This window comes from Hemicordylus capensis, chromosome 4, assembly GCF_027244095.1.
Source record: "Hemicordylus capensis ecotype Gifberg chromosome 4, rHemCap1.1.pri, whole genome shotgun sequence".
Taxonomy (NCBI): domain Eukaryota; kingdom Metazoa; phylum Chordata; class Lepidosauria; order Squamata; family Cordylidae; genus Hemicordylus; species Hemicordylus capensis.
This window is the reverse complement of record NC_069660.1, coordinates 78,719,892-78,963,959: the sequence shown is the minus strand read 5'-3', so window position 1 is coordinate 78,963,959 and position 244,068 is coordinate 78,719,892. Positions and strand designations below refer to the sequence as shown.

Here is a 244,068-nt window from a genome sequence, read left to right as displayed (position 1 = left end):
GGAAGAGAGCTGGAGCTAAGGTGCCAGTTGCTAAGGCCTCTTGGGCTCCCCACTAGAGGCTCCGCTTCTGCCTTTGGCCGGTGGCTACATCTGAACCAGAATGCTCAGGTCCACACACACATCTTACTTGCACTTGCCTCAGTACCATGAAAACAATCTGGCTTCTCAGCATCACCTTACCAGCAGAGCCAAACCTTCTCTGCCTTTATTTTCTCATGGATTAGCTGCTATGTTTCACATGCGCACGCGCGCACACACACACACATTTTCATAGGCATGCACATACAGACTATTGTGCATGCATACTCTGTGCCCTTGCTTATACATAAAGCAAAGGCACCCTCCTGTCTTTCTGCAGAAGACAGTGCCCATTGCATGCATGGTGTTCCCACTACACACCCACACACATCACATCCTCACAAAATCTGCCATAGCACAGATGAAGTGTGCGTACACTGCATGTCCATACATGTCCACTGCATCTATACATACACACACATACAGTGTTTGTGTGCACTTTGCATTGTGCCAACCATACACAGTATCTTTCTCTAAGAGTGTATGTCTTTTGCCACAGGTATACAAACTGCATATGTACATAAAAACAGCATGCCTTCAGGGTGCGCACACCTTTAGTCTCCGTCTGTATGGAGATTAACTGGGCCATCTTCACGTGTACATTCTGCCTATCCTGGACACACACACACACACACACACACACACACACACACACACAGGACAATTACCACAAATGCAAACTGACACAATTCCTCCTCTCCCCACACCTTAAGGGTATCCTAAAGTTCAGTAGGGCTATCATAACAAATTGCCAAGTACCCTAAATATATTGTAAGTCCCAGGATGAATTCCACTGGGGAAATTTCTTGGAAACAGATGCCTTATTTTGTGCAGTCCCTGACAACTGAATCCTGTTTAAACCTGTTTACAACACAGATGTTCCCAAAGTACATTCTGTACATGCACAGAGTTCCTGCCGCTGTTACAGACTTAAACACATTTTGCAGATTAGAAAATGGAAATCTGATGTAGCTTTAGCAACTACTGTCTATAGCTTTTTGAAGTTAAAAAAACAGAGTTTAATTTCCACTGTTAGCATGGCGTGCTATTCATCCTTGGCATCTGTGTAAATGCTAGTAATATTCAGAATGGTCTGTTGCAGACTTAAGACGTGACACCACAAATAGATTGTGAGTATCCTTGTGCTCTCTGTACTGTATAAACACTCACAGACTGCATACACAATAGGCAAACATACTGGCTAGATCCTGTATGCAGGCTGTTTGAATCTTGCTGACCTTGGAGGGAGCTATGCAGGGGCACAGATGCATAGGGAGAGGGGGCTGTGTTCACCCTTCTCTCCAGTGGCCCCTCAGAATGAGGGAGATAATGAAGAAAATAGGGAGGGCTGGACCTGGGCGGGGGGGGGGCAAGTTTTTTGAACCCATTCGCTCACTTATAGCTACGCCCCTGGAGCTGTGCTTGGGCATGAATGAAACAGCAGCTTGCCCCATCACCTCTGGGTGTAAAATGATTATAGCTGAGTGGGAAGAGGCATGCACTGGGTGTAGCTTATGGTCAGTAGAGGCCCTGGGGTGGGAGCTCACACAGACTGGAAGGCAGCTCTTCCCTACCCAGGGAAGTATCTGGGAGAGGCCTCTGTCTGATGAAAGAGACTCAGAGTGAGCACACCCAAGAGGGGCCACCCATCCTTGGTAGTGGAGCACCTGCTTTGCATCTGCAGAAGGTCCCAGCTTCCATCACTGGAACGGCTTCTGCCTTGAAACACTAGAGAGCCACTGCCAGTCCGAGCAGGAGACAATACTGGGCTTCGATGACCACAGTGTACCATAGAGCCTCACATGTCCAAACAAGAGCAGAATACCGCACGGCTGTACTTTGTGGGATCGTCCCCCTTGGATTGGTTCTCTCAACCCTTCCTTAGAGCCAGCTTTCAGAACTAGTGGGGCAGGGACGGGCTGCCAATACAAACCTCCCTCGTTGCGGTTTCTAGGCGGAATTGCCTAAGCATGTGCTGAATAATGAGGCTAGCTGGCTGCAGGCTTGCAGAACTGTGCAAGCTACGCTGGACAGCAGCCTCAGCCAGTCTGTGTGGTCCCTTGGCTAAAAATCTCCCTTTCTCCCAGATGACTTTGCCAGCGGCTGGGCCCGCCCTGATTAGCAACTGGCTGGGGCAAAGGTGGTCGAAGACCAAGCAGGGAATCCGGCCTTTCTTTCCCTTCCCTCTCAAGAGGCTCCCTCCTTTCTTTGACACCAGCTTTTGCAGCACATTTTCTTGTGTACTTTTGCATCCACAACAGAACCTGCTTGCACAAGGGCTACCCCCAGAATGGAGCGTCTTAAAAGGGCAATGCCTCCAGAGTTCCCACAGCCCCACTCGCTGCAGGTGCATATACCCAATAACACATCCCTTTTCTTTGGACGGATTAATCCAGAAAAGCTGCGAATAGAACTATGTTTAACATTTAGATAGTTCCAACAATGCAATCAAAGCTATTGTTCTCTAGCTGGGATCTCAGCAACACTAGGTACGCTAGTCAAAATCCCCATAAGCTTATATTCTTACGCCACGGAGTGAACAAAAAGAAACTCGTGGGTTTTTTTAATGCAACAGATACTGGAATTGTAACTCTTTTATTAAATTGCACATTACAGGCTTTTTTTGTTGCTTTGTTTTTGTTTTTAAACATATTATATTGGAAATCAATTATATTGGAAGCTGACTAATACCATTTCAACAACAACAACAATACCTATCATTTATATAGCAATTTAGAGTGTTCAAAGCACTTCATATCTATACCTGATCCTAGAAATCCTTACAATAATCCCGCAAAATATATCTGTACTAGTCCTTTCCCTGCATTTCAGATTGAGGAAGTACGAAATGAGAAAGAGATGCTTGTCGAGTCCCTAGTGAGTTGGTAGCTGAGTCAAGATCTGAAATGGGGACATCCCAGCTCACACTTGCACTCACTACATTACACCAACCATGGTCCATGATGACCATGGTGGGTCATCATGGACAAAATAACTAGGGTCATTATTTTAAAGAAACTGTCACTTAAACCAATTGCTTAGAGGACATGCAAGCATGCATACTCCATAAATGTTTGTCTCAACAAAAATAATACATACTAGCTGGGCTGGGTACCTCTAATTCTCCAACCCCTAATTCTCCAACCCTTAACCTCTAATTCTCCCCCCGCCCCGTTTTCTCCCCGACTACCTGCCCTCCGCTGCCATTTTCATTTCCTGCCAGCCACCATCATTTTCTCCCCACCACCCGCCAGCTGCTGCCATTTTCTTTGTCCACCTGCTGCTGCCGCTGTTTTCTCCCGCCACCTGCTGTCGTTTTCTCCCCTTGCTGGCTGCCCACCGCCACAGTCATTTTCTCCCCACCCACAAGCCTGTCCGGCACCGCCACTTTCCTCTTTCCCTACCAGCAGCTCACTCAAGAACTCTTGTGAGAGCTGAGCTGCCACACATGGGATTAGCGACAGGTACACCTAAGAGAGAGAGAGTGTGTGTGTAGTATTTTATTTTATTTTATTTTATTTTATTTTATTTTATTTTATTTATATACCACCCTTCCTAAAGTGGCTCAGGGTGGTTTACATTAAAATAAAATTTAAAAAAAAACACAATTACAATTTTAAAAAATCAATTTATACCAGATTAAAATTAAAACTAGATATCATTAAAAGCCAGGCTAAATCATCTTTCTTATTTATTTATTTATTTATTTATTTATTTATTTATTTATTTATTTATTTATTATTTCTCTGTGTAAACCGCCCTGAGCCATTTTTGGAAGGATGGTATATAAATTGAATGAAACAAACAAACAAACAAACAAAAGGATGGGTCTTTAAGGCTCTCCTGAAGGCCTCCCAGGAAGATAATCCTCACATATCCACGAGGAGTGCGTTCCACAACCTAGGGGTGACAACTGAGAAGACCCAACCCCAAATTGCCACCAGATGAACAGGCGGCACCCAAACATGGACCCCTCCTGATGGTCTTCATGAGCGGTGGGGATCTTGTAGAGAAAGGGTACATATGGCATTGGTTACCTGTCTGGGGCACCAGCTAACGCCTAAGGGATGCACCCTGAAAAACAAAGGAGGCAGGGTGCATCTGCTCTTCATTTTCTGTTTCCTCAAAAAGAGTATTCAGGCACCATTAGACAAATCTCTTTGAAAGTTTTGCTGGGTACACCTTGGACTGACAATCAGAATTTGCAAGCTTGCAAAAGTGTCTGAATAAGCGACTGGGGCCAATAAAATATAACAATTTCATATTTTCATTGCTGCCATTTAGTCTATTCTATTTTTGTCCTTCAGTGGGACAAACGTGACTATCAGCACCCGAACTAGCAACAGCAATATGAAAAATATCTCTTCTGCCATGAATTCCTTAGCAGTGGGTGTCTTATTTTGTGCTGGAAATAGACATCCATCCAGCATAGTAGATACAGTATCAGAAACCTAGCATCAAGGATGCTTCAGAACAGCAAGAGCTGGCAGGTTTCCCTTCAGCTCTTTTAAACTCCTCTCTCTCTCTCTCTCCATTGCTAACGCCAGGGAGTTTTCTTAGCTGAGAGCCAATCAAGCAGGCAGACAGGCTGGAGCTATCAATGGATCCCAAGGATACGGTGAGGAATGTAGCCTCTCCTCCTAGCCTAGTGAGTGAAAACAAACAAGTTGGACAGTGTGCCATTCAAAAGGAGAATGGCCATCAATTAATTACACCCTGGATTTAGGATCCATCCTGTAAGGGATGTGAAGGAACTCAGCTATCCAGGACAAGAGCCCAAGAAGGGTGAAATCACGTTCAGAGACCTTTTGTTAATACATCTAGAAGTGTCTTGAGATATGAGGCACTGAGGGAAGGCGGGCAGGGAATGGGACAGGCTGGTAAATAATGATGCTGGCTCCTCTCCCTGTTCTACCTATGTGGGAGCCAGGGCTATGTTAACATATGTTAACATATGTCTATGTTAACAGAAGCCAGCATGGTGTAGTGGTTAGAGTGCTGGACTAGGACTGGGGAGACCCAAGTTCAAATCCCCATTCAGCCATGAAACTAGCTGGGTGACTCTGGGCCAGTCACTTCTCTCTCAGCCTAACCTACTTCACAGGGTTGTTGTGAAAGAGAAACTTAAGTATGTAGTACACCGCTCTGGGCTCCTTGGAGGAAGAGCAGGATATAAATGTTAATAATAATAATAATAATAATAATATACAATACACAATAGTCAACTCAAACCAGCATGTAGAGTGTAGCATATGAACCTCTCTCTCTCTCTCTCTCTCTCTCTCTCTCTCTCTCTCTCTCTCTCTCTCCACACAGACACTCTTACTTGCTGGTTCCCCCTCCTGTGTGTGTTTGCCAAACATGTATATGATAGAAATATGATTTTTTCCAAATTCCACTCTAAGTTGAATCTTTGGAGTAGATTTGAGGTTCTACCTGTAGCAAAAGAAGCTCTGGTAAAAACTAATCTGCCCACTTTCCTTTCACTATTATCCTAATCGATAATTACCATCCTCACAAGTTACCCACTTCAGCCTTAAACATTCACACCTTGAATTGAGGTGGATGGCATCATCACAAATTACACCGTTGAGCTATCCCTATGTGTCCCTACACCTGTAGCAAATTTGGTTCATATTGGTTAGCCCACGTGAACCTCAAACATTTATGTGCCTGCCATTTTGAAGGCAGGAAATGGCAGGCTTGGGGTTTGGCATGAAATAGATTTTGGGGGAAAGTTCCCTGGAGATTTGAATAATGCTTTAGCAGACAATGATGGGAACTGCACGTTGCAAAACCCTAAGAGCATTTTGATCATTCAGGGTAAATATGGTATGTCACTGTAACTTCCTTGTTTTAATATACGTGTGTAAATGTTTAAGCAACTTGAAACCAGGGGCGTAACTATAATAGGGCAAGGGGAGACCGTTGTCTCGGGGGGCCCTGCCTCGGCGGGGGGAGAGCCCAGAGACATGTCTCCCCCACCCAACACCCACCCAAGCTTCCTTGAATATTAAAAAAAAAAAATTAGAGGAAGGCAGTGACGGGGGGCATTTTAAAATTTTGTTTCTGGGCCCACTCCAACCTTGTTACGCCCCTGCTTGAAACAATTATGTAATCTTCTCTTTTGACAAGATAAGACTGTGTTCTGTACTTTGTAAGGGGTCTTGGGGGTCTGATCAGGTTTGTGACCTGCATGGGCTCTCTCTGACCCATTTTCAGCTGAAATTGTCTTTGTATCAATAAGGCAATTACTTGGATTATAATAAACACAGCGTGAAAGTGGCATTTCTTCCACAGGATGGATGACATCATTGCAAACTACAGCACTGAGGTGTGCCTACAACTGTACCCAATTTGGTTCATATTGGTCCAAGCATTGCACGGTCAATAGTGGCATACACGCGCGTGCACACACACAGAATGCAGGGTGATCTCATAAGCTACTTTCCTTAAGGAAAGTAGGCTAAAAAATTCTAGAACCCAAACTTGTTAGAATCTAGCAGGTTCCACTGTGCACCCTGCAGGAAATATGGAGTTAGTTTATGTAAATATTTACAAGCTGCTTTTCTCCAAAAAATAATGGCTGTGAATACCAATTAACTGTCAATGCTACATTGAAATTGGTAAAGTTGTGCCGTCAAGTCGGTGTCAACTCCTGGCGCCCACAGAGTCCTCTGGTTTTCTTTGGTAGAACACAGGAGGGGTTAACCATTGCCATCTCCCACACAGTATGAGATGATGCCTTTCAGTATCTTTCTATATTACATACCAGTGGGGATTCGAACCATCAACCTCTTGCTCCCTAGGCAAGTTACTTCCCCACTGCACCATTAGGCGGCTTTTGAGATTGTACCTAAGGCAGGGAAATGACTTGAATAGCAAGCCAGAAGTTGCCAGTTTGAATCCCTGCTGGCATGTTCCTCAGACTATGGGAAGCACCTATATTGGGCAGCAGCGATATAGGAAGGTGCAGAAAGGGAGATGGCAATGGTAAACCCCTCCTGTATTCTACCAAAGACTACCATAGGGCTCTGTGGTCGCGAGGACTCGACAGCACACTTTATCTTTTACCTAAGGCAAATGAGTGAACACACCTATTTTTAATTATTCATGTGTCATTTCATGGACATGATAGAACATTGAACTGCATCTCCAGAATACTCAAATAGGTTTGGATTCTCCAGTAAGCTAGATGCTGTAGGACTGAACCTTTCCTGATATGGTTTTCTGCTGTTTGGGTGGTCTTTTCCATAGAAACAATTAAAACAAACAAAACATTTGCCAGTATCTGGATATTGGCTGTATAACTTTTTTTTAAAAAAAGCAACAGGAATTAGACGCTGAAATTCATTTGAATGACACCAGGCTTTACCACGGGTTTACTACGAGGCTTTACTGCAAAATCTAAGTTGTCCCAAAAAACAGACACTAAAAAGTGGATCTTTTAACCCCAGATATTCTAGCCCAATTTAACTCACTCAATTTAACTACACTCTAGCCCATTTTAACTTGCAGGGACTTTTGGGTAAATCTGCCCAATATGTGAGTGCACATCCTCCAATCCGGAGCAGATACGAGCTAAAGGGCTTTATAAGCCCTGTGTGAAAAATGCCTAGGTGGTGTTGGTCTACTATTCCCATCATCCTCAGTGGCAATTTATTACAGCTGGGATGATGGGAATTGTAGTCCAACAACAGCTGGAAAGCCTCAGGTTGGCCACTCCTACTCTAGACTTTTATGTTAATATTTAATAACATTATTATAGGGGTCAGTAAATAAAAAAATAACAATGCTGTAAATCAGAAGAAAGTCATTGCCAGCAATTGAGCCATTCCAATTTATTGAGACTCTGGTGCTAGGGCACACACACAAAAGGATGCTAACAGGACATGGTAACCTGGCTGAAATAATAAAATAAAAGCTTTAAATTGTGCAGCCAAAAAAAAAAAAAACCACCAAAAAAACAAACAAAAACCTACGCCTGCCAGAATCCCAAAAAATTATATGGGAGTTGCTTCCCCCTGCTAGCTATATGATCTGTTTCAAAAGATAGTTTTTACTTCTTTCTGAGAAGCCTATTGTTTCACATTTTAGCACTCATAATTGCTGGTAAGCATCATGCATCAAGCAGTTCTGGAGCTTAATAATAATGGAAACTGTTCCATCCACCATATCCTCAGCCCATTCTGGGCTCAGGCCATCCACTTATGTAAAGAGAGCACACACTCATGCACACGCACACACACGCGCGTGCACAAACACACACACACATTGATCGTATACATGTTGGTTCTAGAGAAAACAAATAACTGCTAATTCAGGATTGCACTGAACATATACGAACATAAGAACGGCCCTGCTGGATCAGGCCCAAGGCTCATCTAGTCCAGCATCCTGTTTCACACAGTGGCCCACCAGATGCCGCTGGAAGCCCACAGGCAGCAGCTGAGGGCATGCCCTCTCTCCTGCTGTTACTCCCCTGCAACTGGTATTCAGAGGCATCCTACCTCTGAGGCTGGAGGTGGCCTATAGCTCTCAGACTAGTAGCTGATGATAGACCTCTCCTCCATGAAGTTATCCAAACCCCTCTTAAAGCCATCCAAGTTGTTGGCTGTCACCACATCTTGTGGCAGAGAATTCCACAAGTTGATTATGCATTGTGTGAAAAAGTACTTCCGTTTGTTGGTCCTAGATTTCTTGGCAATCAATATGAAGTTGAGTTAGACCATTGGTCCATGCAGGCCAGTGCTGCCTACACTAACTAGCAGAGACTTTGTGTGGATTCAAACAGGGATCCTTTCCCCTTGGGGATGCCAGAGATAACACATGGGACCTTCGGTATACAAAGCATGTGTTCGGTGACTGGGTTATGGCCCCAGCTCCTCAGGTGATCAGTTGTGGAGCATGATGAAGGAGATAACCAGACGTATCTGATATTCTTGCCCAAACTACCAATTTGAGAGACAACTTCAGAGACATCCGGGGAGGACAATACGGACAGGAATTTAATAGGCAGGTATAGAGGCTGCTATGGTATATAGCAAATGGAGCTTTATACCGAAAAGTTTAATACAGTATAAAGGTATAAATGATGTTATACATAGACCAAGCCTGAAGTCCTTGCTCCTGATTTTGACTTGACGTGAAGTCACCTCAGTAACAGCCCCCAACTCTTTGAGGAAGGGCCTGGATTTTTTTTTTTTTTTTTTTTTGCACGAAGAACAGAGTGTAGCCCTGAGGCAGCATGAAGAGGAGTGACTGGCGCAAAACGACTCGAGAACAAGTCAGACAAGTATTAGAAAACAGGCAATGTGAAGATTGGCTGGGTGTGGCCTTGGGGAACTGCTAAATCACCACATTGGCAAGAAAGGGGAACTCGGGTCTCTGGACTAGACTGTTGCCTCTGGAGATAGAATAAAGAGCTGAGGGGATGGGGAAGGGATGGAACCCCCTGGTGAGGGGAAGAGGAGGAATGTGCCAGCCCTGAGAAGGGAATGAGGGTGGCTTGTAGCACCTTGGTCAGAAACTAGTTGCCTTGGGTCACCACTTCGAGACAAGTACTTGACCAAGCCCCTGTCACACCCTTTCTTCCCAGTCACCTGCTGGCCACAGACTGCACTCCCTCCACAACCCACTTTTTATTGTCTTGTTGGCAACTGCAAGCACTGTCCAGGGCAGGGGAAAGAACTGGGAACTCCGAGGGCACCAAGAGTTGTTGACCTTCTTGTGGCCTGAGGTTTGTGAAGCCATGGCCACTTCACACCATGCAGTTTCTGCTCCCACAGGCAGTCCTGGCCATCCCTGGGCACACACACACACATGTGGACAAACATAATGGATGGACTCAATTATAGACAGAGCCAGCCAGCAATAATTCCTGTGATTGTGGCAGCTGGGAAGTCATCACCTTTGTCTACACAAGTGTGTGCCTGTGGTACTTGAGATTGCTTGCATGGGCAGAAAAGGCATGGCCTTTAGACCTGGGGAGCTCAGGTGGCTGTCTCCCCAGCCAGAGGCCAACAGAAAGTAGAAACATCTGCTGTGTGCTCTCCTTATCCTTTGAACTTAATGAGTAGCTGTATTTTACTAGTGAATTTAAGAGGGAGGCTGAGCTGGCACTATAGGTCTGGGAGGGACTGGTGCACTAACAGGGTTTATAAGATGAGGATCCCTCACATTCAGTCTAGGGCAAACACTGCATGATTGAATCAGTCTGATCAGCAGCCTAGCAGGTCCTACTGCAAAATATTCAGCATCCTCTGTAATGTTCTCATGTCCAAAGTAGAAATCTGTGTGCCTCCTAGATTCTGATTGTTGAAGTTCCCATAGGACTTTGTCGCTTAAACACATTTTACAAGAGATTGAGGCTATTCCCACGACCAGGAGAAATCGGGTTAAGGGAGCCTAGCCCGGTTTCTCCCAGCTGCAATGGGAGCAGTGTGGCTCACGGCAGCAAGCCTCCAAAAATACCCTTCCCCTTAAACAAGGTTAGCGGAGCATGCGTTCCACTAACCCTGTTTACCCAATCATGAGACACTGCAAAGCAGCTCCATGTCATGGCAACTCATGAGGAGACCCCTGCGAGAAGGCTAAAACAAGCCTTCCGGCCTTGGGGGTCTCCCCAGGATGCCCCATGCACTCGTGCAGGGAGTCCTGGGACTTCCAGGGGCCAGGCGCACCCCCCCCCCAATCCCCGTTGCACCTACCAGCTCCATGACAGAGCCAGTAATTGTGTGGGCGGCTGATCCGGCCACCCAGGGACGGCTCCCTGTTCGTCTGCGGGGATGTGGGGGGGCTAAGTTAGGCCCTCCACACTGCTCATTGTCTACATTTCAAGCACATCTTGGGGAAGAGCAGATGCTTCAATTCCTGGAATCTCCATATAGAGCTGGGAACGACCCATGTCTGAAATGTTGGAGTCAGGGGTGTAGCTGTAACTGAGTGGATGGGTTCAAAGAAACCAGGCCTCCCAGCTCCTGAGAGCCCTCCAACTCCAGCAGCCCTCCCTATTTTCTTCATTATCTTCCTGACTCGGAGGGGCTGCCAGGGAGAGGGGTGAACACAAGCCCCCTCTCCCCTAGCTACACCCTTGGTTGGAGTGGTGCTACTGGTCACTGTGAACAATACTGAGCTTGATGGGACAAATAGCTTGACTCAGCAAAAAGCAAGTTCCTATGAAGCTGTGAGATAGGTCAGGTTTAGCGACAGCAGTTTGTCTAAGTAATTCCTTAGCTCAGCAGGGATCTCAGTCTCTCCTAATCAATGCTGGCACATTCTTCACGGCATGACTTGGGCCCCCTTCACAACCAACTAGTTCCTCTCCCCACCTTAGCAATTGTACATACATTGATACATTGCTAGATCTATGTATGAAATGTAAGTTCCATGTTTCAATCCAAGTACATGAAGACTGGTAAAGTGTGTGTATGCACACACATCTGGAAATGCAAAAACAGTACTATTCATATACTGTATCTTGCTTAGAAGATTGGGGCGGGGGGGCTGATTGCAATCCTAGATAAAGAATTGCACTAGACACAACCCAGTTGCCTCGAATCACCCCAACGGTTTGCCAGTTTAAGAGGCAATATAGACATTGCAAAAGCCTCCCACTTTGAGCCAATGCCACATGGGAGTGAGTCCCCCTGCCATGTAGCTGTTGGCCATTATTTATTTATTTATTCACTCAAGGTAGATACTGCCTGCCTCCAAAGGCTCTCTCTATTATTATTACATTTATATCCCACTCTTCCTCCAAGGAGCCCAGAGTACTACATACTTGAGTTTCTCTTTCACAACAACCCTGTGAAGTAGGTTAGGCTGAGAAAGAAGTGACTGGCCCAGAGTCACCCACAAAGTATCATGGCTGAATGGGGATTTGAACTCGGGTCTCCCCGGTCCTAGTCCAGCACTCTAACCACTACACCACGCTGGCTTAGGTGCTTCACAAAAATAAACACAACCAAGGGCGGAGCCACCATTTAGCAAATGGGTTCCAAGAACCCGGGGGCTGCCACCTCTCACTCTGCCCCCCCAGACATAAGACACCCCAGACTTCTGACGTTAGACGCGGGGGATGTGATTTAGCTCCAAAATGGGGCCGTGCAGCCCCATTTGGGAGCTAAATCGATTTGGGAGCTAGAGCGGGAGCTCCTGGCTGCTCTGCAAACCACACTCCCGCCTCTGATGTCAGATGCGGGGGTGTGGCTAAGGGCTCCCTGTGTCTGATGTCAGATGCAGGGGGTGGAGCTAGGGAGGGCTGTGGTGGCAGAACCTGGGCCGCCGCTGGTCTCCCTCCATGCCTGTACAACAAAAACAAAATAATAAACTATTAAAACACTTTAAAGCAAACAATTTAAAACACTCAAATATTACTAAAAGCCTGGCTAAAAAAAAGTGTGTTTTAAGGACTCTTTTAAAGGCTGGTGAAGATGTTAACCCATGAACATCTAGAAGGAGTGCATTCCACAGCCCAGGAGCGACCACAGAGGCGGCCTTCTGCCAAGTCACCGCCAGTGAAGCCAGCGGCATACAGAGACAGACCTCTCTTGATGACCTTAATGTGCGGTGGGGATCATGCAGAAGAAGGCGCTCTCCCAGGTAACCCGGTCCCAAGCTGTTTAGGGCTTTAAAGGTAATAACCAGCATTTTGTATTTTGCCCGGAAACCTATTGGTAGCCAACACAATTGTTTTAAAATAGGCATAACCCCTGCTAACTTGGCAAAGAGGCACTTTTTGTTTTTTGTTTGTTTGTTTAAATTTTATATCCTGCTCTTCCTCCAAGGAGCCCAGAGCGGTGTGCTACATACTTAGGTTTCTCCTCACAACAACCCTGTGAAGTAGGTTAGGCTGAGAAAAAAGTGGCTGGCCCAGAGTCACCCAGCAATTATCATGGCTGAATGGGGATTTGAACTCCGGTCTCCCTGGTCCTAGTCCAGCACTCTAAGCACTATACCACGCTGGCTCTTGGTGGTGATTAACGTGGTGATTCTCTTTATTTAGCAGGGGGAGAGTAACTGGCCCTATCCACCCCCAGCACAGAACCTCCAGTGACTGTTGCTGGTGTCTATCTTATGTTTCTTTATAGATTGTGAGCCCTTTGGGGACAGGGATCAATCTTACCTATTTATTATTTCTCTGTGTAAACTGCCCTGAGCCATATTTGGAAGGGCGGTATAGAAATCGAATGAATAGGTAAGTAAGTAAGTAAGTAAGTAAATAAATAAATAAAATGGTCTCTCCGATAAACCCTGGAGACCAATCTAGTTGCTGCATTTTGGATCAACTGAAGTTTCTATACAAAGGCAGCTCCATGTATAGGGCATTGCAGTCATCAAGCCTAGAGGTTACCATTAAGGGCAGCCTCCTATTCAATCATGTCATCTCTTGAACACAGAAGCTGCCATTGTGGGGTCTGCTATCACTGATACAATCCTATGTCACCAAGCTATCATTCAAGAAACAGCAAACCAAGATGTGACAAGTCTCAACATGAATAGGGGAGGAGAGCTGGTCTTGTAGTAGTAAGCATGAATTGTCTCCTTTGCTAAGGAGGGTCTGCTTTAGTTTGCATTTCGATGAGTGACTACATGTGAGCAATGTAAGACATTCCTTTAGGGGATGGGACCATAAGCTCAGTGGTATAGCATCTGCAGAAGGTCCCAGGTTCACTCCCCGGCATCTCCAGGAAGGGCTGGGAGAGATTCCTGGCTGAAACCTTGGAGAGCAGCTGCCAGCCAGTGTTTTTGGACTACAGCTTCCATAATCTCCAGCCACAGTAGCCAATAGCTAGGGATAATGGGAGATGTAGGCCAACATCTGCAGGAGGGCCGAAGTTGAGCAGGCCTGGTATGGACAATACTGAGCTAGGTGGACCAATGGTCTGATTCGGAATAAGGCAGCTTCTTATATTCCTATGATTATATGAGAATGAATAGTCTCAAATAGTGTTTCAATCGTTTGCTCTTTCCAGGCCCATGGATCTTCATGTCATCAGGATGAGAACTGTGAAACGACCTGCAGGGTTGTTCTTTGAACAGTGGAAGAAAACAGCCTCTGTGTTCTAGGGCAAGAGTCCCCAGATGTTTTTGGACTACAGCTCCCATCGTCTCCAGCCACAATGGCTAAAGGCCATTGTGACTGGAGTGATGGGAGTTGTATTCCAATATCTGAGAACCCAAATTTTAGGGAGTTGGCTGGCCCACCTGCCTTCTGTGCCTTGCTGCTCACCTAGCACAGAGCCAACTGTGCATGCAAATTAAGCTAGATGGACACATATAGCCCTTTTCTTGCTCCTTCCTGGGGGTATGTTGTTTGCCAGCTGCCACTAGCTCTGGCATTTACCGGGCTTAGATTAACCAGGACCTGCTGTGGAGTGTAGATTAACCCACCTCAGCCCACAGCTTTCCATTCTTAGTTTTGTTCAGCTGTATGGTTTTGAAGAACACCACCCACCTTCTAAAAGAAAACAGAAAAAGTCAGTCTACCAAGTCTTTCTTCAGTAGATTCAGTGCATTTATTCCTCCCCTGCTCCAAGAAGATTGTGGCAGCAGCCAGAATAGCATAGTCAGTCCTCAGAGATGGTGAAATCATGTTCCACACACCCTTCTGAATCTCCCCTCCCCCTCAGGGCTGCAGCAAGCGGGAATGAGAATGTGAATTCCAACCCCCCTTTTTGAATTACAAATTGGAGTCTCTCCAAGCTGCTCCTTTTGTTCCTCTTTCTATTTGGTATTATTCTCCAGTGTTGCTGATCAGAGGGAGCCAGTGAGCAAGTGCCCTCAGTCAGATGGATGGAAGGCCACTAGCCAATGAAAGGCTGTTCCTGGCTCTCTGGGTACCAGCTGCTCTTTCATGTGCAAAAAAATTGGTCCAAAAAAACCCACCCCCAAAACAAAACCAACTTTAGCCACAGATTCAATAAGATCAACCCCTCAAAGTGTATGAGCATTTAACAAGCTTTGTAAGAAACCCTGTCTAAGGACTTTCCCTTCCACAACTAGATTCTCTCATGGCTTTAATTAAATGTAGTCATGCAAATTTCTACACTTGGAGATTTCCCAAGCTGTATATTGACCAAGTAACCAAGCCAGAAATAGGTACATAAGAAGCAAATGATACACCATTGTAACTCATTATCTCTCCACTGGCTTCACCTTTCATGTTCATGCCACAAGTCGGCACATGCAGGCTTATATCAATATGACAAAAAAGTTATAAACTGATATGGCTTATAATAAGCCATAGCTGTGAGCTGTGGCAGAGCTTGTAGTTGTGGGAGATTGAGGTTTAGATTAATGCACAACCTTGTGTTAAATAACTGACTTACTCATCCCAACATTGGATGACTCACGCATGCGATACAATGTTTCAGTAGAAGAGAACAGTCAGAAGTGAGAGAGTTCCACACCACAGAGGAGTTAGTAACCATCTATGCCTGACTTTGGGAGGACAGCATATAGAGTGGTGGCATTAAATTCAAAAGCAGGACAAACATGGGTAAGGCAACCACAGGTGGACTATGTTGCATGATAATCCTAGGGATCCAACATGGAACTCTTAGTCAACATGGTTTCCCTCCATGTGCTTATAGTTTCCCAAAGCTTGAAGCCAGTCCTGAGGCAGTAATGGGAGACAATGACAGACAGGCCATGGTGGGATTCACAACTTATGGGTACTAAACCTAAGGAAAACAGAGCAGTTCTGCCTATGTTTGCTCAGAATTCCCACTGTGTAGTATGTTCAGTGTGTTCATTGGCATACTCCAAGGTAAGTGTGCATAGGATTGCAGCCTAAAGGTTAATTCTAGTTGCCCACCTCCAATGGACATCATATGGATCCTTAGACCACCTATTATCTGAAGCCCTGTTGAAAAGATTGAGATACACTTGGGCTGTTGTACAGTTTCAAACACAGAGCAATGTTCTTCACTATGTGGGGGGGGGGCAGGGGCGGGTTGAGGCCCAAATATGGGTGGCACCCTAAGCTATGATGGGAACACCAGCAGCAACACCACAATTTTAAGCACACAGTTTTGTAACACAGAAAGAGAAAGTGGGTGACTACACACAAAACAGAACTGGGCTCCTTTAGTACAATAATTGTGAAGAGAGAATTTCAGCAAGGTGCAAATTCCCATCCTTAGTCAGCTGCTAAAAAAATTTCCTCTTCTCCCAAGCTTTCCATTGTTAAAATCAGGTTATAATTAAAGAGGAGGAGAAAAATGAAGAAGCAGCAGCAGCCGCCTGATGCTATTAACAATATTTGTCAAAATGGGGGCAAGTTTAAGCAGCAGAAATGATGGGACAAGAGTCCCCAAGGTTATAAGAATGAGAAATGGATAGAAAGAGGTGATGAATGTATTAGACTATATTAGGGGGCATTTGTGGATGTTTGAAACTATAAAGTACTCCTAGGGGTGAAGTGCAATCAGAAATGTTGACATCAATTTAAAAATGGAATATAATAGTTGGATCAAAATAGAAGATATATAGTTGGATGGTTTTGCAGAGATGGAATTTCTTCAAGTGATGATTTATTTGTGGCTGTATATTTGTTCCTTCTAAATGTATTTTTATTGTTTCATTTATATTTATAACAAAGAAGAGTTCCCCAAGAAGAAATTCTCATTCTTGAATAAAGTATCACTGTCATATGCTTCCCAAACAGTACTTTCTAGCACTCTCTCGAGGCAGGGGGGGAGCTTATCCATTCAATTGGTGAATCAGAACAACAACAAAACACTAACAAAATTAAAGGTGAAAGAGTTCTCTTTCATAGCAGACACGAAGAGCAGCTGGAAGAGTTCCTTGGAAGTTAGAGGTAAATGTGTGCTGTCGAGTCAGTGTCGACTTCTGGCAACCACAGAACCCTGTGGTTGTCTTTGACCGACATAGGTTTTTCCTATTGTCTGGGAAACATACCAGTGGGGAGTCGGACCAGCAACCTCTGGCTTGCTAGTCAAGTCATTTCCCACTGTGCCATTAGATGGTACCAATACAAAAGTAAAGTTGTGCCATCAAGTGGGTGACAACTCCTGGCGACCACAGAGCCCTGTGGTTTTCTTTGCTAGAATACAGGAGGGGTTTACCATTGCCATCTCCCATGCAGTCTGAGATGATGCCTTCCAGCATCTTCTTATATCGCTGCTGCCCGATATAGGTGTTTCCCATAGTCTGGGAAACATACCAGCAGGGATTAGAACTGGCAACCTCTTGCTTCCCAGGCAATTTACATGTATATACAATGATTTATGGAGAATTGCTTGTGTCTATTGCCACCAACTGGCAGTGCAAAGACATGTCTGTCAGCTTTCCAATAGGGGAAACTATTTTGGCCCTTTAGGAGATTCTTGCCTAAAGAGATGAAATACAAAGGCAGACAGTACTTCTGTAGCCAAGTAGAAGAGGGCATTTCAACAGGCACAGAGACCAGAATTAGAGTTGTATCTGCTGAAATGCCTTTTGCCATCATTAAACAGGCAAAGGAGGTCAGGGCTCATGTATAGCTGCTAACCCTACTCCTGCAGAAATCTTTAGGACCCTTTCCAATAAGGTTCCCAGCATTTGAGAATCAGCAACAGAGACAGTAGGAAAATAGGCCAGAACCACACAAGTGCACAACTGGATAATTGGCTAGCAGAGGCATCCTTGGCACACTGCTGGAGAAATCAGCATATATATTTGCATAGTGCTGGTTCATATCACTCTGCTATGTCCACTGATAAGGGAGGCAGGTGTCCTCTTTTGCAATTCAATGGCAACAGCCAAGGACCAGCGCCTACCCTACCCCCACCTCACACTGGCCAGAACTGTCAAGCTATATGCTGTAAAATTGCTTTGAGTGCCTATATTGTGCAAAACAAACCAAAAAAACAAACAAAAAGCCACACACAGAATATACATTTTGTAAGTAAATCAAATAACTGCATTCTGAACTGTCATCCAGAAAAGCCCCCAAGTGTCAGTGGTTTCTTCCAGGCTTACGGTGTCTCTTCTGTCAATATCCAACACCAGTCAGTAACCTCTTCTTACGCCAGGCGGCTTGACTGCAAATTCTCCCATACTACATACCATGATGTCATTTCACAGTAGGCTAGCAACAGCACTGCCACCTTCCATGAGCAAGCAGTCTCTGCTACATCAAGTGGAGGCCTGCTAATGGCTGTCCCTAAATGAACTCCGCCGGCAGGCCAGTAGGGCCTCGCCTGTTCTTTTTCTGGGCATGGCAGCTGCAGCAGGAAAGAAAAGGCTGCCTGATGGGAACCTATGGGAGGGCCCTCTGCTTGAAGTAAGTTGTGACCTGCACCACAACAGCTTGCCTGGTAGTAGCACAGAGAAGCCATGTTCTGCTTGACTCCAGGAAGCTGCTCTGCAACTTGCACTCATGATGGTAACAGGAATTTGGCATTTGTTATGGAAGCTTTTTTTTAAATTTTCAATATTGAAACTACCCTACTTGAAGTTTGAATGCATTTTGGTTTGAGGGTTTAAGAATCTTGATACATGGTTCATGTTTACAAGCAGCCTCAGACTCAGTTATGCAGACTCAGTGACTAAAGAGAGCCAGTGTGGTGTCGTGGTTAGAGTGCTAGACTAGGACTGGGGAGACCATTCAGCCATGATACTTGCTGGGTGACTCTGGGCCAGTCACTTTTATCTCAGCCTAACCTACTTCACAGGGCTGTTGTGAGGAGAAACCTAAGTATGTAGTACAGCGCTTTGGGCTCCTTGGAGGAAGAGCAGGATATAAATGTTAATAAATTAATAATAATAATAATAATAATAATAATAATAATAATAATGCCAACAGCAACAACATTGACAATAAAACTTAGCCATCCCAGGTCCTTTGGAAGGACTCGATGTCTGGATAAAACAAACCAGTCAATAACACCTGTCTGACGGTGTAAATAAATAAATAATAACAATAAAATCTCTGAACTAGGAAGGACACTGGATTATCTGTAGGACCAGACAGGTTCTACCCAGTTTCTTGTTTCTTTTCTTTTTAGAACTCCAGATTTTCCCTGGTCTAAAGAATTGTGGTGGCAGCATAATCCTCAGCTGGTCCAATAGGCAAAGTTTTTACATGGCATTTGGGCTGTTTGTGTACCTTAAGAACAACACTTCCCATACACGGGGATGCTTCATAATAGTGACCTACTGAAGTTTGCCTGCAGCATGAACTGATCAGTCTGGATGAGGGCAGACAAACTTATGCTGAATCCAAACAGGACAGAGGTGCTTTGCATTAAAAACCCTGGAGGTGGAGTTTGGTCTGTTCTGAAAACAGTGCACTAGTAAAGATCAAATACACAGTGTGGGAGTGGATGCCTAGGTGACAGCTGTGGCCTGGAGAGCTTTTCACCATCTGCAGCTGGAGTACCAGCTGCATTCCTACCTGGTGAGATGGATCCAGCCACAGTTATTCATAGTCTGATCCAGTATAATGTGCTCTGTGGGGCTGCCTCAGAAGAGGTTTCAACTGGTCTGAAATGCTGTCACTAGATTATTAGTGAGGGCAAATCAATGGATTCTTATGACCTCTGTTTTACTCTAACTATATTGGCTGATGATTTGCTTCTGGGTCTAGCTCAATGTGCTGGTTTTGGCTTTTAAACCCCTTTATTACTTGGAACTGATTTACAGGACTAAGTGGTCCTTAAGATATCAACTTGTCCCACCTTTGAGATCTTTCATTGAGGCCCACCATCAGCTAAGGGACATTTGGTGGGTACTAGGGACAGGGCCTTTTCAGTGGTGGCCCCACAACTATGGAATTCCCTTTCTAGAGACTGGAGATAGCCCCTCACTTGTTTTTCAATAAAAAGAAACAGAAGCCATTTTTGTTTTGAAAGGCAATGGGCTTAAGCCAGCACTTTCCAACCTGTGGTCCTTCAGATGTCGGGGAACTACAACTCCCATAATTCCAGCCACAATAATGGGAGTTGTAGTTCAGCAACATCTGAAGGACCATTGAAAAACTTTCTCTCTGTGCAAATTGTATCTCCTAAAGAACACATACCCTTGCTGATCAAAGATATACCTTTTAAAGTGATGATTCTCTTATATTTAGCAGGGGGAGAGCAACTAGCCCTATCCAGCCCCGGCACAGCTTCCCTACAGTGGCTGTTGCTGGTGTCTACTTTGTGTTTCTTTCTAGATTGTGAGCCCTTTAGGGACAGGGAGCCATCTTATTTATGTATTATTTATTTTTCTATGTAACCCACTTTGAGAACTTTGGTTGAAGAACAGGTATACAAACATTTGTTGTTGTAGCAGTAACCACCATACATAACTGGTGTATATTCTTCAGGAAATATATGAATTGCACATTGGGAAAATTGATCTAAATCAATAGTTTAAGTCCATTGCCTTTAAAAACAGAAGTCATTTCCATTTAGTTGTGTGTGTTTTTAAGCTGTAGTGCAACACACTGCTTCACAAGTGAATAGAGGCTTTATACAACAGATGATTGAATTTTAAAAGGCTAAGTGTAGACTAGGCCTGTGCAAGTCAGGAAAAACGGATTTCTGATATCAGAAATCCCTACCCTCACCCCCAGGAGGCAACCAAATGCAGAGTAAGTGCCCCGGGTACTATGGTGGTCATGGCCATTTAAATGTATACCCAGCACTGGGGCAGCTGGAAAATGCAGCAATCTTTGGGAGCGGAGGGGTTGGGGGGAGGCAGGAAGTGCCATTGGGCAGTATAGGAAGCCTGCACACCTGCTGTGAGGATGCATGGGCTTCTGGGGCTGGTAGTTAATATGAAGCGTCTATGTCCTCCCAGCAGGCGTGCAGGATTCTTACGCTGCCTAACGTCACCTCCTGCCCACCCCCCACTGCCCTTGAAGATCGCTGTGCTTCCCAGCCACCCATGCCAGTGCTGGGCGCACACTTAAAGGGCCACCACAACTACAGTACCTGGGGCACTGACCCCGCATTCAGCTGCCTTGGTGCTGCGGGTAATGTTTTCTGACATCAGAAATTCCATTTCCCCCCAACTTGAATTGGCCTAGTGTAGACTATAATGTGGTGGTTCATGGAAGTGAAGGAGTGGAGAAGAGTTGTTTTCCCATAGGTGTGCCATATGATCAGGGATTCCTTTGTGCTGCTCACATTCTACAAATACATTAAATACTACAATTGTATCAAGCTAATTGTCCATAAATGATGGTCTATGGTAAATTAAAAATACAGGTCAAGTAATATAGAATACTTAATTAAAACAGAGGTCATAGAAAATGTAGCACTGACAGAAAAAAACCCTGAACAATTGTATTAGGCAGCATATTAATAGGCAAATAACTCTTATTAATGTGGAGTTTTAGTAGTCAAACAATATTAACCTCACACCTGTGCAAAATCATTTGTTCCAAAACTGAGCAAACCCAAATATTGTTCTTAAGAAACCCAAGAAATACAGAAGAATGCAAAACACAACTGAGAAAAATATTAATGTCTTAATTGTTGGCTTTATTCATTTAGTCCCATCAAATTAGATAAAATCCTATGACTATGTGAACAGACTGTCTTGACAGTAAAATTAAACATGTGCCTATATTTCTCTTCCCTTTTGATTTAACCCTTTACTGTTTTTTGCTATGCAGAGATTTTCAACAAGTGAACATGTTATAGTGCTTTGTTCCCTCTGCTTGGATTTGCAGCTTGGGGTTTGAACAGAAGTTGTTTCCACAAATACTTAACATAATTTAAGACTGCAGTACTTTCTACATTCAAAGAGTGAAAGAAACATCCGTGCCTCCTCACAGCCACCATGGAAGTATCATCTTCCTGTGGTAGAAGTCAAGAAGGAAAAAAGCGACTTGCTCATGGCAACAAGGGATGAAACAAAGCAACAACTTGTATTCAGGAGCCCCTCAGCTTTACCCACTAAAAACGATGCAGCCTCCGTAAAACATTTTAGGGACTGTTCACATCCATATTCTGCATTTTCCCTTCCAGAGCACAGTCCCCTCCTGCCGATTTCTTTTTGCCTCCCTCATGTTGTTTCTTCTGCTTCTTAGAAATTTCCTGGTCAATAGGAGCAGGCTTCACAAATTTTATGATTTCTTTCAGACCTAAAGAGTGAAGAGCAGGTTAAATACAGAAGCACCGCATGACCATCAACCAGAATCTCCTCCCTCCCCTGACCCCATGGACCCAACAATTAATTTCACCATTCAGACAAGCCAAAAATCCTTACACACAAAGCCATACTGATTATAGTTTGCCCCATGTCTGTGACTTCAGAGAGTGCTATGTAAGCCAATAGATCATAGATCAGAACTAATGCTCTTTTGTCAAATGTAACTAGCTGGGCCGGGCGCAGAGCATCTGCGCCTCCGGCTGGCCCACCCACCACTGCTGCTTCCCCGCCCCCTGCCGGCATGCTCAGCTTTCTGGCCAACCAGCCACTTTCCCCCCTTGCCCACTTCTCCCCCCACCCCGTGCTTTCCAGCAGGCTAGCCGGTCAGAAAGCTGGCCCGCCATCACCTCCCGGCAGCCGGGCCACCCGCCTCCTCCTGTCTCCCACTGGCTGGGCCAGCCCACCACCGCCTCCTCTGGCTGACCAGCTGCCATTGTCTCCCCGTCACTATCCCCCAGGCAGCTGCTCACAAATTCTCACAAGAGCTGCCACGCATGGGTACGTTGGGAGAATTAGATAGATAGACAGACAGACAGACAGACAGACAGGACAGACAGACAGATGTGTTAAGATGAAAATGTAAAATAAGAAGTTTAGGAAAAAAGTTGGGGGAAAAGTTATTTTAAAATTATGCAAACAACAAGGGCCTGCAGTGACTGGCTAGTCTACACCAGGGTTTCTTAACCTTGGGCCCCCAGATGTTGTTGGACTACAACTCCCAGAATCCCCAGCCACAAAGACCATGTCTGGGGGTTCTGGGAGTTGTAGTCCAACATCATCTGGGGGCCCAAGGTTAAGAAACCCTGGTCTACACCATCAATCAAAAGGAATTTAAGCTTAGGTACTTCCTCTGGAGAGAATTCCCAAGGGAGGGGCTTTGGAATGGAGTAAACAGATGTCTATAAAATTCAATTAGAGCTAACAGACTTTCTCAGATAATGCTAGAAGGAGCCAGAGTTAGAGGGGGCTTGGCTGAGCTAGAGATAGGGACGGTTAGGGCTAGAGAGAGGATCTCTGGTTAGGGTCTCTAGAGCAGGACTGAGGGCGGAACTGGGAGGTTGGCAGGTAGGTTGTACACACCTGAGAATACCTCTGCAAATCAAGCTTGACTATCACTTTGTGAATTCTGGGGGTGTATGGTTTAATACACAAGTTATACAGCTAGGGAGGTTGCGTCCCAGGAAAGGTGCTGAAAGTCTAAAGAAGCTTGTTTTACCTTAACAGACACCTCAGTATCTTGATAGTTGACACACTGACACAATCTTGTATAAATGCTGGAGTTTTTAATACAAGATTGAACTACAAGAAGTGGTGTACTGACTAGCAAGTAAATACTAAGGTTGTTACTTTGTTAAAGAAACCATTACTCATACCCTACCTTGTAGAGAATAGAAACCACTGAAGCTAGTGTACCACGATAGAGTTATTTTCTTTGGTTTAGAATTTTAAAATGTCAACTGTGTCTACTTCTCCCCCCAGTTACCACTTGGACACAATACCAAAGTTAGTGTTAGAAATCCAAATTAGGATTAATTTGATGGCAGCGTAATAAATAAATAATAAAGGGTTTAAAACAAACCAAAAGGGTCACAAACATATTGTTTATTTCAACATCTATAGATTGAAACACTAATCTCCCAGTCCCAACCTCGGGCAGCTCCCCAGGCCATAGCCATTCAAGGACCCTTCCCCACCCCCACGTTTATATGCTACTCCTGAGTTAGTGATGATGTCCTTGGGCAGTGGGCTAGGACTTAAGAGGAAAACACAGCTTTTAAAACTTCAGAGTTCTCTGTAGGTTAGCCAGCATCCAGCACAAAAGGCACTGTGGTTGGAGAGGGGAGTATCCCAGTGTCTGGACCCCTGAAGGGCAACAAGTAGGGTGGATGCAGAATTATGGGTCACTAGCATTTCCGTTTTTACCTGGTGGCATGAAGTTCCTTAGTTTTTCTGGAACAACTATTCCTTCCTCCGTCTGATAATTCTCCAGGATGGCACAGATAGTCCGTGTTGTGGCACACATGGTGGCATTGAGCATATGTACAAATTCCACCTAGGAAGATAAAACCCGTAACATTCTGAGTATTCCTCATCAAAACAGATACAAGTACGTACATCTTTGGGGAGACTAAGAAACCTCTCAAAACTAGTAGTGGTGTATTTTGCTATTTGCACATGATCTTAAATACATTTCAGTGCTGAGGTACTTTAATTGTACTTGGATACTTTAATATGGCTATTGATTCTTCCTCTCTCCTCTTTGTATTTAAGTCATGTGTCACACTTTTACATATATTTTAACCTCTTTCTTGCTTTGAAGCAATATATATAGAAAGAAATATATTTACATTTAAAACAGATGAATACTCAGTACACTGGAACACAAAAGGGAGTGTGACATACACTGAACTGTGCTGGGTCAGATTAATTGCACTCAGGACTCTGCCTTCCTTCAGTATGAAGGCTTGCCACAAGAACGCTCACAAGCAGCACAGGAGAGAGCCTAGTATTCCCTGTTAGTCCTCAGCAATGCAGAAGCCAGAATGGTGTGCACTGTGCTAGATAAGAATGCAGCGTAATGCATTACATAACTTAACACTTTCCTAATTATTCATAATTGTTTTGCCTTAACTGACACAACACACTAAATTCCTTTCAGAGAGCTATAGCGTAGTGGTTAGTGAGCTGGACTAGGACCAGGGAGACCCAAGTTCCAATCCTCCATTTAATCATGAAGCTCACCAGGTGACTCTGGGCAAGTCACTTATCTCTCAGCCTAACCTACCTCACAGAGTTGTTGTGAGGATAAACACAACCATGTACACCGCTCTAGGGTCCTCCCCCGCCCCTATATGGCCTCGGTATATGCGGGGCAGATATGAGAAACAGTAGATAGTGAATCTGCGATTAACAAGAATACATAAGAACAGCCCTGCTGGATCAGGACCAAGGCCCATCTAGTCCAGCATCCTGTTTCACACAGTGGCCCACCTGTACTTTGTTAATGTACTTTGGGGAGGGGCTGCAGCTCAGTGGTAAAGCACAAACTTTTCATGCAGAAGGTCCCAGGTTTAATTCCTGGCATCTTCAGTTGGGCTGGAGAGTCCTCTCTGAAATCCTGTAGAGCTGTTGCTACTCAGTGTAGGCAACACCAAGCTAGATGGATCAATGGTCTAACTTAGTATAAGACAACTTCATATGCTCTTATTAACACTGGGTTGAATTCTACAAACTGTTAAGTGGGCTTTTAATCATGGAGAAGGGCTTTGTTGTCTCCTTCCTTGCCACTGGCATCTTCTATGCCTTCCAAAAAGCAATTTCTAGAGGTCAGGGGGCTTCTGGAATTATGTCTGATGTAGTTAGAGCATAGGGTTTCAGGTGTGGGGGGTTGGCAGAAATTGGGAGCTCCCCCCACTCTTGCATGAGCAGGAAAACCTTGCTGTTTGGTACAGGGCACCACTGGATCCAATAAATCTGAAAAACTTCAATTAACATCTAATTACTGTACAGGAGACCTTTGTTATCCGCAGTTTTGCAGATTGCAGTTTCATGTATCTGTGGATGGGTCTTAGAGACTGTTTCTTTATCCATGGCATGAAGCATGGGCAATTTTTTGCCTATCCACAGTACCTGAGTGGCTGGAAATTACTTCTGAAGTCATTTCAACCTGCCATTTTGAAGCGCAAGGCCATTTTGTGGCTTTTTTTTTTAAACCAATGAAAAATAAGAGGATAGGGGAGTGTTATTTCTGGAGAACAAGGTACTATACTTGCCAATCCTTATCCTCTTTTAGAGGTTTTTTTTTTAGCTCAAGGAACCTAACCCTTCAATCCCCAGACAGTTAAGGTCTCTTTATTTGTGGTTTCCTTATCAGCGGAAATTGGTGGGAACAAAGACTCCGTGAATAACGGGGGACACTTGTACTTGTTCCGATTTCCAAAACAGTACAACTAGTACTCTCTGGCTCAATCATTCTGCAACAGACCTGCTTAACTACTCATTTTAAAAGCAAAAATGTGAGTGTTTAAATTCAGATACTTTAACCCTTAAAAAAAAAAAATCTCTAGACCATTTGTGGTGGCGAAAAATCTTAAAAACAAAGCATATAGTAGTCTAAAGGCTTAAGAATGCAGAAACAAATTAATTCTGCATCTTAGTTTCTACACTCTTCATAATTTTGAAGGGTTGTACCTTTTAAAAAGCCTATTTTGTTATTTCTCTTTGTAAACCGCCCTGAGCCATTTTTGGAAGGGTGGTATAGAAATTGAATTATTATTATTATTATTATTTTCCAGTAGGCTTATGAGATCACCCTGCATTCCATGTGTCTCTCTGTGTGTGTCCTGCATCAACTTCGCCATTCCTGGGCCAATATGAATCAGGTACAGTTGTAGGGATGCACAATGGCATAGTTTGTGACTCTGTCATCCATCAAGGTGGCAGATGTGTGAACATTTGGGGGCAAGAGATCTAACCACCTAACCCATTTGAACCAAATTTTGTCCAGTTGTGGGATAATGAAAGGAAAGTAGGCAGATTAGTTCTTACTAGAACAACTTGTTTAAAATTTAGTCTAGCAATCCTATGGCTTCCAGTCACCTCAGTAAGCTAGAAGACTGAGCTGGTGAGTAACCCATTTTCAAGGTGGACATTCCAAAACAGCATTACAGAAATACAACCAGTGAGACACAAAATACATTAACTGGTTACTTATGGAACTCCCTGGAAATTAAATTTGTATCCTTTTCAAATTCTTGCTAAATCTCCAGGGACATGTTCAATGTCAACTCATCTCCACAGAAAAGATCTGAAGAGACCAGCTTTGGGGCAGCAACCTCAAATGGGAAATTCTAAAGATCAGGCAAAAAAAGAGAAGAGTCCTTAAAGATTTTGGAATGTAAGAAGCACCAACTCTTGAAGAACACAAGAGGAGATATTGGCTGTAAAGGATGTCTAGTACATCAAGATGTCAACAGTGACACTCTAGGAGCAATTCACAGCTAAAAGATACAATGCAACCTACTTTGTCCATCATCTTCTTGGTTTGCCCATACCGGATCCGTAGTCGACGTGCCTGGTAGTCAGTGCAGTTTGAGCAAGAAACAAGCTCACGGAAAGCTCCTGAACCTGGAAACCATGCCTCCAAGTCTAGCTTCTTACTGGCAGCATGATTCAAAGAACCTATTATACCAGGAAGCAGCATTTAGACACTATTTCAGTATGGTAATAATAACTGAAAGACCAAACTTCTCCCACCCCATTAGTAATTCTGGAGCTACTGAATGAAAGCAAGAATGACAAGAAGGTCTGCTCTGCCAGATTAGAGTGAACCAGTCTGAGAATTAAATATGAGCACATGACCTGCATGACTGGATACTACAGACCTTAGTGTTATACAGCAAATAAAGTTATAAATTACTAGAGATTAAGGCTGCAAGGCTGTATGCATATACTAGAAAGTAAGCCCCAATGAACTCAGTGAGACTATTTCTAGTAAATAACCACAGAATCAGGCTGTAAATTGTTTAGGGATGTGTGCATACCTGAGACAATATTGACAATGTGGTAAGGGATGCCCAAAGACTGATAGAATTCTTCAGCTGTTGCAATCATTTCATCAAACATCTCCCAAGATTTGTTATCATGAGGTGATGCATAGACAAACTGCTCAATCTAGACAAGGGCAAGAAGAATGGAGAAGAACTTTAGAGAGCAGAGAACACAAGAAGAGAGAAACAGTGTTTTATTTTGTTAGCCTCAGAACAAATATGCAAAATACTAAAATGACAGCTTGACTGTGAGCTTAACAAATCATTTAACCCCTTCACTCCAATATAAGAGTAATAACTGCCTGTAACACTGAGTAGCAATCCTTCACTGAGATGAAGTATAAGAGCAATTAGATCTCAGAACATATCAGTTTTGATATTCCATATCTTGGGATCACTTGCCCTAACAGCAAATTCCTGAAATAAGTTCGGCTCCAGGCTATGACATTCCTGGTTCATATTTGAAAAAGATACAGGGGTGGGAAAGAACAACTGCAGTGCCTTTTTCTTGTACCAGTACCCAGAACAATCTTCCAAGCAAAATCAGATAATAGCTTTTATTATTGGACTACCTTTTCAAATTGGTGCACCCGGAAGATGCCTCTAGTATCACGGCCGTGTGAGCCAACTTCCTGTCGGAAGCAGGTTGACAACCCAGAATACTTGATGGGCAGATCTTCTGGCTTCAGCCATTCATCTCTGTGCAGAGCTGCAATTGGCTGTTCAGAGGTAGCAATCAGATATTTCTCATCAATGGTGTTATCATCACTCTTCTCACTGCCTTTGCCAAGCACCTGAGAAACAGAAGTTGTTAGTGTATCAGACCAGAGCAGCCATGTTACATGTTCATGAACTTCAGAATTACGGATTCTGAACAACAGCACCTTTAATGGAGCAAAAAAGAAAGAAATAATTATTGTGCATGCACCACCATTTGTATTCAAAACAAATACTGCAGTCCTGCATATCTGGTATCACGAAGTCAGCTATGTGTTTTTATTGTATGATTTAATCCTCTGTTGTGAGCTGCCCAGAGAACAATTTTATTAGAAAAATATGTCAACGTCTGAAACAGCAATATAGCCCCATACCTTACAGAAGGTTTATAAACGATATATTTTATTTTTATTTATTATTTATTTATTTAAAATATTTCTATAATGCCCAAAACTTGTGTCTCTGGGCAGTTCACAATTAAAATCATTTAAAGATTTTAACATCAATTAACAATTAAAATCATTTAAAAGATTAAAAACATTTAAAACCCACTATTAAAAATATTTAAAACTATAAATCTAATGAAAAGCCTGGGTGAATAAATGTGTCTTCAGTGCCTTTTAAAAAGTTGCCAGAGATGGGGAGGCTCTTATTTAAACAGGGAGCGCATTCCAAAGTCCAGGGGCTGCAACGAAGAAGGCCCGCTCCCGAGTAACTATCAGACGAGTTGGCGGCAGCCACAGGCAAACCTCTCTAAATGATCTTAGCAGGTGGTGGGGCTCATGTCGAAGAAGTAGTTCTCTTAAATTCCCAGGGCCTAAGCTGTTTAGGGCTTTCTAGGTAATGACCACCATCTTTTATTTTGCCCAGAAACCTATCAGCAGCCAGTGCAATTCCTTCAATCCAGGAGTCATATAGTCTCTCCTAGATGACCCAGAGACCAGCCTGGCTGCTGCGTTCTGAACCAACTGCAGTTTCTGGACTATGTACAAAGACAACCCCACATAGAACGCATTGCAGTAATCCAGCCTAGAGGTTACCAGCAGATGTACCACCGTTTTGAGGTCATTCATCTCAAGAAATGGACACAGCTGGCGTATCAGCCAAAGCTGATAAAAAGCACCTCTGGCCACCACCTCAACCTGGGACACCAGAGAGAGGTTTGGATCCAGAAGCACCCCCAGACTGCGTACCTGTTCCTTCTGGGGGAGCATGACCCCATCCAGAACTGGCAGATCAAACTCGTCTCCCAAGTTTTGACCATGCACAATAAGTACCTCCGCCTTATCTGGATTCAACCTCAGTTTCTTATCCCTCATCCAGCCCATTACTGCCTCTAGGCAGGCATTTAGGGAGGTTATGCCTTCTCCTGATGATGTTGACATGGAGAAATAGATTTGGGTGTCATCAGCATATTGATAACACCCTGCACCAAATCTCCTGATGATCTCTCCCAGCGGTTTAATGTAGATGTTAAACAACATCGGAGACAATACAGAGCCCTGAGGGACACCATAGGAAAGTACAGATTTTGAAGAACAGTCTCCAAGAGACACCATCTGGAATCTGCCTGTGAGGTAGGACCGGAACCACTGCAAAACAGTGCCTCCCATGCTCAATCCCCTCAGATGTTTCAGAAGGATACTATGGTCAATAGTATCGAAAGCCATCAAAAGATCCAAAAGGACCAACAGAGTCACACTCCCTCTGTCAAATCTTAATTGGAGATCATCCATCAGGTCAACCAAGGCAGTCTCCACCTCATAGCCTGCTCTAAAACCAGTTTGAAATGGGTCTAGATAATCTAGACTAGAAAATTTTAAATCTGAAAGATCCCACACAACTCCATTAACAATCTGATTACAAATTAAGCTAAGCATCACAAAAATCTGTGGAAGCTGCCAACACATGCTATGGAAAGTCTCATCTTTTTGCAACTTACCTTGTAGAGCTCTTCATCAAACTGACTTAGCTGGGCCACTTCCTGCATCACCTCTTTTCTCATGAAGAAGGGGGTATAAACAGGGGTGTACCCTTTGCTGAGTAGTGTCTGTAGGGCATACTGAATTAGAGCCTGCTCTAGAAAAACAAGTGCACCCTAGAGAGAAAAACCATATAGAGCGAGGGAGTCAACATTCTGTTCCATAAAGAGAGGCCTTCTAAAAACCCACATAAAAGCCATCCAGAGGCCTTCTAAAAACCCACATCTTTTTACCTGGCATTGCCAGGAACTTTGCATTCTGTCTCTTGCTGCTCAGGTCCCCAATCCAAATAGTCTACTGCCCCCTTTTCATTCTCTCCATGACCCCAAAATGGGAACCATTAAAATTCTATGCACTTACCTTAAGAAAGTATCCTCTGCTTCCAGCTACAATGGCTCCCTTTTCTCCCTCATAGCCATCCACCATGACAACCAGGTCCACATGAGAATACTTCTTCCTTACAGTGCAGTCTCCCCATATCCTCTCCACTTTATTATCGGCATCCTACCCATGTGGTAAAAAACAGGGGGGGATTCTAAAGCTTATTGAACAGCTAAAATCACATCTGATTGAAGCAAACATCTCTTCAACATTTGTAAAGCCAAGGTTGTGTATATTTGGCTGCCTAGGTGGAGCATAATTCAATTGCCAGAAGCTTCCCAGTGTTGCATTTGCTTTCTAGTTGTGGCCCACTGCATCTCAAGGGCTGATCCATTTGAGGCTAGTGTGTGGCCTGCTCTGCTCTGAAGCAGGTGGTGGGGTGTGGAGGAAGGACCAAATCTGGTGGTCTGTTGATCCCTTGCAGCACTAAGATTATAAAAACAGCTTGTCATTTCCTCTTGCAGAAGCACCCAATAACTCTCTTGAGTAACTGGGCAAAATTACTACTCCTTAACAACACAAATGACTATGCTATTTCCATAGCAACAGACAATGATAGTGCTTTGGATCCCAATACAAAATCCAGCCAGGCTAGCCTTATACAAGACCGGTCCAGCCACATTATTAGCTAAAAATTGTCTTGTTGGGCAAGGGAAGTTAATTCAGAACCAAATACCATTTCTGCTTCCCATACATTTCCTAAACATGACTACCTTCTTATGGATCCTTTACATTTGTGGGCTTCTTATTCCTGGGAAAAACACGGCTTTATTATGCAAATGTCATCACTTCCCAATCCTCCACACCAGACTGACTATTCAACCTGCAGTCTTGCTCGCAGTACATTTTACTCTATCTGTACAAAACAATTTCAAGCAGAATATATATCACCTCCATGCTCATTTATGCCTACCTCATCATTGCTGATTGGCACAGAGGGATGAAGGAGATTTCCAATTTCTCTGAGGTTCTCAAACCGCTCTGCTTCTAACTTCAAGCGCTCTTCATCACACTCCAGTATTGCTTCATCAATTAAAAGACGGACTTTCTTTATCTGGCTTACTTGAAGACCCTGAACACAAAAAGGATCACTCAGCATGTCACATCACATGAAAGATAAGAGGAAAATAATCTCTTGTGAAGACAGAGAGTTCCTTTAGCAACCAGACTACGACTGGTTCACCTTTCAGCTGAGGGTTTAACATCATGAAGGACTAAAAGTGGTCTACAGGGGTTCAGGATAAAATGAAACATCTAGTCTGTTGCCCACACAAGAGACTAGAATTTCAGAATCACTTAGTGAGGACTTGCCACCTAATGGCGCAGCGGGGAAGTAACTTGCCTGGAGAGGAAGAGGTTGCTGGATCGAATCCCCATTGGTATGTTTCCCAGACTATGGGCAACACCTATATCGGGCAGCAGTGATATAGGAAGATGCTGAAAGGCATAATCTCATACTGCGCAGGAGATGGCAACGGTAAGCCCCTCCTGTATTCTACCAAAGACAACCAGAGGGCTCTGTGGTCGCCAGGAGTCAACACAGACTTCACAGCACAACTTTACTTTATTGAGGACTAGCTTCATGGATACATTCCACTTCGAGAGGTCTGAGTGATGATAAGTGGAGTTAGCAGAACCACTCCTACAACAACCCTCTCTGCTGCTCTCCAGTTTTCATTGCTCTGAACAGATGGGCATTCCTCTATTAAGTTGTTTTGCATTTAAAATGAATCCTCTGACTTCAAAGTGTGCCTGCTTTTTAAAAAGTGCCTATAGGCATGCAAAGACCCACACCTGCCTTTTCACTTATTTAAAGACACAGAGAAAAGGGATAATGTAATGAGCAGCATGGCAAACAGCTTATTTATAAAAAACATTTTACCTATCTTCTATCCCTTTGAGGTTTTCAAGTGGTTTATAATTCAATTAAAAAACAAAATTATCAAAACAATCAAAGTAACCAAATAAAGACTATCACCAGTAGCAACAAACAATCCCAAACAACAGCCAGATCAACAAACCAGGGAAGTTAGCAAAGGTCATGCTCCCGTGAAGGACCACAATTCATAGACTGGGGGGTGCTGTTGGATGCAGCATCATCACTGGAGGCCCAAGTGGTTTGTATGGCATACAGTGCCTTCCATTAAGTTTAGACTAATTGTGTACCAGCCACGACCCTTCCTGGATAGTGTTATCCATGCACTGGTAACTTCAGAGATTAGACTAATGCAACATATATGTGGGGCTACCTTTGAAGAACTATTGGAAAATCCAGTTTGTAACCTGGCCTCTACATTTTGTACTTATTTGAACCAATTATAGAGCACACATCTCACGAGTTCTTGAACTACTACACTGGCTACTGGTCCATATCTGAGCATAACTCAAAAGTCTGGTTCTTACCTTTAAAGTGATAGAGCCAGCGTGGTGTAGTGGTTAGAGTTCTGGACTAGGACCGGGGAGACCAGAGTTCAAATCCCCATTCAGCCATGAAACTAGCTGGGTGACTCTGGGCCAGTCACGTCTCTCTCAGCCTAACCTACTTTACAGGATTGTTGTAAGGAGAAACTTAAGTACACCACTCTGGGCTCCTTGGAGGAAGGGCGGTATATAAATGTTTTTTTTTTTTTTTTTAAAGAAAAGAACAGCTTTGGACCTGAATACCTGGAGGATCAGCTTCCACCATATGAGCTTGCCCAGACACTGTTCCCATCATTGGAGGTCCTCCTCTGAGTCCCCCCGCAATCTGAGATATGACCAGGGAAAGGGTCTTCTCAGTCACTGCACTCTAACTGTGGAGTGCTCTCCTGAGAGAGGCTTGCCTGCTGCCAACTATGATGACATTTTGGTGCCAAAGACCTCTTTATTTAACCAGGCATGCTAGTATATTATGTAAGCTGGTTCAAATATCAGCTGCTTTGAAAGTAGAAGGGACAATTTATTTCCACAGGGTAACAATTCCCCTGTTTGTTGTTTTACTAAAGGTTAAGCTACAGTACATCTTCCAAGCTGATATGCGGGTTAAATAGTTAGGACATTGATTTGTAATCCTATCCTATGGCTATACCACTGCTGTTCTTGTAATGGTCCCTTAATAGGCTTAAAAGCCCTTAACAGTTTGGGCCCTGCTCCCAAGGGTTTCTGCCCGCCTGACAAGATCATTGGAGGGGGCTTTGTTCCACATGCTGATGGTGAGAGAGGCTTGTTTGTCAGGCATGCAGGACAGGGCCTTCTCAGTCATTGCCCCCAGGCTTTGGAATGCTCTCCTGGCTGGCATCCAATCCTCAGTCTCCATGTCAGTTTTTAGGAAACTAGTAAAGACATGGCTCTTAAATGAAAGTATTGTTTTTACTGATGCTGTTTTGTGTTTTTATGTATTATTGTTTTTAATGGGTGTTTTATTTTTTTAATAGCTATTTTATATCTCTATTATCTATCTCTATTATCTCAATTATGATAGTCTATATCTCTCTATTATCTTTATATCGCTAATCTCTATATCTCTGGGCTAGAAGCTCAGCGGAGGAGAGGGAGAAGTCCATCTGCTTCCCACCCAGTGCTGCCGGGGGTGAGAGGCAAGGTGGGTCCTGGGGGCTTCTTCTGCTGTTGCCTGCCTGCTCCTGCTTCCTCTGTGGGGTTGCTGCCTCTAGGTAACATCTGTGAGGAGTGTGTGCAGGACTGGGAACAGCCCCTAAGTGACTCAGCTGTTCTTCGGGTCATCTGCTCAGTCTTGGGCCTTATGGGAACGCTGCTTGTGGCAGTGGGTCCATCGGCGGGGTCGCCACCGAAGGGGTGACACCAAAAGGGGGTCACCCCTTTGGGGGAGCCACTTCAGGGGAGAACAAGGGTGAGGGCTAAAGGGCTTCTGTTTAATCAGTTTTTAGCTGTTTGGGAATTGGGTTAAAGTTGCTGCAATGTGTTTGGGTTCGTCTGGAGAGGGGGAGACAGGGGGTGCCTTCGTTGACTATGGGGCAGCTATCTCGGTGGTGGTGGGGAATAGAAGAAGAAACGTTGGCAGGTCGGCAGGCCATTCCAGGGGAAGGGTAGTCAGAAATTTATTAGCTGTCTCCCCTTCTGGCTGTCCTGCCAGCTCTTTGGCCTCGGGGAGAACTGCCAACAACCCACATTGCCTTACCTTGCTCCTCTGCAATGCCAGGTCGGTCCAAAATAAGCCTGAACTCATCCATGATTTGATTATGGATGAAGGGGCCGACCTGGTATGTATTACCAAGACTTGGTTGGGGAAGGCTGGTGGTCCACTCTCGTCCCAACTTCTCCCTTCAGGATATTCTGTAGAGGAGCAGGTGAGGGATGTGGGCGGGGAGGTGGAGTGGCTGTGGTCTATAAGGACAACATCTCCCTCACCAGGGTCCCTGTTAGGGTATCAGACCATATTGGATGTGTGTACTTAAGTTTGGGGACCAGGGATAGATTGGGACTTCTGTTGGTGTGGAACTCACGTTGGAGTCTCCCAGACTTTTGGTACTGGGGAACTTCAATGTTCATTTCGGTACCACATTGTCCGGGACAGCTCAGGAGTTCATAGCGGCCATGACAACTACGGGCTTATCCTAAGCAGTCTCTGGACCAATGCATATTGCAGGTCACATGCTTGATTTGGTCTTCTACACTGATCAGGGTGGTGTTCTGTGGGTGGGGACTCCTGTGATCTCCCCATTCTCATGGACGGACCACCATCCGGTTATGGTTGCACTTACAACCACTTCCCACCTCCGTAGGGGTGAGGGGCCTATTAAAATGGTCTGCTCGAAGAGGTTATTGGATCCAGTAGGATTCCAAGAAGCCTTGGAGGGATTCAGTGTTGGCTTTGCCAGTGATCCTGTTGATGCCCTGGTTGAGAATTGGAATAACTTGCTCACCAGGGCAGTAGACACGATTGCTCCTAAGCGTCCCCTCCGACCCGCTTCAAAATTGGCCCCTTGGTATATGGAAGATTTAAAGGGGCTGAAGTGGCAAGGTAGGCAACTGGAGCGCAAGTGGAGAAAGACTCGACTTGAACCTGACAAATTTCCATAGAGCACATTTAAAGATCTATGCTCAGGCAATACGTGTGGCAAAGAAGCGGTTCTTTTCTGTCCGTATTGCCTCTGCGAGTTCACGCCCAGCGGAGTTGTTCAGGGTTGTGAGTGGACTAGTATCCGCCCCCCCCCCCCCGGTGAACCAGAATTTGGAGTCATCAGTTACCTGTTTCAATGTGTTTAAAGAGTTTTTCGCAGATAAAATCTCTCGGATTTGGGCCTGTCCTAGATGAAGACTCCACAATTAATGTGATGTCTGAACTGGAGGTGTCAAACAACTCCTCTTATGCGATTCAACTTGATCGGTTGTAGTTTGTGACTCCTGAAGATATGGTCAAGCTGCTTGGAGTGGTGAGGCCTACCACTTGTTCTCTTGACCCTAGTCCAATATGACTTGTTCTATCTAGCAGGGAGGCTCTTGTGGGAGGCCTCGTAGAAATCATAAATGCTTCTCTGAGGGAGGGCAAGATGCCTCCTTGTCTTAAGGAGGCAATCATTAGACCTCTTCTAAAGAAGCCAGCATTAGATCCCTCAGAGTTGAGCAATTATAGGCCTGTTTTCAACCTCCTATGGCTCGGCAAGGTAATTGAGAGGGTGGTGGCCTCTCAGCTCCAGGTGGTCTTGGAGGAAACTGATTATCTAGACCCATTTCAAACTAGTTTTCAGGCAGGCTATGGGGTGGAGACTGCCTTGGTCGGCCTGATGGATGATCTCCAATTGGGAATTGACAGAGGAAGTGTGACTCTGTGGGTAGGAACATAGGAAACTGCCATATACTGAGTCAGACCATTGGTCTATCTAGCTCAATATTGTCTTCACAGATTGGCAGCGGCTTCTCCAAGGTTGCAGGCAGGAATCTCTCTCAGCCCTATCTTGGAGAAGCCAGGGAGGGAACTTGAAACCTTCTGCTCTTCCCAGAGCGGCTTCATCCCCTGAGGGGAATATCTTGCAGTGCTCACACATCAAGTCTCCCATTCATATGCAACCAGGGCAGACCCTGCTTAGCTATGAGGATAAGTCATGCTTGCTACCACAAGACCAGCTGTCCTCTCCTTAGGACCAAAAGAGGTCCTTTTGGATCTCTCGGCGGCTTTCAATACTATCGACCATAGTATCCTTCTGGAACGTCTGAGAGTGTTGGTGGTGGGAGGCACTGTTCTACAGTGGTTTCGCTCCTACCTCTTGGATAGATTCCAGATGGTCTCAATTGGAGACTGTTGCTCTTCAAGATCTGAGCTTAAGTATGGTGTCCCTCAAGGCTCTGTACTTTCTCCAATGCTTTTTAACATCTACATGAAACCGCTGGGAGAGATCATCAGGGGATTTGGAGCTGAGTGTTAGCAGTACGCTGATGACACCCCGATCTACTTCTCCATGTCAACTTCTTCAGAAGCTGGCATATCCTCCCTAAATGCCTGCCTGGAAGCAGTAATTGGCTGGATGAGGGAGAATAAACTGAAGCTGAATCCAGATAAGACGGAGGTACTTATTGTGTGGGGTCAGAACTCCAGAGACAATCTTGATCTAACTGTTCTAGATGGGGTCACACTTCCCCAAAAGGAGCAGGTTCACAGTCTGAGAGTACTTCTGGATTCACACCTCTCCCTGGTTTCTCAGGTTGAGGCGGTGGCCAGCAGTGCTTTCTATCAGCTCAGGCTGATATGCCAGCTGCGCCTGTTTCTCAAGATCAATGACCTCAAAACAGTGGTATATTTGTTGGTAACCTCCAGACTTGACTTTTGTAATGCGCTCTAGTTGGTCATGTGCTGCCCTCTGTTCTGCGACTCAAGGAAAGAATTATTGACCCCTCTATTTGATTCCGTTTCCAGGCAGGCCTGACTCATTTTATCTTAATTTATGTCTTGCTGATGTTAATGTGGGTATTACTAAACTGGTTGCTAAATTTTTTTATGGGACTATGAAACTGACCTCTCGTCATGGGGTTTTATGAGGCTGATTGTGTATCTTTTAGTTATTTTATGCTGTATATTTATCTGTGGTAACAGTCTAAAGTTTTAATTTTGTTTGGCTTACGGCCGTAAATAAAATGATTGATTGATTGATGTGCTCTACGTGGGGCTGCCTTTGTATGTAGTCAGGAAAAACTTCAGTTGGTTCAGAATGCGGCAGCCAGGTTGGTCTCTGGGTCATCTCGGAGAGACCACATTACTCCTTTGCTGATGGAGCTTCACTGGCTGCCAATTGGTTTCCGGGCAAAATACAAAGTGCTAGTTATAACTTATAAAGCCTTAAATGGCTTAGGTCCTGGGTATTTAAGAGAGTGTCTTCTTCACTATGAGCCACACCGCCCACTGAGGTCATCTGAGGAGGTCCGTCTCCAGTTACCACCAACTCGTCTGGTGGCTACACAGAGATGGGCCTTCTCCGTTACTGCTCCGAGATTGTGGAATGCGCTCCCTGTTGAGATACAATCCCCCCCCATCTCTTGAATTTTTTTTTTAAAAATCTGAAAACCCATCTTTTCACCCAAGCTTTCCCAGCTTTTAAAAATTGTCTGTTTTAATTTTATGGTTGATTTTAAATTGTTGAATTGTTTTAACTTTTTCTGTGTGTTTGAATTGTTTTATTTTAACCTCCCAGAGACGAAAGTTTGGGCAGTATAGAAGTTTGAGAAATAAATAAAAATAAATACATATTAATATTATCTGTACTTTTAATTTTATCTGTACTTTTAATATTTTAATTATGCATTCTTTTATATTGTAAACCTTTGAGAATATTTTAATGAAAAGAGGTATATATATTGAATAATTAAGTAAAACTGATTTTATCTTCACTGCTAACTTTTATTATTGCCTCATTTTAAGTTCTGTTTCTTAATTGTGGTTTTATATAGTTTTATTCTATACACTTTATCAAATTGGCTTGTATCCCAAAGGAAAATAGTCATGACTAAGACAGTGAACTCAATGTGACAATTTAGGTGTGACTAACTGAAACCCTATTAATTTCAGTGGGACGTTTTCATCACTTAACTTTCTTTGGATAGAACTCGTTTTTGCTGTACATACACTGCTATGAGTTTTTCTAAAGGGTGGCCTAGGCATTCCTTAATTAAATTCAACGCAAACCTAGATGACAACATCTTGTCCTGCTGTTGAAAGGCACCTAAAGAAATGGTTAGTGGGGTCTCCTAGGGCAGAGAGTTCCAGTCAATAGTATGGTACACTGAAACAGCAGTGTGCAGTATCAGATACTCTGAAAAAGAATTCAGGTCTTCCGTTTTTACAGTAGCAACTGCAAAGCTGTATCATGAGGCACACATTCTGTGACCCCTGAGGTTGCCAAGATGGCAGAAGCCTTATGCCCAGAAGCTGTCTGGTACTGGCTTTGACAGTCAGAGGGTATAGCAGCTGCTGCCTGGACACAAAGCAGGAGGCACAGCTTCTTCTGCTTTTTTACGGCACTTGCATAAACAATACAAACTGTGCCTCCTGCCAAAGCCCCATGCTAGAGTCTTCTACTCCCAAACCAGCAGCTGCTATTGCTGGGACATAAGCAAAACCACAAGGGCCTATGTCAGCATGTACCACCTTTTCCAAATGACCAATAATGTCAAAGTAGACCAGACACGCTCACTCAAACTTTACGACGAGATAAAACATGGGGTTTTTATCAGGAGTCTCTTTACACAAATGTATGCTGCATACTTGTAGTAAGAGATTCAGCCTTGGCTCTCAGTGTTGTTGCAAATACATAGAAGCCAGATACTCAGGAGGTCCAGCCTCTCTTTTATTCAGCATCTTCATTAGTCCATTGCTAGGAAAACTGACCCAAGAGCAGGAGGATATAGACAGAAGGGCTTTATACTCAAATCAATGTGGCCACAACCCACTGCTCACTCTTCTGCCATACAGTACTTTCCTCGTGACATCTTATAATCCAAGGTCTTCCCAAGTAGTTTGAGTAAATTGCAGGTGTTCTCAGTGACTCCTTTTTGGGGGTTCTCCAGGCAATGAATACAAAAACAATCAACAAAACACAGCTGGCTATATTTGGAAGCAATAAGGGTAGAACATACAAAAGCCCTTGGTACCATCAACATCCCCAGACTACAAAGCAAGAAAAACTAAGAGCAGAACACTCACAATCACAGGTGTAAATATGCCCACTGTGATACCTGTAACCAGGGCCAGGTAAATACACAAGCAGCTTGGCTAAACGCAAGAGTCGTGTGCAGACATAACCTGCTAGCTCTTCAAAATCTATAATGGAACCAGTTCTGATTAAACATCAGATAATATACTTAAAGGCCTTTGAATGAAGAAACATACAGTATAGGCCTGCCAAACTCAAGATTCTCTGGTATATCACTGCAGGCCACCAAGCCTAGAACAAAATTACAGCTTGTTCAATCCTGATGTGACATCATGGCTTGTTCACAAACTGTGTTTAGAACTGTAGCGGATTACAAGCCTTTGTCTCAGAAGAAGCCCACATGAGGGGAAGAAAATTACTGAATCATCCCCTCTATGCTTTCTAAGCAAAGGCTTCTCCCTTCTAACTTTCCTGTACTTCTGGTAGTTTCAGAAATGGCTGCCGCCACCACCCCTCCTTATCTCAGAGTTTGACCCTCCCTGGGCTTAGAGTCGAAATCCCGGGGAAACTGTCCTCCTTTTGCTAAGGGAAAAATACACAAAAATCTTTCCATGTGCAAGCCTACACGTAGTGAGAAAACTGGCAGATTGCTGACCATCTGAGGCATGTGTGCACCAAAATAAGACCTCCTTCCAGCCCCCACCCCTTTCCCGAGTCAAAAATCCACTCAAAGAGGCTTGTGAAATGCAAAGGCCCAAAGGGGGGAGGCTTTATTCAAATGTTACAGACTGTTTCCGTCTGAGGCTCTCTCAGCTTTTCGTTCTGGGTAAAAATACTCAATGGTTACAAGAATACTTCAAAAAGCACCCCAGTTGCAAGGAACAGGGATGTATGAAAATACAAAAGCACCTTTAAAAGCTTACAAAGTCTTTTCCAACACCTTGGATGAATGCGCGAGGTCTAGTGTATCTTAGCTTAATTACGTTGCAGGTAAACTATCCTAGAACAGTTCCAGGGATATACAATACACATGAAAGAAAACAGAAAAGTCTAACATGAAGTCTGACTAAACTAACGTTCCCTAGACTAAATTATCCTTGAAGCCAAAAGCCCCTGGCTTCCTTTGCCCTTGAACTGACCAAATCCTGGATGAGAATTCAAGCTTTCTATCCTTCTGGCTTCCCCATGACTTGCAGAAGGGACATTCTCCTGCAGTTCATGGCCACATGTCCCCCTATCTCCACTCCCCGCCAGCTTCTTCTAACAAATAAACTCTTCATCCTCTCCAATGGCTGGCTAGGTCCCACCCACCTGGTGTGCTGATTGGCTGATACCTGGAGTTCACCAGCCTGTCAGTCAGGACAGGGTTCACTTCCAGTTAACTCTTTAAAGGAGAGGAGGGGCTGGTCAGTGGCCGATCACTACAAGAACAAACTGGAACTTGCCAGGTTCAGACATAAGAAATCTCGATTTGTTTCAAACCAGGAATGGAAAAAGAAAATCCCCCCTATGTGCAATGGGAAGGGGGAAACATGCCAGCTTGAGGCTTATTACAGGAATACTAAATCATGCTTTAGAGTGATGCCAGAAACTGATCGACATCTAGAACCACCCAACTCCTAAACAAGCCACATGGCTATACCTCCTACAGATTTCAATAGAATTAATTTTTGTTTGTTTTAAATTCAATGCAGCTGCTGGAGGAGCACTGTTTAACTCTTTCCCTTTAGGCCATTTTCTTCCTCTTACATTATTTTCCTAATATAAAATCCTTCCCACAAGCTTCTATCTGCTCTGTGGTGAGGGACCAGTACAGGCACCATTGTAGGTTTTCCCCTGTGGGACAAATACAAGCTGGGACGGAGGGTGCGATTTAGTTCAGGAAAACAGCACAGGGGAAGGGACCAAACACTGCCTCCCCCAACTCTGATTCCCCAGGTTTCCTCTGCACCTTGGGTTCTTTGAACTAGAAACACCCCCTCAGGAGATCCGATCATGAAAGGCCTCTACCTTGAAGCATAGTGTGCTTCAATTCAGTGTGTAAGGGAGATTAGGAACATAGGAAGCTGCTATATACTGAGTCAGACCATTGATCTATCTAGCTCAGTATTGTCTTTACAGACCGGCAGCGGCTTCTCCAAGGTTGCAGGCAGGAATCTCTCTCAGCCCTATCTTGGAGAAGCCAAGAAAACCTTCAGCTCTTCCCAGAGCGGCTTCGTCCCCTTAGGGGAATATCTTGCAGTGCTCACACATCAAGTCTCCCATTCATATGCAACCAGGGCAGACCCTGCTTAGCTAAGGGGACAAGTCATGCTTGCTACCACAAGACCACCTCTCCTCTCCTAGACAAGGTCTCCTCTCCTTTAAAACAATGAATGAACCTGCATAGAGGAGAATGACCGCAGTGCAAACCTTAAAGACCAGTAACTGAACTATTAAAATAACTCATGGAAGAATGAAAAACAGAACATCTTTTCCAGTTCTCCTCCCCAAAACCTTGGGGGGGCGGGGGGACACACACCAGAGTATGCATTTCAAGAAATAAAATAAATTGTACATCAGCAGATACAGTTTAAACTAACCAAAATAACTTACTGTTAAAATGTCTGCTGTGAGCTCATCAAGATTTTGTGCGTTTTCTGGTATGTGATCGTCATCTCCTACTGGCTCTTTTTTCTACAAATGGGGAAATATTTAAAAACCCATTAACAGGGAAAAGTGATGGAACAGGAGTATTCAACATTACAACTTGCAGAACAGACACAACCTGAGCTTAGCATACATTTGGACCTGTCTACACTAAAATATTATAATACAAAATTCCATTATTTAAAATGCTTCAGAATGAATTGGTTAACAGCTTTGTCCCTCTCTCAATAATGAAGTTACCAAAATATGAGATGGAAGAGTATGCAATCCTATTTACACAAGATATCTAACAATAGAACTGCTGTACAATTTCACCTGTCACTTCACTCATTTGTAAACATGTCTAACATGCCATATAATGTGTTCACTAGCAAATTTGGCTACACCAACATGAGAATTCCAGGAATTTATTTTTACATTGAAATGGAAAAAGTGAAGCAGATATATTTGTACTTTTATGTTCCATGTGGAAATTACGTGTTCTTGGCCCAAGTGGTAAAACAAATGTTTTTCTATACAGGAATAATGGAAACTGAACAAGGAAATTGGGGTTGGGGGGGGGGAGGTGCTCTGCCAAATGGTTAAACTAGTAAACTGAAGATGCTGGATTCAGTTCCTACTTCCTTATGGGAATTTGTTGTTTGCAAGCTGGTGAGCTAGCAAGTACCTGATCCCATCACAGTAGGCATGACAGCAGGTTGGACTCCACTTGGCAGTGTCTATATTAATAGTGCACTGCAATATTAACATGAATGGTATATTTGACAATTCTGCTTCATTATCCACCTCCTATGCATATATTTATTTATATACCACCTGATATGTGTATCTCTATCATCTAGCATATCATTTCCACCCCACTCACCCCCAATCTCTGGGTATCATAGCTTCTCCCATTTTGCCAAACCAATTATTTCTGTGATGTCCGGAGATCCACACATTTAGGCTTAGCTCACTACTAGCCGGCCATTATTTGTGGTCACCACCAGTTGCCTCTCTTCCCTCAGATCCTTTTCTGGCACACAGTCAGTGGCAGTGGAAATGAGACCTCTGGGGAGGAGAACTATGTGGTTCTGCTCCCCAGAGGGCTGGGGGCACTCACCAGTGGTGACCTGGCAACTGGATTTGTATATTCCTGGTGAAGACATTTTCTTGCCACTAATAAATCTCCACACAATTAATCACAAAGCAAATTGGCATACATACAAAATTGCATAAGTGGTTTTGAAAAGATGGACAACCAATCAGAAGCCCTGACGTCAATAAAGCGTACCTTCATTTTTTCACCTATAGTTTTGCTGCACAAGTTTTTCAGTTTGTTCAGATTGTCTGCACGAAATCTGCCTAGAAGGAAAATATGTGAAAAGTAGTAAGAAATCTCTGTGCTGAAAGGAGACACTTTTTAACACAATCAGTGATCTGGTGACTAGTGCAGTACATGTAGTATAAAATTATCACTCATTTTGTCCTTCAAACACTATTTATTAATGTTTAAGAACCTGAAAAATGCACTCACAGCTCATATATTAACAAGAAAAAAAAACGGGAAGAGGGGACCCCCTGTGCAAGCCCTCTGAACAATTGCAAGACCCTCATTTCTGCCTCTCTCTCATTTCCATTACACAAACTCTTTCTTGCTGCAATCTATTTTTCCATTAGTCACCAAAGCTGAGTGTTATTTTACTGCACTATACCTTAATACCACTTAGAAGAATGATCACTAGTTTCTATAGAACTTATACCCATTTAATAAATTTGAGATTGAAGTGTATATTTAGATTCCACTGAAATCAAAGAGCTTCAACTGATTTAACTGTAAGGTGGATAATATAGACCAGGTTGAATACCGAAAGCCATAAAAGCTGTTCAGGTTTGTGCACAGTCATGGGCATGAATGCAGTTCCCTATTGCTTCTGTGAGGGGCTTCAGACTAAGGGTCTTTCCAGATGCTGATATCTTCCAATATCAGCACAAAATACCACGAGGAACCCGCCCCCACCGCCGGGAATCCATATTAAGAAGGTGTTCATGTTATACACTTAATGCCATCTACAGCAATCCATGAAACCACTGTAAAAGAACTGCCCTTTTGCAAGTTGGAATAAGAGGAGTATGAAAAAGATAGTTCTTTCACAGTAGTTTCACAAATTGCCAGCAGATGGTGCTAATAATAAAACACAACCTTCTCTTCTTAGCATGAATTCTCTGGGTCCCCCCCCCCCCACCTTTACAATTTGTGCTGATGTTGAAATATAGCAGCATCTGGCAGAAGCACCTTCAGTGTGTATTAGAACAGGGAAAGGCACTACCAGCTAAGTGTTCGCTACTCTCCTCCTCGCAGACAGAGCTGATTTATTAGGGGTGGGCAAGATATATCATGTTCCCACATGTGAACTGTTATTGATATAATACTACTAAATATTTTGATTTCAAAAATTAAACTTGCACAATTATATATTGTTGTAATTATATATTATTGTAATTATATTGTTGTAATAATATTTACAATTATATATTATGAAGCTGCACAAGAAGCTATAAAAAACTACTGTAGCCATCTGGTAAGATAATATTTTTTAAAAGTTTATAAAGTATCATTGGAAGTGCTGGAATATGCTTTTCTGGGTCTAGGGAGAATAAGAGACAGCAATTAAAAGGCTTACAAATCCATAATACTCCTGCTACTGACGGAAACTTACATTATAAGAACAGTCCTGCTGGATCATGCCTAAGGCCTATCTAGTCCAGCATCCTCTTTCACACATTGGCCCACCAGATGCTTCTGAGAAGCCCATAGACAAGGGGTGAGGGAATGCCCTCTCTCCTACTGTTGCTCCCATGCAACTAGTACTGTATTTAGAAGCATATTGCCCAAGGCTGAGCCAATAGCAACCAGACTAATAACCACTGATAGACCTGAATTCCATTCATTTGTCTAAGTCCTTTTAAAGCCATCCAAGCTAGTGGTCATCACTACATCCTGTGGCAGAGAATTCCATAGATTAATTATGCACTGTGTTTTGGTCCTGAATTTCCTGACCTTCAGTTTTATAGAATGACCCGTGGTTCTAGTGTGGTGTGAGAAGGAGAAAAAATTCTCTCTGTCTACTCTCTCTACTCCAGGCATAATTTTATATATCTCTATCATGTCTCCCCATAAGTGCCTCTTTCCCAAACTCTCGCAGTCAAAATGTGGCTGAGTGAAGACGTTGTTCCAGTTGAGCTTATGGATATGCTTGCTAGCTGCCAAGGGTGCTCCTGTGGCAGCTGTTGTATGGAGTCATAATTGTGTGTGAGAGCAACTTTGATGTTACTGCAGCATAGGCACTGTGGCTGGCAGTAGATTCTGGGCCAGTGATTCTTTTTTGGACATTTTTGGACTGTGTGTTTGGCAAAATGTGGTGTTCTGGTAAGTCCTAGGGACACCAACGTCGGTTTGGGGGTAAGACATGATGGGTGCCATCTACCACCCAACCCACAAAAGAAATGGGCAAGCGGGCAATGAATTTTTTAAAAACCTAAACCCCCATAGGATTCTATGGAGATTTTGAGGAAAGTTTAATTTTTATTTATTTAATTGCTGGCTTGCCCATTTCCACCCAACCCACTTTGGTGTCCCTAGGACCTACCCATGGGGAACAATGGGGTGATTCGAATTCCCCACTGTTCCCTATGGGTGAATCACGTGAATGTTTCTAATTTGTCGAACCAGCTGGCAGTGGCCGGCTGGTTTGACGAATTGATTTGAATTTTTGCTATTTGGATTCGAGGTTGGATCCATTCACAAGAACTGATTCACACACACCCCTACTAAAAAGTCCCAGATCAGGGGCAGAGCGACCATTGTGCGGATGGGTCCAAAGAACCCAGCCACCACTTCCTGGGGGAGAGAGAGCGAGGGCACTGCTACTTTCCACACTGACACCTACAATTAACCACTCTATGGGCAGGATTCCTTTACTCACATCCAACCAAGGGGTGAATTTAGCGGACCCAGATAAAATTCAAACATTCATTAAAAATTGCCTGATTGCCCATTTCTTTTGTGGGTTCGGTGGTAGGTGGCACCCATCATGTCCTACCACCCAAACCACTTTGATGTCCCAAGGACCTACCCATGGGGAACAAAGGGGTGATTTGAGTTCCCCACTGTTACTGATGGATTCATGGATTTTGCACAAGTTTCCGATTTGATTCGTCAAACAGGCTGGCTATGGCTGACAGGTTTGACAAACAGATTATTTTTTGCGATTTAAGGTTGAATCTAATAGTAAAAAGATTCATGCATACCCCTACTAAAAAGCCCCAGATCAGGGGCAGAGCCACTGAGACGCAGAGCCACTGAGGGTGTGGCTGGCCGAGAACACATTTTATTTATTTATTTATTTATTTTTAAAAAATTTTATACCGCCCTTCCAAAAGGCTCAGGGCGGTTTACATTAAAACACCATTAAAATCAATTAACAATTAAAACAAAGATTATAAACTGCATAAAATAATAATTAACAATTAAAACATCATAAAACACCAATTAAATAGCCAAAACAATTTTAAAACAAGTTTTAAAAAGCTGAGCAAGCTTGGTTGAAGAGATGTATCTCCCTTTTGAGGCAGGGAAATGCACTCCCAGACAGGCTGGAAACCCAGCGCTGGCTCTAGCCTTGCGAATGGGGCCGTGCAGCCCTGTTCCTACCTGTGGCCACACCCCCTGCGCCTGATGTCAGATGCAGGGTGTGTGGCTAGGGCGCCTAGAGGCTGGCAGAGGGTTGCACCTACACCACTGGTGGCTTCCTAAGTGCCTGCCTCAGATGTTGCAGACTTGCCTCATAAGGAAGGTGCTCCAGGCCCCGATCATCTTGGTTGCCCTCTTCTGCACCTTTTCCAGTTCTACAATGTCCTTCTTAAGAAACAGTGACCAGAACAGCACACAGTACTCCAAATGTGGCTGCACCATTGATTTATATAAGGGCATTATAATATTAGCAGTTTTATTATCAATCCCCTTCCTAATGATCCCTAGCATGGAATTTGCCTTTTTTTCACAGCTGAATTGACACTTTCAACAAGCTGTCTACCACAACCCCAAGATCTCTCTCCTCGTCACTCACTGACAGCTCAGACCCCACCAGTCTATATGTGAAGTTGGAATTTTTTGCTCCAATATGCATCACTTTACACTTGCTTACACTGAACTGCATTTGCTGTTTATGACCTTTGCATGGTTCAGAAAACTGAAAGATTAGCTTAAATTTAAACGTCTCACCTTTTCTGACATTAGCTTTTTATTTTGTATATTTCCAAATATTATCCACTCTGCTTCCAGGATGTCTTTATAAAAGGAAAACAGAGAGCAGTCACTAAGGACCTTTCTGCTTCTCTAATTATTATGATAGCATTTATACTGTCTAGGGCTGTTATCTCTTGGCATGTACACATACACACCCATAGTATATAGAAATTATTTCTGCTTAATTTAAAAGCAAATATTTAAACCAAAACACAGTAATTGTTGTTTTAAGTCCTATTCAGTTTCTTTCACGTTCTTATTCTAAATTATTTTTAAAAATTCTATGTCCTTTTTTTGGGTCCCACTGACATCCAAGTCCAAATGCTCTGGATGACCTTCCCCACTATACAGATGTTTAAAAGAAGTGTGTGTTGGGGGGGGGGAGAGAAGATGGAACCCTGGAATAGGGATGTGCATGAACTAAGGTTCATGCACAGGTTTGGGTCTGAACCAGTTTGGTGCCGCAAGAAGGGGAGTGGTGAGCAGAATCTTTAAAAAAAAGAAGAGGAGGAGGAGGAGAGCAGGTCCTTACCTGCTCTCTGCTGCCTCATGCAGCTTCCCGCTGCAATGGTACTGCCCCCATGAAATTCTGCATGCCAGCGCTGTTCTGGGGATAGCACCATCATAGCTCTGCAACGCCAAACCAGGCCTCGTCCAAACTGGTTCGGCGCCGAACCTGTGCACAATGCTCAGTTTGTGCACATCCCTATCCTGGAACACCACAGAAGTCAATGGCAAAGTACCAGTCTCTGAAAACTATCTGCGGGAAATGATCAGAACCACTGCAAAACAGGGCTGTTGGCATAAAACAAACAGCCAGAGTCTTGCTCCACCGACCAAAGAACCAGATGGCCCAAGAAAACTCATTACAAATACTACTACAAGGGTGCACAAACCTTCAACCAATTTTACTGTGGCTGGGGAAGATGGGAGCTGTAGTTCAACAACAGCTAGAGAGCCAGGTTAGCCCACCCTGGGCTATTACATTATTAATATAACAAGGAGATTTCCAGTAAGACGGTCATCTGCTTAAGCCAGCAAGAAGTGCTACACTTTGAACCTCATATGGTGTGATGCTGCTTTGAAACATATACTCCCAATAGGCCATGGCGATTGGGGGGTAGAGTTGGAAGAGATTCACACCTTCACCAAGCAGATCTCAGTAATGCATACTAGGTCAGCATTCTCATCCTGGATGATAGATGTTTTTTATCCACCAATCAACTGCAGCACTCCAAGGCCCAATGGCTTGCCAACAGGGCCCCTAGTATCCCTAGAACTGGAGGGAAGGGTTTAAACCAGTAAAAAATGAATATATGATTGTTTCATTTGTCTTCCCATTAACTGGTTCATTCAAGGCTCACCACCATACCTCCAAGAGCAGTCCAGCAGCGCAGGGATCCTCAACGTTGGGCCCCCAGATGTTATTGGACTTCCACTCCCATAATCCCCAACCAAAGGCCACTGGGGTTTGGGATTATGGGAATTGAAGTCCACTAACATCTGGGGGCCCAACGCTGAGGATCCCTGCAGTAGTGGAGCCCCCTTCCCACTCAATTTGACAAGAAACAGAGTAATGCAGCTCTTTTTCTCAATACCCAACTGGAGAAAGATATTGAAAATTAAGATCATGAAAGGCTGTTGGAGACATAGGCTCACAGTGTGATACTGAGTCCTACTCTAGAGAAGTGTCTATTTTCTCTCTCTACCTGGTTCTGTTTAGAGAGTATGGAATACATTTTTCACATTCTTTTAATATTACTAAAACTAACAGTACCTTGGTTTAAAGCAGGTTTGCACAACTTTGGCCCTCCAGCTGTCGTGAGACTACATTTCCCATCATCCCTAGCCACACTGGCCACAGATGATGAGAATTGTAGTCCAACATCTGCAGGAGGGCCAAAGTTGTGCAGCCGTGGTTTACAGCATGATGCACCAAGATATATTCAAAATAATTATTCTAGTTGCTGAATTCAAGTTATCAAAATATTTAGTCAGAAAAATAAAAAAGGAAAAGGAAAACCCAAAAGCACAAGCCTCCATACTTCCTGTCTCTAAAAAAATAAGAGAACACTACCAGGGAGAAACTGAAACTGTACTGTAGCTACTTTTGATCTGAACACCCATGAATCCTTTCCCTGACGATAATTACAGCAGAATTGCATCAGATTAGCAGCACCAATGCCTGAGCAGTATCCTGCCAAATAGTGAGCCTGAAAATTTAAAGGGCAACGAGGTTCTGAAACGCTGGAGAAGTCTTGCTTGTGGGTGTCACCTCTCAAGATGCTTTTCACACAAACAAAAAATCCCAGCTTGTTTGCGGGATACGAGTCATTCGGATGACAAGCAAGAATAAAGAAGGAGCGCCCTACGGGGTGCTCACGGGAGAAAGGGCGCGCCCTAAATCCTCCTGAAAGCATGACTCCGACTCGAAAAGGTGCCACCCCAACCCGCACCACTGATCTGAGCTACATACACCGGAAAATCCCCGGTTGCCGCAGGACCGTAACCATCCTGCTTGGATCGGTGCCCAAGCAGACGAGGGCAGCGCGGGAGAGGGGGAGGAATGGGCGATTCGGACGCTGTCGGATGGGGGCGAGAGAGGGCAGACAGGACACATATATGGGGCGCAGCTGGTGAAGACGCAGCTGGCATAGGTTGCTGTCTGGGGACCACCTACTCCTCTCCCCCCCCCCCCCACATTTATATCCTACCTTCCCTCTAAGGAGCTCAGGGCGGCATACACTGGTGTGGGCTACCACACACACGCACCTTACAGCCATCCTGGCTGGGAAACAGAGTGAGAGATCAAGCCTCTCGCTCACACACATGAACTGATACGCAAACGGAGAGGGAGGCTAGCTGGGCGGCACACCCCCACTGGCTCGCCCACCTCTCATCCTCCTCCGCAGGCTGCCCCACTGACTCCTTTCCTCCCCTTCCAACGGCACCCAAACCGGCCCGCACAGGCGTCTGGCGCCCTCCTGGCGGCCCCCCACACATACATCTCCGCCAGGCCGCGTCGGCTGCTACCAGCGCGTCCACGAGGCTGGGGTCCTTGAAGCGCTTGATCTGCGTCTCTCGCACGAGCGCTGGGTCGCCGCCCTTGTCGGCGCGGAAGAGGTCCAGGTCCAGCACCATGGTCCTGCCGGCTGAGTGGATGAGTGAGCCGCTGAGACAACCAGAAGGGTGCAACCAGCTTGCTCAGCAGCAGCCAGGATGATCGCACATGCGCAATGCGGGCGTTAGGGAAGGACGGGAGAAAGGACTGCGCGTGCGCTTAGCAGACTTATTAGCAACTTTAGCCACTCTGCGCATGGCGGGGCTTGAAGTTACAGCGTCTCCTACCGGGCGTCTGCTCAGTCGCATCTGGCACTGGCTCGGACCGCTGCGGTTAGTTCAGCATCGAAAGCCTGACTTGGAAGAGACCACTGCTAACAATACCTCTGCTAAATGAGCCAGGAGACACCTTTAAAAGTGGCGATTCTGTCATATTTCGCAGGGGGAGAGCAACTGGCCCTATACAATCCCAGCAGGATCTGGGATCTGCCTTATGTTTCTTTTTAGGTTGTGAGCCCTTTTGGGACAATCTTGTTGATGTATTATTTATTTCTCTATGTAAACCGCTTTGAGAACTTTGGTTGAAGAGCGGTATATAAATATTCGTTGTCGTCGTCGTCCTAGTGATGTGTTTTAGAAAACCAAAGTAACTCCATTTTACTTAGAAAACCTCAGTTTGACTTAAAGTAACCCCAGCTCAGCTCAGAGCCATCACAGGCCTCACATGATCAACGTCATTATCTCTCTCCACTAAAATGTATCTATGAAATTTGGTTCTCACAGGATTCTCATTGTTCTTTTGCTGACAGTTAAGAAAACAGGATGTAACCAAATAAGGAGTGATCACCAGATGAACAATGAATCATTCGCATGCGTACTGGATACTTAGTCCACCATTTTGTTGCCACGTATACTATGTCTAGGGTATCAGCATCATTCAGGTTGTTTGTATAAATGTAAGATGCACCTATAACCAATTTGTAATCAGTTTGAGAGCGTAAAGCCCTCTGATTACCTGTTGCAACTGCAGTGCAATAAATGCCTCTAAGATGATTCCCACTGTGTCTGTTTGATTGGCTAAAAGGCGGACCCAGGGACGAACTGAATTCACATCACTAGTAGTATTTGGATTTGGATGCTGTGGTGAATTTAGCAGAGGGCTGGCTTATGAAGATAAAAGCCATCACAAATATATGTAGAAGGGTCTATAAAAACAAACAAACAAACAAACAAACAAATAAATATTGAAAAGTCCCAATGGGAATGCCCTGACAGGAGCCCTAAGCTTCAAGGGAGTGAAACTTCTGTATCTGAGGTATGGAAAAAACTGAATATCTGAGAGAGGATATTCACAGCAACAGAGCTGTTTTGAAGTAGATTGCATGCTGAATTTTAAAACAACCATATGGGAATACAAGGAGCATGATTCATCACAGTTAATGCCACTGATGAAGACTGTGCATCAGTTGAAACACATCTGGCTCAGGACATCAGACTGCTAAAAGATCTCCTAGCACTATGCTATACCATGGGAGAACAAGCCACTTGCACAACAGTGTATTCCATACCTCAGATACAGAAATTTCACTCCCTTAAAGCTTAGGATTTCCATTGGAGCATTCCCATTGGGACATCTCCTTCTACATGTATTTGTGATGGCTTTTATCTTTAACATGGAGAGTTTATTTTGTCTTTTAAATATATATTCTGTTTGTGTTGATACTGGTTTTATTCAGATTATTTTAATAACCATATGGTACCTATCTTTTACCAAGTGAGAATATTGTGGATCCTGCTTGTTAATACATTAATACATAATGTAAAGGTAAAGTGTGCCATCAAGTTGATTTCGACTTCTGGCGCCCACAAAGCCTTGTGGGGGTTTTTTGATAGAGAATACAGGAGGACTTTACCATTGCCTCCTCCTGCGCAGTATGAGGTGATGCCTTTCAGCATCTTCCTATATCGTTGCTGCTTGATACAGGTGTTTCCCATAGTCTGGGAAACATAGTAGTGGGGATTTGAACCGGCAACCTTCTGCGTGTTAGTCAAGCATTTCCCCGCTGCATCACTTAAGGTGACTAATTCATTTCTACTCTGATTTAAATTAATATAAAGATTTAGAATCTACGTCTGTTTTTAGGGGGCTCTTTTTGTTCACCAGTATATTCTTATTGAGACCCTACAAGGTTTTGTATAGCCACTGTTCATTCAACATAACATGTGAATGACTGCAGCTTTATTCAAATGTTATTTTTTAAAAGCTAAACACAAGTAGAGCTTTTAAAAGATAACTAGCTGGGCACAGCATCTGCGCCTGTAGTTTGTTGCCTGTCACCGTGCCCCCCCTCGTTTTTTCCGTTTTGTTTCCCGCCCATTGCTGCCTGCTTCCCCCCACCTGTTGCTGCCTCCTTCCCGTCCCTTTGTCCCTGCCTCCTTCTTCCGCCTGTTGCCACCACTGTTTTCTCAGCCCCATCCCTGCCCCCCCCCCCACGGCCACTCCCACTGTTGCCATTTTTTTCCTCCCACCTGTCCCGTGGCTAGCTGATTCAGCAGCTCTCCAAACTCTCGCGAGAGCTGCCACACATGGGATTAGCCACGGATATGCCTTAGAGAATTAAATATATAGATACTCCTGCTTGCCTCCCCGCACACAATCACCATCTTCTCTAAGCTCTGCCACTCACTGTGGCACACAAGCAGCGCTACAGTGAGCAGTGGAGCCAGTTGCTAGAGGAGGAAGTCCTCTGGCACCCCATAATGCACCACACCAGGAACATGGTGCATTGGGGGATTTCTGCCAGCTGCTCTTGCCCCCTGGCTCTGTGCATACTCGGGCTGCAGGCCGGGGAGTGAGGTAGAAGGATGCGCTTCTACCTCACTATAAGCTGCCTGGATACAAAACCTGAGCTACCCCAGTGAAGAGCGCCAGGATCAGGACCGATCCCGGCGCAAGTCCCAGGTAGGGCTGTGTAAGCCTGGGTAGGGCTGGTGTGAACAACCTTAAGGTCTGAATAGGGCTCCTATCTGTTCATGGATCTATACTGTACACAGATTGTAGGAGCATTGAACATAATGTGTGGATAGGGCTTTATTTAGTGTGGATGATCCTCTGATTGTGTCATTCACCTGCAGGGCTAGGGTCAAAAACTAGTATGCTGCGTATATGAGAAATTGCAAATAGTTTGACAGAGCTGAGAGTTTTTAGTTGGAGTCAGCTCAGCTGGAACTGGGGGGTACAGCTTTGCAGCAGGGTGCACATGTTGCGTTTGGGGGATCTGCTCCTTTACTCACATTTATATCCTGCCTGCTGCCTTTTCTCCAAGGAGCTCAGGGCAGTGTGTGGGGGCTACTGCTCTTTTGTCCTCACAACCACCCTGGGAAATAGGTGAGGTTGAGAGTGACTGGCCCATGGTCACTCAGGGAACGTCATGGCTGAGCAGAGATTCAAACCCAGGCCATTGTGGTTCATTACACCACACTGTCTCTTAGTCTGCTTCTTGCAGAAGGAGTGCCTGTTTGCCTCTACTGTGCTTTGTTTGTCTATTGGTAAATAAAGAAAATCTCGCTACAGATGTTTGACCCATCCAGCTGCACTAGACTCAAGAAGATTATTAGGTTGCAGTGTTCCCTCTAACAGGGATTCCCAGATGTTGTTGTCTACAACTCGTATAATCCCCAAACAAAAACCACTGCAGCTGGAGATTCTGGGAGTTGTAGTCAACAATATCTGGGAATCCCTGTTAGAGGGAACACTGTCAGGTTGTCCCCTTCAGGACATTGTTCAAGGTGCTATAGACAATGTCTCCTCATTAATACTCATAGCTGTATTGCATAACATCTGGTTGTTGCCTGAGCAGCACAACCTATGATAAATGGCTGGCAGCCAGACTATATTACTCACAGATAGCTTCATTGCAATTAGACAAGTTAGTAACTAACTTGTCCCATTAATATCAATAGGATTACTCATGAATAACTTAGTCTGGCTGTTAGCGAATACGTTTACTTTTTTAAAAAAGACAGGTTTCTAGTCCTCACAATCAATAATAAACATTATGAAAGCATTGCTGGCTCTACAAGCAACAGGCAAACAACAACAACCCTTTAAAAAAATCTAATTCCACTTTCTCTCTTCCTCACCTCCCCACCCACCCACTCCGCCCGGCTTTTTTTTTTTTTTTTTTAAGATGACCTAAAAGTAAGATGACCTCATATTTAATAAGATGACCTTCTTATTGAAGAATAAGAATAAGTGTAAGGTAGTTATATTTTCCCCACACCTAAATGATTACAAGTTCTTGCTTCTGTTTGCATAAAACTCTTGACCTACATTTATGGCTATCTAGAGTGTAGTTGGGTTGGCTGTACAGTAAACCTGTGGATTTATTGTTATTGGTTACCTCCCTTATTTACAGATTTCCCCACTATAAAATACACAGCAAAAACAACAAGGTGGTGGTGGGCTTGGATGAGAATAGGCTTGCAGGGTGATTCTCAATGTTTCCGAAATATTCTCAGATTTCCTGCTCTGGACCAGATGAGTAATAGCTCAGTGGAGGTTATGGTAGCAGATTTTTGCTTTACTTAGACCCTTTTACATAGCACATTTGTGAAAACAAGTTTGCACAACCTCATACTGAAACAATTGTATTTATTTATTTATTTTTAAAATCGTATTTCTATACCACCTGATATAGAAATCTCCAGGTGGTATATTAGAAGTAAAGGCCCCAGTGCACATATACAATGGGTGAATTTATCTTCAGTGGTTTGCCTTTGCCTCTTTGCCGTTCCCCTTGTAAAAGCAGAAAATTTAGGGCATGTGGCTAAATTAATTTTTGACTACAAATAGGCCTTTTCCAGAGAAATGACTGAGAAGTCGGGCTACCCCCAAGTCCTTTAATGAAAAGTTATGCATGGTTGAGGCAAGCAGAATCACCCTGCTAACCATCAACCTGGGCATGCAATAAGACTGATGTTTGGTTTTGATCTGAACATCTATGTTTGGTGAAGAATAGGGTTTTTTTTAAAGTTTGCAGTGTTTAAACAACTAGTTGACCCAATCAAGGATGTTGTTTCACCAACTCTTATATTTCTCATTCTGTAGGATCAACTCAGCTGGACCAATACAGAGAGAGGAAGCATTTAAAGACTGATAGTACGGATGTCTCTGGGGCCATAGCTCAGTTATGGAGCATGTTATTGGAGCATAAGGTATGAGCTTCAGTCCATGGCATCTTCAGCTAAAAAAAACCAATCTTATCTTGTAATAGGTCTAGGAAAGACCTGAGACCCCAGAGAGCAGACAGCAAAGACAGTAGTTAGATGGACTGGCTATCTATCTATTTTATTAGACTTTTATACCGCCTCACCCAGATGGCTCTAGGCAGTTTACAAATATAAAAACAGATAAAGGACAAATAAATAACTCATTAAAATAAAATTAAAACCAGTATAAATTCAGTTCAGTAATCACTAAAGGCCAGGCTAAAGAGATACGTTTTGGGGGCTCTTTTAAAAGGGTGCTAAAATGTTTAAGCGTCTTAATGTCCATAGGGAGCGCATTCCAGAGTCCAGGAGCAGCTACAGAGAAGGCCCAATCCTGAGTCACTGCCAGGTAAGCTGGCAGCAGCCAGAGACTGATCTCTCCTGATGACCTTAAAGTGCTGTAGGAATCAGACTGAAGAAGGCACTCTCCCAGGTAACGCGTAAGAACAGTCCTGCTGGATCAGGCCCAAAGCCCATCCAGTCCAGCATCCTGTTTCATACAGTGGCCCACCAGATGCTTCTGAAAAGCCACAGGCAAGAGGTCCTAAGTAGTTAAGGGCTTTAAAGGTAATTAGCAGCACTTTGTATTTTGCCCAGAAACATATTGGCAGCCAGTGTGGCTGTTTTAAAACAGGCATAATATGGTCTCCCCAAGAAGCCCCAGAGACCAATCTGACTGGGGCATTTTGAACTGAAGTTTCTGAACAACATCCAATGGCAGTCCCATGTACAGCTCATTGTAGTAGTTGAGCCAAAAAGTTACCAGTGAGTGCACCGCAGTTTTGAGATAATTATCTTCAAGGAATGGATGCAGCTGTTGTATGAAGTTGATAGAAAGCGCTCCAGAGACACCAGGGTGAGACCTGGTCAAGAAGCACTCCCAAACTACATACCTATTCCTTTAGGGGGAATGCAACTCCATCCAGAACAGGAAGTCCTATTGCATCCCTTGAATTATGACCCCGTCACCATTAATACCTCCATCCTGTTTGGATTCAGCTTGCAATTATTATCCCTCATCCATCCCATTACTGCCTGAAGGCAGGCATTTAGGGGAGCTATGCCATTACTGATGATGATGTCATGGAGAAAGAGATTTGGTTGTCATCAGCATATTTGAGAATACCCTACTCCAAATACCCTGATTATCTCACCCAGCAGCTTCATATAGAGATAGATAGATAGTTAGTTAGTTAGTTAGTTTAATCTACAGATTGAGTGTTGGCAGAATATTGTTACAGCAGATGAGGTGTACTATTGTGTGGTCTAGAGATATCTATCTTTACATCTTCTCTCCCTTTCTTCACTCTTGCCCCACAAAAGAAGTCATTCCCACCCAAAGTCAGAAGTATACATGGTTTTGAACCATAAATGAATATGCAACTCTTGCCTCCAGAAGCTATAAAACTATATTAAAACCATATATTAAAAAACCCAGCCTATTATAGAGCAAGGTAAACTGCAGCTTGTCTACACAAAGCTGAACCTCCTTCACAGCTATATAAATACTGTATAATCAGTCAGTTCTGTAACATACAGAGTTGCACAAATTCATTGTAATCTGGGTAAGAAAGGTATCACATAGTAGTCCCTGAATAGCATTTTTATGAACCATCCACACAAAAAAGTCCTTAAAGATTGCTGCTAGGACACTAACATATCTTGTATGTTATATATTACAAATATTACAGTTTCATCCAAAAACAGTTTTAAGCATATAAAAATATAACAAAGGCAATAACCAGAATAATAAATCACAACTTTATAGAAAAACAGATGCAGTGATGCTATTCCATAGACAAAGGTATCTTTCTGATCTCACTTATCGCTCTGCATGAAACTGAGGATCAGGACCAGTGAATTACAGAAGGGCCACTGTTGTAAATTTGCATCAAAAGCATTTATCAGCCGGTCTAAAAACGTGAATTATGTAGGACACTTGAAAGGATTATTAACGTTAGCTAAACTCCACCAGCGAGTGAGTTGAGAAAGGCAGTGCCATAACTAGAAGTTTCTGTGACTGAGGCTGACCCCCAATTCTTTTTGTCCCCAAGTCCCCTGGCACTAAACAGATTCAGAAGGACTACTGTACCATCTATTTTATATCTCTTTAAATTCCCTTAAATGCTTGTTCCAGGTTTTCACTGCTCAGAGAGACTGTTCCTGATGTTTACTGCTCTCTTACGAATTAGCACAGAAGTTGTGGTGCAGAACACCCATTGGCTGCTGCTGTCCAATTGTCTGTCTGATTCTCTTATACCATCAGCTCTGCAGTATGCAGGGATTCAGTGTGCTTTCCCCATGTTATCTGCAGCACAGAGCCCCCCGCCCCCCCCAAACTGCAAGGGTGTTGCTCTACTTGGCCTGTTGCCTGCATGAAGCCTCCCAGCATGCTGATATTTGGCTTTTTGCCTATCATTTTGGACACATTTTAATTTACCAAAAAAAACACCCCACTACACTATTTAAAATTATTTTAATAAATATGTACATGATCTTTGAGGTCCATTTTGCACAGCAAGCTGTGACTGTTACAAATCTCTCTCCCTCTTGCCCGACCCAGATTTCACTACTATACAAATTGCATGCATATAAACATTCAGTCTACATTTTAACAAAGTTCTGGAATCATCCTAAAGCATTTGCTGTTGCTTTTAAAAATGTTTAATCCATATTCTTTCCTTTCTTTTGAAGAAAGGATGAAGAGATGCTTTTTCAACGGTATTTGAGATGCGTAGGTTAATTCAAACTCTGCAATAGACTCTGGATGCATTCATACATCTCTCTTTAGCATTCTATTCAATATATTGCCACATATATTGAATAGAACAATATATTACTCTGTTCTATTCAATATATTGCTAACTCTGCACGTTTGCAGATGAGTAATAAACCTGTTACTGTTTACTGTTTAATAAACCTGAGTTTTCCTTACTTTTATACAGTATCTCTCCTATAGGATCTTCTTAACCACAGACAGTTGTCCTAGAGAGTGAAAAGGCTGTGCTGGTGTTCAGTTGCTGTTCTGCATCTCTCCCCCAAGACCCCATTGCCATCTGGAAGTGCCCCTTGCCATCCCGGGGTAACAGTAATTTTGCTTGTGCAGGACAGTGTAGCTTGGGAGTTCTTGCAACGGCAGTGGTGCAAGTAGTGTGAGCGAAGTGTTAACATGTATTTGCCTTGCTGAAGGTGGACAATCAAAAGGCACAGTCCCATTGAGCATGCCCCCTTCTAACATCGTAGCCAATAGTTGCTGTTTTACTGATGTGCTGCTGCCCACAGTCTGGTGACGCGAGTGGAATTGAGCTTGCTGAGATGCAGCATGGGTGAACTAGGAAGAGGGAGGGGTTTCTCTGTCCAGGAGCCAGAGGCTGCCAAACTGCAGTTGATCAATAGTCTGCAGCATGATGCCCAGCTTCACAGATTAACCACAGCTTCGTTCACCCGTGGTTTCACATTACATCTGAATGCGGCCTGTGAATGCTTCAGTGTACCTCAGGTTTCCTTATGCCACAGCTCTTGTGTGATTTTTCATCAGTAAAATGAACCACCTCATTTCATTCTGCTTGAAAATAGATATCATAACCTAATGCCTATGGCTTCAAAAATGAACTTGAGGTGGTTTCGTAACCAATGGCAGAATTTACTGGTTCAGGAATAAATCATTCTCCAAGAACAAGTCTGAAATTTGTTTGTAGAAAGCATACTGCACAGTCACATGTTGAGGTTTATGGTATTATACCAACTTTCCATTTCAAATGACGTTATGGTCAAGCCTGCACAACTTGTGAACCACTAAATCAAAGGCAGCCCATTTGCCACGTATGACACCTTGCCCAGTGCTTGATAAACTCCCTAATTTCTGCAGCCTGCCTAGGATTGTGAAAACAGGGACACTGTTAGGCACCTGGCAGGCCACAATATAAGGCTGCATTCAACTTTGTGGGTCACAAGTTGTGCAGGCTTGCTAAAGCTGAACACTCTTAAACAGTGGAAAGATAACAGTTACTTACTGGCTAATTGGCATTTCTTAGTGTTTGGCTCCACTCACACAGGGAAGCAAAGCCACTGACAACTGCATTGCAAAAGGATGCTTCTTCCTCTCCCATCTCTTAGCAATTTCGAGTGGAGACAGAGAAAAGGATGGGGCAACCACACTCTCTGCTCTTTCCAACCATTGGATAGCAGCAGTAGGACCTTCTGACTTAAGAGTGTTAACTCTGATTACTTTTCAGTGCCCAGTTAGTATAAGTTAGTGTTGCTTTAAATACTATTTACAGTGTAAAGGCATTAAACTGGTACTGTATCAAGATTAAATGGATGGTCCATACCTTGGTTATCAACTGTGCTCTGTATCTTGTAGTCAAATCAACCAACAATTACAAATCATGATTTATTTTTTTTAAAGCCAAGCCGGACTAATATAACTTTTGCCACTTATTAAAAACACTTCATCACACTCACAATCCACTGTCAATTTCCCCACTCTTTCAATACAAATTTATGGGTGGAATGTAGAGAGTAGTCTGCATTTGGTTGCCAGTACAGACCTGAAATAAAATTAATCTGAGATAAAGTAATTTTGTGACATTATAGAGACACAGCTACATTACTAATCAAAGGTCTGGGAATGATTATAATGGTATGACTGTTTTGAGGCCCTGAGGTGGGGGTTATTTTGGGTCATCTGATGTGCTGTACAGATGTACTGTATTGATGTATTCTGCTGCCAAATCTTGTGTCACAGCTATGATTGTAGTATTTTATTTCTGGTCTACTGACCGCAGTAAATTTACTGTCTAAAGCAAAGCCTATGTGGAGCAGCAGGTAGGGTTGCTTTTCTGTTTTAAGAACATTTGCTTCTATGTCCTTTGCTGCTTCCTAATGGCAGAAGGCTGCAAATGCTGTGACTGACAACAAGCCATATCTCTGAAGCATTCTCTAATGTGAGGCACATTTCAGACTTATCAACATTTTAAAAGGCTGTCCTGCCATTGTTGTCTAGGTTTGCTAAACCTTGAGGGCGCATCTTTCAGAAGAGTGGGTGAAATTTTGACATTTTCCCTGGATTAAACCATCACTGATTGCAGTCTGCAGTCCAGAAAAAAACTGGGAGTCTACAGCCAAATAATTGCTTGCTTGGTTGGGTAGTTCATGTCAATAAGTGAATGTTGTCAGTGGCTCTGATTTATTTGGACTTTTGTTAAGCCTCTTTCACACATCCTTCCCTATAGTTCTCTATTTTCCAGTCCACTGCCTGTTCTGCACCTTTCCTTTAATACCTTACATCTAGAGTTCCTGCCCCTTAACATCTTACTTCTCTACCTTTGAGAAGCTCTTCTCAGTTCTCAGACTTCCAGAAAACTCTTGACCCTTGGTCCTGTTAAAGGTTTCAATAGTGCACAATTTCCATCCTCTTACAGAAGCGGGACTGCAAATATTTTTACACTTTGTTCCTCGAGTACTCATGAACATTCCATGCCAATATACCACTAGTACCAGAGGCTTTGCCATCGGCAGTGCAATCATTCCCTGTATTAGCGAAGTGGGTAGACTATGTGCAGTCTATTATTAGGCAGCAAAACAGATGAAAGGACAGGGCAAGAGTGGGTCTCTGCCAATGGTAGAAGCTTCCTTTGTATGAAGAAAAACTTTGGGGGCTTGCAACAGCCTGCTTCCTTACAAACCCTGCAAACCAGGAGGGGCTGAGAACTGTCCATTTGTCCTGCTGTCATTATCTGGCAGCAGCAGATAATGCGCAGATATGAACTTTCAGCCATCTTGCTTCTTTCCAACCTGAGGCCTAAAGGGGAGCAGGGGCGGGGGCATGTCCAACCTCCAATCTATATTTTCTACCCAAAGGGCAGAAGATTGCTCCTTCACAGCTTAAATAACTTCATAACTGACCTATTATGTGTGTGTTGCATCCTGTTAGGGGATTTCCTCCCCCCCCCCACTTAATATGAAGCAACATCACACACTGACAATTTTTACAGGTTCTAACATGCACAATATAGATTGGAAATCAAAATGTGTGGGTATCTAGAGATATCTGAAAGCAAATCAAGAATAATGTCACTCCCAGGAGTTGAATTTGAATGTATGAAGGGAGGACTGGGTTTTCTGTATATTTCCCCCCTATCTCTACTGTATATGAAGGATATTCCATACTGCTCAATAAATAAGGAGATTAAATCACTTAACAAGGGCTTGGCAGTTGCCAGTGAATGTTGACTGAATCTAGGAGCATAATGTTTTAATCTACCCAATGTATATAGGGCACTGTGTCTGGGTGGTAATAATTAATCAGAGAGAGAGAGAGAGAGAGAATGAGAATAGAACACCCCACACCAGGAGTCATACAGCAACGCACTGGATTCCAAAGGTTACAATGGCCCAGGAGTGGGACCACTGCATTTAACATATGCCTTCAGCATGGCATAAATTTCTTCAGCAACTCCACTTCCCTTGTAATCTTAAGTATAAATTCAAATGAATTCATTTAGTATTTAATTTAAAAGGTGTTAGAAGAAGAAGAAATAACACTTGTCTCACTGTTAGCCAGTCAAGGACGCAGGGAATGCACTTGTTTACACAAAACTATATCAGAAAACATATAAGGGGAAGCAGAAGACTGTTTGGAAGGAAGGAGCAAGATAAAAACATGGGAAGTGGTTGGTGGGTAAAAATCAAGCTACAAAAATTGCATCAAATGTTAAAACATGATACATTTCCCAGTTGATGGGGACTTGCCTTAAATTGAAGTCTGCAATTCAAGTTGTGCCACACACTTTGGCCTTCATGCAGCAATGCCTGAGTGTAATTCTCTGGCCTCTGTTTGCTATGCAGGAGTTCAAACTCGATCATCACAGTCATTATTCTAATACTGATTAGTTCATGAACCAGCTGGAGTGGTCAGTACCATTTTGGACGAATGCTCATTGTGATTTGTGACAAGGTCTACATCTCTAGAGATGGAAAATAGGTGATAGTATTGCAAGACTTTCAGCTTTCAGTGTGCTAGCATGCTTTTGTGGTCCTGACCATTAGGCCTGCAGTGGCCAAATTTGCAACGGTGTTTTAAAATTTGTAAGATCACAAAGAGGCTCTCCACGCGAACAGTGTGGAGAGCTGTAACAGGGTTAGCAGGGAGAGCAGGCTTGACCCCTTCTCCCTGCAGATGATCACTGAGCCTTCCCTGGGCGGCTGAATCAGCCGCCCACATGATTACCGGCTCTATCATGAAGCCAGTTGGGGGGGTGGGGATCGGGGGCCTCCTGGCCCCCAGAAGTCCCAGAATGCCTTGTGCGAGTGCACAGGGCATTCTGGGGAGCCCCCCCCCCATCACCAGGAAGCTTGTAGCCTCCCCGTCAGGAAGGGGCCCTCGTGAATCATTACAGCGGCACACGATAAAAAGACAGGGTTAGCAGAGCACTTGCTCCGCTAACCTCATTTAGGGGGGGGGGCATTCAGGAGGGCTGGGAGATGCGTGGCACCCAGTGCAGCACACGAGCAGCAAAAACTGGGCTGAGCTCCTGTAGCCCGGTTTCTGCTGCTCGTGAGAATAGCCTTATTGACTACTATATTTCCCCCCCAATGTTGTCAGAAAAATGGAAAGGAAAATTGGCAACAAGTTTATTCCATGGAGAGAATACATTAATAAATTCATTGTTACTCTAACCCTTTCCTCTGTGCAAAAATGATTGCAATTTTACTCTACTTGTTTGCAGGAAGGGATAAAGTAGGAGTGATAAAACAGGAAGCTTCAAGTACAACAATGGCATCACCTGTTTTCTGTCTCTAGTGGGGTAGATATTGCCAAAAATCATTATGAGCATTCATCCCCTGAGATGGTACCAGTTGCCAGACTTTGTGGGGCTGGCTCATGGACTACATAATTTATGCAGAATACAAGTAGATGGCTTTAATTCTCCTGTAGGTCATATAGAATGGTTATGTTGGAGGTTCTGTGTAATCCACGACACTGTATAAACCGTTACACTTCTCCCCTCCAAAAGAAAACTTTCTAATGGGACATACACAGTAGGCCTGCTACATATTGATACCATTAACGAGCGGGCAGGGGTGGGTGGGTGGAAGCTGGGTCTAACTCACCTTCCCCCCCTCCCCCAGACGATGAAGTAAATGTTGCTGGGAGTGCGGGTGGTGCATTGGGAGATTCCCCCAGAAGATGGATGTTTTGGTGCCCATCTCTGTGTCTGCTTAGGCTGCAAGCAGTCCAAGCAGACACATGATCCCCACTGTCGGTTTAAGATTGCACTCGCATCCTTAACCCTGGCTAACAGCCGGGCTATGGAACTGGGTTTGGCAGTACAGTAGTGCTGGGATCCATGTGCATCCTGGCAGTTCTCATGGGCAGCCAGGGGCGCCCTTCCCCCTGGACTTCTGGGCAGAGGTCCAGTCCCTCACCCCCCCTGTTGTTCCCCCCCAAGTATCTTTACAGTGTCCCGGGGGTGGCCATGCTGCTGCCCACTGTCTACCTGCACTGTGCCAGGCGCACAACTGTGCTGAGGGTGGGCTCCAGCCAGCCCGCGGCCCACTCGCAGCCTGCCTGATCTCCTCTTGTGCACGGCCGGAGTCTGACTAAGCGCTGAGTGCGGCAGGAGCAGGTGAGCAGCCCGAGTCGCTTCCCCACTGGCCAGCGTGCCTGCGTGTGTGAGCAAGCGAGCACGTGATGTGCTGTGCAAGCCAGCGTGCGGCACGAGGGAGCAGAGCTGCTGCGAGGGAGCACTGAGTAGCAGGGCAGCAGGGCTCCAGGCTGTGAGGCTGGCCGGGTATTATCTGCAGGCCGGAAAGCAAGCAGGCGGCCACAGCAGCAGCCATTGAATCAGTCGCCTGACTCTCCCGAGACCCATCCCATTCTGAGGCTCTGCAGCGGCGGCAACAAATAGTGAGGGGAGAGGCAGCCAAGCTTGCAGCCAAGCTTGCAGCAGCCATCACCTGCCTCCCTTGGTGGGTTGCCATTGCACCCCCACCCCACCCCCACACAGACCACCATGTGAGCGAGAACAGCAGGTAAACTGAGTTCTGATGTTATGCTGTGGCTTGGGGTCTTGGAGTGGGTATGGCGGCGGGGGAGGGCACCCGCACGCTCGTAGTGTTGCTGGGCAGGGGGGGTGCCTTTCCCAGAAACGTGTGGGATGAGAATATGTTAATCTGCGTGTTGAAATGTTTTTGCTAATGCATATTTGCAGAAATATACTTGTTTTACATCCTTGTGAGTTCAGTTGCTGTTTGGGCCCTCAAGAACCCACAGGTTAAAAATACCTGTGTCACGGGGTGTGTGTGTGTGTGTGTGTGTGTGTGTGTGTGTGTGTGTGTGTGTGATGATGCTTCATCACAGGGATGATGCTTATCTTGCAGTCGGGTGGAGGGGCGGCAAAAGGCCTCCAGGTCCAGGCTCCTAAATTAACTAGGTGCACCTCTGTGGCAGCCAAGGCCAAGCTTGGCTGCCTAATCTGGGGCGTGGCTGCTCTTGAGAACAGCCCTATTATCAAGGAACACAGCGAGTTTCCTGGGTGGTATAATTTAAAAAACGGCAATCATGGAATGCAGTCACCTTTTAAAGTCCCCCCCCCCCCGATCAGAGTTTTCAAATGTTGGAGAAGTTTAGCACAGGGACAAATTATTTCCTTATTAAAATAAAGAAACTAGAAACAGTCTGCTTGTATGCATTGCATTTCTCCCCAACATTCCTGCTTGAAAAAGTGAGAAAGTTTATGCTATGTCTATGTGGAATATGCTAGAATGCTTTGCAGTTCTTAAAACATTCTTTCTCTAGGTACAGTTGTCTCCAGAATAGAGAGTGTGGACTTCTGCTATGATGTAATTTAAGGATCTTTTGGTGGCAGATACCTTGTAGTCAGAGTGCAGTGTCTCCCATCTCTGCTGAAGCGTCCTTATGAGGCAGACAGGCCTTAACACTGCTAGGAGAAACTGTGTAGCTCTAGCACCCTGGCAAGGCCTTTTGAAAGACAGGTCTTTGCACCAAGAAGCAGATGGTGAGGCTGAGTGGAAGGAAAATTCAGGACCCTGCCCCAGTGCTTTAGGATTATGATGTGTGCTAGGGTGTTTTAGTTATTCCTGATGTCAGGGAGGAGGGGGGGGGAAACAAATATTGTCACTGGCTCTACTTTGGATAAAATATCTTCTGTTGAGGGTGTGTGGGGAAAAACTCAGGTTTAGGACTTGATACAGGTCATTATGCCAGAAGAGAGGACGGGGGTGCAAGAGACATACAAATATATATCTACATATAATTTAAAAAGCACACTTGTATTTGGCATGGTTTTGTTTTTGGAGGGAATGTTAAATTTTTAGGCTTAAAAAAGTACAATAAGAAGCTGAAGTTAAAAGTGTATCCAATAAGGCCACATGGCAAGTTCATCAAAGTGCAGGTATTAACCAAGGAGAACTCCCAAGCATCCTGCAGGAAAGGCATGGGGCAATCCGCTCCTAAAGATCCATGTCGGTGGTGCCAGAGGAGGTCTTCAGTGGGACAGAGTCAAAACCATCAGATGTTCTCTAAAAATAACATAGAATAAAGTATGAATGGGGCTGGACATATTATTCTCTCAGAACTCCTGCCTTCAGTTTTTATCTGGTCCATAAGCACTACAGCCATGGCAGACCTGCTTCAGATTCAGCTTTAGCCATCATGTCACAAGTGGCTTTGAGCAAACAATTATCTCAGCAACAATTTCCCATCTGCAAAACAGATAACAGTATCTAAAGTGATCGCTTCAGAGCAGCTGAGAGAATCAATTAATTAAGGAACCTTAAGCCTTAGAGACAAGGTAGGCTGCCAGTATACATAAGATATAACAAAATCATAACCTCTAGACTGAGGATCCAGGGCTAATCTAAACAAAGTATATCTCTATACATGAGAATTCAATAAAAACTCAGTAGTCAGAATTTTTAAACAGATCACAATGACTTCTGGATCAAAAATGGAAATTCCCAATTTACCTTTGAAAGTGGGAGGAGGAAACCCACCCACATTCTCCATAAACCATATACACCACTCTGGGCTCCTTGGAGGAAGAGCGGGATATAAATGTAATAAAAAAATATGCAGAGGACGTCCCAGTGATGTATCCCATGCATGGAATTTGAATACAAATGCCCAGGTTTCTATGAACCTGCCTTTTTCTTCCCAGTTGCCTCATCAGAGAGTCAGTGGGCAGCACTGGCTCAGATTCACAAAAGGCAGGCAGGCAGGCAGGAGATACAGAGCCAATCATACATTACTCTGAACAGCACAACAAGCAGCCACTTGTTCCAGAGACAAGCCAGGGCTCAAGGACCTTTCTCTGTTAATCTGACCCTGCACTTACAGATTAGCATGTCTCAGGTATATATTCAGCCTCCTTGCCTTCCCCTCAAAGGGATGTAAAGACCAGGGTCTCCACCCTTGAGGAGAGAAAGGCCACAGCAGCAAAAAGGTGGCAGCATAGTTTGGGTTTCCCAACAATACAGGCCTCTTATGTTCCAGGCAGACATCACCAGACCACATTATCACCCCATTTAGTACCATTTGATTGTTGCATGCCCTCAATCAACTGGCTTGTTTTTAGACACAGGGACACAAGACAATACCATCTATATTTGGTCTCTATCTACCTGGAAGACTCCTCCTCTTAGTTTATTGAGAACAGCCCTACACACAGAGTCTTGCCAAGCCTGACTGAAGCTAAGAGAAGCCTACAGGAAAACAAACAGCCACATTAGAGGGGGGAAAACACACCAGTGTACCATTAACCAGAACAACAGTCAGTGAAGCAGGAGACAGAGTACCACACGCAGTCACGGATAGACTATGAGGCTGGAGGATGCTCACAGATGCTATCTAAGGGGAGGGTGTTACAGGAAGAACGTGTGTGTGTGTGTGTGTGTGTGTGTGTGTGTGTGTGTGTGTGTGTGTGTGTGTGTGTGTGTGTGTGAAGCTTGTAGGAGCTGTCAGTTTTTATATTCTTCTGCACCTTGTGAAGTTAATTGTACTTGATGCATTTCTTTTTCTTTCTTTCTTTCTTTTTTTGGGGGGGAGATGTCCTTTTCACTTTTGCTGTTTGTCAAAAGTTTTTTTTTTTGTTGGGGATGGAGGAAATGGGGGAGGGGAAGAGGTGGGGAATGAGCCTCCTAGTCCTTAGCCAACACAAACCTTGAGGCTCACACAGAGAGAGAGAGAGAGAGAGAGAGAGAGAGAGAGAGAGAGAGAGAGAGAGAGAGATGTGTGCACTTCAGGGACAATTTTCATATTAGGTGAATTAGAACGTTGTCTACTCAGATGTCGTTTGTAAAGTTAAACATGACATGTCAGATATCTGTCAGGTTAGATAAATATTGGAGCCAAGCCCAAGGCCTCTGTCACTTAATTTTGGCCCACTATAAGACTGGGTCTCACAGACACCTTACCTTTGAAGTGAAGGCCTTTATTTTGCCAAAGAAAGAATTCTTGCTTGTGAATATTAGGTCATCTTCTGCATCTTCCCCCTCCATAATGGCACAACTGTCAGCAGCTGGCAGCTCACTGTCCTTAGCACTGGCATTCATCACCAGCTTGGAATATTTATATTCTAACCTTCAAAGATATAGAGAGAAATAGTTTTTGAATCCCTAAAATGAATACTGGCAAAAAGAAAATCTAGGGATGCTACACCTTAGTTCAGTCTTAAAGACAGCTGAAGTTGCTAAACTGTAAGAACCAGAAGGGATATTTTTATGGTTAACTAGAGCTTCCTAGACTTATTCACATTTTTAGGGGCTTATCTATTTGAATCCTGTAGAAATGTAACACAAAGAATGCATGCACAGTGGGGATATTTTTTCTCTCTAGGACACACACAATCATGAGTTTGAATCTTAGTTTCCCTGACTAACCCCTGCTAACTTGACAAAGAGGCACTTTTTAATGTGGTGATTCTCTTTATTTAGCAGGGGGAGAGAAGCTGGCCCTATCCACCCCCAGCACAGTGCCTCCAGTGACTGTTGCTGGTGTCTATCTTTTGTTTCTTTTTAGATTGTGAGCCCTTTGGGGATAGGGATCCATCTTATTTATTTGTTATTTCTCTGTATAAACCACCCTGAACCATTTTCAGAAGGGCGGTATAGAAATCAAAACAACAACAACAACAACAAGGCGGCCCATATGCACACTACACAGTTATTTTCCAAGGAGAAAAACATCTATTTCCCTTTCCCCCCAGAATATTCAGCTACTGCTCTTTATGGGTATATTATATTTGTAGCCCAGTCTGCTGGGTGTAGAGCTCCAAGTTTCAAAACTGAGCCCCCTTCCTTGCATACAGATTGGATGGTTGGGAAGACCTTCATTACAAGTGATAGGTTGGAGTGTCCTGCACCCCCACCAAAAGGAGGTGCTTATCCATTCATAAGCAGATTCACTAGCAAGAAGCCCTCTCAAGCAAGACTTGATTCCTTGCAATGTCTGTTAAGACATCACTGTGAGCATTGTGGGGAAGTAATGCTCCCCTTTAAAAAGCCTCTGCCTCAATCACACCTAATTCACAGAATTCATTGACAGGCTTTGTAGCTACAGGGGCAGATCTATAATTGAGTGGAAGTGTTCAAAGAACATGGGCCGCCCAGGGCCCCACGGAGAAGTGAGTCCACTTGGGGCCCCACGTAGGGAGGCAGAAAGCCAACACAGGTGCAGCCGTTTGACACCTCTGCAGTGGATCCCCCCTTTGCCCCACCACACATTGCCTGCCACTAGCCTCCGCAACCCCATCCACTACCGTTGCTGCGGCTGGCTCGCTGCCCTTTGAGCAGTCTAACGCTATCACGGCCTGATGCCCAGATGCCAGGCCATGACATCATTATACTGTGCTGAAGCTAGCAGAGGTGGACGGGGGGGCTGCTGCGGAGGCCAGCGGCAGCAAGTGAGTGGGCGAATACGGTGTGAACAGGTGAGTAGAGTGAAGGCAGCAGGCCACCAAAAAAACTAAACACGGGCTGCTGCCAAGTTCACTATACCACTGTGTAGCAATAAGGTCAATAGTGGCTCACAAGGGATGACGGCAGGTAGGAAGCTAGTGGCTGACATGATGAGGGAAATTATTCAAAATAGTCCCATTAAAAGTAATGTTCAATGGGACCATTTCAAGTAACTTCCATCATCATGTCAGCCAGTGTCCCATATTGAGGGCTCCTGGCCAGTCAGTAGCCATGCACCTGCACGGTGCTGACTCCGATACTCCCTGCCTCCATCTCACGACACTTGCCAGTGTGGATGTGGGGCCCCATTCCCCCTAGGCTGCTGCTCAGTGGAGGCGGCCTCTTCCTACAAACTTCACCTTGTGGCAAGCTGCCATGGGACAGGGCTACAAAACGGGGATGAATAGTTGCACACCCTTCGTGCTTCTGGAAGACACAAGCTGATTTCTTTCTGCTTGGCTTTTCTCCTTTTCTTTTTTTCTTTAAGGGAAGGAGGGAATGGTAGGGCTGGGACTGAAGGCAAATTGAAAAAGCCAGCCATTACTAAAATGTAACCATTCAAAAGAAAATAGCCTTGACATACTTAATTGTCGCTTTCCCATTTGCCTGTCTGCTATGTTTGGCTGCCACCTAATTTTAAGGGTGAACTAAAAACAAGTTAATGTGCAGCTTTCATGGGAAGGCAAAAGGCAAAGGACAGGGAGCACCGGGAGCAGCTACTCACTTCTGATTTTTCTTCCAGAAGTAGCAAGTCATAACAGTCAGCAGGACAGCAGCACAGGTCCCAGCTGAGATGCCCACTTTGAGCCAAAAGTCCATGGTTTTACAGATGCTGACATTTTGGTCTGGGAGTGGAGTGCCTCCTGCACACAGCTTTGGCTCCCGCCACACATATGTGGTTCTCTGTAGAAACAAAAGCAGACGTGTCCTTATCTCAATCACAGCTCACCCAGAAAAGTAGTAGCAGCACCACCACCACCATCTTGCAGAAAGGAAGCAGCTGGAATAGCTGTACCACTAGCACCACCACAGGGAGGGAACCAGAAGGATATAAAAATCTCTTCATGAAGAAAAGCATGTCGTTGTAGCTGCTGCTGAAGTATTGCAAAGCCTTTTAAGACTAAGCATACTTATCTGGAAGAACACCCTCCTGAAATACGTGTGGCTAACTTCTGAGTAAGCATGTTTAGGAGCAGACTGTAAGATTGCCTTGTGACAATTTCAGTAGAAATAATAGCTTCTTTCAATTTGGCCTCTGTTTTCCCCCCCTACATCCATGATAATTAGCTGCCAATAGATCATTTTGATGTTATATAATTGTGCATAAAAATTGGTCACCCATGGACCCTGGACAGAATTTTGAGAACCTCACAAGATTGACTGAGTCCCTACCTGAATTCCTCCAACACAGGCACTGATGATGGCATGGTAGTCATCTACGGAACAGAGCGGGCAGGCTTCAGCTGTCTCCCACAGGAAATGGAATGTGCATCCATCACAGGTTCCTTCAGGGCACTTGCTGTCAGGAGATGATAAAGGAACGGTCTTAAAATGAAGCCATATGAGTAGCACACTTGCCCAGTACTGTCGCCAAAAGCTAGCTGCTGAGGGTGTCGGGCACAAGCCCTCGCTCTGGCCTGCTAACAGAGATCCCTTAGCCAGAGATTCCAGGGACCAAATGGCATGCCTCATTTACACAGGACATATTAAATCACAATCCAGCTAGAAGCAACTTTTACACTTAAAGCATTCTAAGAAGTTCCATCTTCAGAGCCCTTGACCACGATTCTACTTTGAATAATGCCTCGATTCCCAGTGCACTTCTGCCTTTAGGGCTCGGTTACCAATGAGCACATGCACATTGATACAACATCGCAAAAAAGCAACCTCAATATGACTGAACATAAAATTGTGCAAAGATTATTTTTGTATGTTTACTGATGTGCACAAGTGCTCTTGAACTTGCCCAACCCTCTAAAAAATTCACATTTAAAAATAAAATAGAACAAGTCTCCTGCCAATCAGTTTTAATGGATGACCTCCAGTTCTGGTGTTGTGAGAGAGGGAGAAAAACATTTCTCTATTCACTTTCTTCATACCATGCATACTTTTATAAGCCTCAGTTGTGTCCTCCCTTAGTTGTCTTTTTAAAAATAAAAAAATGAAAAGCCCCAAACATTCAAGATGTTCCTTGTAAGGAAGATGCTTCAGCCTCCTGATCATTTTGGCTGCCCTTTTCTGCACTCTTCCTAGCTCTACAATGAGATGCACTGACCAGAACCATGCACAGTATTCCAAAGATATTTATGATAGTTCCAAATATATTTAGGGTAGATAAAAGGAAGTACTTCTTCACACAGCATATAAAGTCAATGGAATTCACAACCACAAGATATGGTGATAGCCACAAGTTTAGATGGTTTTAGTGGGGAATCAGAGACAGTCATGGAGGACAAGTGGCTACTAGCCCATGATGGCTTTAGGATACTTCCAGGTTCAGAAGCAGTAAGTCTCTGAATATCAGTTGCAGGGGAACAACAGCAAGAGTCAGGGGACTCCATCTCCTGCTTCCCAGAGGTATCTGGTTGGCCACTGAGGAAAACAGGACCAGGCCTTTGGTGTGATCCAGCAGGGCTCTTCTGATGTGGTTGTGAATTTCACAGCCTGTACATTATATTTCTGAACTTAAAGTGAAGGCAGATCATTTAAGTGCTTCTCTCAATTATTTGTTTGTTTCTATCCTGCCTCATTGTTGAGTTTGGGGCAGATTACAATTTTAAAACCACACAGCTCTGAGGCAAACCACCCCCCCCACACACACACACACCACCTGAGTAGTCCTTGAATTTACCTTGGCACAGAGAGAGCTGAAGACTGGGACTTTAGGGGATCACATCTCACTCGGATGGCAGTGGCTCTCCCAACATTACAAGTCTGGGTCACATCATTTGACCTGAAAGTTTGAAATATATAGTAAGCCTCTTCACACAAGAATCTAAACCTGGGTTATCTGCCTCCAACCCAGGCTTGCATGCTCATGAGGAAGAGGGCAAAACCCCCAAGTCCTGGTAGTCCAAATCTGGTTAACACTGCTTCTAACCCTTAGTCTTAACCCAGGTTAGTGATGAAGAGGGTCCTGGTACCTGGGCTTGTCGATTGTGTGTCCACTTTTTCCTGTTTTCCCAGGTTCTTGCATTCGGCTGCCATGTTGGTGAAAGAGTGCTGTGGCCCGATGGGCTGCTAGCGGTGAGTGAGCCGTCCTGCACAGTCCACACTAGGGTCTCATGCTAGCGATGGCTTGAATAGGGCTGGGCCCACCTCCTGCCCTCTCGTGGCCAATCAGAGCATGGCTGCTGACATAATGGGGTTTCCTGTCTCCTGACTGCGCAGTACTTTGTGGAAAGGTAGGTTCTCCCGATTCTTGGCGGCCTTCCCAGCTCCAAGCTTGCCACTGCAGTGCTCATCTGGGAGCGGGGGTTGCAGAGCCCAACAGAGGCTCTGCTCGTCTACACTGTATGTGGTAAGGACTCTTCCAAGTCCCAAACCACCCGCTCCCAATTGTGTGCAAGTGCCCATTATGTTACAACATCTTTGTCAGAGCTTAAAAAGTTGGCACCTGCTGGCAATGGTGCTTTGTATAGAAACTAGGCCCACATGTATGGATCAGGTGCAGTCAGAGAGTTCACCCCATAATTGAATTTAAGGGTAAACTGGAAAACTTCATCCCCACCCAAAGACTGCACGAGCAACTGAATTTCCCACATTGCTCTCTCATGACCTCTTGTGGCTGTATCTAGATCTAGATAAACTCCATAAGGCAAACTCCCTATGATACTGAAATATTGCTGATGATTGTTAAAGCACTCTAAGCACTCATAAACCACCTAAGCACCCCAAAGTACTGTCTTTACCTAAGCTTGGCAGCCTTGCAGCTTACCTGTAAAAGAATATAACATCTGGCAAGCCCACATTTTCAGCAGAGAAAAGGTCAGCAAGAGAGGTGATGTTGTCCAGAGTGGACTCTGTTGTTACTCCTAGAAGTTAGAATCAAACCAGTGAGAAGGGCACTGCACAGAGAAGTTAGCAACTGTTCCCAAGACTAGGTTATGCCCCCATCTCCTGCATACACTTTAGTAAATAAAACTCCTCATCCAAATAACAAGGACTGACCCAGTCACCAGAATCAGTATATGTAACATCTAAAAACCCTCTGTCAGGAAACAGACCCAATCCTCCATTCAAACCACAACACTAAGGGTAGCTCCACACTAGGTTTCCCCCTCAATTTTAGAAAGGAATGGCTCACTCAGTTATAACCAAGAATCCAGGTGATGCATTGTCAACCTATTGTCTTTCCATACTTTTGTTGTTCTTTTACAGCTTCTTTTAGAAGTGGTTTGTGGTTATTTGTGTCTGGCTCAATTAGAACGAAGCTTTTCTGGTGTGGACAAGGAAGGTGCAATTATTGACCCATGAGGTTCTGCCTTACTATTATCCCAGCATCACCTATGTAAATGGTTTTCTCCATTCGTACCTCCCAACACTACATTTTAGTTCCTCCTCCCACTTACTTGTTGCACTGAAATGAAAGCACAGGAATAAAAAATATTTTTAAAAACCCTTTTAAAATGTTGTTGCTTCACTCTGTTAGAGCTTTGGAGGAAGGAGAGGGCTTCATCCTGTGACACACTGCACTGTGAAGTGCCTCACAAGCCTCTCCCAGGTTCTGTTTGAGTAGTGAGGGACATTTTGCCACCTGCTCCTCATCTTCATTCCCTCCAAGTCAGAAAAAGGCACAGGAATCTCACTTGGAAGGGTTTATTCACACAGAGACCTTAACAGTTCTGGGCAAGTGAAGGATTCTGGCACCTTCTCCTGGCTCGTGACGGGATGGGTGGGTGATGGGGTGGTGGATTATTCATTCAGAATAATCTGTTGAGTCCCCTCCCTCACTCAAAGCTCTAGCTAAGCAGAAATATATATATGTGTGTGTGTGTGTATGTATGTATGTGTATATACATACAAAAGAGCCCCTGGTGGTGCAGTGGTAAAACTGCCGCCCTGTAACCAGAAGGTTACAAGTTCGATCCTGACCAGGGGCTCAAGGTTGACTCAGCCTTCCATCCTTCCGAGGTCGGTAAAATGAGTACCCAGAATGTTGGGGGCAATATGCTAAAATCATTGTAAACCACTTAGAGAGCTCCGGCTATAGAGCGGTATATAAATGTAAGTGCTATTGCTATTGCTATATATATATATATGTATGTATATGTATGTATGTATGTAAAAAAACCCCCTGTACTTGTATTCCAGTGCAACAAGGACATGAGAAGGTGGGGGGGTGGGGGGACGACAACCCTAAAGCAGGCTTTAAATGTAACAGGAGGAAGGAATATCTCTTCACAGTGGAGAGATGGGCATTTGGGGATGTTAGTGGAGCTATAGTATTGTCATACGTGCTGTGTGGAACCATAGCTACAATTTTGCTTCCAGTTCCAGATTATTGTGGAACAGCAAAGCCTGAGAAGTGCTAAAAGGTGCCTAATGTAGAAAGGACCTATCAGTCCCTGATGCTCTCACCTACAAAGCGGTCTGCTAGGCTGACAGGCTGTGAGGACACCACTGTTTTGTAACCCATCACATCAGAGGGGATGATGATAGACTGGCATACATAAGAAGAAGTTGACTTGGAAAACTCTGTCTCCTTATTCAGGATCCGAATGTCTGTGACATTATCTGTGCAGATAGCTGTCTTCCTTCCCTTTAAAAAGAGTGGGGCACAGGATTGAGAGAGAGAGAGAGAAGCAGCTCTCATTGCTGTTAAAAAGCTTTACATTTGTTTCAAAAGAATCATTAGCCCAATTCACACGTTATGTTCAATGCATGTATAATCTGAACACATTGTACACATGTACAGATCTGTTCGCATTATACAGTTATTCCCACATTATGTTCAATGCATGTATAGTAGTACAGTTCCTATCTGTACCCTGCATTTCAAGGAGCCTGCACCCAGGTTTACTTTTAAAGTGAATGCATATTAATTTAAATTCAGGTTGTGCCATCAAGTCATTGTCGACTTCTGGCGACCACAGAGCCGTGTGGTTTTCTTTGGTAGAATACAGGCGGGGTTTACCACTGCCATCTCCCACGCAGTATGAAGTGATGCCTTTCAACATCTTCCTATATTGCTGCTGCCCAATATAGGTGTTTCCCATACTCTGGGAAACACACCAGCGGGGATTCGAACAGGCAACCTCCTGCTCCCTAGGAGATTTCCCCACTGTGTGCAGACATCTGTACACACGTATAACATGAGGTCTGAATAGGGCTACAGTGTTATTGCCAATTTTCTCGCCCAGCTAGAGGGGGGCAACTGCATCTCAACTGCTGAATGTTCCCTTTTGATAAAAGCTTAAGTCCATCTAGGATGGGCATTTACTTACGTGATTTCCACAGAGACTGATGTTGAAGTGATGGAAATACTTGAAGCCTTTTGAGGTAAAGCTTGGCCCTCCTAAAAAGGATGTGCTATTGGACAGTGCTGAGAAGTCATACTTCAGAGTTCTTCCCTCTGAGGTGATAGAGAACTTACAGTCATTGTAACACAGAGAATGGATCTGGGGAGAGGAGGAGTAGTGTATAATCAGTTTCTTTCCCTGCTGAGAAGCTCAGAAATTGCAGACTTCTCCAGCAGCACTTAAAACCCAGTTTATTCTGCGACTAAGGAGACCCGGAGTGGCTGATCATTCTAATGCCAGCCACAATCATACTGCTCCAGAATCCCATATGCTTCTGCTCAAAGAAATCTTGCTTGCCAATTGTACAATATGCTCATGGAACCATGTGGATAATTACACAAAACAGAATATGTGGAGGGGAACTGCTTAGTTTTTCTAGTGCCATTTTCATTTTGGCAAAAAAATATTTTTCACATTTCTGAGGAAACAGATTTTTAGCAAAACTTTGGGATGTTTCAGTAAATATATAATCCCTTTACATTTTCCAGGTTTTTAATCTGAAAAACATGGAAGCTTGGATGCAGAAATTATTCTACTGAAAAGTATTTTCAAAAAGCTTACCATCATTGCCTTGCATATATTATTATTTAAAATATGTATATATCAAGCTTTTCAATAAAACATTGTCCAAGTGGTTTACATAAGAAAAGGTTTGAGGAAATGGTTCCCTGTCCTGAAGGGCTCACAGCCTAAACACACACACACCTCCACTATCACCACCACCAGCCACTTGAGAGAGGCTATGCTGGGTGTGTTGGGACAGTTGATCTCCCCCTGCTAAATATAAGAAAGCCAGCTCTTTAAAAACATTATTCTTGCCTGGTTAACAGGACAGAGTTCAGAACAGTTCCATGAACCTAAAAACAGAATTTTGCAGTGCACCATTCACTACAAGACAGCTCACTCTCATAGGTATGCGTGGGCTTTGGAACAGTTTATTGTTAAGGATGAGGCTGTGCTTGCAAGAGGCAGTTCTTTTCTGGGAGGAGGAGGAAAAGAATCTAGCTTCCTCCTGGAATGTTCTGGGTTGTGTGTGTGTGCGTGCGTGCGTGCGTGCATGCATATGCAGTGTACAATCTGCAAAGAGCAGCAGCAGAATGATGCAAATTTTGGAAGGGTGGTATAAAAATTGAACAAATGAATACATACATACATACATACATACATAAACAGCCCTATAAGCCATGTGAAGGGATAGGCTGGGCTCCTTACCCACAGGTAGGTTTGCTGGCTAGCAAGGCTTGCCTGGCACTTGAAGTGAAGCCCTCTCTAGGCAACACGTCTGCTGCAACTCTTCGTGAGTGTGGTTCTTGCCCATTGTTTTATATGCTCAGTTCATTAATATCTGATTTAAGTCAGCAACAGTTACACATTTTAATACTGAAAATGTTGTAGATTGCCATGTTGGTTCATTAGAAGAAACAATCCAAAAGCAACAGTAAGGTAATACCTTTATTAGGACCAACTAAAATATAAGCAGTGAGCAAATGGTACCTTCAAAAGGTTTAAGGTTTCCTCACTACCCAGTGCTCTTATAGCTGTCTTATTAAAAGGCCTTTTGCTGTTGCTTTTACACATTTTAATGCACAGCTCAAAGTCATTCATTTGTTTACATAGTTCTTACAGGGAACTTTTGTTTAGAAAATCACCTAGATTTGTCGAGCACTCAGCTGTTACAGCCCAGGAAGAATGAGGACAACAGTACCTTGTTATTTTTTGTCCCAGGGCCACAAGGGATGCAGGCCTGTTTGCCATAGGGCTGGTGAACTTTCAGATAAGTATATGATGCACATGGATAGCAGCCACCGGAGTCTTTGTCAATGTAATGCCCAAGTGGGCAGGAAGTACAGGATGAGCCAGAAGATTCTAGAGCACACAGCCGGCAATAGGAAGCCACACCATCTATGACATTGGTCACATTGATAGAGTACAGCTTGGCAACGTCATTTGTGTATTTTCTTCCCTGGAACAGAGCACAAAAAATATCATAAAGACAGAAGTGTTTCATAAGAGAAAGACATGATGCTATAGGGACCGCCATGCTTAAGCTGTGACCTCACCCATTTGTAGGACACTGCAATATTCTAGATTCTTGCAGAGGACTTCTCCATAAAAAGTTAGCCAGGGAACTGGCCATGGACAGATCTCCCAAGAAGTGTTTGTGTCTTACCGCTTCATGGTATACTGTTCTTTGGAAGGCCCATGTGAAGCTCATGGTGGCATTCTTGTCAATAATATATGTGTAGGACCGCTTTCCCTTTGAGCCCGTCCAGTTCTCCACAGGTGTGTTGGTTCTGGAATTCATACCCTACCAGGAATGATACAGAACCAATGGGTAAAAAACAAACACTGAGTTTGACTCAAAGAAGTCTTTATAACAGGTGCAGAATAGCAATGCTTCTGTAACTTTAGGATGAGCTTGGTGTATAGGAGTCAAAAACTGAAAATGAGAGGACATGGAGAATAGTTGGGGAAGGAAACATATGGTTAGAAGAAAGTGGACACTGAAGGGCTGCAGCATTTAGGAGAGATTTCCCATTGTAGCTCTAGGGAAACCAATATGGGCTGTGGCATAGAAAGCATATGGGAGATGTTTATACATGCAAGTGACCAAACTCAGTGTTGTTTCATCTGTTTCACAAAACTATCAGGTGCACCACATGTACTTCACAGACTGTGAGAGGCAAACATACCTTTTTCCATCTCTGTGTACATGTTAGTGGAAGTTAGGGCCAATAATACACCACCTAGAGATTTTTATACTAGGTGGTATATGAATTCAATCAATCGATCAATCAATAATAGCTCTCAGAGCATATACGTATTGGGTTCCAGGACACTGTCTGAGGGAAAATGAGATAACCACTTTATTGAAGCTAAGCAGGTCTAGAGCTGGTTAGTGCCTGGGTGAAAGATGACCTGGCAACCCGATGTACAGTACTCCAAGTTCCATGATGCTCTGCTCCATGCAATTCATAGTGCAAGCCATGGAAGTTTGAAGCCTATTCTGGGAAGAGCAGAAGCAGCTTCAGGAGGTGAGCAAGCTTTTCTAAACAGAGGAGCATCTAGCCTTTTCCCACTTCAAACTAACAGGAGGAGGGGAGATTTTGAGGGTCTGGTTTCTCTTTAAAGGAAGAAGTCCTAGTCCCATGAGTTTGAAGCCTACTCTGGAAAGAGCAAAAGCAGCTTCAGGAGGTGAGCAAGCTTTTCTAAACAGAGAAGCATCTAGTCTTTCCTCCCTTCAAACTAACAGGAGGTGTGTGTGTGTGTGTGTGTGTGTGTGTGTGTGTGATTTGCCAGGGCTAGCAAACTCCAGTGTTTTTGTTTGTCCCTGCCTGGAGGGGGTAGAGTCAGCTAGGGCTGTGAGAGGCCCCACATTCCTTTGAGCCATATCCATGGGTTAAGGGGACGAGTACACATGTGGATTGCTAACTTGTTGAAGAACAGGAAACATAGGGTAGGGATAAATGGAGAATTTTCACAATGGAGAGAAGTAAGAAGTGAGGTCCCCCAGGATCTGTACTGGGACCAGTGCTTTTAAATTTATTCATAAATGATCTAGAAGTAGGGGTAAGCAGCGAGGTGGCCAAAAACTGAGCCGCACTGCTCCATTTTTCAGAGGTTTCAGCCAGTGCTGAGCTCTCTTATTATCACTGCCATGGCAATGCTGATAATATTCTAATAGGGGAAGAGAAACAAACCAAAGCAATAGCTACAACCTGCTGATGAAAAGATGGGAGAGTTACTATTGCCTTATCCCTTCTAATTACAAGACTAGGCAGCAACAGCAATGTCTCTAAAAAGAGCTTATGGCCGTTATGAACTTAAAATCATAGCTACAAATGATACAATTCAAAATGGTGCCTGTAAAGCAAATCATGTATTGGGTTTTGAGTATGGGGTTCCAGAATGGAAAAACAGGTAAGAAATTTCCCTGTCCTTTCTAAAGGCACAATCTACAGAGGAAGAAAGGTTGTGTTCCTTCCACAGCCTCTCTCATCTCATGGCTGGGAACACTGAACCACAGCAAGAACAAAACAGAGAAAGCCTATCCACTCTGGAGGAAGGGAGAAGGAGCTGGACCAACTTACCACCATGAAATAAAGCTCACAGTTTACACTGCAGATAGTTTCAAAGACAAACGTAATTCTTGCTATCTCTTTATTTTCATAGTCATCCATCACAGATTGTGTGGGGCTGCAAGAGAATAAGCAAAACACCTGTTCAAGGTGCAGGTGAAAACCTAATAGGGGACAGTGTGGAGGAGGAGGAATTGCTGGAGATGGACCACATTAATTAGCTAGCTTGTTAAGTTAAGTCTTACTATCAGAACACTCCCTTTAAGGCAGGGTTTCTCAACGTGTGCATCCCAGATGTTATTGGACTTCAACTCCCATAATCCCCAGCCCCAATGGCCTTTGGTTGGGAATTATGGGAGTTGAAGTCCAATTACATCTGGGGACCCACACGTTGAGAATCCCTGCTTTAAGATCTCATTTGGAATATACTCAAAGAAGCTGAGGATTGCTACTTCATTAGAATTAGCACCAGGGGTGTAGCTAGGGTATGGCAGGCAGGGCACATGCCCCGGGCGCCACTTGAAGGGGGGCACCATTTTCTAAAATTAATTTTTTAAAAAAATGGCCGCTGAAAACAAAATGGCCACCGTGCATGCACAAATGGCCTCTGTGAGGCCCTAGGCCATGCCAGGCCTCACAGAGACCATATGAGCATGCGTGGTGGCCATTTTGTTTTCAGCGGCTTTTTTTTTTTTTTTAATTTTTTAAATGGCCACTGCACATGCCCAAATGGTCCCTGCGAGGCCCTAGAGGCCAGCAGGGAGAGGGGGAACCTTTGCAGACCCCCACCCCACGGCCTTTGGGAAGCCCCACAAAGGGGCTATAGGTTTTTTTAAAAAAATTTAATATGTCACTGTACACATATTCAGATTTGCACTATGTACAGAGAATCAGGGCTTGTGAATACTGAGCTGAAGCTCATGAGCTAGGGTTGTATTCATTTGCTCTTACTTTCCTTCTTGTGATAAGTGAGTTAAATTCTTAATAATATGGCTATTAATGGTGAGTTTGTCTTTGAATCAGTGTGAAATCCTTAGTATTAAGGCCCACTGGGAGTTTCTTGCTCTCTTTCTCTCATTTGAACTGTCTTTCTGAAAGACTAGAATATATTCCAAGCAGTGACACAGTTTACTCTGCATATCCTTTAATTATTTTCAGAATATCTAGGAAAAGCCAAATTCTCTATTTATTTTTAAAACTTATGTAATAGTGATGCTACAATGCACAGTAGAGAATTAGACAGGCACTTCTGTTTAGTTTTCCAAGTACACCTCCAAATAGTATTTGGGTATTTCATGAGCCCCAGCATACTGAAATTTGTAGTTTCCCAGCATTTTTTGGTCTGGCTACGTCCACTGCTAAATAGTTTTTGAAAGATTAAAAGATTAACGAGCTTGACTTGTATTTTTCAGCTGATATTATGGTAAAGTTATCTGAAATGGGTGTCAGAAGTTTGGACAGGGGGCGCAATTTCAGTGCTTGCCCTAGCGCTATTTTCCCTAGATATGCCTCTGATTAGCACTCCGAGGCAGCTGCCCAGAGTTCATGAGCGTTTGAAGGGCCCCTTAAGTTCCTTAAAGGAAGCGATTGAGCCCCACAGACAGCACAACTCCCAACTGGGAAAGACAGACATAAGCATTGTCACTGTGGCACACAGTGGGGACACATTACTCCACTACTGCACCCTCTCAGTTTTGGATGCATAGACTTCCTAGTATTAGCTCTGCTACATACTCACCTGAATCCAGGAACTACCAATGTCAAAATCATGAAGTCATTGTCAGAGGCTCCTGCTGCAGTATAGATGTAATCACCAGCCACTTCCCATCCTAAAACAGCAGATAAAAGTTAACCAAAATATTGTCTCCATTCAAAGAAAGGGTAATGTTTCAGTTGAATTTCGTCACATTAAATATGTAGCTCTATAAAGCCACATACTCTTCACAGAAACACAGGAAGCCCAATTGCCTGAGGCCACAACTGAGATTTGTGTGGCTACTGAGAAAAGAAGCAACCTCACACCTTCTCCTCTATCCTGATATCATCTAGTTCTACAAAATGCATGATATGCCTTGGTGGCAAACCCACCTAAGCAGTCGCCCTCTAAATGAGGCTAGGAGAGCGAGCGCTCTCCTAACCCCGTTCTTGTGATCATTTGCCAGCCGTGGCTGCTTGCAGCCAGGGCTGGCAGACTGTGGGGCTTCCAGCCAGCTTCAGGGAGGGGAGGAGGGATCCCCATAATGCACTGCACACTCACGCAGTGCATTATGGGAACTGAGGGGTAATGCATCCCGGCAACCCGACCCTCTGAACTACCGGCAGTAGCCAGTAATCGTCTGGGCGGGCAATCCACCCGCCAAAAAGTAAGCCCTCAGTCGTCTGCGGGGAGTTAAGCTTTTTCAGGCTCTCTTCCTGCTCGTGAGAAAGGGTTCAATGAATTTCACAGGCTAATGAATTTCCTAGGCTGTGCAGCTTAGGAAAAATGAAAAGGTCCTACATTTAACATAAGACGCCAACTGGAGCATTCAACCTAGCCAAACACCTTGGGTAGGAATGTGCCCGTGAAGATACCTGCCATTCCCTTATATTCAAAACTGATTCCACTGAGGACGGTTGTCTCCATGTTAGTTGGCAGCGTGTTCCACCATTTGTATTCAAAGCCTAATGCTGGCTCGGTCCCAACAGGGCAGTTGATGCAGCCTGGAAACAGAATGCAACCATGTTATTCAAAAGGAAATGTGATTTCAAAAGGAAAAAATATGTTCCCTGGGGGAATGCTGGCACCTCACACACACTTGCAAAGTGGCTGGTAGTAGGTCATAGTAGTGCTAACAACAGTTTCTGAAACAATGAATGAGAATACAGAGGCACAGTGTTGATAGCAACATGTTTCAAATCAGTGTCAATCTACCACACATCTACTGGGCACCTCTCTGGGTTGAGTTTCCCAACCAATATCTGGATGGAAAGTGGCCTTGTGAAAGAGTTTCCCATATGGCAAAGTCAATGCTTACCATGTGTCGAAATATGCTAGAAAAGAAGCATTTTTCATAACATAGTAGCTTGCTTTGTTATCACAAGGCCATGTTATCTTGCACGTTTTGATGGGGAAAGTCATCACACAGTGATTTTTCCATCTCCAAAGTGGTCAGGTAAATTAGTCCCAAGGATAAATAGAAAGCCTCCTTTGCAAGTCAACAATAAGATTGTTGTAACAATAACAATAAGATTCCTGCTAGAAGGAGAGCTCCATTTACCATTCATTTTTGTTAACCAGGCAAATGGGAAGGAAGAGCAATCTTCCTAAACAGACCAAGAGCAGCCCTTCTCTTGTGCATCTGATCCAATACACAAGGGAGATGGGCCCATAGCTCAATGGCAGAGCATATGTCTGCACGCAGAAGGTCCCTAGCAACTCCAGATAGGGCTGGGAAAGACTTCTGCCCAAAACCTTGGAGAGCCACTGCCAGTCAGTGTAGGCAATACTGAGCTAGATGGACCAATGGGCTGACTCACTATGGAGCATCTTTCTATGTTCCTATGTTCCAAATACTCTGTCGCCATTGACAGAAATATGGGATTATGGGGGAAAGAACAGTTTAAAAAAAAAGAAACAGGAAGAGCTCAACATGGAACAGAACTCAACCAAAGAAAGGTTGGACTCCCTTTTATGTCGCCTTTGACCCCAGTGAGTCTCCTCTGCTAACTGGGGAATTTTAAAAAAGTGTTGGCACTTATAAATATTTTTATTATTATTATGCTATTTACACACAGTCTACCAGCTGTTATTGACTGGATTCGGTACTTTAATTATCAGGTCCTTTCCAAGGGTCTAGGATAACTAAAGAAAAATTAAAGATAGTGTCATAGTATTCGTGCTGTCCCAAGTAAAAAGGCCTTCTGTAGCTGTTCTTTTGTGCCTCTGGTGTTTGGGCAATTTCCTTTCTGTTCAACTGGAAGCTGCTTATTAGTTAATAAGTGTTGCATCACTTCATCTGCTATTATTCCAGTTAATAATTTGAACATGGTTGGCAGGCAGGTGATCGGTCCATAATTACTTGGAACTGCACCTTTTGCTGGGTCTTTCATGATGAGATGAGTTTTCCCAGTTGTTAGCCATTGTTCAGTATCACCTCCTTGCAAAATGTGATTGAACTGTTTTGATCGTTGTTTATGAAGGCTTGTTAGGTGTTTAAGCCAAAAGCCATGCAGTTCATCGTCGCCTGGTGCAGTCCAATTTTTAATTTTCTTTGCTCTTTCACTTATTAATTCTGGTGTTATTATTAGATCTTGCATTTGCTGGTTACATTTTTTGACCTCTTTCATCCAGCCTGCTTTCTTATTATAATCTATTGGATTGTCCCATAATTTCCCCCAGAATTGCACTGTTTCTTCTTTATTTGGTGTTTCTAGGTTTCTTGCAGTTTCTCCTTCTATGCTTTGGTAGAAACGTCTCTGATTCGACTGGAATTGGAGATTCTGCCTGTGTTGTGTAATTCTGGCTTCATACCTGCTAATCTTCTTTGACACTGCTGTTATTTGCTGCTTTATTATTTCCAGGACTTCTCTAATTTTCTTTGAATCTAGGTGGTATTTTTGGATCAGATACTGTTTGGTGTTTTCATTCTTCAGCTTCTTGTCTTTCATATCTTTCAATTTACTAGCATCCGATCTAAGCCTGGAGATTTTATTTTCTAATCTAATCTTCCATTTAGGTGATGTACTGCTTTCTTTTTTTTACAGGTCCACTGATCTTACATCCGAGTTCTTGTGTTGTTATTGTTGCTGCACAGTCCATTAGTTGGTTTGTTTCTTGCAAATTCTTGGTTGTTATCTCTGCAAGTGCAGCATTGACATCTTTTAATGCCTGAGCAAGTTGTTTTTTGGCAACTGTTTTTAGAGCTGGAAGTCGAACCCTGGTGGTTGTTTGGTTCATGTGCTCAGTTATTTTTTGCTTTAGTTCTTGTTGCTTTTCTGTTAAACGGCATTTGGGTTTTTGAGGTGAAGGCAAAGGGGTGGTTGCCTGGTTTTGATTTTGAAACAGTTCAGTAACAGTGGCATCTTCGATTTCCAACACCTCCTCCACCTGCATCTGAGCAACTTCTTCAATTGGTGGTAATTCTTCTTCCATATCTTGAGCCTGTGTTGCTCTTTGCCGTTCTTCCAGCTCAACTCCTGTGAATACTTTATTTCTTATTATGTATCTTCTCTGGTCTGCTAGCCTTTGTGCTGTTATTTCTGTATCTGGATGCTTCTCTTTCCAAATTTGGTACATTCTTTTTAAATAACCTCTTCTAGTTGGACTAGACTTGTAATAGCAGATCATTATTTCCTTGTTGGCATTATTGAGGCACTACCTTGGCGTGGTTGTGGGGCTTGTGTGCTCTGAGGAAGGTGAGAGCTATGCCAGAGGTCCAACCATACTGGACAGGTCTCACCAGAGGAGCCAGACAAAGAGTGCCTCTCCCATCAACAATATGGTGAGACGTAGCTTTAATAAATCTATACTGGATCGGTTGTCGCCTGGGTCAACAAGGACCGCGCCAGGTGCTATAGTCCCTGGACATCTGGTGGCAAGTGGGAAACAGGACTCAGGATCTTCAGTTGAGCAACCAGGGCTGAAGACAGCAAAGTTACTGGAAGAAACGTCGCTTAACCAAAAAAAAATTATTATTATTATTATTATTATTATTATTATTATTATTATTATTATTATTTACACAGACAGACAAGTGTTATTGACTGGTTTGTTTTATACAGACAGCGAGGCCTTCCCAAGGACCTGGGATGGCTGAATTTTATTGTCAATGTTGTTGCTGTTAAAGATATCATCGCAGAATATAGGCTGTTCCCAGTAAAGTTGCTTTTTGTAATTGGTTGATGGTGATTTCTGTGGCCCCTATGGTGTTGAGCTGCTCTTCAAGTTGTTTTGGAATTGCACCTAGGGCACAATGACGACTGGGATTATTTTGGTCTTTTTCTGCCACAGCCTTTCAATTTCAATTTGTAGATCTTTGTATTTTGTGATTTTTTCTATTTCTTTTTCTTCTATTCTGCTGTTCCCTGGTACTGCTATGTCAATTATTTTAACTTGTTTTTCTTTCTTCTCGACTACAGTTATATCTGGTGTATTGTGTGGCAGATGTTTGTCTGTTTGTAGTCAGAAGTCCCATAATATTTTTGCATCTTAATTTTCTACAACTTTTTCAATTTTATGGTCCCACCAATTTTTGGCTACAGGTAGCTTGTATTTTTTGCAGATGTTCTAGTGTATCATCCCTGCTACCTTGTCATGCCTTTCTTTGTAGTCAGTCTGTGCGATCTTTTTACAACAGCTGATTAGGTGGTCCACGGTTTCATCTACTTCTTTACAAAGGCAGCACTTGCTGTTTGTTGTTGACTTTTCGACTTTTGCTCTTATTGTATTTGTTCTTAGTGCCTGTTCTTGCACAGCCAGTATTAAACCCTCTGTTTCTTTCTTCAAGTTGCCATTCTTAAGCCATTGCCAGGTCTTGGTGATGTCTGATTTTCCACTTATATTGTGCAAATATTGACCATGCAGTGGCTTCTTTTTCAATTTTTCTGCTCGGTTCTTGACTTGTTCTTTCTTGTAGGCCTGCTTTCTTTCATTGGTGTTGAATAGTTTCTCGTTATTGACCATTTGAAGTGCATCTTCCTCAGTGTCCTTTATATATTCTTCAAGGCCTCTTTTCTCCTCCTCTACTATTTGATGGACTTGCAGCATTTCTCTTCCACCTGAGCTGCGAGGGAGGTATAGCCTATCTACATCACTGTGGGGGTGCAGAGCATGATTGATGGTCATTATTTCCCTGGTCTTACAATCTAGCGTCTCTAGCTCTGCCTGGGTCCGGTCTATTATTCCTGCAATGTATCTGATAACAGGTATAGCCCAGGTGTTTATTGCTTGTACGGTGTTCCCGCCATTGAGTTTGAACTTGAGGATTTTTCTAACTCTCCTGATGTATTCACTTCCAATTTTCCTTTTAACTTCAGCGTGTGCGATGTTATCAGCCTGGAGAATGCCCAAGTATTTGTAATGTTCTTTCTCTTCCAGGTTCTTGATGTTGCTTCCATTGATCAGTTCTGTTCCTTCTGTTTTTCTTATTTTTCCTCTGTTCATTATTAATGCAGCACACTTGTCTAGTTAAAAATCCATTGCTATATCACTACTGAATATACGGACAGTGCTTAGCAGTGATTCGATTTCTGACTGGGACTTTCCATACAACTTCAGATCGTCCATGTACAGCAGATGGTTGATTATACTTGATGTTTTAGATGTTTGGTATCCGAGGCCTGTTTTGTTTAGTATTTGTGAAAGTGGAGTCATGGCGATTACAAACAACAGAGGGGATAGTGAGTCCCCTTGGAAAATACCTCTTCTAATGCTAACCTGTCCAAGTGTCTCGCCATTGATTGTTAACTGTGTATTCCACATGCTCATTGCTTTTTTTTAATAAATATCTGAATGTTTTTGCTGACACCAGTTGTTTCTAAACATTTTAGTATCCATGTGTGAGGCAATGAATCGAAGGCTTTCTTGTAGTCAATCCATGCAACACTTAGATTGGTTTTTCTTCTCCTGCAGTTTTCTAAAATCATTTTGTCAATCAGCAGCTGGTCTTTTGTGCCTCTGGTGTTTGGGCAATTTCCTTTCTGTTCAACTGGAAGCTGTTTATTAGTTAATAAGTGTTGCATGACTTCATCTGCTATTATTCCAGTTAATAATTTGAACATGGTTGGCAGGCAGGTTATTGGTCTATAATTACTTGCAACCACACCTTTTGCTGGGTCTTTCATTATGAGATAAGTTTTCCCAGTTGTTAGCCATTGTTCAATATCACCTCCTTGCAAAATGTGATTGAACTGTTTTGATAGTTGTTTATGAAGGCTTGTTAGGTGTTTAAGCCAAAAGCCATGCAGTTCATTGACGCCTGGAGCAGTCCAATTTTTAATTTTCTTTGCTCTTTCACTTATTAATTCTGGTGTTATTAGATCTTGCATTTGTTGGTTACATTTTTCGACCTCTTTCACCCAGCCTGCTTTTTTATTATAATCTATTGGATTGTCCCATAGTTTCCCCCAGAATTGCACTGTTTCTTCTTTATTTGGTGTTTCGATGTTTCTTGCAGTTTCTCCTTCTTCTTCTCCTCCTCCTCCTTCTTCTTCTTCTTCTTCATATAATTAATAAGCAACAGCAACATAGATAATTCAAGCCAGGATGTGCACTGGGTGCATCTCCACTGAACACAGCACAACTCCCTGCCAGTTTTAACTTTAAAAAACCCCATCATTTATGTGAGGAATTGGTTTTACCCATAAGGAAAGAAATAATAGCATTACCAGACCCATTCGAGTATGATCCATATGGACAAGGCTCACAGGCACTGCTGTTTGTCTTGAAAAACCCAGGATTGCATGGTGGGCACATCTTTTTTATGCCTGAGGGAGGCAATTTTACAGCATTGGGGAGATCCTCACTGCAAATCTTTGGCTCAGCCCATTTATACATTAGCTGCGTCTGTGAAGATTAAAAGAATAGATACACATTGTTACTAATATCAAACATTTCTACAACACATTAATATATAAAAAGCATTATCATCCCTATCTCATTCATCCACACAAAACCACAGATTAAGGTCTCTAAGGACGGTTACAAAAGAAATACACTGTAGCTAGAAGCACACACTCAACATGCTGTGTTGACAGACACAGATGAGAATTTGTGTGTTAATATCTTGGTCTATCTCTTGAAATGGCAAGTTGACATGTTTACTCTTATGCTGCCCCTTGCACATTTGCAAAAAGCATCCAAAAAACATTCTAGAATATGAAGGATAGACAAGAAAAGATAGCTTCTTCCTCCTCCTGGAAAGAAACTAGCTAGCGTGAACACAGTGTAAGGGCTCACTCTGCAGGTGTAGGGATAAACTTTCTTTCTGAACTTGTGTCCACATGGGGGTGCTCTCTGCCTAGAAATGCTAGTAAATTTTTGCACAGTTCTTTCAAAGCAGAAATGTTTAGGAAAGGCTGTAGTTAGGGTTGTGCTTCAGTAACCTTAAGGAGCTTCACAGTTCACATGTCACAACTATAACAACCAGGGAATCCAGAAGTTACGTACCTCTCCATTTGTATCACAAGCTGTGTGAGTATAAAAGAAATCCTTATCTGTACAGGCTGGGCGAGTCTTGCAAGTTGCAGAACCTGGTTCTTTATTGCAAAAGGAAACAAATATGTGGTTAAAGAAGCAACGAATCCAGAAACATCTCAGCAGCAACCGAAACAGAGTGACATGCTCCATCTGCATGTTACTCCTGTGTATCAAGCGCCAATCAAACCTTCCAGAAAAACTATCCATGTATTTTATTTGGGATGGACACTATGTAGGCAGGTGTGTGTGGTCTTGGGCTCCAGTTCCAACATTTGCTTTGCTATAAAGAGCTGGAGAGTTTTACAAGAAATCTGCCTCATATTTGTTTAAGGTGACTTATTTTGAGAAGATCAAAGAATAAGCCTTTGTATAATTAATGTTCACAATAGGAGCAGGCCGTTCCCTGTCCTCTGCAGAGAGACAAGGGTGTGGCGGGGGGAGTCATAAAAGTTTATGAGAGTCAATCCTAAGAATATTGCATTGGGGATGGAGCACCATCTGGAGAGGATGGAACTTCCTATAGTCAGGTGCCCTTTTTCTCAGTTTGGAAAGTGGATACTCGGGACAATTCATCTTCCCACATCCCTGTATTTTCTACCAGCCTGGCAAAATGCTTCAACCATAAATACTTTTATAATCATCATTATCAAATGCTGGTATTATTTTGGAGCTGGCTTTGTGTGTTTTACTGTCACATTTTTCTTGCCTTCTATTGTTTGCATTGTGTTTTTATTTTATTTTAATATGTCTTATGGATTTATGCTTTTATTGGACTAGGAAGTCTGAAGAAGTGTGGGCAATGAAGGCAGGCAGGCCAAGACTGCTTTTCTTTGGAAGTGTTCAGATAGCGTAGACATCTGAGGTGTTACCTGAGTACTGCATTGGCTCACACTGGTGGCAGGAAGTCGATCCCTTGGTGGAGAAGGAGTTTGCTGGGCACTGCTGGCAGAAGGAAGAACCCATTTTGGATGTGTATGTGCCTGCCTTACAAGGAAAGCATTCAGAGGTGTAGGCCACTCCTAGGGAACAAAAGAAAGGGGTAGACTGGATGACAAAGGACAACAACAACAACATAATCCACTGTCAACCACCAGCATAGGTACAGCTGACAATGTGTCATCAGACCCAAGGAACGCATCGGCCAAGCACAAACCTGTAATCCCAATGTTCCTCACCAACACAGGCTTAGGAGTTTTGGACCATACAGAGAAAGCTGTAGTTCTCCAGTATAGGACATTGTTGCCACGACTCAGCTCCACCTATAAACATTAAGCATAGATAGCTCAAATCCTGGCACATATTGAAAGCTCATACTGCTTGAGGTGCTGGCTCTTAGAAGCACACACAGTTTCTGTTCCACCAGCTACTACCAGTCGTAAGTATACAAGCACTATGGTAGTCTGAACTATGAATTATCTCCTGCACTTACACTGTGCATCTCCCATCCTTTCTCTGTTGTTCTCATCCACCGTGATTCTTCTACTGTTGGCTGGCACTGGTCATTCTGAACCTGCAATAAATGAGAACTCAGGATGAGTTCTGTTCATGGGGAAATAAGTTGCTTGGATTCTGTTGTAGTCATTGGTTTACAATATCCCATTAAAATGAACTTTTTTTTGGTAAGTTCCACTTTTGCTGCTGGAGGCAAAGCTCTCTGTATGAGCTAGATTTAATGAGGTACAGAGAACAAATTCATAGGTTTAAGGCCCAAAAGATCAACTGTGATGTTTCTCTGAGCTACTATGGAGTACAAGCTGGGAATAGTACCTTAACGAAACCTCTTGCAGTTGAAGGTGCTTAGCTAAACTATAATACATTATTTAGGTTAAAAAAGTAAGTTGAACTTTTAAAAAACCATTTTATTGTTTCAGGGTTACCACCTCTGTAACTGACAGATTCTTAAAGCAATATAAGGGAATGGAGCCTCCTGCTGATGGTTTAAGGAATAACCACAAAATGCACCTCAGTATGCAGTTAACTGCAATGCATATTAAGTAACATCTGGACTGGAGATAAGTGTTACAGGCTCTGAAGGAGGCATAAATGTTAGCTGGAAAGCTCTTGTCTGCTACACAGGAATGCAGTGAACAGGAAAAGAGGAGGTACCTAAGTAATTTAATTTAAAAAGATCTTGCAAAATATTTGTAAGGCAAAGTAGGGCAGACCGTTGTTTCTTAAAGAGCTACAGATTTTTGCCAAAATTCATCTGCCTCCTGGAGAGGAGAGCTGGTCTTGTGGTAGCAAGCATGACTTGTCCCCTTAGCTAAGCAGGGTCCACCCTGGTTGCATATGAAAGAGAGACTAGAAGTGTGAGCACTGAAGGATATTCCCCTCAGGGGATGGAGCCACTCTGGGAAGAGCAGAAGGTTTCAAAGTTCCCTCCCTGGCTTCTCCAAGATAGGGCTAAGAGAGAGTCCTGCCTGCAACCTTGGAGAAGTCGCTGCCAGTCTGTGAAGACAATACTGAGCTAGATAGACCAATGGTCTGACTCAGTATATGGCAGCTTCCTATGTTCCTATGTTGCTCTCAAATGTTGTGCAGGAAAGATGGGCTAAGCAGGTGGGAGCTGGACATGAACTTCCATCTCCTTCCATGGTTTCAGCTTTAAATACCAGAAATCCTTTTCCTCAGCTATGAGAACAGAATATGAGAACAGAAATCCTTTTCCTCAGCTATGAGAACAGAATATCTTCCAGATAGACCTAAAGGGTGACTACTAGTACAGGGATGGCCAATTTTTGACAGTGCACAAATAAAACCCACCCTGGCACAGTGCAAAATGACAGAAAGCTAGATAGATTCCTCTAACAGAGTCAAGGGAAACATACAAAGAACTCAAAGACGATGCTGCTGTCTGGGTAGATGTACTCAAAGGAGACAGTGCCAGATTGCTTGAGATTAACAGCATACATCAGAGTGGCTGTGCACTCATCTGTGTTGGAAGCAATGTACTCTCCCCTAGGAACCCACGTTGACCTGAAAGAGAATGGAGAGAGAGAAAAGCCCAGCAGTTACGGAAGTGTTACAGCACAGCACCAGAAACATTACAACAAATTAATTAACTGTAGGAATGAGGAAACTAAAAGCACAAACATTCATTTTGTCATTCTAGCCAGTTTATACAAAAGTGCCCAGAATTTCCAGATCATGCCAGGTTTGATTTGAAAATTGCGGGTACTTGCAGCAGACTGCACTTAGCGGAGCCATGTTGGCACCGGAGATGGCAACATTAAACTCTGCTGTACAAAGTTTGGCATATACCCTACACATCATTCATTTCCATTTTGTGTTGAGACACAATATGCCCTCGCAGGGAACATGTTCTGCACAAAGATAGCTAAAATATGTCCTCTTGGACGGAATGGGGGAGTGAGAATCTCTATTCTTGACATCAAATCAGTCGATGGAAAGGCTAATAGCAAAATAACAAACTGGAAAACGTGTACCAAGTCCTTCCAGGTCCTCCCCACCCCTTTTTTTCTTTAATTAGGAAGAACCTGGTTTTCAGATAGATGTGATTTTCAACCGGCTTAGCATTAGTCCATTGCTTTGAGTTATCATGTCACATTTATTTAATTGATTTAAGTAATGAGCTATGTACCCCACCTTTCAGGCATGATGCCTCACAAAGCAGCTTACAGTTAAAAATACAATAATAAAACACAATAAAGAAGGCATGTAAAATAAATTACAAAAAGCATAAAATCAAGAGAGTAATAAGATCCTGGAAAGCTCATCTTAGCTTTGTTTCTCACAGTGCCCAACAGAGGGCAAATGTGATTAAATGGTTTTACTTTCCAAGAGGTGCACTTTTTGTCCCAGCGGCTGTCAAATTATTGAAGGCTAAAATATACCCTCAAATTCTTTATGGTGCGCAAATTGGGCCTTTTGATAATTTTACAATATTAGAAGCAGTTCAAACTAAGTTCTTAAGGGCCATCTTTCAAGCCCCCAGAGGCACAGCTAATGTGGCTCTTCGTAGAGAGGTTGGGGTTACCACCTTGAAAATGAAAATCTGGTTTTGTATAATCAAATTCGGGCTGCATTTGGTTTTCTTCCCAGTCACTCTAGCGCCTTTAGTGTTAATTGACAGCTTTACATCTAAATGGGAAATAGTTCTGAAAACGAAATTGCATCATCTGGGCACATCCCAAGAAAAACCTTGGGAGGGTTTAGATCAGGCGATATGTTTTGTCAGGCAACGATTACTGGATATAGATCTGCAGGAGGAGTGTGCACGACTACCAGGGGGGATGTATATAGGATCCCAAAATTTCAGTCACAAACCGGCTGAATATTTAGATCATATGTTTTTACCTAAGTTTAGGAGAGCATTGACCCTTGCACATTTGAATGCCCTTCCTTCTGCACTCTTAGACAGGAAATATAAACGAGTCCTGTATGCATTGCATCGTTGCCCTTGTGGCTCAGGGGATACAGAGTCAGTTGTTCATGTTATTCTGTATTGTCAATTTCATAGGGATGCTCATATGAAGTTCATTGCTCCTCTCTTGAAGAATCATCCTGGACATACGGATCAATTTTACCTGGATTTTTTGCTGTCAAATGTTAAATCTGTTACCTCTATTAATGTGGCCAAGTTTTATTTTGTTGCATCCAAACTTTGTAGAGTTTGTATTAGCAATTTGAATATTTTGTAAGTTATAAATGTATTATTTTAAATGTTAAGCTGGTCTAAGGACCGTAATAAATTTACTACTACTACTAAGAGAGTAATAAAAACAGCAGCTCAGCCTAAAACAAATCAGTTAAAGCCTAACCACACACACATACACACACACACACACACACACACACACGGGGGGGGGAGGGGGTCTTTAAAGATTTCTTAAAGAGGTCAAAGACAAAGGCTGGTAGATCTCTCCAGGAGGGGCATTCTAGAGTTGTGGCACCACTATAGAATAAGCCCTGACCCTGGACACCACCAACCAAATCCGAGAAAAAGACAAGCCAGAGAACAGGCCCTGTGAGGCTGATCTTAAAGCCCAGGCAGGTTCATATGGGTGCAGGCAAATTCCGCAAGCCCCAGGCCAAGGCTTTAAAGGTTAACATCAATGTTTCAAATTTGGCTTGAAAGCAAACCGGTAGTCAGCAAAACTGTCACAGAGTAATATCTAGCAATATACTGCTGACTGCTAGTGGAGTGTGTCTATAGGCACAGAGCCTCTGCAAGTTCTTGTTAAGGGGAGGCATTTGGAGGAACTGGAAGGCATGCTCAAAAATGTGAGTTTTGGGCTCCCCTTGCAGAACCAAAAACCACCCTTAAAGAAGCAGAGAGCGCATACTTTGCAGCCACATAATGCTTGAAGGGAAATTCCCAAAGGAGGTTCTTCTCCTCTTGTCAATCAACAGGGCCCAAGGGAGGAGGGTGAGAGAAAGAATTGGGAGAAGGCGGTCAGGGAGAGAATGAGGAAAACAATTGACAGTGAGTGACAGTTGGTATTAACTACACAAGACACAGGCCCTGCAAATAAAAAGGGGGGAGAAAATGAGGCTATTCATGCGATGGAGGAAAACCAGGTTAAGGGATGCCAGCCCGTTTTTCCTCCATCGTGAGAACCACCGGGCTCATGGGCGAGCCCAGTGGTTCAATGGCAGCTAGCCCGCCAAAGTAGCCCTCCCCTTAAATGAGGTTAGTGGAGCAAGCGCTCCACTAACCCCGTACTTGCAAGGAGAACCCCAACTGGGAGGCTACAACAAGCCTCCCGGCCTCGGAGGTCTCCCCAAAATGCCACGCACACTTGCACGGGGGATTCTGGGACTTGCGTGGGGCATTCTGGGATCCCTGCAGCCCCAATCAGCTCCGTGACAGAGCCGGTTATTATATATGGGCAGCCAATCCAGCCGCCCAGGGCTTGACTACTGCTTGTGTGCGGGGAGAGCAGGCTTGACCTGCTCTCTTCTCCAACCCCCTCCTGGCTCTACACACCGATCATGTGTAGAGCCTCAGTACCAAATACAAAAACAAAGAGAACTCCTAAAAACAAAAAGAAACAACCCTTAACAAAAAAAGAAAAGAAGAAAACATGGTAAGAGCAAGCATGACTTGTCCCCTTAGCTAAGTAGGGTCTACCCTGGTTGCACATGAATGGGAGACTAGAAGTGTGAGCACTGTCAGATATTCCCCTCAGGGGATGGAGCTGCTCTGGGAAGAGCAGAAGGTTTAAAGTTCCCTCCCTGGCATCTCTAAGACAGGGCTGAGAGAGATTCTCGCTTGCAACCTTGGAGAAGCCATTGCCAGTCTGTGAAGACAATACTGAGCTAGACAGACCAATGTTCCTATATTCCTAAGAAAACAAAGAAAACTATTCTGAGAAGATCATCCCAATCCTATACCTTTCACCTTCTTGCTCCCCATTAATACGCTATTCTGCCCTTCCTTACCAATACAGCACACAGAATTTCAAATCTAACACAACATTTTTGATACAGGTACAAGCATCATTGTAGCAGTATTCTGGACAAGCTGGAACTTCCAAACCATCTTTGAGAGCACTGCAGTAATCTACCCTGGATGTGACCAATGCAGGGGTGACTGCCATCACTTTCACCTTGTCCAGGTAGAGTAAAACTGGTGTGCTAGCTGTACATTGTTAGGAAGGTTCAAGTGACACATGGTCATCTGTGGAGCATTCCATTCAAACCTCTGGATAGTCGCTACTTATAATTGCTAATTTATGTAGTTTTTAATACAGTACATAAAGCACTTGATAGGCTTATTGATGTTGCTCTCACAATAAAGCCATTACTCCCATTTTACGCATTGGGAACTGGGATTCAGAGGTAGCAACCTATGGACCCATACTGAATCCATGGCCAATGTGGAACATGAACCTGAGTCTTTCAGATCTGTCCAACTCTCTGACCATTGGACCATAATCAGTGTGGACTATGGTCCTTAAACTAAAGGATGTTCCAGGTCAAGGGGGAGATAAAACAGTTATTGTACACATCATCACTCCACTGGTCCCTTTACCTACCTTCCTTCCCTGACTATTGCAGAGTAAAACCAGAATCTTGTTTGCTACAGAAAGCAGAGAAAGATAGCAAAGGAACTGACGGAGAAACCAGCAGGTAGTATCCTGTTCCAAAGGAACTGATGGAGGAACCTGGAACAGGAGCCTCTGCCCAGGCAGGGATCCAAGAAGCACACATACCTTGGGCCTCACCAAGGGAAATGGAGATTGGGACCTCAGATAGCTCTGAGCAGACAATCAACAGCACTGTATGCAACAGACTGGGAGACCACTATCTGGATCAAAATAGAATGTGTGGGGAATGTGCTCAATAATCTTTACTCAAGTACACTTTAGCCCAGCATCACACTAGCAACCAACCAACCAACCAACCAACCAACCAACCAACCAACCAACCATCTATCTATCTATCTATCTATCTATCTATCTATCCATCCATCCATCCATCCATCCATCCATCCATCCAGATTTATTTTCTGCATTTTTTGCATGTCATCACAAGGTAGCTAACATCAAAGAACCTGCCACAATAACGTCTAGTAAAATATAGAGGCTATTCACAAGCATGTGCAAAACCCACGCAGGTATGAACTGGTGGGATTAGGCTGATCCCAGCAGAACCACAGCGGCAAACCCACCTGTGAAGCCTCCCTCTAAAATGGAGTTAGGAGAGTGAGAGCTTTCCAAACCCCATCTTTAAAATTGTCTGTCAGCTGGGGCTGATTGCAACCATGGCTGCCAGACTGCGGAGAGCCCAGAGAGGGGAGGGGGGATCTCCATAATGCACTGTGCACTCACGCGGTGCATTATGGTATTGGGGGGGGGCAACACATCCTGGCACCCCAACCCACGGAGCCACTAACTACAACAGGTGCTCATCTGGGCAGGCGATCCACCCACCCAGGGAAGAAAGCATGATCGTCTGTGGGGAGGTAAGCTCTTCAGGGCTTCCTCCTCACAAACCCTGAAGTGAGAAAAGCAGTGAGAAAAGGCTCCTAACATAACATTCTAATAAGAACTAATCATTCTACTTTCCTTTCACTATCCCTACAACTGGAGTAAGTTTGGTCCAAATCAGTTAGGTAGTTCACAAGTTAGCCCACTTGCACCTCAAACGTTAATTCATCAGCCATCTTGAAATGGGGTGGATGACATCATCACAAACTATGCATTTGGTGTCCCTGTGTGATCCTACACCTGTAGCAAATTTGGATCAGATTGATTAGGTGGTTCACAAGTTAGCCCAATTGTGCCTCAAATGTTCATGTGTCCATCATCTTGAATTGAGGTGGATGGCATCATCATAAATCACATCATTGAGGTGCGCCTGTGTGTCACTCACTACAATTATACCAAATTTGCTTCAGATCGGTTAGGTGGTCCACAAGTTAGCCCTCTTGTGCTTCATAGCCATCATATTGATTTGGGGTGGATGACATCATTCCAAATTATGGCATTGAGGTGTCCTTTTGTGTCCCCAGAGCTATTTCAAATTTGATTTAAATTGGTTAGGTGGTTCTTGAGTTAGACCACTTGCTCCTCAAATGTTTATGTGTCTGCCATCTTGAATCGGAGTGAATGACATACCACAGACTCTGCCATTGAAGTGTCCCTGTAGTGATCAGCCACCGCTCCCTCTAAAGAGTTAACAGGGATTGAGCCCTTGTCTAGACTGACAGGCTGGTGAACTCCAGAGCAGCCAATCAGTACACCAGGTGTGTGGGACCAAGAGAGCGGCTGCTGGGAATTCTGGGGACAAGAAGAGTGGTCTCTGCTGGAGAAGCACGTGCGGAAAGGCTTAGTGAGGGGCATGGAGGTTTCTCTTGTGGAATAACTGCAGATAGCTTGATTCTCATCAGGTGTTGGGTGAGTTTTCAAGGAAAAGAGGATTCAGCATAGGGAACAGTTTGTTAGTCAGATTTGGCACTAGAAACTTATATTTCTTTGAGTGTGTGCTTTGCATGTTCCTGATACTGTTCTATTATTGTTTACCTGTAATGTAATTAAAATAAGATACACTATCCTACTCCCAACCCACCTAGGATGTTGCAAAAGACTCTACACTGACTCTAAGACTCTAAGCATGTCTAAATGCAACCTGAAATGAAAGCCTAAGACAATCTATTTTTGTAATTTACTAAGTATTTTTGAGTTTATTTAAAACCTAAAAGCCTCAGATGGAAGCAGTCTGTAGTAATTGAATAAAACTGGTTTTTTTTCTTTCTACAAGCCTCTCAGAGTTGGTTTTTAACTCAAGAAAAAGGGAGGGCGGAAAGGGGATTTCTCTGGTGCACATCCTCAAGTGCTCAGAAGCTATCAGTTTTCTCCTCACGTGTAGGCCTACAAGTGGAAGGTTTTTGTACTTATCCAATAGCAAAATAAAGAGAGTTTTCCCTGGAATTCCACCACAAGTCCAAGCAGGTTCAAGCTCTGTCGATAAGAGGGGCGGTGGCGACAGCATTTTAATTCTACTGGAAATATAGATTAGTTTTATGAGAAGCCCAGCCAGACAACCTGTCAGAGAAGATTCAGCATTTTCCCCTTCACATGAGCTGCTCTAAGACAAAGGCTTTAATCTGCTACAGTCACTCATTACAACAGTGCCAAATTTGGTTCAGATCAGTTAGACAATCCACAAGTTACCCCACTTGCACCTCAAATGTTCACACACCTGCCAACTTTAATTGGGGTGGATGACATCATCACAAACTATGCCATTGAGGTATTCTCATGTGTCCCTACAGCTGTGGAAAATTTGATTCAAATCGGTTAGGTGGTTCACAAGTTAGCCCATTTGCACTTCAAACATTTACGCATCTGCCATCTTGAATAGGAGTGGATGACATCATCACAAACTATGCCATTTAGGTGTCCCTATGTATCTCTACAACTGTATCCATTTTGGTTCATATTGGTCCAGGCATTGAGAAGTTGATAGCGGGGGACACATGCACAGAATGCCGGGTGATCTTATGAGCCTACTGGAAAGTAGGCTAAAAATTAAGAAAACAACCTGTAAAACCCATTCATAATTCAGCTGATTCCCTGTGTGCTGATGTGTAGAAGACAATAAGGCTATTACTGGGTGTGTGTGTGGTGGGGGGAGAGGCAAGGTTTCACCTACCTTCCCCCAGAGGATCTGTTGTCCCATCTTTGGCGCACCACAATGTGCCCACATGATCCACACCACTCCATGCAGTGCAGATCACCAGAGGCCAGAGCTCATTTTTCTGGCCTCCAGGAATCCCATAAGGCACCACGCAATGAGGGTGGTGCCCTGGGGGATTCCCCCAGGAGTCAGGCACTCTAGGCAACCAATTGTCTATGCTCAGGCTGCATGCAACCTGAACATACACATGACCCTGAGGACACACTCACACCCTCTAACCCAGGCAAAAGCCCGAGTACGGAAGTCGGGCTTGCCAAGGAAGCAGCAGCAGCACCAGGATCGGCCTGGGTAGGGCTGGTCATATGCACAGACTTATTATGGGGAAGAGAGTGGCCGGGCAGATATCTGCAGCTACCCTAAGGAGACTTCAGCTTCTCAGGCAAAGAGCAAGCAATGAGCAGGGAGCGGGGGGTGTATGAGCAAGAACTCTTGATGCTGTTTGCAATCCACTTTTGTCTGCTTCTCTCCCTATCTTGCCTTCTGTTTAATGAACCACTTTCCTTCACCCTCATATGCCAATCTGTTTCCCCACCCACACAGTCCATCCCCCAAATCACATACCCCTGTTCTATCTGAAGCATCTTTTCTCTTTAAACTTCCCCCTTTCCCCTCAGTTCATTGACATCAATCTGAAAAATATGCATTGAGTTATCTCTACTTTCCAGGATAAGACAGACAGAAATGCCTATTATGAATCAGAAAGTTTGGGATTTCATGCACCTTTATGGAAACAAAAAGCAATTTGCTATACGGAGCAGGCTATTTTTTGTTACCAATAAAAGTAACTCGTAACCTTCACACACATCTTCACCCCATGAAACGTACCCCTGATCTAAGAGACACTGCTGGATCCAGACAACTTTAATGAGAAGAAACTGGCAGTGGTAATCTGCCGCTCTGCTCCTACGAATATGCTTAGAAGTTTGATGAATAATTTAAGTGATACTAGAAGTAGGTTACATTTGCAAGTTGCACAAACACTTCATAGCACCAGGTTGTTGAGTTTTTCAGCAAAGAATTATTATTTAAAGGGTGTCTTCTGCCTGATGAGTCTGAGCTTGCCTTTCTTCAGCATCAAAATGATCAAAGCGCCAAAGAGAAAACAAGGTGGCAGTGCTGTACACCACAAGCTGGGCATCAGAGACAGACTGGCAGGGTAGAGAGTTCCAGAGTCTTTGACTGGAACTGACCTTCAACACACTGTTAGAATTCAGTAAGCACTCAAATTAAAACAGTCCAAACACAATGTTTAACATCCTCGAAGGGTCAGGAGTAAAAGTACAGGCAGCAGGGCATTTTTCACCCGACAGTCTCTACCATGAGTTTACTGTGAGGCTTTACTGAGAGTTTGAAGTTGCCCCAAAAATCTGAAACAAAAAGTTGGGCTTTTTTTAGCCTGCATATAAATTGGGCTACACTCTAACATGCACTGGAAAACCCCGAATTGTGTGTGAAATGCTCCCCGATAGCTTGCAGGGGCTTCAGGGTAAATCTGGCCAATATGTGAACGCACATCCACCATTCCTGAGGAGATGTGAACTGAAAAGCCCTGTGTGAAAAAACGCCCAGGATCAGAACAGGAATGGCTAAAATCAAAGATAGTTTAGCCTGGATAGCTGGAAGTGCTCTGTGCATCATCCACCAGCCCAAGCACATTTTTAAAAAAGTGTCCTGGGATAGGTCAAATTATGGCAGCAGATTCTTCCCCCCCAGATTCTGGACTGGAGCGTGTAAGATTGAGCCCAGCTGAGAGAGACAATGGCAGAAATCTGCTATTGCTGCTTGGACAGTCAGGTTAGCTTGATAGATTAAAGGAGAAGGAGGTCTTCTTTTAGCCTTGAATAATGGGTCAGCACAGGGACTCCTCCTGGGCATCCATTCTAGCACTAACCTGACAGCACAGGAAGCTACAGCGCAGACTCTTCTTATGTAGAATGTAATGTGAGGGACCCTGCTGGTATGTTCCCCAGACTATGGACTACAGACACCTATATTGGGCAGCAGCACTATAGAAAGATGCTAAAAGGCATCATCTCATACTGTGCGGGAGATGCCAATGGTAAACCCCTCCTGCATTCTACCAAAGACAACCACATGGTTCTGTGGTCACCAGGAGTCGACACCAACTGGACAGCACACTTTACCTTTAATGTGAGGGAGTCTGGGACAGACTTGCATCTTTATTAGCATACTAGCAATTGGGAAGAGTATGTTACTTTAACTGTCTACAAAACAAGGTTGCTAACTGGATAAACTGACAGACCACTCTAGAGCAGATTATAGGGGTAAGCAGCAAGTTGAGTTCACTTTTCTGCTTCCTCTCATTCACATGCTGAAATTAGCAAATGAGATTTAAATAGCCTTTGAGCTTCTGGGCTGCTTGTAAATGAATGTGTGATCATTGTAATTGTGCAACAGACAATTATGAAACAAATGTGCAGTAGAAAAACAGGCATTTGTAACTCAAATGAACATTCTGGTCAATTACAAAGCAAGTTAGCAGTTTGCGGGTGCTTCTGGACCCGACACTGTCCTTGGAGGCACAGGTGGTGGTGGTGTGCAGGAGTGCTATTTACCAGCTACGGCTGGTACGGCAACTGAGACCCTACTTGGAGAAGTCAGACCTGACCTCAGTCACTCCTGCACTGGTAACATCCAGATTGGATTGCTGCAATGCACTCTATGTGGGGCTATCCTTGAAGACAGTTCAGAAGCTTCAGCTGGTCCAGAATAGGGATGTGCACGGAACTGTGGCGGAGAGGCTTGAAGGCGGTGGGGGTGCCACTTCAAGAGCGGGGGAGGATGCACTTACCTTTCTCGCTGCTTTCCCCCCACCAATGTCCTTTTTTTGGAAAGCTAATCAGGGAAGTAGCGTACCTCCCTGCCGCCCCGTTGCCCCTATTGGCTGGATATGGCTGGAAGTCCCCAACGCGCCTGCATGTGCAGGCACGTCGGGGACTTCCAGCCATATCTGGCCAACAAGGGCAACGAGGGCAACAGGGTGGCAGAGAGGTACGCTACTTCCCTGATTAGCTTTCCAAAAAAAGGACATTGGTGGGGGGAAAGCAGCGAGAAAGGTAAGTGCATCCTCCCCCGCTCTTGAGGCGGCACCCCCACTGCCTTCAAGCCTCCCCACCACGGTTCCGTGCACATCTCTAGTCCAGAATGCTGCTGCAAGAATGCTCGTGGGTGCTAATCGCTCCTCGAGAATCACACCTATACTGTGGCAGCTTCACTGGTTGCCAGTTTGCTTCCGATTATAAGTGCTGGTCTTGACATTTAAAGACCTACAGAGCTTGGGGTATCTGTCGTATCTGTCGGACCGCATTCACCCATACCAATCTGCCAGGGCTCTTCGTTCATCATCTTGAACCCTGCTCGCAACCCTGCCATTGACTGAGATTTGGCTGGCAGGGACAAGAGACAGGGCTTTCTCGGTTGTGGCCTCTCAGCTATGGAACGCCCTCCCAGAAGAACTTTGCTATGCTCCCTCAGGGTTTTTTTAAAAAGATATCAAAAGCCACGTATTCAGCTGGTCCAGAATGCTGCTGCAAGGATGCTTGTGTTTGGGTGATATACAAGTGTTAAGAAAAGAAAAAGAAAAGAAAAAAGAAAAAGAAAATTTAAAAAAGAAAATAAATATAAATATAAAAATATAAAAATAATAATTGTAGAGAGGCTTAAAAAAATTAATGAGTCTAATTTAATTTTATTCTATGTTGCGTTTTGTTTTATTGTTTTAAACTTTATTACTTTTACTGTTGTGTTCCACCCTGAGCAGTGTGGTTCTGGAGGGGCAGGGTATAAATATTCTAAATAAATTAAATAAATAAATTCATGCAAGATAACTTGGCTTTAAGCCTCATATATGGAAAGGAACATTCAGTACTAAGTGCTAAAAGCTCTATGGTGTGCAGCTAGTCATGGAAGGGGTAAAGAAAGGTGGGTCAGGGCAGCCCATGTACTTTTGTCCCTCCTTCCTGAAGCCAGTGGTTGAGAGGCTGGCTAGGGCTAAATAGCTCCTTTTAATAATTAAGAAGGGCATAAGTGATTAGTAGATGAATTGATTTCCCCTCCCCTACATGGGCCAGGTTTAATCCAATGGCCAACAAGTTGCCTGTCCTTAGTTTAGGCTGCTTTCCTACCGGTGAAGTGTTTTCAGAGGAAAAGGGGAATCTCTACTGAAAAATGAAACAAAGGAGATCAAGAAATGATGACAGAAGATGATAGAATGGGGTCATTTTATAATCACTTTGAGTATCCTAAGAATTTTGCTCACCATCTCAGTAACAGCAAAGTGTCAAATACTTGCTTTCAAAACACAATCTGACCAACTATTGATCATATATTTTCCAGAGACATGGAATATTAGAAGGATACATCTTAAGCAGATAATTGAGGAGCATAATGAGGGAAAGGCCTGTCAAATGAAATTAAAATAATTGACAAAAACCCTCTTCTGCGACGTACTATTTGATTAATAATGTCATTTCCCCTTCATAATTAAATGGAGCAAACTTGCAATGACAGATTAAATTGATAAAAATAATGTTCTACACATTAAAATTGGATGGAGACTCACGTTAAAAACCTGTACCAGGAATGATCTTTCCCCATTCTCTTATCTTGCTAGAACTGGGAAACAAAAGCTAATGTTTCAAGGGTGGCATCTGAATGAAAGCAGTAATAGGTGGCTTTTTGCTTCCTGCACAGATTTGCATTTACATAAAGGCAACTAATGCTAAAGCATTCTTTTTCTTTTCGCACTTAGAAGACTTTGCAGGGTGGGGGCGTGGGGGGTAAAATGTTGAGATTTTCCCCCAGGATTTGTCATTTCCAAGAGGGGAAAAAATATAATTTAGGACAGTAAGAAGTACTGTTAAATACTGCTTTAAGGATATGTAGGAAATTAATGAAAAATATTTAACCCCCTGGTACATTTTTGTAGTATTATAGTCTGTATAATTTTAACTTTTAAAATATCACAGTGCTATGTACTATTGCCGTGGTTGGAACTCAGGCAGCAAACTGGATCTAGACATTTTATTTGTTTAGAAATTAAACTGATCTGTAAACAAACAAAAGTCCCTGGGCTGAGAAAATGAGATAAACTGTCACAATATATGTTCCTTTGGTACAAATTATCGGTTCTAAATAGTCCAGTGTGAGCAATCATGGAATGAGAACTTGTAATTAAAATTTAATGAAGTGTTAAGAGGAAAATGATGTACAGTAACAGAATAGGGAAATAATAATAGAAATCAGGATGTTTAAGTTGTGGAAAGTCTTTTAAGACACCATGATTCTATCTGGTAAAAATCCACTGTAGAAAATGCCTATCTGCTGGTTGGCTCTACATGCCTGGAGATTGGCACTAGGTGTGCCACATATCTCCATGCATGGTGAGAATCATGCCATTCTATTGCCATGGTAATGACAAGGAGCCAGAAGTACCAATGGAATGGAAGACTGCATTCAAATTACTCCGTGGATGTGCAGTGCATAGAAATCATTCCAGTAGCATCTGTTGTCTCTTAGGACATATCTACATTACAAATTTAAATCAATTTAACTGTCATGAGTTCATCCCATGGAATAATGGAACTGTAATTCTGTACAAGAGCTCTGTAGCTTGAGTGTAGACTTCCTCCTCCTGCTGCTGCTGCTGAGGTGCAATGTGAAACAGGAAGAAGAGCAACCAGGTACGCATCATACCTCTCACAACTGCAAGGAATGTTACAGCACAGAGAAGCCTGTTCCCACAGGACTCCAGCTACACCACAGACCCCTGAATGTGACTGTATTAGAGCAGGCCTTGACTAAGAACCAGCCTCAACATTTAGGAGCCAGACAATGGATGCTTGACAAAATTGCCGGACTTAGGAATTGACATTGTGATAAAATTGCTGGCTTCTCTTTATACCCTTTACAAGTAACATTCTTAGAACAGAAACAAGGTTGCCTGGGACAAATAAATATTTTATTAAAGCACTTTATCTCTGAATATCCTAGTCTAGGCACCACAGTTAAATTGCTAGGTGCCGTGGCTACCTGGATCCTGGGATCTGTCAAGCCCTGCACTAGAGATTGTTCTGGTCTGAAATCTAGATGCTCAGGTCAAGTCAAACGTTAAACAAATTACACTGTGGCTCAGATCCCACAGATCAAATGTGCATTGGCATGAAAATACACAATCATCTTAGATGTTTGCACCAATGTATATGGGCTTTAAGAAAAATCCCAGATTCCTTAAAAGATAAAACAATAACTAAACTGGAATAAAATCGGTTTTTAAGTTTGCAACGTAGGTGTGCCATTATGCTGAAGCTACTCACAACTCATGAAAGTAAAGGCAATTTTAAGCACTTTGACCTGGGAGCTCCATTGGAATAAAATGGATATAATATACAATTAGGAACAGACCCAATGTATGTTTAGTTATCAAATTAGAGGGTCTGACTCCTCCCCGCTTAACCCTTTCCAAGAATCAGAGCCAAGTGATATGGGACAGGGCACCCATGTGGTATTAGTGGCATTATGATGTTGAGAATAGCCCCAGGGCGAGATTTGGGGTAGCTGCCAATCATCCTACTCATGCACTGCCCATCCTGCTCATGGCTGCCCATCCTGCCTACCTTTGCTGGCCATGATGCCATTAGACCACATTGCATCCCGTAAAGTGAGGCAGGCTGGCAGGCAGCTGAAGGAGGCCACAAGGGAAGATGGGCCCCATGCCCATCAGCAGTAGCGGTTGGGAGTGACAAGCAGTCCCCACAAGCATTGGTGGTCTGTGTGCTGCCGCACCCCCTATTGCTTCAGGGCTGATTTTGCATGCATGTATCTTTTCTGCTCATATATAAAGTGGGGGAAGAGAGTCTAATTTTAATTTAAAACAAACAACAACAACATCAAAACAAGCATACAGGTGAGAACAGCTGAACCTCTCGGCTCCCTTGCCAAGGAAAAATAAATATGTGAATTACAACTAGCAGCAAACTGTGCATGTGCAGTGATCTGAACAAAGTCCAGAAATCAAAAGTGGAAGGACAGATAGTGAATACATTGGTGCTGCTCCAGAAACAAGACTCCAGAAACAAGCCCAAAATCTGAGGATAAATTGAGATAAGCATAAGCATCCCTAGTCAGAGGCGTAACTAGGGAAAACGGCGCCCGGGGCAAGCACTGAAATGGTGCCCCCCCACCGCGCCCCACTGCCCCCCAACATACTACATTATACTTAGGTTTTTCCTCACAAGCGCCCGCCGCTGCCGCCAAGCCAGGCCACTGACTGGCCGCCAGGTGCCAGCAAAGCAATGGGGGGGGGGCGCAGGTGGCGTGGAAGGGACCGCTCGTGGGGAAGGGGGCACCGACGCACTCCCTTGACTGCTGCAGCGCTGCTGCACTGAGCAGGAAACATTTGTATTAACAAAAAATAAAATAAAATAAAAAATTTGGTCATGGCGGCGCCCCCCACGTGACCAGAAAAGATGGCGCCTGGGGCACGTGCCCCCCCTGCCCCCCCTATAGTTACGCCTCTGTCCCTAGTGTAGTGGAAATGCGTAGCTTTCAGAATCTTAGCCTTAAGGGCACTGGCTGCAGTTGTGCAGCTTGGCTTTCAAGACCGATGTGTTCCAGCATTAATGATAACAACAAGCTCACTCACATAGTGCAGTTTTCGGAGGACTCTGTGAAGCTATAATCGATTTCAACGTTGGTTGCTATGCTGGCAAAGCCATGGGGCAGCTCATCCCATTCATCGAACCTGACACCGGTGCCCAGAGAATACGTGCCCACTGCACAGGGTTTGCAGGACTGATCTTTCATGTCCAAGAACTCACCTGCCCTGCAGGAAAATGCTGAAATGCAGAAGAGCACCAAAAAGAAGATTAGGAGGAAATATGAATTAAAACCAAGAACACACTTTCTATAATGATTCCTGATGTTTCAGTAATATATTGCTACAGTACAGCAGTTCTCAGAACACATGGCCAGAATTATACCTTCTAACAACATTATTTAACTAGCAAAGGACTGAGGAAAGCTTGAGTCCCTCACCATATCTGACAAGGCTTAACAATTTAGAAATAAATCTGGGATGGAAAAAAATCTCACGGTTTGTCACTATAAGATCTTGGCTCTTTTCTCAATGTTTAATTTCACCCTAGCTATTTAGTTCCAGCTATGGATTCAAAATGTGCAATTAAATCTCTGAAGGCAAAATGGAGTTCATGGAGAAAACATGTTTAAAAAAACTTATCAGTGGTTTTGAAAGTAAGAAAAAGATTTATTTTTTAAGCAATATAAGCACTGGAGGTTAGACATGTAATTACATTAAAGAATGTTAGGATAGTTTTATGGCCAAATGTGCTTCATCATAATCTTAAAGGGCTTCAGCAGCTGTGTGCCTGCCTTGGTTTTGTGTCTCTTGTGAGGAAAAATGCAACTGGTCTCTGCTGCTTCTAATATAATCAATGGGCGCAAGAGTGCTTTTAAAACAATGAGCAGGATCCAGACTACTTAGTCATGACTAATAACTATTAAAATCAATGAGACAAGTTAGTGATGATTAACTTAAGTCCCATTAATTTCAATGGGACCTAGTCATGACTAATATAGTCTGGATGCTGCCCATTGAAACAAAAAAACCGTAGCCATGGGGCTTGGGAGGGCTGAAGAAAAGACAGGTAAGCTCCCACTTTCCTCCCAGATAAGCAGCGGCCATCTTGGGCTCTGCCACTCTGCGCACCCACATGTTTGGCACAGCAATGGAGTCCCAAGCTGGGATCGAGAGGAGAACGCCCTCCTGCATCCTAGTGTGCACTGTGCGAGCAGTGGCACGGCTGCTCTCAGTAGAGCAGCTGCTCCACTCTGCACAGCCACTCCTTCCCCACCGGCTCGCTGCCCAAAATGGCGGCGGTTGGGAGGAAGCCCAGCTACCCAGTGGCAATCACACACACCATCACCATTGGTTCGTTCAACCTTCATAAAAGGCTGGGTAGAGAAGTTGATCTACCCAGGACTGGAGCAGCTGGGAGCAGAGGGCTCCCAGTACTCCAGACGACACGGGATGCCTGGGGGTAACCCACCCAGGCAGTTCGTGTCGTGAAGATAGCCTCATTATCAATCCATTTACCATTTTCAGTGTCATTTCACAGCAGTGGAGCCATTTCTGGTACTCCTTCAGGAGAAATGAGAGGGAGATCCAAGTTCAATAAATTGCAGGCAAGAAAGGAATCATAGCCGAAGTCACTTCTGATTTATCTCACAACATAAATGAAGAATCAGAATAAAAATTGTTCTAGGCCCTTGAACTATAACACATTTCAACTTCAGTTAATGTCACACTTCAGTTACAGTTAATCCAGTCAAAATACTACAACTTCTTTTAAAGTTTTGCATGTTTGCTGTATCTGGTAGCTTGCCCTGCATCCTCAGGAGAGACTGAGATAAAATAAAAATAAAAATAAAAATTTTAAAAGATATAACAGGCAACATCTTAGGAGGAGAGCAGGTCGTGGGAGGAGAGCTGGTCTTGCAGCAGCAAGGATGAATTATCCCCTTTGCTAAGCAGAGTCTGCCATGGTTTGCATTTGGATGGATGATTACGTGTAAGCACTGTCTGCTGTAAGATATTTATCTTAGTGTAGTGTAGTGCAGTGGTAGAGCATCTGCTTGCATGTAGAGAGACTCAGGTTCACTCCCTGGTATCTCCAGGGCGCTTTCCAGATTAGACCCTGCAACAGAGGGTCTAAAATGATGAATTTCTGAAGTGTGCTTCCACACTTCCTGTGTTGTGACACCACAGTCCCTAAGCTGACAGCAGCGTGCTGTTCATATTTCCAATGCCTTGTTTTGAATTTAATTGCTGCAATATAGTGCTATGATGTCATATATCTGGTGTAAAAAAGTTGCTTTTTTTTCAGGTTGTTAATTTTTGCAAGACTGCTCCCCCTGCTGTTTATGTTTTGAAAGCAATTTGCCTGAATGTAAGCATTTTGCTGATGTTGAGACAATCTGGAAAGCGCCCAGGTAGGGCTGGAAGAGATTCCTGCCTGAGATCTTGGAGAAGCCACTGCCAGTCAGTATTGTCTACCAACAGTCTGACTCAGTATAAGGCAGCTTCCTATGTGCCTACGAGAAGAGGCATTCCTGCAGTAGGAAAGGAGAATGCTTCTTCTGTAATAGTATGTGTCACAGACACACAGACTTGAAACCTACTGCCTCAGTAATCAGGGCATCTTTTCATTCAGTCCAAACTTTTAATTAATCTAACAAAATAAACAGTTCAATATATACTCCTCATTGGAAGCCACCTGCTCTGTTTACAAGCTGAGTAAGATAAGCTCAGCACAATGTTAGTTGTTAAATACAACAGAAAATAACAAAAGTCCATTTACATCTGCCATTCAGCCTTAAAATATGGAAATATAAAATGTCTTAGTGTTTTTACAGTTAACACATAAATATTAAAATACTGTCACCATGCAGAAAAGAGGTCAGAGGCAAGTGTGAAAAAGAACTATTCTTGACCAAGAAATGAGTCTAAAATGTTATCTCTCCTGAATTTTCAATTAATAGCAGGGTAGGCAATCGGGACTGCTTCCACAGCAAACCACCACACTGACATTATTTTATTGAAATGACAGTGCTGCCTGTGCATCTCACAAAGAGATATCTCATGCCCTATGGTTTAAGGTAGCTCGGGAGTCTCCGATGTGCTGGAATGAGCTGTGAACAGGAAAGATACAGTGGCAGCAACAATGGCTTACAGCATTCTGTGCCTTTGATGGGGTCTGGCAAGCCGGTGCAGAGTCCTGGAGTGTGTGGCACAGCTACTCTCCATCTGGAGCCTAGGCTGTCACATGCTGTGTATTCATAGTGGTATTCAGACTGGAAGAAAAAATACAGGGATGAAACAACAATATGTGCATTTAGCACAAATGACAGATATTCCTCACCCTGCTCCCCATTACAAAGCATTGTGTTTCCACAGGAAATGTCTACTATTTTAAGATCCTTAGAATGTTTATACAATAGAAAAACAGATTCAACAAGTGCAAGATGGCAGCCCCAATATGAGGGGAATGCACTGAACATGCCATGGGCTGACACTGACCTCCAACTGACACACATCGGCTATAACAGCTAATCCTCTTGTTTTTGTTTCCATGGTGGGTTAAATCTTTGAAGCCCTATTGGGACCTGAATACAGATGCCTTAAGGACTCTGTTCTCCCACACAAACCTACGCAACTACTCAGAGGCCCTTCTCAGGGCTCCCCCACCTGTTAATATGGTCTAAGGGCACAAGATGCAGCTACCTTGTTGAAACTAAGCAGGTCTTGGTGTGGTCAGTACCTGGATGGGAGACGCAGGTATGCCACTTTTGGGGATGAGACTATAGCTCAGTGGTTGTAGCTCAGAGCTTTGCATGCAAAAGGTCCCAGGTTCAGTCCCTGACATTTCCAAGCAGGGCTGGGAAAGAATCCTGCCTGGAACCTTGGAGAAGCTGCTGCCGGTCAGTGTAGACAATACTGAGTTGGATAGTTCAACGGTCTGACTCAGTATAAGGTAGCTTCTTATGAATGTGAGGCAGGTTTTCATTTGTTGTGCCCTGACTCGGGAATGCTTTCCTCAGAGAAGCTTTGGTGCCAGGGCATCCACCTTTTTAGTTTCTGAATTTTTATACGTGGTTTGAATCTGGCTTCCATTGTTTTTTGCTACTCTGCTAATTGAGCAGAGGCACCTTTTTAAAGTGGTGATTCTCTTTATTTAGCAGGGTTAGAGCAACTGGCCCTATCCAACCCCAGCACAGCATCCCTTTGGTGGCTGTTGTTGGTGTCAATCTTATGGCTTTCTTTTTAATATTGTGAGCTCTTTGGGGACAGGGATCTATCCTTTTATTTATTTATTTATTTATTTATTTATTTATTATTTCTCTTCGTAAACCACTTTGGGAACTTTTTTTTGGTCGAAAAGCAGTTTATAAATATTCATAGTAGTAGTATTTTAAGTGCTTGATTGTTGTTTTGTTATTTAACTATTTTGAATTTATGTTAGCCACTCTGAAAAGCTATTTTGTCTGTAGAGCAGGAAATGCATTCTCAAAAATAAATAAATATTAGTATATTGTGAAAAGAAAACCAAACTTTTACAGTGCCAAATTTATGCCAAGGCAAGTGGAGATATATTCTACAGACAACAGCCCAGAATTCATACTTTAAATATGATGTTATTGTGATTTTTTTCAAATGGCAATAAACTGCAGAATGCTCAAAGCTTTTACACAAGTTCCAAGCATGATCTTACTTCCCATACCCATATTGCAGCAAACTTCTGTGCTTCTTCCTAATGCAATCTTATCCTGTACACATGCCAAACAGGGCCCTTGCACAATTTCCACAGCACCATCTGCTGGCAGCGCTTGTATTCTGAGAAGAACCCACCATTTTTCATTACTACTTTTGAGGAGACTGGGGGGAAAGGTGAGTTCTTTAAACATAGAAACTTGCTGCAGTGTGTGTATGGGGAGCAGGATTGTGCCTGGAACTTGCATAAAGTTACCCCTTCTAACTTGGCAAAGAGGCACCTTTTACTGTGGTGATTCTCTTTATTTAGCAGGCGGAGAGTAACTGGCCCTATCCACCCACAGCACAGTACCTCCAGTGACTGTTGCTGGTGTCTATCTAATGTTACTTTTTAGATTGTGAGCCCTTTGTGGACAGGGATCCCTCTTGTTTGTTATTTCTCTGTGTAAACTGCCCTGAGCCATTTTTGGAAGGGCGGTATAGAAATCAAATCAAATCAAATCAATCAATCAATCAAGGCTGTGAACATCCTGCAGTTTATTGCCCTCTAAAAACCACTCCATTTCCTTCATAAGGGCTTTTCCAGATGATAAGTTTCTCCCACTAGGAATACTAAAAGAGTTGTATTTTCTGTTAGTAATATCAGCACCAATATTTTGTCTTTTGTCACCTAAGGTATTTTCCGCAGCTACTGCTTTAGGTGCAGCAAAACAGCATTTTCCTAGCACCCAGAGTGGGCCTACATATCAGGAAAACCATCTACCAATCCTGTGTTTTCCTTGTATGGCAAATGCAGCTGGAAATGACACTTGCAGGGGAGAATTAGCAGGATGCTTAGGTAGATGTTTAACCCTTCCTATACCCAGTGGTGACTAAGACTTTCCGTGTACCTGAACCAGTCTGCCTAATGCCACTCTCCTTCATGCATGCATTCTTCTCCTCATCTTTCTCCTGTGTCAAATGCAGCTTCCCCTCCTGCGAAAATCCCCTTTTACATTTAAAAAAAAAAAAAAAGCAAGCACTGCCTGGTGGCAGCCGCAGTGGCTGCAGGGGGGGGGTGAGGATAAAGTCCCTCCTTTTACCTTTAAAAAAAATGCTGTTGTGTGGTGGCAATCACAATGGCTGCAGGGTGGGGGCGAAGAGAAAGTCCCCCCTTTTACCTTTAAAAAATGCTGCCGCGTGGCAGAATGGGGGGCAGCAAGCTCCTTCCAGCTCCTCTGCTCTTCTCAAGTAATTGCACAGGCCTCTCTGCCGTGCAGCCCATTTTCGGCCTTCCTCTGCACATAGAGGAAGGCAGAAAATGGGCTGCACAGCAGAGAGGCCTGTGCAATTACTTGGGAAGAGCAGAGCAGCTGGAAGGAGCTTGCTGCCCCCCATTCTGCCATGCGGCAGCATTTTCAAAGGTAAAAGGGGGGACTCTCCCCTCCTTGCCCCCACACCACCCTCCCCGCAATCACCGCACCTCATCCTGCCACCGGCAGTGGTGCTCTTTAAAGGGCAAAAGGGAGACCTTTCCTCTCCCCTCCCATTCCCCGCTACAGCCGCCACCACACAGCAGCACTTTGTTTTTGCTTGTTTTTTAAGGTAAAAGGGCGGCAAAAGCTTAATCTGTCCCTGCTCGTGCGCACAAATACACATCGGCTGCCACTAATTCATTTCTTTTGTGGTGGCCACAGCCATTGTGGCACACGCGCTCTCCTCCACCACCTTCCACTTCTCCTTCACACACCTCTGTAGAGGATCTCCAATACTTTATTGTCTTTCTCCCAATTTCTTCTTCTGCTTCTTCCTCCTTTTCATAACCAGCCTAGCAACACAAGGGGGAGGAAGTGGAAGGGAGGGCATGTGCCAGGGCAAGCAGCAATGGGTGCTTCTGCCGTGAATAAAAGGAAAATATGACCATGCTCCAATGGAAGAGAGAGGCAGGTGAAGTGGTGGGGGTGGGGGTGGCATCTTGTTGCCCTGCAGCTGCCCAAATTATCTATTGCTTGAGGCAACTGTGTGCAGCACAATGAGGTGGCAGAATCCTGAAGTGGCAAAGTACCCTAATACTTCAGATTGCAGATTGGAGGATAACAGCAAACTGTCTTCTGCTGAGTCAGACCATTGATCCATCTAGCTCAGTATTGTCTACACAGACTGGCAGCAACTTCTCCAAGGTTACAGGCAAGAGTCTCTCTCAGCCCTATCTGGAGATGCCAGGTAAGGATCTTGGAACCTTCTGCATGCAAATACTCTTCCCAGAGAGACCCTGTCCCTTAAGGTATGTGAATCTTACAGTGCATTTTACAGTGTTCACATGTAGTCTCCCATTCAAATGTAAACCAGGGCAGACCCTGCTTAGCAAAAGGGACAATTCAAGGAACAAGACCAGATCTCCTCATTTTTTAAATGCTCTTCCATGTATGAGCCTCTGCAACAGGAAAATTAAAACAGAAAAAAAAAACAGCTTCCTTGCAGGTGCTGGGTTTGTATGGTTGTTTTTACATTGTGAAGTGTTAAAAAGGGTTACTCCCCTACCAGCATTCTAAAGTGGTGCAATTCATTCTACAGCCACAGGAGTCTAACACTTTGTTCCCACCTCATTCTGCTGCCTGTGTCAATCTTGCCTGTTTGGGTTCTCACAGGGGCCAATGTGCAGACTAACATTCTGTCAGCAGAACATCACTGGAAGGGTTAATGGAAGCGTGTTGTGCTAGTGCAAGAAGCCCTTCCACTACCACAACACCCCTTCAGTTCACAGAAGTTGATGGAACAGTAGTCCGGATGCTGAGAGAGGGAGGGAGGAGCTTTTATCCCCAACCCAGTCAGAAAGCTACATTTCTTCTTTTTTAAATATAATTTTGGTTCATAGCCAGAATGGAAGTAGCACTATCTAATGCTTTTTGCACATTTTCTTCTTCTGTGGAAAGGCTCTGTGAACACAATTTGACCTAATTTATTTTACTGCATACATGAATACAACATTCTGCCATTCCATTAAGTTCAGGTTTTCTCCCTATGTTCAAGATTCTGATATCATGTTGACTAGAAAGCTTCATCTGCCATGCTCCCTGATGTATACTTCAAATGTTTAAGCCCTGAATTCACTCATAAACTCACTAGTCACATTGACTTGGATGGCATTTGTATGTTGCACAAATGCTTTCAAAACTGTTGCCATTGTGCTGTAAAACTCAACATATGCACAACAATGCTGGCCTTAAAATTTGACAAGTATCCCTAAATAAGTAAGTGCTATTGCTATTGCTAAATGGAGGGGGTTTTTTTTACATCCAATATAAATAAAAGAAACTCTTCTGAATAATATAATTTACACTAGTGTTGATGCCTGAAACCCCCCTCTGTTTGAAAGCTCCCCAGCAAAAATCAGTTCAGTAGCAAGTGGACCATTGGTACAGTATGATCCCATTTTGTTGCATTAGAACATCTAGCACTAACAGAATCAATTTTGTTTCTGGTAGTCATAAGCCACAGCCCAGAGCAACAGATATTTGTATGTTACAAATAAACATTATATTAAGCACCTGCTTAAAATTGACAGGCTTGTTTCTTTTTAACTAAACAGCAGCCAGGTTGGGCCCTCTGTGGAATGGAACCACAGCATGGGAGGAGGAAGTTGTTAACCTGTTGCCTGCACCACAGTCCTGACCCGGTTCACATACACATGCATGGCTTCTAATTGTCTTGGAAGCACCCATTGAGAACAATCTAGATGGGCTGTAGCAGGAGTAATGGGTTGATGCCCCCCCTTCTTCAACACAGCTATCCTTGCCTGAATCCCACGCCCCCTCCATGGCTGTTATTTAGGGAATAAAAAACAAGCACACCAGCGTCAAGTACTAATGTGTAGTCTGGCTCTTAGTGATTACCTGTCATGGCTCTGACCTCAAGCCACAGTCAGGATTTGGATCTCAAGGGGAAAGAGCCAGTCCAATCCCCATCCCCAGTACCAGCTGTTGAGGTGCAGGACTCAGGATCCAGTGGCATGGATGAACCTGGCAATGAGGAATCCTGGAAACTCAAACCCAGACCCCCCAGAGATAGTTCCTCATAGTTAAACTCACCCGAGGAGTCTAACTACACAGGGGGCAGATCAGACCTAGATGTTCCATAAACATCCTGCAGTGCCTGCTTACCGACACAGGGAACATATAAAGCAAGAGGTGGCTGAGAGGTAGCTTGGGTTGCAGCCCTTTAAAAATCCACACTCCACAACGGAGGGGTGGAGCCTTAGGGAAAGAGGCAGGGTCCAAGAGGCACAGAAGGGCTCAGCTGAAGTTGGGCTTCTCTCAGGCTAACCTCTACTCTTGGAGCTCTCTCCTTTACAGCAGCTGTGTGGACCCCGTGGGAGGCTAGGACAGGGTTATACCAGTGGACTTAGCAGAAGACTTTTCTGACTCTCCACACATCTGTACAAAGACGTCTTCTGATGAAAGTCAGTTGGTAACTCCTTAATAATAATCCCGTTTCCCCTGTGAGAGCCCTACTTGAAGTGGGGCGGAGGGCAATGGAGAACCGTAACTGAGATATGAATCAACAAAGCACAGTACTCTTCTAATTTGACAGGGTTCCTTTAATGCCTAAACAGTAAACGAACAGAACAGTGGTTAAGCTAGCATTATGTGCAGATTAGTATGACAATGCTTGCTGTTCATTAAACAAGTTCCTGGGAAAACCCGGATACAGAGAGTTGCCTAAGGAGGAAAAATAACATTTCTCTAATGCGGTGAATGGATGGAAAGCTAGAGCGTTTGCTCGTCACATTGTAACCAGAATGAGAACATGTAAACTAAATGAAGCAGAAGTAGCACTGCTAATGGAAATGTAACTAAGCCTCCTATTTCCTTGCTAGTTCAAATGGTTGACTAGAGCTAGAGAAGAAGGCTTTGAAATGAAGTCTTTTGCACATACCTACTTTTCTTGTGGTCTTGGCTAAGTAATCCTCTCTCAGTATCCATGAGGGAGATATTATAAAGGCTTTCCTGTGTACTTATTCTGATATTTTCTCCTCTGTATAATATAGCCATCGTGTCATGTTTGGTGGAAAATACAAAGCCTGCAGGTCTAATGTGTCAGTTATATCTCAATCTCTGTGTGCACTGTATACATTCCACATGCATTTGATTTTGTTGTTAGGTAATGGCACAGCGGGGAAATGACTTGATTAGCAAGCCTGAGGTTGCCGGTTTGAATCCCCACTGGTATGTTTTCCACACTATGGGAAACACCTATATCGGACAGCAGCAATATAGGAAGATGCTGAAAGGCATCATCTCATACTGCATGGGAGATGGCAATGGTTAACCCCTACTGTATTCTACCAAAGGCAACCATGGCTCAAGTCGCACAAAGTGCAACATGATGGCACACTTTACCTTTAGATATCATCAGTAGTCTGTTACCAGACAAGCTGTGTTTCAGGTAGCACAGAAAGCACCCCTCTTTGTGAATGGGACTGTGGGGTCATAGTCTCCATTTTGGATATTTCAGTTCATGGGCTCATGAACTTTTCACCTGCCTGGGTTTAGCAAGACCTGCAGCTGGTGGTTGCATGAGTAAAGCATGGGGCAATGTGCCCCCAGGTCAGAAAAACAAAGACCTAGTGAGACATCCCTACCCCTCTCTTTTGTAAATGAGAAGGCATGAACTGGTGAGCAGACTAGACTTGAAAAAGTGAACTAGTTAATTTTATGTATTTATTTATTCAATTTATATACTGCCCTTCCAAAAATGGCTCAGGGCAGTTTACAACAGAATAAAACCAATTGAACTAGCAATTAGCTGGCAAGAACTAGCAATTAGCTGGCAAGGGGGAAATGAGCGCATGAAAACTGGAGAGGTATAATCTTATCCCCTAAAGGCACCCTGCTCTTGATATGCAATCCGGCACAGCTCCATTCAACCCAAGTAACATATTTCTCATAACTTCCCCTTGCCATTCTTGGCCAAGATTCACTCAGCCAGCTTACACTCAGTTAGCAATACACTCCTTTGTCATGTGTGGAATCTGCCACCTTCAGGGTGTGTAGGATGACTTGGAAACTGCTCCAGGGCACATTTCGGAGTATACGTACCTCTGGCCAAAGCACATGGTCAGAGTGTCTTTTCCTCTAGGAGCCTTTCCATCTCAGAATCCATTTGGATTTACCATACACGGACTCTCAAAGTGAGTAGCAGTGTTCGCTCCTCGTCTCCTTTTTCTTCCCCATCTCATTGTCCTTCCCACGAGAAAATCAGCAAGTGCAACGAACGCAAGTGTAATGACCAAGGATAGGTAAAGTAACTTCTTGCCTCTCTGAGAAGCCTTCTCACCCCCTTCTTTCTCCCTCCTTCCACACCTTTAAGCACTGTTCCACAGCCAGGCTTTGGTTTAAGCATCTTGGACAAGCCGATCTACTGATAATTTAGACTTTAAGCTGAATTACTTACTTTATTTAGTACATTTATATACCGCCCCATACAGAAATGTCCCTGGACAGTTCACAATAGTCCCTGAGGGGTTCGCTTTTAGCATGATTCTCACTTAGGACATTAACTAAAAATTTTATTGGCTTGCCTAAATAACTTTTGCCTTCCCCTCCTGTACCCCCATACCGCTAAATAAATCTGTTGTATTTCATTTCTGCTTCCTCATCTTTTCCAGTTACCAAACTTGCACAAATTTGATAATGAAGCCAAACTGCTCCCTCTAGTCAAGCTAATTCCCACACTAAGCCAAAAGTATAGCTGGAGTGTCTAGGCAGCACTCCGGAGCAGTTTTGGTAACATCCTAAGTATGTATTAATCCTACTCTGCAAATGCTATTCTTTCATTCTCGTTATAACTTTCAGGTTTTTGTCTAGTTTGAAATTGAAACATAACTACTCTTGATCCTTTTAAAAACTACATGATGCATTATGTCACTATATATACCTGAAAAAAGAGCTATTCCTTCTATAAAAAGACGTGGCTTTTCCTTGAGAGAGAAACATGAACAAATATCTCTTTGGAATCTAGCTTTCTTTGGAAATGCTATTTAAAAAAAGAGGGGCTAGTTTTGCTTTCTGAATATAAGGAATAAATGCCTGCCTGCAAATTGATTGGTAACTTTCTTTGAAATTAAATATCATACCCTCATGTAACAGCAATTGTCATATCTACCTATATCACTGTATAGTGAAGTTAACATGCAATTTTTGTATTTTAAAAAATATCTAATTAAGTTTGAAACTGTTTCTCATTAATACCTTCTTCACTGGTAAGGGCAACTCATTTCGGCCCCACATTATTCTAAAAGCTCTTGCTAGCCAGCAAGTCTTATTATGACTTGGTGTTACTTTACTTGATTATAATACTGTTTATCAGGGTAAATGGTGAGCTTGGAAAGCCTGTGCTAACAGAAGGAATACATAGGCCTTCAGCTGCTCCTGTTTGTGATTTCAGACCTGACTGATGTGCTGAATCCACATCTATTTCTGCAATTGGTAGCACACTTGTCATATTTGAAGGTAAATTTGCTCAGACTGTATCTGTGCAGTTCCCTCTCAGATGTTACCAAGAAGTGCTATCAACCAAACTCGGAAGTAACTTGTGTACTTAGTACTTCATTTTTTACTCTGAAGCTGTTCTGAGTTAAACCAGTATGTCTACTTATCTGGATTTTAATATATAGCCAAGTAGCAGCAGTAGTACTGGATTAAACATCAATATGACACTTGGTTAGTACTTATTTATTTATTTATTTATTTAAAATGTAGATGCAGGGGCAGAGCCACCATTGGGTGAATGGGTTCAAAGAACCCGAGCTGCAACCAATCGGGGTCGTGCCTCACAGCCCCGACACCCCCACACACACATCTTACGTCAGACGCAGGGGTGCTGGTTTAGCTCTCAAGCAGGGGCCGCACGGCCCGTTTGGGAGTTAAATGGCCGCTGCGTTTACAGCATGGCCAGGAGCGACTCTTCCCTCCCTCAAGGCAATGAAGAGCCACTTCTGGCTGTGCTGCAAATGCAGTGCCAGCCCCAGACTAGCTCCTGAAGGGGTCACACGGCCCCCTTCGGGAGTTAAATGGCCGGCACTGCCAATGCAGCACTGGCCTTACAATGCAGCACAGACCACACACCCCACATCTGACGTCAGATGCAGGGGGCGGGGTAAGTGGGGCCACCACTGCAGCCGCACACAGGCCGCTGGTGGTCAGGCTCCATGCCTGTGTAGATGTTAAAGAGAATGGGAGCAAGGACTGAGCCTTGTGGAACCCCAGAAGAAAGGGGCCAGGGTGCAGAACACTCAACCACAATCGACACCAACTGGAATCACCCAGTGAGACAGGACCAGAACCACTGAAGAAGAACACTGCCCCCAAGGCCCGGCCCACCTAGGAATTCCAGAAGGATAGGCATGGCTGATGGTATCGAAAGCTGCTGAGAGATTAAGAACCAAGAGAGGTACACATCCCACATCAACGTTACAATAAAGATCATCCAACAGGGCAACCAATGCCATTTCAGTATGTTGGAAGATAATCTAAGCAGCCCATTTCTGTAAAAATTAGTGACCATTCCATACCCATAACTGTGTACAACTAATAAAAAATGCTTGTTTTGGGTTGGCTTGATTCGCTAAAGCAGGTTGGAGCAGTGTACATACAACACTTTTGGGGGCCGACTGCTAGCCCCAAACCTCAGCATTGGATAGACTACATCATGGTTTTCTGGAGTTCAAACAAGAGAGAAGCAGCACTCAGACTGTGTACACAATATAATATTCTTTTTCTAGTTCCCATTTGTTTCTAATAAAAAATATACTAGCAGCAGTTCGCAAATTGAGACATTTGGGTTCAGCTTGGCAACTTCTTAAGGAGGAATAAGGTAGTCACCTTTTTACTCTGGATATATGCACCAGGAAGTCACCCGGTGCATCAGCGTCGTCTTAGATTTATTTAAGTTTAAAAGGCACACAGTAATGTGCTGTGTGTGCTAGGAGTTAAACATTTTCCCCACATGGAGATTCTATGTTATATTAGCAATACACCAAGTAGCTCTACATGAAACAGCAGCAAGAAAAAGGCAGTGTTTTAAAAGAAATAATTTCCTCAGAAGTCATGAAACCAGCATCTTTGCTTTCCACAAAAACTTTCTGACCTGCCTTAACTTAACTTACATTGTGTTCCACACATCCATATGGAACAGCAGCTGTTACATGGGCAAGGTGTTCCCTGAAGCTAATCACCTTGAAAGCTGACACCCTCCAACAATCGGCTAGGGAGGGATGTTTATGCAGCAGTTAAGCTAACATTGAAGGCAAACAGTGCTAGCTGAAAATTTAACCTAAATGTCTGGCAAAACACTGGTAATTTAAGCCAACAGCTGAGCATCTTATATTACCCATCCCCCATCTTTGTCTTAATAGCAAGGAAATGGGTTTTGATCCTTAGATGGGAAAGCTCATCCAGGGCCATCTATCTCAACAAAGTGCCCTCCTAGTATCCTCTACTGGGTGGACCCCTTCAAGGATCTTGGGGGAGGGGGGCTCACCATGGCCATGGGGGAGGTCTTTTTCAACAGCTCCTTCTCTGTACCTACTTCCTCTCTTACTTCCCTTCTCCCATCTCCTTTATGAGCAGTTATGGAGCTCCTCAATGCCTATGAAACTCCCCTACCCAGAAATGGGACATCCCGCCCCCCACAGGCCCCTGTGATGAAGCAGCAGCCACTGGCGGGGGAAAATCCCATTTGCAGATGGAATGAGAGAGAGAAAATGACAACAGAATGACTTTTCCAGCTGAGAAAGTTGTTCCACCATGGGCACAGATGGCCAGGATTTGGCTGTGATTTGAACCTTTCTGAGGGCCCAGGGTCCTCAAATGATGCCCAAAGATGCTAACCTCTGATACCAACTCTGACCTTACCATTTTATTTTTTGACTCAATATCTCTAGAAAAGAATATTGATACTGGAGAACAAAAGTATAGAGGACAGCTGCACGTTAAAAATGCAAGTCTTACTGAGAAACGACTTGCCCTTACAGCTAGTTTTGTGTCAGCTTTAGCTTTCTTCAGACATTCAAATTGCATGCATGGGGAGGGATCAGAAATGCACTGTCCTGCATAGTACACTTGTCCATGCCTGCCGTTTGTATGTTCAGTATAGCATGTGCATAAGGGGCCATAGCTCAGTGGTAAAACATGTGCTTTGCATGGAGAAGGTCCCAGGTACAGTCTCTGGCTTTTCCAGGTAGGGCTGAGAGAGCCCACATATGAAACCTGGGAGAGCCATTGCCAGTCCATACATACAATATTAAGATGTGGCTTCATTAAGAAAGCAGCTTCATATATTCATAACTCTGCTTGTGTAGAGTTCAACATTTGCAAGTCCTATCTGTACACACAAAACCAAGGTGTGGGCATGTAACAACTCTCAAATGATGAAATTCTTAGAGAATACAAAATGGATATTTTAATTATCCAGAAACTGATAAAAATAGATAGAGGTCTAGGATGAATGATAAATTTCACAATAGTCAGAAATAAGTAGTGGGGCTTCTGACATAAACATAAATTAATCAGAAAAGAAGGGGTAAGGTTAGGCAAAAAAAAATTGCAGAGAATGCTAAAGCAAGCTTTTAAGGACCTGCCAAAGCTATGAGAGAGGCTATAAAACAGCAGGTGAAATTCAGTATAAGTCAATTGAGGAAATATATCAAAATAACAAAAGCTCATAAATAGTAATAAAAAGCGACTCATAAATTTTAATTTATTTACTCCCTTCAGAAGATGCAGAACAAAGGACAAAGGACAAAGGAACAGGTAACAGCACAGTCCTAAGCAGAATTAGAGTCTGAGCCCACTGAAACCCATGGGTTTCTGCATAGGTTTGCAGCATTAATGATATAACATGAAGCTAGTCTGTAGAACTCTTTTGGGATAATTTACTAATCCTAAAGCCAGTATTTATTTTATTTTATTTTATTATTTACTTAGATAGATAGATTTATATATCACCCTTCCAAAATGGCTCAGGGCAGTTTACAACAGAATAAAAACAAGTAAAACCAATTAACAATTAAAATCAAAACTATAAAAACAGAATAAAACCAATTAAACATTCAAACAGCTAAAAACCCTGGAGAACCAGGGAAAACATTAAAACAATTAAAACAAATTAAAAACCCTGAAAGGCCAGGCCAAACAGATGGGTTTTAAGGGCTCTCTTGAAGGACAGTAAGAAATTAAGATTAAGAATCTCTGCTGGGAGGTCATTCCACAGCCCGGGAGCAGCTACAGAGAAGGCCCGCTTCTGAGTCGCCACCAAACGAACCAGTGGTAACTGGAGATGGACCTCCTCAGATGACCTTAATGTACGGTGGGGATCATGTAAAAGAAGGCACTCTCTGAGATATCTTGGGCCCAAGCCGTTCAGGGCTTTAAAGGTAATAATCAGCACTTTGTATTTTGCTCGGAAACATATCGGCAGCCAGTGTTTCAAAACAGGCATAAAATAGTCTCTCCGGGTTGCCCCAGAGACCAATCTGGCTGCCGCATTCTGAACTAACTGAAGTTTACGGACTACGTACAAAGGCAGCCCCATGTAGAGCACATTGCAATAGTCAAGCCTGGAGGTTACCAGCTGATGCACCACTGTTTTGAGGTCATCCTCGTCAAGGAATGGGCACAGCTGTCAAATCAGCCAAAGCTAACAGCACTAACAAGCACTCCTGGCCATGGCCTCCACCAGAGATACCAGGGTGAGGCCTGGGTCCAGGAGTACTCCCAAGCTGTGCACCTGCTCCTTCTGGGGAGTGTGACCCCATCCAGCACAAGAAGATCTAACTCATCCCTCAGATTCTGAGCCCCTACAATGAGCACCTCCGTCTTGCTTAGATTCAGCTTCAATTTGCTATCCCTCATCCAGCCCATTACTGCCCATAGGCAGGCATTTAGAGAATGAGTGACATTTCCTGAAGATGAAAAGGAGAAGTAGATTTGGGTGTCATCAGCATACTGATAACACCCAGCACCGAACCTCCTGATGACCTCACTCAGCAGTTTCATGTAAATATTGAAAAGCATTGGTGACAGAATGGAGCCCTGAGGAACTCCATATAACAGCTCCCGTTTTGAGGAGCAACTGTCACCAAGCTCCACCATCTGGAATCTACCCAAGAGATAGGAGTGGAACCACTGCAAAGCAGTGCCCCCTTTCCCCAACTCCCCCAGGCGATCCAGAAGGATACCATGGTCGATGGTATCGAACGCCACTGAGAGATCCAGAAGAACCAGCAGAGTCACACTCCCTCTGTCGATTCCCCGGTAAAGGTCATCCATCAGGCTGACCAAGGCTGTCTCAACCTCATAGCCAGCTCTAAAGCCAGTTTGAAATGGGTCTAGATAATCAGTTTCCTCCAAGACTGCCTGGAGCTGGTTGGCCACCACCCTCTCAATCACCTTGCCCAACCAAGGGAGATTGGCCTGTAAATGTCCATTGCTAAGGGGTCCAGGGAAGGCCTTTAAGAGTGGTCTAACCATTGCCTCCTTCAGACAGGGGGGCACCCTACCCTCCCTCAGTGATGCATTTATGATATTAACTAGGCCACCTCTAACAATCTTCCTGCTAGTCAGAAGCAGCCAAGTCGGGCAAGGATCCAGAGAACATGTGGTAGGCCTCACTGCCCCAAGCAGCTTGTCCACATCCTCAGGAATCACAGACTGAAACTGATCCAATCTAAAACTGCAAGCGGGATTGCTGGACACCTCCTCCATAGAACTTGCAGAAATAGTGGTGTCCAAGTCAGCCCAAATACAGGAGATCTTATTCGCAAAGAACCCATTAAAGGCATCACAGCAGAGCAACTCCGGGGACCGATTGGAAGTAGAAGGAGCAGAAACCAAACTCCTCATAATCCGGGATAGCTCCGCTGAGCGTGAAACTGCAGCCGCAATGCACGCAGACCAGAATCTCTTTTTCGCTGCACACACTGCCACCGCATAAGCCTTCAAATAGGACACATGCTGAATCCTGTCAGATTCAAACCGAGTTGTCCTCCACTTGTGCTCCAGTCACCTACCCAACTGCTTCAGTCCCCGCAGCTCCTCAGTATACCAAGGGGCCATTTTTGCAGCATGTCAGAAGGGACACTTAGGAGCAATCATATCTACTGCCCTGTTGAGTTTCCTGTTCCAGGTTCCGACCAGGGCATCGACAGAATCACCAGCCACACCAACGTCAAAATCCTCCAAAGCCTTTTGAAATCCCGCTGGGTCCAGCAGCCTACTTGGACGGACCATCCTAATAGGTCCACCACCCCTGCACGGGTGGATTGCAGCTGTGAGACCAACTTTAACCAGGTAGTGGTCTGTCCATGACAATGGGGAAACCACTGGATCCCCCACCCACGGAACACCCCCGTGATCCGAACAAAAGACCAAATCGAGTGCATGGCCAGCAACATGAGTTGGTTCAGAAACTAATTGGGATAGGCCCATAGTTGTCATGGCCTCTATGAACTCCTGAGCCGCACCAGACAAGCCAGCCCCAAAGTGGATATTGAAGTCCCCCAGCACCAAAAGTCTAGGAGACTCCAACACCAATTCCGCAACCAGCTCCGTCAGCTCAATTAGGGAATCAGTTGGGCAGCAGGGTGGACGGTACACCAACAGAATCCCCAGTCTATCCCCAGTTCCCAGCCACATAAATATGCACTCAATATAAGTCAGCTGTCTCACAGGGACCCTGGCAAAGGAAATGGTATTCTTGTGGACCACAGCCACTCCACCCACCCTCCGCCCACTTCCCCGGCCTGCTCCACGACAGAGTAACCTGGGGGGAAAAGCTGAGCCCACACTGGACCACTCGCCTCCCCCAACCAAGTCTCAGTTATACATGCCAGGTCAGCTCCCCCATCCACAATCAAATTGTGGACAATTTTGGTCTTATTCTGAACTGACCTGGCATTGCAGAGGAGCAAGGCCAGATTCTGTGGGTCGTTGGAGCTGCTCCCCAAGGCCTGAGAGTTGACAGAACAGTTGGAAGTGGAAACAGTTACTAAATTACTGATTTCCCTTCCCCTGTAACGGCCAGCTGCTCTGCCAGCGCCAATTCTTCTTTTCCCCACCACTACAGTAATAGCTGCCCCCAAACTGCCAAGCATGTATGGCTATTTACATGTATGGCTCATGCCAAATATATTTATCTGGAAAAAAGCCCCACTGCATTCAATGAGTCAGTATGCTGGAGACTGCATTCTTAACCTGATGTACTACTGTTGCCCTTAACAGACATACATTTGTGCACAAATAAGCTATTTTGAAGGGCAGAATGATTTAACCACCTCTCGGTATGGTATCTGCTTCACACATACATCCAAACCACAAGACACTTGGAAAGGCACTTCAAGGCTGCAGACAACAGATGGTTTCTAACAGAACTGGAAGTGGTTTGAGAGAGGCTTTGCTTCCTATGATGCTTCCTTTTGTCCCATTGTTGCCTCAGGTAGAAAAGGTTTTTGAAACACCAAAAAATCTTCAAAACCTGTGTACCAGAGATGAAAGGAGATGACTATACACATCATGAGCAACAATCCCTCCTTCACATCATCATCAGTCTGGAATAATTATGGGGTCAGTTCTGACAACCCAATAAATTATGATTTATTTGATTGGGTATTTGGCTCAAAGTCCCCAAGCTTGCATGCTGCCTCCTCTGCTCAAATGCCACTAACATCCTGGTTTTGTTTAAGCAATAGCTCAGTGTGTCATCTGAACCCAGAGCTGTTGTCTAACTGTGGTTCAAAAACCACAATTAAACCAGAATGCAAACCTAGAGTTAGATTTAACTCTGGTTTCACATTCCATTTTAATTGCAGTTATACTACTGCTCTTGGTTCAGACAACAGATGGAACTGTTGCTTAGGTGAGCTAGAAGGTCTGCGTAAACCCTGAAGGAGGTAAGGGGAGGAAGAAGTGTAAGAGCTCAGAAGATTTCAGGCTTCATTCCCGGCCTAGAACCAGCCTATTACCTGGCTCTAATCTTCTGGCTTTTTCAGATAATCCATTTATAACCCAACACAAGTAACTGCTCATTTCTGTGTTGGATTAGTTTTGAGGGTGTTCCATTTTTGCTGTACTTAAACTGCTATATATTGTTACTTATAAACTTTCTCTAACATTGCTGCTAATCTGGTGATACTGTATGTACTGATTGCAAAGAACACTGAGCAGCATCCAGACTAGTTAGTCATAATTAAGCAACACTGAAACCAATGAGAGACGTTAGTTGTGACTAACTTAAGCTTCATTAATTTAAATGGGACATAGTCATGGCTGACTTAGTCTGGATGCTGCCCACTGTTTTGTGTCAGAGAATTTTCATATAGGTCCCTTTTGTGGTCTGCAAAGCTGGCCATTTCGTGAGGAACCAGTGTTGAGGGCAAGAACAGGAATGCCATTCAGGCTGAAAAAGTTAAGTATGTCTGTATGCTTCATCCATCAAACATGGCTAGGGCTGTGTGTACAAACAAACCTCCAGTGCCGTTTCCAAGTTTTGGAGGGCCTTTGGGAGACACATCCTCAGTGAGGGCCCTTGATCCTTGCTGCCAGCTGCTGCTGCTGCTCCTCCTCCTCACCATCATCATCACTGTTGCATTCTTGCCAGGGAGAGAGCGCTGGCAAGTGAGTGGGCATTCAGTGGTAGCTGCTCCTTTCCCTCCTTATCACTGCTCCTGTTTGCTTCCTCTGGACCAGAAGGAAAAGTCAGGTAGGCAAGCAAGCAAGTAGGTGGCAATGTGAGGAGTGGCAGCAGGGACCTCGGGCTCTTAGCAGTGATCTACCTGCAGAGATGTGAGCTTCAAGTGCCCAGGCATGCCAACCTCTGACATCAGTCCTGTATACCTCCCTTTGGAAGTAAGTGCAGGAAGGGAATCTCTAACTTCTCCCTCCCTTCACTCCACTACTGCTACACTTTACCTGGCACTGGCTTCGGCACAGATGTTCAACCCACCGGCCCCCCATGTTTCAGGCAGGCTTTTGGCCTTTTAACACTCTTTTCAGGCACATGACATGCTTGTCCATTGAAATTTTTTGTCAGCAGCCTTTTTAAAGCCAATCCATTTGGTTGTTTACAATTTAAAACATGATGTGGGGTGGCTTTATGATTCCCATAAGAGCTAGCCAATCAGCACTTTGATCAGAAGGGGAGGCAAAAGGTGACTTCGTGATTGTCACAACAGCCAGCCAAGCAACACTCTACAGATGGCTTATCTTACTTAGTGGAAGAACCAGTGCTCATGAATTCAGTTGGTTTGAAGTGTGTAATGTATGACTGTCCAACCACCCACCACCCAACCCGGAATGCTAGGTACACTTATATGTAGCCTAGAAGACCCCTGTGATCTTAACTGCTGGACAGGATACCAGACAAGAAAAGGTGGATTCAAGTATGTTCTATCAGGCAGCACCAACGCATGCATTCATATGTCAGTATGATGTCAATAGGAAGGGTACATTCTAAACTTGTAAAACAATTTTTAAAATTTTAGTTTTTCAGTGCCTTGATTTATAATGTACATGTGGCATATTTTTCTCTTCTTTACCTGAAATTCAGAAGACTGGTTTTATCCTGTTACGGAACCAGCTTTTGGGTATCCTGGCTTATGTTAAACAATGACATTTGGGCACTGAATTAGTATGTTCTGAAACTAATAGGTCAAGGAGCTTATAAAAGTTTAGAGCCTTCCCAAACACCATTTATGTGATATCAAACAAGTGTGCAGATATGGTTTTGTTCCCAGACTAATGAAAAATGACGTATAGCATTAGCTGTTTCAAAATAGCAAGTGGAAGAAAAAATACCTTTTGAAGTTTCACAGCATTTCAATATCAGGGAAGGAAAAACACAAGACAGGAGTTTTCTTATATTAAGTCTGTTTGATAGGGAAGAATTTTGAAACCCCTTGATCTCTCTCAACACAGAGAACTTCAATTGTTGTTATGGAAAGATGCAGCCACACAGATTTTCTGCTGGAGCAATATATGCCAGTTGATCACAGAAGAACCATAGAATGCATTTTAATCAGTGGAGAAATGCTCTAGATTTGGGGTTTAAAGCAAAAAGCAGCAACTGCCCTCTCTTTTCCTCTAATTAAAAGTATTTGTGCAGGTGGACATGCTACAAAGATTGCAAAAACATCATTGTGGCTATGTAAAACTTCTCCACAAGTTCTTTCTTTATTTTTTTAAAGGAAAGAAAACATAGCTGGAGCTGGAATATTAGGCTTCATGTTATTTTAATCACATCCACTATGACTCAGTGCACAAGCCACATGTAGAAAAAGCCTAATGCATCGGGACAAGCTAAACCTGCACAAACTGAGAAATTGAGGAGAAGAGACTGAAACAGAAACTGGGTTCTATAGGAGCAAAGCTGTGAAAAATACTGTGTGCAACCGAAAAGAAAGCATTGGAATATTGCCCCCACCACACATAGACTTTCAGTGCTTGCAAGATGTACATCTGCTCATGGAATAATGCATAGGCAGTCTTGTGTGGAACCCACTGTCTTCCGTATCACAGACACTCGGCTGGGAAAAACAGTTGGGTAAAACAGTCTCAAATCAAACCAGAAATCATGGTTCAGCTCGAATGGCAAGTAATTTCAAGCCGAACCTCATGCTGTTGAACCGGCCAGCCGGTCCAGTCAGTTTGACTGAACCAGTTTGGAAGTTTAGGTGGCCAATACTTGTAAGGGGAATCTGGTGAGAATTCCTCTCTACCAGTAAAGGGGTGGATATCCATGAAATGTCCACAGGCAGCTGGGTGGAGGCTGCAAGAGTGGTAGAAAGGTCCTTACCTGGCCGGTGCAGCTGCCAGCACCGCCGCTCGCCCTCCCTTGGTGCGTCCCCAAGTGCATGAATGGAGATTGGAACTGAGCCACTGCTACATGGGTGGCTTCCTAAATGGAGCTCTGCATGTGCTTGGGTTCGCACCAAGGAGAGAGGGCAGCAAGAAGTGGCATTTGCAGCCAAACCGGCCAGGTAAGAGTCTTTCTGCGTCTCTCACCGCCCCTGTCTGGCCACCCCTTTGTTGCTGAACCAGGTCGTCTGAACCGGGCTGGGTCTGGCTCGATTGCAGACTGAACTGCTCCCGGTTTGGTTTGCAATTAAGCCACTGAACCAGTTCACCAGCAAACGGTTCATGCACACCGCTGATGCTTCATTTTAACTGTTCTCTGAGCAGGACAATGTACAGAATGTCATATGAAGGTGCAGCTCAAAATTATGATCACCAATGCAAAGCCGAGGGTCCCAGTGTTCTTGGCACTGATGCCAGATATTCCACAGCATGACTTCAGGGCCAATGATGAAGCAATCTTAAAATATTACCATTTGTATTATGATTATTTGAACATTTATATACTGGCTAGCACTCAGACGAAAGTTGCATTTGTGCAAAGACATTGCACTAGCCAATTTGGCTAAGTTGGGAACTTGTGTGCTAGTGTTGTGCTGGTGCAACCTAAGGCATACCTCCTGCTGTCAAACATCTTCCTTAGTTCATATATGTCACACAGAACATGATGCAAAGCTATCTGCAATCCTTGTTGTGCAAGTGCAACCCTTTGACATCTAGAACAAGAGCTCAAGCAACTTTGTGCATTCGCTCAGCTATGTGACCTTCTTGCATGGCTTTGTTGCACTAGTGCAGCATTAGTCTGCACTAGCGCAGCATTAGTTAGCCAGTGGCTTGCACATTCCACAGCATAGCACAGACGGTTCCAAGCCACCTACACTGTTGCAGGCTCCTAAGGAACTGTCAGCACTTTCATCCTTTTGTGCAAGAGTACAAACAATTAAAGCAGCACGCATGGAATCCTGGAGTGAAACTTAAATTAGAAACAATCTAAGTAGCACTCCCAGAGTGCAGGCACACCATTTTAAGTATTTGTGCTCTAGCGCAAAAGTATAAGGCTGCCACCGGTTCCTTAGGAGCCTGCAGCAGTGCAGATGACTTGGAACTGCCCATGTTACATTGTGGAACATGTAGGCAGAGTCTTTAAGAACAAATTCCTTAAAATGGATTACACAACAAAAGGAATGAAAAAAATGGTTTCCTGACGTATGATATTTAAAAAAAACACCCTGTATACCAGATATTTTTGCAGGAATACACCTACCCCAAAACGTACTAGAAACCTGCATCCTTTATTGGGTAGGTCCACTTCTAGGTTTTGTATTGGGAAAATTATTAACATGGTACTAAATTTCCTGCAGACTTGCTGATATTCTAGACCAGTGGTTCTCAACTTTTCATATCTTTCATCCCATCAGTCACTCTATCAAAGAACCTGTGATGGGGCGGGGGACACTTTTCCAAAATGGGCATTTACAGGCATTCTGTTGTTATATTTATCATTTACATTAAGTTTTAAGGGCATAAAAGATTGAAGTAGTATTGTTGGGACTTGGGAATACATTTTATTGCTATGTTTTTAAAACCCAAGCGAAAATATTAATTCCATAAAACCAGCAGGTTTCTATATAATGATACTTGGTCAGGTGGGTGGGACAGATCAAAGGTATAATAAAACATTATCTCAGAGATGAGCTTTTGAAAAGGGAAGTCTTCAGATGTCTCTCAAATACAGCCAGTGAGGGAGGCCTCATGATTCCCATACTCAACAGATAATTATCTGCTCATAACAAGGGAGTCACTAAAGGCTCTCCCAACCAAGATTACCCTCCATCCACCCCAAACAAAAAACTAATACATACTGCTTTTCAACAAAAGCAGAGGAAGGAGAATGAGAGGAGATGAAGAGGTTCACAGAGATTAGGACAAGGATGCAGGAACGAGAAGGATCAGTGATAGGCAGCAGAAAAGGGAGGACAAGAAAAGAGGGTGCAGGGAGGAAGGAGCAGCAGTGCCAGTGGGCAGGCAAGAAAGGAGAGACACAGGGAAGAAGAGGGAGGGCAGGCAGCAGGCATGCACATTTCAGGGTGCTCTGTTTCTGAACCAGCCCACAAAACAGCTGATTAGTGGGAAGTAGGCTGGCTTGTTGCCAGATTTGGCTTTTTTAAAGCCAAATTCTGGGTTACGGCCCATTTGACCCACAAGTATACGCCTTAGGTTCTGGCAACACACACTGTGCACACCAACAGAGCTTGTGCCTGGTGGCACTGCTTTCAGGAGGACTCTGGAGGAGGCAGAGGGCAGGAGCAGGAAGCGACCAATCCTGAGGATTGCTGAGTGAGGGGGAGCTGCAGTGCTGACTACCACCAGGGACCCCCTGAAGTACCACTGGTGGTACACATACCACCGGTTGATAACCACTGATCTAGACAGCTGTTGCAAGGAACTACTATGGCCAGGATCTAAAGAAGTAATGTTTGAAAAACACAAATCCAAAGTTCTTGTGTGTGAAAAACTAGTTGCATGACTCTTTGGTTCTGAGCCATAGTGCATGTAATCTTGCTGCATGAAACAGCAGGCCAGCACATTAACTGGTAGCAGCTCTGCTCAAGAGTAAGCACTACATCCTGCCCTAGGCCCCTTCCTGAGTCTTGTTCCTTTTCATTCCTGTACTACTGGTGCTTGCATGTATAAACTGTAAATGCATAACAAGAAGCCAAGAATAGAGAAGGAAGAATTGAAATTAAATAAAAGATAGGAAGGGTGATAGTATAGGCTCAGCCTAAGGCATTTGGCCCAGATTCCTGCCATTAGCTGTTTGTAACTAGCACAGAATTCTCATTACTAGTCAAAGCTGAAGACAGGGAAGAAATGCTTTGTGCTCTCTTTCAGCCTGTGCAAATTATTTTATGTGGGCTGTGGCAAAGAATTTTTGAACATTACATTAAGGCATCACAGGATCCATTTCCCAAAAATGTTAATAAGTAGTAGTAATAATTTACTTTTGATCACTGACCAGCAACAATACAAAAAAAGAGATACATAAGATTCATAATAGGAATATAGGAAGCTGCCTTATACTGACTCAGATCATTGATCCATCTCGATCAGTATTGTCTACACAGACTGGCAGCAGCTTCTCCAAGGTTGTAGACAGAAGTCTCTCTCAGCCCTGTCTGGAGACACCAGGGAGGGAACTTGGAATCTTCTTGCTCTTCCCAGAATGGCCCCATATCTTGTAGTGCTCACATGTAGTCTCCCATTCAAATTCAAGCCACGACAGACCTTGCTTAGCAAAGAGGACAATTCATGCTTGCTACCAAGAAGACCAACTTTCCTTAATACCTTAAGTACATTTCCAGCTGATGTCCAAGAGACCTACAAGTACTTTGACCCTCTAAAAATCAAGAGCAATACATCTTGGGTTACTCAGCTAAGGTTGAGGGCTGAACTCAAGACCAACGAAACATTTTCAATATTTTAACTGAACGTACTTTGTTGAACACTTGCTTTCCAAGCACACTGTCCCAAAATGTCCATCAGCAAGATCAAGAAAGGGCTCTGGCCACCCTCAGTCATGATAAATTAGACTGGCTGAGACGCACAACTGAATACTCTCCAATTGTCCTTATTAAACAGGTACAGTACTTTCTCTACTACTCACTCAGTGTACCAATTACTAGTGTATACCTAAGTTGTATCTATTGTTGGAGCATGTCCTCAGAGCTACCTATTTGCCTGGTAGAGTCATAACTATTTTATTTTTAAATCTTTGTTTCAGTCCTTTACATACCAATATAATTTTCATTAATGTTTTGGTTATGTGGAAACCAGATTTGTATAAAGTGTGGTTAAAAACCATACCAGCTATAGTCACTGAATGTGAAAATATGTAGGAATAACCCAGCATACCTCTAAGCATTCAAAATCTCATTAATGTTGTTGGCACTTAACTGGATTGAAACCTGTGCTTGTCCAGGTCTAAAGAAATGTGCTTTTTTAAGGATGTAAACAGTCTTTTGAGCATTGTGCCAGTTGCCGTGTCACATGAGAAAAAGGTGTCCCATCCCCCCATGTTACTTGCTCGATCTAGTAGGAAGTATCAGCATCATGTAAAATGAAAACCTTATTTTCACCTGACGCACTGGAGGGCAAACTACTGGTTTGGCTCTAACAAAAGCAGCTCATCTTACTTGCTTACCATCTTATTGCATGCAGCTGTGCATGCGCGCATGCACTCAACACACAAGAGAGAATATTAATAAAATAAAGAATACATGTGGACACCTTTTCGGGTAATTAAGGAACTTCCCTGATTAATCAGCAAGGTTGCCTGTGATATTCATGAGAATCCCGGACACAAGCATACTGTTCAGATCTGTTCACTTTATTTTCCTGACACATGACTGGCATTTGCTGCTGGCACTTGTCTGAGCTATTCTTTCTTTGGCACATGTTATCAGGATAACCCACCTGAGCATAATGAATACCAGTAACTCAGGAAAAGCAAAACATAAGATTTATAAAGATGAACCACCTTTCCAAACAAGAACATATACAAATACAACAAATATTTATAGAGTAAATATTTATAGAGCAAATATTAAGTTAAAGGGCTTTAGAAAAACCAAAACAAGAGGCCTATTGTGCAAGTCTTGGGATAGGCAAAAGAGGAGTAAAAAAACCAAACAAAAAACCAGATACTAGAAAAAAGGGACATTGGTCTTACCTATGAAGGGTCCTTTTTCACTGTAATCAGAGCCCATCTTCGTATATCGGGTTGTATACCCAGCATGACAGGAAGATACATAGCATAATATCTGGCCAGGAATAGGAGGAGCCCTCAGATCCCAGTTCTGGACTATCACGCTGAAGTGTGATGTGGTAATTGGAGAGAGCTAAAAAGTACTAGATAGAGATAGGTCAAAAGACAGAAAAGCATTTTACCAGGAACAGGATAGGATGGACTACAACTCTGGGAATCATCCGCTCCACCCCTACTGGCACTGCCCAGGAAAATTCTATAGATAGTACAATTTGTAGTACAGGCAGGAAAATAATTGTGTTTGGGAAACAGAGCTTCCATGAGAGGGCCAGATGGGCTCTGATTACAGTGAAAAAGGACCCTTCACAGGTAAGACCAATGTCCCTTTTCCCACTGTAATCAGAGCCCATCCTCATATTTCAGGACATACCCAAGCAGAAACTGAATGAAAGGAATAGGGCAGGAAGCAGAAGATTACACAACTAATTGAAGTACCATGTGGCCCATTGCTGCTTGCTCTGCATGAAAAGATGCAATTTTGGAATGCTTGATAAATGGGGTGACCAATAACCAGGTCACCGCCTGGCAGATGGTTTGCAGGGAAGCGCTTGCCACATAGTGGCACTTCTTGTGGAATGTGAAGTGCTGCCCGGAGGAATAGGCAGGTGTAAGGACTCATAGACCAAGGAGATAGAGGACCTCATCCATTTGGCTAAGGTGGACTTGGAGACCTTGTTTCCCAAGGTGGGGGGATGAAAGGAGAGTCAGAGTTCCTGAAGGCCTTGGTCCTGCGGATGTAGACGCGTAGAGCTCTATTGATAAGGCGGCCAGCATTAGAGCTCTATTGATAAGGTGACTTTTCTGGCGGATGTGATGGCTACGAGGAGAAGTACCTTGAATGAAAGGTTTTTAAGAGAGGTTTCCCGTAAAGACTTGAAAGGCATTTGAGTGAGTGCACTGAGTACTTTGTTTATGTCCCAGGATGGAATTCTACGACTAGGCAAAGGGGCTAGGTCATTTGGTTCCTTTAGGAAGCATCTGATGTGAGGGTGAAGCTGGGAGGAGCCCAGTGCCATAAGTTCAAGGATGGAGGCTAATGTGGAAGTTTGTCTGTATAGAGTGCTAGGGCAGAGACCCTGATCTAGGCCCAATTGTAGGAAGGACAGAACCTCAGGAACACCTACCATAGTGGGGAGAAGACCTTTCTTTCTAGACCATCTAGAGAAAGCCATCCAAGGGTTTGGTAAATTCAGTTAGTTGAAGGACGTCGTGAAGCTAAAATAGTTACTTGGACTTTTGGATCATACCTGTGGTCTGCCAGTGCTGCATGCTCAATGTCCATGCGTGGAGATGGTGCCAGTCCGGATCAGAGTGAAGGAGTGGACCTTGTGACAGGAGATCCGTGTGGTTCGGCAGCAGCCAGGGAGGCTGGATAGATAGTGATAGCAGGTCAGCGAACCATGGTCTCCTTGGCCACTGGGGGGCAATTAGGATGGAGTAGAGCTTTTTCTTGGTCAAGCTTTTGGAGAACTCTGGTTACTATTGCTGTGTGAGGAAATGCGTACAGAAGACCCCATGACCATGGGAATGAAAGGGCGTCTATGGCCTCTACCCATGGGTGGTAGAAGAGGGAGAAGAACCTGGGGAGTTGACTGCTGGTGTGAGTCATGAACAGGTCCAGCACTGGATAACTCATTGTCCTTGACAGTGTTTGGAACACTTCCGGATGAAGAGACCATTCTGCTGGATCGACATTCTGGCAACTGAGCCAGTCCGCTCTTTGGTTGGAGGATCCACTTAGGTGTACAGCAGTTATGGAGAGGAGATTCCTCTCTGCCCAACTGAATAGTCTGGCTGATTCTGTCATCAGGCAGATCGTGTGCCCCCTTGATTGTTGATGTGGAACTTTGCTGTTACATTGTCCGTCCGAACCAAGATATGATGGCATTGGATGAACAGAGCAAAGTGAATGAGCGCTAGGATCACTTCATTCTAGAAGGTTGATGGACATGCTCTGTTTCCTGTGGTGCCATGTGCCCTGGGCATAGTGGTGGAGGTGATGTGCTCCCCAACCTGAGACACTTGTGTCTGTGGTGATGGTTACATGTGTGGAGGGTGTTTAGAGGAAGGCCCTCTGACAGGGCCAGGGATCTCCACCAGAGTAGGGAGATTTGGACGTTTAGTGGGAGGGGAATCAGAATGTGAGATACAGTTGAGATCTGATCTTGGAAGGGTTATAGGAGCCATTGTAAAGGGCAGGAGTGCTACTTGGCCCAGAAGACGCACTCCAGACATACTATCATGGAGCTTAGTAGTTTGGCTAGGACCATGAGATCAGCTGATGATCTGTGTGTCAGACTGTTGATGATGGAAACTATTTTCTCCCTTCGAGCAGATGGGAGGGAGGTTAGTCCCTGGCGAAGGCCGCTCCTAGGTGGAGGAGCTTCTGTGTTGGTAGTAGGTGGCTCTTGTGTTGATTCACAATGAAGCCATGGGACTGAAGATATAGAGTGTACTGGATGTCCTTCTGAGCCTGGAAGAAAGATTATGAGTGGATCAGAAGATCTTTCAGATATGGGTGGATGCAGATTGCCAGGGTGCGTGTGTGTGCTATCAGGGCTATCATGACCTTTGTGAACACTCTGGGGGCTGATGATAACCCGAAGGGCATAGCACGACACTGGAAGAACCTGACGAATTTGCGGTGGTCCAGTTGGATTGTAATGTGAAGGTATGCTTCTGATAGGTCCACTGAGGTCCGGAACTCTAGATCTTTCACTGCCTCTTTGATGGTTTTGAGGTATTCCATCATGAAGGAGCATTTGAGTATGTGATGATTGAGGGACTTGAGGTCCAGGACTGCCCTCCAGGTTCCGCCTTTCTTTGGGACCAACATTAGAATGGAATATATGCCTTGACACAATTCTGTCCAGGGGACAGGTTCTATGGCCTGGATGGTTAAGAGGTGGTGGATGGCATGGAACATGCAAAGTTGTTTGTCCTGTTTTTTTCAGAACTGGAGTAGGAATGAAACGTTTTGTTGGAGTTGAGACAAATTCCAGGGAAAGAATTTGGGATGTGTTTCTGAGGACCCAGCAGTAAGAGGTGACTTTGGTCCATTCATGAGCAAAGTCCAAGAGCCTGCCCCTGACCTGTGGACAGTCATTGTTTTCGGTTTTGGAAGGAGGAGGAGTGGGATTGTTTGTTGAACTGCTGCCTGAAAGCACCCCTGAAGCATTCCTGCCAACTGGGGCAAGAAGGTGGTCTGGTGGAGAAGCTTCTGTTTTCTCAAAAAGAGCTGTTGGAGGAGTAACTAGGTTGTCTGAATGAGGGGAGAAAAGGAGTGAAACGAAATAGGTTGCTCCTAACCGGTCTGCGCTGGTCTGTCCTGGAAACGGACCTCGTTTTCTTTTTATCACACATCTCTACCAGTATGGGATCGAGGGAGTCACCAAAGAGTTTAGCTCCTTTGAAAGGTGTGGATGCTAGGTTGAATTTAGATTTGGAGTCTACTTTCCGATGTTTTAGCCAAAGGCATCTCCTGACTGCCACCACAGAGGCCACTGCTCTAGATGCATGTTGCATGCAGACAAGGCTGGAATTGGCCATGAAGGCCGCAGCTTCAGCTATCTTATTAACCCCTTGGTGAAGTTTGGTGTTTTCCGGAGGAATATATTGTAAGAGCTCCTTGGCCCAAAGACCGGAGGCCCTTGCAAAGATAGAGTTCGCTGCTACAGCTTTTATGATTGTAGCAGAAGCATCATGTTTTTTTCTGAGAAGAAATTCACATTTTTTGTCTTCTGGGATTTTTAAATGCTCTTCTCCCTCAATCACAATAGCTCCCGATACCAGTTGTGCCATGGGGCATCCACCATGGGAGGAGCCAGGAGCACAGCAATTTCTTGTGGAAGAGCATAGAGTTTGGCAGGATATGGGAGTGATGCCTTGTGAGCAAAGGAAACTGCCCATTCAGCTAGCATGGTGGACTGGAACAGAGGTGGGAAGGGTATTGGTGGGGAAGATGTTGAGGTGAATGGGAACACTTTCTCATCTAGACCCTGAGGAGGAGGAGAGGAAGCCAGAGGTGTAATGGCGTAAATAGTTCTCTTGGCTATTGCGAGTAGAACCACACATTCTGAGGCTTGGAACAGTCTGTGAGAGCTGCTAGGCTGAGTGGATGCCTCATCAGAAATTTCACCCTCTTCAAAAGAGGAGGGGTTGTTGGAATGGCATGGTTGGGAGGGAGGGGGCAACAGGGTAGGATTTGGAAAGGCCACGGGAGGTCTGGGGTTGGGCTGAAGAAGGGAGTTGTCCTTAGGAGGAGATTTCTTTGGAGGTATGTCCTCAGAGGAGGAGGGAAGAGATGGTTATGCCTTCCTCTTACGAGGGTGAGGTAGTCTACGACAGAAGTGCCCCCTCTCTCTGTCTGGAATGGTGTTGTAGCTAGGGCTGGAATCAGGAGAAGATGACAGGAATGGCTTGGCTAGTGACCTTGGTTGACAGGGGGGATAGTAGGGGGAGCTGCAGGTATAGAGGGGAGAAGGGAATGGAATTCCTTAGCAATAAAGTCCCTCAACCACTGAGTGGTATCTTCAGAGATGGGGGGAGGAGGATTTAAGACAACAGGTTGTTCTCCAGAAGACTGCCCCTCGTTCTGTGCCTCTCATTGCTGGTTGAGATGTGGAGGGAAGCGCAGTGCCCAGCTCCCCCTCCAACAAGGTAGAGCCAGATAAATTGTGGGCAGTAAAATGGTTCTGATTTTGTGCCCTCTCTGAGCTCACTGAGATTATTTGCAAGGAGGCACAGAGATAGAAGCTTATGTGGCTGCCGTTGTTGGCAGACCACTTGTAGAAGGAGCCTCTCACTCAGCCGAACTACTGGGGCTTTTTTTCTTTCTCTTACACTGCTTGGAAGGCAGCATTGGAATGACTGGTGGAGCATTTTTGGTTTTCTTTTTTGCCTTTTCCCATAGCTTAGTCAGCCGCGGTTGACAATCGAGCCGCTGAGAGGGGAGCAGTGTCATCCTTGGTGTCTGGAAAAATGGATGGAGATGGCTTTCTCTTGGGGTGGGAAGGAGGCAGGGAGGGCAATTGGGGCTTTGGATTGGGGGTCCTCTGACATTGAGCCCAGTAGGGCTACTGCCGCTTGGGAGAGTTCCATGTAGGAAGGCTAAAAGCCCACCAAAAAAAAGTAACAAAAATCTAAATTAAGCCAATAGGTTGAATTCAAAATTTAAAAGATTGTTTGGAATTTGAAGTTTATGCAAACTCCCTTCCCACACAAGAAAAAAACAGAGGGGGGGGGAGGAAGAAAAGATAGTGGAGAAGGATTTCTAATCAAAAAGGAGGTGCTCTCTCTCGATGCTGTTACCTGAAGCAAGACAGGAAAGGAACTGGGGTCTGACGGCTCCACTTACTCCTGGCTGAACATTACGCTGTGGTCTCTTCCTGTCTTTCCTGAGGCATGCTGGGTATACAACCCGATATACGAGGATGGGCTCCAATTACAGAGGAAAATTTAAAATGCACCCAAATTTAGTCTAGCACATGCAGTCTCCCTCAACAGTCAGTCCATCAATAAGTGAGTCAAGAGGTTTTGTACTAGTAAAGGTCAGTTTGTTACTATATGGAATTACAGTATTATACATTATTATAGGCCAATCTCCAATCTCCCTTGGTTGGGCAAGGTGATTGAGAGGGTGGTGGCCAACCAGCTCCAGGCAGTCTTGGAGGAAACTGATTATCTAGACTCATTTCAAACTGGCTTTAGAGCTGGCTATGGGGTTGAGACAGCTTTGGTCGGCCTCATGGATGACCTTTACTGGGGAACTGACAGAGGGAGTGCGACTCTGCTGGTTCTTCTGGATCTCTCAGTGGCGTTCGATACCATCGACCATGGTATCCTTCTGGATCGCCAGGGGGAGTTGGGGATAGGGGGCACTGCTTTGCAGTGGTTCCACTCCTATCTCTTGGGTAGATTCCAGATGGTGGAGCTTGGTGGCAGTTGCTCCTCAAAACGGGAGCTGTTATATGGAGTCCCTCAGGGCTCCATTCTGTCTCCAATGCTTTTCAATATTTACATGAAACTGCTGAGTGAGGTCATCAGGAGGTTCGGTGCTGGGTGTTATCAGTATGCTGATGACACCCAAATCTACTTCTCCTTTTCATCTTCAGGAAATGTCACTCATTCTCTAAATGCCTGCCTACAGGCAGTAATGGGCTAGATGAGGGATAACAAGTTGAAGCTGAATCCAAACAAGACGGAGGTGCTCATTGTAGGGGCTCAGAATTTGAGGAGTGAGATAGATCTTCCTGTGTTGGATGGGGTTCCACTCCCCCAGAAGGTGCAGGTGTGCAGCTTGGGAGTACTCCTGGACACAGGGCTTACCCTGGTATCTCAGGTGGAGGCTATGGCCAGGAGTACTTTTATCAGCTTCAGCTGATTCGACAGCTGCGCCCATTCCTTGAAGAGGATGACCTAAGAACAGTGGTGCATCAGCTGGTAACATCCAGGCTTGACTATTGCAATGCACTCTATGTGGGGCTGCCTTTGTACATAGTTTGGAAACTTCTGGTGGCAACTCAGAGGCGTACCTTCTCTGTAGCTGCTCCTGGGCTACGGAATGCACTCCCAGCAGAAATCCCTAATTTGACTTCATTGTTGTCTTTCAGGAGAGCCCTTAAAACCTATCTGTTCGGCCTGGCCTTCCAGAGTTTTTAAATTGTTGTAAACTGTTTTAAATTGTTTTAAACGTTTGCCCTGGTTTTCCAGGGTTTTTGACTGTTTGAATGTTTAATTGGTTTTATTCTGTTTTTATAGTTTTGATTTTAATTGTTAACTGGTTTTAATTGTTTTTATTTTGTTGTAAACTGCCCTGAACCATTTTTGGAAGGGTGGTATATAAATCAAATGAATAAATAAATAAACAAATAAACTTTGCAGGAAGTTGCAATTAGAAATGTTCTGGGGGAAACTTGAGCACTTGGTTCAACACAATCAAGACAATCAAAATAGTTCTGTCTCCACAAAGCTGGACCTTGTATTCCTGTAGTGCATATTAAAGTTTCAAAGAGATTGATAGTTAAAATATTTATGCTAATTATATAACTAATATGCTAATTATATAACCCACCTCATTCTCTTTATCTTTTAGGAACAGGTTGTTAAGAGCAGCAGAGCAAGTACAAGGCCTTCTTATCTGGACCCACCATGTACTCCTTCAGGCATTTTAAACTAGCTAGTCCACAAAGGGCTGGAATCAAGTATTGGATTACGCCTGCCCCCACCCCCCACCCCCATACCTTCATCCTCCCTCCTTGCTCCTAAGGTGTCTGTATTACTATTTTTGATGCATGTATTTAATTTTAATTATTTTATCCCATTGTTCTTTGTTTAAAAAACAGCCATAGGTTGGTTAACAAAAATGAAAAAAAAATTGGCTGACATCCTGACACCAAGGCTTTCAGTCAAGCTATAGAGCTGTGCAGAGGCTGCTGCTGTGTTCTGGACTAACACAATGCATGTGTGCCCATGAGGGAAAGGGTTGCTGATCTCCCCTGCTCTCAGAAAAACTCCCTGCGTGTATGTTTTGAATTATTATAGCAATGGTTTATATGTATAGTTATTGTGAACCGCGCAGATAGGCAAGTGGGAAGTCAATATTTACTTATGTGTAGAATTAGATAAATGAATGCAATTTGAATGTAAAAGCTATATGATAAAATCCAATAAAATTTAAAATGCAAAAAGAAAAACTCCCTGCAACCAGAAATTTGATCTCTGCCCTCGGAGACATAGGAACATAGGAAGCTGCCATATCCTGAGTCAGAACATTGGTTCATCTAGCTCAGTACTGTCTACACAGACTGGCAGGCGCTTCTCCAAAGCTGCAGGCAGGAATCTCTCTCAGCCCTATCTTAGAGATGCCATGGAGGAAACTTGGAACCTTCTGCATACAAGCCTGCAGATGCTCTTCCCAGAGAGGCCCCATCCCCGAAGGGGAATATCTTACAGTGCTCACATATGTGGTCTCCCATTCAAATGCAACCAGGGTGGACCCTGCTGCATTAGTCTGTAATATAGCAGTACCAGCACTTTGTGAGAAGCATTAGTCTTTCATTAGTCAGGAAGTCAGCTATTAAAGTTTAGGAAAGAGCGATTTATTTTTTCTAGACTATGGGATAGAGCAGGATATACAGGGGGCCTCCACAATCCCTGGGGGCCCCCAAATTCTCTTTAGTCTGTCCTGGGTGGCCGCCCGGCAGAGCATGATGATGCTTAATTTGCAGGGGAGCGGGACCTCCAAAGGCCTTTAGGTCCAGGCTCCAAAATTACCTAGGTGCACCTCTGAGGATATAAATCTGGCCTATATCTATATTTATAAATACAGTATAGTCTAACAACAATTATACAGTGTAAAACAATCAAAAAGCATTAGTCTAAAAGCAGATATGAGTTCACTGATATAACATTACTTAAGACTTTATGAAACAAAGTTTTCAAATAACATTTCAAATGAGAAAGGAGGGAGTTCCACAAATATGGAGCTGTCACTGAAAAGGTCCCATAACTGGTACCACCTAACCCAGGGCGTGATACATCCCAGGCACTGTGGAGCCATGATGCATAGAAATTTAACTGTGCCACCTAGACTAGGGTATTAAGAGTCAGACCTATTTAATAAAATCTTTATTTGTCCCAGGCAGCCCAGTTACTGTTCCGAGTATACTTACCTTCCCACTCCACAATGCTCATCACTTAGTCTGGTAACTTTGTCTAGTGCCCATTGCCCGGCTCCTGACTTTTTGGGCTAGCTCCTAGATCCAAAGAAAATTTATCAAGACCCGACCTAAACAAATCTCAAGTTACAGGTGGGCCAGACAGCATGACCTCTGATTCTGATCTAAGGGCACAGGCAGATTCATATAGGAACCTGCCTGTGAAAGAACTGGGTCCCAGACCATGAAGGGCTTTAAAGGGTAAGCCAGAACTATGAACTGAGCCCAACTTCTAGAGGCACCAGAATGGGACCTGGGTCCAAGAGCACTGCCAAGCTATCAACCTGTCCTTTCTGAGGGAGTGTAAACTTGTCCTCATCCCAAAACCTCTCCTGTTTTAAAGAGCAACTGTCACCAAGCACCACCATCTGAAATCTACCCAAGACATGGGAGCTGAATTACTGTAAAACAGTGCCTCTTATTCCCAAAGCCCTCAGGTGATCCAGAAGAATACCATGGTCAATGGCATCAAAAGCCACTGAGAGATCCAAAAGAATTAGCAGAGTCACTCCCTCTATCTATTCCTTGCTAGAGATCATACAACAGGCCGATCAAGGCCATCTCTACCCCACAGCCCACCTTAAAGTCAGTCTGAAATGGGTCTAGATAATCAATTTCCTCCAAGACCGCTTGTATTGAAGATTGTCTACAAAGGCAGCCCCACACAGAGAGCTTTGCAGTAAGCAAGTGACTTCCCAGCCTGATACTAATGTAAAAGCAATTTTGGAATTGATTAAGGGCTTCAAACATTTTTCTGAATTTTCTTGGGGTTTTAAAAAAAATCCCTGTAGTGCCCATAGCTGTATGATGTTGACATAGGCACCAGCAGCATCCTACATTGGCTGGCATCTGGTCTAATGTTGTACGTGCTGAAAAATGCTCCCCATGCGCAACAGGAAGAGGCAGTTTTTGCCAATCTCCCCTTCCCTCTGCAGCTCACTGTGCTTCCCAAAAACTTGTCCCTGTGGGATTTTCATGGATATATTTTCTGGTGGCACAGGAGGCTGCAAAGGGAAGAGGAGATCCTAACCCACTGCATACATGGCATATTTTTCAGCATGTGCAACATGGATTTTAACTTGTATGCCCCCCAACACCAGACAAGTACTTCAAGTTATATATTTAAAATGCATGCAAACATTCTATTAAAAAGGTTTCATGCATGACTGCTCCAAAGCAAAAATAGGCATTCTTCAAACCAGCTTCTAGAACCATGTTAACAGCATTATCTCAATTTGCAATCTTCTCATTTCACTACACTGAGCTGGCAACTCTCCTCACTTCCTCTTACATGAATCGGATCTCGCCAGCTTCCCTGTCTCAGCTGATGTGACAGCAAGCTCAAATGCCTTATATTCGGGCCACTTGGTTCATCTAGCCCAGAATTGTCTACTTTGACTTAGCAGAGTGTCTCTGAAGCAGAGGTCTTTCCCAGACCAGCTTTCAAAACTGTAGATGCCAGGGCTTGAACCTGGAACCTTGCGGGTGCAAAACATGTCCTAAAGTGTGGCCCTTCCCCATATCCTTCACTGGTGAGCAGAGATGGACCAAGATATTTTGCTGTCTGAGGTGGATAGTATGATCCCCTCCACCCATTTGCAGTGTGTGCTCAAGATTCTCAGGCCATGCTGCCAAGGCAGCAGCAGTGACATGCGAGCTCTCTCAGACTATGCCACCAAGCCAGGCAGTGGAGGCAGAGGCATTCCTAGCTCAAGGATGGGGGAGGAGAGAAGCAGCATAGCTCAACAGGGCAAAAAGTGGGGAATGAGCGGTTTGCCCCAGCACGGCAAGGAAGGGTAGCAGCAGTGGACAGCGGGGTGACACCGTGGTGGTGGGAACCTAGTTCTTGCTGCCTCTTACGTCTCTCCCCACACTTGAACCTGAGGTGACTACCTCAAGTGACTGCCTCACCCTGCCTCATGGAAGGCCGCCCCAGCTGGCCTATATTCTGATGCACAATCAGGACCTATTGTGCCACGTAGAACAGTATTTATCATGGGACATGCAGAAATTCTGCTATTGCAAATACACCCTCAGACAATGAAAACTTTGGCAATATGCTTATGGATTTAAAATGGGTTTTCTGACTCAGTTGAGCCTAGCAATGGTGGAGAGAGAGACTAGGCCCATTTACAAATCCAAGCTAGTTTTTCCAGTTTTGTTGTTTGTGTACACAAGCCGCCACTCAGCTGTTTCAACTGCCCTTTAAAAAGCAAAATGGTGAATTTTAATGGGAGAGTACATTTCCACCTATACCTCTCATTGAATTGCTTTTCACTTCACTTTGTCCTAGTACTAATCTTTGAGTATCTTGTGTGTGTGTTTGTGTGTGTGTGTATTAATAATAATAATATTTATATTTCTTCCTCTTTGAGCCCATTTTGTTTGTAAGGGCATTTTAAATATGTGTAGTTTCATCTGCGCACCCATACACACATCAGTAACTTTAGTGCAATGTACAGGAAATAAATCTGCATATGCGTAAGTGGAGAACTTTGAGATGAGATTGTAATATAACCTGGATTTTTCAAAGTTGGAGCCAAAATATATGTATATGTGCTCTACAGAGGCATGCTTCCAGCCAGAAGTGCTTCTTTTTTAAAAAATAAATAAAAAATAAATAAAACAAACATACAAGAATGTGACCAGGTAATGCAGGGAGGGAGAAGCTCATTCTCGCTCTGCACCCCATTTTCTTGCCAAAAACCATCCCCACCACAAAGAAGTGATTGCCCTGGAGCAAATTGCTGTTTCAAGGAGGTGGTTTTTGTTGGGAAAACAGGGTGCACAGGGTGCAGGAAGAGAGTGAACCTCCCCATCCTTGGGCACCCTGGTCTCAACTGGGCGGGCTCTCCTGTGCAGCCGCTTTTTTGAGGGCTAAGGGGAAGAGGCACTTCTGGATGGAAGCATGTCTCTATAGCTTGTGTTTACGTGCTTGTGTGTAGTTTGATCCTTGAAAACTTTGTCTCCAGAAGAAATCATAAGAAGAAATTAGTGAGATGTCTATGGTGAATGGGCTGATATAAGCACAAGACCACTTCTTAACTTTTTATTAATAGCAAAATACAAAGTACTAGTTATAACTTATAAAGTCCTAAACGGCTTAGGTGCTGGGTATTTAAGAGAGCGTCTTCTTCACTACGAACCCCACCACCCATTGAGGTCATCTGAGGAAGTCCGTCTCCAGTTACCGCCAACTTGACTGGTGGTCACACAGAGATGGGCCTTCTCGGCTGCTGCCCCGAGATTGTGGAATGCACTCCCTGCTGAGTTACGATCCTCCCCATCTCTGGCTATTTTTAAAAAACATTTGAAAACCCTTTTTTTACCCAAGCCTTCTCAGGTTTTTAATTTAAAATACTGTTTGTTAATTTTATGGTTTTTAAATTATTGTTTTGTTTTAACTTTTATATGTGTTGTTATATGTTGAACTGTTTTAACTTTTATATGTGTTTTAATTGTTGTTAGCCGCCCAGAGACCTAAGTTTGGGTGAGGTATAAATTTAATAAATAAATTAATAAATTAAAGAAATAAGGATCTGAAAGTGAAGTAAGATGGGTGGGAAAGCAGCTAAGCTAAAGGATGTCTGTTCTAAATAATCATGGGAAGATTGCATATGCATTGTATATTTGTGTCTTATATTAATAGCCTTTCAGCTCAAACAAGAAACTTACTGACTAATCATAGGAAGGCTAGGGACTTGTAAATGCAGCACTAACTTTCACACAGGAAAACCAAAAGAGGAGTACTAATTAGACTCTTCACACTATTGTCAGTGACAGCACACAGGAGTGATTTCAGCAAGAGACATGCTCTGATTTTCCAGAGGCTATATTCCACTTCATATCCAGGCTCTGAGAGTCGACTCAAATGACAAGCAGCCACTTTACACAGTGGCTGCTATAAATCTGACCATCTGTAGACAGTTCCATGAAGACAAGTCAGTCATTTCTAATGGATCATCATTACAAGCCACAAACCCACATGGTTTGCAGTATTGTGATAAGGACTGAAGGTTCCATTACACACATCAAGCTCCCAGTGTAGTGTGGTATCTACATGACTGGATTTAAAACAAACGAGGCTGCTGTTCGTTACAAAGTCAAACATCTGCAAATTATAAACTATGATATGTGTTTGCAACTTTTTCAGTTCAACTTCTTTATGCCTAATTGCCTGATCCTAAGACTTGCTACTTAAAGCATATCTATGCCAGTACTTAATGCATACCACTTACGCCAATACAACTTCACAAATCATGAGATGTCAAGCATCACAGTGGTGCTATGGCAGGCAGGTATACTGATGTGAAGAATAAGGGTATACATTTGGAAATAAAAGGAACTATCTGTACTACTTAAAATACATTACTAGTAAAATGTTCCTTCAGCAAGAATAGTACTGAAATATTATACAATTCACTACCAATTTAACTGCAGTTTGCATTTAGGAATTCCTGAAACTTTGGAGAGGGGGGCAAATAGTTTGAGTTGTGCTGGATGCCTGGGCAGCCACCAGCAGGACAGATTGCAAAGTGTCATTCAGTTCTTAAGAAGACTCAGAGCAAAACTGACCTGGTTCATGCTTGCTTGATGTTTAGAGACAAGAAGCCCCTATCCTGCAGAGAGGGACTGCTTCTTTTATAAATGCAGAATAATTTCCAAAAGATGTAAGCACAGTGATTGATTGATTGACTGAGTGAGTGAGTGAGTGAGTGCCATCAAGTTGATGTCGACTCTTAGAGACCACACAGAATGGGCCAACTCTCCAGGATGATCTGTCTTCAAACTTGGCCTTTAAGCACAGTAATGGAGCTAAACTGACAGTGGTGATTTCAAGAAGTGGGAAAGGATGCTCTGATACACAGGAATAATGCACACACATCCAAGCTGAAAGTGGCTGAATGAGGCTGAAAGAGCAGTAAAAGACAAATCACCATCATTTATTTTCCCATGGTTCCAATTCAGTGGCAAATGCTAAGGGAAGAAAAATACCAGTTCACCTAAGAGAAAGCTTACAGGAGGAAAAGGAGTAGCAGGGTGGGTAATGTGGGAACAAGCAGCCAAACACAAAGATGTCCAGGGAAAATCTCAAACAGGATCTAGGGACAAGAGAGGCTATGTAATATTCGTGGAAATAGTACAGATTAAGGGAGCTGAGAAAATGTTGGGGAGCAGGGGCTGAATGCTGAGTACTATATAAGTTTTATGTTTGGCTGCAGGTCTTGACTATGCTACAGTTCCACAGAAACTGATCTCATGGTCAAGAGTTTGGAGCAGGGGCGTAGTTATAATTGAGTGGTGGGAGGACATGTGCCTTCCCTGGGGGTGGGCTGACAGTTGGGTATCAGGTTGTTCTTTGCTCTCTCCCTCGTGCCTCTATGAAGAAGAGAGGAACAGGGACCCATCTTCACTTTTTGTCCCAGGTTCCACTCCAACATTGCTATGTCCCTGGTTTGGAGTAGTCAGAGTTTGTTCACATAATGTATGGTTGAACACTATGGAAAAATTGAACATGTGCATTTAGGTCAAATTCAGACAGACATATTAGGGATAGGCTCTCTCAAACAAATTAAGACTTCTTATGGGGAAAATACAACCTATTAAAAATGCATCAAAAAGTCATTAAATTTTTGGGAACTATATATCTGATAATCATGGATAAAATGGATGTCTGGTACAAGAAAAAGGATTATTTAAGAAAGGTGTTAAATATTCCCCAAGAAAACATTACCACCTGAGATATCTTCCAAAAAGGGAATGCTACTATTGTCCAATTCCCTTATATCTATTACCAACAAAAGCAAGGAAGAAGATACAAATCTCTTGAATCACCAAAGAGTGCCCCCCAACTCAGTCAGAATTATGGGAGAGCTAGCCCCACATTAATCTGCCCTACATTAAAAATTGTAACGGCCTTTTTATATATAGGAAAAGGGAGACACTAAATTGCCTACAGTGGGAAAACCATGAGCACCTGGTTTTCTCAACCACTTCCTCCATCTCTCCTTCTGTTCTCCATTGGTATCGCATGTTCCTTTTCATGTTCCAGTTTAAGTGATATTTGAACCAAGATACTTGTAGCAACAACCCTATAGAATATTAGAGAAGCATTATTCTACATTAATATCAGGTCTACTTTGGTTTTGTCCAAAGAAGTCCATGATGAAATGTTCCAATATTAAGGCCACTTTAGGGTTTTGTAATAACAGAGATGGCTTTCAGACCACATATGTTCTAGACCTGCTGCTTTCTGCTTACAGCAAATACACAGAGTGTTATTTGCATAGTTGCCTCTGTAGGAATCTCTCTTTGAGCAGACATGAAAAAGGGAATTATTTGAGGGGGTGGGTTGTCATATCAAAAGCAACTGGCTCAGTGTTAGCTTATAGTAGCAAAAAGCACTATCAAGTCATCTTAATTGCTTTAGGTTATAAACAGAAATGACTCTCCTGGAGACAATAGCTTTAGTCAGGATTTGCATCAGCATAAATTAAATCAAAATATAGCTATGCTCTTTCTGCTGCGGGGGGGGGGGGGGGGGGCGTTGTTTCAGCATGTTCCCTGCTCAAGTTCTTAGTTGTTTAGCTATGCGTAATTTATTGGTTGGAAAGGACCATTTGTCTGGTGGAAAGGCACTTCTTAAGCTTGCCTGATGATGGAACATGGAATTTATAAATAATGATTGAAACAAAGTGTGGGATCTATTTTTTAATGTTTGTTCCCAACTTAGGGCCATAGCTATAGGGAGACCAGTTGGGGCTAGACTCATTTAGGGGTATTTCATGTGCCTTCCCTAAATGTTCAGCTTTATTGTTTACAGAAACAAAAACATGAAGGCAACATTCTACCTAATAAACAAATCTGTTTCCAGTGTCTAGTATTCTGAACAATGAATGCAAAGTTAATGGAATGACTTAACTAATTTAAAGAAAAGACAATTCAGTAACATACACTTCCCTTAACCTATCTAAGTTTTAAAGAGAAAAAATGAAGGCATTGTGGGGGGAAACTATTAATATACTAATTTTGACATGCCTTTGTTCATTTAATGTTTACCCCACCCTTCTTCAAAGGAACTCAGGACATGGTCCACTCATTTTATCCTCACAACAACCCTGTAAGCCTAGCTCTCCCAAATCCTACTCTGACGCTCTAATGTACTATACAGAGAAATTATCCTAGGTTTAGACATCCAAGAAAAGAATTACAACTTTGAAACAGCTCAATTTGACTGGTATTATGTTTGTTCATTAGGTTACTAATTCATTTTGCAAAACAATGCATTTTTAGAAAGAGAAACTTTTCCAGGGAAAAATATAGCAATAGAAAATTTTCTCTCCCACATCGCTTATTGTAGGATGCAATTCCACTTCACGGTTGAGGTAGATTGTACATTTAAATAAAACATGCATGAAATAATGAATAATAGAAACTAAAATAGGGAAATGGGTGATAACTGAGCCCCTTTAACTCCGGTCTGTTGCACAACTTGTGACCCATATCCCAAGCCATGCAGCTGTCTGTAGGAGGCCGCAAGAACAGGAAGGTTGTCAAGTATGGCAGCAGACCACCAAACCTGGCAAATAGACTGCATTGGCTTGGTTGGCCGCAAATTGTGCAGGTCTGATGTGAGGGTTCATCGGATAACTCTTTGTATTTAACTTCAATAACTTAATTCATGGATCAGTGTTTTTTTTCTTTCCAAAAACTAGGTGGTGATCAACTACAAATGTTTTAATTGGTTGACAGCCCTAGTACACAAAGTCATTGCCAAGTTGGTCCCAAACAGTTTGGCTGTGGGCCTAAACATACTCCCTTTGAAGCAAGTGCCACTAACCTCTTTGGGACAATTCCAGTAGAGGTGTGCCACATTATAATGTATGTGTCATTAGTTCTTATACTCAAAGTCTGAACAAATACCCTGGAAATAAGTCCTACAAATTTTAACTGAACTTTGTTTCAGTCCAAGTAAAATCAGCCACCAGGAAATAAGTGCAACTGAAACCAATGGAATCTATTTCTGAGTAACGATGTCCAAGCTCTTGTTGTACCCCTGCTAACTAAGCAAAGACACACCTTTTAAAGTGGTGATTCTCTTATATTTAGCAGGGGGAGAGCAGCTGGTCCTATCCAACCCCAGCAGAGCATCCCTCCAGTGGCTGTTGCTGGTGTCTCATGCTTATTTTTTTAGACTGTGAGCCCTTTGGGGAAAGGCAACCATCTTATTTATGTATTTCCCTATTAAAGGACTTATTCTCCCTATTGAGAACTATGGTTGAAGAGCGGTATATAAATATTTGTAGCAGTAGCAGCAGCAGTCCATGTGGTTCTGATTCCACCTAAATGTATCGGCAGCTTCACGTGATCATCCAAAAGTCAGGAGGTCAAGAATCAGAAGCTCCTGGCGAGTGTGCGCTCCCAGCACAAGCTGGTACTTCTGGCCTTTTTGTGCTGTCCAAACACACTCACTGGAGGTTTCTGCACCCACAACTTGTCTCCAATTTGTCACCGAGGTTTGAAGTTGACTTTATAAAGTCAGTAACATAGCATGTGAACCTCTGGCTGGTGAGTTCAGAGGACACAAAAGAGGCAGAAGTCCCAGCTCACACCAGGAGTGCACACTTGTCGTTAGCTTCTGGTTCCTGGCTTACTGACTTTTGGGCAATTGTGTAAAGCCACCCTGTGTTTAGGGTCAGAATTGGAGGCAGGCCAACTGTCTGAACTCTGGGCTTGCTAAGCAGCAGGCATTTCAGTTATTCTTAACATTTTCAAGCTTCTACAGGATTCAAGGAAACTTTTTTTAAAAAAAAAAATATGCTAATATATGGCATGAATAAATACAGATTTACAGATCCATGCACGAAAATTTGTCTTTTATGACAGCAATAAATAATGCAGGCAGATTGTGCATCCAAGCTATGAAAGGGGCTAAAAGTGCAATAAAAAGCCAACATATTCAAAAATGAAGCGGGGGGGGGGACACCTTCATCTCAGGCACCACTGGGCCTAGGGCCAGCAGAGGGCATGCTTTCATGTATAAAGTGCCCCCAAACTGCTTTTCTCTCAGAGTGGCACACTGGTGTTGGGGTGCGATTCTGAAACTATTCCCCATTTGTGCGGTAATTCTGCTTACACTGCATCCCTTCATTTGCATGTCAAAAATAGTACAGACGGACTGTTCCTTTTGACCATGTGTCTGGAGCCCTCTCACCTTTCTGCACTGCTCAAAAGTTAAAACTAACAAGTGGAGACTTGCAACATTTCAAAGGACTTGCCATTTTGCACATACACAACTCTAATAATTTATTCATCCACACACTAAACTCAGATCTTGCTGTCACCCAAAATATATACAAACACACACAAACTATTCACACATTACATTCACACACAGTCAACCATTCCTCTCACTCACATGCACTTGGACATACCCTGCCTGTCACCAAGATGTCCAACTGGAAACAATAATTTCAATGGATACTGTAGCTTTTCAGACTGCAAAGTTGAGTAGTGTGTGTGTGCGCGCACATGTGCGCTTGCATGGGCATACACACACACACTACACCTTGCTGGGAGTGGGTTATTTGGTTTGGTTTATTTTAAAAGCTTTTATATGCTGTCCTTTACTCAAAAACTCTCAGGGCAGTAAACAAATATATGCATACTCTATATAAATACAATACAATTTTTAAATTGTCTATACATTTTAAAACAAATTCAAATGCAAAATAAAAAAAACTTAGAATAAAATTCAATAGGGTTCATACAAACCATCAAATTAAAAACCAGTTAACGCACTTAAAAATCTGGATAAATAAAGGTCTTTGTCTGGCACCAGGAAGACATTTGATCTGGTACCAGGCAAGCCTCCTAGGGGAGGGCTTTCCAGAGATGGGGTACCACAACTGAAAAAGCACTCTAATCACTCACCTAAGTTCAAAAGATGGGTGCAGGTGGCATCAGAGGGAGCAAGTGCCTCCCCACAGAAGTAGCTCTCCCTCACCCCATAACTGAATCCTAAATCTTAAGCAAGCTTACTTGAAAGTTAACTCAATCAATAGGACAAACAGGAAAATATTTTGCCATGGGAGTATTAATGTGAACTATGCTATTTCTCTTTCAGCAAACAAAGGTTGCCCCCCGGATATGTTTTGCCCCTTCTGTATCCCCCTCCATAATTTTTTTTTCTAGTGCCACAACAGTCAGGGGGACCCAAAGGAATGTCTCAGAAAATTATCTCAAGATATGGGTATGCTAATGCAGGAGGAGGGAGTCTTTGCACTAGCCAGGTCCCAAGCCATTTTGGGGCTTTAAAGTGTAATCTCAAGTTCTCTGAATTGTCCCTGGAAACAGGCCACCAGCTGGTGTAGCTGTCTGAGAACTGGGTGCTTTCCTGATTAGACCATGCAACGGGGTCACGTAGGATCTCGTAAGTGTGCTTTCACACTTCCTGCATTGTGACACTGCAGTCCCTACCTGGCAGCAGGGTGCCATTCACACTGCCAATGCCTCATCTCAAATTTAATCTCTGTGATACAGAGAGAGGACGTTGTATATCCAGCGTAAGGAAGTTACTGTTTTTTCAGGTTGTTAGTTGCTGCAAGACGGCTCCCCCTGCTGTTTACGTTTTCAATGCGATTTGCCTGAACGGAAGCATTTTGCTGCTGTTGAGCAGCTAGTCTGGAAAGCACCCTGGTGAGATATATTCCCTATAGCTTCTTGCAATTAATAACATAGCAGTTGAATTTTGTAATAAGTAACGTTTGAGAAGTCTTCAAAAGGCAACCTTATGTACAATGCATGAGACCTAATCTGGCAGCTATAAGGGCATGGATAACAGTGGCCAAGGTATTACTATCCAGGATGGAGGGGTCACAGTTGGCACACCAGACCTAGTCAGTGGAAGGCAGTGCATGCCACCAACACCACTTGAGCCTCCAATGACAATGCCAGGTCTATCAGCACTCCCAAATTGTGAACTTGATCCCTTAGGGGGAGTGCAATGCTATGCAGAACAGGGTGTGAACTGTGAACATCACCTCCTTGGGCACATAAACCATCCACCAACAGAACCTCCATCTTGTCTAGGATGAGCTTCACTTTATTGGTGCTCATCCAGTCCATAATGTTCCCAGGTATTCATTCAGCATCTCCTCTGACTCATCTGAATCTGATGAAAAGTAATACCTCACTCCAAATCTCCAGGTGATGTTACTTAGAAGCTTCATGTAGAAGCTGGGAGACAAGAAAGAACCTTTCAGGAACCCACAACATAAATGCTAAGGGGCAAAACAGAAGTCTCCCAGCATCATCTTTTGGAATAAACCATTCAACTGAAGGGTTGATTCCAGTGAAGTGAAACAAGCATGTCTGGATTCTGTATTTTAAAAAGACCAGCTCTGTTAAAAACCATTAAGTGACGGGGTCAGGGGAGGACCCTGGCTGTACTCTTAGTCCCAGCTTCTCCTCAGCAATGCTAAAGCCTAAAGAGGACTGAAATTGATACATCCTTGCTCCCTCTGCCTGGGCACTCCTACAACCTCTAGGAAACGAAATGAGGGGTGGGTGGGGAGGAAAGCTCCTGAACCAGCATGGCAAGGAGCTGCTTTTTCAAATGCCCATGAGCCTTTAGCTTTGCCAGGGTGTTCAATATTCCGGGCATGCACAGAAGATCATTTTACAGGTGAAACTCGGAAAATTAGAATATCGTGCAAAAGTCCATTAATTTCAGTAATGCAAATTAAAAGGTTAAACTGATATATGAGACAGACACATTACATGCAAAGCGAGATAAGTCAAGCCTTAATTTGTTATAATTGTGATGATCATGGCGTACAGCTCATGAAAACCCCAAATCCACAATCTCAGAAAATTAGAATATTACATGGAACCAAGAAGACAAGGATTGAAGAATAGAACAATATCGGACCTCTGAAAAGTATACAGTGTACTGTGCTTGACTGGCCAGCAAATTTGCCTGACCTGACCCTATAGAGAATCTATGGGGCATTGCCAAGAGAAGGATGAGAGACATGAGACCAAACAATGCAGAATTGCTGAAGGCCGCTAATGAAGCATCCTGGTCTTCCATAATACCTCATCAGTGCCACAGGCTGACAGCATCCATGCCACGCCGCATTGAGGTATTAATTGCTGCAAAAGGGGCCCAAACCAAGTACTGAATACATATCCATGCTTATACTTTTCAGAGGTCCGATATTGTTCTATTCTTCAATCCTTGTCTTTTTGGTTCCATGTAATATTCTAATTTTCTGGGATTGTGGATTTGGGGTTTTCATGAGCTGTACGCCATGATCATCACAATTATAACAAATTAAGGCTTGACTTATCTCGCTTTGCATGTAATGTGTCTGTCTCATATATCAGTTTCACCTTTTAATTTGCATTACTGAAATTAATGGACTTTTGCACGATATTCTAATTTTCCGAGTTTCACCTGTATATGTGGGAGGGGGAAGGAGAACCTCTCAATAACTGTAACAGTGAAAGAAAGGTCTCTGCCACTTCTACCATGTTCCATGAACAGCTTTTCAAGCAGACAGGTATGACACTCTATTTTGAAATGGGTTTTAAGACTAGGGTTTCTAAACGAAGTTAGAACCTGAGATTCTAAACAAAGTTCCTGAAAATGGCACCTATGCCTGTGGAAGAGCACCTGCTTTATATGCAGAAGCTCACAGGTTCAGTTTCTGACATCTCCAGGGAAACTGTAAGAGACCTTCCCCCACCGCCCGAACCCTGGAGAGATGCTGCCGATCATACCAGAGTGACCAACGGAGGCTCTTTAGCTGTTAGACTACAATTCCGATCATCCCAAGCCACAATATGATGGGAGTAGTGACCACAGCTGGAGAGCCTCAGGTTGGTTGGCCCTGCTATAGACAGTACCGAGTTAGACAGACCAATGGATTAACTCAGTATGTCCCTATAAATATAGCTTTCAGACATCTTATTGGGCTGTAAAGATCTGATTTCGCACTCCCCACACTGGCCAACCAAAATTTGTGGTGGGATGAACTGTGGAGAAAACTAATCTCCCCCTGAAGCAGTGTTCCCTCTAAGACATGCATGCGCGCTCACACGTTTTTTGATGTCCGCTCCGTTAATGTTAGATCCTGCTCAGGCTGAATCAGGAAGGCCCCACTCTGAATGCACGTGTGCACACACTGCCTTGATACTGCCACTCAGAACAAAACTCATTCCACACACAGGTGAAAAAAAGTAGAGAGAACACTGCCCTGAAGGAAGGGTTCAGACTTCTTGTCTCCCAGGGCTCAGCCTCTTTGAGGCAACCATGGGGATGGGTTGGATTTGCTGCTGCTCTGAAGGAAGCTTGCTATCCTCTCAGCCAACATTATGCAAACCCATTCCTATCTCTGGTCAGGGCTAGTGCCTGCATGCTGTCCTGTGCTATTTAACTATATATCCTGTAGTGGCAAAGGGAAGCACACAGGCACCAACCATGGCTAGAAAGTCAATCTTTAGAGTTGAGTGGGGATGTTTCAACCTTTTAGGTTTCCAGGAACAGTGGGAGGAAGGCTGGTCTGTGCCATCAGTAGATATCTTCTTCTACCATGCACTTCCCCTCTTATTTGGACTCCCTGCGCAACCACAAGTAGGGACCCACTTTAGTGATAAATTAGTGCCCAGTTGCTCAGTAATGGCAACGTTAAAACTGTTTTGTTGTCCTTTCCAGCAGCTTCATTCACATATTGCTCAAACGTGGTATTTTGAAAAATCATGGGAGGTTTATGCTCAAATATCAATGCATAACATAGCCAGCACTCCCTAAACACCACATTCAATACATTATAGTTCTACATGAGTGCACAACCACAAAGCTACAGTAAAAAGATCAAACTGGTACTATACAACCACACATTGGTGTTTTTAGTAGAAACAGGCAAGAGAAGGGACTGTGAGAGTGGGTCTCAGACAGATAATTACACCCATAATGTACAATGCAATATTCAGTACCAGAATCCATATCACAATCTCAAAAGGAATGAAAGTGTTTTCTGGCAGTTGTACTGGCTTTTTGCAGGTACTATTTTGAGCATAATGAGACAAGGCAAAATGTGACAAGACCATCATGGAACTGCAACAGAAGAAAAGATCAAATTGACTACACATTAAATTTAGAAAGCCATGCCATTTTCAGTACTTTTTTTTTTAAGCACTGACATCTTGTCTCACCTTAAGAGATGTGGACTGCCTTGCCCATTTCAGCTCATGAATTGAAACAATGGTCCGCACAGTGAACAAAGATCAAAAGTGTTAACTCCCATGTACCTGGCAGCTCTTTAAAAGACAATCTCTCTATGTTTTGTTTCATTGTCTGATTTTTGTTCCCATCAACTATATTATTCATACCAGTTTCCACTTGTTTAACAACAACAACAAACACCAGAGAAGCCCAGAAAAAATTAAAGTCACTCCTTGTTGACCTATTAGAAAGTTACTGGCATCTGACCCACAGGCAAACTGCCACGTTACATAGAAAACACACACACACACTTTCCCCCAAGGTAGATTGTAGTCAACCGTTAATGGGGCGTGGGGGCAGCAGAAAGCAAATATTACAATAGCAGAAGGTAGGGCAACACTGCTCCTCCAATTAAAAGACCAAACAGGGTCTCTCTTCTGCTTTGTGAAACGTGTCCTTACTATTACCCTTGCTTAAAGCCAAGGCAAGGGGGTGGTGCAGATGGAGGAGCTTAAGACAACTTTGAAACTAGCACACACAGCAGTGACTGTCACCAGCAAAAGGGGCAGTAAAACAATATATATAATCTCTTGTGATATCTTAAAAACAGACAAGTTTATTGCGGCATCAGCCTGATTCCTTGAGGTGCTGTATGATTGTTTTTGCTACAAGCCTATCCTCTGGAATCTAGCACTACAGAGTACAAGTAACACTCATCAAGTCACAAACCGATTAGCAGGTCCAATGTATAGGGAACCAAGAGGGCAGGAGTTTAAAAAGCAGCCCATCACTTGTTTTCGCCTGGTGCAGAAAATTCCTTCCAGCTCTAAAATGTTACTTATTCCCCCACCCTTGTCAGTTGAGGCAGTAGCCTGAAGTTAGCTTTCCCTCCCCCCAATAGCATATTTTCTCAAGAGGTTTGCTAGCCAACCAAGTAGGTTTCGATCATAATAGGACAGCCTTCCAATCCCTTCTGTTTTCAGCTTGCCAACTGTACTGGTACCAAGACACCTGAGCAAAAGGCAGGCAAGTGCTTTTGTGGTGGTGGTGGTGGGGGGGGTGTTTCTGCCTGCCTGCCTTGATCAAAACCTTTCCAGTGATTCTGCCTGTCTGTCTACATTCATGTGAAGGCGGGTAAAGGGCTCTTCAAACGTGCCTTTTGCCCTACAAGCAGTCTAAATTACTTCGGCGTGGAGTTTGAACGGTAAATACAATGATTAGGCAATGATATTTGGGGGGCGTTTAAAATGTGGGTCCTCTGATCCGATCCTGCTTAACAGGACATGGATGCCCCCTGCCCACACAGGAAGATGACACTCTGTCCCGGTACCTCTTTGCAGGCGTGTAGGTCCTCTCCTTTGGCAGCAACGTCTGCCCAAAGCAGCGGCAGCAACAACAACAGAGAAAGCAAGAGCAGCGGCAGGCGCCTCCGCCCGATCCCAATAGGGAGGCACCAGCATCCAGCTGCAATCGGAGGATGGCGGCGCTTGTCAGACCCAGCCATGGTGGCGTAACAGCACCAGCTGCCGCTCTGCGAGGCAGCCACCGATTCAGGTGCAACAGCAGCACTCTCGGGCAGAGGGATGCAGGAGCCTCGCCCCGCCCCGCCCCCTGACTGGCCCGCACCGCCCACACCTCGCTGCTTAGCAACCACAGCTGCCTTCGGCGCGCGCGAGCCTCTGGCTGAAGCGCACCTGAGGCTTGAAAGATGCGCCCGGGGGTTCCGGCGCGTGCGAAAGGCTGGGAAGCCGTTTGCTGGCGCGCGCTGAATCCAAGCGCACGTTCCGGAGCAGGAAGGCCTCCGTGCTCGCTCAAGCCGCGTGAGCTGCCTGCAATAATCAGATCCCGTATGTCTAAGAATAAGAAGACTCCGACCGAATTCGTTGACGAAGATATGAGCTCAGGAGTCAAAGGGCCGAGTAGTACTGCAGCCAAGATGTGCACACGTCGCACATTTAAGGCCGCACAGTTTGGGGGGAGAATGTCCCCTTGGGATCAAGCGGCACCGGGAACTCTTTTCTACACTAAAGGAATACCAGTAGTTGCATGGGTTTTAATTGTTTGTTTTGAGCATTTTGTTGTTTGCTTTAACCATGTGATCGCTGAGTTTGTTAATGGCTGCTAGTCTGGTGGTGGTCTACTATAGTGCAGATTTAGTCCAATATTTAACGTGCATATCAAATAACTATATTCTCCTACACAGTCAATTTATTTTCTGAGCTTTGCTCCACGCTACTGCACAATAATTATCTGAAAAATCCAGAGTGTGTGTGTTGTGGCTCGTATGTGGGAATTAAAAAGATTTAAGTTCCTGCCCTAAGATTAAATATTTAACAGAAAAAAACTGTTCATTGGGCTCTTTTAAATCTGCTTTTCCGCTCAAATTTCTTTTCAAAACTTAATTGTATCTCTTGTCCTAAATCTATGAATTGGGGGGGGGGAAGCAAATTTTAAAATGAGAACACTAGCTGTACCATATTGAATAATATTATAAATATTTAACTATTCGATACGTTTAAATTAACAGAAGCATACAAATGTCCACTCAAAGAAAAAAATCAACCTAATGTTCCTCGAACGTTTTTTTATTGGGGGAGCAGAAAGAGTGGACTCCCCTTCCCCTCCCCACAGCGCTCGCTCTCTCCCTCAATTAGTTGGCTTAGCTAGTTCCACGTGGCTACATCAGTAGACCAATAGCCTTCCGGCCCCTGCCGTTCCTTCTTTCCTGACGCGGGCGGCCTCCTATGCCTCCAGGCAAATTCTAAGGTTTCCCTCTTGCTGTTGCCTTCAGCATTGACATTTTCTGGCCATTAGAGGGCGCTTTAGATAATCTGTTGAAGGCCTTAGAAGCCATAAGAGGCTGTCGCCTAGCAACTAGTGCCGAATCCTAAACAAAACCGTCAGGCTGCGAGAGACCCTGCGGGCTGCTTTTGCAGCTCTCGTTGCTAGCGTCATTTAGTTTACTGCGCGTGGGTCTCCCAGCCGCTGGACTATGCCACCCACCAGAGACCCCTTTCCATTAACCCACTATGAAAACGAAGTGACCTGCACCGGCAAGGCTAGGAACTGCCAGGTAAGAGAGACGACCAATTTAGATTTAAGCATATAATAATAATAATAATAATAATTATTATTATTATTATTATTATTATTATTATTATTCGATTTCTATACCACCCTTCCAAAAATGGCTCAGGGCGGTTTACATATGACACACTGGAGAGAGTATTTGTGTTTGGTATACCGTTACCGTATTTCTGAATGACCTTAATATAAGGTAGCAGGAGGGAGAGCACCGGGTTGATTATTTAAATAGCAATCCAAGTAAGGGACATTTTTAGCAAATGAAAAATTGTACATGCGGGAAATGCAAAACAAAAAACTCAAATTCAGCTAAAGTAAGGAACTTTTAAAGGCAAAGTTAAAGTTGTGCCATCTAGTTAGTGTCGACTCCTGGCACCCACAGAGCCCTGTGTTTTTCTTTGGTAGAATACAGGAGGGGTTTACCATTGCCTCCTCCAGCATAGTATGAGATGATGCCTTGCAGCATCTTCCTATATTGCTGCTGCCCAATAGATGCTCCCCAGTACCAGAGGGGATTTGGACCCACAACCTCTTGTTTCCTAGACAAGTTACTTCCCCACTGCCCCATTAGGTGGCCTTGAGCACTTTTAACTTTGGTTAAAATAGGAGGGAGTCAGGTCTTCTCCATGACCCAACTCTCAATTCAACTTCAAATCTTGGTTACAGATGTTGGGCAGAGGAGAGACCCAACACTGTCATTGAACCTGACATTGGCAGGTTCAGACAATAGGAAAAGCTTAGAAGTACTGGGAACGTGCTCACCTGGTAACATGGCCCCTTAGGAAGTAGGGAGAACCAGTGGTTTCCATTCACCAGGAACCACTGGTTTCCCCTTACTTGCTTGCCCCTGTCTTATGTGAAGCTGCTCATACAGTCTTATCCTTCACACTTTAACTAGGGCAGGGAGATGTTTTTCTTCCTTGTGTTCTCACCCATCCAGCTCAATATTTACAAACAACATTTCTACAGGAGAGGATGGAAGAACAAATAGTATAATTATGGAAAGAAAAGGGGATAAGAGCAGTCCAAAAGCACAAGCAGAACTAACACCAAGCAAGAAGTCAGTCTTCATGGGGCAATGGCTAAAGGTAGTGTGCCGTCAAGTCGGTGTTGACTCCTGGTGCCCACAGAGCCCTGTGGTTGTCTTTGGTAGAATACAGGCGGGGTTTACCACTGCCATCTCCCGTGCAGTGTGAGATGATGCCTTTCAGCATCTTCCTATATCACTGCTGCTCAACATACCAGCAGGGATCTGAACCAGCAACCTCTAGCTTGCTAGTCATTTCCCCGCTGTGCTATTAGGTGGCTCAGGAGCAATGGCTACACCTTGTTAAATTCTCTTTGGTTTTGGGTTTTTAACATGGTACTTTACCATGTAACATTCCTGCCCCCAAAGAGTTTACCACTTAAATTTGAACCACGGGAAATCATTTGCCTGTAATTTCTTTTAAAATATGCCATCCTTCATAGGGAAGCAGCGGTCACCACTCTGAAAGCAAAAGTATGGTTTTGCATAATTAAGTTTTGGTTAAGCCTGGTCTTCTTTCCAGCTGGTCTTGCCCCTTTAGTGTTATCAGACAGTTTCATTTCCAAATAGAAATTAGCTTTGAAATTAAAATTGCATCACTTGGGCATGTCTCAAGATCTTATTGGGCGAGGATTAGAGCAGGCGCTTTGCTTTGTGAAGCAACGGCTCTGAGATATAGATTTACAGGAGTCCACATGGCTACCCAAGGGAATATACTTAGGTTCTCAAACTTTTAACTAAAAACCAGCTGAATATTTAGACCAGATCTTGGTACCAAAATTTAGGAGATTTCTGACCCTCGCGCGATTGAATGTTCTCTCTTTGGCAGTACTTGATGGTAAATTCAAACAACTTCCTTATAATCAGCGCTGTTGTCTCTGCAGCTCAGGGGATATACTGTAGAGTCTATCACCATGTTATTCTTTATTGCCAGTTTTATAAGGACACTCACACCAAATTTATTGCTCCTATTTTAGCCATTTATCCTGGTCACACAGACCAATTTTATTTGGAAACTATGCTGGCCAATTTTAAACCTGTAATTTCAGATAATGTGGCAAAGTTCTGTTTTGTGGCATCGAAGCTCCATAAAGACTGTATTAGTAATTTGAACAGTTTGTGATTTTGTAAACTTTTGAAATTCTTGAATTTTCTTATTAATGCTATTAATTGTTATTGTTTGTTAATCTGTTCTGTGACAGCAATAAACATACTACTACTACTTTCTTTAAAAATAGGAATCAGAGGTGCTGCAGAGATACCCTCAGAGACTTGTGGATCCCTTGAATCCTTTCCATGCTTCTCATTAGGTGCACCGAGCTTTAGAAAGGAATAATTCAAAACTGGATGGCGCATATTACAGCATTCACTATTCCTTCCTATTTGCCTTAGAGTTTATTTCCTAACTTTAGGCCGGAAGGACCCATGTTCCCCAAGTTCTTTCAGCCTGATTTTATTATTAAAAATATTTATACCTCACCCTTTCAGTGCACTACTGTTTGGGGCGGCTTACATTAATAAAATAGATAAAACACAGAATACAATATAAAACACAATACAAAATATTAATAAGGTTAAAAAGTTAACACCAGGCTAAAAACCATAATTAAAATAACAAGTTTTAAAAATTGAAAATTAAGTTATCAATGAAAAGCTAAACACTAAAACCTACTAGAACAGAGGATAAATATTAAAAAGCCTCTCCAAAAGATGTGTCCTCGGTTGTTTCTTAAAAACACTGAGGGAGGGAATATGGTGAAGCTCTTCCAGGAGCATCAAAGTTGAGGAGCCACAGCCAAAAGAGGCCCTGTCTGTCTCTAGTTCTCACCAGCCAGATCTCTGTTAGTGGCAGGGCCATGAGCAGGGCCTGAGATGCTGAACGGAGGACCCTGGCAGATTCATATAGGTGAATGCAGTTCGACAGCTACCCTGGTGCCAAGATGTGTAGGACTTTAAAGATCACAATCAGCACCTTGAATCTAGCTCAGAAGCAGACTGGTAACCAGTGAAGCTGCTGCAGGATGAGTGTAACACTCATGAAGCCACTTGTACCCACAAGCATCCTAGCAGCAGCATTCTGGACCAGCTGAAGCTTCCAAACCTTCTTCAAGGGCAGCCCCACACAGAACACATTGCAGTAGCCCAATCTGGATGTCACCAAAGGATGAGTGACTGAGGTCAAGTCTGATTTCTCCGAGTAGGGTCACAGCTGGTAAAAAGCACTTCTACACACCACCACCGCCACCTGTGACTCCAAGGTCACTGTTGGGTCCAGAAACACCCCCAAGCTGTGGACCAGGGGGAGTGTGGTCCAATGCAAAACCAGATTTACCTCACTACTCAGACAAATCAGTTTTACCAACCAAGAGTACTTCTGTCTTATCTGAATTGTTTGTTTGCCCCCATCCAATCCAGAAATGTCTCTAAACCCCAGTTCAGAACATCCACTGCCTCCCTGGTATCTGCCAACATAAATGATAGGTAGAACTGGGTGTCATCCGCATACTGATGACACCGCAATCAAATATCAACAGATTACCTCCCGCCAGTGTATATGTTAAACAGCACAGGGGACAGAGGATGGATCCCTGTGGCACCCCATAGGCCAAAGGCATGGAGCAAGTGTCCCTCAGCACCACTGTATGACCCTCGAGGTAGGACTGGAGCCACTGTATCACAGTGCTCCCATCCCAACCCAGAAAGATGGCCAGGAAGGATACATTGGTCAATGGTATCAAAAGCTCCAAGCAGTGAAAATGTAGGCAGTCCTTTTAAATATCTCAGTAAGCAGGTGTCATTTTAAACCAGAAACTGCCAGCTTGTGGTCCACAGTATGATGTGGTCCAGCCCATTACCAGTTGCCACGCCATACCACTGATTCACCAAGCTCAGAGAACAGGAAAAGATGAAGATTGAAGCCCCTGAGCTGCTACTCCTGCCATTGGGTTGTTTCTCTACTTCAACAATATTTATTTATTTAAAATATTAATACGGTACCTCGCCCCTCCAGTGCACTACTTGCTCGGGGTGGCTGTCAACAATAAGAGACACAAGATACAATAAAAGTAATAAAATTAACTAAAACAACAAAAAAGTTGTCAGATTTAAAACCACAATTATTATTAGGTTCAAATTAAAGGTTATTTTAAAAGCTAAAAACTGAAAATTATAAAAAGCTAAAGAACCTACCAGATATAACAAAAACATGGAGCATTTAAAAACCATCTTAAAAAGGTGCGTTTTCAAGACGTTCTTTAAAAACAATACAGGGGGAGTAGCAGGCTTGGAGTAGAGTTGGGGTGAGGAGGGAAGCAAGCAATTTCATCCTACCTGAAGATGGTCATAAGGACACATGTCATCCTCCCTTCAACCCCAGATGCCAACCCTGGGGTCGAAGGATGGATCCTCCCAACAACACTGGGAGGATCCATCTCTTCAGGCTGAGGAAGTTGGCAGTCACTACTTAAAAACCTCTTATGCTTTTCTGATTGGTCCAGAAAGCCCCCTATGCTGTGCCAACCCATCTTGCCCAACAGCGAGACCCTTGGAATCGACTACATGCAACACCTACATTAGCAAGCATCAGAAGGGAAGTGTGGTACATGGAACCCGAGGTAAAAATATTTATCTGAAACTGTCATCCCTCTTGTTTTCCAACCTCCCTTCTTCCACCACTCCCATAGCTCTCTTCAGTCCTACTGTCTCCTTGTCTTAAAATGTATCAGAAGTACATTAATGGAGAGAGCATGCTACTGATCATAAAGCTTTTGCCTTGCCCTCAGTGGAAATTGGTTGTCACTTTTGGTATTGACAGTTTTGCATTTACTTAACTTCGCAGTTCCCAGACCATTTACCATTTTATTGTTTACCAGTCCGTTTTACTATTTACTTATCACAATCTAAACCAATTTCATTTTTACCTGCAACAGATTGTCGATAGATTATGCCTCTAAAAAGGACAACTTCCTTTTTTCTGTCTCTTTCAAACCCCTATATAGGTTTCCAGAGACAGCCTGGATTTTAATCTCAGCTCCCTGTACAATCACCACGAAGACCTGCTAAAAGACAAGAGCGAGGTAGTGCTCCATAAAGAGACCATCTCTGATAACCATGGGTAAGCATAATCCATTGATCTTTAAGGCTTGGCAAACAGACTCCTGTTTCCCCAGGAGTTGCATTAACCACCACCATGCTCAAAGGCACAACTCCTGCAGCCACTCTATGTTGCCATGTGTGGCATGAGACTTAGTAGGTCACACAGGCATGGGAGCAATCATTTCCCTGGTATATTTTCCAGGAAGTGCCAGAGTTCCCAGGTTTCCCTGCAAATCTTTCTTCATATCATGCACAGAAGGGCTACATTTCCAGACTTTGCCCTCAGAGTATATTGCATTATAGTTCTGTCCCAGAATATACTGCAGCTGTAATGCTTCTTACCTTAATTTTATGGATTATCCCATGTTAAATCTCCAATGGTAATTTGCAAAAATACAGACACTGCTGAATCAGCTTTCCACTGCACATTCTCTACTGGAAGTTGATTTGGTAGAAGACAGGATTCTTCTTACTCAGCAACCTGAACTACTCAAAAAGGTAAATGGCAATATTCAGAGGCCAGTAGAGAGCAGCGTTCTTCATTGCAAGGCCCAGAAGCCCGTGGCAACTGTGGTAACCAGTTATTTCTTAGGTTTGTGTGAAGCTTCAGCCAAGCTGGATATTCCACATGTATTCTTACATGCTGTCCCTTCTCTTGTTTCTGAGCACTGCAGAGTACTGAAAGGTTTAGAGCCTGTGAAAGAATGTGCTGTGCCTCCAATTCCACGTTCTACTTCCAGGGGCCTCTCTGTGAGACAGTGGGTTAGCCCAGTAAAAGAGTCCATCCACAGCACTGAAGGAGCCATTGGTAAGCACAGCTAGTAACCACCTATCCTTGGAGGAGCTAGGGCAATACAATAGCAAACACCCCAATAGGTGATCAGTCTAAGCTTTCAGCAAGTCAGTTTCTTGACTTGGACATCCCCAAATTAGTGCTGATTATTATTTGAATAGCAAGCTCCCTTTTGAGAGAATGAAATCATACCTCCTTCAGCATAACCTGGTGTTGAAGCTAGCAGATATGCTTTAATGATGTAACAGTCCTGTGGTGAACCAGGAGGGTTGCCTGACCTGGACCCTTCCCCCCATTTGCATTTTGAATACTTAAAAACACTGAGTCTTTTCCTGGCCCACAGAGCTTAATTGATTCATAACAGGCTAGCTGGAGACATGAAATACACAGAACAGCCAGGCCAGGCCAAAATGGCTTTTAGAATTGAGGGAAGTTCTGATATGAAACATAAATTAATTTTTGGAATGAACAAAGAGGCGTATTCCTTACAACTTGAATACAGTTGTATTTTTACAGTTGTTACAATTCCTTTATAGCTGCTTATATTCATATAGCTTGCACAACAGATACATCCATCAAAATGAATGGTTTAGCTCACACCTAAAGAACTATACATTTGGAAAATAATTTGCAGTGCTTGGAAAATACCATTGGCCACTTTCATTTAATTGCTTTTTAAAGGAGGGCCAGTTAAAAAAGAACACCTTTAAAAGCCAAGCAAGAGATCTGGCTCAACTCCATGGCTTAATTACACTCAAGAGTTACTACTATTTATATACTGCTTTTCAACAAAAAAGTTTTCAAAGCGGTTTACATAGAAAAAGAATAAAAAGATAGTCCCCTGTCCCCAAAGGGCTCACAGTCTAAAAAGAACTCCCTATATATTGCATATCAATTTCATTGTTTCTTACTACCTAAATTGACCCATTTTTCTACCAGTTGTATACATGCATGTTTTATGCATTCACTTAGAGCTCCATTGTCTGTGCTATTTTCTCCAACACAATCCAGGAACATTTTAGTAAGTAATTTACAATTCAGGCTAAGAAAGTAAATATTTCTTCCTAAACTGATGTGTGGCACTGCCTGGACTTCAGGATCAGGAAGTCCAATACTTGCAAAATGTAGTAAAAACTGACATTGTGCCTCTTTTCTTTTGCAGAAAGCCCTCACACTGCAGCCACCAACAGTGGATACTCCCGCAAGGAGAATGGCGGAATCTTCTATCACTAAAGATTTTGCACAGCCACACTACTTCAGGCCTCCAGACGCTCTACTTCAAGCTCATGTACCTACACCCATCTACACTTGAGCTGACTCTTTACTGTCTGTGTCGCTTTTAAATCCTTCATTAAACCATCCAGCTTCACTGATTCAAGCTAGAGCACAGTTATGGAAGGAAACATTTCTATGCCTTTTCTGTTCTCTTTGCAGTTGGATAATGAACCTCATTGCGTGAAAGAAACAAGCTGTTTCTTGCCTATGGATCAAGCCCAAGAGCTATCCAAGGATTTGGATAGGGAATGAATCATTTATTGATTTAATAAAACTCTGAGCTACTTAAACAAATCTAAAATCGAATAAGCCTATCCACAATAAACTAGCTAAATAAGAGCCACATTTGTAGCTTACCTCAGCACCACGTATCTCCTACACATTTGTATGTACTGTGATGTCTTGAAAAACCTGTTTTTTGGTGTTATTCATCTAAACAAGGAAGTAAATTTCATTCATACTTACAGGAGAAACTCAGGAAGAGAGACCAGTGTTTTCAGAGACCAAATGAACAGAGTGAGATGTGTGCCTGAAGAGGTCAGCTTTCAGCACTTGTACAGAAAAACAGCTTAGAAATCTAAAAAATAAACTAAACCCATGCAAGAAAAATTTTTCATGTTCTAGTCCAAGCTTGAACAGACGTGTATAGCTCTTCTTAAAATACATTCTATCTCAGTGTAAATAGCAAAGAATGCTTTCCATTTTACAAATAATCCAATCTATCACTTTCTTGTCCTACAATTTGAAGATACTGCCAGGCAATTTCTATGAATCCCAAAGGTTGTTCCTGAATTTCCTATTCTCTTTCATACTGTTTACATTATGAGCGTGACACTTCCCCAGAAGAACAAAGTGCTCAGAGACCCTAAAGGTCGCAACAAGTATATCAAACTCATTGCCAAAATAAATGAATAAATAAAATAAAAATGCCAACCACAAACAAACAAGGTAGAGCTGGATGCCAAAACAAACACAGTTCTTAAAAGAAAGGTCTGCAAGGACAAAAAAGTAGATCAATAGCTAGAAAAATTGGAAAGACTTTAATCAATGGACACAATGGCTGTATACAGACCAGAACAATAGAAGCAAGCAGCAGTCAAAAAATAAAATGACTTGATTAGTTCAAATCAATGTAAAATTCATCACTAAGGAGCAAGCCAGAAGTTGTAAAATTCAGCCCCATCATCACAACACTTCTTGGCCCTTCTTACACCCTTTGAATCATAATAGGGCTTACTGTCACTGCACAAACTAGCAGAATTCTTTTGTCAAGCTCTATACTTAGCAACCTTAAACCTTACTTACACACTTCCTTCCTGCCAATCTCATACAAATGACTGTCTCGTATGTCCTGCATGAGGATTTGTCCATCCTATTCTCTCCTTGGCTCCTTCTTCTTTCAACTCCCTTTATCCACCACCTATTGTTTTCTCTAGTCCCAGCGTGATGTAGTGGTTAGAGTGCTGGATTAGGACTGGGGAGACCCGAGTTCAAATCCCCATTCAGCCATGAAACTAGCTGGGTGACTCTGGGCCAGTCACGTCTCTCTCAGCCTAACCTACTTCACAGGGTTGTTGTGAAAAAGAGCAGGATATAAATGTAATAATAATAATAGCCCCGTCTTTTCAGGCTACTGCCTACTTTGTCTCCTACAGTGTTCTGCAACCCTATATCTTTGCCAGTTTCCTTAATACTCATTTCCCAGCTCCCAACAGAATCAGTTTCCTCAAGTGCTGTGAAATTAAGTACCCTCCCTCTGATCAGCTCCTGAGGAGCCCTCAGCTCTACCCCTCCCTATTTTCTTCACTATCTCCCTTGCTTTGAGGTGCTGACAGGGAGAGGGGCAAACATGGGCCCCCTTTCCCCTAGCTATGCCCCTATGCGAAAATCATTCCCTCCCAGTGTCTACATTGCAGAACTATGAAAGCTCTCAGCACGAGTGTGTCTCCCTGGAGTGCTAAAACTGCCTGAATTGGGATGTTAGCCAGTGATGATGGTGCTATAAAAATAAACATGTATGTCAGTGGGAAGTTGTCGAGAAACGCCAATACATTCATATGACTGGTAAGTTTTAAAAGATTTAAATTTCAGTCAGAATCATTAATATATTAATCTATGTGAAGTCTTGAATTAGCATGTTGCAGGAGGTCTTGACTTTAAATTTGCAATTTTGAAACATGCCCGAATATACAGTGTATAAGCCATCACAGTTCATCCCAGCTGGCCTACTAATCAAGTGCAAGGGATGACTCTCTACTCATCCTAATGAAAATTATACTACTACAAATATTTATATATCACTCTTTAATCAAAGTGCTTTTTATAGAAAAAAAGTACCGCATAAAAAAGATGGCTCCCAGTCCCTGTCTCCAAAGGGCTCAAGTCTTTATAAAAATTAAAAATAGGACGTACGAGAAAGGGAAGTACTCCTGCCACCAAGAAATACATTCGAGGCAGCAACAAAGAGATTGGTACCAACACAAACGGGGCACATGCCCCAAATAAACCGCCTGTCTGCCCCACCGCCCTTGATCTTGTTTGGGCAAAGGAGGAGGCGACGACGAGGGGGCACATGCTGAGCTGGAATTAGAAATGCCAGCTCAGCAGGCGCTCCCTATCGCTGCCTCCTCCGCACGCACAATGGAAAGGTGAAGGGATGGAATCTTCTTCCCTTCCGCTCCCTACTATTTGCGTTCAAGGGGGAGGGGATTGAGCTGGAGGCTGGCTCGTTTAATGCACACGGCCCTTAGCATCGTACGCTGGGCTCCTTGGAGAGAATGGCAGCAACGCCACTGCTGTGCTCAATGGGCGGGGTGGGGGGAGGAGATAGCGGTTGGTAACCCCTCCCAAAAGCTCACCTTAACTATTTATACACAGCCCCCAAGTTACCGCCAAAAAATAAAAGGGGGTGGGGGAGAGCGAGATATTAACTCACAGTAACAAATACTGTTTGCCAGGGGCCAGTCCTAGCGACGCCCCGACTAGAAGGAAGACCAGGCAGAAACTGCTGCTCTGAAGCCGGATCAGAATCGCCACGATACACACTGGCTATGGAGAGAGGGAATCTTCCCCTCCTCCAGCCTCATCTATCTGATCAATTCATCATCTCCGACTTAAAGCCGCCTGATTTGCTTCCCTGTACAGCGCCCGAGGGCTTCACAGGAAATGGGTCTTCTCATTTCAGGCCAGGAAAGGCAGCAAAATACTGGCCCGATCAAATAAGATCAATGTGTAAAAGAAAGTATTGCAGCGCAGGGATTCACTCACTCACTCACTCTCTCTCATTCACTCTCACTCACACATCACGCACACGCTCAAGCACCCTGCACTCTCACTCGCACTCAGCCATCCGCCATTCTTTCGCCCTGGCTACTAATGGCAGATACCCCGCGGCGCCTTCTTTTCTACGTGTCCTCATTGCATTGTGGGAAATTTCGTTGCATATCCTCATACACAGAGACTGAGGAATCCCAGAGTGACCCATCTCTTTACCCGAGGTTGGGAAGTTAGGTTTTTCATTGATAAGTTCTTAATGAATAGAATTAGAAGTCATAGTGCCCATGGAAAACAATGTAGAAATGTAAAATTTTGGCGAAGCTGTTACTGAGCAATAGCAGGGTAGTTAAACAAAGTTCAGGCTGCGCATCACTCTAGACGTTTTCTATCTCTTTGGAGACATTCACAGCGATTTCGTCCCCGCCCTCGCCCTCAAACCCGGTTTCCTGTTCGATTTGTGTGACTCACCATTTTACATTGTGAGAGGTAAAAGGCAGCAAATTTGCATGTTAGTGAAATTGAGCTCAAGGCGTATTTGGGCGGCGATGGAGTTGGCAACTATATTACAATTAACTTTGCCGTAACCCTAGCCGCGTTTTTACAGAGTCGAAACAGACACCGACTGATCGTCTTTTACAGTAGCCCAGGTGTGAGTTGTTGATACTAGACTACATCGCAGGGTTGATATAACTGACGACCAGTGCCTGTGCCCCCTTCATACCTGACCTGTAATAACTTTGCCATATCTGGTCTATTCTGAAGGGCTAGTATCAATGGTGTGAGGGGAAGTACCTTTCCCCTGGGGAAGAGCACAAAAAGGGCGAACTATATTTATGGGTGGGCGAGCTCAGCTGTGTCCTGCATGCTAGAGTTCTGAAACAGAAAGTGGAGCACGGGTGGCAAACTACTTGTCTGAGGGGGAGCGTTTGCGTCCCACCCCGACTCCATTCTTGCATAAGTTGCTCTCGGATCCACCCTGAGCCTGGAATATGGGGATAATAATTGTGTACTATGTTTGCAATGGCAAGACTTTTTAAACATCTTTCCCCACATGATCCCCGTAGCGGGAAAAACATGCATTTTGTTTCTGCTAGGGGTTGATGCTGCTTCCAAATCACAGCTGCAATCATGTCCTGGTCTTCATCAATCAAACAGTTGTCACTTTTACCCCCACTAACATGGGGGAAATGGTGTCAAACTGCAAGCAGGAAGTCATGTATCTCTCAGGAAAACCTACCTCAAAGGGTTGTTGTGAGGTAAACATAACCATGTACACTGCTCTGGGCTAGGAGGAAGAGCAGGATAGAAATGCAAAATAAAAAAAATTATCTTGTGCTCCTCTCTGAATTATCTTCCTTGCTTGACAATATGGGTTATAATCTTCCTGCATAGCCTCCCTTTTGACTATCAACAATGGGCTACAATGGAAGGGAGGGGAAGCTAAAAATCATGAATTACAATACACATTGATTATAAGTGAATAATACCCTGTAGAAATTCACTTGTTAAAATTAGACCAACAATCCTAAATATACTTACTAAGGAGTAGATGCCATTTAATATGACTTACTTCTGAGTATAGATTTATAGAATTGCACTGTGCTATTAATAAGAATGAATGCTGTATAACATTCCAAAATATCTCGTGCAAAATTGGTCACCATCATTTTAAAATTCATGTTTTATTTATAAAATCCACAAGCTTTTCAGAAAAGAACTCCCCAGGGAAAGCTATGCACTTAAGGACCCTTAAACTACTGTAGCAAAAGCAGACCCCCTTAAAATGAACAGGTCTCTAGTTCCTTGGAGAGTTCCTTGTCATGTAAAAAGATTCAAATTAGCTTTTCCGATAGTCTGTCCAATTGGATAGGACAGACCACTCTAAAAAAACCCAGGAAAATACTTCTCCAGCTGCTCCTACATCACAGATATCTTTCCTAGAACACACTAAATATATATCTACAATATAGTGAGCACATCACCACTGACTTCTGGTTGCTGACTTGTGGCTAGTAGAAGGCATAATCCTACAGAGTATGAAGTATGGAGAGACTGTTGTAAATATACCCATTATCACTGCCACTGGCATTCTGCCAGCATCTTTTCAGGTACCGTTACTACAGTGGTATAGTGTTTAAATATTTGTGTGTTTTGATTTCAGCTACCAAACTGACTCACTAAACAATCTCCAACACTGGGAGTATGCTGGAAAATGTCATAGCAATTCAGTTTTAAGCATGGTCTGTATGCCTTTTGATGAGGTTGAAGTGTAAGCAATTTGATGAGCACAATCTTACCGGGGGGTGGGGGGGGGCGGCACCAAGATCAGGGCTTGACACTAGAACCACCTTACTGAAACAGAATATGGAAATATAATTTGATTACTTTTGCTATGCATTACACATTTGTGAACATCTTTTTAAAAACATATTTTCAGCATCTGCCCGAATGTTTAATCAGATTCCAACTACTAACCTATTTGCCCTGTTCCCTTTGCCCCATAGGCTATTTTATCACTCAGGCCTTTTTCCTACTATTACTCTCACTTGTTCCAAAACAAATGAAGGCCTTGTCTACACAGGAATCAAACAAGTAAAATCAACATGCCCAAAACTATCATGCAACTTCATCTGAAAAATTCACACAAGATATATATATAGCTCAACAGCATTTCCCACTAGTTATTTTAAGAGACTTTGTACACAGTACAGCTTGTACATAAAATTAAGATATTACAATTTCTCATTGGGGACCAAATTAATAAAAGGTGCTAGTATGTTAGTTTCTTTCTTACAGGGCCAACATACTCCTGCAACTGAATATCTTCCTTATAAACACACTAGCACAGCTTTGAGTATTATCAACAGCAAATAGTTCACTGTGTGTCAGAGGGGGGAAACTTATATTCTCAAGTCAATGATAAATTCTTTTGATACTGAACTGGATAAGTATTTTCTACAAATTACGGAGTTTCAACTAAGAACATTTGTGCTAATCAGTTGTATAGTTTCAAAGCCTTACACAACTGAATGCTATTGGACAGACATCAATTGCTGCATATGATATTCAGAAGGGTTTAAAAGCAATAGGAGAAAGAGAATGTTTGGCAACTTGGAGATGTACCTCTAATATATTTATAGAACTCTCAGGCACAGTCAAACTTGTTTAATCAGATTCCAATTACCAGCTATTTGCCCTGTTCCCTTTGTGACAAAGGAGGTATAAGCTCAAGAGAACTAGTATAGGTAATTTCAAACTTGCTTAAATGGATTTCCCATTTCCAGAATTTACTTGCATCAACTGAACAGCTTGTATGACATAGATTTTCTAGTATAACCCTTGTAAGACTATTACACAAAAGTTTACTAAATCACAGAACTGGTCATCTTTGCATCTTTTCATGATGGTCATCTTTATAATGTTTTATCCTAGTTACTAGCTAGAACCAGTTGTTTTGGTTATGCAGCAGAAAACAGAAGATTTACAAGAAAAAAGTAACCAAAAGATGACTTGCTTGCAGCACTGGCAGTTAAGCAGCACCTGAAATGTTTTGGATAGTAACACAATTATTTGTAATGGAGATGATCTTAGTGTAATACAGGAGAAACAAACATTTTGTTAACAAGAATTGAGACTTGCCTTGCAACAAGAGAAAAATCCTCTAAATCTATGATATTAGAAAGCCACTCCCACTTTAACATATCCTAATTAGGTGTTGAATGTTAACAATTTGCAATTATCTTCCCACTTGCTGTTAGCAAACCTTATTTTTAAGCTCCCAACCAGCAAGAATCACACACAGGTAAAGGGAAATAAAGTGCTCTAATTTCTATTAGATGAGGTATGGGGAAGAAAAATAAGGCAGATTTATTCACACACACAGTCCTGGAATACTCAAAAGGCCAAGTTAGGGTTCCAGTATACTTCTTACTGATTTATAAACATGTGCAAAGTGACAGTTCCTGCCTGTGACAAAGTGTATGAAGTTGAAAAATAACTTGACTTTCTTTTTCAGATTTAACTGGTATCATACAAAAATTGATTTTAAAAAATTAAGTCCCAATCCTGAAATCTCTTGCAAATTTCTCCCCTTCAAGTGCTCTCAACATTACAACCATAAATATACAGGTTAAACATATTCTTTTCCTACTCCAACTGTAGTAGATTACTTCCTACAATTTAAACATGGAGGTTGGATGGGAGAGGACCATTCAAAGACGCAAGGTAGAGGGGGGAGGGGAGAAAAAAATTTATATCATTAAAAATAAAATACAGAAAGCAAACATGAATACTTAGCTTTAAAGGCTGTACACTTTTCAAAATATACAAGTTATGATCTTTAAATGTGATTTAAACATTTTAACATCTATTAACTTATGTAACAGCATATGTCCTCATTGCTTTCTCCTATATATTAATACCCCAAAACTGTGGCTATATTTGAATCATTGGTGATCCATACTTGTCAGCTAAGCTTAACAGAACACGAAACTTTTCAGCTACTCTTAATAAGCTGTAAGGCCATTAGTTGCTCTGAGGGAATATGACTATAGCGCCAAAAAGCATTCATTTTTCTTTGTGATCCAGATAGTTTTCTCTTCAAGGGTAAAACAGTACATAAGCACTTCTCTGAACATTGCAAATAATTTTTTATTCTGCCACTAGCTACTTTACCATGTCCAGTCACTAATTTTAAAGATAGCTTTAGCTCCCAATCTTAAAAGTGCATTAATCAAAGAGAACAGTTAATGAAAGCAAATCTATATCCCTCCTTTGCTGTCAATTACCACCTTTGGGGGCAATTCCCTTTAACACACCAGGAATGCAAACTTTGTCCTACCTCATAGCATTCCAGAAAGCCTCACCCATTTCTATTTGCCACAAACACTTTATGTTATTCATTTCTATTAGCAACACAAGCTTGTATTTTTTCCCTTGTGCAGATTATAATGTTGATTTTAATAATCTGCACATAAAGCAATCTTTGTTGTTTCCATTCAGGTTCTATTGGAAGCACAGAGGATGGTTGCTGTTACAAAAGCCACTCCCTTGGTCTCAAACAAGGCTTGGTCATAGGAGAATTTCCTCTTGACATCTGTGCAGGGTGCTGTGTCAATTCTTCTAAGAGATATTGTCCTCTGAAGCAAAAGAGATGTGCCTTTTTTAGCATCTTCATTCAAACAATACTGTCCATCTGAAGCACTGGGATTCATTTTATGAAGAGGACATAAAAAGCCATGACAATGCAGGATATTGCTACTGCCGCATGGAGCCTGGTACCAATCACCGCAGCTGGAAGACCAAAAAAGATTTTAACCACTTATAACAAATAGTATCGTGCACATTTTCCTTGTTGCCATTTTTGTTAGAATTGATAGTTCCCTATCAAACAGTTGTCCAGGGAGGCGATGCCCAATCTGTCCACTAAAATATGTATCAGTTCCGTCTGCATTTAACAAACTATCAGTTCTACTATGAAACAAAGGTGGGGGGAATTATTTTACTGCAGCTTTGGCAGTTTGTTCTTGACACATTTATAGAATTAATCTCAGAACATTTGTCTTGCTGTATCATAGTGATTCCAGAAAAGCCAGCTATCAAAACAGGGTTCAAGTTCACCAATGGCTGCTACTGTGGCATAAACTAGCAGCCATTGGTGATTGAATATCTTGCTTTACAAAGGGCAAAAACTTCCTAGCCCCAACAATAACCCAATCATTTGTGTAGAGTATGATGGGGTACAACAGGACACAACAGGCCCTTAACATCATAAAAAATATAAGCGTGACAGTACAGAGTAAACATTTTCTTGGGTTCCCCCCCACCATGTAGACCAGGGCTGCTCAACTTCGGCCCTCCTGCAGATGTTGGCCTACAATTCCCATAATCCCTGGCTATTGGCCACTGTGTTGGGGATTATGGGAATTGTAGTCCAAAAACAGCTGGGGGGCCTAAGTTGAGCAGGCCTGATGTAGACTGTTTTGAGAACTTTTTGTTCAAAAGTAATATATACTAAGTAGTAGCAAGAACTAAATTACAAAACTCCTAATACTTAGATTTTTGCTTCTCTTATCACTAGTAACTGGAAGCCCCCCTTTCAAACTATGTGCTAACTTGCTTCATTACCAGGCCTCCCTAACAGGGCAGTACTATAATTCTGTTGACAGATTCAAAAATCCAAACAACAATGCAAGCACTTATTTAGCACTTAGCAATAGCAATAGCACTTACATTTATATACCGCTTTATAGCCAGAGCTCTCTAAGCGGTTTACAATGATTTAGCATATTGCCCCCAACATTCTGGGTACTCATTTTACCGACCTCGGAAGGATGGAAGGCTGAGTCAACCTTGAGCCCCTGGTCAGGATCGAACTTGTAACCTTCTGGTTACAGGGCGGCAGTTTTACCACTGCGCCACCAGGGGCTCTTTTTATGCAATTGTTTATTCTGTGGCAGCAAAGCCCTCCTCACTTCAACCTCAGATTTATTTTTATGTTCAAGGAATTAAGAAGATACAAATAAATTACAGTTAAGAAAAAAGTCCCTTGTTTATGGGTGTGTCTCAGATTTACTTTTTATGATGAAAAAAAGTGTCACTTTAACCATAGTCATTATTTTAAGTATGCAAAAATGAGTGGCATTCAGAAGTAACTGCAAAGTCAGTGGCCTTACTCAGAGAACTAATAGTCTGATGCTATGAAGAATTAGGTGGGCCTATGCCAATTTATTTATAAGGTCTCAAGGCATACCAAACTCTGCATAGGAATAATAAAATCAGGAACAGTCAAGCTGAAAGTGTAACACTCTTTCAACATAGAAGCAAGGGCTGCTGGTGCAAAATAACTCAATCAACAATCACTAAAATTACTAATGAGATAAACATGTAGTAATCTGCTCAAAGGCAGTAGGAACATCTAGCAGATTAGTGGGTTTAACATTTCTCCAAAGACTCAGGGTCATTTCATGTACCACAAACTGCCACACAGAAAGCACTTCGGGGTAGTAATTATGTACTGTGAAGCAGCTCTCAGCCTGGCCATGATACTACTCTTGAGACACCAAACATCCTCCTCCTCTCCTCCCACTTTCACTTCGTAAAGGCTGTCTAGATCGCTGCTCGTTTCTTCCTCAACGGTTGTTGTTTTAGATTGGTATGGACCTCTACCTCCATACCAGGGTCTTACCTTTGTAGAATACTCCCCAGACCCCTCGCTTTTCCGACAGCAGCCACGCTTTCAGCCGAGGCACCTTCCGGAAGTAGGCGCAGGTGCACACGAAAAGCAAACCAAACACCAATAGCCCGTCCAGGGAATACACTGGAAGGGAAGAAGAAAAAGGAGTCACTGCGAATTGCAGGGTCACGCCACATCACGACTACCTAGCCACTCCGGGAAGCGGACTGGGGGGGGGGGGGGAGGCGCTCGCAAAGCCTCAGACGAGTTTCTGGCCCTTGACCCGAGGGCACCACCCCGTGGGGAGGGGAGAGTTTAATGCGCCCGTCGGTGAAGACTCAGACGCGGAATCTCGGCAGACAGCAAGCGCGAATGTCCCGCCAGCGGCACACCCCAGAGAGAGACAAACAGGCGCGCCCCATCTCACCGTTAGCCATGGCGACAGCCCGCGAGGCCCACTCCCAAGTCCCGTCACCGCATCTCCCAGAACGAACAGGACGGCCAGCGCGGCACCGGAACCACCAATCAGTGCTAATCGAGCTCCGAGGCAGCTACGCTCTCTATGATTGTCTGTTCCTAAAAGAGATCGAACATATGTTTAGGCATAGCTAGGAGAATACCGATCGACTCGCTGGCCCTAATTCCCGAGTCTCAGCCGAAGGCGCGGCAAGAATCTTAACCAACAATATCTCAAACTGACCTTTCTGACAGTTTACAGTTTTTCTCTTTTGAACAGGGGTTTAAAGGGTTGGTGAAATTTTTCCGGACTGAGGAAGTGCTATTTAAATGATTTTGTAGTCCATTGGCATAGTTTCAGCCTTTAAACTGTAAGCCAGAAAAGTGTCTTTTGTATATACCCCCACCCCATTGATTGTTATTTTACAATTGATTCTCAAAGTTGGAGAATGACTATGTCACTTGTGTGCAACTTTTACACTATTTTGTTGATAACACCATCCTGAAGGACATTAAATCAAGCTGGACAACTGTGTGGTTTCTGGGAAAATAATCTGTAGTTTTGGACATGATTGTTAAAGCATTTGTTATTTTTAATTATCATTGTTGTCTCTCTCTGTGTGTGTGTGTGTTTTAAGGAAAAAATAAAGTACAGATTTTAAATGAACACAAATTACTTGCTTGTGTCCTTATTCACTGTTGAATTATCATGAAGTGGGATCACACTGTCGCTATTACTTAATCCACTAGTTTCATTTACTTGTGTTTTTTCAGGTGGGGTGTGTGTTTGACTTTGTGTGTGTGACTTTATCTTACCTGAAAGTTTTACAAAGTTTTTGGTGTTCAACTTCAGGAAGTTTTACCTTGTGATTTGGGTAAGCTCTTCCCCATAGTATCTAATCACATTTTCCTTTTTAAAACTCCTGGAAATTCAGTAATCCAAAAACCTTCAGATGAAATGAGAGTTAAGATGCTTTACATTTTCACTCATGCTCTAAGAAAAATGGAAATTGCAAGTTAAGGTGCCCACCTTAACTACCACGGCAAATAAGCTGTAAATACTTTGTACAGTCTGGTATTTGATTATGGCTTTAGAAATCAAGCTCCATTAAAAGAGCTTCCGAACCAGTTCCGTGCACATCCCTACCCTACATGGCTTGGTATCTGACTTTAGAATGAACAGTCTCAAGGACTGTGTTCTTCCACACAAGCCTGCTTGGACCCTACGTTTGTTTACTGAGACCCTACTCTGCAATTCCTCACCATCTGATGTCAAGTACTTTATTGGCAAAAAAATACCATGTTCCAGCTAAAAAAACTCCACTGCAATTCTACTCAATATATATGCTGAACCACTATAGATATTTCACCTGAATATAATTAACAGTGTGTCCAGATGTTTAAATCACCTCAAATCATTACACATTTATGTTGAAAACTATTACAACAATCACCAACTCCACAAGAAATAGGGCAAGCAGTTACTACCAGTTGTAACAATTCTGCAACTGTTTTAACAATACAGAAACCTAGCCAATATCAAAACATGGAAACAGATAGGAAATCCTCCAAGTGTGTAAATATTTGGCAAAATGGCATTGTAGTTTTAGGATGGAATACTCAAGACAACATAACAAACTTTAATCACAACCATATACTACCCTTTAGACATTTGGGGATACAAACAAATAATCACCATTGTTAAATAGTGTTAATGCTGTAGTGGAAGTTACTTCCTCACCTCCTTCCCTGCACTCTAGTGCTTTCTCTTGGTGGCTGAGCTGGCTGCTTTCTGACAAAGGGGCACAAGGAATGATGCAAACTTTCTCCATCACAGGAACTAGTTTGCAGACAGACAAGAATAGAAGCCATGGAAAGCAACACTTTCACTAACTGACAGACAAAAGCCATAGGCAGCCATTTTGTTCCATTAGAAAAATCCAGAAATCACACTCTGGTAATGCCTTTAAAAGGACTGACCAAAATGACTCACAATTTTGTGTCAGTTTGGTTGGTCCTAATAAAGTCTTAAGCTACCTAATGGTGCAGCAGGGAAGTCACAAGAGGTTGCTGGTTCAAATCCCCACTGGTATATTTCTGAGACTATGGGAAACACCTATATCGGGCAGCAGTGATATAGGAAAATGCTGAAAGGCATCATCTCATACTGCACGGGAGATGGCAATGGTAAACCCCTCCTGCATTCTAACAAAGAAAACCACATGGCTCTGTGGTCACCAGGAGTTGACACCGACTTGACAGTACCACTTTTATCTTTAATAATGTCTTACCAGACTGTGACATTCTGATAGAGTCATTCCCTTCACAAAAACCACCACCATCCACGGGGTTGGCATCACCACATGCAAGTAATCTGGGTCAGCAAAAGCAGTCTCCAATGTATGAGTAGCTGGTGAGATCAGAATGCTCTTCTAGAGGCAGACTGGCAAGCCACTGGAAAACATTAAAACAAGATAAAGATCATTAGACTTGCAGATAGATCCTTAAACTGGGTTTCCTTGGATGTAAGCCCATTATTTAAATAGAACATTTACAAGTAAAGCTGCAGTTCTATGCACACTAACTTGAGAAAAATCCAATTTAACTCAGTGTATAACTCCTGAGTAAAAACTGAGAGGGTTGTAACTGTAGCACTCTAGGCTCATATTCTATTTCCATGGTTCCCTGCTAGCACAAGGGAAGCAACTTTACGTGTGACAATTGACAATACTCTGGCTGCTTCATGAACAGCCCTCTAGTTCTTGTGTAGTATTTTTTTTACTGCAGTCATCTTCCAGTTGTTGACAAGAAATTGCAGGTAGTTGCAGATAATTCTGGATTTCTGTGGGAATTTTAGTGTTTGAAATCCTGTCACAAAAGGATTGTGACAGGATTTGCTGTTTCATTGTGTTCTGTAGTTGTAGAGATAATGAAACAGAACATAATCACCACAAACAACATGAATCCTTTTCTTGTAATTGAACTTTAATCTTGTTTTAATCTTTGTATGTTCTCTGTATGGCCCATGGCTGTAATAAATTGATTGAATTGAATTGAATTAACTTCATGTTGAATACTCTGTCTTTAAAAAACACACATTCCAAAATTGTTCAGAGCCCAATTAACAGTCTACTGCCAGTTATTGTCAGAAAATTTACCTTAGGCAGAGTATGTGTGTAGAATGTTGTTTTCTGGACCACGGTTTTCCTTTCCAGATCTGCAACAGTGAGTACTTCCCCCTCACTGGTTCTTAAAGTGACACTATACCTTTCAGTATAAGATTTCATGAGACTACGGAAGGCCACGCTGTCATTATTTGGTCCTAATTAAAGGCAAAAATACATGTCCTGTCCCAATGGCAATGATATATAAAGCTCTAAACACTGGGCATCCAGAACAAAATATAAATGTTCCCTAAACAAATTATTCTCAAGTTATCTAGGGACATTTTTGAATTTATTACATCCCAAAGCAATCCTAAACCATGTTGTGAAAAAGCTGCTGCAAATTTAACATGATCTGGCTAAGCAGGTGGTAAAATCCCACTGTGTTAAATGGAGTTTACCTCCAGATAGGTATGCACAGCACTGCAGTCTGATGCTGCATAAACACATCTGCTAGTGAGTAACTCCCACTTAATTTAGTGAGTTTTACTTTTAAGCAAATAAGCACAGTTATTGAAACAATTTCATACTAGACAAAAATGCAACAAATACAGCTCTTTCTAGCACAATCTCCATGCTACAGCACCATGCCACAGCTGCATTTTTGCATGACAAGAACCCTACTAGAATAAAGGCAGCAACTTCTAGATGTCCACCTGAGTCTACTTATATGGGGGAAATCCCTATCAAAACCACGGCCCCATTAAATTGTTTGGGTACCAGTATAATAGTTAAAAGAAATTGAATTGTTTTAAAAATAAAACTACTTTCCCCCTATCTCAGCTCACAGCAGGACTATTAAAGTGCTATTAATAGACTATGATAGAACTATTTATAGTACTATTAAAGTGCTATTAAAGAACTATGTTGCTTGTCAAAATGCCTAGCTGTTGCAAAATGCCTGTTCTGTGCACCACACTGCATAGAAATATCTTGCACTTCCTCTGTAAAGTACTCAGAGTCAGGCTTTGGTAAACCTTCATTGGAAGATTTCTTAAAAGGCCAAATAAGAAGAGCCATATATAAATTTTAACATGAACTTGCAGTCTAAAAAAGTGTGCAAAACACTGTTCAGATTTTTTTGAGTAGTTTCCCCCCACTTTCTGATGGAAAAGAAAACCAGCGAAGCTAGTAAAAGAATCTCAGTTGAGCGCTAATATTTCTTTCTCTTTGTAAAGGGTATAGGAATGGCTTATTTTTCCCCTCAACTGACAATATTTTGATATAAAGATACCTTTAAACATGTCAGAATAAATGCATACATAAAATGGAAGCCCAAATAACTTTATTTAGTTTGTAATAATTCATTAAACTTCATTAAATTCCCATGTCCTGCTGAACCAGTGTCACCCTAAGCAATGTTTCAGAGCTCCAGACTTGGAAAATGACATCCTCTGCTTAACCAGTCCAAGGTTCTTAAAGGAACATGTCACATGACACCTGTCTTCCTCCCCCCCCCATCCCCCTTTACACCCAACTACACACCCAGGGATTAGTAAAGGCTTTAATAGGTTTTGTGAAGAGCCTGCTAACAGAAGCAGGGTACATCCACAATCATTTAACTCTGCAAAGAAAAACAAATAGGGGCACTTGGTTCAGTTGGTTGATGGTGAAACATGTAGGTCTTTGGCACTGTTGTTCCTCTAAAAGAAACAGAACGTCAGTGCTAAACAGTTCTAACACATCTGATGTACTTTAGAGGCACTATTCTACTGCTTTAGAAGAAAGAAAAGTGAAGAGAAAACAGCTTCCTCCAGAGCCATGGGGGTCTCCCAGTCAAAACGGGTAAGTAGCTTTCTTGTTAATGGTCTGATAAAAAAGATTGGATCCATAAAAGCCCCTTTTTCCACAGAGGCTGACATTAAAATTTGATATATATTTTTTTATCAGCCAAGCACACACCCTAGCCAATGCTGTCAATTTAACTAAGTCAATATGATAATATGACAATCTATATGACAGAATCTCAAGAGATGTTTCTGATAGCTATTCCTTAGCTCTGATATATTCTTCCCCTGGAGATTATTGAAAGTTTAACCCTGGGCTGTGCTGAGGGTTATTACTATATGACTTTGTTTGGATTTATTGGGCCCTACATTATTTTACACTGGCGGGGACTAAACTGTTGGGCAGATGAGGACTGTCATATGAATTATGCATTCTTTTAGTTATTTGCTTTATATAAAATACTATTGCCTCCCTAGAGCATGCTGGAGAGGTCAGGTCAGATGGATAGTCCTTTTCCAAGCAATACATCCTCACAGAAACCAATTACGGCTTTTTCCGTTTTGGAGTAATGGACATGTGATGCAGGTGCTGCAAGTGAACTAGAGCCAGCATAGCATAGTGGTTAGAGTGTTGGACTAGGACCAGGAAGACCCGAGTTCGAATCCCCATTCAACCATGAAACTCACTGGATTACTCTGGGCTGGTCATGTATCTCTCAGCCTAACCTATCTCACAGGGTTGTTGTGAGGATAAAAATAACTGAGCTCTGAGCTCCTCGGAGGAAAAGCGGGATATAAATGTAAACCATGAATGAATTAATTAATGTTTTTGTTCAAGGCAGTACTTCTGTGGGGGAAAGTGTGATTGTGCAAGTGTCATGGGGACTTATTGAATGGTGCCCTAATGACCTCCTACACAAGTTCCCCCTATGCCTGCACTTAGGGATGTGCATGGAACCGTGGCGGGGCAGTTAGAAGGCAGCACGGGTCTCCCTTTAAGAGTGGGGGGAGGGTGCACTAACTCCTCCCACCGCTCCCCCCCCAGCATCAGTTTTTTTTTAAAAAGCCCATCAGGGCAGCAGCGTACCTCCCTGCCGCCCCATTGCCCTCGTCTTCTGGATATGACCGGAAGTCGCCAACATACCTACACGCGCCGGCATGAGCGCACACACGTCATGCATGCACGTGTGCTCATGCCAGCATGCACAGGCAGGTCAGCAACTTCCAGGCATATCTGGGAGATGAGGGCAACAGGGCAGCAGGGAGGTATGCTGCTGCCCCATGGGCTTTAAAAAAAACTGATGCTGGTGGGGGGAAGTGGCGGAAGGGGTAAGTGCACCCTCTCCCTGCTCTTAAAAGGAGACCCCCGCTGGCTTCGAACCAGCGAAACCGCTGGTTCTTCAAATCAGTTTGGAGGCCCATAAAGGGCCTCTGAACCAGTTCTGTGCACATCCCTACCTGCACTGTTTTGTGAAAATGTTAAATATAATTTTTAAAGCTTAATTAGGACTGAGTGTACCCACACTGGAAAGCTAAAGCATGGGAACACAAGGTCTTCTTTAAAAAGCTGTAAGCACCAACAAAGCTACCTTCTCCCTCCCAGAAGCAATTTCCCTTCATGTTTGTTTCCTTTCTCCCCCCCACTTTGTACTCCCTTTCTAGCACTAAAGTACATATGTCTCTTGGGTTGTTTTTTTTTTTAAAGCATAGAACAGACATACCATTCAGCAAAATTAGCTTCTACCCCCACAACAAATCACAAATTCCACAACAAAGCTAACTATTCCATTATATCTGGATGTCGTAAAAGTCGTGGCCTCTCAGATCCTAAAAAAATGGTAGGTTTGATATTTCTCACAGTGCAAAAGGTTGACTATGCAGATTCATGTGATGTCATATAGGGTTCAGTATTAACTCTCTGGCAATTCTGCCCAGGGCTGTTATGATGCAAAAGGTAAGTGTCTCAGATGTTGTACCTGGATGAAAAAGCTCTTGCCTCCGCAAAACAACCTCCTGCAGGGATAAACTCTTAACATACTTAATCCTGCTTCTCTGCCTAGTCATCATTTTCACTCTTACATTGATCCAGTGAACCTGTCCCCTTTCGCCTCCTCTCTGTAGTAGTAGCCCAACCATAGCCGAAACTAAGGGGCTCAGTCAGACCTGTCAGAAAGCCTGCATTTAGCTGTCATGCTGCAGGTGAAGCTTTGATTCCCACAGTTTCATTTACTTTTCTTTGTTGCATAGAAAAACAACACTAATTGACATTTCAGATCCAATAAAGATATGGGAAGGGGATTTGAGTGAAAGGCATGCTGTTGAAGATCCTGTCACCATTCCTGAATTTCACAGGCAAAGGTGGTGCTTTTAATGACAGCTTTATAACAAGATAGCTACTAGGTTCCTAGGAAAAGAGCCACGTCATATGATGAAGGGCTCATCTTGTTGGTCTTAGTTATAGATGAATGTTAAAGCTTAGCATCTAAAGAAAGGCGGAAAGTATAAATCCCCCCAAGATCCATCTTGCGTCCAGAGTGATGACCTCCATACCCTGCTTGCAAATGTAACTCTTGTTTGTTCTCTGGGACTTAGGCCTTTAAGAATATTTGTTAGTGATGCTCTGCTTTGCCCTCAACTCCACATAATGAGGGTGAAGAAGTGCATGCATAGTAGCTTGGCCTGTGCCATCGAAACTCTACATGGAGGCAGGTTTTCAGCAGAGCTTTTGCCTGTGTCTGTGAGCTCTTCTACAAGTCTACTCAGAGAAAATGTGCGTCTGATTGGGAACTCAGTGTCCTCATGTATGATGCCCCCACTTGGGTATCCTTACCCCTCTCCATGAAATCTCCGGATGCAGGGTAGACCTGCTGGTATCTATAACATTACAATATCTTTGCATTGTTTTGTTTGGGTAAGGGACAGAACCTCAGCATGACAGATGATGAGCTAATCAGCAGTGGATTAAAAGGGAAATCTGCTCAGAGTGGGAAAACCTAATCTTTTAAAGCTGCACAGAGAACCAGAGGGATCCAGAATAGCCTCATCAGTCTGAGATGATCTTGTGAGTGATCAGGGCAGAGCAGAAGAGTCTGGAGTATTAATGTTATACTGGAGGTTATATAACATAAGCATATGATTATGATTATTATTGGTTCTTTATGTAACAGTTGTGCTTTATTGGTTGATAGACATAAGATAAACATTTTGTGTGGTTCTTTTTGCCTGTTTATTTTGAAGTACTTCAGTACAATGGGCAAAGTTCCTCTATTTTTAAGGGAAGCTGCGTCACCTTAGTGGTCAGCCAGAGCCAGGGAATCATGATTGCATCTTGAACAATAACGGTGGTATCTATGGACCAAGAATAATAGCCTGCCTTTATATTCACTTCTACAGTGCAGGGGCAACTAGACATTCATATGACACTTTTTCAAAGTGACCACTTAAAACAAATATGTAATCAACCCTTCTAATAAATTTCCCACATAACCACCATATCAAACATCGCTGCATGAAATATCCCTGAGTCAATATACATAACTGTGAAAGTGAACAAATACTCATCTGTTTCCCATGTGAGATGAACAATTAATTATTCTTGAGCCAACTATGCCATTTGCTCAGTTCTGCCATATGAAAAAGAAATTGATAATTCTTTTAAAAGTATCAGTGAATTTGTGTTTCTTGTAACCATTAGCTAACTCAGAAATGTATATTCAAACTTATATCTGATTATTCCACATTAATTTGTCAGGGTTTCCCCCAACAATTCCTAGCAATTGTACTTTGGTGAGATGCTGAACAGCTTCTGGCAGTGATACCTAGAACAACCATTCCCAGGATCCAGTAGGAAGTAGGAGTTCTCATTTCAGCTGATTTAAGTCTCTTTGGTAGATAGGCTTGTAGGCACATAACCTATGCCATGTCTCAAAGCAAACTGAAAGTACAGTGACTACTTGTTGATTATGAGATTAGCTGGATGTTGCATTACCCATCGTCGTATTCATATTTGTTTATGTAATGGCCCTGATCTAGGACTACAAATAATGGCCTGGAGGAGGGGGGATGTACTTCCAATCCAGACACATTTATTTATTTTTTTAATTTATTTAGCTAGCTAGCATATTTTTATACCACTTAAATGGGGCCTGGAATAGACTGCACTGTGGATATGAATCCAGGTGCATCTCTGCATCCATATTGGCTGTGTGTGTGGAGGCTTACCACTGTGCATGGGTAACCTTTGCTGGATTGGGGCAATTGTGTTTGGACTGAGAAGCATTTCTACTTAATACCCCATTAACCAAACTGTTTATAATAAATATGAGCAAACTATAGTTTTTGAAGTCCTAGCAGTGCAACAAATTGAGCTGATGGTAGGTGTATGCTCTTAAGCCTCATTTCAGGGACTGGGAAAAGCCAGTGTTGCACACAGCTGGGAGAAGCAAAGATTGGCCAGTTCCAGCACCCACATCTGTCTTTCTCCCTTTCTCTCTGAGCAATGGCAACCTGTATAAACCTTAGGCATGTATGCATTTCAGGTGGGTGTTTATCCCTTGCTGACCTAAAATGTTAGTCTGTTCCCTAATTTCAGCTTCTTATTTTCTAGGGAGAATACAAAACCCAGAAGAACAGCCTGAACCCAGGTAGGAATATTCTATACCTGAGAGGAAAAATAGGGCTAGAGGCTGTGAAAAATGGGGAGGAACTATTCAGGAACAGAGGTCTGGGGAGCTTATCTTCTGAAGAAGGGGCATGTTGATTCTCTTCCACTTAATGGATTTGCTCATTGTCCATGGCAATGTGTCCTGTTGTGTTCTGCACAGAAGAATGATGGTCCTGGTTTCTTCCTACCTGTGTCTCTAAAGAAGTGCTTGGGAAGGCAGGCGATTACCAAGAACTCATTCAAAGTACAATTTTGAATTTCTAAGGACCTTTTCATATCATAAGATCAAAATGAGCATCCCCAAAACATGCTTTATTTTAGTATGATTGAAAACAAAAGCCCTGCCCCAGAACTGTTACCACATGAAAGACAGTGGAATAGGTAATCTGGCTAAATGATTTTTGTATTCTAGCTCCTCTGTGGTTAAAAAAAAGTGATGCTGGAGATACTATGACAAGGGTTGGGGAAATACGCAACATTCAAATAATATAAGAACATACAAAAACACATGGCATTTTGTTGAGGAAACTCACAGCTTTGGGGAAACACAAAAACACAAAACACAAAAATATCTGAAGAACAGCAAAACTCTCACCCCACCATTCTGTAAACCTTTAGTTTGTGTATGTTCTTAAAAACGAAAGGTTCACAGAATGGTGGGGTGAGAATTTTGCTGTTCTTCAAAGATTTTTATTTTTAACAAAGCAAGATGGATGAATTCTCCAGTGCTGAGTTGCAAAATCAGGGCATCCACAGCCACTGAAGATTTCAAAAGATAACAAAACAATCCCATAGAAATTTGCAAAATGTGGGAGTCATGGGGAGTGATTCTGTTGGTGTTTGTTTTATTTATTTAACAAATTTATATACCATCCAAAACTTATATATCTGGGTGGCTTACAATAAAAACAGTACAAATTAAAACAGTTTTTAACAGTTTTAACATTGTGTTAAATATTAAATTGTTTTAATGTTTAAACTCTATTAAAAACTGTTTAAAACTGTTGCAACTGTGTTGCACTCATCCCTAATATTACAGATAATAATCAGTAGCTCCCAAGGCACAGATACAACCATGCTCAATCTCTACCATGAAGCAGGCTGAAGTAGGCTGTTTCAGGCAGGGGACTGGGGCACCAATTTTCAGGGTCAGCATGGCAGCCCACCTCGCTCTGCCCACCTCTTGGTTGGCCTGCAGAGAAAGGAAGGCAACATGGCACCACCACACTACTTTTCTCTCTCTCCTTCTTAATAGAAAATTAAAGTGGGGAGAGATTGAAAGAGGGAAGGAACTTGAGGTGTGATTTTAATAGAAAAAGAAAGGGGAAGGAAGGGTGGAGGTCACAATTGGTGCCCTGCTACGTGGGCTAGCACTTTTTGCAACAGTGATGGTTGTTCTTTCAAAGCAGAGTATCTCATTTCCCCAGGTACAAAAGGGTGCACTTGGAATGCTCAGCAACAGATGTCCAACCTTGCGTTGTTTTGGAAAAGATGAACTAAATATAAATATTTTAAATAAGTGAAGTGTAAACATTTTTAAAGAACATAAGGAATTAGAATTTACGTCTGTGAGGATCTGACATGCAACATTTAACACATAGGAGTAACTGATCTTGCTGTCTAGTAAACAATTCTTGTCTCCTCACCAAAATTATGTGATTTACAAGGAACGGCTGTTAGCTTTCCCCCCTGACAAACTGTACCTCCCATAGTCGCATGACAGACAGAAATCTAACAATCGAGCATCCTATCACTGCATCTCCAGGGAAATCTACACTTGCTGAATTTTAATCCTTGAGAGCTGCCTTGAGCTCTCACATGATTAGAAAGGCAGGATATGAATTTTCTTAGGTAAATAGAAATAACTAAGTTATGTTAAACCAAAGGCATAGAGCCCCTCATCCAAGAAAAGATGGCAACCTTAATCTCCATCTCAGAACACACACACACACAACCAGCAACATTGCAACCTAATATAAAATCATAACAGTCGACCCACCCCAAGCTATTGCATAAAGACTGCTTGCTGTTCTGTCCCAGAGAAATGCCAAATTTTATCCTCCTTTTGCTCTTCGTGTTGAATTGTCTTATTAAGAGGAAAAATGCATGTATTTCCCTCCTTGTATTTATTGACCACAATTTGTTCCTGCCCTTTTTTATGGGGCAGTATTCTACCAAAGACAACCACAGGGCTCTGTGGTTGCCAGGAGTCGACATCGACTCAACGGCACACTTTACCTTTACATGTCAGGTAAGTTAGGCTGAGAGACACTTAATGGTTCAGAGTCACCCATTGAGCTTCCTGCTTGAAAGGGGATTTGAACTTGGGTGTAAGGGGATTTGTTTGAGGTCCAATCGTTCATGCTTTATCTTGCTTTCACCCCAGTGGTTTCTGTCCACCATCTGTGGAAAGTGATTGTCATTTGTTATGGGCTTTTTAATGGACATTACGATGTTCTGCTTCTGCAGTTACTGATTATTTAAATGTATATGTTCTTTTAAATGGAAATAGAGGCAACAACCATGGATTATAGGCACAGGACATATTCCATGGCTGGACTTTGTGGTTTCATCACAAGGGGGCACATTTAAATGATGCCTACATGTGGAAGAATAACGGAGCTCTTGATGGACTACCTCTGCCTGACCTGCTATAGCAAATGCATTGCAAAAGAAAATCCTAGTCTTTGTTCTAAACTTCCGAGGTTTATTTATTTATGTATTATTTATTTTATTTTATTTTATTTTATTTTATTTTATTTTATTTATATGCCGCCCCTTCAAAAATGGCTCTTTGTACTACTCTTCAGAAATGAAAGACAATTTAAAAACCTCCTCCCTGGTTATTGCCTCGTGTTCAACCAAGTCTTTCGGTAAACCCAGATATTCAGAGAGCCCTACACAGGGTTGTGCCCATCCAAGCCACTCTGTCGCCATGCTGTCTACAGTTTGCTACTGAAATAGCCATAGTCATATAGAGAAAAACTGTATTGAAAAGCTTTCTGGAATCTTATATTGCGAAAGCAGAGGGGTGACAAATTATAATGAACTTTCTGACTGTTGAAAAGCAGCTAACAATTAACTGTTATCAGTGGTGTATCCAGTGATGTAGTTGCAAATTCAGAAGTGCAGGCGCTCTTTATGACAGCTCCTATAGCTACACTCACTATGACATCCCAATGACCACACCCATCACTTAGATGTAATAATGGGGTGGGGGAGGGTTCTGTTACAAGAAGTCAAGGATTATGTAGACTCTAGGGGATGTACTAGAATGAATGACAGGGAATGCCCACTGAAATGTTCTGTTCTTTCCAAATGGCCATAGGAATGCATGGATTTTCCAAATGGCCAACGTCCATTCGGAATTTCAGTGCATTCCATGGCCATTGGTGGGGGGGACACTGCATTTCAGTGGGCAATCCCAGTCATTCATTTTAGGATGCCCTGACACTAGTCCACTCTAGGACTTGCATGCTTGTGGTCCCATTTTCAATTCCTGGCAGCATCTCCAGTTAGGGCTGGGAAAGACACCTGCCTGAAACCATGGAGAGCCGCTGCCAGTCAGTGCAGACAATACGGAGCTAGATGGTCCAAGAGTCTCAGTAGAAGGCAGCTTCCTATGTTCCTAAGACAGGAAGAATGGTGATAAACGGTTGGAATAGCAAGAGCAGCATATTATTTCCATGCAAAAAGCCAAGGGCTTTGCACCCCTACTGAGACCCTCGAGGGAAAAAGTACCGGGATTGCATCCCTGCCTGCCCATGCAGCACTACACCAATGGGTGCATCTATAATTGGGTCGACATGTTCTAAGAACAGAGGTCATTCTGGGCCGTACTAAGGCAGTCCACAGTCTAAGCCCACAGTCCCCACATGTGTCCCAGATTCCTAACCTTTTCCCCTGGCTGTGGCGAGATATGATGACATCACAGCCCAGCACCTATTGCCAGGCTGTGACATAATTATTCCACACCATGGCCAACGAAGGGTAGTAAGCCAGGCCATGTGCAGGGACTGTGGGCGTAGTGGGGCCACCCTGGAGGCCAGCGAAGGCTGCAGGTGAGAAGGGCAGTGAAGGCAAGCAGAGGGGCAAGCAGGCAACGGAGGCAGATAGGGCGGGCATCTTCAAACTTTACTCCAGGACTCCCCCTGGGGTTGGAGGGAAAAGTTCTCCCAAAGGGGGCACCATATGCGCAGTTTTTGCAGATAAGCCCTTTCTGAGCTTGGGATGCCACTGACTGTTATCATGTCATTATGTTCCAGGAGCAGATAAGAGCTCTGAGCATGGCACCTACCAGGCATCTGAAATCCACAGAGGCCTCATTGAGCCCAAGAAACTGCCAAACCCAGTGAAAGAATCTAGGCACCACCGTGATTTGCACCGGGAGCTGCTTTTTACTCATAGGAGGTGGGTGAGTCTAAACCCCAAGGAGGGTCATGAATAGACTACTGATGTGAAGGGATTACTCTGGTTTGGGCAGAAGGCAATTCAGTATTCCTGTTCTACAGCCATGCTGAAGAAATGGCAAAATACATCTACCCAGCCTGCTGTCTTAGTCTTTTGGCGTGGGTGTGGACCAACAAGATACCTCCAAATCCAAATCCTGTGTAGTGCCATGGGATCTCCACTGAGCCCCCCAGAAAGAGAAGGCTGTCTAGTGTTGTTGAACACCCAGGAAATAAACCACCTGGGGCTTCCAACTAGCTTGGCTGGGCAATGGGCAAGAAAGCCTTGGGAAAAGGCAGCATCTGTACTTGGAAACCCAAACATTCCTAGCAGGTCAGATAAGTCATCCCAGGAAAAATAGGCTGAGCTGAGTGCCCAAACACAGTATAGTTCATTTATTATGAGTCCTGGATTTCTTAAAAGACACTTGCCTAGTGGGGAGCCATAAAGAGGAATGGGAAGAGGAACATGTCAGAAGTTGGAGTTGGAAAGCTGGGGGGAGGAGAAGCAAGGAGAGAAGAGCTAAAACCCCTTCTTTTTGTGTTGTGTCTTGTGTTTGTGTACTTTCTATAGGGGGATGTTTCCAGAACACAAGCCTGAGCTTCAGAGAGTACTAGAAGCTAGGAGAATCAGGCAACTGAAAAAGCAGGAAGAAAACGAAAAGCCCTTGACAGATCTGGAAGAAGAGCTGAGGAAACGCCAAGAGAAACTTGACCAGGTCCGTTGCATCCATTCCTTCATAAGCACTCCTGATCTACCTTCTAACACGGTCTTCTAACATGAACAGCCTCATATTCATTCCCTAACAGACCCCCAGCCCAAGACACTAAAGGCCGTCTGTGCCATGTGAGGATTTGTCTCCCTTTCACGACACCCACCTAATCACATTTCCCTCTCCACCACCTACTGGTTCTCCCTTCCATCACTATTTATTTCCTTGTGTGGTCCTCAGCACAGCAGGTAATTCTTCCAGGCTACAGTCCTATCAATATGGTTCCCTTCTCCTTAGACCTAGCTGTGGAACACTGGTGAGTCCAACATTTGGCAGGACTTATTTGATGAGATTATGGATTAGTTTAGCATAAACTTGTGTATTCTACAGTCCACTTCATCAGATGGTAGGTACATAGAAACATGGTGATAGTCTACGAAATACAAGTCTCTGACTGTAAAGCTAAAATGAAAACAGTAAGTATACTGCTCTGATGATTCACAACATTCATAATAATAGATGACGCTATCTTTCTAGCTATGCAAGTTAACTAACACATGTAATGGAGGAACATGTTGGGTTTTGTGATTATTTTAAAAAGCACCAAGGAAGCTACCACTCCAGTTACAGAGTGCAGAGTTTAGTTGTTGCAGTATTTAAGTAACACGCATGGAGATCACTGTAGAATATAAACTAAATTGATTTATTGGTGAAGTACATTTGAGATAGGAAAGACCTATCCTATCTATCAGCTACATAATGAATAGGTAGAGGGAGAGGGAGAGATGTTTCCATCTTCTCTCTAGGAGGAAAGGAAGAGGACTGAGACTCACTACAGGAAGTACCTGAGGAGTCAAAGCAGGGGTCATAGAGCAGAGGAAAGCAGGGACAGGTAAGGAGAACCTTACTAGCTACCTCTGCTACCAATGCCCCTAGTGGTCATTAGGATAGTTGGTGCAAAAGGTCAATGCACTGGAACTCTATCTCCAACATAACAGATACATATTTAACTATGTAATGGAGAGCCAGTCTTGTGGCAGCAAGCATGACTTGTTCCCTTAGCTAAGCAAGGTCTGCCCTGGTTGCACATGAATGGGAGACTACATGTGTGAGCGCTGTAAGATATTCCCCTTAGGGGATGGAGCCGCTCTGGGAAGAGCAGCTGCATGCTTGCATGCAGAAGGTTCCAAGTTCCCTCCTTGGCATCTCTGAGATAGGGCTGAGAGAGATTCCTTCCTGCAACCTTGGAGAAGCCACTGCCAGTCTGTGCAGACCATACTGAGCTAGATGGACCAATGGTCTGGCTCGGTATATGGCAGCTTCCTATGTCTCTATGTAATGATATAGATTCTAATAGGAAAGCATGGTTCCTAAATGAGTGGACCCAAATCTGTGAACTATGGGGGCCAATGTCTATGGAATGCAAGAAGTACAATAAGTGATTATTCTCATGAAGTACTTAAATGTATGAGATAATTATAGTTTACAACAGTAAGTCTTCCATGCTGAACTAAGCTTCTTAACATATGTAGTGAGATAGCAAATCACTCTCTTTGTTCCACCCCAGGGCCGAGGAGTTCTCCACATAGCAGGCTTTACTGTGAGTTTTCTGTGAGGCTTTACTGCAAACTCAACTATCAAAAAAAAAAACCCCAATGCAAAAAGTGGATTTTTTTTACCCCGGATATAAATCAGGTTGCACTCTTACAAGCAGTGAAAAACCTGAATCATGCATGAAGTGCTCCCCGATAGCTTGCAGAGACTTCAGGGTAAATCTGTCCAATATGTGAATATGCTAAAAGCCGGGTGTGGAAAACTTCCAGTAGTTTGACTAGACCAAGCAGGTAAATAAAGGCCGGGCACCCGTGTTCTCTCTAACAGGGATTTCCAGATGTTGTTGTCTACAACTCCCATAATCCCCAGCCAAAGGCCACTGCAGCTGGGGATGCTAGGAGTTGTAGTCAACAACATCTGGAAATCCCTGTTAGAGGGAACACTGCAGGCAAATCGCTAGATACAAGAGTGTTGATTTGGCGTGGGTCTGGGGAGATATAGCAACAAACACAATGGTGATTCTGGTTGGCAGTCTAGATATAGTGATGCCAGTTGGCAGTCTAGGGCTAAGCCACTGCCTGAGATGCAAATTCAGACTCCTAATACAAGATTTAAATACTGAAGGAAGTTGGCCAGAGAGATTGTACAGTGGAGTCTGACTGCAAGACAAACTCAGACCAGAATACTAATGGAAAATTTCACTGTTTCAGCTTCATGCCTTAGCTATGTGTGGTTACACATTAAATTCATGCACCTCATAAACATGTGTAGAAATTTTAGCCTTAAAAGGCAATCCTTTTAATGTATTTTGCCACAGAAAACTATACAATAGTATTTGTATAGTATTTGTGTACTATACAATATAGTATTTGTATACTATACAATAGTATCTGTAATAGGTACAGAAGAGGGCAACCAAGATGATCATGGGGCCTAGAGCACCTTTCTTATGAGGCAAGACTACAACACCTGGGGCTTTTTAGTTTAGAAAAAAGACGACTGCGGGGAGATACGATAGAGGTCTATAAAATCATGCATGGTGTGGAGAAAGTGGAGAGAGAAATATTCTTTTCCCTCTTACACAACACTAGAACCAGGGGTCACTCCATGAAATTGATTGCCAGGAGGTCTAGGACCAACAAACAGAAGTACTTTTTCATACAACGCGTGATCCACTTGTGGAACTCTCTGCCACAGGACGTGGTGACAGCCAACAACCTGGATGGCTTTAAGAGGGGTTTGGATGACTTCATGGAGGAGAGGTCTATCAATGGCTACTAGTCGGAGGGCTGTGGGCCACCTCCAGCATCAAGGGCAGGGTGCCTCTGAGTACCAGTTGCAGGGGAGTAATGGCAGGAGAGAGGGCACGCCCTCAACTCCTGTCTGTGGCTTCCAGCGGCATCTGGTGGGCCACTGTGTGAAACAGGATGCTGGACTAGATGAGCCTTGGGCCTGATCCAGCAGGGCTCTTCTTATGTTCTTATTTATAAAAACATTATTTAGATAAAGGATTAAAAAGGCCATGATGGTTTGCAGTTTTTTTTAGTCTTTGTTAAAAGTGTTATTTATATGTATTGTAAAACCTATATTTATAGAGATGTGTAAACTGTGTAAAAAGTATGTGCAGGAGGGAGTTTGTTTGACAGGAAGGCAGCAGCAACAGTGAGACCCCTGCAGGAAGGATAGATAAACCCTCCTTAGAATGCAAGAGAGACAACAGAGAGAGAGAGAAGCAGTTAGAGATTAGTTAGTAGAAAGTTGGTTGCCAGTTAAGAGGGGAGAGAATGCAAATGCGGTGAATATTTATATACCGCTTTTCAACAAAAGTTCCCAAAGCAATTTATTTATTTATTATTTATTTATTTGTTCGATTTCTAGACTGCCCTTACAGAATAGCTCAGGGCGGTTCACAAATATCATAAGACAGTTAAACTCAATCAATAATCGGGAATAAAAAATTTAACAAAACAATAAAGCAGCTAAACAAACAAAAAAAAAAACAATTCAAAACCTTATAAAAACCTGATACATTAAAAACCCTTTAAAACAATTTAAAAACCCTGGAAGCCTGGGCCAAACAGGTAGGTCTTTAGGGCTCTCCTAAATGCCAATAAAGAATTCAAATTACGGAGAAATAAAAATAAATAAAGATGGCTCCCTGTCCCCAAAGGGCTCGCAATCTAAAAATAAATATAAGACTGACACCAGCAACAGCCACTGGAGGGATGCTGTTCTTGGGATGGATAGGACCAGTTTCTCTCCTCCTGCTAAATAAAGAGAACTGCCACTTTAAAAACGTGCCTCTTTGCTCAGTTAGAGAGGGTGAGCTGGTGGCTTGGAGGAGGTGGAAGGTGAATTGAACAGGAAATACTTCTCCTAAGAAGAGAGAAATGGAGCTTAAGTAGAGGCAGGAAAGTAAACATACTCGGCCTGTCTGTGTAACAAAAGACCAAGAGTCCTCAGAAGGGAGCCAGGTCAGAAACAAGGTATTCAAGCAAGGCACCCCAACCCCCCCCCCAAGGTGAAGAAAAGAAACAAGGAAGAAACTAAATAACTGTAACTGTTACTGATCTTAAGAACATTAGCACCTCTGTAATTCAAAAGTTTTGACTACACCCTGAAATTATTACACTCCTTTATATCTAAAACTTGTGACCATCACCTATTAAGAACGTGTGCTAAGACAATAAACTTATTACTGTTTTTATTTATAGAACACTGTTGATTTAGTGTTCTCAAGGAATAAAAAAGTTGTGTTTCCTCTCCCACATCACCAGAAGAGATACCCCATCCTACACACAACAAACCAAGCAGGGTAGGGAGGAGATTTTTGGTCTCGGATCCTGTCACAGATTGAGGGATGGCAGCAGAGATACCCAGAGGTAGGGTGACGCTCACAAAAGCATTCCTAAAGATTAACTGGTTTAAGAAAATAGACAAAATAATATTTCAATTTAGGATATCATTTTAGCATAGAATATAATCAGAACAAACCTTTTTACTCGCAAAAGAGGCATTAATGTCACATGTTATATACCACTGCTGCCAAACGACCTAGTGAAAATTGCACATAGCAAATGGCGTGATGACAGGGGTCTTGCTGGGCAGCTAACAGTAGGAGGCGGGACCACTCCAGTGGCAATTCTACTTTGCCGTCTTCTTTTTTAATTTAGATAGGTGCAGAGTTGAACTTGTGCTCTGCTGTGGCCTCACCTCTTTCTTACCGCAGGTCCTTAGCTCTTTGCTCTGCCTTTTTCATTCCATTCTCCTTCCACAAGTCCCACACCAACCACACGCTTTTGTTTGCCTCAACCTTTATACTTCTTGTTTTTAATTCTGAAGCCTTTATCTAGCAAAGTATAAGTAAGAGCATAATGAACAGGGTGTATGGCACATATCTGATGGTTGATGGGGTTTTTCTGTTTGTTTTTTATATACCAAGTATATACTTGGTATGTAGAAGGTGGTATATACACCTTGAGTTTATTTTGGAAGGAAGGCACACAATAAATGTTTAAAATAATATACTGAGTACCTGCTAACTGGGCAAGAGGCACCTTTTAACGTGGTGATTCTCTTTATTTAGCGGGGGGGAGTAACTGACCCTATCCACCCCCAGCACAGGACCTCCAGTGACTGTTGCTGGTATCTGCCTCAAGTTTCTTTTTAGACTGTGAGCCCTTTGGGGACAGGGATCCATCTTATTTATTTATTATTTCTCTGTGTAAACCACCCTGAGCCATTTTTGGAAGGGCAGTATAGAAATTGAATTATTATTAATAATAATAATAATAATAATAATAATAATAATAATAATAATGCCTACAATACATCTGTTTAGTGAGTGTCACTAGATACCTAGCTACATTTTGAATTTGGGCTTCAAGTTTTGGGTAAATGTTCAGAAATAAGGTGGGTGGGAAGCAAAGAAATGTTGGAACTAGGAATTAGTTTAAATTCTGACCAGAGGGTCAATGTTTTGGTGCTGAAGCCTGTAATCTAGCTTGGTAGACTCAGGACTGGCTTTCCCAATGGCAACAATGTCTCTGGGGGTGGGGAACTGCAAGGTAATATCTGCCCCCAGAAAGGTCTTCTGTAATGCATGAGGTTTATATTCCTTTATTAAATTTAGTAATGTTAAATACTTTAGATCTAGTCAAGGCAGGAAACCATCAATGGCTAACATCCAGACTAAGGAAGTGCTGCTGGAGCTAACACAAGGAAGGGCCAATTTTCTATCTCCCCTTCTCTCAGAAGCCTTCTGTGACGTTCAAAAATATGTCCCCAAGGGCTGTACAACCTCCAGGGACATATTTTTAGGACCTCAAGGAAAAGAGAGTGGACCTTAAGGGAAAGAGAGATCAACAAAAAATTGGCTGCACAATACTTTCTGGCAGCCAAATAGCATTTTTAGAGGGAGGGAAGATCAGCAAAAATCACTCTCCCACCATGCACATTGGCTGCTCAGCAACATTCTGCCTGAGCTCTGAAGGAGCCTCCTGCAAAGGCACAGCTCCTGCCCAACTTTTCTAATGCTGTGGAACAACTGGGCCAATATGTGTAAAACTTGGGAAGCAATGCCTCTCTCAAACAGTTTCCCTCAAAGTCATTGTTAAATCCAGTACTAGGCAAGTTAGGATTTTTAATACTTTACATTTTACTCTAGATTTTCAGTTTAGAGGTGGTTGTGGCTTGATGTTATGGTGGAGTTTCTCCTTTTGCTAGAATGGATGGTCAGAAAATGTTCTTTCCTTTGCAGTATGAAAGAGAATTGGTCCTGCAGGGGGAGCAAGATGGCAGGCCTGAGTTCATCCTTGTCAAAGAGAGCCTGAGGAAGATCAAACTATCTACAGAAACTACAGAAATTAAGCTGTCTACAGAAGGCATAAGGCAGACATGAGCCGTGAGCTGCAAGCACAGCTTCTGTCAGTATGACTCCCTGGCAGCACGGCATACAGAGGAATTATAGGTGAGAAAAGAACATCTTTGATGGAAACTGCCACAGCCTTCTCTTGCTGGCCTGCAGAGCCACTGCTGAAGCTAACCACAGGGACATGGCAGCAGGAGGAAGTCAGAGGCAAGGACTATCATTTGGAGAAACAGATTCTGTCATTTTGCTACAATTGTCATAGAGGGATGACTGGGTAGACTGGAACCTTCCCTGGAAGCTGTGTGTCTTTATTTTAAATATTTTTAAAATATTTAAATACATGGCTGTCTTTATTTTAAATATTTTCTATTCAGCAATGCATATTTATGGGGGCAAATTGCCACTTTTGAATTTATTCCAAATCTGACTATGCCTCTTTCCAATTCCAGCTGAGACTCTGCCCGATCTTTGCTTTCCTTTCAGCAAAAGTTGCTAATGTTACTTTTGCTACTACATTTAGTGTCACCATTGCGCAATGGCCTACTCCCACCACATTAAGACCACTATCAAAACTAACTGGTATGCAGGAGCATTAATAGTCTGGTGGTAAGGTGCATGTTTGCAACTGAGAAGATCTGTTGAGGCTTGTTGTATCAGGCAGCATCTTCTGTTGGCCTCAGTTTCCTGCTTGTCAAATGAAAGTGATGGTCTTCCTTTGCTTCCCAGATACCCATCCAAGAGAAGTGGGATGTTCTAGGATAGTGAGACATTCAAGTATAAGAGCAGCAGTGGGCAGATTAACTTGTAATCCCTTGCAATGGAGAGCTAGGGATGGCTGCTTCATAATATCAGAATCAGTTGTGTTCAGGATCTTCCAGACTTGGTTGTCTATGAACTTCAGAGCCTCCAGGCGAAGAGGATCTTAAAATAAAATACAAAGCACAACATACTTGGTTGCATAAATATAGCACATTGGCAGCCAGCTCATGGCCCTTCTGTTTGTGAACACTCTGATCCCTCAATAGGATTACTCCTCACACTGTTTGCTGCTATTAGATGGTTCGGCAAAGCCTGACAGCACCTGTATTCATCTGTCTGTAAATAGCACTAAGTCAAATTAACATTATAATGATGTTTGGCATCTGAGAGTGTAGGGTTTTTGGTTCTCTAGATTTGCTCAGGTTTTTGTAATCCTTTTCATCAGTAACCATCTTCCCATTCAAGCATATACAATCATTTTAAAAGGGAGAAAAATAAATGATAGGATTGCTCAAGACAAGTAAGAGGAATGATGTCTTCAACTCCTGTCTAAAAGGAGGGTTAAAAAAAAGAATGTACTGCTTTTAAAAGGATATGATTAGATTTTAGAGAGATTTCCAGCTGTTTACTATTATTATTTTCTCTATTTCTTTGATTTTATGAATTGTTACAGATGATGTATTTTATATGAATAATATCTATTTTTATATTATAAGTCATCTTGAGTGCCTTTTCTTGAAAAAAGGTGAGGGGGTTATACATTTAAAAAATAAATAACTCACTCAAGCCATAGTCAGATTTTCATAGAATCACAGAATTGGTAGAGGTAGGAAGGAGATTATATCTAATGCCTTTCCAAAAGGAAGGATCACCCACCCCTCAGCATCCAAAAGAAAACAAGAAGGCAATTTATTCTAAGGCTCTGCCTCTTAATGCTAACAAAAATAACTCTCAGTCATTAGACAGTGAGGGAGTGAAAGGGATTATTAAGGAGGGTATGGAAGTTGCAGAGAAGCTAAATGAGTTCTTTGCATCTGTCTTCAAGAGAAGAGAGCTAGTCTTGTGGTAGCAAGCATGACTTGTTCCCTTAGCTAAGCAGTCTCTGCTCTGGTTGCATATGAATGGGAGACCACATGTGAGCACTATAAGATATTCCCCTCAGGGGATGGAGCCACTCTGGGAAGAGCAGAAGGTTTCAAGTTCCTTCCCTGGCTTCTCCAAGATAGGGCTGTGAGAGATTCCTGCCTGAAACCTTGGAGAAGCCACTGCCAGTCTGTGTACAATTCTGAGCTAGATAGAACAATGGTCTGACTCAGTTTATGGCAGCTTCCTATGTTCCCTGTGTTCATGGCACAGGATACTGAGCATATACCTGTTCCTGAACCAGGCTTTTCAGGGACAGAGGCTAAAGAACAGAGTCAGATAGAAGTGACAAGAGTTGATGTTCTAACTGTTTGGGAAAATTGAAAACTAGCAACTCGCTAGGGCCAGACGGCATCCATCCAGGAGTCCTTAAATAACTCAAATGTGAAATTGCTGACTTCCTTGCAAACATATATAGTACAGGCTCTGTACCGGAGGACTGGAAAGTAGGAAAATGTAACATGGATTTTCAAAAAGGATCCAGGGGCGATTCGTGAAATTACAGGCTGGTTAGCTTAATGTCTGTTCCAGGCAAATGGATGAAAAGCATTCTCAAGGATAAAATTGTAAAGCACATAGAAGAACAGGCCCTGCTGAACCAGCATTCCTTCTGCAAAGGTAAATCTTGCCTCACAAATCTTTTTGAGTTCTTTGAGAGTGTCAACAAGTGTGTGGATCAAGCGATCCAGTTGACATGACATAGTATACCTAGACTTCCAAAAAGCTTTCGACAAAGTTCCTCATCAAAGACTCCTGAGGAAACTTAGCGGTCATGGTATAAGGAAACAAGTACATGTGTGGATTGCTAACTGGTTGAAGGACAGAAAACAGAGGGTAGGTATGAATGGAGAGTTTTCACAATGGAGGGAAGTAAGAAGTGGGGTCCCCCAGGGATCTGTACTGGGACCGATGCTTTTTAATTTATTCATATATGATCTAGAAGTAGGGGTAAGCAGTGAGGTGGCCAAATCTGCAGATAATACCAAACTATTCAAAGGTAAAGTGTGCTGTCAAGTCAATTTCGACTCCTAGTGCCCACAGAGCCCTGTGGTTTTCTTTGGTAGAATACAGGAGGGGTTTACCATTGCCATCTCCCGCACAGTATGAGATGATGCCTTTCAGCATCTTCCTATATCGCTGCTGCCCGATATAAGTGTCTCCTATAGTTTGGGAAACATACCAGCAGGGATTTGAACCAGTAACCTTCTGCTTGTTAGTCAAGCATTTCCCCGATGCGCCACTTAAGGTGGTCCAAACTATTTAGGGTACGGGTAGTGAAATCCAAAATGGATTGTGAGGAGCTCCAAAAGGATCTCTCTAAACTGGGTGCGTGGGCAACATAATTTTATTTATTTATTTATTTCATTTATAAACCGCCCCATCCAGAGGCTCTGGGCAGTGTAATGACAAATGCAGTTCAATGTTGGCAAGTATAAAGTGGGGCACACTGAGACAAAAAACCCCAACTTCAAGTATACTTGATGGGATCTGAGCTGTCGGTGACTGACCAGGAGAGGGATCTTGGGGTCATGGTTGACAGCTCGTTGTAAGTGTTGACTCAATGTGTGGCAGCTGTGAAAAGGCCAATACCATGCTAGGGATCATTAGGAAGGGGATTGAAAATAAAATGGCTAATATTATAATGCCCTTATACAAAACTATGGTGCGGCCACACCTGGAGTACTGCGTACAATTCTGGTCACCACATCTAAAAAAGGACATTGTAGAACTGGAAAAGGTGCAGAAGAGGACAACCAAGATGATCAGGGGCCTAGAGCACCTTTCTTATGAGGCTAGGCTACAACACCTGGGGCTATTTAGTTTAGAAAAAAGATTACTGCGGTGAGATCTGATAGAGGTCTATAAAATCATGCATGGTGTGGAGAAAGTGGATAGAGAGAAATTTTTCTCCCTCTCACATAACACTAGAACTAGGGGTCATCCCATGAAATTGATTGCCAGGAAATTTAGGACCAACAAACAGAAGTACTTTTTCACACAACACATAATCAACTTGTGGAATTCTCTGCCATGAGATGTGGCGACAGCCAACAACCTGGATGGCTTTAAAGAGAGGTTTGGATAACTTCATGGAGGAGAGGGCTATCAACGGCTACTAGCTGGAGGGTTGTAGGCCACCTCCAGCCTCAGAGGCAGGATGCCTCTGAATACCAGTTGCAGGGGAGTAGCAGCAGAAGAGGGGGCATGCCCTCAACTCCACAGCGGCATCTGGTGGGCCACTGTGAGAAACAGGATGCTGGACTAGATGGGCCTTGGGCCTGATCTGGCAGGGCTCTTCTTATGTTCAGTATCCACAACAGCATTGATATCACTTTAGAAATTGGCCCCTACTAATGTGTGTGGTTTGGGGGAAAAGATGTGGGTAATATAATATATTGGCAGCAGTACCCAAATGGGGAGCTATGACCTAAGAAGAAAGAAATCTGTAACCTGTTGTATGGCTCCCAAGGTAATGTATATATGGTGGTGGTGATGGGGAGAGGGAAAGATTTGTTGTCTTTCTCTGTGCCATAAATTAATATGTTGAGGGAAGGTGAGCTCACTCAAGCCAAAATCTATTAGATGTTACAAAATGTACAAATAAAATAAATAAATAAAAAGCTGTAGAAAAATTAGCATCGTACTAGCTGGGCCATGCGCAGCGTATCTGTGCCTCTAGTTCTCTTCTCGACTTTCTTCTTCGCACCCTTGCTTTCTTCTCCCCCGCTTCTTCTCCCCTCCCGCCACCACTTTCCTTTTTCCTCCCCTGGTCACCGCTTTCTCCTCCCCACCCCCATCTGCTGCTTTCCTTTCCCCCTCTCCAGCCACTGCTTTCCTCTCCCTGTCCACTGGCCTGTGCCTTATCTTCTTCACTGCGGCTTTCCTCTCTCCCTCCCAGCAGCTCATTTGCAAGCTCTCACGAGAGCTGCTATGCATGGGATTAGTGACAGGTATACCTTAGAGAAATATATATAAAGAAGATAGTAGCCAACAGAACTTGCTTTCTAATGAGATGCAGCTGCTACTCAACGCTAGGGCAATTGTGCTTTCACATAGAGTAATTCTAATACAGATTAGGGTTCGATCCTGCCTTGCAGCCTGATCTGCTAACTTCTCATGAGTCACTTTATATTAGCTCCAACATTTATGGGTGGATTTTAGGGAACTTGGTAGGAGGGCTCCATAACTGTCCAGAGGAGAGGACTGAAGGCAGGTAATTTTAGTATGGTGGGGTTTGGTTCTTCTCTCTTTTATTGAACAGTATTGGCTCATTTGCCCAGCATCCAGACAGCCCCATGTGATTTCACTTCTTAAAAAAAAATAAAAAATAAGTGTTTATAAAATATGTCAGATATCTGAAATATTTTTTTTAAATACAAGTATTTGTAAGAGAAAACCAAGAAAGAAAATCAGAAGTTGATAAGAGACACATAAGAACATCTCTGATTTAAACTTAGCTTGAGAAACTGATAAATATGCTGCTGGGAAACCAAGACTGGCTGAGATGTTTCACCTTGTTTGGAACTATTGGTGGTAACCACAGAAAAAATTGCTAACATGAGGTAGGTTACAATTCATGAACTGATTCTATTTGCCCTGTTCATAGGAAGATATTGCTACAAGCAGATGTCAGCGTACGTTTAGGATAAACTTTACAGCCTATGGATCTCATTATGAGTTATCAGTTATATCGTTGGGGCAGTTCAGAAATTCGCCTATACAAAGATCCCATATGGTAGTGGCGATGAGGACATGCACAGACCCCCCACACCTGGAGAATTGGTGGAAAGTGGTCCTACATCAAACTCCCGCCCCCCCATGCAGAGTGTTGCAGTGCTTGAATTAGGAGAGAAGTCAGAGGGGCTGAATAAAATACACAAGGCCCACCCGATTAAACCAATGTTAGCCAAAGCATGATTCCTCCAGCATTTTAAAAACAATAGATAAGGGAGCTGTACAAAAGGTAGACCCCGCTTCTGACGCACTTGTAATTTGAGCACTACTGTGAGGGATAGGGCATACAAATGTACATTAAACCAGCTGTGAATCAGCCCTTTAGTGAGTGAAAGGGAAAACAAGAATTAATCTGTCAGGACACTTGAGACTTACAGTCACACCTACAGAGCGCTCCCCCATGGGGCAAGGTGAGGTGATGGCTTCAGATGCCAAGTGCATGGCATCCCACTGTGGGCATCACCCATTTAGCTGCTGCTGTTCTAGCCCAAGCCTCACCTTAACTGCTGCCCCTCTGTTCCCCATCCTGGCCTGCCCCCTCCTCCTTGGCCCTGCCTGCCAGCCAGTGGCTAGGCTACCACTAATAGCACCCCTCTCCCCCATCACCTTCCAGACATGCTTTGTCCTTTCCAAGGGCTGGCACATGCTGCTGCTTGCAGTATCAGGTAGCAGCATGCACTGCCTCCAGTTCTGCCAGCCAGTGTTCCCTCTAACCAGGACTCCCCTGCCCCGCATGATGTTGTTGACTACAACTCCCAGAATCCCCAGCTGCAATGGCTTTGCTTGGGGATTATGGGAGTTGTAGTCAACAACATCTGGGAATCCCTGTTAGAGGGAACACTGCCTCTGTCACTGCCCCTGTCTCTCTCTGCTGCCACACTCTCCTTTCCTGCTTTTGGTGCTGCAGGAGAGAGAGTCGCAGGAGCAAAAGACAAGGACGGGTGAAAGTGGAGGCATCCCATGCTTCCTGACGCATCAAGGAATAAGCAGTGACGTGCACCACCAGCCCTAGGAAAAGAACAGAAAAGAATCAGAAGGTGAGAGGAAAGAGGGTCCATGTCAGTGCCAGCCTGTGGCCCGGCGGCAGGTGGGGCCAAGAGGAGTGAGCAGGAGAGAGCAGGGCTGCATCAGCCCGAGGGGTGAGGAGGCACGTTGCAACTCACCTCTAGCAGCAAGAGGCAATGAGCTGCCTCTCATTATAACCACAGTGTCCTGTAACCAATGAGCCAATTTGAGCTGTCTGTGGTGGGATTCAATGGCCATGTGAGTAGAGAGGACTGCAGGCTACCATTTGGGCATTTGCTTGCTCAGTGCCGCCTCCCTGCCGCACCTTTAGTATGTTCTGCAGCTGATACCATTGGTTGATTTTATTTTGTTTTATGTTCAGAGTGAGATCAGGAGCTAGCCAGCGCGTTCCTCACAACTCTGCCATGTTCTTCATGTGTTAGTTTGATGCACTAGAGAGGAGTAAGCTGACAGGTGGCAACTGGTATTGAATAGCACAGCTGCAACTGATGTTGTGGGAGCTGAAGCTGATCCACAGGACTGCCCTGTTCTTGAGGCTTAAAGCTTTACACTGAATAGTTTATACTGAACTCAAATGCCCCAAATCTCTTCTGAGAAAATTAAATACTTTTGATGTGTCAATTCCAACACTTGGCAAATTCAAAGAAGAAAGAAAAATGAAAATTTGTACAGTATATCTATTAAGGATGTTCTTGAGTCCCCCACTAAAAGAATGGGTCTTCGAAAAAAGTCATCTCCCCTCTGTTGCTTGCAGTTGTAAGAGACTTTTTCTGCTCTGCTTCAGTCTGAAAAAGAATATTGCAGGGATTCCCTTTCATGTCTGTCTTGATCGGTTGATCAAATGCAAAGGAGGACAGGGCTGCTGGGCCTTTAAGAGCTGTGCAAAAGAGGACATTTCGCCCAATCCTCTTTTCTCATACCTGTGGGACAAGCTGCACCTGCCATGATTCATTCTTCTACACAACTGTTAAAGGTATGGAAGCCTTGTCTTCCTCATCACCTTACATCTTGCACTTGTGTGATATTTATTGCCCATCCTTCATAGAACAGGTATCAACAGATTTCAGTCTTGCAGGATCCTTTTCTTCCTAGAATCCAGAGGTCTATAGACTTGAGCCAGGTACAAAATAGTGGGGAGCAGGGGCGTAGCTATAATTGAGCGAAAGGGTTCAAAGAACACAGGTTCCCAGCTCCTGAGGGCCCTCCAGATCCATCCATCCCTATTTTTTTCATTATCTCCCTCACTCTGGGGGGCCACTAGAGAGAGGGATGAACACGGGCCCTGTCTCCCCTAGCTACGCCCCTGGTGGGGAGGAAAGAGCCAGATTCAAAAGGGTGACTCAAAGTCAATGTCCTATCACTTGGAGGATCGTCTTTATACAGAAGTCTACATGTGAATTGTTACAGACTAGAGATTCTAAGAACTTGATTTATTTTCTCTTCAAAAAGCTTTGTTGTTGTGATCCCCTCTTCATATTTTTTTTTTAAATTAAAAGCAGAACAATACATAGTATGATATCACAGAATAAAAGAAAAAAAACACTTTAGCTTCTGGAGATCAGTTCTCGGTTATTATTAAAGATATTACCAATCCAAAACAATAACCCAAACAAATCTAAGCACTTTATGAATCACTCATCTTTCAATATCTGAATGTAACTTCACCATAATTTATTTGATTGATAACAAGTATTAAATCTTGCCAGATCTCAAAGAAAACATATGGTTTTGAATGTCCTGTTCTGAGATGCAACAAGTGGGTTAATTTCTCCGCCATAGCAATAAACCAAAGCTTCTTATACCATTCATCTGCATATAATATTCTACGCTTTCAGTTTTTTGTTATTCCCATTCTGGCCACTGCCAACCTATAAATCACCAGCTCTTTGGGTTTTATTTTCCTATTCAGTGAATATTCCCAACAATGCTAGCCAAGGATCTATTTTAATTTCCTGATTAATGATTTTACTCATTTTTACAATTACTAAGCCCCAAAAGATTCTAATTCTTGGTCACATGCACCATAAATTAAAATACATGTCCTTTTCATTTTAGTTATTCCAGCAGAGCATTGACTTATTTTTAGTAATCTATACCAATTTCACAGGAATCATATACTATATATAAATTATCTCAAGGTAATTTTCTTTAATTTGGGCAGAGGATGAAAATATAGGTTTAGAAAACCAGATCCTATTCCAGTCCCCTTCATCAGTGACTGCTTGTAGATCCTTTTCCCAGACTGATTTTCCAGTGATGAGAACTTGTGCTCCAACAAAATATCATAAAGTTTTTATATTAGCCCTTTGGTTGATGCATCCATATCTAATTAATTGTTGGGAAGAGAAAAAGGAATACCATTGTAGCAAATGCAGCCAATTAAGATTGAAATCTGAATTTTTTTACTTTAACTGTTCCAAGGAGACTAAAGTAAAGTAAAGACATATATATATGTCTGACCCAATTATCCTTTACCCAAATGAACCCTCCAAATATTCCCACACAGAAAGGATGGTCTACAACTAATATAAGAGGTGAAATGGAGGGGGATAGGCAAGAGTGCCATTTTCTCCAAATCTCCATTAAAAATGGATTAGCTGTAGAATTAATAAGCTTTTTAATAAGGTCAGAACAAAATGGCAAACTTTTAATCTGTTTGTTAAATTCACTATGAATTTCAAAAGGAGAACCATAACTTCCGTTCTATGAGAGCCTCCCCATCTCAGACAACTTTTTAAAAAAGTCCTTAAACACTTACCTTTTCACCCAAGCTTTTTAATTTGTGGTTTTAAATTGTTTTAAGGTCTTTACTTTTGTGTTTTAACTTGTTTTATGTTGTTGTAAGCTGCCCAGAGATGGAAGTTTGGGGCAGCATACAAATTTGATAAAATAAAGAAACAAACAAATACATTGGCTACCATTTCCACAATATTGCTCAGCTGAGAAGCTTCATAATACATCTTAAGGTTGGGTATACCCAATCCACTATTATCTGACTTGGTATACAACACATTACAATAAATCCATGGCTTTTTATTTGCATGCATAAAGGACAGAAATTGTTTTTGCCATCTTTGGATTGTAGAGGAAGATAAACTTGTTGGAAGAACCTGAAATAAATACAACAACTTGGGACTGCTAAACACATTAGGAGTGAAGCCTTTGCTGATCTGATTGACTGATTAAGTGCCATCAAGACGGTGTCGACTCTTAGATTCGATTTCACACTTTTTATCATATAGTCTAGAGCTTACTAAGTGCTGTTTCAAAGTCTTGGTGGTTTTGCATACCACATTAGCCTAGCCTTGATCCCATGTGTTCTTAAACTTTCCTGACACTGCCTCATGAAATTGTTAGAGGTAAAGAGGATTTTCAGCACGGGTAAACCCGCCACATATTTGGATATGTGTTCTTAAGGGGAATTTATACCCATTTGTTTCTGCTAGATTCCTAGCTTTTTCTATAGCTTGTCCTTTATGTTCCTGAGATTAAACTTCAGCTGTTCCTTTAACTATATTTTCCACTGTTTGGACTTTGGTGGTTATAGTGTGTGCTGAATTGCTATTTATCTCTACCAATTTCATTAGGCAGTGTCAGAAAAGTTTAAGAATACATGGGATCAAAGCTAATGTAGTATGCACAACCACCAAGACTTTGAAACAGCAGTTAGTAAGATCTAGTCTATATGATCAAAAGTGTTAAATTAAAGCCTGCCCAGTTTGTGAAAATGGGGACGGGGTCTGTAAGCAAAAAGGAGTTATTTACAAAATTACCTGTACAGAATGTGGTGAAAATTATAGAGAGGAAACAGGAAGACATTTTGTACAAGATTCAAAGAACACCTAGCACATGCCGAACATATAAATAGGGAAAGGCCATGGTCAGTTCATATGAAAAATAAACACAATGGAAAAACAATGCCTCTTAAAGTGATGCATATTGGGATGAAAAACCCCAACCAAGTATAAGTTGATGGGATCTGAGCTGTCGGTGACTGACCAGGGGAGGGATCTTGGGGTCATGGTGGACAGCTTGTTGAAAGTGTCGACTCAATGTGCAGCAGTTTGAACAAGGCCAATTCCATGCTAAGGATCATTAGGAAGGAGACTGAAAATAAAACTACTAATATTATAATGACCTTATACAAAACAATGGTGCAGCCACACCTGGAGTACTGCCTTGTAGGACATTGTAGAACTGGAAAAGGTACAAAAGAGGGCAACCAAGATGATATGGGGCCTAGAGCACCTTTCTTATGAGGCAAGGCTACAACACCTGGGGCTATTTAGTTTAGAAAAAAGATGACTGCGGGGAGACATGATAGAGGTCTATAAAATCATGCATAGTGTGGAGAAAGTGGATAGAGATAAATCCTTCTCCACCAGCAACATTTGGTGGGCCACTGTGTGAAACAGGATGATGGACTAGATGGGCCTTGGGCCTGATTCAACATGGCTGTTCTTATGTAATATTCTTAGAGTAAGCATCTTAGAGTCTGAACAGTGTAAAGAAAGATAAGGGAAGCATTGTATTTAGAAAATACTATTAAAAGGTAAGCAGTAATTTAGTTTACACCCTCCCTTTTTTTTCATTTTTCTGTCATAGTGTTAAGCGGGCAAAGCTGTGAGTCATCAGTTCTCTCCTCCCCCTCCTCCCTCCCCTTTTCTTCATGTGCTAATCACGTGCCTGATTGGACCTTGGGAGAGTGGGATATAAGAATGTTATGTTTAAACAGTTACAGAGACATGAAACACTGAAGTTGATGTCTGTATGTCGAAACATCTGTTCTTTATTTGTAGTTTTGGATTTTCTTTTAATCTACGCATTAAAAAGGTCTGGAAAGAAGAATTTGGTGTAGACCCATTATGCGTATTGCATCGCCAGTATATCAACTAAAATGAATAATGTTTGAAGTTGGAATACTACAATTTTCAAACTGTTCCCTTTTGCAAGCACATTTATTAAAAATTTTATTCCATGTATTTAATTTCTTGAACTTTCCCAAAAGTGTATTCTATGCAAAATGACTTTGTCCAGTCAACGACAGGTCTCACCTACTAGTTTAAACTATTTTAAGGGTCTAATAGAAAGTTAATCAACTGCTAGAGCCTTTTATGTTCATAACATGCTGAAAAATAATTGTTACTACACCTAAATGGAACATTTAGCAAAAAGTATAAAGGATTAGAGGGAGAAAGCTCTTGTTGAAGAATGGTGTTTTTTCTGGTGAGTGTAGAGAACATTTGATCCCTATTCACACATATTCAATACTTGTACAATCTATGTACAATGCTCATAGGTACAGATCTGTACACAGGTTCAATTATTCACGCATTATGTTGAATGCAGGTACAGCAGTGCACTTTGTATTTGTACCATGCATTTGAGGGGTGTGTACCCAGGTTCACTTTTTAAATGAATGCAAGTACAGTCATTCACACAAAAACATGTACAGGTGCACAGACATCTAAACACAGGTATAGCAATTGCACTTTGTATCTGTACCATGCATTTGAGGGGCCAGGTTCACAGTTTAACTTAATGCATGCCAATACCTTTGAGAGCTCAGGTGGAGACAGAAACCACACTGCAAATGCAACCCTGAGCAGTGTTCTAATTTTTTTCATCCGTGTGCAGAATGAGTTTTGTTCTGGGTGGCAGTATCAAGGCAATGTGTGTGCACATGTGCATTCAGAGTGGGACCTTCCTGATTCAGTCTGAGCGGGATCTAAAATTAACTGAGTGGTCATCAAAAAATGTGTGAGCCTATGCATGTGCGCATGCCTTAGAGGGAACAGTGACCCTGAGTAGCAGATTCTGACATTAGCATGATGTAGGAGGGCAAATAATGTTCTTTTAGGTGTGAATTTGCAGTGGGGAGGGGAAGGGGAAGAGAGATTCTGTCCTAAAAAATAGTCTGCAACAAGAAAAACAATTCTCACATTTGCAAATATCTTATTTAAAACTGCTACTGCAGAGTCCACCCCACCCCCAAGGCTGCCTGTATTGTAGCCACAGCCACACCCAAGTACACCAATACCCACTTCCAACTATCTCACATGGTTTTCAAAATTAGGTTCATCTCAGATCTTCCAGTTGTTGCCTAGCACCAGCCCTAACCCTTCAAGAAAACAAGAGGAAGTTACCAGGTCTTTGAAAAGACCTTCTTCAGATCAACAAGAAAACCACTGACTTCTCCATTTTTTCTTTTAAAAGACCCTTCTCAGCCTGCTTTAAGACCAAGTGTGGTTTGGGCAGCCCTCGCAACAGTCCTGCTGAAGACGCCTTGGTGGTTTTTTGACTGAGATGGAACCTGCTCGGCTGGGGACTGAATCAGTGACGACTGAAAATGGGAACAGCAGCTTTGAACCATTCACCGTAGACTATTACGGCTTTATGGATTATGACAAGTGCTACCCGCAAGAGCTCCCATATGCATACATCGTCATCCCCACTCTCTATTTCATGACTTTCCTCATTGGTTTCTTTGGCAACTTGTTTGTGATTCTGCTAATGGCACGGAAACAAGGCAGCAAGAGGCTTGTAGACAACTTTGTCCTCAACCTGGCTGTGGCTGACCTGGTCTTTGTATGTACCCTGCCCTTCTGGGCTGTATCCAATGCTCTTGGCTACTGGTCCTTCGGAGAGGGGCTGTGCAAGTTTTGTAGCTATACCATCTCTGTGAACCGTTGCTCCAGCATCCTGTTCCTGATGGGGATGAGTGTGGAACGCTTCCTTGTGGTGACAAAGCACTGGGATTCCAGGTCCATTGGCATAAAGAAAAACATCATTATGAGCCTTGGTTGCGTCTGGGTGACCTCCCTTCTGCTGGGAGTTCCATCTGTAGTCTACAGAAAATTGAGCCCCGTGGATGGCACCAGCAAGTATTTGTGTGAAGGTGAACCCCCCAATGCTTTCAGTTTGGTTTTACTCATCGTTACCTTCCTGCTTCCCTTAGGAGTAATCTTGTTCTGCTATTGCTCAATCTTCTCCAAGCTTCGAGGCCATGTCAGCCTAGGCAAGAGGAGGAACAATGCCCTTAAAATCATCTTTGCCATTGTTGGAGTCTTCATCTGTTCCTGGCTGCCTTTTCACACCCTGAAGGCATACATCACCGTCATCAAGGCCCAGAACCTGGATCTGTCTTGCCAGGCATTAGTGGCTTTCAGGTGGGGGGTGACCATCAGTGCTTGCCTGGGCTTCACAAACAGCTGCATTAATCCTATCATCTACGTCTTTATGGATCAGCAATTTCGACAGCAAGCTTTGAAGAGCATCCCTGTTTTTCATAACACCAAGGAAGATCTACAAAGCTCAGCCCTGTCCTTTTCATCTACAGAGTCAAGTGTCCTATTTGGCAATAGGAAGAAGCTCCCATCAGCCACCTCAATGCAGGTGGGAGGCACAAAGGGCAAAGGGAGAGATGTATAAGCCTTCAGGATTTTGGCCTGGACTGCTGGGACTACCTAGTAGGATTCTAAGCCAAGCTGGGTATGGAAAGAAAGAGCGGGGTGTGTGGGGGTGTGTGTGGGGGGGAATCTAGAAGTTTGTATTAAGTTTGAGTAATGAGTATAAATGTAGATTCCAGCTATCCAATGTCAGCTGCAATAGTATAATGAGAAGAGCTTTTTATTAAAGCACATAAAATTAACTTTCACTCCACTTGCATATATTTCCTGTTTGGTTTCTACTACATGATAAACATGACTAAAATGTAATATATGAAGAGTTGCTGAAGCTATTTCAGCCACCTAAAATGGAAGCATTTCAGTTCTGAGCATGAACGATTTGTAATTAGAATAACATATGCTGCTGAAAATTGAATGCTTTAGCTATATCTCCAGACCTATACACCTCCCACCTTCCCCCCTGCATTTAGCTCTCATGTAACTTTTGAAAATTTGATGAATATATGTTGATTGCTCATTGAAAAGATATGCAAACTAGCGAGGAAAATGACTAAGCATGATTATGTAACTGTATAACAGATATTCTTTAAAGCAATACTTTATGCAGGCAAAAAAGCTTACATGTTTAATAAAAAACAAAGGTATCATTAAAAACTGTTCTGTTGCTGTTATGAAGCTGTGCAAATATTTGCTTTTTGAACAAACTGGGTTCTGCTATTCTTACAGTACATTTTCTTAATTTTGATTAAAATGTTTAATATAAATCTTGGCATATGTGTGTGCAACCAAAATAGGAACCTTCTCTACAAACTCACAAAAGTGAATTCAAGCCTACTTTTCACAGTAATGTTTGAAACTTTGCATAAACAGAATCTAAGTATTTCCTGTAGATTTTGAAACCTAACATGAGCTAGAGACAGATGGTGCAGGAGGTATCATTTTCCATGGTGTACACACACATTTTGCCCTCTGCCCCCACATCCATTCATTTCTAGTCAAACAGATTTTGGAGGTTTTTGAACCATTACAAACACCTGCATAATATGTGCACAGAGGTGGCAGTGGAATGACTATGTTCACCACAGGTAACAATGCTCCATCATATTAGCTTTAGCTCTCTAAAGGCGGGGGGGGGGGAAACACACCTATCATTTGTCTTCAGCTTACTCAGAGAGATTCTCACTATCGTTATGAAAATTACATTCAGAGCACTAAAGTGCCTACATATATATTCCACAGAGTTCTGAATAAGGCATTTTGGCAATTGGCAAACATTTCTGCACTACTGAATCTGGAATTGTCAATACTTGTTTCATTTTGTTCCATCTGATTCCGTGACTTTGATAAAGTTTAAAATCAAAGCTAATTAGCAGAGTTCAAGACTAGTTATCTCAGTCATAAGAAGTCACAACAAAGTACTAATTTGAAGGAGAAAAACCAAGCCATCACCTAACTAATCAAGCAACTATTTTAGATAATTCATGCTTATCATTCCAGAGGCAAATCTCCCCTACAAAAACCAAAAGACAATAAAATATCACCTTACACACATTGGTATTAAGAATAATTTGGGTGCTGTTTTGTTATAACCAGAATTTGGATGCTGTTTTGTTATAACCACCTGAAACTCAGGTGGTGTTGGAGGAGCCTAAGAGTAGCATCTACCAGGGCAGGGCATAGATCCTGGAGGCACCTGGTGGTGGTTGTTGTGTGTGTTTTAAATAGAAATAAAGTCTCTCCTTTGGAGCTGGTCTCCCTAGCTGCTTTCTGTTCTTTCTTTCTTTCTTCTTTCTTAAACTCACGATAAGTTTTGCTTTTCTTTGTTTAAACAAGGACAATTTTTATACTTATAGCTGAAGGATAAACTTTAAACGAGACGCAATAGGACCAGTGTTGAGTTGCCTATTATGAAATCTAGGCTATTACCAAGAGGGATGAGGTTGACAGCTTCACTGTAAGAGCTACTAAGACACATGCATGTGTGGAGGACTGGACTTACCAGCCACTACACCAGCAATATCACAACAACACACAACTCAACAGGCAGCAATGTTACATCAATATCACAGGCATAAACACAAACATAAACACAAAAATGTGTTTCAGGACATGACAAGACAAAAGCAAGTGTGGAGTTTGACCCACTCGACAAAGTTGTGACTCTCCTTTGGGGGGGGAAAGTCGTCTTTGTAGCCTACTTTCGCCTATCCTTCTGGGCTTTTCCAGTAAGTATCACAGAGGGCAATCATTATCGGCAGTGTCAGGCGTCCTGTCCTGAAGCTTAGACCTTGAAACTCAGATGGTGGCGCTGAAGAGGTCAAGGGTGGCATCTGCCAAAGCAGGGCACAGAGCCTGGAGGAGGCACGTAGTGATTTAAACATACACACACAACAACCACCCAAACCTCTCCTTGGAGCTGAGCTCAGTGCACAATTATTAGCCTCTTTCCGGGAGCGGCTGGTCCTAAACACTAGCCGGGGGCATTTAAAGGAGGCACTGCCTTTCCTTTCCAGAACTCCGTTTACTCCTTTCTCTCCCATCCTGCCCGGCCGAGCGTTAACGAGAGCCGCGCTGCCTGCAAGGTGGTCATTCGCTAAGTAGAGCGTGGTTAGCTCTACCTGACGAATGGCCAGCCTGCAGGCAGCGCTCGGGGCGGGGGAGAGAAGCAAACGGAGCTCTGGGAAGGCGTGGCAGCTGCGCCTCCTTGGACGCCCCCGGCTAGTTAGGACAAGCCGCCGCTCCCTCCTTCTTTCCCATGTGTTTTTAAATAAATTGCGTGTGTGTTGCTCTGAAGCAAGAGAAAAATCTTAAAAGACAAACTAAATGTTCGACGGCAACTCCCATCATCCATTCTCAGCCCCCCAATGGCATTGTGACTGGATTTTACTGCAGTCCAACAACCTCTGTCTGGGGGGACCCAAGTCTGGGGACCTGATCTAAGGCATTAGAAACAACTTCAGACTCAGGGTTTGGACGGAGACAACCGGAGGTCAGTCTCCTTTTACATTAAAAGTGCATCTCCTCCAACAATCAGAAATGCAATACAAATAATCCCGGGGGAAAGGGAAACGGGATTAATTTAATAACCATGAACCTCGCTGTGAAGCTAATTCACACAAGCATGGATGTGCTGCACTGGATACCTCTCTCTCTGCGAATTCCCTCGACAGAACGTTATGCTCGCTGCTGTGTTTTGAAGGGAAAGTCCTGTCTGTGGCGCTTGATCTGCGTCCGCCGGTAGTTTCAGGCTTACATTTACTCAGCAGCAGCAGCAGCAGTCGCGTGTGGGGCTGCAATTAGGATCGGGATCGCAACACGGAGGAGGTTCGGGGTATTTCCATCTTTTACCTCCGTGTTGTCGTCCTGCAGAGCGGGGAAAAACGCCTCCCTCCCCGTATCTTTTCTTCCAAATATATCATGGGCTCACGCTGGTAACCTAAATCTGAATCGTGTATAATGTAGTAGAAATATTACAATTTCGAATATATTTTGAATTAACTCAGTGTAAACGCTTGATACATTCACAAGTTCCAGGCCTCAACACGCTCGCTCATCCAAAAGCGCCTACAAAATAAGTCACATTTGTGCAACAGAATCCTTTGAAAACCTAGGCGGCTATTTCATCCCCAAAGGGAACTAGCAAGTGCAACTTCAAGAACGGCTGTTGTCAGCCGGGAGAAGAACGCGGAGGCACCGCGGTCGCATTTCGAAGAGTCCCGAACGGCTGCTACTCATTAGTAAACTTGTATTTACATGAGTAAACTACACGCGGAACGCATTGCATGATCGACGATGTCACGTGTAGCTGCCGGTCTTTGAAAAACCAGGACCCTCTCTCCAGGAGAGACGACGACTCTTTAAAAGGCTCTTTAAGAAAGAGCAAAACACCATCTTGTGGCACCTACAGATTATTCCTGAGAAGGGCTGGAGATCAGCCCTCTTCTTCACGCAGCAGTCCTAGTCCAGCCCGACAGTTTGTGCCACCACAACCAATCTGTTCAGTCTGTGAGGTGTGTCACACAAGACTCTGCTTTGCTTTTTGCTGAAATAACACACATTTGCTAGAATTTAGCAAGCACAGAGAGCTGGAACAGAAAATAACCAGCAAGGAAAGCAGTGACATATGGGTTGAAAAAAAAGCAAGGTTATGACTCAAACGCGAACATCTCTGGCCACAGATCGTATCGTGCGGGGTTACTGCTCTACAGGCCTCCTGGCGACGAGCGTTGCTAAGCCCATATGTGAAGAAACTTTGAAACACTTGGCACCCACCACCCACCTCTCTTTGGGCGAGATAAGACAGCCATTCTCTGCTTAGCCTACCTCGCAGGGTTGTTGTGAGAATAAAATGGGGCGGGGGGATACCCTGTATGCCACCCTTGGAAGAAGGGTGCCATAAAAGCCGTAATAAATAAAGGTCAATGTTTCCCATCAAGCATTTAGGGTACGATCCGTTTACACGTGAATTTGCAAACTGCCTCATGGTCTTCGTGGCCCGCCCGCATGGGCCACTACTGCTCCTCAGGCATTGCACCGAGCCAAGCAATTTGCGGCGGGGGCTGAGAGAGAAGAGTCTCCGGCGCTTCTTTACGGGTGCCAAGGAAAGAAAGGGAATAATCCGGCTCCATTCGGCCTTCTGCCGCTCCCCGCTCTGCCGCCCGGGCGTGGCTGAGTGGCATCCACGCGCTGATAGGTCCTGCTCTAGCAGGGTCAAAGCCTAATCCTTGTTGGAGGTAAACGTCGTTAGACTTGCCAAGTCTAACGACGTTTACCTCCAAGGAAGTCCCACTGATTGTAATAGAATTTTTTTTAAAAGAAAAAAAGGACTTGCCGCCGGCCAAATTAATACAATACAGGAGTATTACCAATTCTTTTCATAATTGTGTTTGTTTTACAGTGTAAGGAGACGCTAAAAATGGAATGTTACCTTAATTTGTATAAACAACTGTATTTTTATAATCTATTGATTTTTACTATAATCAATGGCAAGAGATAATTTAGCAAACTCAGTGTTACTGTTATTTTAAAAAGCAATTAACTTGATTTTTTTTTTTAAGGATTTGTTGCAATGAATAAGGCAAATTAGTGAGTCAGTTCCTTGGGATCTGCTGATCAGCTGAACAATATCTGAAATATTAACTTCAAACAACCACTGCCTGTTCTACGTTCATTGTTGCATTCAGATATGGGTAGGCTTATTCCTAAAACAATAGCTTTACTCCAGATTTTCAAGTTCGGTACACACTAGCAAATTAGGGAGAACTTTCCCAAACTTATGAAGGATATTACATTATTATCCACCTCCAAAGAGTTAGCAGGCAGCATACTGCTCATTTTTCCACACAACAATCCTGTGGGGTAGCTTAAATGAAAGAGTATAGGGTCACCCAGTAAGCTTTGTGGTTGGGTAAACATTTGAACACAGGTCTTCCCAGTCCTAGTCTGGGAAGACCTGTGTTCAATTGTACCACTCTAGCTATAGGAGATGCCATGGTCTTATGTATACAAAATCCTGACAGTCTTCTCCAGAGCAGGGCTTCTTAAACAGGAAGATTCAGAAATAGTATGTGACTCTTGCATGTGTAGTGTGCACCACTACACATTTCCGTTGTCTATTCACACATACTTTGTTACCTAGAGTAACCTTTCATGACACTTAAGACTACATACAGTTGGAGAAAATCCTCAGAACTAAGAATCTGATTGCACTATTGCAGAAGAGTATAATATTCACTGGTGAAAACTCTGTTTTCAGAGTTTGTTCACAGTAAACTGGAAAGTAGCAGTGAATCATCTTTGAATCATCTTTGACGGAGGAAGAAAATGGGTATGCTTGATCAGGATCTGGGTTACTCATTTTACTTTTCATATTGTTATCAGTCACTTTTGCATCATAAGATAATTTTTGCACAGCTTGAATTTTTGAGCTGCACAAATATTCTTTGAGAACGGCACTTAATTAAAAAACAAAACACCCTGTTTTGTTTCTCCATTTATGGAATAGCCTCCCCAGTGAAGTTCGCCTGGCTTCATCACTTTGTTCTTTCAGATGCCAGGTAAAAGACCTTTTTGTTCACCCAGGCCTTTTAAATTTGGGTTTTTGAATTTGTGTTTTCAGATTTTTTCCCCCTGATTTCTAACTAATTTTAAAATGAGATTTTAAGCTGTTTTGTATTGCATTTTGTATTCTCTTTTTACCTTTTTTTTTGTCTATTATGACTTAATGTGTTATGTGTTTTTGGTGTGTGTTTTAATCCTCTGTTGTGAGCTGCCCAGAGAACAATTTGCTATGGGGTGACTAACAAATAAAGTTGTTGTTGTTGTTGTTATTCATGTTGTGTCTGGTTGCCCATTAACAAAAGCCCTGCGTGCTTGCTTCCTAGTACTGAGGTGCAAATTAATCTGAACAGAAACAAGGGGGCGGTGGAGGGTATACCAAGGTCAGGAGACAGAGAGTTACAGCAGTTTGCTCAAGCTGAGAACTAATACCCACAGGTACTTTTCAAATGAATCAATTCTGATTTCTTAGAACTGAGAAACTGTCCAGTCACATGGCAGTTACCCTGCACTAGGGTCAATTCAACAGGCATTCCAATTTGTGGTTTCTGAATTTCTAGAGAGCAGCATAGAAGATTCATTTAACTGACATCCTGACATGATAGCATCACTCAGTCATTTTCCTGGTTTTCCTGGCTTTATGCATGGACTCTTTATCAATTGACCTTGCCATACTACATTTAAACATACATTGGATTTCCCCAAGATTGCTGTGTTTATCCTGATCTGCCTCTGGAGGCAAAGTTTCCCTCACTATTGGTTGTACAGATAAAATACATGGTTTTGCCTATCTGGAAAGCAATCCTAAATCCTCCTTTTAATCCCTAGTTTGCATGTTAAATTCCAGCAAGAAATTAGCTAGGAATGGTTCCAGACCTGCATCTTTGTATGTGAAGGACTTGCTGGTCAGAGAGTCTGAGATGAGATGACTGCACTCTGAAGAAAATCCTGGAAGTTTAACTAGACATATTTCCCAGGACTCCTTCACACATTCCTATTTTAATGGGTACTTGTTACAGACTTGGTTGTGCCCCTTGCAGAGTGTTTTCATGGTATATGTGTTTCACATGTTGCATTTAGTGGGTTCTTAGTGTGAGTACCTGTTCAAATAATAATGTGTGAACAGAGGTGCAGCTAAGTAATTTTGGACCCTGTACCTAAAAAGTTTATGTGGCTCCTCCTGAAAAATAAGCATCCTTTCTGTATATATACATTTCACCACAAACACACAAGCAGGGGTGTGGGGGAGCTTACCTGTGGCCGGAAAATTAAGTCCTGCCAGCTGTTCCCCCACCTCTTTTAATTTTCAATCACACACAGAGGCGCTCTTACCCCTGGACATTGGGGCCAAAGTCCAGGGCCTCCACACCCCTTGGGGGCCCACAATCCTCTTTAGTCTGTCCTGGTTGGTGTGGTTTGTGCCCTCAAGAACCTACCTATGTGTGAAAAAAGGATGCTGAACTTGCAGTGGGCCTCCAAAGGCCTTTAGGTCCAGGCTCCAAAATTACCTAGGTGCACCTCTGATCATGCATGCCCCAAGCCACGCCCCCTGCATCTGACATCAGACGCAGGGCTCATGGCCAATACCAGGAATGGGGCCAATTGTCCCCTTTGCTAAGCAGGGTCCACCTTGGTTTGCATTTGAGTGGGAGACTACATGTGAGCACTGTAAGATATTCCCCTTAGGGGATAGGAACATAGGAAGCTGCCATATACTGAGTCAGACCATCCATAGGTCCATCTAGCTCAGCATTGTCTACACAGACTAGCAGCGGCTTCTCTAAGGTTGCAGGCAGGAATCTCTCTCAGCCCTATCTTGGAGATGTCAGGGAGGGAACTTGGAACCTTCTGCTCTTCCCAGAGCAGCTCCATATCTTACAGTGCTCACACATCAAGTCTCCCATTCATATGCAGCCAGGGTGGACCCTGCTTAGCTAAGGGGACAAGTCATGTTTGCTACCACAAGACCAGCTCTCCTCTAGGGATAGGTCAGCTCTGGGAAGAGCATCTGCACGCTTGCATGCAGAAGGTTCCAAGTTACCTTCCTGGCATCTTCAGCTAGGGCCGAGAGAGACTATATTGCCTGTAACCCTGGAGAAGCCACTGCCTGTCTGTGTAGACAATACTGAGCTAGATGGACAAATTGTCTGACTTCCAGGCAGCTTCCTGTACTCCCAGTTTCAGTACTCGAAGCCCAACCATTCTGAAAAAGAAATGGGTTGGGCAAAGGGGGGCATATTGCACTTTTTTAAATGAAGGCAAAAGGCAGATTCCTTCACATGAGGGATGGAATGATGGTCTGGGGTGTGGGTGGGGGTTCAGTTCCAGAAGTTTTTGTAACTTTATGCCATGAAACAAGCCTCTTATAGGACTTATTTGAAGGGTTTTTTAAATTTAAAAACTCAGTTAAAAATGAATAAATTGACTGATTTACTTCAAAATAAATACACAGAATCCTGATAACGTGTCCTACATCTGTTCCAAATGTAAGAACTCTAGGCCAAGCCATCCCAGAATTATAAAAGGGAGCCTTTTTTCAAGTGGGGAAAATCAGGGCGCCCTCTAGGAGTGTGGGCACATAGCACATGGACCTGGGGCCCCATGTCCATGCCTAACAGCACCCCTGTGTGTGAAGTAGCACAACACATTTGTGCCTGAGAAAACCCAAGCTGGCTACTTCTTTGCATGAATGTTCAGAAAGGAGTTTATGTAATGTGGAGGTAGCAGCAGAGACCAACACTCACAGCACCATAAGTATTAGTATAGAGTGCCACCTACTGGCATCCTCAGGAAGACCTTGTGCCAATCCCTGTTATTTAACATGCACAGATGGGTTGAGGAAGTGCTCCAGGTTCAGCAAACTGTTCTGCAGTTGTGCTGAGCCTAACATTATTCCCCCACCCCCAATTCCACATCTGAGTAATTATGTCAATTCTGGTGCCATCGTCACCTGCACACCATATTTGCAAGAGCAGATGTGACAGACGCTTACAAAAGTGTGAAGGGTGCAGCAACTGGAACAAGGGGTATTTCCAAACTGAGGGCTTGTGTGTGTGTGTGTGTGTGTGTGGGCTTGTATAAGCAACTGCATGGATTCATAGCATGGGTTCATAGCTGGGTAATTTCTGTCCTTGTGCTAGCTCACATCAGGGCAGAGCACTGAGGAATACTGCAGGTTGGGATCTCTCTCTTGCCCTCCCCACTGAAGGATTGTGGGAAGAAATTAATTGTTGTGCAATTCTGGTTTAGTGCACTTCTGGCTTACTGAACTTCTGCTGCATTCCCCCCTTCTCCTACTCACACTTCTGCTGGGACTCCTGTGGAACTTGGAATGGAAGAAGAAACCATATTTTATTGTGGTTTTCAGTGGTAAGAGTATTGGACCAGGACCAGGGAGATCCAAGTTCAAATTCCTGTCCAGCCACAAAACTCACTGGCTGACTCGACCAGTCACATATCTCTCAGCTTAACCTACTGCACAGGGTTGTTGTGAGGATAAACATAAACATGTACACCACTCTGGGCTCCTCAGAGGAAGAGTGGGATATAACTGTAAGCATAAATAAATAATATTTTTAATAAATCTCTTCCTGAAAATCCTGCTTAATAAATCTCTTCCTAAAACCATGCTGAATTGTTCCCCTTTCCTCTTAGCCAATTGTCTGAAATTACTTGGCTGCATTCCTGTGCACACTTTCCTGGGAGTTAGACCCATTGAACTCAGTGGAGCTTACTTTTGAATATAAAGGTAAGGTAAAGTGTGCCATTGAGTCGATGTCGACTCCTGGTGACCACAGAGCCCTGTGGTTGTCTTTGGTAGAATACAGGAGGGGTTTACCATTGCCTCCTCCCGTGCAGTCTCAGATGATGCCTTTCAGCATCTTCCTATATTGCTGCTGCCCAATTATGGGTGTTTCCCATAGTCTGGGAAACATACCAGTGGGGATTTGAACCAGCAACCTCTAGCTTGCTAGTCAAGTCGTTTCTAGAAAGGAGAGCTGGTCTTGTGGTAGCAAGCATGACTTGTCACCTTAGCAAAGCAGGGTCCACCCTGGTTACATATGAATGGGAGACTAGAAATGTGAGCACTGTAAGATATATGATGCTCAGGGGATGGAGTCTCTCTGGGAAGAGCATCTAGGTTTCAAGTTCCCTCTCTGGCTTCTTCAAGATAGGTCTGAGAGAGATTCCTGCCTGCAACCTTGGAGAAGCTGCGGCCAGTCTGTGTGGACAATACTGAGGTAGAAAGACCAATGGTTTGACTCAGTATATGGCAGCTTTCTATGTTCCTATGTTCCCTGCTGTGCCATTAGGTGGCTTTTGAGTATACATGTATCTATTCTGCTGCTGAGAACACAGTTTCCTCCTATACATTTTTAAAATGCTACTCTTGCACCCTTTTGATTATGGGTAGGTGGGTGATGGAGTACAAATACTGCTTTACACACACACACACACACACACACACACACACACACACACACTCAACTGAAACTAATCTGGAGCAGAATTAAGTCAGCATGGAGAGACTGGATTGGGAGTATCTAGAAAAGAGTGGTATACCCAATTAAGAACACTAGAATTTTCTTGCTGGGTATATCTATATCTATATCTATATCTATATCTATATCGATATCGATATCGATATAGATATAGATAAAATTTATTTAAAGATTGTTTTAAAATAATCAAAGCCAAAGGCCCAGCCAACTAATTCAGCAGTCTGTCTCTACCAGTATCCAAATAGATGCCCTTGGGAAGCCCGTAAGCATGATGTTGCTAGCAGCCATTGCTGTTGCTTTTCTCCACCATCTGGTAATCAGATGTATACAATTTCTGAATGGAGGTTCAACTTTTAGCTATCATTAGGCATGTCATAAGCTGTTCTCCAAGAACTGGTCCAAGTTCTTTTTAAAAACCATCTAAGCTAATGGGAATAATCATATATTGTAGTAATGAAATCCATAAGTTTTATGCTGTGCAAAGAAATACTTCCTTTTCCTTGTCCTGTACCTGCTGCCAATCAGTTTCACTAAATTACCTGAAAGCTATCAACATGACATGGTAAAAACAATGGCCAACATTCTTCACAGCCTTAAGAAGGCAGACCAAGAGCTCCACCCTTGCGAGGAGCAGGTAGACTAGCTGCAGCCAAGGTTTGCCTCACAGCACAGCATTTGACGAGGGGGATGGGGACTTGGTTTTCACTTCTCTCCTTGCACTGCAGAAGCCCTGTTCACCTGGGAGTTATTCTCATATGGCTTCATGCTTCGGGGTAGATTTTGAGCGAAGCCACTTCAAAGTACATTTGCGGCACTGAGGGAAGCAGCTCCTCCCCTCTGCTCTCGGGTTTGCTTTTGATGCAAGTTCACATGTTTTCCTTCGTATTTTCCTTCTAGCCAATGGTGGTGGGAGGGAGAGGGAGAGAGTACTGAAGAGCTACATTTGCATTTGTAAAGAGAGTATCCTTCTTATCATGCTAATGATACTACATCATTGCCTCTCCTTATTTACCCTGGGGTTTTCAGAAAAGGGGAATACCTTGAGATCAGCTAGAATTCTCAAGACCAAGCCCATTTTGTGTGTGGAGTGGTTCCAAGGATCTCGCAGGGACTTTGGGGTAAGTTTGGCTGGTGTGTGAACGCACACACTCTCCTCTGAAGTAGATTCAGGGTAGAAGCCCTGTGTGTAAAGCCTCCTGTAGAAAGACATCCCCGAGGCAAGCCTTGAGCTCAGCTAGTCTATCCGCTCGCTGCACAGCATGTCAACCAATATTTTTAAAACTGAGAGAGTTTGAAATATGACATGGGAGTCTCCCTTTTCCCTGAGAGACTGGAACTTTAGAACAGTCTTTACAGGGTGTCAGCTTCCAAAGCAGATAGCCATATTAGTCTGCTGCAGCAAAAACAACCAATAGCATTTTGGCATAATTAAGGTATCTTTAACAACCCATTGGTTGTTGCATAAGTGACAATCAATCGCTTAAAAGTGCCACAAAACTATGTTTTGCCTTTACAGGATGGTGTTTTCTGTGGAGCAGAAGAAGGTGGGCCTTAAGAGTACCTTTGGAATAATTTTGTTTATTTAAAAATGTGTAGGTTGAGCAGACATTACAGGAATGCAGAAGCAATCACACAGACAGGAAATACTAGTCTTGAAGCAACATCAGTTCAGTGCCCCAAAGTCCCAAACTCACTCTCTTTCTCCCTAAATGTGGCCTCCCAAAAAAATGTAGCACATGATAGCATGGCAGATGTACCCAACTGGCTTAGCACAATACTGAAAATCAGGGTGGGCTGGCTTTTCCTCATAATGACCGAAGCCCTATTCACACATTATGTACAATCCTTGCACCATCTATGTGTACAGTATTTACACAGGTGCATGGGTACAGTTATTCACATGTTATGTTGAACACAGGCAGGCACAGCAGTACACTTTCAATATGTACCATGCATTTGAGGGGCCTGTACGCAGGGTCACTTTTAAAATGAATGCAGGTATATTAATTCACACAAAAAACATGTACATCTGTACAGACATCTGACTGAAGACAGGTACAACATAATGACTGAAAAGGTCTCATGTACTGAATAGTGATGAGAACAGGCTCTGACTCTAGGATGTTCCAATTCTAACCATAACACATAAGCAGAGAAAGTGACACTTCACTGCCTGAACAACTTCCAGAGGTGTAGCTATGTTAATTCTGTTTGAACAGAAACAACATATGGTCTTCTATCACCTTAAAGATTAATACATTTATAGTAGCATAAGCTTTTGTGGATGTATGAACAGACACTGTGAATTCACTTAACATAATTTAACTGTTATTTACAGAGAATTGTCTTAGATGTGATCACTCATTGGGTCATTTGGCCCCACTTTTTACACGTTATAGTGTAAAAATATAGTGTATATTTTCCAAATATATATACAGACCTGCCAACTAAGGATAATGCTTCATGCATCTGATGAAGAAGGCTCTCATCCACAAAAGCTTAACATTTGCTAGGCTTACAGATGCCAACAGACTCTCTCTCTGTGCTCCCCGCCACCGGCAAGTGATAAGAGAGCCCCTGAGAGCCAAACTAGCCTACTCCTGACATATTTTTTTTCTTTTTAAAAAAGCAGCTGTGAGGAGACCCACTTTGAATTGGGGCAGAGGGGGCCTCACCCTTTGTGCCTGTGCTGATTATTTGACAGAAATTGCCTCCCTGAAGCTCTATTAGTTGCTGAGGGGGAAACTTAAGGGCACAATTAAACTCACCATCTTGCAGGCAGGATACAAGTCACTTCTTTCTTGGGGCTCCACCACTCTCGCATGAGTGTCTGAGAATTACAGAATGTTACAGGCAGAAAGAGTCTAAGTCTCCTGATGTGTTATTTTTTTTTTTTTTTTGCAAATTTGTGGCTTCACTGGGGCAAGCAGTCAGGAGGCAGCCCGAGACAATTTCCTACCTTGCCAGCCTCTAGAAAAGGATGTGGTCAGCTCAACAGAAACCCACACAGTTTCTGATTCATCTCAGACATGTTGTGGGCACCTATAAGAACTGTTTCCCATGGGGTGCACAGACAGGGCATTCTAGATGTGCCCTGATTACCTCAACTGCTTGTTCTGTCTACTACTGTGAGGGAGGACAGCAAATGCTTGGCAAGGGATGCTGCCAAATTTTGCTCAGAGTGGAATTCAGTTTGAGTCATGGGATTGAACCAGACCAGCTTGGACTTAGTGGGAACTGACTCAGGCAAGAGGCTTCTGAGAAGCCTTCAAAGCCATTGACACCAAGAAGATTGTGCTGAATCCCAACAATTTCATCAACAGAACTGGGGCATCTAAGATTTGGAGCAGATTCCAGAATAGGTATACGTGTGGAACTTAATACTTCCAGGTGGACATCTGGTTCTGCCAAACCTTTTCTAAAGTGGAATTAGATTGTGCCACTCACCTCTACGCTTGACATAATGATCAACAGACAGTTGGCCCCTGGGTATCAGGATCATCTGGGATTCAAACCAAGGGTGTCCCTCCAGTCTGCAGTGTAGATGAAGAAGTGGCAGAGTTGTTTTTCTATGTCCCAGCATGACTTCATTTTCCCAGCACTGTACTGGTTCCTCCCGATATGGTCTTGTGGTAGAGCTGGTCTTGTGGTAGCAAGCATGACTTGTCTCCTTAGCTAAGCAGGGTCTGCCTTGGTTGCATATGAATGAGAGACTAGAGGTGTGAGCACTGTAAGATATTCCCCTTAGGGGATGGATCATGGAGCCACTCTGGGAAGAGCATCTAGGTTCCAAGTTCCCTTCCTGGCAGCATCACCAAGATAGGGCTGAGAAAGATTCCTGTCTGCAGCCTTGGAGAAGCAGCTGTCAGTCTGTGTAGACAATACTGAGCTAGATGGACCAATGATCTTACTTAGTATATGGCAGCTTCCTATGTTCCTATGTCTGGCAGTGAATTCTTATAGGTCAGAAGACCTGATCCATAGCTAGACTCTGACCCTGCCTCAGTGGCTTCCCAACCATGTTCCAGGTATTGCTCCCTATTCCTTTGCGGTCTCCTTGTTTTCTTCATAGCTCAGCTTCCTTAGCTGCTTCTCCGCCCTTCTACAGGTGAAACTTGGAAAATTAGAATATCGTGCAAAAGTCCATTAATTTCAGTAATGCAAATTAAAAGGTGAAACTGATATATGAGACAGACGCATTACATGCAAAGCAAGATAAGTCAAGCCTTAATTTGTTATAATTGTGATGATCATGGCGTACAGCTCATGAAAACCCCAAATCCACTATCTCAGAAAATTAGAATATTACATGGAACCAATAAGACAAGGATTGAAGAATAGAACAATATCGGACCTCTGAAAAGTATACAGTGTACTGTGCTTGATTGGCCAGCAAACTCGCCTGACCTGACCCCATAGAGAATCTATGGGGCATTGCCAAGAGAAGGATGAGAGACATGAGACCAAACAATGCAGAAGAGCTGAAGGCCGCTAACGAAGCATCCTGGTCTTCCATAACACCTCATCAGTGCCACAGGCTGATAGCATCCATGCCACGCCGCACTGAGGCAGTAATTGCTGCAAAAGGGGCCCAAACCAAGTACTGAATACATATGCATGCTTATACTTTTCAGGGGTCCGATATTGTTCTATTCTACAATCCTTGACTTCTTGGTTCCATGTAATATTCTAATTTTCTGGGATTGTGGAATTGGGGTTTTCATGAGCTGTACGCCATGATCATCACAATTATAACAAATTAAGGCTTGACTTATCTCGCTTTGCATGTAATGCGTCTGTCTCATATATCAGTTTCACCTTTTAATTTGCATTACTGAAATTAATGGACTTTTGCACGATATTCTAATTTTCCGAGTTTCACCTGTATCTGCCTTTTAATTCCAGACCTCTTTGCAGGGCCAGATTAAGCTAGTGCGGGGCCTGTAGCATATGTTATAAAGGGGCCCTAAATTTAAAAAAATGCATATAAATATTAAAACATAAATTATTTACTTGCATAGCAAAGTAGTCAATTTTTTCATTTGCTGTATTTTGGAGTATGGGAGACCAAGCCACAAAGTCACACTTACTACAACAACAGTGAACATTTATATACCGTTTTCCAATCAAAATTCTCAAAGTGGTTTACATAGAAAAATGAAGAGTGGCTAGATGATTCTGTTGTGGTGGTCCAGGCCTGATTTATATACTAAATATGCTCATTAGCCAGCATACAAAATTAGGCCTGTCTCATAGTGTCACCAAGTGACCAAGTTCTTTTGTATAGTGACCATGTAGGATCTGGGCGCAAGGAAGAAAGGAGATCAAACCAATCCTAAATGATTCAATGGGCTTTATTGAGTATAAAAAGAATAACAACATCAATCTAACTGAGCTGAAAGCAGAACATTCTATCAGTATTACTAACAGTATTTCAACCCTAGCCAGCACCAATACTCACCCAGTGTTCCTAACTAACATATGTGTGTGTATTAAATCTTCCTAGAGCCTAATACAATTCAGATATAGACGGAAAAGCGGGGGGGGGGGAGGTAAGGAAAGCTGAGGGCTGGCATGGTTTGGGGAGATCAGGAATTAGTAGAGGAACGAGGGGAAAGGAGAAGAAGGGGAAAGGATGGAGGGATCCAAGGCTTGTAGAGGCAGCATATTACCAGGATCAGAGGCTTGAGAACGGTGGATCTTTCAGCTGAAGGAGAGAAGCTTTTTGGCTGGAGACAGGAGCTTTTGGATCAAGCATGCAGTTGCTCAGAGCACGGCTGAGAGTCAGAGCACCATGGCTGGGGAAGTCTTGACTTCTCACTGCGCAGTGGAAGTCACAGACAGTTCCTGTCCATGGACAGAGTTCCTGCTTGTTGCCCCGCGGCTTAGCAGCAAACTCTGGGATTGCTCGTGAGCAGATCTTACTTGTAGGCACAAGACTGCTTGTAGGCAAGAGACTGCCAGTCTGCCATGTCCAGAGACTCCTTCTTATAGTGGTTCCATCCTTTGATGTTCATTTGAGTCTTCTGGATCACAAAAGGCGTCTATTCCTGCTATCCTCTGAAGATTGTCTTTTAATTACCAAAATTAGCTCAGGATATTTGGTCAGTCCAGGGTAAACAAGGTCTCTCCTGTTAGCAGAGTATTGTTCTATTGTCATTCCCCAAAACAAATCTACATCTTCTCCTGCCTTGTCCCAAGAATGTTAAAAGTCAGGAGTTAGTGAATTTAGTTAGTCTATTTGTGTGAGACAGCAATTAAATTACTCCTTGTGTACCTCTATCTAGTGTGTAATTATAACAAAAGAATATTTAAAGTAACATCAAAAAGGGGTACATGTGTGAAGCAAGTTAATCAACACATTTGACTAAGGCAGAAGCATCCTGTCAGTGAGGTAAGGGATAATTTCAGCAGTGTGAGACTGGTAATTAAGCCTGGCCCATTGTGTCTCTTGTGAGTTCCACAAACATTGATAAACAATGCTAGATTACCCCTGCCTTTACAAATCATTTACCTAGCATTACCCAGGCAGATCTGGGTATCAATTCACCCTGAGTCCAGGCATTAATTCCTGTCTTAATAAAATGGAACCAGGCACAGGCCTGAATTCCACATACTTCTGGGTTGGTACCTCTGGGTCTAATATGTTGTGGGGGGGCATCCCCAACAATTCTCTGTCTCCAAAGGGCTCACACTCTAAAAAGAAAAATGTGGTAGGCACCAGCAACAGCCACTGGACAAATGCTGTGCTGGGCCTTCTCTTAAAAGGCACATTTAGCAGAAAAGGGATCTTTTATCTAACATGGACCAAATAAAACAGGTTTTAAACTTTAATTCCCAGTTGGAAGCCAGGCGTGCAGGGCCCTTGAAAACGCGGGGCCCATAGCAAATGCTACATTTGCTACTACGTTAATCCGCCATAGCCTCTTTGGATAGATTATTTGATTCAGACCTTGCTTTGCGGCTGAACTGCCTCCATATATTCCAGATCTGCTTCACCCCTCTATCCAGTTTCACTTCCAGTCTTGCCTGGACTTGGTCCCTGTATACTTGGCTGTCTATGTTCCATCACTGAGAATGAGAGCCCTTATTTTGAACCCAGGTTTGTCTCACAAATCTATTGGGCCGTCCTCATGATAGGCATTTAGGGTAGAAGAAGCTTCCTACCCTAATTATTCAGGAGCCATGAGTGCTTCCCATTGGCCCTTGTGATAATTCTACAAGCAAGATAATAAAATAAAATAAAATAAAATAATCCCCCAGTGAGGCACTACCTGGCGTGGTTGTGGGGCTTGCATGCTCTGAGGAAGGTGAGAGCTATGCCAGAGGTCCAACCATACTGGTCTCATCAGAGCAGCCAGACAAAGAGTGCCTCTCCCATCAACAATAAGGTGAGACGTAACTTTAATAAATCTATACCGGATCGATCATCGCCCAGGTCAACAAGGACCACGGCAGGTACTGGAGTCCCTGGACATCTGCTGGCAAGTGACTCAGGATTTCTAGTTGAGTAACCAGGGCTGGAGACTGCAGGGTTACTGGAAGAAACGTCGCCTAACTGGAAAAAATATATGAAAAATGCCAAATCGACATAGCAATACCAGGAGATAGAAGAATAGAAGAAAAAGAAATAGAAAAAAATAACTAAATACAAAGATCTACAAATTGAAATTGAAAGGCTGTGGCAGAAGAAGACCAAAATAATCCCAGTAGTAATTGGCACCCTAGGTGCAATTCCAAAACACCTTGAAGAGCACCTCAACACCAGAGGGGCCACAGAAATCACTATCAGCCAATTACAAAAAGCAACTTTACTGGAAACAGCCTATATTCTGTGACGATATCTATAATAATAACAGCAACAATACTGATAATAAAATTCAGCAATCCCAGGTCCTTGGGAAGGACTCGATGTCTGGATAAAACAAACCAGTCAATAACACCTGTCTGACTGTGTAAACAAAAACAATAATAATAATAAAATAAATAAACAACTTTATTTATTTGTTTATTTGTCATTCCACCACCGTACAGGGTGTTAGTTGACCCCCCAAAATCATCCTTGCCGCCCCAAAACCTCAAGCCCTGGCCAATCTGTGTTCATTGCTTCTCCCCCCGCCCCACTTTCCCCTCCAAGACTTTTAAGCTGGCTACTGGTCTGTGGGCAGCTCACAACACAACACTAAAAAGCATCAAATAAAATATAAAAAAACACAACAAACAAATCACAAAATTAGAGAGAGAGAGAGAGAGAGAGAGAGAGAGAGAGAGAGAGAGAGAGAGAGAGAGAGAGCGCAATACAAAACATTTTAAAATACTTTTTTTAAAAAATCTAAAAAGTCAGTTTGTAAACAGAAAGGTCTGTTTCACCTGGTGTCTAAAAGAACAACTGGCACCAGGGTGCTTTCCAGATTACACACTGAACAGGGGTAAAATGCTTTGACTTGGCAGGATCATATTGAAAATGACTCTCAGAATCTCAAACTCCTACTATGGGAAAATACAGCTATTTTTCTGCAATGGTCTTGCAACATTGTAGCACTATAATGCAAAGATCAAATCTGAAATAAAACATCGGAACTGTGAATGGCATCTTGCTGTCAGCACAGGTGTCACAACTCTGGAAGTATGGAAGCACACTTAGGAGATCCATAGTGACACTATTGTAGGGTTTAATCTGGAAAGCACCCAAGTGAGCCTCATTGGGGAGGCTACTCCCCAATAGGTCCTCTCCCTGGTAGCTACCCACCTCACCTTGTCTGGTAGGGGCACTTGGTGCCTCTGAAGAATATCTTAACATCTGAGTCAGGATATATGGGGCAAGGTATTCTCTTAGGTAACCCGGCCCTAAGTCTTTTAGGGCTTAAAAAAAAAAGCACTTCAAAACCAGCACTTTGAATTGGACCCGGAAATAGGCAGGGAGCCAGTGTGACACAATGCTGGGTCAATGACCCCACACCCCACCCCAGACTGTGAAACTGGACCTTCAGGGAGAGTGTAGCCCCATCTAGAACAGGCTGAACATCATTTACACAAGTAAAGGAACCACTGACCCACAGTACTTCTGTCTTGTCTGGATTGAGTCTCAACTTGTTCAGCCTCATCCAGCCTATTACTTCATCCAAGCACTGATTCAGGACAGTCACAATTTCACCTGTGTCTGATGAAAAAGAGAACTACAACTGAATTCATCTGCATACTGATGACACCTGAGGCCAAATCTCTAGATGATCCCTCCCAGCGGTTTCATGTAGATGTTAAACAACAGGGAACCCTGTGGAACCCTGTAGTGATCAGCCACCAATCCCTCTAAAGAGTTAACCGGAAGTGAACCCTGTCATGTAACTGACAAACTGGTGAACTCCAGGGCTCAGCCAATCAGCACACCAGGTGGCTGCGAACTAAAGAGCCATTGGGAGGAAGAAAGACTTTTTTGTTAGAAGCTGGCTGGAGGTGCAGAGGAGGAGATGTGGCCATGAGGACTGGCTGCAGGAAAAAGTCTCTGCAGTTCCTGGGAAGCCAGGAGGGCAGGAAGCCTGAGTTCTCAGCAAGAGTTTGGTGAGTTCAAGCAAAGGAAGCTAGGGCTTTGGCTTCAGGAAGTATAGTCGAGGGAAAAGTTGGTTTAGTCAGACACTGCGTTAGAAGTTATATTCCTTCTGTGTGTGTGCTTTGTATATCTCTGATACTGTTCTAGGATTGCTTACCTGTACTGTAAGCTTTTAAGTGTGTTTTTGCATTTCCCTGCATACTTGTTCTTTTCAACTGGGTAATGATGATTTTTAAAGTGTGCTGACCCAGCATCATCTGGCGTGCTTTTTGAAGTATTCTTGTAACCTATTGAGAATGTTTACCTGTAACTAAAAGCTGAGAAAGCCTCAGACAGAAGCAGTCTGTAGCATTTGAATACAACTGCTTTTCTTTTTGTTATTTTCTTTTGCAAGCCTCTCCACATGGATTTTTAGCTCAGGAGAAAGGGAGGGGGCTGAAAGGGGTTTTTACTCTGGTATAAACATGCCTCAGGTGGTCAACAGCTATCAGTTTTCTCACCACAAGCACGGGGAAGTTTTTTGTACTTTTCCAGTAGCAAAAGAAAGAGAATACCCCTGGGATTCCACCCCAAGCCCAGGTGTGTGTGTGTGTGTGTGTGTGTGTGTGTGTGTGTGTGTTTAAGTTCTGTCTATAAGTGGGTGGTGGTGACAGCCTTTAGAACCTATTAAAATTTACAGGAAAGTTTTAGGAGAGGCCTTGCCAGAAAGCTCAGCTGGGATAATTCAGTATTTTTCTTCCCCTCATGTGAGCTTGCTCTAAGACAAAGCTTTACCTCCCTCCATTTTGTAGGATGCAGCATATGCCAAGTTGTCTAAGAACATAAGAACAGCCCTGCTGGATCAGGCCCAAGGCCCATCTAGTCCAGCATCCCATTTTGCACAGTGGCCCACCAGATGCTGCTGGAAGCCACAGGCAGAGTTGAGGGCATGCCCTCTATCCTGATGTTACTCCCCCGCAACTGGTACCCAGAGGCACCCCATCCCCAAGGCTGAAGGTGGCCTACAGCCCTCTGACTAGTAGCCATCAATAGACCTCTCCTCCATGAAGTTATCCAAACCCCTCTTAAAGCCATCCAGGTTGTTGGCTGTCACCACATCTCGTGGCAGAGAATTCCACAAGTTGATTATGCGTTGTGTGAAAAAGTACTTCCGTTTGCTGGTCCTAGATTTCCTGGCAATCAATTTCATAGGATGACCCCTGGTTCTAGTGTTATGGAAGAGGGAGAAGAATTTCTCTCTATCAACTCTCTCCACACCATGTATCATTTTATAGACCTCTATCATGTCTCCCCGCAGTCGTCTATTTTCTAAACTAAATAGCCCCATGTGTTGTAGCCTAGCCTCATAAGAAAGGTGCTCTAGGCCCTTGATCATCTTGGTTGCCCTCTTCTGCACCTTTTCCAGTTCTACAATGTCCTTTTTTAGATGTGGTGACCAGAATTGTACGCAGTACTCCAGGTGTGTCTGCACCATAGTTTTGTATAAGGGCATTATAATATTAGCCGTTTTATTTTCAATCCCCTTCCTAATGATCTCTAGCATGGAATTGGCCTTTTTTTTACAGCTGCTGCACATTGAGTCGACACTTTCAATAAGCTGTCAACCACGACCCCAAGATCCCTCTCCTGGTCAGTCACCAACAGCTCAGATCCCATCAGCATATACTTGAAGTTGGGGTTCTTCGTCCCAATGTGCATCACTTTACACTTGCCAACACTTAACCGCATTTGCCACTTTGTCGCCCATTCACCCAGTTTGGAGAGATCCTTTTGGAGCTCTTCACAATCAGTTATAGATTTCACTACCCGAAAGAGTTTGGTATCATCTGCAAATTTGGCCACCCCGCTGCTTACCCCTGCCTCTAGATCATTTATGAATAAATTAAAAAGCACCGGTCCCAGTACAGATTCCTGGGGGACCCCACTTCTCACTTCCCTCCATTGTGAAAAATGTCCATTTATACCTACCCTCTGTTTCCTGTCTTTCAACCAGTTAGCAATCCACACATGTACTTGTCCCCTTATCCCATGACCGCTAAGTTTCCTCAGGAGTCATTGATGAGGAACTTTGTCAAAAGCTTTTTGGAAGTCCAGGTATATTATGTCAACTGGATCACCTTGATCCACACACTTGTTGACACTCTCAAAGAACTCCAAAAGGTTGGTGAGGCAAGATTTACCTTTGCGGAACCCATGCTGGTTCACTCCCAGCAGGCCTGTTCTTCTATGTGCTTTACAATTTTATCCTTGACGATGCTTTCCATCAATTTGCCTGGAACAGATGTTAAGCTAACCAGCCTGTAATTTCCCGGATCATCCCAGGATCCCTTCTTGAAAATCGGTGTTACATTTGCTACTCTCCAGTCCTCTGGTACAGATCTTGCTTGCAGGGATAAGTTATATATTTTAGCAAAGAGGTCAACAATTTCACATTTGAGTTCTTTGAGGACTCTTGGATGGATGCCATCTGGCCCTGGTGATTTGTTAGTTTTCAGTTTTTCCAGACAGTTTAGAACATCATCTCTCGTCACTTCTATCTGACTCAGTTCTTTAGCTGCCATCTCCAAAAAGCCTTGTTCAGGAACAGGTATATGCTCAGTATCCTCTGCCGTGAAGACGGACGCAAAGAACTCATTTAGCTTCTCTGCAACCTCCATATCCTCCTTAATAATCCCTTTCACTCCCTCATTGTCTAATGGTCCAACTGCCTCCCTGGCAGGTTTCCTGCTTCTGATGTATTTAAAGAAGTTTTTGTTATTCCCCTTGATGCTTTTAGCTAAATGTTCCTCAAACTCTCTTTTGGCCTCCCTTATTGTTGCCTTGCATTTATTTTGCCAGAGTTTGTGTTCCTTTCTGTTCTCTTAATTTGGACAGGCCTTCCAGTTTCGGAAGGTCTAGAGCTAATAAGAGACATTTGGAGTCTCAGGAAGTTAAATCTCCAAACAGCATATAAATTTTATGTTGTGATCTGGTATAATTTTACCTAAACATCTGGCCAGCATGTGACAGAGGGAAGAATTAAGCCTGAGGTGTATCTTAAAAATTCCATAGCTTGGTTAGTAGTAGCCTGAACATTTGAATTTTAGCCTAAAATGCTGCTAATCTTATTATTTAAAAGAAATAACAGTGACAGCAACTCTTCTAGGAGAATGGTAAATGACAAGTTGTTTCACCATACTTTTCTCACGGCATCTTCAAGTTGGTAGTATGTACCAAATTTGAACTGAAGCATGACCTCAAGCTATAGACTGGTTTGCTACGAAGCAACAAGGATGCTCCATTCACAAGGTGGATTAAAGGTGGACTGAATTTGGGGCACAATTTAGGGGTGGTTTTTCTAGTGTAGCCAGGAATGTCTGTTTTGAAGTTTATATTTTAAATATTTCCTGAGTGGGCTGTTATGTGACAGCCACAGGTCTCTATGGTTAAAGGGAGTTTGTTTTCTACACTTTCTTATGGCCCAAGTAAGCTGTGCTGTTTGCTGTTGTAAAATGAAGTGCACCTATTGTAACCCCCAATGTATGTCATGAAACAAAAACTATTCTTGCTATTATGGGGTATTGATTTCATACATCCACATTGCCTTCTGCTCTACTGATTCTTCTCTGTTCTGTGCTTATTTATTTTATTAATTTTGTTATGTAGGACTTGTTCTCACAATGATCCAGGCAGGTGGGAAGATGGAAATCCTATCTTGACTTTGTATCATGAGAACCCAGAAATGTAGGCCTTGCAATCGTCCCCAGCACATATCAACCCCAGAGCAGCCACCCCAGATCAAATCCTAGATCACCACCCCAGATCAAATCCTAGATCAGTGTGGACTGGGTGCAATTCCAAGCCCTACATTTCCGGGTTCTCGTGTCACAAAATTGGGAGTGTGTGTGCCACTTATGCAGAGTGGAGAAAGTGGACAGAAAATTGCGAGTGGATAGAGTGGACAGAGATAAATTTTTCTTCCTCTCTCACAACAGTAGAACCAGAGGTCATACCATGAAACTGAAGGTCGGGAAATTTAGGAGTGACAAAAGGAAGTACTTTTTCATACAGCACATAATTAATCTATGGAATTCTTTGACATGGGATGTGGTGATGGCCATCAGCTTGGATGGTTTTAAAAGGGGCTTAGGCAAATTCATGGAGGACACGTCTATCAATGGCTACTAGTCTGATGGCTGTGAGTCACCACCAACCTCAGAGGCATTATAGCAATAGCAATAGCAATAGCACTTACATTTATATATCGCTTTATAGCCGGAGCTCTCTAAGCGGTTTACAATGATTTAGCATATTGCCCCCAACATTCTGGGTACTCATTTTACCGACCTCGGAAGGATGGAAGGCTGAGTCAACCTTGAGCCCCTGGTCAGGATCGAACTTGTAACCTTCTGGTTACAGGGCGGCAGTTTTACCACTGCGCCACCAGGGGCTCTTCTTATGCCTCTCAATACTAGTTTCAGGCGAGCAGCAGCAGAAGAGAGGACATGCCCTCACCTCTTGCCTGTGGGCTCCCCAGAAGCAACTGGTCGGCCACTGTGTGAAAAAAGGATGCTGGACTAGATAAGGCTTGGGGCCTGATCCAGCAGGGCTGTCCTTATGTTCATATGATTTAGGATTCCCACTTTCCTGCCAGCCCAGATCATCATGAGAACTCATCCACAATTCTATATATATAATTCTCTAAATGTACCTGTTGCTAATCCCATGTGCGGCAGATCTCGCAAGAGTTCACGAGCGAGCTGCCGATTAGTGACAGGGACGGGTGGCCTGGCTGGATGTGGAAGGGAAGTGGCGGCCGCCAGGCGGCCATGGAGGAGAAGTGGCCACCGCCAGGCGGGCTGGCTGGCAGGTCGAGGAGAAGTGGCAGCTGCCAGGGCAGCTGTGGAGAAGCAGCTGCCAAGGGAGAACGAAATGGGGCTGAAGGTGGGGGGAGAATGAAATGGGGCTGAAGTGGGGGGAGACAGGGAGAACTAGAGGCACAGATGCTCTGCACCAGGTCAGCTTGTATTTATTTATGTCATGTATATACTGCCCAATATTTATTTATTTATTTATTTATTTATTTATTTATTTATTTATTTATTTATTTATTTATTTATTTGATGTGACACATTTGTATACTGCCCAAAATGTAAGTCTCTGGGCGGTTTACAACAAAACAATAGAAACAACAGATTAAAAGATTAAAACATTACAACAATTAAAATTTAAAACATTAAAACTATTAAAAACACAATTAAAACAATATCTAATTAAAAGCCTGGGTGAACAAATGCATCTTGACTGCCTTTTTAAAGTTGGAAGAGATGGGGAGACTCTTATTTCAGCAGGTGAAACAAGGTAATATATTTTCTTATATTATTTCTTGATATAAGTCTCTAGGCAGTTTATAAAGTCTCTAAAGGAGATACAAATGCTCATATGTATATGTCAAGGGCAGAGGGAGTTTTGTGACATCCTAGATTTTGTGAGATGGCATGGCATCCTGGAAACAGAAACATCACCAAAGAGGTACAGTATCTTGCAGAATTTATGCAAAAGTAGGATATGAGGCAGGGCTATCAAGAGGATTCCAAAGACACCAGAACAGGTGTGAATAAACTTTGAAGACACCCTAACCTACATTTGCAAACTCTGGTCAAACATGTTCAGGCAAGTGCTGTAAGCAGGCATCCTTCCATTTATGATAATGGGGCAAGTGTACCCTTGCATCCAGACAGGAAAAATAGATTAATACCTGGGATATGAAGTTTCCCTGGCACATTTTCATCCACAGAGACCAAACCATATATGGTAACTACATAATATGTGGAGGTGTTGTGTACTGGGGTGCCAATGACAATGTCCCCAAAGGAATTAAGAATTGTACAAGATGTTTGGCAGTGGTTGAAATTTGCCCCTTGACTGCTATTGAGGGTTAATCTTACACATGTACAATTCACTTTATCAGATGCTGCTGCAGGCATACAGAGGTGTCCACAATGAGCTATGACTCCCTTCAGGATCAGCCCATTGTCATACATGCTGTCATACATGCTGCTCCTTTAGGTTCCAGCTATCAACCAGTCTCCATCACTGAAATGCCCTCAGGGAAAGGTTGCTATGGAACAACAAGAAATTCACTTCCACATTCATTTTGGAAAGCAGACTAAGAGTGAGGAGAATTCGAGAGAATGACCGACCTCTATAGCCATCCAGAGCATGAAAATACCAAGGTATTGGTATACCAAAACACACAGGTCTCTCCCTCAAGCTGAGAGGGAATTGGTTCTGCCTCCCCCCCACTCACTTCAGCAATGCACTCTTGCCTCTTCAGCAGTCAAGCCCCACTCGGATGTCTGGGGCCCATTTGCTCAAGAATGCAAGGCTGAGGAATTTCAGCTTAGCTAGCTGCCTAGGGTGACAAGGTCAGCAAGCTATGGCCATTCTCTCTCACCTCATATCTGGATGTGAGAGACAAAAAGGTGAGAGCCTGACAGACTGGCAAAGGAAGGCAAGAAAAACTGGCTGTTTCTTTCCACCCTGGATCCAAACTGGTTTTTATCAATGACACTTTTCACATTTGTTGTGCTTTTCAGTGGTGTGTCGACACAAAGGGACATATGCCTCGATATGTGATAGGGGTGGAAGTCCCCATCACACATGCCTAGAGAAATCTGCAGCTGTAGATATGTTAAGTGCATATCTTAATCCACCCTGTACTGCAATGTAAACTAGCCTGAAAGCTTCTGAAACACATACACTATCAAAACAAGATGAGCAATCTGTTTCAGGCATTACAACACTTTCTGCAGAGGTTACTCCTGTCCAGTGTTAATGAACAACAATGGCTCTGATCACTATACAGATCCCAAGTAAGAGACAGACTGTTGCTCAAATACTTTGTTATGATTAGGAAGCTTAAATGGAAGAGGGACTAGATAGGACTAGCCATCTGATAATTAGCAGAGAAAGGAAGAGTAATTAACATTATTTTGCAGAATCAGTAGCTGTGAATTATTTCAAGGACTTCCAAGCCTAGATCAAGGGCCTCTCCAGGAGTTTTGTCCTAAGAACCTTGCCACTCCTCACCATCCTTAATTTTGAAAGCAACACAGCACTGTTTGCAAATTAGCAATGGCACACTGCTTTTTAAAAAGTGGGTTGCAGGCTTTAAAAAAATGGGTATGCCAACTCTGCTTCCAGTTGCTCATTCCTTTTCACACACATTAGTATCTTACCAGGTACTCCCATCCTCCCAAGAGTAGTGTTGGCAAATGTACAGCTAAAGAAACATTTCACTTCCCAAAAAATAATTGGGCAAAAATCCCTCTCTGCAGAGAGGGATTTGTGCAAGACAATTAATATTCAATTCGGGGGGGGGGGGACATAGCTTAACAAAACCAAGCTTCCCACAAAAGAAAGAGAAGACAGTGGGGAAAAGGGTTTCCCAAGCTAGTTTATTTGTAGTGGGCTGTGTGTGGTGGGAGTCTCCTTTCTGATTGGCAGCCTGAACAACTGCATTCTAGTAGAATTCTCTGGCTGTCCTTGCTTTTTGCAGATGCAATATTTAGTACTATAAGAATGGAGGAAAGGCTGGAGGCCAATCTTTAAAGTGATATGAAGGAAAGCCCCTCCCTGCAGATTGAAAAATCATGAAAGGGCTAATAATGTGAGTTATACTTGAGGACTGCTTCACAAACCATTTTTAAGGTGTATGCCTAAACATGAAACATGTAAAGTGTGTATGCTGCAAACCCATGTTTGCAAAGATGCATCTCATATAAGTGCACTTCTCAGGCAGCCAAGATAGGCTGTCTGTCTTTGCTATTGTGGACACTCAGCAGCCAACTTGGAAACCTTCTAATCTGCAATCTCTGAAATCCAGAGAAGCACTGCATTTTCATAGCTGGGGTTGCCACACTTTATTCATGCAGGCTCCTTTATCTTTAGCAGCTGCACAACAGGCAGTGACTCGATAAATAAAGCTTTCCCTGGTATGGAGATTCAGTGATGCAGAAAGTTCTGCCTGTTTTATTTCTGCTTTTTGCATGGCTGTTAGAGGCACAGGAGCCCTGTCATATAAAAAAGCAGCAACCCTCATTATTTATTTATTTTTACATTTATATTCCGCTTTTCCTCCAAGGTGTGATTGTGAATTTAGATAGCCATGTGGAAACCTAAAGCAGCAATACTTAGATTGGAGAAAAGTAGTCATGTTCAAATGTCTTTTTAATGGTGGCTTAGCAAAATCTAGTTGTGATTACAAAAGTGCTGCTAATTACAGAGTCTTTACTGGAAGGTTATATTCGATTGCTGTCTGCCTGCTGTACTATAATGCAAGTTAACCCCCGCCCCAGGAAGATTACTGCTCTGTTCACACTTTCATGTTACATTAGTTCTAACACTATGATCAGCCTTAATGGCATTTATACTTACTAGCATACGTTTTTAAATTAAAAATATTCTATTAATAGTTTTTATTATTTTAACAAATTGGCAACACCTTATACAACATTTGTATTGAATTTTCATTTTCTTTATTGCTTTCCCCTTCCCTTCCCATTTATTTTTGTCATGAAGCCATGTTCCAGTCAGATATGCCACAGAGAATGGCCACAGAGCAAAAAATAAAAATAAAAATGCACATGCAAAACTGAAAGGAAGAAAAAAAAGGGGGGGGGGAAGCAGTTACAAGAAGAAGAAACAGAAACAACAAAAAGAGGGAGAGGGACAGATGCCTCCATTACTTGTATAGGCATGTACTTTACTAAACATCCAGGAAAGTTTGTTATATTTGAAAGAGACCCAACATGAAAAAAGCCACATTAGAGAAATTAATTGAAAAATCATACTTTTGTTCTGACATGATCACTTCTGCACTATTTTCCCATGTGGAAATTATTTCACACAAAAATCTCACTATTCAAAAACAATGTGGTGACATAATCACAGTAAAGATTTAATCATGGTGGGAAATACTGTTATTTGTAAACCATTTCTCGGAAGTGCATTGTTAGGGTATCAAAAGCAGTGGGTTGCTAGCCTAGCAACCTTCACAGTCCTCAAGACACAGAAAGGCCCTATTGCATGGTGCATTGCTGGTCTACACCTGGTTCAAAGATAAATATGTGATTTTTAGGCCGCAGCCCAGACAATTTATTTTGCACCAGCACGTCTGCTAAGTGCTTGGAGGGTATAAGCAATTATTCTGTTGCAACTTGCCAGTGAAAAGACTTTGATCTCAGGTGAACTGTTGTCTATGAGGTGCATTTTCCCTAACTCCCAGCATCACTCATTCATTCTCCAGAATTTCTAGCAAAACACAAACTAAAACATGAAGTCAGACCCTTGTCTGTTTGTCATCTAAAGTCTATAGCCTCACAATCTTTCCTGCATACCAGGTAGCACGGAGGCGCCCCCCACTACACTACCTCATTAGTCTGCCATTGTGCATTTGGCCTAGCTGGCTGAATCCT

The 244,068-nt window shown here is 43.2% G+C and overlaps 6 protein-coding genes, 1 long non-coding RNA gene and 1 other non-coding gene across 14 annotated transcripts; 4 read left to right on the top strand and 4 right to left on the bottom strand.

Annotated features, from left to right (window-relative positions):
• Positions 1–21,539: 21,539 nt before the first annotated feature.
• On the bottom strand, positions 21,540–51,155 carry SARS1 (seryl-tRNA synthetase 1). Of its 2 annotated transcripts, none has more exons than XM_053250503.1 (11): positions 50,902–51,155; positions 43,883–43,953; positions 42,556–42,636; positions 31,776–31,934; positions 30,842–30,985; positions 30,442–30,597; positions 28,355–28,576; positions 27,777–27,906; positions 27,257–27,414; positions 24,157–24,286; positions 21,540–22,165 (listed from the first exon to the last, which is right to left on the bottom strand). In XM_053250503.1, exons 1-11 carry the CDS (start codon positions 51,035–51,037, stop codon positions 22,008–22,010), a joined length of 1,545 nt encoding a protein of 514 aa, XP_053106478.1. In that variant the 5' UTR covers positions 51,038–51,155; the 3' UTR covers positions 21,540–22,007. The 2 variants fall into 2 exon arrangements, with proteins under 2 accessions (XP_053106478.1, XP_053106479.1); XM_053250504.1 differs by lacking the exon at positions 50,902–51,155 and adding an exon at positions 50,790–50,811.
• Positions 51,156–51,196: 41 nt separating this feature from the next.
• LOC128325085 (uncharacterized) lies at positions 51,197–73,603 on the top strand. 2 transcript variants are annotated; one of them, XR_008307248.1, is made up of 4 exons: positions 51,197–51,289; positions 56,067–56,173; positions 56,516–56,576; positions 73,394–73,603. It is a non-coding gene; the product is annotated as an uncharacterized LOC128325085 (long non-coding RNA). The 2 variants fall into 2 exon arrangements; XR_008307247.1 differs by lacking the exon at positions 73,394–73,603 and adding an exon at positions 59,173–60,483.
• ELAPOR1 (endosome-lysosome associated apoptosis and autophagy regulator 1) lies at positions 66,505–159,736 on the bottom strand. Of its 2 annotated transcripts, XM_053250501.1 has the most exons (23): positions 159,444–159,736; positions 110,919–111,039; positions 107,813–108,005; positions 92,811–92,958; positions 91,412–91,492; positions 91,136–91,241; positions 90,852–91,001; positions 89,953–90,041; positions 89,172–89,349; positions 83,379–83,507; positions 82,546–82,636; positions 80,820–80,925; positions 78,899–79,036; positions 78,434–78,691; positions 76,654–76,827; positions 75,788–75,968; positions 74,145–74,241; positions 73,059–73,160; positions 71,600–71,726; positions 70,932–71,110; positions 68,666–68,831; positions 67,874–67,954; positions 66,505–66,772 (listed from the first exon to the last, which is right to left on the bottom strand). In XM_053250501.1, the coding sequence occupies exons 1-23, from the start codon at positions 159,615–159,617 to the stop codon at positions 66,704–66,706; spliced, it is 3,138 nt and encodes a 1,045-aa protein (XP_053106476.1). In that variant the 5' UTR covers positions 159,618–159,736; the 3' UTR covers positions 66,505–66,703. The 2 variants fall into 2 exon arrangements, with proteins under 2 accessions (XP_053106476.1, XP_053106477.1); XM_053250502.1 differs by lacking the exon at positions 67,874–67,954 and having other exon boundaries at positions 159,444–159,735.
• An 89-nt stretch (positions 159,737–159,825) lies between these two features.
• Positions 159,826–168,515, top strand: CFAP276 (cilia and flagella associated protein 276). Of its 2 annotated transcripts, none has more exons than XM_053250506.1 (5): positions 159,826–159,960; positions 165,722–165,838; positions 166,223–166,338; positions 166,994–167,127; positions 168,275–168,515. In XM_053250506.1, exons 2-5 carry the CDS (start codon positions 165,827–165,829, stop codon positions 168,343–168,345), a joined length of 333 nt encoding a protein of 110 aa, XP_053106481.1. In that variant the 5' UTR covers positions 159,826–159,960; positions 165,722–165,826; the 3' UTR covers positions 168,346–168,515. The 2 variants fall into 2 exon arrangements, with proteins under 2 accessions (XP_053106481.1, XP_053106480.1); XM_053250505.1 differs by lacking the exon at positions 159,826–159,960 and adding an exon at positions 160,551–161,186.
• Positions 168,516–171,405: 2,890 nt separating this feature from the next.
• LOC128325495 (small Cajal body-specific RNA 2) lies at positions 171,406–171,759 on the bottom strand. Its single transcript, XR_008307489.1, has one exon. It is a non-coding gene; the product is annotated as a small Cajal body-specific RNA 2 (non-coding RNA).
• Positions 171,760–175,500: 3,741 nt separating this feature from the next.
• TMEM167B (transmembrane protein 167B) lies at positions 175,501–182,593 on the bottom strand. Its single transcript, XM_053250510.1, has 5 exons — positions 182,452–182,593; positions 181,585–181,747; positions 179,265–179,413; positions 178,850–178,981; positions 175,501–176,955 (listed from the first exon to the last, which is right to left on the bottom strand). The coding sequence occupies exons 3-5, from the start codon at positions 179,272–179,274 to the stop codon at positions 176,873–176,875; spliced, it is 225 nt and encodes a 74-aa protein (XP_053106485.1). The 5' UTR covers positions 179,275–179,413; positions 181,585–181,747; positions 182,452–182,593; the 3' UTR covers positions 175,501–176,872.
• Positions 182,034–201,731, top strand: LOC128325083 (protein FAM107B-like). 3 transcript variants are annotated; one of them, XM_053250509.1, is made up of 6 exons: positions 182,034–182,111; positions 184,157–184,242; positions 188,791–188,827; positions 193,113–193,257; positions 193,870–194,014; positions 200,322–201,731. In XM_053250509.1, the coding sequence occupies exons 2-6, from the start codon at positions 184,219–184,221 to the stop codon at positions 200,460–200,462; spliced, it is 492 nt and encodes a 163-aa protein (XP_053106484.1). In that variant the 5' UTR covers positions 182,034–182,111; positions 184,157–184,218; the 3' UTR covers positions 200,463–201,731. The 3 variants fall into 3 exon arrangements, 2 of the variants coding, with proteins under 2 accessions (XP_053106484.1, XP_053106483.1); XR_008307246.1 differs by lacking the exon at positions 182,034–182,111 and adding an exon at positions 198,340–198,444 and having other exon boundaries at positions 183,943–184,242; positions 200,322–200,385; XM_053250508.1 differs by lacking the exon at positions 182,034–182,111 and having other exon boundaries at positions 183,943–184,242.
• Positions 201,732–213,351: 11,620 nt separating this feature from the next.
• GPR25 (G protein-coupled receptor 25) lies at positions 213,352–214,526 on the top strand. The gene has a single exon (XM_053245865.1). The coding sequence runs from the start codon at positions 213,402–213,404 to the stop codon at positions 214,524–214,526; it is 1,125 nt and encodes a 374-aa protein (XP_053101840.1). The 5' UTR covers positions 213,352–213,401.
• Positions 214,527–244,068: the final 29,542 nt, after the last annotated feature.

Excerpts from the sequence above, each read along its gene's own strand:
- SARS1 (XM_053250503.1), bottom strand. The coding sequence starts at position 51,037 with ATGGTGCTGGACCTGGACCTCTTCCGCGCCGACAAGGGCGGCGACCCA. Across the intron at positions 42,637-43,882 it reads CTATAGGTGAAAAAATGAAG|AAAAAAGAGCCAGTAGGAGA; the intron begins GTACGCTTTATT and ends CCCCATTTGTAG. Across the intron at positions 30,598-30,841 it reads GCAGAGGATACTTTCTTAAG|GGTGCACTTGTTTTTCTAGA; the intron begins GTAAGTGCATAG and ends TTTTCTCTCTAG.
- ELAPOR1 (XM_053250501.1), bottom strand. The coding sequence starts at position 159,617 with ATGGCTGGGTCTGACAAGCGCCGCCATCCTCCGATTGCAGCTGGATGC. Across the intron at positions 79,037-80,819 it reads GTGAGCTTTATTTCATGGTG|GGTATGAATTCCAGAACCAA; the intron begins GTAAGTTGGTCC and ends CATTCCTGGTAG. Across the intron at positions 66,773-67,873 it reads TAAGAGGAGGAGTCTTCCAG|AGAACATCTGATGGTTTTGA; the intron begins GTAGATAGAGAC and ends TGTTATTTTTAG.
- CFAP276 (XM_053250505.1), top strand. The coding sequence starts at position 161,106 with ATGCCACCCACCAGAGACCCCTTTCCATTAACCCACTATGAAAACGAA. Across the intron at positions 165,839-166,222 it reads TGTGGTACATGGAACCCGAG|GTTTCCAGAGACAGCCTGGA; the intron begins GTAAAAATATTT and ends ACCCCTATATAG. Across the intron at positions 167,128-168,274 it reads CAGCACTGAAGGAGCCATTG|AAAGCCCTCACACTGCAGCC; the intron begins GTAAGCACAGCT and ends TTTCTTTTGCAG.
- TMEM167B (XM_053250510.1), bottom strand. Across the intron at positions 176,956-178,849 it reads CTGGGGAGTATTCTACAAAG|CTGCGGTGATTGGTACCAGG; the intron begins GTAAGACCCTGG and ends TTGGTCTTCCAG.
- LOC128325083 (XM_053250509.1), top strand. The coding sequence starts at position 184,219 with ATGGGGGTCTCCCAGTCAAAACGG. Across the intron at positions 188,828-193,112 it reads GAAGAACAGCCTGAACCCAG|GAGCAGATAAGAGCTCTGAG; the intron begins GTAGGAATATTC and ends ATTATGTTCCAG. Across the intron at positions 194,015-200,321 it reads GCCAAGAGAAACTTGACCAG|TATGAAAGAGAATTGGTCCT; the intron begins GTCCGTTGCATC and ends TTTCCTTTGCAG.
- GPR25 (XM_053245865.1), top strand. The coding sequence starts at position 213,402 with ATGGAACCTGCTCGGCTGGGGACTGAATCAGTGACGACTGAAAATGGG.